Genomic DNA, 288,358 nt, shown 5'->3' on the forward strand with positions numbered 1-288,358 from the left:
CTTCCTTACCAATTTGGATGCCTTTTATTTCTTTTTCTTGCCTTATTGCTCTAGCTAGGACTTTCAGCACAATGCTAAATAGGAGTGGTGATAAAGGGCATCCTTGTCTTGTTCCCATTCTCAGGAGGAATATTTTCAGTCTCTCTCCACTGAGACTCATGTTGGTTGTTGGTTTTGTATAGATCCCCTTTATTATGTTGAGAAATTTCCCTTCTATTCCTATTTTATTGAGAGTTTTTATCAGGATTGTTGGACTTTATCAAATGCCTTTTCTGATTGAGATGATCATGTGATTCTTTTGCTTTATTTACGTGGTGGATTACCTTGATTGATTTCCTAATATTGAATCATCCTTGCATACCTGGTATGAATCACACTTGGTGGGGTGTATTATTTTTTTTATACGATGCTGAATTCTATTGACTAGAATTTTGTTGAGAATTTTTGCAACTATATTCATGAAAGATATTGGTTTGTAATTATCTTTTTTATGGTGTCTTTGCCTGGTTTTGGTATCAGGGTTATGCTGTCTTCATAGAATGAATTTGAAAGTATCTTTTCCTTTTTTATGTTCGGAAATAGTTTGAGTAGTACCAGTGTGAGCTCTTCTCTGAATGTTTACTAGAATTCTCCAGTGAAGCCATCTGGGCCTGGACTTTTTTTGGCGGGGGGAGTTTTTTTTTTTTTTTTTTTTACCTTTTCAATCTGTTCTCTTGTTATGGGTCTGTTCAGATTTTCAACCTCAGTTTGTACTAGTTTAGGTAGGTAGTGTGTTTCTTGAAATTTGTCCGTTTCCTCTAGGTTTTCAAATTTGTTGGAGTGTAGTTTTTCATAGTACCCTGTTATGATCCTTTTTATTTCAGTTGAGTCTATTGTAATGTCCCTCATTTCATTCCTTATTTGCATTCTCTCCGGTTTTTTGTTTGTCAGTTTGGCCCACGACTTATTGATTTTATTGATCCTTTCAAAGAACCAACTTTTGGTGTTGATTCTTTCTATAGTTTTTCTATTTCATGTATTTCTGCTCTTATCTTTATTGTTTCCTTTCTTCTCATGGCTGTGCACTTCTTTTGCTGTTCTCTTTCTGTTCATTTGAGTTGTATAACTAACATTTTGATTTTGTTCCTTTCTTCTTTTTTGATGTGTGCATCTGTTGCTGTAAACTGACCTCTTAGCACTGCCTTTGCTGTGTCCCAAAGGTTTTGGTATGATGTGTTTTCATTTCTTGTTTGATTCTAGGAATTTTTTTCATTTTATTTTTGATTTCTTCTATTACTTAGTAGTTTTTAAGCAACGTGTTATTCAGTTTACATGTATTTGATTTTTTCCTTGCTCTTCCTGTTATTAATTTCTACATTTATGGTGCTGTAATCAGAGAAGATACTTTGTATTATCTCAGTGTTTTGGATTTTGTTGAGGGTTGCTTTGTGGCCTAAGATGTGATCTCTTCTGGAGAATGTTCCATGTGTGTTGGAAAAGAATATATACTTTGTTGCTTTGGGTGGAGCGTTCTATGCATGTCTGTGGGGCCAAGTTGGTTGATTGTGGCCTTTAGGTCTTCTGTATCTTTGCTGAGTTTCTTTCTAGATGTTCTGTCCTTTACTAAGAGTGGTGTGTTGAAGTCTACTATTATTGTGGGACTGTCGATTTCTCTTTTCAGTAGCAGCTGGATCTTGACTTCTAAATACCATTTTCCACTAAAAGGAACCAGGGCTTCTTGGAGTAATGGCTGATTCCAAGACCAGGGCAGGAAGATATAAGAAGAACCTGGAACACCTTGCACCAGAAAGTGAGAAAGTTCTCAAAGATTGATGGGTACATATCAAAAGGATGCAGACGACACCTTCCACAATTCGTGGATCAAATTAGTGATATGTTTATTTGACAGTAACAGATTGCAAACATATAGACATTAAATAACAAAGGAAACCTTGAGTCTATACGGATATACATAAATAAATGAATAACTTAAAAATTTGATAAGGAATAGCACATTTGCATATTTAAAAAGTATCTCCCCCCCAATGTTATTAATTTACAAAGAAAAATAGAGTAATTTTACAGTGAAGAAGTCTAGTATATACAACTTTAATAAGGTGATCAAAGTGAACATCACCAATAAAATGGGATAAATTGAAATCAGGTACCACCTTATAGGCTGCAATGAGATAAACATCTCTTCTGTGATAGTACTGTCAAAATTGCATAACTTGAATTTAATCGCAAGGAAATACCTGACAAACCCAAAATGAGGGAGAGCATACAAAATAATTGGCCTGTAATCTTTAAAAAAAATGTTAGTTATGAAAGGCAAGGAAAGTTCCAAACTGAAGGAGGCTAAAATGAAACAAATAATCCTGAACTCGATCCTTTGGGACAATTGGAGAAACTTGAATGAACCTGAAGACTGTTAGTAGAAATATATCAATGCTGATTTCCTGATTTTGATGACTACATTTTGGTTGTAGAGGAGACTGACCCTGTTGGTAGGCAATACATGCTAAAGTATTTGGGAGATGAGGAAGCACCATGCTAGCTTACTTTCAAATGGTTCAGGGGGAAAAATGCTTTGTACTACCTTGACAACTTTCTGTAACTTTGTGATTCTTAAGAAATCACATAAACACCAGAGTTTGCTGTACCTTAAATAAAATGATTTTAAAAAAAGAGAGAGACATGCTATAAAGCAGTGAAAGTGATAGCAGGAAGTACAACTTGGAATACAGCCACTAGAGAGACAAATATGGATTTTGCTCTTTACTAAATAAAGTTATCTTTTTTTAAAAGCATTCATTAGGTTAATAGACAATAAATTAAATTCATGTTTTCTTATGACGTGTCCAGGTAAACACTGGTCTATCAGGTTAGCTCATGTGATTTGGCAAGAAAATCTAAGAAAATATAATCTTTCAGTTTACCTTGAACTAACTCCTTGGAGCTTGGGACGTTCATGTTCATCAGACCCATTCATTATTATGTACATATATATATATATACACACACACACAGCAAAACATACACCAACTCAACAATTTCTTCATGTACAGTTCAGTCACACTGATTACATTCTTCAAGTTGTGCAAGCATTCGCACTACCCTTTTCCAAATTATCCCTCCACCATTAACATAAACTCACTACTCTCTTAAGCTTCTCATCTAATCTTTCGAGTTGCTGTTGTCAGCTTGATCCCTTGTAGACAGTTCTTTAAAACAGCACAATGCTTAAGCAGACACTCCTTACCAAAGAAGCTCAACGACTGTTTAGACCTCTTCATTATTATGCACAGTTTCTCCCTGACGTTGCAGGTGCTTGTTGCTCTTCATTAAGTCAGTCTTTAAAGTAACCTCCTTGGAGTCAAAGTCTTCTTTATGTCCTTTTCATCCCGTCAGTTTTTATTTGGAGATAAGAAGAACAGATTAAAAAAAAAAGCTTTTTTTTTTTTTTTTAAGTAATTTCACTAGAACCTATCATTTAAAAAATGCTGTTCCCTTCACAGCAAGATGTTCGCTGGTCACTCTGACCCTGATCCACACAGCCTAGTAGAGTCTCTGAAGTAGCGGCAAGCATAATAGGTTATGTTTTTTTAAACTCTGAGGCGTGCTGTCTGTGGTATAGTCCTCATTTTGCTGCCCCGGCTCTGGAGCAGGTTCTCTTTGGAGGACACCACCTTGCATTGCACTCAGCGTATGTTAATCGTGTCACAGCAGTTGTGCTCCTTCCTATGGGCTGATCCACTAAGGGGACAACGCGGCTGCCTTGCAATAACATTTCCTGTGTCAGGGAGCTGAGTTTTTTGAGTTTTTAGTGGCAGGAAGCACTACACAACATTCTCTAGTACCTGAGTATGTGTGCCTTTTCATTGTGAACTTTGTGCGTTTCCCTTCCACTTTGTTTTTCCATCTGTGTATAACTCTGTGATGTAGGTCATGTAGCTCTTAGGGTGGGAAGTTGAAAGAAAGTATTTATTTTCTGGAAGGTAAATATTTATTTTGAACAAAGTTGAACCCATTTACTCAAAACATTTTTATTGGACAATATAGTTTCAGGTCATTATATTAATGGCTTATAAAATCAAATCTAAAATTCGCCAATGCATACAAATAGCCTGAATGCATTGCTGTATTCTAATTTTTTAGAGGTCTTGCTATCGAGTTGATTCTGACTCATAGTGACCCTCTAAAAAAGAGTGGAACTACCCTATACAGTTTCCTAGGCTGTAATCTTTACAGGAGCAGATCATCAGGTCTTTTCTCCTGTGGAGTGGCTGGTGGGTTCGAACCACTGACCTTTCGGTTAGCAGCCAAGCACTTAATCTTTGCACCACCAGGGCTCCTTAAAGTCTTGCTACATAGACAATATACTAGCAAATCTGAAATAAAATATACAGGCAGTTCTGCTATAAAGTAACTAACATGTGTTGCTGATAGAAACAAGAACATTACCTTCAGCAAAACTGCACCTTAAAGGGCTTACAGGAAAAAGGGAGTCCCTGGGTGGTGCAAAGGTTAGGATGCTTGGTTGCTAACTGAAAGGTTGGAGGTTTGAGGCCATTCAGAGGTGGAAGAAAGGCCTGGAAGAAAGGCCTGGAGATCTACTTCTGAAAAATCAGCCCCTGAAAATCCTACGGAGGACAGTTCTACTCTGATACGGACGGGGTCGCTAAGAGGAATTGACTCTATGGCAACTGTTTGTGTTTTTATTAATGGGGAAAGGGGCAGACCCCTCAAAACCTACGCAACTTTGTAAACAGAGCACTAACTGAAGCTGGAGGCAGCCCCAGGAGATATTTTCTAAATGTGCGAAAACAACAGAGTTGAAGTGCTGGATTGAGAGCGCCGAGGCTAGGCGGATGGAAGTGCAGGAATTGCAGCCTCTCCTGAGCCATGGCGAGCCCTTACCAGTTGCCGTAAAGTCAGCCCGGACTCTTGGTAGTCCAATGTGTGTCAGAGTAGAACTGTGTTCCGCACGGTTTTCAATGACCGATTTTTCGGGAGCAGATCACCAGCCCTTTCTTCTGAGACACCTATAGGTGGACTTGAGCTTCCATTTTTTTAGTTAGCAGCCAAGCATGTTAACCGTTTGCACACCCAGGGTATCTTTCTGGGGGTGGGAGGCCTGAGTGCAGGTACTCATTTTAATAAAAAAAAAAAAATTGAAATACAAGGCGTTCAACTTGTTCAACAGCTGAACTCAGGGCTTTGTCCTTTCTTACTGAAGGCTGTAACTCTTCCTCTACTGTTTTGGTTCCCCTTGCCTAGGAAAAATTCCATTGCGCTAACATCGTTCTCCTATTTGTTGATCGACTATGAGGCAAGTGATGTTACAGAAACACATGACGTTATAAAAACAGAACAGATTGTATATCAATTACCTACACTTTCCCTCCCACTTCCAGTTTTTACAGTCAGCTCCCTCATGTCCCTCTCCCTGCTGGTACACCTGTTCTTTCCATTTCACACTCTACTCCAAAACCCATTGCCGTCAAGTCAATCCCGACTTGTGGTAACCCTATTGGACAAAGGAGAACTGCCCCACAGAGTTTACATGGAGCGCCTGGTGGATTCAAACTGCCAACCTTTTGGTTAGCTGCCGTAGCACTTAACCACTATGCCACCAGGGTTTCCCTCACACTCCACCAGGTGGAAAAAAAAAAAAAAGGCAGTTGTAAAAGACAGGCGTCCTACACAAACCTCAATAAAATGAATAGAAGGGAGGGACACAGCTACAGCATTTCTTGCCACTCTCAGCAGATGGAGTAAGTTATTTTGCACCGAGGGAATAAATGGTTGGAAGGTTTAAGATGGCTGTTTTACTATAGTTCTAATTTCTGCCTATTAGACCTTTGTTAAGAACACACACACACAATCTTCTCCCCATTTAAACTTTCCTCATTTCCCTTGAGATATTACAATGAAGTCATCCAAAAGACCTGCAATGTTTTTGCTTGAATTATTTAAACCTTGCATTCCTTTGGAGTTCCTGGGTGCTGTAATACATTCAGCTACTAAAAGAAAAGTTGGAGGTTCGAGGACACGCAGAAGTGCCTTGGAAGAAAAAGCCTGGCACTTGACTTCTAAAAAAATCAGCTATTGAAAACCTGTGGAGCACAGTTCTACCCTGACACACACACATGGGGTTACCATGTGTCCGAGTTGGCTCGAAGGCAACTGTTTTACCCTCCCTCTTACAGGCAACAAATGAGCGAAACTTAGTTTTAGATGTCAGGTCATACAGTTTACTTACTTTGGCTGTTTTTGTCTTGGGATGAGGTTTCTTCAGTATTTGACCTAGATTTGTTACTTTCTATCATGTGACCTGGAATTTCAGTTTCTACAAGAAAAGGACATCAAGTTATTAATTTCTGACCCCATAGACATCATCTGCAGCCCTGGTGGCCCAGTGGCTAAGATCTTGGCTGCTAACCAAAGGGTAGGCAGTTTGAATCCACCAGCCACTCCTTGGAAACCCTTTGGGGCGGTTTTACTCTATCCTATAGGGTCACTATGAGTTGGAATTCACTCGACAGCAGTGAGTATAGACAGCTTCTATATGTAGAAATGTATGTTTGGATCAGATGACACCTCTGTTGTACAATAATAGGCTTACCACTCCTCCTTCCATACTCTGCGGCTTCATTAACAATATAGCTGTGGAATCACTATGAGTTGGAATTCACTCGACAGCAGTGAGTATAGACAGCTTCTATATGTAGAAATGTATAGCAGTGAGTATAGACAGCTTCTATATGTAGAAATGTATGTTTGGATCAGATGACACCTCTGTTGTACAATAATAGGCTTACCACTCCTCCTTCCATACTCTGCGGCTTCATTAACAATATAGCTGTGGAATCTTTACTATGATTCCTTCAGGCACTGTGCTAGGCAGTATAAGAGTTGTGGGAGGTCAATATGATAGGAGATTAGAATCAAGTATTGTTCTCCAGGAAGGAGCAATTTAAGGAGTCATTAAAGAACTCCTGGTGTGAAGCATTAATGGGAGGTTTTGAAAGAATACTGTATTTGCTTATTGTGCAGGTACAGCTAAAAAGTCAGACCCTGTCCCTGGGTCTGTTTACGATGTGTATGCTGACTATCTAGAGTGACTGATAGTAAACTAGGAGAAGTGGTACGTTCAAGAGGGTCAGAGCTACTAAAAGACATGATGCTTTGCCTTGGGGCACCATCAGTTCTCTGTCCCTGGAGGTGTCTGAGCCACACGTGGCAGGATCAGCACTGTCTAATAGCACTACGATCTGAGCCTCATGTGTAATTTAAACTTTTTTAGTAGCCGTGGTAAAAATGGAAAAAAGCAGGTGAAATTAATAATATGTTTTACTTAACTCAGTAGACCCAAAAGATTATTAGATAGATAACACTCTTTGTGTGTTTGTGTGTGTATATACAGAGTGTTCGAAATTCAGTATGTATTTTACACTTACAGAGCAACTCAGTAGGGCCTAACCACACTGCAAGCGCTCAATAGCCATATTGTAGTTACTTATTGGATAGCACAGGGCTGGATAATGACTCAGAATTAACAAAGGAATTTAATCCTGGCATATGTTTATGGAATAAATTGAGTAGATGGTTATTCTGGATAACTTCTAAGGTCCCTTCCAGCTTGGACATGTGTTGAGTGTATGCATTTTAATAGATATCCCCCATGCTAGCTAAATAATATATTTTTTTGTTTGTCTCCAATGATAACTTTTTAATCAAAACACAGATAAAAATTACTATTATAGTAGCTGGGCACCATCTATTTCTTCTGGTCTCATGGCAAAGAGGCAGTTATTCATGGAGGCAATTAGCCCCACATTCCATATTCTCTTCCTATTCCTGACTCTCCTTTGTTTTTCTGTTGCTCCAGATGAATACAGACCAATCAACTGTTGTGCCTTGGATGGCTGCTTTCAAGCTTTTAAGACCCCAGGCACTTGCTCAATCAACTAGGAGATAGAACAGAAGCACTAAACACATTATTAGTCAATTAACTGGGATGCCACATGAAACCATGACCCTAAACCTCCAAACCAAGGAACCAAATCCCCTGAGGTGTTTGGTTGTACACAAGCAGCCTCAGCAGCCACTCTTTTTTTTGGGGGGGGGTCATTGTTATAAATATATCTGTCATATAACTTTTGCCAATTTAACTTTTAACAGGTGTACAACTTATTAACTGCAATCAAATGGAGAAAAATGCAGAATAGAATTTCAAATTCTCATGGACTCCAGACTTTCTGGAGCCATGGCGGATGGATGAACCCCTGAAGCTACTGCCTTGACATTATCTTTAAACCTTAAGCCCAAAATATCCCCTGAAGTCTTCTTAAAGCCACATAATTGTTTAGCTTAACTAGTAAAGAATGTCTGCCTTGAGCACTGTGCTCTTTTAAGATCTATTGATACGGGATCCAACTGACAACAGCACCTGGGAAGATTAGATAGGAACCTCAGGGGGCAGTGAGTTTATGTTAATGGGGGAGGACAACTCAGATAATGAGGGTGAGCATGGTTGCATGACTCGAAGAATGTAATCAATATCACTAAATGGTACATGTAGAGACTGCCGAACCGGTGTATGTTTTGCTGCGTGTATTCTCAACAACAACAAAAAAATAAATAAAATTTAGAAAAAAATTTACTATTATGATAGAGTAAGATTGAGTGCATTCTTGGAAAGTAGGAATGAAATGGAAACGGTCTGTTATAGTCAACCTTTGTCAGTCACTCCTAGGATGTGAACCCCTTGAGAGCATAGACCTGGCGTGTCCTCTTGACAGTGCTTGTAATGGTAGCTGGCAGACAGTAGGTGCTCAACAAATGTTTACTGAATAAATGAACGAATGAGCTCTCTACTTCATATCCATCTGTGAACAGAAGCTTCTGACTTAATGCTGATTCCCAGAGCTACTCTAGTTTTTCTTGGTCATAAACTCTTTGAGTATAAACCAAAAATCAAACTCACTGCCATCAAATCGATTCCAACTCATAGCCAACCTATAGGACAGAGTAGAACTGCTATATGGAGTTTCCAAGGCTTTCTTTACAGAAGCAGACTGCCACATCTTTCTCCCAGGGAGCCGCTGCTGGTTTTGAACTGCTGACCTTTCGGTTAGCAGCTGAGCACTTTAACCGCTGTGCCACCAGGGCTCTGTTCTTTGACTATAAAACAAAAACAACAAAATGAAACTCGTAGCCATCACGTTGATTCTGACTCATAGCAACCGCACAGGACAGGGTAGAACTGCCCTCTAGGGTTTCCAAGGAGCGGCTGGTAGATTTGAACTGCTGACCTTTTGGTTGGTAGCTGTAGCTCTTAACCACTGTGCCACCAGGGGTCCTCTTTAGAGCCCTGGGAAATTCAGATTCCAAGTTTCCTGGAAAATAACTGGTTCCTCGGGTGACAACACTTAGCAAATGGACTGCGCAAGCTCTAATGGGCAAGCTTTAGTTGATAGCTGCTTTGGCATCCTGTGGCCTCCATCAGGCTCTCTGCCCACTCACCTCTTTTCCATACGGCACGTGACTTCCACACCTTCATTATGAAGAGCTGAATGATGATGAAGAGGGCCAAAAGGAGGAAGGACACAAGGCTGAGTAGGATTATGCCACTTTTCTTACTCGCCAAGCTTAGAGACTTGGAATTCTCTTCTATAAGAGAAACAAAAGGATTTTAGACAGTTTATTTTTGTCACTGAGAAATATATACATTACTTTGAAAATGCAGTCTAGGCTGATGGGCAGTTCAGATGAAGAGATGGGGAGAGCTTGACTGTGAAGGTAGTGAGGCTCATATTTTTCAGTCTCTAAAAAGAAGCAAACAGACAGACAGACAAAGCAATCCTGTAGGATGTTTTGAAAATGGTCTTTAAGTTACATAGATATTGAGCGAGTTATTTTTCATTTCTAGAGAAAGCTTGCAAGAAGGTTGACTTAAATTACAGTTGGGGGATTCAAATTAGTCATAAGGAATGATTTCTTAGCCAAGTGCAATTACGTCACAGTACAAATTGTTAAGAAGCTTGGAATATTATCCAAGTCAAATGAGAATTCATTTATTATGGCTAACTGTGGTCCTCCATGAAGGTATTTGGGGATAAACTAGATGGACTTTCAAGGGTCTTTCTGAACTTAGATTCTATGGATTGTTGTTTTGCTGAAAATCTTGGCTCCTTCTTTTCATCCACAAGCAATTTAGTAGTGCCAGCTGTGTTGTAGAATTCTACATGAGACATAATTCTTGTTTTAGGGGGAAGTTCTCTGTACATGTAAACAAATGAACTAATGAAAGCAAACAAAAGTAAGATAGGCTAAAGGCTAGATCCATCTGTGTAGTTTATATAATAATGCATTCAAGTACTTGGAGGTAGAAACGGTCCCTGAGGGCTGAGCTGGTGGAGAAGGTTTTCAGTGAAGACGTTGGCTTTGAAGAGGGGAGCAGGAAGAAGCAGAGGAGTGATGCGGTCTTTCCTTGCATCAAGGGCAGTTAGGATAAATGAGAACCATGCAATAGAAATAGGATGATGTTTTCAGAGAAAAATGTGAATCTGTGTAGGGACTGCTTAGAGGTGGGACTGCGGAGGTGGCCATGGAGGGACTGCAGGGGTAGGTGGTGCGGGGACTGCAGGGGTAGGTGGTGCAAAGACTGTAGGGGTAGGCAGCGGAGGGTCTCAGGGGTCGGTGGTGGAGGGACTGCAGGGGTAGGTGGTGGAGGGACTGCAGGGGTAGGTGGTAGAGTTTTGGGGTTCAGACTCTGTGTTGTGGACTGTGGGAAGCCATAGAAGTTTTCTGTACACAGATGTGAAGGGGTGTTTGACAGCAGGGTGTCAAAAACAGACCAGATGAGAAGAAACCGAAAATGCATTACTTCATGCCAATTATGATGAGCGTCCGGATTAGGGTAGTTGCAGAGATAATGAACAAAATGCCTGAAAGAAAAGACTCAAAAGTCCTTGGAAACTGCCTGGAAAGGAAAGAGTGAAGGATGACCCCAAGGTTTTGGGCCGTGGGATGCCTTGGACAAGCTGATTTTTTGAAGAAAAGAAAAAGATGTTATTTGATTTTTAGTGATGTTGAGTTTGAGGAGATGGCAGAATATTCAGCTAGAGATATGTAGAAAATGGAATGAAATAGGGACCAATGCTCGGGAGAATGTTCTAGAAATACAAGTACAAAATATTCTGCTTAGTGGCATCAGGGACAATCTTAAGAACAGATAAACTCTTCAGGAGAGGAATGCACAGACGATGAAGAAGTAGACTCAGAAGTGTATCTCCATTTAAGAAGTAGGAGGAGGACGTGGAGTCAGCTGAAAGACAGAGAAGGAGTGGTTAGCAGTAAAGGAACTGGACGAGGCAGAGTATGTCAAGGAAGCCAGGAAGGCGATTAAGTCGAGAAGGGACAAGGGAGTGATTACCTATCCAATCATATCTATCGGGCAGAAAGGTCAAGAAAAATGAGGACTGAAAAAGGCCATTGGGTTTATTGATTAAGAGGTTAGAACGTCAAGTGTTTATTCTAAACGCACTGGGTGGAACTTACTAGTAATCAAATCAGGATCTTCAATGGTTCCATCCTTTTTCTTGTCATTCTCTGATACACCGAAAATTTGCGTTATTGTGACTAAAGTGAAAGAAAGCAAGACATGATGTATACAGGATACATACATATATATAGTGTAATTATATGTATCCACATGGATAGGTATAGAGCTGTATTGTGGGAGAAAGACGTGGCAATCTGCTCCTGTAGAGATTACAGCCTTGGAAACCCGATGGGGAAGTTCTGTCCTATCCTGTAGGGTTGCTACGAGTCAGATTCGACTCGATGGCAATGTGTGTGTGTGTGTATGTATATATACCAAAAACCAGCTGCCATGGGTTTGTTTTTTCGGTTTGGATACATATGCACCAAAACCCAGCTGCTCTCAGGTCGACTCTGACTCATGGTGGCGCCATGTGTGTCAGAGTAGAACTGTGCTCCACAGGGTTTTCAACGGCTGATTTTTTGCACGTAGATCACCAGACCTTTCTTCCAAGATGACTCTAGGTGGCCTCCAGCCTCTAACCTGGGGATTAATCCTTTCCACTACACAGGGGTTCTCTCTCTCCATCTCTATCTCTACAGTCTTCCCAAAGCAGCTTGAGAAAGAAAAAAAAGTGACCCACCTTAAACAATGACAAGGTCATTTTTGAAATAATTTCTTAGCAAAAAAATTGCAAATGGCCAGACTCGCTTTGCTCTTTTTTTTTTTTTTTTTTAAGGTAAACATTTATTGAACACTTACTCTGTGCTAAGTAACCCTGGTGGCTTAGTGGTTGAGAGCTATGGCTGCTAACCGAAAGGTTGGACGTTCAAATCCACCAGGTGCTCCTTGGAAACTCTATGGGGCAGTTCTACTCTGTCCTCTAGGGTTGCTATGCGTCGGGATCCACTCGACGGCAACGGGTTTGGTTTGTTTTTTGACTCTGGGCTAGGCCTTGTACCTCAGCTCTGAGAAAGCAGAGGCTTAGGACAGTTAGTAATTTGCATGAAGTCCAACATCAAGTCAGCGGCAAAGCCAATATGGAAACTCAGTTTTTTTTTTTTATTTTTGACTCCAGAGCCCAAATTTTAAACCATTGTATCATGCTAAGTATCCTATACTTCCTTCCTGAATCAGGCCTAATAGGGGGAAGGATGCTTCAAGATAACAACTGAATATTGAGGAATGGCCTCCCGGCTTTGTGACAAGAGAACCTGGGTCTGAAATGCACAAAGCAATGATTTGTGTGTTGAAAAATAGGCTCAGTTGCTGTTCAAGCCTATGGTTGCCTTCCCTTAAAAGTGGAACATACTATAAAATTTTTGCTAGACAAGAAAAATAATAAAAATAAGATAGCTCTTTTGTTGCTAATCTTCCCTATTTTCTCTTTTTTTTCCTCCTCTGCCGTCTCTGGCTTTATAGCCCGCTGCACAGCGCCACTATGTGGCCCCCGAGGGGAATGAAAACACCCATTCTTTACTGAAAATGGGTATTATTAACAGTAATTAATAAAACTATAGAAATGGAAAGCTGAAAGAATTTTAGAAACCATGTATTTTCAAATCTTATGCTACATATGAAAAATCAGAGCAGAAAATTAAGTTGTTTAGTAGTAGTCCAAACCAATTTAAAGACAACTAGATTCTAAACACCTTTCAAAAAATTGGATTTTACAAGCAAGTGATATTCAGTTCCACTTCATAGTATTTTCAATTTCCATTGCCATTCAAACAACTGTATGGCACTTATTGTATTTATTAGTGTTTTAAAAACCCCAAACATTTACTTTTAAATGTTACAAAAAAAAAAAAAAAAAAAAACCGAAACCCATTGCCATCGAGTTGATTTTGACTCATTGCAATCCTATAGGGCAGAGTAGAACTGTGGCATAGGATTTCCAAGGTTGTAATCTTCATGGGCTGGTGGGTTGAAACCACTGACCTTCCAGTTAGCAGCCAAGTGCTGAACCACTAAACCACCAGTGTTCAGAATACAAAATCAAATGAAAAATAGGATATGGTTCAAAACTATGAACGTGATGATGACAGAAAAGGATTTATCCCACCAAATGAAATTATTATAAAGACACCTTATGAAACTGAGCGTGCAGGAATTTATGCCTTTCTGCATGAGGCTAACTGTCTTGCTCAAAGTAGTATAATAAATTCATTCATTTTTCATTCGTTCATTCATTTGTTCTGCATATTTCTAAGCACCTGCTATTGCCAGATACCATGCTAAGTAAAATACAAAGATAAATAGATGATCATCGCCCCAAATTAATCATCTAGTGGGTTTCTAAGTTTTCCTGCATTCACAGTTCAGTCCCATCCCTGGAAATGGTCAGAATGTGATCACTGTCACTGGATTGTATGTGTAAAAAATGTTGAATTGGAAATGTTTTGTTCTATATATTTTTACCACACTAAAACTACAAAGGAAGGTCAAATGTCACAATCAGCAAAAAAAATATGTATTTTTCTTATCGTGGCTTTGACTTTATATGTATTTTTATTGAATATATATTTATATAAATTTATTATGTAAACATACAGCTATATACATATATATGCATCTATAGATATTTATATAGATTATGTTTTAAATACATATATTTTATATATATATATTTTCTCCCCCCTTAAGGAGCAAAGGCATCCTGTCATCCTGAAGCCTACCCCATTCCTGATGTACCACTCCTCCAAGCACCATAAAGCTTGAGCCAGTTGGAGGGGGTCCTGTGTGGTCTTTAATAAAAATTAAAATAAAATAAAAGACTCTTAAAAATTAGATTTGGAAAAGTGACCTGCCCCAGGAGGCATGCTTTAACAGCAAAAGAAATTGATGATTTAGACACTTACCAGTACCAGTGGAACGCTGAGGGCATTGAGAGGGTGGAGCACTTGCCTCCCAAGTATCTGCACCGTTCCCTTGATCGGTAGCTAGGAAAGGAGAAAAGCAAAATTCTGCAACTACGGACAGCAATTTTACCCACATCGTGCTCCGTAAAACAGATTCAAGGATGTCTCTGGCTGTCACCTGCTTGTGGAGGTTTTGCAGAAGCCTAAGAGCTGTGCGTTCTGCAGCTCTTGCTCTGGTTTTGAAATCTGTGGCCTGCTGATTGCCCATCTGCTAACCTGCCTAGCTTAGGAGTACAGCATGCTGGACCCTCACGTGTGCGGCATTTGGCAGGAGGCAAAGGGTATTCACTACGTCTGTCTGTATCCATCTATATCCATTTGTCCATTCCTCCATCCATCTATTTGTCTGTCTGTCTGTCTACCCTTTCACATATCTACCTTCCTATTTATTAGTAAGAATTCCTGGGTGGTGCCAATGTTTAACATGCTCAGCTGCTAACTGAAAGGTTGGAGCCCATCCAGAGGTGCCTCGAAAGAAAGTCCTGGCCATCTACTTCTGAAAAATCAGCCATTGAAAACCCTGTGGAGCACAGTTCTACTCGGACACACAGGGGGTTGACATGAGTCAGAAACATTAGAGGAACGGTAATACAGACTATAAAGGTAAAGTGAGCTCTGTGACCACAAAAATGCCAGGAAATATTGAGGAAAAAAGAAAGCAGCGACAATGAAAAGAGGGAAAAGCTCAAACGCTAGCTAAATAGAAGTACTGGGAGCAAATTACAAGAAGAGTGTAATGAGGGAAGTACTGGAGACAAAGAGAGTCAAATTTATCAATAATAATTAAGATCTTTCAGTACAACGTATACTATGCTGATGTAGCTAGTTAATATTTATGTACAAAACTAGTGTGTGTGTATGTACACACATATATATACTTTTTTTTTAACTAAAGTTTGTTCTTATTTTGATTTATCTTCTCAATCAAGCTGATAAATAGATGCATTTAGAATGAATGTTGTTTCGATTAGGTGGATACTGGTGAGTTATGATTTTCTTCCCTATTCTTAGACCTGTGCTGTTCAACACAGTAGCCACAGGCCATGTATTAAATATTTAAATTAATTAAAAATGAATAATATTAAAAATATTTCCCTTTAGTTGCACTAGCCACATTTCAAGTGCTCAACAGGAAAATTAGAATTTTCTAATTTGTATCCACCACCAGCCTGCACTTGACAGCTTCCCAATATTTAAGACTTGTCTGATGAGATTGGTGATGATGTTAACATGAATGTGCTTTTGATATAAAGATGTGTCAACATTTGAAAGATCTGCATAACTCAGTGAACCAATACTTTCCAAATGACTAATGCGTGATGTTATAAAGTCACGCGTGGGTAAAAGATTCATTTGAAGGGCAAGGCAACTCAATAGATTTTAATGCATGAAAAATATTTTGATAGAACTTCAGAGTCCATGGTGCAACTAACCTTTAAGAAACCACTTCTTGTCAAGTTTGGTGTACTGTAGTATTCAAGAAGAATATCCATAATTATCTGAAAAGTCTATTGAAATACTCATCCCTTCTAACTGTATATTTGTGTGAGGTTGAATTTTTAAAATATACTTCAAGCAAAGCAACACATTGCAAGAAACAATGCAGAAGTTATGAGAACCCATCCGCTTTCTATTAAGCCAAACATTAAAGGGATTTCCAAAAATGTAAAAACGATACCATTTTTCTTACTAATTTTTTTTGGTGTTGCAAAATATGCTTTTTTTCCCCCACAAAAATATGTGATTTTTATTAATGTGCAATGGGTTTATTATTTTTAAATTAACTAATAAATACACATCTAAATTTTTTTTCAGTTTTAATTTCTAGTGGATAAGTATTGACAGATATAAACACATAAATCTAAGTTATTTGAGGACCTCAATTATCTTGAGTGTAAAAGCTCCTGAAACCAAAACATTTGAGAACTATTATTGCTCGAACCTTTTTCTATTCCATTCCTAGATCATTAATAGGAAAACTAGGTTGCTCATTTGTAATACTAAAAAGATGAAATAAATCATTTTAAAGATCGTCTAATCTCTTCCTGTTGTTCAATTCTCCTTCAAGCAACAGACTGTCAGTTTTTAAAAGAAGGTTCTTCTCTGTACTCAGACATGGTGCTCATACGCTCCTCATCTTCTCCAGGTCCTGCCTCACAGAGAGTGTGGAGATGGAAGGGGTCAGAGTCCTTACTTGTAAAGGTGTTTTAGAAGTATTTTTAAGGGTTTGAAATGTTTACTTCTAAGGGATTTATAAAGCGTTTTAAATTTTTGCATCCTCAGGGATTTTTAAACTAATTGGAAATTAGTTTTGTAATATATTTTCCATCTGTATTTTGTAAGATCTGTATGTTAGTGTAGTAGCTCACCAAAGGATAAGAAGAAGAAATAAATGGAAGCCAACAACAGCAGATAGTGGAGTTCTGCTTTGAATACTTGTTGGTGATCTGACTGTGGATGCTAGATAATCTATGGCTAGCTCATAAACGAAAGTCAAGTCTTAACTTAGTATTATTAGAAACATTTTGTAGCTGTGATTGTGAATCATGTATAACTATTGCTGTAAATGAGGAGAAATTGCAATTTTTCCTCTCAGTCGTAATTTTTGTAGATGACTTGAACAATGGCTGAAATGCCAAAACATATACTTTTCCCACATTGTTAGTTCTCTTATTTAAGAATCTGAATGTCTCTGGAAAACATTTGATAGATAAAGTCTTATTTTGCCTTTGGTAATCCTCTCCACAGGCCCTACGCTCCCATTCCACAGATGGGGTGGAATGAATCATAAAGAGATAAGAATATTTTTGTAAGATTACAGCCCAGTCCAGTGGGTTATGGGTCCTTGAGTCTTCTAATGCAGCTTGCTCAAGACTTACTATTGGTTTGATGAGAAAGTGACCTGTGGAAAGCATGTGGCAGTGAGAAGGACAGGATAACCACAGCAGTAGCTCCCATGGCAGAGCGCATTAACCTTCTGACAGTGACGTGCCAGTCAACAACTGGAACCCCTGGCTTATCAGCTATTTCATTTAATAAAAGAGATTTCTCAGTAAATGCGTCATCATCCAACATTTCTCTCCTTCCCTAATGTGAGTGATTCCTTGTACTTCAGGCATCTCTTTTAACACTGAGCAGAACTTATAAAATCATGAAAAGCTCCTACTAATTACCAAGTGCTAATACATGACTCATGATTTCTGCTACTTTTTATAGGAAAACCCTTGGCTCTAAGAGTCTTATACAGTTTTACAACTTTTTTCTTGGACTTTTGGAGAAGGTGTTATAGAACAGATTCTGAAAATAGAGGTGAGCTCTCTTCACATTTAGTATTTCATGTTTTAAATGGTGATCTGCTCAGACTATTAACATGGTTAAATTAAAATCCTCAAAACAGCCATAAAAAAATAAGTCTTATAAAATTAAATAGTAACCACGAAGAGTAATGTCTTGAGTGACTGCATGAGTATTTTCTATTAATATAAAATAATATGAACAAGTTTAGATTTAATTTAGCATTATCTCCTTTTGGGTCAAGTGCCAAGATGCAGTATGCTTTATCTGGTCTCTCCAAATATATGACGACAATAAAACAATTTAAGGTCAAGTTATGCCAGATATCATTATCAAAAAACAAGCACGACACGGTTTACATATGGTGCTTGGCTGGTCCTTCTGGGTATCTGAGCTTCTTTGGAACATTGGAACAATTACAACCCTGTGACCCAGATGGAAAAATTTCAATCATTAAAGCAATTTGCTATTAAGGAGAGTTTGGTTGATAGTAATCTAACTCTGAAGGACTTTGCCCATTCAATTTAATTTGTTTGATAGTGTAATATTCAGGTAAATTATAAATGATTAAAGAATCCCTTCCTCTTCTTACCACTGACGTCACTAGGGTTGGTGTCACCCCCCCATGGACCTCCTCCCTTACTGGACCATACAGAATGTTTTTCTTCCCAACGTTACTCATTAACAGTAATTCCTGTGTCTCACTCCTTCTCTTTCATTAATGACTACTTCATTCTCAAAAAGGTTATAGATATACCTTCACAAATACTAATTGCCACAATATTGTAGCTAAAACACCAGAAAAACGGACAAAATCAGCTACTACAAAAACACTGGCAGCCACAAAAACAACAGCACATGGTTGCAGCAGGTGCAGAAGAAACCACGTGATCGGAAGTGTTTTTGCAAGGGAATAATAATGACAGCCTTGAACAGAGGGTGTCAGAAGCTTCAAGAAGGAAATCGGAATCGAGTTTTAGCCTTGTAGGTATATTGACACATGTAAGCTCGGCTTACAAAAATATTTTTGCTGTTGTAACTAACTACGGGGAAATTTTTATAAAAAGTCATAAAATTCTGCTGAAACACTGCACAAAAATTTTATACTCAGTCATTTTTATGTCACCCCCCTCTGACAGTGTCACTCAGTGTGGTACGCAACCCCCCACCCTGGCCCCCTGATGACGTCACTGCTTCTTACCCAACTCTTTAAACCGGAAGGGTATTATCAGTTTCTTCCCTCGTAGGCCTTGGTGCCGGATAAGGCAGTCCGCTGTTGAGTTTTCGTCATAGGTATATACATCGAGGGTGCTGGTAGTATCAGATTTCTTCCTATCAGGTTCAAAACTGTATAAGTTGCCACCTATATATCAATTTAAAGAAGTATATGAGGTCGTGATTAGGCAATGCTATTGGCAGAGTCTGGTTCTCTCAGACACCGGTGGCTTTGACTTGGTGGCAAACATTGCACTTCTCCTATCAGCTAGCCTCCCTTGTATGTTTGTCTCTGGCCACATAGGGAAGCAGACAAGTGAGAGTGAACAGGTGTTTACAAACCCTTCACTACCAAACCCAAAGTTGATTCCGACTCATAGTGACCCTACAGGACAGAGTAGAACTGCTCCATATGGTTTCCAAGGCTGTAATCTTTATGGAAACAGACTGCCACATCTTTCTCCTGCACAGCAGCTGGTGGGTTCGAACTGCTGACCTTTTGGTTAGTAGCTGAGAGCTTAACCACAGTGCCACCAGGGCTCCTTTCAAACCCTTCGCTGCTGGAAACAAATTCAGAGCTTATAGTGGTCACGCAAGAAGGATAACCTGATGGCTTTGTGAGACACAAAGACCCAAGAGATTATTTAGGTTGCATGAATGTAGGCAAATTAACAGAGAGATTTTATAATGAAGTAGATTGACATTCGACTGGAAATTGGTTCTGTGTTTTAGGTCTTTTCTGTAAAACTCCACTTGGCCTTCAGTTTTCTGAACTGTAAAGGGTCCTTTCCAGCTCTAAGTATCTATGATTACATAAATATTAAATGGAATGTCTATTGAAATGTAAGCAAATTATAAACAGTTCCCAAACATCACAATTAATTATAGTTATCCTGCTTCAATCAAATGGCTCCACGTCTAGATCCTTTGTTACCATAATATTTTTTATCTGTAATTGGGAGTATGATATAGCAGTACACTATATAAGGAAGATCATGGCTGTCCCAATTGCACGTATCATGTTAAGTGTATTCTCAACTTTAGGCCTGCTCAAAAGTTACTATGCTCAGGACTGAAGGCTATATTGTACCTCTTGTTTTAGGAAATTTGGTCAATTTTTAAGAGGCCATAATCAACATTCCACTTTAAATTTCTACCCTGTTTTAAGCAAAAAGAAATTTTTTTTTCTAATGATTTTTTATCAGCCTTTCAAGATGAAGGCGTAATACGGATTGGTTGTAAAGATAGATGGAAAGAACAGATGAAACATTGAATGGTGGCATCTGGCAATCCTGCCACCAGAGGGCGCCAGAGCATTTGAAAATCCCTTGGAGACGGAAGTAGGAAGGAAAACAAAGAACTACTGCACTCACTGGAGAACTCCATGCCGTTGTTCAGTCTCCAGGTAATTTGCGAAGAGGGCTTACTTCCCCTGGCGTGGCATTTAAATACAACGTGTTTTTCACTTTCACCTTTGAAAAGTGAGATTTCCATGAACGCCTTGGTAGGAGTTGCTAGAAGAAAATGGATTTTTCAGTGTTTTACTACCTGGTCTCCATATCTCAGCTAAGCACGGAGCTTAATAATCTCTAAGGATTGTTCTCGGGTATGGTCTAATTCACTGGTAGGTTTTTTACTTGAGCTTTTTCTAGAATACAGTGGTGTTAAAGGTCTTTTATGTGCTCCCAAAGCTCTTTCGGCTGAATTCAAAATGTTTGTTACTCAGGGTTTGATTAGTCCCTGAAAAGGCCAAAACTAGTCCCACCTTTGTCACCAATAGTTGTAGGAACTTGGGTTAGTCCCCTAACTTCTGGGTATATCAATTTCCTTTTCTGACAAGAAAGAGGTGCTTTATAAACCCTAAGGCTCTTCCAGGTTTACATGTTGATGAGTCTGTAACTCACCCCAATGTGAATTACTTTTGTCCCCTCTTACAAAGGGCCAGTTGGTCCTTCTTCTTCCTACTCCTGTCTTGGAAAATCTTTTTAGTTAGGCTTCCTTCTTTCCCATTCAACGTCTCACTTTGATCCCGAGCTACACTCTTCCACGTTTATTTACTCAGCCATTCTGCCATCCAGCCATTCTATAGACACTAGCTCCAACTAAGCACTAGATGTGTTAGATGCCGGCAATACAAAGAGGAAAAAAATATGGCCCTTCAAGGAGCTCATTGCCCAGTGGTGGACTCAGCCCTTAAACCCTTCATTAGAAGACCGTGTGCTGAGCATTGGGATGGCCAGGAAGGGTGGGTGGAGGCAACCCCATAGGTTCTCAAAACCCGCAGAAGGCCACTCCTTCTCAGTGACTTTCCTACCATGCCCTTACTACAGCAGGTATCATGCTGTCATAATTCAACTAGAGAAGTCTAAGAAATTCATTTTTGTAATATGCGGGATTGTGTTATTTACAGATTAATGAAAAACAAGGATTTTAATTGATCTGTACACACACACAAACAAAAACAAGGAAGTGAAGATAGTGAAACTTGTACCGGACACAACTGACCATTCCTAGGACTGAGTAAGTCCCGGACTATTAAGAGACTGTCACTTCCTATCCACACCAATACACTCCCAAAAGAAGATAGGAACTCCCGCTGGGCAGAGGGCCTGAGCAAATCACCCGGCACCTTACATCTGAATGAATACTCTCCTAATACCTACTGTCATGGGGTTTTATTTTATTTACAGGCGTGTTTTGATTTCCTCATGGTCAGAGATGGTACCTAATTCATCTTTGGTTCCCTAGAGCATAGCACGATGCCTAGCACAGAGGCAAAGCTTATCAAATACTCTCTTCTTTTTTAGTTATCCTGAGGAAAGTCAGTTGATGCCAGAGACAAAATTTTGTAAGCTTTTTTCAGAACTTGTCCTAAGCATGCCACTCCGAATGTTCTCTGCTGTTTCCATTCAACCAAAGATGGCAGAGGGGGACTAGGAAATGCCTTGCTATTGGCAGTATTTTTTTTTTTTCCATAAAATGTTAAGCTTAAAAATGATATATCCTGCCCATAACTATACTGTTCCCTTACTGCGTTTACTTGCTTCCCCACACTTACCTAGCACAGCCACTTCTATTTCCATCGTTTTCACGGAAGTGTTGCTATAACTCAAACACTTGTAGGTGCCTTCATCTTGCACAGTTATATTAGGCAAGCTGATGGAGAGCTCATTGGCTGAGTGATGAACAAGTTGGTATCTGGAGTTTTTTAAAGCTGTACAAGAGGGAAAAAGAGGGGTTATGAGGAAAGGTATACAGATGAATACAGACTCTCAGTGGATTTAGTATTCACAGGAATATCTTGATTTTCACACTTTGATTTAGCAGCCTTCAAATTTTGAGTGTGAGCAACACTTCTTAAACTGACTTGGAACTCTCAAGAGTTCCAAGTCAGTTTAAGAAATGAAATAATTTTGATACCGGGATCTGTGAAATAAACAGATTGTGTTATTTGTGCTTGTAAATAAGAACACTATACTTGTGTGGGGTTCAGGTTGCAGGAGGATTTTGAATAACTTTTTTTAATATTCTAAAAAATGCCCCAGTAGATTTATTTCTGAAAAATCTGATTCATTTGAGGCCGTCTTGTCAGAATGAATGGGAGACAAACGGGCTGATAGTCGTTATTCCAGCTGGGTGCCTTTTATTTTTTAATTTTAAAAAGTTCATTATGATTTGAAATTTCCCAAAGATTAGGACTTAATCCTTCCAGGTGCTTAGCCCATGGCAAAGAGGAAAGTCCCAGGAAGTTCTAGCCAGCAACAAACCTTTCTCTTGATGATATGAGATTTCTCTCAGGTTGAAAATCAATTAGCAAATGAGAGGCTCCTGAAATGAGTGGTTTTTATTTTTACTGTTAAGGTACATAATATGAACAAGTCTGAAATAGTTACTTTGAGTGGCTGACTAAGGAAGGCTGTTCCCTATCTGGAACGAGGGTTTTGAGGCCTTTGACACTGTAACATACGTGAGCTAGAATTCAGGGGTTTCAACTTTGGCACCGTTGACATTTTGAACTGGCAGTTCCTTGTTGTGGGGGGCTATACTACACATTCAGGGATGTTTCGTAGTGGTTAAGAGTTCAACTGCTAACCAGAAGGTTGGCAGTTCGAATCTACCAGGTGCTCCTTGGAAACCCTATGGAGCAGTTCTACTCTGCCCTATAGGGTCGCTACGAGTCGGAATTGACTTGACGGCAATGGGTTTGGTTTTTTTTGGTAGCGACATCCCTGGCCTCTGCCCACTAGATTCCCATTATAACAACCAAAAATATCTCCAGACATTGCCAAATGTCCCTTGGAGGGCAAAATCACCCCCAGTGGAGACCACTGAGTGGATCAAGGCACCCAGCTGCAGAAATCTGAGAATGGCCAGCTTCTTCCTGTTTACTAAAACAAAAGCAAAACAACAAAAACTTTATTAAACAGGATCATCTCTACTAATGTTTTTTTCTCAGAAGTTTTGTTAAACAATTAGTTCTACTTATTCTACTGGAACCTAGGATTAAATAATAGCTGATTTATCTCGAAATAATGTATTTGGTTATTTTACACTTAAAATATCAATATTTAATAATGTTTTCGAAGAAAGTCAAATTCTTTAGAGGTCTGCATCATAAACAAGACAAAAGTTGCTGTTTTGGCGACTTTACCAAGTATTTGGGGGTTTGGAATAATAAATGGAGTAAAATGCTGCCGAAGTCAAAGAGATGAACTCAATAGCCTTTTTAAGAGTCCCTTGGAAACCCTGGTGGTGCAGTGGTTAAGAGCTATGGCAGCTAACCAAAAGGTCAGCAGTCTGAATCCACCAGTTGCTCCTTGGAAACTCTGTGGGGAAGTTCTACTGTGTCCTATAGGGTCACTATGGGTCGGAATCTACTTGACACCAGCGGGGTTTTTTTCTTCCCCCATCTCAGGCATCTAGGGTTCATTTCATGTGTGTTTGTGAGGAGAGGAATGACTGATTCTGTCCAAAGTAATGCATCCTGACAATTCCTATTGCTCTGTGATCTTGATTTCATGTTAAGACCTACAGGAGGAGAAAGACTGTCAAGGAGCGGAGCTTTGTGGTGAGACTTTGGGTTACTCAGATGAGAGATGAAGCAGCGGGCTCCAAATGTGAGGTGATGGTGTCAGCCTGCCCCCGACCCCACCCACCAATCGTTGTGTTGTCTCAAGGTCACAGTCAGAAAGTGGACGTGGGACACAGGGTAGAGGCACGGAAAAGCTCTCTGTCGTATGAGCCCCTTTTACAAACCATTCTGGTGGGGTTTCCATTTCAGGCTTCCTGTTAGAAAAAGTAACCACGTGTAAAGCAACAGCCTTCGGGATGTGATGCGTGTGTGACAGTAAGTGGGCTGAGACCACCCTTTGGGTGACTCACACTGGCTCCCACCACCTTGTCTGTCTGGAAAATCCCTCAGGTTGAGGTGTGGTGCAATTTTATTTTCCTTTCACTCACCAGGATGGTCATTAAAAAAAATGGTAAACCCTGAGGGGGCCACCCACTGGAGGGAGTAGTTCTTCGCCTGAGAAACGACACAGCTTAGAACAAGCCTCTGGCCTTCTTCCAGGACAACGGTTTGGCCAATCAGCGTGGCATTGGTGTGGTTGATGATGAAGCTGTTGTTGTGGTTGGTGTAGGCTTTGGTGACGTCACTCAGAGAGACCTCTGCATAGGAAGAGAATTGAAGACGGTCAGCCTGGCAAGTGTAAGGAGGCAGGGATTGAGTCTCAACACCATTCATTCATTCATTTGGTCATTTAATCCCCATTCTCTGTATAAATCAAAACATGAGTCAATACAAAATATGTGAGGAAAGGAGCAAGCACTGTGTGTAGGAGCAGTTAAGGCAGTTCCTGAAAAAGCAGACATTTGAAGTTGGTGTGAATGAAGAGGGAAGGTTTTGATAGAAAGAAAGGGAAAAGTTTAACAACATCTGTTGGGCATTTGGGTCCTGTGGTGGAGTAAACCATTCAGCTGCTAACTGAAAGATGGGCTAACTGAAAGACTGGCTGTCCAAGTCCACCTAAGGGTGCCTTGGAATTAGCCATTGAAAACCCAGTGGAGCACAGTTATACTCTGACACACATCGGTTCACCATGAATCAGAATTGACTCCCTGGCAATTTTTTTTTTTTTTTTTAACATTTTCCTTGGCACTTACTCTATCACATGAGCCAGAACTGTGCCAGGCCATATTATCTAGATTTCATTTAATTTTCTAAAGGAAAAATTATTTTGCTCATTTTACAGTCACACAAGTCATGGAGCTGGGAGTTGTCCCAGACCTGTGTATGGACTTCAAGTCCATGCTCATGTAGCTACATAGGCCTGCCTAAGCAAACACCTGGTGGCGCAGTGGTTAAGAGCTCAGCTGCTAACCAAGAGGCCGGCCATTTGAATCCACCAGCTGCTCCTTGGAAACCCCTATGGGGCAGCTCTCCTCTGTCCTGTAGTGTCACTGTGAGTTGGAACTGACTCGATGGCACGTAACAACAACAAGCAAACCCCAGAAAACTCAGCCTTACTGACCTTGGCTTATAAAATGGGTAACTTGTACCTTCAAGTGTTAATACTCTGGAATCTAAGAAAGAATTTTATAATACACGGTGCTTTTGTGAATTACAGAGCTGCCCTTCATGGGGAGTATTTAAACTCCACCTGTCAGGAGGCTGCAAAAGAGATTCTATACCAGAGGGAGAATGTTCTCAAATCTCTCCCAATCCAGTATTCCATAGCAGCACTTCCTCCAGGCAAATGCGAGAGTCGAATTTCCCTGAATCACAACCCCCAGAGAATGATATATAATTGGTTCTAAGCACCTGCAATTCTATCCCCCTCCAAAAGAAAATCAATTGAAAAATAAACTGGCTTTACTAATGATTTGGTGTATCTACTGTCGTTTAAAAAAATTTTTTTTTTCTTTTTTTTTTTACTGTTGTTTAGTACTTTTTCAAACTTTAAATTAAAAAAATTTTTCCCCCCAGAGGACAGTTCTTATCAACAAATATATAAAACACTTTCAGAAACACAAGAATACTGTGGGGTTATAAATTATGAATAGCAAACATAATGAATTTTACTGCATCATCTTAAACCTTAAAAAATAAAAAAGAAGAGAGTACATTTCCTCACGATAAATTTCAAATGTTAGGAGAAGTGCTTTGGAGAGCTCTGGGAATTAATTGGTGCAGACATTTTTGTTTGTTCCCTTCCTAGGTTCAATTTCAATCTAGCCTCTGGCAGTAATAACACAGAATTATTGTATTGTATTCATATTGACTTCCATGGAAAAGCAGTTTCCTTGAAAAAATACCCGTACCATCAGCCAATAGTATAATGAACCACAGGGAGTCAATAAAAGCAGAGTTTGTTTTCAAAAAAGCACTGAGGCATAAGGCTGGAATTCTGCTTAAATCTGGTCATTTCTGAAAACTCTCATCTATAACATCAACCCATACCTGACTAATAAGGATAATATTAATAGAGGTGCTTCAAAATGGCAAGGGAGTTTCTTCTAAGGGATTTTTTATTGATAATGAAGATTTAAGAAGCCATTTGGTCCCTATTCCTGCGACCCCATGATGTCTACATTAGGTAGGTTGGGAAAGCAGTTGTTCTCAACCTTGGCAGTACATTAGAATCACCTGGGGGAGATTTAAAAAATTCAGATGCCCAGGCTGCACCCATTACTAATTAAATCAGACTCCCTGGGGATAGGACCCCGGCAACAGTTCTCCTGACCCCCAGGTCTGCGCTTAGAGCATTTTGTTCCCCCAAACCCAGTTGCAGTGCAATGAGTAATTAGCATTCTGTAGGTTCTCAGGGACATCAGTCTGCTTCTGTGAGAATCACATGGATTGAGAGGGTAAGCATCGATCTAATTTTCTAAGACTTCCAGAGAAAGCCTTGCCACCATCCAACTGCATCCAGTGCCTTGCGTCCCTGGCTTGGCTGAGTATCCCCTCAGCAGGGGCTTCCTAATCTACCAAGCAAAAAAGTGAGCCAAGACCCGGATCTCGAAGTAGTCTATACCTTAAGTTAGGGCATGTGTTTGGGGTGGGCATGGGGTTAAGGAGGAGTCAAATTTGCCTTCCTGTAACTTTCTATAACTTTACGTTTTGATCTTTCCATCCTCTGAAGATATAAAAAAAAAAAAAGAAAAATATATAGACTAAGCCTTTTCCATATGATGGTAAAATAATTAAAGAAGATACATCTTTAGCTCCATTATTGTTTCCTCATCCTTCCCCAACTACAACACCTGTCACTAAAGTCCCTCTTAAAATATGACTCCCCGTCTGCAACAGGTGACGCAGATGTCATCCAAGCTGGTCAGAGCATAAGGAAACCTCCACCTGTGTCAACCTGGACCCTGGGTGATGCAGGGTTTAAAGCACACCCTCCAGCCAAAATGCCTGGTTTGGAATCCTGCTTGGCTCCTCCACTACTAATAGCATGAACTTGGGCAATTTGTGTGTCTCAGTTTTTTCACCATAAAAACATGAAAAATAATAATACTCATTCTGTAGGGTTGGGCTGATGATTGAATAGCACGTAAAGTACCTAGAATAGTACTTAATGCATAGTAAGCACGATTAACTACTGTTACTTGGTAATAGACCAACGAACTAACAACAGAGTGCCTAGTAATTGCCTGAAGAGCTGAACTGATTCCTGCTTTAAGAAAAATAGAAAGGGTCAATGTCAAAAGACAAAGCCTAGCACTTCTTTCTTAGACATCTCCATCCCATATGTTACAGGAGTGTTTGTAATGTAACATTCTAAATTGTGACTAAGCATTAATAGACAAAGCAATTACAGTCACAATGAACTTGTAATTGGGACAGCCCAGGAGAATTAGAGACGGAGGGAATAATTAAGGCATAAGGACTGCTTTTTCTTTTGGACCTCAGGTGCCAAGGGTTGAGTTCATCACACACTCAGTCTGTGGCACACTACCATTATTTAGGAGCCCTGGTGGCACAGTGGTTAAGGGCCACAGCTGCTAACCATGAAGGTCGGCAGCTCAAACCCACCAGCTACTCCTTGGAAACCGGATGGGGCAGTTCTGCTCTGTCCTATAGCGTCACTATGAGCCGGAATCCACTTGACAGCAATGGGTATCATTATTTAATGGAGAGGTGTGTTAGAAATAATGTGATGAATTATAAAATTCCCTTCAATCACTCTCCTCTCTTTATCAAATAAGTTGTTTGCCATTGAAACATTAACTTAATTGCATACTTGTATATCAATGTTGCTTTCAAAACGTACTGCTCAAAAAAGGAACCTACCCTTGTCACCAGATCTCATCTACCTGCTTTTAGACCCTGCATAATCTGCCTTACTTCCATCACTGTGGATGGATTGGCCATATTATTTAAGGCCAGTCTGCCCACCGAGGCACTGAACTCAATCCCATTTTGTTTAAACTCAAGGATTTCCCTCCTGTGTTGCCCAATTTCGCCTCTGTATCATAATTTTTCTTTTTTGCTTTTAACTATATCATCCTCATCAGCATACAAATATACTATTATTTCTCCCACATTAAAAACAAAAACAACTGGAAGATCTATTCCCCTTCAGCTACTGCCCTATTTCCTTCTTTTATTGCAAAATTCTTCTCAAGATTTATCTGTACTTGTTTATTCCTCTCTTCCTCTTGATCAGGCTTTCAACCTCACTACTCCACTGAAGGATCCCTGGTGGTGTGGTGGTTGAGATCTGTGGCTGCTAACTAAAAATTCAGCAGTTTGAATCTACCAGCCATGCCTTAGAAACCCTATAGGGCAGCTCTGCTTTGTCCTGTAGGGTCGCTGTGAGTTGGAATCAACTCGGCGGCAACGGGTTAGGTTTTACTCCATGAAACAGCTCTTTGTCAAAGTCACCAAAGACCTTCAAGTTGCCAAAACCAATGGTCCACTCTCAGCACTTGTCTTATCTAACCTATTAGGTACTTTTGCCACATTTGATCACTTCCTGCTTCTTAAAACAGTGTCTTTGCTTGGTTTCCTAGATATCACTCTTTTTATTCTCCTCCTAACTCACTGGTTGCTGCTGCTTCTTAGCTTCGACTCCTAGGTTTTCCTCATCTACCTGTCCTCTATACAATGGAGGTCAGACATCGGCCCCTTCTCTTCTCTGTCTGCACTCACTTTCTAGATGATCTCATCTTGCTGGTGATCCTGACTGATACCTCTGGCTCTGAACTCCAGACTCATTTGTTTAACCATCTATCCTATATCCCCATTGATATATCTAATAGGTATTTCCAACCTATTGAGTACAAAGCAAACTCCTTATTTTCTCTCCCAAATCTATTGTTTTCCTAAACTTCACCAGAAGCAAACAGCAAACCCAGCCACTCAGGCCAAAAACCAGTAACCCTGTAAAGAAGTTATTGTTACTCCCAGTTTACAGATGAGGAATCCAAGGTTTAGAGGTTAAGCAGCTTCCCAGCCATGATCTGAATCTTGAACTGTCTGACTTCTATTGCATCGTGATGATCCTTTCTTTACTCTCGTTTCTTGCGCATTGTCTTGCTTCTCACAAACAGACTGAAGTTTTTAGAGGGGAGCGACTATGTTTTAAGTTTCTCTAAAATTCATTCCTTATAGAAACTTCACAGTGTGAGCCTGAAGAGTAATGTTTTAATGCCAGTTCTCAGGATGGAATATTATGCAGGCAATGGACAGATAGCCTTGCCCTCCTATTGTTAATAAGAATGCTGAGATACAAGAGAGAAGTCACTTGGAGAAAGTTATACGTTGAATTAATGATAGAATAAAGACTAGCATCTTTCAGTCCTAGACTGCATTAAGAAACATGCCCTAATTTCACCTTTCAGGGCCAGAAATACTTAGGGGTTTTTCCAGTGTTCACACCCATTGCCGCCGAGTCGATTCAGACTCATAGTGACCCTATAGGACAGAGTAGAACTGCCCCATAGGGTTTCCAAGACTGTACATCTTTACAGAAGCAGACTGCTACCTCTTTCTCCCACAGAGCTGCTGGTGAGTTTGAACTGCCAATCTTTCTCTTAGCAACCAGGTGCTTAACCACTGCACCCCAAGGGCTCCTTCCAGTGTTTATACCTTTGGTAAAATGATTATTTAGACATGAAGCCACATTTGGGAAGATGGGAATGGTGAGACTTATCTGCAGCCTGCTTAGGAATAAATGTCTCCCATTTTAAAGATGTCTATATCATTTTTTTTTTAATATATCATTTGTCTTTTCTTCAGGATGCGTGTTTGTGAATTGAATAGTGTCACTTAATTCTTACAATGTCTTAAAAATTGTGAGAAGACATGGGATGGCTTCTTAGCATAGGCTAAAGAGTTGTGTTTTTTAAGATTAGTGTTTGTTCTCCCTTTTGAGAATATAGTATCAAGCTTCTGACCAGACAAACTATACCTACAGATGGGTATAGTTTCAGGCGGAAAGGGTCAAGTTTGAGTCGTAGAATATTATTTGTTTCCTTCACTCTGCTCCATGTATGGCTTTTGGCTTCACAGCCCGATTTACCTTGCAGTATTTTCATGTAGCCCCGTGTTTGATTTAGAGACAGGAAATTACCATAGAAAAGAAGAATAGCCTCAGTGAGAAACCACAGACCCATTTTGCTGAGGCTTTGCTAAGCTGTAGTGTTGGAAAAAAATGTTGACTGTTAAAGAGTGGAGGAAGAGGACAACTGTGCCTAAGCTTTCATGGAACATCACAGGCAAAGTTTGCCAGGATCTTCTCCTTGCCATTGGGAGCTATGCTGGAACTCATCCTTTTACCTTTCTTTTTCATAAGTTTGGAGTCAAACTTTCACCTTTTTTGTCAGAGGGAGGGGGTGGGGATATCTTCTTGACTCACCACTTCCTCCCTTTAGGCTCTAAATACATCTATAATCGCATTCACACTTAGCCCTTCTGGTAGACCCCCAGGGCCCTGTGCTTCTTTCCTAGTTCTCCCCGTCTAGGCTTCAGAGTTCTAATTAGCAAATTAGCTCTCCATGGCTGTGTAAGTATTGGTCCTACAGAGCTTGACAGCGAATGACTGTGGTATTTCTCCGGTGAGGACAACTACCTGGATTATTGACTTCTGGGCTTGGTCATTAGCTCCATGACTGGATTCATTCATCTGTACTTGGCCGTATGTTACAAGACTGCCAGCTGAGCCAGGGCTGTGTAAGGAAATGGAACCTGTGACCTTCACCGTCATCTCCACCTCAGGCCCGTGAACTAATTGCCCCATCAGTGGAAGGGGTTCGTGCCAAAGCACATGTGACTGACTCACAAGCGGAAGGGCAAACAGCAGCCACAGCCACCTACCAAATCACAAATAGATGAAAAACCAGTGCAGTTCTTTGGTGTTTCCGAGATTTGGGGAGTTACAGTGTATGATCTACACTTTAACTAGAGGTCATCATGGCAGACAGAAGAAAGAATAATATAGTCTTTCTTTTTCTTGCCTGAATAGCCCAATTATAGTATGTAATAAATTTAAAAAACTTCAGAGCATGTTGGAAAAATTTGGAAATGAATAATAGTGATGGTTGAACAACATGATAAACATAGTTAATGTCACTGAATTGTACATGTTGAAATGGCAAATGTTTTGGTATATATATATTTATCACAATTAAAAAAAACCCTGAAAAACCAAATCAAAACAAACAAAAACTCCAAAACAGAGCACACCTGTCCTGCAGTGACCCCAAACTTGACGTGTCCTGTTGGAACTCATTCATTATCTCTACTGTGCCCCATGCCCCACGCACACCTAACACAGAGATGCCACCTGCTCCAACCCAGCATTTTCTCATGTTAATTAATGTCATCACCAGCCCCTTCTAACCAGAGGCACTGTAGCCTCCTCTCCAAAACATCTCTTTAATCAATTTATTCCTCTTTTTTTACTGCTATCACTGCCTTAGTTGAGGGCTCCATCTTTTCTTTCTGGACTATTGCAATAGCTACCATCTAGTTTCTCCTCCATCTAATTTATCATGGTCACTGCTTCTAGAATTACATTTTAAACACATAAATTTGATCACATCCCTCCCTTTATTAAAATGTTTGCTGTGGCTCCCATTTCCTGTAGGAATCAGGCCACAATTCTGGATGACTTGACTCCCAAGTAACCTTCCAGTGTCTTCTGCTGGTACCCTCTTCCAGATATTCCATGTAGGTGGCCCACTTGCTCTTTCAAAAAAATTCCCTCTTAAGAAGACATGTGGCCTTCTTCCATGCTGTTCTCTTGGCCTAAAATGCCTTTGTTATCATCCTTCAAGACTCAAGTTATATCACTTTGGTCAAGCCTTCCCAACCAGCCTTTGGTCTCCCTCTTCCTCACAATGACTTACTCTTTCCTGTAGATTCTCGAAGACTTTCAATATATTTCCATTATGGCACTTAGCACATTAATTTATAATTATTTGGTTATTAGCATGTCTCTGGATAGATTATGAACTCCTCATGGGTAAGTTGTTTGCTATTCATCCATTTTATATTTCCAGGGGCTAGCACAGAGTAAGATTTTGAGTATTGGTTGAATTAATGGATAAAAATGAGTAAATGTGTATATTCAGGAATAAATATTTTAATAAGATGCTAACTCTGTCATGTACTTGTTATACTGAATGATAAAGACTAGAGCCAAGGTGAAACCAGAGAGACACAATGAATTAATTCTCAAGCTAGAGCCCTATTTACAGAACCATTATGAGGTATTAAGCAAAATGTGCTTCCATTCAGGTCATTACAAAACGGTGTTGTTATTAATTTTAGATGAAATCAGTAGAGAAAATGACAAGTATGAAAATTTCAAACTTGTGGAAATCAAATTATTTCCAGTATAGCTTTAAAAAAGGTATCTCATTTAAAACAAGTGACTCTTTCTTGGTCAAAAGGAGGACCAACAGGTCCCTACTAAATTTTCAGTTGTTCTTTAGTGGTTTCTGGATCCTACCCTCCGTTAAATAACCAAACTAAAGGGTTAAAAATTTAGTAGATTTGACATTTTCATTATCCATGATGTATGTAAATAGAATGAATTTGGGAAAATTAGCCATTCTTATTTTATTTCTTTACCTAGTCTAAGGGCTATTAATTCCAGTAGTAGCCTTGAAAAGAGGGCAGGCTCCAAGATGGTGGGACTTTTAAAAACATCTGTAAATGCTTGGCAGCCATGGAAGCTGTACTTCAGAAGAAAGTATAGCAATCTTCCCATTACTCAATTTGCTAAATGCAGGTGACAGTTGATAGCTTTGCCAACACTGGTGATTTGCTAAATGCTGCCTTTCTCCTAACAAGAAAGCAACATCGACAGCTCCTACCCTATCTGGGACTCTGATGGGCCTTAACAGGACTAGGGTGGGGTGGGCAATCGGTGCTCAAAAGCTGTGGAGCGAAACTAGATGCCTTCTCTGGGGCCCTTTGGATGAGTTTTCAAGCTGGGATTTTTCAATAATGAATCTTCCAAATTGTGTAGATCAGTGGCTTTCAAACTTCTGATCCACATTAAACCTGACCAGTTGCTGTCGAGTCGATTCTGACTCATAGTGACCCCATAGGACAGAGTAGAACTGCCCTATAGGGTTTCCAAGGAGTGGCTGGTGGATTTGAACTGCTGACCTTTTGGTTAACAGTCAAGCCCTTAACTACTATGCCACCAGAGCTCTGATCCACATTAAGAAACACATTTTCTATCATAATCCAACTCACAGACTCAATTTAACTAAAAGTTTCATGAGATAATACATTTACTATGAGCTCTGCAGACTGATATTTATGGTGCCATTTACTAGATGTGAAAACTTGGGCAGGTTATCTAACTGCTTTTAACCTCAATTTTCTTGCCTGTAAAGTGGGGTATTATTAATACCTACCACAGTATTTTTGCTAGGATTAAATGTAATTAGCATAAAATACTCAACACTATGCATGGCACCATAAATATATGTTTCCTCTATAAACAGTATGTGAATAATCTGTATCTAAAGACTTGTCTTAGGTTTACAGTATGTCATCACATGTTATAACTTTTGCTGTTTTTATTTAAAAATGTATCCGTTTTTATTTAAAAATGTATTCATTTTTATGATTCAGTAATTAAAACTCTGAAAAAGTTAGGGTCAGTTAAAGGCTTCTAAACTTTGGGATAATTGAAAACATTCTCATTTCAGCTGTCTAAATGTACTCTTTCTGAATGTATTAGCTATTCTTGAGGAAGACTAACATTATTTATTACAAAAATTGAATCCTCATTAATTGCCTCACAGTACAGAGACCAAAGAAGGTACTAACTGAAGTGTATAAAATAGGAAATTGAAGTACTATGTAAAAGAGGATATTCACTTTTTTTAAAAATAGTGTCCTGCAGATGTAGTTCTATGGTGAATTCAGATTTAGAAGGATAGGTGCGTTATGTCAAACAGAACTACAGATTCAGTATTTAGAAAGAACCAATCAGCCACTTACCCACCCACCCACCCACCAAGAAAGCAATGGATTTATGAATGGTTTCTTTTGCATGAATCTGATACAATTTGCAGTAAGAGACTCAATGGGGAGTTAGAAGAGGACAGGAGGAGCCATTCCCTCTACTCCCCATCTCTTCTCCCACCCCTCAAGTCCCATCCATTACTTTTGGGTAAGACTAATTAATTTGACCTGTGCTAAAAAGATTACTGAATTTTTAAAATTTTCATAAGCTACATTAGAATTATGAAAACAAATAAATTTTGAAAATTATAATTAAAGTATAAAGTATAACTGACTCTTTAAAAGTAAGCAGAAAGTTTTCATTGGGCTCATAATTACCTCTGAACTAATTAATTGTTGTATAGCACTTCACCGTTTTCAAAGGGATTTTATATACTGTACTCAATTTGATCCTTATAACAATCCAGTGAGTTTGGTAAATCAAACATTGTTATTCTCTTCATTTCAAGATGTGGAAACTGAATTTCAGGGACATTATTTGGCTAAGACAGAGCTAGGAAGTGTTTTTCAATCCAAAACCCATGTTTCTTCAATTGACATCCCCCCAAAATGAAGAAGCTTAATAAACATGTTCTGTTTTGTATTAACACAGATCACACAGAGACATACTACAGTGATCTTTTCTATGCTCTTTCGCGGTTGAAAAGAAAATGAACTTAAATGCAGTAGCATCCCTCAGATGTGTGATTTTGGTGTGGCTTGCAAAGTCTTAGCACATTTATCTGGGTTGTCTTCTGTAAGACATTCTTCATCAGTGAAGTTGCCTGACTGATAGGTCGATTTGGTAAAGCATTAGTTGGGCTAGAAAAAGCAAAACAAAACAAGCAAGCAAGCAAACAAACAGAAAATATTAGTTCTAAATGCTTACCTTGTAAGGGGAACCAAGCCAGCAAGCTGAGCGCTGCCCACCAAGTCATACTGGGCTGTACTGCTGTGACAGGTCGTCAACTTCCTCTATATTCTGACATAAATGGAGCAGAGTGGTTTCTTTTGAAGGGTGAGAGGCAGTAGCTCTGTGACATCATCGGTATCAACTCCCCCATGTTCTCTGAGAGCCCCCTTCTAAGTTAGCTGTTCCAACACCTCCAGTTGGAACATTCAGGAGACCACATGTGTCATCTCGATTGTGGAGAGGTGTGAGTGATGTGTTGGTGGCAAAACCATTCTACACATGTGGGTAGAACTGGTAAAGTCAACTAGTTGTAAGGCTTTTTTTTGGGAGGGAGGGATGGGAGATACCTTAAAATGCCCCCATGGAGTGATGTTCACCTTATTTTCACTTGTCTTTAGTTTGTTAGATAATTATAATTACTAGATAATTTTGACTTAACTCTTGTGAGTATATTTATAATTCTGGCAACATTTTTTCATGGTTACCAGGGGCAGAATTCATTCATTCACTTATCTACACATTTAAAAAATCCATCTCTCCACCTATCCATCTATCCATTCATCCATCCATCAACCTATCCAGGGATCTGGTATGAACTGTTCTATGATATGATTAGATAAAAAAAATAGGAATGGTAAATTCTTTGCCTTCTAGGAGATTTTCTGGGCTGGAAATAATCCAACCAGTAGGTCCTAGTGGGAGAGACACTATGCAAATTAACAGTTATGATATTTAATTGTCATTAGGAAGAGGACGCCAATCGCTAATAATGATCCCTTCATGAATATCAGAGCCTGAACACACGAGATGCTCCCAGAGCGTTAGCACAGGGAACATAGCTTTCATTACTTACAAAAAGAAGCACACAGCACGCCACAACAGGATGTCTGGGTGGAGATGACAACTCTTGTGTGCATGTCCCACTTTGTGCCTTAGGTGAGGGTCTCCAAGGCCCTTCTTAAAGCCGACTGGGAAACTGCTAAGCTTGCTCCCACCTGGTGCTGTAGGCAGGGCCTCCAAAGTTCCTCCCTCAGCCATTGTCTCTCCCTAAGTTACTGACTTACCACATGGAGTGTAATGTAGATTTTCCCACCTGACCATACAAGGAGTGGGTATGGTCAGACACCTTGGAACCAGCCTGGAATGTATCTCTTTAACTTTGCTGACAAACATCAGGCCTGGGGGGTGGGGTGGGGTGAGGGTAGCAGGTTGTTTGTTCTGAAGACTTAAGATGCTAGCAGGGGGAGGAAGACGTGACCAAAGGACTGCCTCCTCACAGTCTCATGGAGACCCTGTGTGTGTCAGAGTAGAACTGTGCTCCATAGGGTTTTCAATGGCTGATTTTGGAAGTAGATCACCACCTTTCTTCCCAGACACCTCTGTGTGGATTCGAACCTCCAATCTTTCGGTTAGCTGCTGAGCGCATTAACTGTTTGTACCATGCAGGTATTCCCCCTAAAATATACCCATAGAAAACTGCTTGTCATTTTTTTAAAATATACAGTATATTTTCATGCCTCTGTGGCTTGATTCACACAGCTTCTCCTGCCTAAAATGGCCTTCTCTTCCTGGAAAGATTCTATTGACCTTCCAAGGCCCAGATCAAAAGTGGCGCTTCTCAGGGAAGCAGTAGTAACTAGAGACTAAGAACATGAGTCCTGGAACCAGTCTATCTTGATTCAAAGCCTCAGTTTCCTCACCTATAAAATGGGTATAATGACAGCATCCACTCATACGGTGGCTGTGAGAATTAAAAGAGTAAACATACTTAGTGGATGCAACTGTGTATGAGTTAGCTGTTACTATCCTCTATTGGGGCCCTGGTGGTGCAGTGCTTAAGAGCTTGGCTGTTAACCAAAAGGTCAGCAGTTCAAATCTACCAGCCACTTGGAGACCCTATGGGGTAGTTCTGCTCTGCCCGATAGGGTTGCTATGAGTTGGAATCGACTTGGCGGCAACGGGTTTGTTTTTATCCTTTATACTCCCAGAAAAAAAGTCAACGCTCCACTTTTCTTTGCTTCTGTAATGGTTTCTTTTTATCACAGTAGTTTTTATTCCGGTTTATATTCTCTTTCAGTTGAATATGCACCTGCCTTTCTTGCTACACTCTGAGCTCCCTGAAAAAAGAGTTTCTTGCTCTCCATGGTATTCCCAAGGCTGGCCCAGAACCTTTCATGGTACAATTGTTTTTAAAACAGCCTCGTTGAGATGTAACTGACATACAATGAACTACATGGATTTAAAGTGTACAATTTGATAAATTTTGACATCCGCACACACCTGTGAAATCATCACAATCAAGATTAGTGAACATATTCATCAGTCCCGACTGTTTCCTCCTGCCCCTTTATAATCCCCTCTCCTGCCCATTGTGGACTCCCCTCCTCAGGCAACCACTGGTCTGCTTATTGTCACTATAGATTAGTTTTCATTTTCTAGAGTTTTATATAAATGGAACATCCCTAGGTGGCACAAATAGCCTGTACTTGACTACTCACCAAAAGGTTGGTGATTCAAACCCACCCAGTGGTGCCACGAAAGAAAAGCCTAGTAATCTGCTTCAGTATAGACAAGAAAACTCTATGGAACAGTTCTACTTGGTACCACGTGATGTCTCCATGATTCGTAACCAACTGGACGGCACTGGGTTCTACAAATGGAATCCTATAGTATATACTGTTTGGGGTCTGCCTTTCCTCACTCAGCATAATTATTTTGAGATTCATCCATGATGTAGTTGTTGTTGTTAGGTGCCGTCGAGTCAGTTCCAACTCATAGTGACCCTATGTGCACCAAGTGTCAAAAGTTCATTCCTTTTAATTGCTGTGTAGTATTTCATTCTATGAGTATACCGCCATTTGCTTATCCATCATCTGTAGATAGACTTCTGGATTGTTTCCCATAGTATACTTTTTAATAATTGTTTGTTAAATTGAATTAGTTATAAAAACCAACCAAATCCAGCGCCGTCGAGTCAATTCTGACTTATAGCAACGCTATAGGACAGAGTAGAACTGCCCCATAGAGTTTCCAAGGAGCCCCTGGTGGATTCAAACTGCCAACCCTTTGGCTAGCAGCTGTAGCACTTAACCACTATGCCACCAGTGTTTCCGAATTAGTTATAGGAGAACTTTAAATAAAGCGACCTGATATGTTCCCATGCTTGCTTTTTGTGATGATCTTTTAATTCAGAGAAGTTGAGAGCGAACAGGAGTAAACGCTGACACTTAGTTGGCACTTGGGGTATACGCTCTGGTGTGCTCCCCAGACTCCTCCTTCAGCACAGAGGCACTGGAGCCCCCAGCTCAGCCCCTCTCCAGGAGTTGCCTTCAGTGGTTGTGAGTTATCTCACCCAAGGGCACACCTCCTCCCTGGAGCAGCCATGAGGGGTTTAAAGGTCTTGGCCCAAGACAGGCTTGCTGGTCTGACAGAGACTGGAAAAACTCTGCTAGCATGGCCCTCAGACACTCTTTTAACTCAGTACTGAAATCACTCCTGAGGTTCACCCTTCAGCCAAAGACTAGGCAGGCCCATAAAACAAAATGTGACTAAATGGGCTCACAGGTGTGAAGGCAAGAGGGGACGGGAAAGCTGGTAATGGGGAACCCAATGTCTAGAAGGGGCAGTGTTGACATGTTTTGGGGTTGGCAATCAATGTCACAAAACAATGTGTATTAATTGTTTAATGAGAAACTAATTTGCTCTGTAAACCTTTATCTAAAGCATAATAAAAAAATAAAACCGACAGGGAAGAAAAATTTCATTTTAAAATAGTAAAAAATCTCCCAAACAAAGCTGGCCATCAGAAAAGCTCAGAGCTAAGCTTTGCTGGGCTCTGTGATAAATACTGGGCTGTCTGATATAATTCTCTCCCCCCACTTCCCCCCCAAAAAAATAGTATGAAAAATTAGCCATTGAAAACCTTGTAGAACACAGGCTCTATGCTGACGCACTTGGGATTGCCATGAGTTAGAATCAACTCAATGGCAACTGGCTTTTTGTTTGTTTGTTTTTGCTTAAAATTGCACTTTGGGCAATGATGAGTATGTCTTAGTCACTCATGGGTATGTTGTTCAGCGGGTCACAGGCCTTAACAAATTTCACGATAGTCCTTTGGACTCAAAGATTAAACTGTCCTTGGTGGAAATGCTGCAAGACCGGCTTGTGGGTGACATGCATTTGTGGTTTCTAAGGCACTTCCCACTCTCTCTCACCTGCCCCCACTTCAGCCTGCTGCCCATAAGCTGTTCAGTGGGGGAGTTAGCAGGTGTGACTGTTTAGTGGAGTGGGGGGAAAGAATGAGGTCGGAGAGCTGTGGTCACGGAGTGACCATCCACCCATTTTCTAATGGAACAGTGTCTACTGACCATCTTGTATGTGGGAGTTCCCACAACTGGTAGCTGATTTGTCATTTTGATCCTTAATTCATGAAATCCTTATCCTACTGTGTTTCAGTAATAATAACAAGAAGTTACATTTGATGGGGTGGTAGGGTAGGGGGCAGACTTTGGAGAAATAAACAGACATCTTCTCTATTCCTCATCATCACCTTGGCCAACATTACAGTTTTAAGTGTCAGAAAAGATAGGGGATTCCCTCATCTGCAGAAACCATTGGGGTTTTTGTCGAGGTCAAAAGAGGGGCTTAAACTTTCTTGTTGGTCTTTTGTGGCAACAGTGAAGAGCCCGTGGCCTTTCCTACAGTGGGGGCAAGAGGGAGACTCACCTGCGTTTCCCAGCAGATAGCTGGCTCACACCTAGTGTTAAGACTTTTTGAGCACTTTGTTCTAAACTTACAGAAAGTGTCAGTGGAGTTTCTTAGCCACAGCAACAGTTTTTGAAATTGGTTATTAATTTTATTAATTCTTAGGAGCAGCAAAGCTTAGTATGCGCCAAACAGGCCTAGCCTTGGATCTGAGCCATGTGACTGGCAGCTGTAGCCCTGAGCAGATTATTTGTCTCTTGGTATCAATTTTCGCCTCCGTAAAATGGGGAGAATAACTACAATACTCGGAGGCACTGGTAGTTCAGTGGTATAATTCCCGCCTTGCCTTCCACTCAGGAGACCCGGGTTCAATTCCCAGCCAGTGTACCTCATGTGCAGCCACCACCTGTCTGCCGTTGCAGGCCTGTGTGTTGCTATGATGCTGAACAGGTTTCAGCGGAGCTTCCAGACTAAGATGACTAAGAAAAAGGGCCTGGCAATCTACTTCTGAAAGATCGGCCAGTAAAAACCCTAAGAATCACAATGGTCTGATCTGCAATCCATCATGGGGAGGGTGCAGGACCAGACAGCATTTTACTCCATTGTGCATAGGGTCCTTAAGAATCGGGACAATTCGATGGCAGCAAACAACTACAACGTAAGGTAAATGGAGATTTGAATTACATATGGTATCCAGTGTGCCTGGCATAGTGGCACATAAAAGATTAACCTGTTGCAATTTATAGAACCCAGGTGGCTGGGGCTGTGCTCATATACGCGAGAACCAGAATAGGTGTGCCTAAAGAATGAAAGGGACGACTACGTTTTTGTTCCTAAGGCTTCTGCCTAGAAATCCTATTGTTATGATTCCTGGTTTCCACGGAGTGGGGTGGGGTGGGGGGGTGGGTGGGGGAAATGAGTGTATTTAATGTAATCAAATGGATCTCTCTGAAAACAGAATCCAAGTAAGAGCTAATTTCAGAAGGAAGTCGTGGCTTGGGGGAAATATACAACTGAGCGGCAAGGGCCGGCTTAGGTCCTAACTCAGGAATCTCTACCAGGACAAGATACCTCCCCTGAATGTCTTTGTAAAATGACAGGACTGGATGACAGCAGTCATTTCAAACTGAGTTCTGAAACCCCCCAGTGAACCCCCAAGTGCCTCAGGGTTCTGCAATATTTTGATTAAAATATCTTTAAAAATATTTTAAACTTTTAGACCAGACTCTGGCATCAACTGACATGGTTCAAACCTCAGCCGTTACACTGGTTAGCCATCTGACTTTGGACACGTTACTGTTTCTGAGACTCACTTTTCTCTTTTGTAGGTTGAAAATAATAATAATATGACTGGATACGGTTGCTGAGAGGATTAAATAAGTTTACACATGTGAAGTACTTAAAAAAGTACCTGATACATAACAAAACAAAACAAACCCAACCAGGTGCTGTCAAGTTGATTCCGACTCAAAGCACCCCCATGTACTCTGAAAGAACTGTGCCTCATAGGGTTTTCAATGGCCATGACCCTTCAGAAGTAGAATGCCAGGCCTTTCTTCCAAGGTACTTCTGTGTGGATTCAAACCTCCCACCTTTCAGTTAGTAGCTAAGGACTTAACTGTTTGCATCCCCAAGGAACTCCTGATATATAGTAAACACTCATTATATGCTGTTACTTTGCTGTTCAACGGACGGCCCCCATCTATTAACTTGTGCTGCCAGGTAAACTAGTTTTTTTGACTTGGAATAAAATCCAAATGTCTCACCCTGGTCTAAAACAGAGGTTGGTGAATTTTTTGTGTAAAGGGCCAAGGAGTAAATATTTTAGGCTTTGCAGGACATACGGCCTCTGTGTTGACTACCCAACCCTGCCCTTGTATTGTGGGGCAGCCACAGACAGTATATAAATGAATGGGCCTGGCAGTATTTCCATATAACCTTGTTAGTAGACCCTGGAATTTGATTCTCATATAATTATCACATGTCACAAAATATTATTCTTCTTTGACATTTTTTCAAACACTTAAAAATGTAAAAACATTCTTAACTTGCAAGTTGTACAAAAACAGGTGGCGGGCTGGATTTGGCTCCTGTTCCCTCATCTGCCAACCCCTGGCCTACGAGATCACGTGCTTTGCATCTGCCTACCACTCCAACCTCATCCCTCCCCGCTTTCTGCCATGCTGACTAAGCTTGAGCTGTAACCCAGCTACCTCCATTCTATTTGGAGGCTTCAGTACTTGTCCCCTTTGTTGGGAACCCTCCTCAGTTAGCTCTCCAAATGACTAGCTCCTACTCAGCCTTCAAGTGCCACCTTCATTGTCACCTGCTTGGGGACACCATTTCTGACCATGGGATCTAAAGTAGTGGCCCTCCTCCACACTACTCTCAAGCTACTCTCTATCCTATCGCCCAGTTTATTTCCTAAATAGTATTTATCAAAATCTGTAATTATCTTGTTTATTTATTTATTCATTGTCTCTCTACTCCATGACAGCAGGGACCTTGTTTGTATTTGCCACTGGAGCGGCAGTCTGCCGTCCTGCTAGGAACATAGTTCAGTGTTAAATAAATATTGTGGAGTGATGAATGAATCCACAACCTTGGTATCTTACTTTCTTTTATGTTGCTGTCGTTGTTAAAAAAAAAAAAAAAAACTCCTTGCCGTTGAGTTGGTTCCAACTCATAGCGGCCTACGGGACAGGGTGGAACTACCCATAGGATTTCCAAGGAGCAGCTGGTGGATTTAAACTGCCGACCTTTGGTTAGCAGCCGTAGCTCGTAACCACTACGCCACCAGTTAGCTGCCGTCAAGTTGGCACTTCACTCATAGCGACCCCATGTACAATGGGACAAAATGCTGCCTGGTCCTATACCATCTCCATGATAAATTGTAATCCATACAGTTTCATTGACTGATTTTTGGTAGTATTATCACCAGATCTTTCCTTCTCATCCATCTTAGTCTAGAAGCTCTGCTGAGGTGTTTAGCATCACAGCAACACTCACGCGTCCACTGACAGGAGGCGGTGGTTGTACCTGAGGTGCCTTGGCCAGGAATCGAACCCGGGTCTTCCACATGGAAGGCGAGAATTTTACTATTGGACCACCAATGAATACATGCTCTTCTTACTTTGCAAAATTTTTATGAGAATCAAATAAGAAGCTGTTTCATAAATTATAAAGAGCTATACAAAAGAAAGACTAAGGCAGTCTCTTAAACACACCACAGAATTCACACAATGCACCCAACTTAACTTTCTCCTCTTAACACAGAAGCTGACCTGTGGGGAGAATAGTGAAGTCATACCAGTTTAACTGAGGCCATTTTTACTGCTTGTCTCCAACATTCCCCACAGACAAGTGGAATGTCTGGTCTTGAGATTTTATTTTGGCCTTAGCAAAAGCATGTAGTATTAGTTATTTTGGAACCCTGGTGGCACTGAGGTTAAGAGCTTGGCTGCTAACCAAAAGGTTGACAGTTCAAACCCACCAGCTGCTCCTTGAAAACCCAATGCTGCAGTTCTACTCTGTCCTATAGTGTCGCTATGAGTTGGAATTGACTTGATGGCAATGGGTTTGGTTTTGGTTTTTATTAGGTATTTTAGGTCTGTGGGTGGCACAAATCATTTGCCCTTGACTACTAACCTAAATGCTGGCAGTTCAAACCCACCCAGTGGTTCTGTAGAAGAAAGGCTTTACGATCTGCTCCCTGTGGAGCTCAGTTCTGCTCTGTAACACACGGACGGGGTTGCCAGCAGTTGGAACTGACTTGGCAGCAACTGGTTTTTTTTTTTTTTTCAATTAAGAATTTTATATCCATGATCCCATCGGGTTCTTATAACCATGCTACAACAAATCACCGTTATGCCCACTTTACAGGTAAGATGAGTTTAGGGGCTCTGCTCAGCCAAGCCCCCCCATCTGGTAAGCTCGTGAGCCAGATCACAACCTAGCTCTCTCCGACTCTGGAATTAGAGCTTCTTCCTTGGTACATGAAGTTCTTCCCCAGCAACTGACACACCCCCTGGGCTGCCCCAGCAGCACCTCAAATGGTGGAGCTAACACTTTGCCCCAGTGTGGCAAACATACTGGCAACCAGCAAGTTAAACAAACCGTGGCATCTCTTCATGAACAGGAACGAGCCATGTGGGTTTTCCTTGTTTATTTCTGGCAAAATGAAGTGTTCTGTATCTTCAGGAGGAAGACTGCTTTTTGGTCCTCAAACAATTTTCCAAAAAACGACATTCTGCTGATTTAAACACATCCAAAGTACACTGACTCATTTTCACTGGATGTGCCGGCAGCCTTTAAAAACCACACACACACACATTACAAAACGGCAAAATGAGTTTGGGAGTCTGTCAAGCAGAGCACAGCTGAGAACCAGCCACAGCGCTAAACATAGCTTGGTCTTTGTCAGATACGAGCGCTAGCTGTTATGTTTCCTCTGGAAGTAAACTCTGCCAGGCCAGGAGCCAGCGGTATCAATGACAATCTGCATTTATGTCCTGAGCATACATTTACATGGAAGGCTTATTTTTACAGCTATTAGCTTCACAGAGTTCCTGGATGGTGCAGGGAATGCATTCGGCTGCTAACTGAAAGATTGGAGGTTCAAGTCTACCCAGAGGCACCTTGGAAGAAAGGCCTGATGATCTACTTCTAGAAAATCAGCCACCCTATGGGAGCACAGTTCTACTCTGACCCACAGCTGATCACCATGACTTAGAGATGACTCGATGGCAACTGGATTTTATTAGCTTCAATAATGGCATATTTTCAATAATGGCAGTGTGGAACCTGGCTTAAGTGGGATTTGCCCTTTCCCTTATTGAAATTCTTACACTACAGATCATCGATTCCTGGGGCACCTCCTCGAGGTTGGTAAAGGCGAGGAATGAAGCACTGCACATGGGGAGCTCGAAGCATTTCAGAGCTAGCTTTTTCATTTGAGTAGGTTTTCGCCTCTGTCAGGCTCAGAGAAATGTCTGGTCAGAAGGGGTTATAAGCCTGTAGAGCTACCAGGGGCTCTTCTCAGGTCCATTGGCAGCAGGTGCCCCTGGGACTTTTCTGAGAGGAAAATCACGTTCAACTGACACTGACGAAATCCTGATGAGCACAGTTGTTGTGTGCTGTTGAGTTGATTCTGACTCACAGTGACCCGAGCAGAGTAGAAGTGCCCCATAGGATTTCCTAGGCCATCATCTTTATGGAAACAGGTCTTTTTTTTTTTTTTTTTTTTTTACTGTGGAGTGACTGGTGGGTCTGAACTGCTGACCTTTAGGTTAGCAGCTAGCTGCCCAACCATTGTACCCCCGGGGCCCCTTAATGAGCACAACATCTGAAAACAATAGGAAAATGAACAGAATTTCAAATTCTCATGAGATCCAGACTGTCTGGAGCCCTTGAGATTAAATGACCATCTGAAACTATTGCCTTGTAGTAATCTTTAAATCTTGACCCTTAAACTGAAATTCGCCCCTGAAATTCATCTTTAAGTCAGACCATAGTTTAGCTTAATTAGTAGGGGATGTTTGCCTTCAGCATTGTGATCTTCTTTTTTCCTAAATTTTGTTTTGTTGAGAATATACACAGCAAAACGTACACCATCTCAACAGTTTCTACATGTACCATTAAGTGACATTGATAACATGCTTTGAGCTGTGCAACCATTCTCACCCTCCTTTTCTGAGTTGTTTTTTCCTCGTTAATATAAACTCACTGCCACCTGAGGTTCTTATCTAATGTTCTGAGTTGCTGTTGATTTGATCACATATAGTTCTTAAAAAAGCGTAATGATCAAGGTAGACATTTTTTACTAGTTTAGCTAAACTATTGTTCGATTTTAAGATAACTTTAGGAGATATTTTTGGTTTAAGGTTTAGAGATTATCTCAGGGCAATAGTTTCAGGGGTTCATCCAACCTTCATGGCTCCAGGAAGTCTGGAGTCCATGAGAATTTGAAATTCTGTCCTGCATTTCACCCCCTTTTGATCAGGATTCTTCTATAGAGTCTTTGATCAAAATGTTCAGTAGTGGTAGCCAGGCACCATCTAGCTCTTCTGGTCTCATGACAAAGGAGGCTGTTGTTCATGGAGGCAGTTAGCCTATTTCTCCTCCTATTCCTGACTCTCCTTCTTCCTCTGTTTGTCCGGGTGAATAGAGACCAATCGTCAAGCCTTGGATGTCCACTGCAAGCTTTTAAGAAGCCAGGCACTATGCAACAAACTAGGAGGTAGAACAGAAGCACTAAACATGTTATTAGGCCAATTAGCTGGGATGTCCGTGAAACTATGACCCTAAACCTTCAAACCAAGGAACTAAATCCCATGAGGTGTTTGGTTGTACATAAGCATTGTGATCTTTTGAAGAAATTATCTATACATAACCAAATTGACAATATGACTCAAAGGTTAAATGAGAAGCTATGCTTTAAAGTCAACCATGGATTATTTCACTTGGTTTTCAAGAAATGGTGCGTAGAATCCTTCACGTCCACAAGTTATTTTATAACCCTATTATGGCCCTGTTTCTATGGCAATGTATAATTACTAACAATAAGCTGGGGTATAAAAAGCCTATAGAAGATCTTTCTTCTCTGGAGCATTTCTTACTCTTTAAGTCAGAAGCGTTAATCTGATTTGCACATCGTGGTAAATAAACTTCAATCAATTTTATTATTGGCTTAACATTGATTTTATTTTAACAATAAAGACCACCCAGAATTTAATAGGCGATTGCTGTGGATTGACTGAGAACACAGGTTCTCTTTACGAGATCATCTATGAACCACTTAAACAGAGACGGCCACTGAGTGGAATGAACTCACGACAGTGCTGCCATAGCTGTATCTAGAGAAAAGAGCCCTCTGCCAGGAAAGCACAGACGTCACAGGGAGTTTACAAGGGACTGGGCAATACAGTTAGGTGTGGTTTTCTTTTCTTTTAATAGCTACATTTTCTTCAAATAAATACACCTGAATTACATGGGGAAAAAAATGATACAATAGCTTTATAAATGAGAAAGAAACCAACATACCTCCAAAAACATCAGGATTAGAATGGTCTATCAAAATGCTTTGGGATAGTGTTCCCATCTTGACTGGCAATCAGAGAAAGAAAGAACCAGTACATTTTCTGTTATACATATGTATCTTTTATAGAGCCCATGAATATTTGAACAGCTGCAAAATTTGTTTTTGTGTGTGTGTGTGTGTAACGGCAACTAAGTGGTAGTGTGTAAAATATTGGTAAGAACTGATTACACATTAAATTTGACTACTCATCACTCTAATTTTAAACCTACATACACTGAACGTCACATTATATGTATTTAAAAATCAAGTTATCTCCTTTACATTTAGAGGCAACCTTTTTTTTTTTCCTCTGCCTAGAATTTTCACTATAGCTCATTGCTTCCCTAGGAAAATTCAATATGTTTAAGTATTAAAGAGAAGCAAATCCAATTTTGATCCAATGTTTAAACATGGAAAGCAGCTGCCCTCACTTAACAAAATATCCCCATCACCTTTGCAGCGTGAGCATTCATCTGAATAGGCTGTGAAATTGCTCTTTTCCCCGCCCTCCCTCCTCTTCCAGTCCCAGGGCTCCCCAGAAGCAGCCAGGTAGACCAGTTATTTCTCCCACATGTGCTGGACTACAATTTAAATGCAAACGACCCTGCATCCTGCTCCTCATTATCTCAGAAGTTCCTGCAGACCCTGTACTGCCTTGACTCTGCTGATGCCCGGGGGGAAAAGCCAGCGGAGGTTCATCTGTATGCTAACCCCTGCATTTCTTAGCATAAATTCAAAAGAGCAATTCATCACTGCTTTTAAATTATACACTGGAGTCGCAGAGTGCCTAAGATACAGAGGAATGCCTTCCTTTTTTACCAGGCAGGGAGCCTTTTCTACAAAGGCGGCGAGATAGGATCTTCTCTTGCTGTTGTCCGATTAGTTGCCCGTGACACTAGGTAATTGAAGCAAGAGGTTTCATTTTAATACGAATACAGCTAGTTGAGAAGAAAAGGTACATTTATGGTAATGCTAAGCACAATGACAGTCGGAATGCATCCCTTACACCACTCACACAAAAATGACCACATCAGCCGAAAATTCGAGAAAATTATCAACGATTACCAAATGGACATCACTCCAGAAGATTGTGTTTTGTAATTATTATTATTTTTTTTGCAAAATCATCTTTCAAACATAAGATTACTTTAAAATAATTCTTTGGTTAAAGTATAATTAAAACAAAGAGTAGAAAGTCTTCCAAGTCTTTCACTACAGGGTGAAAAATACCCTCCTCTTTTAGCCATCAGATGGCCATTTAATCAGCCATTCAGATTCTGTGAATCTAAATGTAATGGAAAACACTGTACTGTACTGGGGCGAAGCGCTAAGCTCCTAGCTACCAGCGCAGCGGTGGTGAAGAGGGCCTGGGAAAATGAAAGCCCGGCTGGTGCATTAAAACCTGCCAATTATCCTACCCACAGAGGAATGAATAGTCGTGGCGTTTTAAAATCACGGAAAACAAAGTCCTATCTGTGAATAATACCAGGGCATTAGGGGATCCACGTGGCAAACTTATGCAGGTAGGAAGCTGTTTTAGACAATCAATCCCAGATTAAATCTTTTAGTTAATTTCATTTCCCCTAGTTCGTTTCAGGTAACTCTACATTAAAAAAGAATTTTTTTTCCTCTGCATGAAATCACTTGGTTCTTATCTGGCTAGGTCCTCCTTTTTTCCTTCCTCCTTCCCTCTCTCTTCCTTCCTCCCCCAACCTCTATTTGCTCTTTTTTTGTTTCATCCCTATTTGTTCTTAATAAACACCCAGCCACAGCCTCTACTTCAGACTGTAACAACAACCCGGAATTTGGGGATGAATAGGAAATCAGGTAATGCTGTTGTTTCTTTTATTACACATTAATTTGACACGATTTCCAAAGATTTTCTTAGCTGGAGTACAAGTTGAGTTTCCTAAACACGTAACTGTGAAATAAGAATTTCCTGTGAATTCAGATCCTCCAGTCCCTCGTGATAAATAATTCGCACAGTTAAAGCAGAGGAATACACTCTTGCACATTGCGTTTTCCACCTAAATTATTCAAATATTATTTCAGATCTCTGGTTCTTTTTGCTTGTATAGATCACAACCTAAGACTGTGTCTATATGGGACTAAGGACAAAGGATTGTAGCCCAGCCGATCTAATTTAGAAAGTCACCCCAGGACTAAGACAGCCAAGCGAGATGGACAGGGTAGACTATTCTGGACTCTGTTTTACCCAAATAGAGGCCCAGCCCCAAACACACTGCTATAGTTTTCAAGGAAATCTGATGTGAGGTATTCAAGCATTATTCAAAACATTCAAAGCCCATGAAAATTTAAGAAGAATTTCTAATAAACATGATCAAAAAAACCAAAAACCAAACCCACTGCCACGGAGTCGATTCCGACTCATAGCGACCCTATAGGACAGAGTAGAACTGCCCCGTAGAGCTTCCAAGGAGCGCCTGGAGGATTTGAACTGCCAACCTCTTGGTTAACAGCTATTGCACTTAACCACTATGCCACCAGGGTTTCCAAAACATTAGACCTGATTAAACAGTGAATTTAATGCAGGTCCAGGCAGCATTTTGTTCTGTTGCTGTGGGTTGCTGTGAGCTGGAACTGACTTGAGGGCATCTAACAACAATGGCGACCATAAGAATGAATGGCAGTGACATTATATTAGCTGCCACTTGACTTTTCTCTGAAAACCTTTAATGGAGTCATTCCCCTCCCCATAAGCTTAAGGTTAAAGCGTTTGTATAACGAATGATGTCAACGCAGATTTCTGTACCCAGAAGCTGGACCAGTATTTCTGCAATGCTAGAAGAAATCAAGATGTTTTTTCTTAAAATACAAAATTTATGACATATTTTTCAAAGTTACTTAAAGAGAAACAAGGCTATAATCCTCTTGCCGATAAACACGCATAGCCAGCATCCTGTCACGTCCTCTAGTTTCCAGGGGTTATCAAATTCCAGTTTCAAATAGGAGCATAGACCTATTTTGATGCACCACGTTTTATGCATCTGGGGCTTGAAGCTTATTCAATGCCACGATGCGTATAGATTTGATTTCCCCTAACTCATGTACCCTTTCAATGCCTGGGATTTCACTTGGCACACATGTTCTACCTAGGGAACTACACCATGCCAGACCAATGGTTTGCAAATTGGCAGCAGTCAACAGTACGCTAGTCACACAATTAAATAGACATCGATAACTGATGTTTTTGGTTTGATTGTCATTTATTTTGCTTTTAAATAAACTCCCCCTAAATGTAGGGAGCAGGTGGGATGAGAAACCACAGAACGTGGCTCACCTACCCTTCCTTAAGAAGCTCTACCTACATATTTTAAATTACCGTAGAAAAACAAAGACCACGACAGCACAGGTAGCAGTGCAGTCATGGCTGCCATCATTTAAATGAGTTCCCTGACTTCATTACACATCCCTGGTCTAACTGATGTATTTGTTGATGTGTGGTTATGTTAGACATGTACTAGATGTGTACAACCACTTGACTCCTGCTATGGTTTGTCAAGATGTACACATTGCACAGAATGCACTTCTTGCTGACGTACATAGCATATCTAACACACGTTCCTTCCAAATGCCAACATCCTAAGCGAGTTAAACACAGTCTAGACTCTAGGGACAAAGACAAGCAAATCCCAGTGATTTAGAAGTGCTCTGGCTTTTTAGACTACAACACAGGTAATTCCAAGTGGCATTATACTGTGCAAGTTCTTTGTTTCTGCAATGGGATACTTCACAATTACAAGTGTAATACTTTTACAAGCGAATACTTATCTTCCTCCTGAGGATCCACAAGTGCTTTAGAGAGCAATTCTTGGTCTCCCCATTTCACACACAGAAATAAAGGGGAAAGGGCTCCAGCAGGAAGAGCCAGCTACTCTAGAGAAAACATGGCGGTACCAGGGTAAATGTTAGAGCCCTCGAACAGGGGTCTTGAGCCAGCAACACTGGTGTAGGGGTCATAGTGAGGCTAGAACGTAATGAGTAACCTAAGAACAACTCTCAGTGGGGGCATATTTTCTAATAACCTTAAAAGGACTTCTCAGCTTGGCTTTGCCTAATGGAAAAATGAAGTTACAACAGAAAATCCCAACCCCAAACTGGCAGCTCTAAGTCCCCCAGCTGGCTTCTGGGCAGACTCTGTATTTACTCTTGCAGCCTTCCTCAGGGTGGGCTGGCAGTTCGCTTTGGAGGAGGGAGGCTCCTTAGCCATGCATAGAAGGATGGAAGCAAACTTCCTCTGCTGTAGCAGGTGCCTGATACAGGAAGAACATTCTCCAAAGCCTTGTTAGCTAGGCGAGAGTCCAGAGAGAATGAATTTTATCCCTGAATCAAGTCTTTCTTTTATTCACACGGTCTCATCATAGAACTTTAAGCATGAAAGGAAATATGCTAAATTATTCTGAGCTGTCCGCTTAGAATGTGGTGTGGATTTTCCCACTGTGACTCAACTCAAAAAAAGACACTTCTCCAAAGGCTTTCTAAAGGGCTTTTCTTCTCGTTCACTCATGGGGCTTATTCTTGCAGTAAAGTGTCTCTCCAGTTGAAGCCTCCAGTTGGTCCATGGGTAAGAGGAAGGATGGGTGGATCTGTCAGCTGCCATATCCCAGTTTCTCCGAATTCTTCACAGGAACAAAACCCCAAGTATGGAATCTGGGGAGAAGAAAGGGAGAATAGAAAACGGTGACTGAATGCTTTAACGTTGACCTAGACAACAAAGACGTTCAGGTGGCCCTAGAGAATAACACTTAGGGATGAATAGGACCTTGGTAGATAGGCAACGACTTCAAAAATCAATAAAGAAAATGAAATAGGCAAAATGGATAAATTAAAGGGAAGAGTTTTTATACTTTGAGAAGATTGTTTTTTAATAGCGTACGGGAAAATAGGAGAATAACGTGGAATGTTGAGGGTCTGGGAGTTGATTCCTAATTGCAAGTCAAGCTAAAAAATGTGGCAGCACCAACATTTCTGAAATTATACTTAGACAAGGGACAGACTATCCAATTTTTAAAAAAATTTGATTCACTTCTGCTTTCTTTTTCTGCACGTCTCTGCTCTCCTTCAGCTGAAGCCCCACCCTTCCTAATTTCAGTAGTGGGGGCATTTGAAAACTTCTTTTGTGTGTATTTTGTGAGAACCCGAGCGGCATTCATAAACGAGACCAAAATCTCCGCCCTCAAGCAGCTTACCCACGGATGAGAAGGACAGACGCATAAATAATCTTTTAAAAACGAGAAAGGAATTACAGCTGAGTTTGAGCCAGGTTCTCTGAGGGCAGGGAAAGGAAGAAGAGTCTGGATCTGGAGGGATGTGTGTGGGAGGGCGGCAACCAGAAACCCTTGTCCACAGGCACGAGAGGAGCAACCCAGATGTGTCCAGCAGCCTCATGGGTCTTCCTGGGTTTGCCTTTTAGCCCAAACACTGTAAACTGCTGCTTCCTTTGGCCTGCTTGCCAGGACCTCTGTTCTCGCTGAGCTTTCAGATGCTGTGTTTTGGCCCACTTACCCCTTTCTATCCAATCCAGAATCCCTCTGGGAATTTCAGACAATTTGCTGCTAATTCTTAGTGACTTCCTAAATTTTAGCTCTTAGAAGCTAGGAGCTAGCTCTGACAGATCTTTTTCTCTTACCCAAGACCCAATAAAGTGTTTTACACAGAGTTTCACTGCAGATATCTTGGGTGATCAAAACAATAAATGTATCTTCCCAGCTGAGTAAATATCCAGCCACTCACTGAACTGTTATAAAACCATGAGGCATACCGGGCCCCTTCAAGGCAAATATGAGTTACCTTTCGGACCATTTGTACAAAATCCTTGGAGTTCTGAGGCGACAGACCCTGAAGTTGGCAGGTACATGCTTCGAGGGAAGATGCGTGGGCCACAATCAGGATGTTATTTCCTGCTGGGGGGCGGGGCGGGGTGGGGAAGCAAGAAGTTGTGAAGAAAGTTTCTGTAAAGACATATGCAAACTTTGTAAATACTGGAAGCCAAGTGTTCCAGGAAGGGGAGAAGATTCTCAAGAATGAGACAACCTGGCCAAGCAATGTTTTGAAAAAGCTTTGTATTGTTAAGATAACCTAACATCTTTTTTTTTTTTTTTTTACTTTTTATCTTAAAATATAGATGCATAGGGAAGTCCCCTGTGCCCTTCACCCAGCCTCCCCTATGGTAACGTCTTGCTTACTGTGGAACACTATCGGAACCAGTAAATGGACGTTGGTACAAGCCACAGAGCTTGTATACGCTTCACCCGTCTCACAAGCACTCATTTGTGTCTACGTGGGTATATAGTTCTATCACATTTGTGGCTTTGTGCAACGACCACCACAATCAAGATACTGAACTATTCTATCTCTACAGGGTTTCTTGGTGCTTGTTGTTAGTTGCTGTCAAGTCAGCTCTGACTCATGGTAACCTCATATACAACAGAACGAAACATTGCCTGGGTCTGTGCCATCTTCATGATCTTTGGTATACTCGAGTTTATTGTTGCAGCCACTATGTATTCTGAGTGCCTTCCAACCTAAGGGATTCATCTTCCACCACTATGTTGGACAATATTCTATTGTGATTCACAGGGTTTTCATTGACTTAATTTTTGGAAGAGATGGCCAGGCCTTTCTTTCTAGTCTGTCTTAGTCTGGAAGCTCCACTGAAACCCGTCCACCATGGGTGACCCTGCCGGTGTTTGAAATACCAGTGGCATACCTTCCAGCATCATAGCAACACACAAGCCACCGCTGTATGAGAAACTGACAGACGGGTGGTGGTGTTACCCCTTCTAGTATAGTTTTAAATGTTGCCACTATAGAATTTTGAGCATTTGAGGCTTTCTGGTTGACAGGACATGCTATGTATTTTTACAGTAGGGAGCATGGTGGTAGTGATGAAGAGAGTGACTTATGTGTGGTAACCAGAAGGCAGAATCACCCCTACAGCTGCTGCCCAGGGCTAACCACTGTTAACATTTTGGTGTATATCATTCTAGTCTTTGTTCTATGAATATAAGTATTTAAAAAAATAAGATATTGGAACGTGCATTGCCTTTTGTGAAATTCGCCTTTTTTACTTAAAAAATTATGGTAAACAGCCCTAAACCAAAACCAAACCTGTTGGTGCTGAGTTGATTCTGACTCACAGTGACCTATAGGACAGAGTAGATCTGCCCCATACAGTTTCCAAGGAATGACTGGTGAACAGTGAACAGTACTACTTATTATTAAGTATTTGCATTCAATATTTAGCAACTTCAACAGCGAACAGGTTTCAGCCTCATAGAACACTGTTCTTGGTTGGCGTTAGCAATGAATGGTGTGTGTGCTTGTGTAGGTGTGTCTGTGTGTAGGTGCCTATGGACCTGGATCAAACTGCAGGAGAAACAGTGTTATGCTAGAGATCTTCTAAAAATTATAGTAGAGAACCTCTTTCATAGGATCAAGATGAACAGTTGCAAGGTAGAAGTCAAAGGTACACAGTGTAGGGCTGTAACTAAGTCTGGCCTAATCCTGTGAAATTATCTGCCATCTTCCATCTACTCCTGAAAAGTCAGCCACTGCTGACCCCATGGAGCACAGTTCTACTCTGACACACATGGGGTCACCATGTGTCCGAGTTGACTCAATGCCAGCTGGTTTTTTTAGGTCCTGAGAGAATATTACAACTTTAACACCAAAGTGTCTATGAGAGAACCTGTCCTATAAAGCAAGCTGCAACATCTTGAATTGCCTGTTGACCATGATGGAGAAATTATTACATATTTTAGTGTGGAGTCCACAAAACTACCACCTACCTTTACTTTTACATTCGCTGATTATTTCTTTTGTTACTTGGAAGCTTCTACTGATGTAAGTGTCATAGGATTCTGAAACCACCAATTTGCTGACTGGAATGTGAGGTCTGTAATAAAAAAATGAACGAAGTGAATGAAAACATTTTGATCCTGGGACCAATCGATACATATTACTCTAAACTTTTATTTCAAGACCGTTCTACGGTATCCATGATTCTATTGGTCTAGTCCCTAGAAAGAAGGGGGTACAGGAAAGATTATTTCCACTACATGGAGGTGCAGCTGAAATGTACAGAGATGTAAGCTGTGTCCGCATGATGTCACATTTGCCTACACATGATGTCTACATATAGTAGACATTTCACCCGGGGGTAACATACAAACAGCTTAACTAACCGTATTGTCTGGTGGCTATTGATGGTCCCAGGTCCCACATCTTAGACCTGTTCTAGGTCACATACCTACAGGAAGCAGAGCAGAGACTAGATTTCCTTAGCTATTTAGGCCACCAGAGATTTCCCAAGCCTCTCTGAAGTCGCCTGACACACGCTATGCTCTAAGGGTAGGGATTAGAAACAGACATTTAGTCTTTTAGGAGATTGTGAAACCTTCACCACTCTTTGCCTTTTCTTTCTTTTTTGTTTTGAACACAGACCACATACCTGCCCTAGAAGAAGCCCTAGAGGCTTGAAGATGGAAAAAAAAAAAATTTTTTTTTTTTTTTTTTAAAGAGAACCCAATTTCTGTGCTTGAAGAGCCTCTGTGTGTGTGTGTGTGTGTGTGTGTGTATGTGTGTGTAGTGGGGGGGGGTTGTGTCAGGCTATTCATGTAAACAATCATACAGTACAATGTCCAAAGGCTCATGAGAGGATGAGCCCTCCATAAGGACCCCCAGTCCTGGTGATCTGGCGACTGTCTTTAATTCCCAGTCCCCCTCTGCCTAATGGGCCTGTCTCTAAGGGTCTGGGAGTTAACTCCTAGTTGCAAATCGCTCCCTTTACTATTTCGAGTTTCTGTTTTATTTCTGGTCCATGACACGCTTATCTTGCTTATGAGTACAACCCGGCCATTTAAATTTATTTTCTTCTTGTGTCCTTCATTGCTAGGTGTTTTGTACAATGGAGGGGGTGGTGAGTTCTCAAAGTGTGAACCTGCATTGGCATCTTGACCTGAATGTATTTATTTACTAGAAACATTTCCTGAGGGGTTCCCATGTGTCAGGCTCCATGCAAAGCATCCTACTTGGATTCTTTCAATAGAACCCTCACAGCAATCCTTTCGTAAATCCCGATTTGACGCAACTGAGGCTCAGAGAGATGACAGGTGACATGCCTACTGTCACACAGTTACCAACACTTAGAGCCCGGATCTGAACCTGGGTCTGAGGTCAGCACCCACACCTACCACCCTGGCCCTTCCCTGCCCCTTATCTAAATATCAGTCTCTCAGCAAACTGCTTCTCTTAGGAAACAATCTTCTGAACCTCGCAACACCCTGGGGTTAGGGAGAGCCAGGAATCACCCTAGTTAGGGCTGCATCTCTTTGTTCCTGAGCAAACTTTTCTCTCCCCATCCCCACCTCTCATCCTATTCCATTACCATTTACATCACCTGTGCTCCCAGAAGTCTCACACAAGCTGTGGCTAACGGCCACTTTCTATAGCCCAGGAGCCATTCCCAGGACGAGGCCGTGCTATAATGTGTGAAGAGCAGGACAGGTGTTGGGCTCCAGCTCCTCCTGGTCAGGTCTTGCCTTTACTTACCCCCAGCCTCTTGACACTGAAATCTATGAATGGCGTCAGCAGCACCCGCCATGCTTCCTCTAGTCACAGCTCAGTTGTTCTCAGGGTCTGGCGAGCTACCAGCTAGACCTGGAAACCAGCAACCTGGGTTCTTAGGCGGCATCCCCCGGAGTCCCCTCCCTGGGACAGTACTCCTTACTCCCTGCCCTGCTGCGCTCTGGGTTGCAGAACAAGCCGTGCACCCCATACCAAAGCTTGACACTGTCTAGCACTCCAGGTCCACACCATCCCTTGCCCTCTTACCACCATAGTCAGGGCCCTGTTCTAAAATCCCATCCCACTGGTGCGTTTTTTGTCTTTTTGGCCTTCCAGCCCAGCTCCCTGTGACCAGGACCCTTTTTATTCCCAGCATTCAGGCAGGGTCCTGCTGCCTGTGCGTGATACTTGGATATTCATCTTTACCAACCTGGTTAGTTCCCCTGATCCAGCTTCCAGCCCCCCATCCTCCACCTCTCTGCCGGCCCCTGTTGTAAGGTGACCAGGCACCATCAGCAGAGCCTGCTTGCTTCCATCTCAGTCCCTTTTTGCCCATCATCAGTTTCTGCACTCATTTGGGCACCACTCGGTGGCTTCAAAAGGCCTGTTCATTTGGCATAATTAATTTCATAGGGAGTTTAACTCTCGGGACTGTGATTCTCACACGCTTTCAAGCTGGCTTTCACAATTGATTTATAGAATTAGAAGTTTAACTTCTCCCCAGCCAAAACAAAACGAAGTAAAAACACTAAATGGTTGAATTGATGTGCTAAAAGGGAAAAGAATTTCTGGAATAAAGACCATGTTCCAACCCCCAGGTTTGAGGCATTCATCCTTCTGTCTGCCCTGCTGCCTGTGTGTGTCTGCGTGTGCATTTAAAGACGCAGATGGAATAATTCTGGAGACCTTTGTAAGTCAGCTTGAGAAATGCAGGCCGCACTGAAGGGGGAAACTCAAGACATAGTTAGCCCAAGTTGGCCTGGGAGGAAGTGGGTAATGAGTGAACAAAGTCATTTCACCAATGTTGGCAGCAACCCACCCTTTCTCCAGGCCAGATGGATGATGGTTGTTGGCATGCAGATAACTTCTTTCTGTTTTCCTCCAAAGAATAGAAAAACGGTGCCCACAGAGGTGGGAGGAACAAAATGTAAAGTGTATGAGTTGTTGTTGTTGTGTGTGTTGAGTCAATTACAACTCACAGCGACCCTGTAGAACAGAGTAGAACTGTCTCATAGGGTTTCCTAGGCTGTAATCCTTACAGGAGCAGATCACCAGCTCTTTTCTCTTATGGAGCCACTGGTGGGTTTGAATTGTTGACCTTTCGATTAGCTTAACCATTGCGGCACCAGGGCTCCTTAAAGCGTATGAGTAGGTCCAGACTTTCTGGGGTCTTGGAGGCTGTCTGAACCCCTGAAACTATTGCCCTGAGATCATCTTTAAACCTTAAACCAAAAATACGTTCTGAAATCCTTTTGAAACCAAACAACAATTTAGCTTAACTAGTAAAAAATGTCTGCCTTGAGCATTGTACTCTTTTAAGAACCAAATGTGATCACAGTGGCAAGAGCAGCTCAAAGATTATAGATAGAAACCTTAGGGGGCGGGTGAGTTAGTTAACGGGGGAGGAGCAACTCAGACAGGGAGGGTGAGATTGGTTGCACAACTTGAAGGAATGTAATCAATGTCTCTGAATTGTACACAGAGAAACTGTTGAATTGGTATACGTTTTGCTGTGCATATTCTCGATAACAACAAAATAAATTATATATATAAAAAATAGGAGATCCAAGTGATTGACTGATTGAATTTTATTTCTGAGGAATGCTAATTCCTTAAGGCAAGAGGAAGTTGTTGTTAGTTCTGACACTCCGAGTCAGTTCCGACACTCCGAGTCAGTTCCAACGTTCTATGTACAACAGAACGAAACACTGCCATCCTCGCAATCGTTATGCTTGAGCCCATGGTTGCAGCCACTGTGTCAGTCCATTCCCATGAAGGTCTTCCTTTTTTTTCCACTGACCCTCTACTGTACCAAGCATGATATCCTTCTCCAGGGACTGATCCGTCTGGATAACATGTCCAAAGTACATAAGACGAAGTCTCACTATCCTCGCTTCTAAGGAGCATTCTGGTTGTACTTCTTCCAAGACAGATTTGATCGTTCTGGTAGTCCGTGGTATAGTCAACATTCTTCACCAACACCATAATTCAAAGGTGTCAATTCTTTGTTCTTCACTATTCACTGCCCAGCTTTTATAGGCATATGAGGCAACTGAAAACACCATGGCTTGGGTCAGGCTCACCTTTGTCTTTAGAGTGACAATTTTGCTTTTCAACACTTTAAAGAGGTCTTTTGCAGCAGATTTGCCCAGTGCAATTTGTCCTTTGATTTCTTGACTGCTGCTTTCATAGACATTGAGTGTGGATCCAGGTAAAATGAAATCCTCGACAACTTCAATCTTCCCTCCGTTTATCATGATGTTGCTTATTGGTCCAGTTAGGAGGATTTTTGTTTTCTTTATGTTTATGTTGAGGTGTAATCCATACTGAAGGCTGTAGTCTTTGATCTTCATCAGTAAGTGCTTTAAGTCCTCTTTACTTTTCAGCGAGCAAGGTTGTGTCATCTGCATAATGCAAGTTGTCAATGAATCATCCTCTAATCCTGATGCCCCGTTCTTCTTCATATAGTCCAGCTTCCCAGATAAGTTGCTCAGTATACAGATTGAGTAAGTATGGTGATAGGACACAACTCTGAGGCACACTTTTTCTGATTTTAAACCATGTAGTATCCCCTTGTTCTATTCGAATGACTGCCTGTTGATCTATGTACAGGTTCCTCATGAGCACAATTAAGTGCTCTGGAATTCCCGCTCTTCACAATGTTATCCATAATTTGTTATGATCCACACAGTCGCGTGCCTTTGCAAAGTCACTAAAACATAAGTAAATGTCTTTCTGGTATTCTCTGCTTTCAGCCAGGATCCATCTGACATCAGCAATGATATCCCTTGTTCTGTGTCCTCTTCTGAATCCAGCTTGAATTACTGGCAGTTCCCTGTTGATGCACTGCTGCAGCTACTTTTGAATGATCTTCAGCAAAATTTTACTTGCGTGTGATATCGATAATAAAAACCCACTGCCGTTGAGTCGATTCTGACTCACAGCAACCCTATAGGACAGAGTAGAACTGACCTGTAGAGTTTCCAAGGAGCACCTGGTGGATTGGAACTGCTGGCCTTTTGGTCAGCACTTAACCACTATGCCACCAGGGTTTCCAATATTGACAATATTATTGGATAATTTCTGCATTTGGTTGGATCACCTTTCTTTGCAATAGGCCTAAATATGGATCTCTTCTAGTTGGTTGGTCAGGTAGCTGTCTTCCAAATTTCTTGGCATAGATGTGTGTGCATATCTAGCTATGCATCCGTTTGTTGAAACATCTCAATTGGTATTCTGCCTATTCCCGGAGCCTTGTTTTTCAACAATGTCTTCAGTGCAGCTTAGACTTCTTTCTTCAGTACCATAGCTTCTTGATCATATGCTACCTCCTGAAATAACTGAACATCAACCAATTCTTTTTGGTACAGTGACTCTTTGTATTCCTTCTATCTTCTTTTGATGCTTCCTGCATTGTTCAGTATTTTGCCCATAGAATCCTTCAATATCGCAACTCGAGCCTTGAATTTTTTCTTCACTTTTTTCAGCTTGAGAAATGCTCAGCATATTTTTCCCTTTTTGTCTTCTAACTCTAGGTCTTTACACATGTCATTATAATACTTTGTCTTCTCGAGCCACCCTTTGAAATCTTTTGTTCAGCTCTTTTACTTCAGCATTTCTTCCATTTCCTTTAGCTACTTGACATTCAAGAGCAAGTTTCAGCCTTGTTTGATATCCATTTTGGTCTTTTCTTGACCTCTTGCTTTTTTTATGTCTTGATGTCATTCCACAACTAATCTAGTCTTCGGTCATTAGTGTTCGATGTGTCAAATCTATTCTTGAAATGGTCTTTAAATTCAGGTGGGATATACTCAAGGCCGTACTCTGGCTCTCATGGACTTGCTCTAATTTTCTTCAGCTTCAGTGTGAACTTGCATATGAGCAATTGATGGTTTGTTCCGAAATTGGCCCCTGGTGGCCTTGTTCTGACTGATGATATTGAGCTTTTCCATCATCTTTTTCCACAGATATAGTGGATTTGATTCATGTGTATTCTGTCTGGTGAAGTCATGTGTATATCACTGTTTTTGTTGTAGAAAAAAGTGTATTTGCAATGAAGAAGTCATTGGTCTTGCAAAATTCTATCATGCGATCTCCGGCATTGTTTCCATCACCAAGGCCATATATTCCAATGATTGATCCTTCTTCTTTGTTCCCAACTTTTGCATTCCAGGAGACATTAGTTAATTTGTGGGGTTATCAGAGATTTTACTTGCAGAGAAGAAAAACGCGTATGGAAAAAAGATTTTCTTTCCTACCTTAGGCAGATACTCAAATTGCTTCATCTGGGGTTTGGGTAGGTATTTGAAATGAAAGGTCAAGGAATATCACACAGGAGAAAATCTTGTCTATATTGGTCATTTGTTCCAAATTCTGCCCTAAGAAATATGAACTTAATTTCCAAGTATAATGGTTGTGAATATCTGTTCTCCTCAAAGACATATTATGAATGCCCGAGTAGATAGATACCTGATAGTTAATTTAACCATATTATTATTAACTAATTATTCATGTGTCCATGGGGATTATTGACCTGTGGGCAATCTATAAACTTTTTTTTTTTTTTTAATTCCAGAGCAGACAGTCTGCTCTAATACCAAAAGCAAAGGAATAAGAATTAGAAGACTCTAAAACAGACTACACAGTACTTCACATAGAAAAAAGGCTAAATGAAGATCAGGTATTATCGTCAGGAGTGGCCACAAAATGAATAACTTTAGGCAAACTACTTGAACTGGTGGTTTAGGCAAGCTTTGTAAATACCGGGAGCCAAGTGTTCCCGGGAGGGGAGAACATTCTCAAGAAGGAGACAATCCGGCTAAGCAATATTTTGAAGATGCTTTGAATCGTTAAGGTAGCCTAATATCTTTTTTTTTTTTTTTTTTTAACATTTTATCTGAAAATAATTAGAGGCTCACAGGAGGCTGCAAAAAAGCATGCAAGGAAGTCCTGTGTACCCTTCACCCAGCCTCTAATTGGTAAGATCTTGCATAACCAAGAAACGGAGGTTATTACAATCCACAGAGCTTGCTCAGCTGTCACCAACTTTACAAGCATTCATTTGTGTGTACCTGCATATATTGTTCTATGCAATTCTATCACATGTGTAGCATTGTGTAACCGCCACCATAATCAAGACACAGAAAAAAGTTGGGTAAGGACAATAATAAATGAAGATACTAAAGACAATTAAAATGCTTTTAAATTAAAAGTGACACTCCACTACCTACCCAAACTAACACAAAATGATGTTGAAAATCTGAACAGATCCATTACAAGAGAAGAGACTAAAAATGTAATAATAAAAACTCCCAGCAAAAAAAAAAAACCCTGGCCCAGATGGCTTCACTGGAGAATTCTATCAAACATTCAGAGAAGATCTTATACCAATACTATTCAAACTATTTTAGAAATAGAAAAGGAAGCGATACTTCTGAACTCATTCTACAAAGCCAGCGTAACCCTGATACCAAAACCAGGCAAAGACAACACACAAAAAAAGAAAATTACAAACCAATATCTCTCATGAATATAGATGCAAAAATCCTCAACAAATTCTAGCCAGTAAAATTCAGCATCATATCAAAAAATAATACACCACGACCAAGTAGGATTCATCCCAGGTATGCAAGGATGGTTCCACATTAGAAAATCAATCAACATAATCCACCACATAAATAAAAGGGAAAAAAAAAGAAGCACATAATCGTCTCAATTGATGCAGAAAAGGCATACAACAAATTCCAACACCCATTCCTGATAAAAACGAATAAAATAGGAATAGAAGGGAAATTTCTCAGCATAATAAAGGGCATTTATACAAAACCAACAGCCAATATCATTCTTAATGGAGAAAGGCTGGAAACTTTTCCCTTGAGAACAGGAAGAAGACAAGGATGCCCTTTATTACCACTCCTATTTAACATTGTGCTGGAAGTTCTAGCTAGAGCAATAAGGCAAGAAAAAGAAATAAAGGGCATTCAAATTGGTAATGAAGAAGTTAAACTGTCCCTATTTGTGGATGTTATGATACTACACATAGAAAACCCATAAGACTCTACAAGACAACTACTAGAGCTAATAGATTCAGCTGATTACCAGGACACAAGATAAACATACAAAAATCAGTTGGATTCCTATACACCAATAAAGAGAACAAAGAATAGGGAATCAGGAAAACAATACCATCTATAATAGCCCCTAAAAAAATAAAATACTTAGGAATAAATCTAACCAGGGATGTAAAAGACCTATACAGAGAATACTGCAAAACACTACTGCATGAAACCAAAAGATATATATGTAAATTGAAAAACATACCATGCTTATGGATAGGTAGACTCAACATTGCAGCGCTGTGAAAATGACAATTCTACCCAAAGCAATTTACAAATAAAATCCAATCACGATCCAAATACCAATAACATTTTTTAAAGAGATGGAATAACTAATCATTAACTTTATATGGAAAGGGAAGAAGTTCCAGATAAGTAAAGCACTACTGAGGAAGAAGGAAAAAGTAGAAGGACTCATACTACCTGACCTCAGAACCCCCCATACAGCTAAGGTAGTCAAAACAGCCTGGTACGGGTACAAAGACAGACACACTGACCAATGGAACAGAAGTGAGAACCCAGATGTAAATCCATCCACCTGATCTTTGACAAGGGCCCAAAGTCCATCAAATGGGGAAAAGACAGTCTTTACAACAAATGGTGCTGCCAAAACTGGATGTCCATCTGCAAAAACAGGACCCATACCTCACACCACACACAAAAACTAATTCAAATGGATCAAAGACCTAAATATAAAGCCTTAAAACTATAAAGATCATAGAAGAAAAAATAGGATCAACACTAGAGGCCCTAACACACAGCATTAACAGGATACAAACCATAACTAACAACACAGCAACTCCAGAAGATAAGCTAGGTAACTGGGATCTTCTAAAAATTAAATACTTATGCTCATCAAAAGATTTTACCAAAAGAGTGAAAAGAGAATCTACAGACTGGGAAAAAATTTTTGGCATGACAAATCCGACAAAGGTCCAATCTCCAAAATCTACGGGAAAATCCAACACCTCTACAAGAAAAAGACAAATAATCCAATTACAAAATGGACAAAGGAAATGAACAGACACTTCACCAAAGAAGACATGCAAGCAGCTAACAGACACATGAGGAAATGCTCGCGATCACTAGCCATTAAAAAAATGCAAATCAAAACCACAATGAGATACCATTTTACCCGGGCATTACTGGCATGAATCAAAAAAACAGACAATAACAAATGCTGGAGAGGCTGCGGGGAGATTCGAACACTTATGCACTGCTGGTGGGAATACAAAATGGAACAACCATTTTGGAAAACGATATGGCACTTCCTTAGAGAGGGAGAAATAGAAATACCATATGATCTAGCAATCCCACTCCTAGAAATATATATATCCTAGAGAAATAAGAGTTGTCACATGAATAGACATACCCACACCCATGTTAACTGTAGCATTGTTCACAATAGCAAAAAGATGGAAACAACCTAGATGCCCATCAAGAGATGAATGGATAAATATACTATGGTACATACATTTTTTTTTTTCGGAGTATTACCCAACAACAAAGAGCAATGATGAACCTGCAAAGCATCTCGCAACATGGATGAATCTGGAGGGCGTTATGCTGAGTGAAATAAGTCAATCACAAAAGGACAAATATTTTATGAGACCCCTACTATAAATATTCATGAAAAGGTTTACACACAAAGAGAAACAATCTTTGATGGTTACGAGAGATGGAAGGGGTGGGGATGGAAAAACACTAAATAGACAATAGATAAGTGGTAACTTTGGTGAAGGGTAAGACAGTACACAATACTGGGGAAGCTGGCACAACTTGTCCAAGGCAAGGTCATGGTAGCTCCACAGACACATGCCAACTCCCTGAGGGACCAAATTGCTGGGCTGAGGGCTGTGGGGCCATGGTCACGGGGAGCACGTAGCTCAACTGGCATAACATATATAAAGAAAATGTTCTACATTCTACTTTGATGAGTACCATCTGGGGTCTTAAAAGCCTGTGAGTGGCCATCTAAGATACCCCACTGGTCTCACCCCTTTGGGAGCAGGGAAGAATGAAGAAAACTAAAGATACAAGGGAAAGATTAGTCCAAAGGACTCATAGGCCACATCTACCACGGCCTCCACCAGACTGAGTCCAGTACAACTAGATAGTGTCCAGCTACCACCACTGACTGCTCTGACAGGGATCACAATAGAGGGTCCTGGACAGAGCTGGAGAAAAATGTAGAACAAGATTCTAACTCACAAAAAAAGACCAGACTTACTGGCCTGACAGAAACTGGAGACATCCCAAGAGTTTGGGCCCTGGACACCCTTTTAGCTCAGTAATGAAGTTACTCTGGAGGTTCACCCTTCATCTAAAGATTAGTCAGGCCCATAAAACAAAAGAAGACTAAAGGGGCACACCAACCCAGAAGCAAGGATGAGAAGGCAGGAGGGGACAGGAATGCTGGTAATAGGGAACCCAAGGTCGAGAACGGAGAGTGTTGACATGTTGTGGGGTTGTTAATCAATGTCATAAAACAATGTGCACTAACTGTTTAAGAAGAAGCTAGTTTGTTCAGTAAACCTTTATCTAAAGTTCAATAAAAAGAAAAAAAAGTGACAATCCAAGGTGACACATTGTCATTTCCCTCATGTCTCAAAATAAGCTTCTGAACTGCATTACCTTTAGCTGGTACAGGCTCCTGGGATGCTGTAGTTTTACTACTACATTGAAATACATATGATAAAGTCAAGAAAATGCAATGGAGGGAAAATATAATTCACACTAATGCTAACTATAGTGAATGCTGGCTTTTCTCCAGCTTTGGTTTCTCAAATCATCGCTTGCTTTCTACCAATATGGACAACTAGCCTGGGCCTGGCCATAGTGTAGGAAAGAATTACATCAGCCTCAGGCTAGCAGCACTTTCAGAGGGTTACCTGTAGGTTGTATCAACACTCAGGTTGGCTGCAGCTAACTCTGATGGAGGTATCCACGCAGGTAACGTAGTCCCAGCAACCCATTTTGTCCATTCAAATAAGCCAGGCTCTACACGAATCTTCAAGTGATTTTCTTGTTGTAAACCTTGGAGAGAAAAAAAAAAAAAAAAAAGACGACGAAGGAAATTCTACAATGTTCTCAGTGGGAAAATAAATTATAGGCCAATGGAATGAGGATTTCGTTTTCTACTAGATGCTATCTACAGCTAAAGGAATGTGGAAAGGTGAGTTCTGGACAAGGGTCTTTACTCTTTGTGTGTGCTACACACACACACACACACACACACACAATTTGAATTTAATGCTCTGGCCACATCACCCTACTGTACACCAGCTTTAGGTGGCATCTGATTTAAGGAAAAAAAAAAAAAAATCACACGTCATTATCCACAGGATTTACTCAGTTCTGTGACTATCATAATACCTTTTTGTATGGTAAGTTCCATGACTGTCCTACCAGGAAACTTCAGAAATCCTCTTAACAGTCACTACTCTACCATAGCTTACATTTTACTTGAGTTTATGTAAATTATTTTCTTTATCAGAAAATCCAGCGTTGAATATCCACCCAGTACCACTGCCCAAAGTCTGAGTTTTAGTGTTTTGTAATTATCCTGTAAGAACTGTCCCTGTTTAACTCTTTTTCCTTTTATTGTGGTAAAAATATATACAACATAACATTTGCCAGTTCAACACTTTTTCCATGTACAATTCAGTGACACCGATTACATTAGTCGTGTTGTGAAACCACCACCAGTATCTGTTGCCAAATTTTCCATTGCCATTAATAGATACTCTCTGCTTCTTCAACAGTGACTTCCCCTTGTTTAACTCTCTTTGGACTGCATTTAGCCGAGTTTTTCTGTACAAATTTAATACATCAAGGCTTTCTGGTATTGCAGAGAAGTTTTGGTTAAGGTTAAAAAATACAAGACTCAAGTAAAGTGTAAAATTCTTTGCTGGCTCGTCTATTTCTGGCTCATTCCTTTCTGAAATAGAAGTAAACAATCCAACTCTCTTTCTTCCAGTTTTCCTTCCGGTGAAATAAGAACGGAAATCTCTGCAACTCAAGCTTCCCCAGATTATAGGGTGAAAGTTGAGTATCTTTACAGCAATGGTGGTTTTCAAGCTTTTCCAATTATGTAAGTAAAGAAGCGAGGACGGGTGAGATTTGCAGACACTTAGGAACACCATCGCTGTTGTCAAGGAGAGGCAAACACAAGAGCAGAGCAGGAGGAAACAATTTAACTGTTCAAGCGCAAAAAGGAATTGTGTTCTGTTGGTCTCAGTTATCACCAGACACAATAGTTTGCAAGCCTACAATTCATCCGAGAGAGCTTTAAATTTTCGAGAAATAATCATCTGCACCTCCCGTTTTATCTGGCTTCTAGTGCCAGCGTGTGATAGTAGGATCTTGGCAAAGTCATTCTCTGTAAGAATCGTTGTAGAAACACTGCAGATTCAAAGCTGTCTAATGGCTAATGTTCCCTGATTCTAGGATAATTTAGGTATAGAGCTGCCTAGAGACGGAAGGATGGACTCAACTGACCTTTATCAAGACCTGAGAGTCTTACCTTTCAGGATGTTGTGTGCTGTCTGAACGCAGCGCAGGGATGGGGAGCAATAGACGTGATCAATAATGGTGTTACTCTCTAATAAGGCCTCACCTGCAAAGAAAACCCAAAGAAGAATGAATTCGCTGGATTTACTCAGCCTCAGCTTGACCCTCATGTGGGAGGAGGTGCCAGGCAGACCCTGCAAACCCTTCTTTCCCAGATGGGGATTCACACAGGGCCAGCAGTTTCAGCCTTGCTTCTACCGAATCTTCCCATTGGTGTTTCTAAGAAAGAGGCCAAGTGACAGGCTCTTTCTTGTCTTCCCCTTTCTTTCTCCCTGGTGCCACTAAGCAGTAAAATGTCCGTCTAGGAGGGACCTAGGGAGCTAACGCTCTGACTTGAGCTTTACGATAAAAGTGAGAGGGTTTATTCTGTGAAAATTAGAGTGCATTTTAATTTTTTTCTGTGTTGAACAAAATTTCCTGGAGCCCTGGTGGCTCAGTAGTTAAGAGCTTGGCTGCTAACCAAAAGGTCAGCAGTTCGAATCCTCCAGCTGCTCCTTGCAAACCCTATAGTGTCCTGTAGGGTCACTATAAGTCAGAATTGACTTGACAGCAATAGGTTTTGTTTTTTTTTTTAAACAAAAGTTCAGGTTGTCATATTCGTAGACACCAGAGATGACTCCCCACGCCTGATTCTTTATTGTGTTTTTCATGGTGTCCATTTCCTTTCTCTACTGGGTACAGTCCAGACACCTTCATGTGATAGTCAAGGTCTTCCATGAACTTAGCTTTATCCATGGCTCCAGCCTCATCTCTTGCCCTGCCCCACAGTTTACTCTCTAGAAACAAGGCAGCTTGTTTCCTTTTGTACATTTAATGCTGTTTCTCACATCTATGACTTTGTTTAGATTATTCTTTCCACTGAGAATTTCCCTGCCTCCTTTCTGCTCCTTCTTTGTCCAACTAACTACCGTTTCAGTCTCAGCTTCCTCTCTTCTCTCCTCTGCCCCCTTTTCTGGTGCTCTGACATACCCTGTTACAGCTCTATTATTGAGTATACCATATCACATGATAATTATTCATCTGGATGTTTTTCTCCCTGAAGGCGGAGACTCATGCTTGGATTCCCAGGACCTAGAATTGCCCCTTGCACAAAATCAATGATCAGTAAATATTTGTTAAATAACTCACTAGGACCAGGCTGTGACTGAATGGCAGGCATGGGATAGGCCTGTTAAGAACTGAGCAGCTTCAAAGCATCCATGGGCCTGTATAAATTCAGTCCCTCCAAGGTTCTCTCTCCTTCATACTGTGCTCTTTTCGCAGCTAAGTTGGCAGATGCTGCTGTCTCAAACTAGAAGGCTGAGGAGTCTGCTCGCCAGCATGTACACCAAGCCTGGCATTTTTCATCACTGCATTGGAAGCCTCTTGATAGGTATTACATCTTGTTCACTTTGTAAACCATCCCAGTGCTAAGCACAGTATCCTCAGCTTAATGGTTATCTAAGAAATGAATGGAGGAAATGTTGTTTGTAGGGAAGGTATAAAAACCTCCAGGAAGAATCTTGGCATACCACTGCAACTGGTCTTTGGAAGAAGTAGCTAGGCAAGGCTGTGCCATCACCCTGGGACCCTTACCCACGAGCCTTGCTTGCATACATCCAAACACAGTGATTGGGGCATCTTTCTCATACTCCCGGAAACCACCACTCCGCTGAGGTAAGCTATGAGGCATGTTCAGGTTGGTGCGTATGTAGCGGCCTGGAAAAAAGGTGACATAAAGGCTACATGAGTGTCTTGTTTCCCTAGGACTCCTGGCATCCCATTCCTTCTTGGCCAAAGGGACTGAGGCTGATGGGAAATACTGAGGCTAGCACTTTCTTTGGGAGAGTGTCTTGGAATCCACTCTTCTGCTCTCCTGACAAAAGTAACAAGAGATAGTTTTTCAACGGAAGTAACAACCAGACATTCTAAAGCAGGTGGGCTTCTCTGATATGCAAGCCTCCTGTCTTAAGCATGCCACTTAAATGAAAATGGAATCAAAATGAGCCAGGGTGATTTAATGCAAGGAACCTGGCCATGGAATCGGATATCAGCCTCTGCCACTGACTTTGCCATTCAACCGTGGCAAGAGATCTGCCTTCTTTGGTCCCACTTTATAGAATGGGAACAAGGGCACTTATCCCTTCCCTAAAGCTCAAGACATTCAGGAAGGATTTATGATGCAACAGATTACAGACATTTTCACAGCACACTTAACCATAAGTGACTATCTAGATAAAGGTAGCTTAATTGTGCCCCCAGAGGCCGAGATAGGTATACCAATGCTGAGCAGGCCAACCAACTACTCACCTTTGGCATCAAAGCACTGGGAGAGCCAGTACTTCCCAAACACAACATCCATTCTCTCACCATGCCGACACACAAAGAGGCATCGCTTTTGAGGGCCAGGCTGGCTGTTGACTCTCAGAGGCTGTAGAGTGAGAAAGTCTATTAGTGAGGAAACACATAGAAAAGTAAACCCTGGAGCCAGGTGCCAAGTGAGCTGAGTTCTAGTACAAGTTCAGCCAGTGTATGACTTGGACATACCCTTAACTACCTGGGATTTAGTTGGCCTATCTGTAAAATGGGGATAATAAGACACCCTACAGACCTCACGTTATTCTGAGGCTCAAATGAGGTGATACACTGCAGATGTTTTCCAGACCAAGAAGGATTATAAAGACGGCATTATTGCTCTTGTCGTAGTAAGAACAGCATTTGTCCAGTACTGAAGCATGAAGGCCAGCCGAGTTATAGCTCAGAGGTAACACTAGCCATTAATCTAGAGACAGCCTTCTAATGGGACAGCTTCCTTCCCAAAAAGGATGCTTCATCAACTTCTTCAGAGAGCAAGGACTTCTTTTATTATAAATATTATGACAAGTATGTCTGCCTCATCTTTAAAGTTTGCGTATCTCTAAACCATCTCTAACGTGTGGTAAATGGATCACACAGTCCGGTGGTTTCCTCCAGCATTTGAGTTCAGTATTGCTCGTTACAATCGCAGTGTAGGCGCTGCTGTCTAACCACATGCATGCCGGTATTCCCAGGAGTGGTTCAGAAAGGACAATTGGAACCGATGGGTGATAAAACAGGCAAGTCTAGTCAAGGCATGGCCAGATGACTGTGATTTTCATAACTGATGGGTGAATTCTTATAGTTCTTTCTACATTCCTTCTCTCTGATAGAGTCAGCTACTCGCAGTTCCCTTAGCGCTGCCAGGTCCATGGCAGCCAGCATGTTACACTTGCTTTCAGTTTTCTTGGCAAGGTTAGTATGTGCATTGGTGGCTTGGTCTTTCCCATTTTTTCTCTTGTTCCCTAATTCAAAACTCTGGGGTCCAGCCAAAGTGGTCAACTCTTTTGATCCTCAATACACTTGAACTTTCAGTTTGCCTTTGACTATACTGTTCACCAGCTACTCCCCTACTCTTCCCATCTCCAACCTTTCTTGGAACAGCTGACATATATCGAGCACTCACTATATGCCAGGTACTGTGCTAAGAGCCTTATTCTTATTATTTCCTTTTAATCTTCACATGAACCTATAGATGTTATTTATGCTTTCTCTGTGGAATAGCTTTTCTTATTAACCTAGACTCAAAAGCTAGAAGTCATTGTAAATACTGCTCATCTGACTCCTCCTAGCCTTGAATTCTTTTATATCTTTTGTATTTTTGTGTCATGTCTCCCCAAGAGATTGGAAAACCTTTGGGTGTGGCAGGAGCAATTTCTCCTATTTAATAAATAGGTGCTCAGAATTGAGGATGTGGCCCTAGTTAGGAGCCTTACCTGCATGGGCTGGCAGATGATAGTGAGGGGAGTCGTCTCCCCCAGTCCCTGGTCCTCATACTGCTGCCTCTCCAGTATTCCATCACCAAGTGGGAGAGAGTGAGAAGATGATGTATTTAGGATGGAGTAAGAACTGCAGAGGAAGATAGGGAAGAGGTTAACTGCTTTGGCCAGGGGACTTCAGCACTTCATCACTGGGCTCACCGGGGGTGTGAAATACTCTCACAGTCGTAGAATGGTTAGGAAAGCTGGGCAGAGTGCACTGCGTTCCCCGGGAGAAACATGGGAGAAACATCTGGTTTTATACCAGAGCCTTGCAGTTAATAAATTACGGGTAGATGCATTTCTGCACTTGCAGATCCTGTCATCCCTCTGGGCAGGGATGGGGCCCAACTATTTTGTGCTTGTCACAATGTCACAGGCATAGATGGCACCAAAGACATGTTACAGGGTAGTGCGGTATCATTTATGTACTGTGGCTTCCAGCTATTTTTTTGGTTGATAAGAAATAAACAATTCCTTTTGCCTTGAATCTTTCCCATGGTAACCGAAGAATGAGGGAGAATTTTTACTATCTTCTCTTTGCCTGTGGCTTTCAATGGTCAAGGAAACCTTATGGTCATTATCCTTATTCTACTGTCTTCTGTCTCCAAACCCTACCTCACCTGAGTAACACCTCCAGCAAGATGATTTAATAGAGAACCATTTCAGAAGAAACCATTCTTGCCAGATGTGAAGAGCTGAGAGCCAAGAACTCTCATTTCCGAGTGTAACACTACCTGGCAACAACTACAGGAGCCCAGAAGAGGTCTTGCTGAAAAGAAGTCAGACAACTTACACCATGTTTAAATTCTTTTGAATAGTGAGGCCTCCAAGAAACTTAACCTAATAAACACTGCCATTCAAGATTGGTGGTTAGGCAGATCCGATGACCAGCTCCTGCATCACTGGGCAGTGTCAAGAGGGAGCTTTGAAATTTTAGTTTTCTTGCTTCTTTAAATAGGGAGGCTATACATCCCAGTTTGCCCAGTACAGTCCTGGTCTGTGCCTGCTGACCCAGCAATCTGTCCAGCTTAGCACCTGTTCTAGGTTATTTATTTTTAAAACAAAATATTACTATTAGAATCTTATTTTTAAAAGGATGATTTTGCATTCGCTAATATAAAACAGATTGGTTGTTAGTTTAAAAAAAGTTGAAAAAAATCGTATGATTTTAACAATTTGTGCACTTTTTTCACTCCCAAATGTGTCTCATTTTTTTACTGTAACTTAGAGACTACAAAAAGGTCGCAGAAGCCTCAAGTTCTGAAAAAGTGATTTCAGCCCTTTTGCACACCAGAATCACTGGGGAGCGCTAAATACCACGCACGCCCCACAGCTGTGACTCGGTGTGTATGTACGTGTGTGTGGGGGGGGGGCAGCAACCTGTAGTTTAACAAAGCTGTATCAGTAAGTCTGATGTGTAGCCAGATGACACCATTACGGTAAGAATTTAAGCAATGATTGCCCAAGGAAATCTTGTGCCATCCACACACACAGTCTAATTGACCAGCTGCTCCCCTTGATTTTAAACTGAGACGCTCCATCTTACTGCCTGTGCCATCAAAGCCTCAGTGTATGAGTGAAGTGTCTGAGTATACGGAATCGTTCTGACATCCTGCTTGTCCATCTCTCTTAATTTCTTTACTTTATTACAGCTGTGGAGACACTGAAAGAATCCCTTCTCTCCTTCTTTTAGCTCATTTGGCAAGGGGATTACCAATACCTTTGCTCTCTGTCATTGTAATGAAAGAACCTGAGTCACTCTGACACAGTTTGGGGCTGCCAGTTCCAAGACGACAATAGTCAGATGCTTTATCTTGAGAGCAGTGTAGGGAAGGAGCTGGGCCAACACCCAGAAGCTTCTCAAGCACAGGGGCATGGCGGCAGCTCCTTAGGACGCACCATGCCAGTGGGTAAGCCAAGAAGGACAGGGCCAGCCCACCTCACTTCAAGGAACAGTAAGGCTTCACCAATGACAAATACCTAGGGATACTCTAAACCAGGCAAGGTTCTTCAATAAGGGTGCTGAGAAAATACTGCCTTAGGAGGGACTCAGAGAGCTGACAAGCACAGGGTAGGATGGGTTATTAAGGCTTATTGGCCCATAAGCCCCTACTTGTTGCCTGAATCTCCCCTGCAACTTCCTGCTAAGTCAGCCAGGTCATACTTGAACGTCTCCCTGGCCCCATGTCCTCCATCTCTAGCTTTGGCCAGAGGTGAGAGAAGGTCTGTCTTACGGTGAGCTGGGCTCTGACCCCTGAGACAGTTTCACTGCTGGAGTTAAGCAGGCAAGTCCAGTTCTGGATCACTTTTGTGGAGGAGGTATTGGTTCTTACAAGCATGTAAGGGAGGACTGGAAAACAGGAGTTAGGAAAAAAGAATAACCATAACGCTAAGGACTACACTATATTCAGTGCTGTTAGATACGCATGTAAGGCTAAGCACTTTATCTGTCTTCACCACATCCCTATGAGATAAATGTAATTATTAGCTCCATTTTACAGATGAGCAAACTGAGACTCAGAGAGGTTATATAACTTGGCCATAGTCACGTAGCCAATAAACGGGAGAATTAGGATTTGAATCCAAGAGTCTTGGACATCAAAATCCAAAATTTTAATTACTATTTCCTAACGTTTTCTGGGGACACTGGTGGTTCAGTGGTAGAATTCTCACCTTCCACATGGGACACTGGGGTACAATCCCCACCCAGTGCAGCTGATGCACAGCCACCACCTGTCTGTCATGGTGGCTTCCAGGTTATGATGCTGAACAGGTGAAGCTTCCAGATTAAGGAAGAAAGGCCTGGTGATCTACTTCCAAATTATCAGGCAGTGGAAAGCCACGGCTCACAATGGTCTGATCTGCAACCGATCACAGAGATGGCGCAAGACCAGGCAGCATTCTGTTCCACTGCGCATGGGGCCACCATGAGTTGGAGCTGACTCAACAGCAGCGAACAACAACGTGGCTTCCTGAAGTGTCACGGTGGTGTTAGTATTTGCCCTCACCCAGCTTGGCCATGGCAGCTGGTAGTTTAATTTCAGACATGGTTCCCCGGGAAAGAATATATTTGTAACCTCTCAAGATACCAGGAGGTGGTACACTGACCTCTTGTGGCCCACTGACTGGTCACTTAGGTTTACCCCTGCTGCAGCCTGAGCTCTCACTGCGCCCAGAGTGGGTTGAGATGGGGTGGTCTCCAGCGGGTCAGCAGGCTTCCCCCACATTCTCTTCTTCTACATCTAGCCTCACTCTCAAGAAAGAGATCTGGCAGCTGCGCTTCATCACACAAATCACCTTTCTGTTCTCAGTTTATTAATTCATTATACTTTGCTTTGCTTTTTTTTTTTTAAACCGTGATAAAACAGTGGCTTTGGAAACCCAACTTACTTATTTTGATCTTGGAACATTTCAGAAAAAGCAAATGGTTGGTTGACATGAGTCAGCTTCGACCCTCCAATTTGTGCCACAAAATGCTGGGTGTTCGGGGGTGGGCAGCGGGCTGGCGGGAGAAGGACGTAATTGCTGGGTAGGGGGTGATTACGGAAGAGTGTTCTTTACTATCTTTGGACTCGTGGTTTGTTTGCTTGTTGCTAACCAGGGGAGGGGGGCTTCCTTTCTTTTCTCTATCTGGGCAAAACACTTGCTCAAATCACTCCTGTCTACTCTGTTTGATGGCAGTAAGACAATGTCAGCCACTGTGCAGCTGGTGCCCAGGGCTTCCGGCTCTTGGCCATGCTGGCACATGGTAAGAACAAGAGGGAGGAAAACAAACCAGCATGAGTACCCTGGCTAGATGCCCACATGCGCCAGGGAAGGGCTGGCTTTGAGCTTCTCGGATTAGCAAAGAGAAGGTGCTTTTTGTTCTTATTTTATCCTTTGGAACAAAGCTGGCCATATAACACAGTGACTCTTTGAGGCATTCATGTGCCAAGTCTGATGACTTGCTCAGGGTCCACTTAGCAAGTCAGAGGTTTAGTTAGGTCTCATGACCCTTGAAAGCCCTTTCACTACTGGTCTGCTGACACACACACACACACACACACACACAGACACAGACACAGACACAGACACACACACACACACACACACACACTATTATATGCCATCCCTGAGTATTGCAAATAGTTAAAGTGCTCAGCTGCTAACTGAAAGGTTGGCAGTTCAAATCCCTCAGAGGTGCCTTGGAAGAAGGGCCTGGTGCTATTCTTCTGAAAAATCTGCCATAAAAGCCTTTTGGAGCATAGTTTTACTCTAACACGCATGGGGTCGCCATGATTTGGAATCGACTCAATGGCAAATGATATATATACACACACACACATACACACACACATACATATATATATATATATATATAATCTGCCTAGCTGCCCTGGGGAGTACGACCACCCTGAGTGATGGCCTGAGACAATGTCCTAAAGCAATGAAGCACTGGGTTGACACCACACTTCAGCCAGAAGAGATGGACTCCCAAGCATCTTTGATCAGGAACTCAAGTAGATAGTTACATCAAATGGTATGGGCAGACTGCAGCAGGGTGATCCACCACTCGTTTTTCCCAATCCCCATGTCCTGGAAGTCTGGAACCAATAGCGCCTTCTTCCCCGTGGACTCCATTTACTGTTACTGCTGTCCTGTGTATCCAGGATCAAGTCCATGTCCCACCACCTCCTGGGAGTCTGCCATAGTAGCATTCTGCAAAAAGCAGCAGGCACGAGTCTTTGAGTCTGCTTACCCATGGAATATCCAGGTGCTGCATTCATCAGCCTTGGTGATATAATTCTCAGGAAGGAGCCCCGAACAGCCAGTGGTCAGGGATGTGCCATAGATCCAGCCTTCGCTGGTGCTGGTCTGCTCCATTGGAGACATGAAGATGAAGTCCCCAGGAACCAGCTCCAGCTCGTCGTCATTCTGCGGGCTGTAGGGGTAGATCACCTGCAATGTCTGCAAAAGGGAGAGATGGATGAGTGAGGGATGAGTCTGCCCCAGGCTCCCGGGTACTTCCGCATTAACACTACACATGTCCAGATGTTGACATTTACAGGAGCCAGTGGGATGTACAGGCTTGGGGGAGAGCTGGATTCAGATCAGCAACGTTTCCTCTCTTTGGGGGGTATTGTGGGTGTGTGCCTGGTGCTACTGGATGGTTCCAGACCATCTCCAGGCATGTCTTCACTTCCCACTGGGGTTCAGATATAGTTTTTAGAAACCCATCTGGAAAACCCGGAGGTCCTCCAGGAAACTCCCATACAACTGAATTTCTATCCAGCTTCTCCTGCTCTATCCGTTGGGGGAGGCACTTGAAACTCAGCTCGGGGAAAGTCAGTCCTCCATGTGAGGCTTCAGAGGGGTCAGATGGAGAGACTCCTGCAGGAAGGGTTTGGGGATGAAGCATTCGTCTCTTGAGGTCACTCAGCTGCTTACACAAGACAGGGCCCCTGCCTTCAAGGAGCTTTCTTTAAACCTATCAAAACCACAAGGTCTAATACACAAAGACCTCATCGACATCAGTGTCTGCATCCTTGTGGAAATAGCTTTCATCAGAGAACAGATGGAGACCACATGCTCCTTCTCTGGGCTCAGAAAAAGCCCCAGGGCCACCCCCACGGGCCATGCTCGTTTATTCCAATTTATCCCTTCCTTTCCTGTTCATAAAAATACCGTAGGCAGAGGTACAGACCACTTATTTTACCCATTTCTAAATGCGAATAGCAGGGGGCCTCAATGGTAAGGAAATTATTTCTACCCTACTTAACAGGAGCTACTCTGACAGAGAAAGCTTTAACAGTGTTTCCTGAGGTCCCAAAGCCATTAGCTGCAGGCTAAATATTCTGGTTCCCACCTTCAGGTTTTTAACTTTGCTTGGTCTCCTGTTTTTTTTATCTGTAAAATACTACCTGGATTACAAAAAAAAAAAAAACAGAAAGAAACAATATAAAAAAACTCTAGGGCAGAGCCTTGTACACAGAAGGGGCTTAATAATTTCTAATGAACCATGCCGCCCAATCTCCCCAGGTCAAACCCTTCCTTCTAGCCAAGCCCAACCCCTGGGCCCTGTGCTGTGTAGGCCGTGAGCTAATCAGCTCACTGATAACCAGGTGATACACCTGAACATGTTAAAAAGAGAAATTTCCTTCGGGAAGTCTCTAATGAAAGGAGCCAGTAAAATGTGATTTTTTTCATAGAGGATGGAAGTGACAGCACACAGAATTTGTTTGCCCCACTGGATTTCTGATTTGCCTTTTGTGTAGGGCACTCATTCCCTTCCCCAATCTTACTTCCAGCACCTTTTAGTTCTGTCTTCTGGCTCTCTGATTGTCTGCCCACTCTTTCCCCTGTTCGTCAGTCAGATACACATGGCCATACACACACTTGCCAAACTAAACACTTCTCCAAACTAATCAAGAAAGTTTTCTGTTGGCTTGTTAAAACACCTTAAAGAAAAAAAAAATTATTTGTAAGAAATCTCTTAAATCTCAAAGCTGGTTAGGTGATGATCTGCCAAAAGAAACATTCCTTTCTTTGGAATAGGGTAGAGATGGGCACTGAGTCCTGGTCACTGGAAGGCAAGGCTAATCTCGTGTTCCTTAGGTACTCAAGCATAGCACAGTCTTGGTTAGCAATGCCTTTGGCCCATGTGGAAACCCTGGTGGCGCAGTGGTTAAGTGCGACGGCTGCTAACCAGAAGTTGGCAGTTCAAATCTACCGGGCACTCCTTGGAAACTCTGTGGGGCAGTTCTACTCTGTCCTACAGGGTCGCTATGAGTCAGAATCAACTCGATGGCAGTAGGGTTTTTTTTGCCCATTAGTGCCTTTCCTTTAAGAAGCTCAAAGTAACTTCAGAGAAGAGCTCATGACTCCTGTTACCTGAACCCAGTACCAGTTACTGTTGAATTCATTCCGACTCATGGTGACCCCATGTATATCAGAGTAGAATTGCTTCACACGGTTTTCAATGGCTGATTTTTTGGAAGTGGATCACCAGGCGTTTCTTCCCGGGAGCCTCTGGGTGGACCTGAACCACCAACCTTTTGCTTAGCAGCTGAGTGTATCAACCATTTGCACCGCACAGGGACTAGAAAGTACAAACAGGCATTTGCAACTCCAAATCAAGTAAGCAGTCTCAACAGCAGAGGGATGAGACCTAGGAGTCCTCCTAAGGGTCATGGTGCCTGGCCGAGTGTCCTTGGCTAAACCACTTCCCTTCTCTGGATAGCCTCATTGAAACAATCAGTCAAGCCGGCCTCCTGGGGACAGAGCAAGAAGCAGGAAGGCAGGAGACATTTACATACGCCAGGAGGGCACAGGTAACGCCAGAAGACTTCAGAGGGAGAAAGGTCTATTCCAAAGAGGCCGAGGAGAGCTTCATCAGAAGGAATAGTAATAAATGAGTTTTGACAAATAAGAGATAAAAGAGGCCAAGTTATTTTTAGAAGATAATTTGTGTGGGCGTTTGCTACCTCTTTCCCTCTGTGCCAATTGAGCAGAATGTGGGTCAGGCAGAAAAAGCAATTACCCTTTGTGTTAACTGGAGGGCAGTGTTGATTAGAGGATATTCCTTGTAAAATTCCACTGCCTTCTTCTGTTCTCTTAGGAAGGTGACTTTTCAGAGTCCATCTGCATGCAAGCCTTGACTTTTTTTTTTTTTTCTTTCCCTTCAGAAAGAGTAAAACCTTTCCAATCAGTCAGATTTTTTTCCTTTTTTTTGTTATCTTTAGGGTTTGTCCTAAGCAAATTCAGGGGATGTCAGAATTCTTGAGTAAGGGCAGCCCGATCTGGGTATGGTGTTTTTGCAGAAACTTATACATCAAATAAGTCAAAAGGAGGACAGAGTACTCCCACCAACAGACTCAGACTAAGCTGCAGGTCCTGACACTTCCAGGCCCCATGCCCAGCCCTGAACCTTAAATTCATGGCCAGCTCTCCCAACACTTCCAAAACTATGATGAGCTGGCCTGGTTTAGACCAGTCACCCTACCACCCTGAGCTTCTAACTGTTTCATGCTCAAAACAATTCTACAGGAAATTTTAAAAGGTTCCATGAACAAAAATATCAATACTTTCGTTGTTGAAAAATTGGAACAGAAATATAAATTTTATTTAATAAATGTAGTCTCCTTGGAAGACAAATTTTTTTTCAGTAGACTATGGGTTGTGTTGTGGTCTTTTTTAGATGGGGGCCTGCCTTCTTTGATCAAAATACCTGGACTCGGTCTTCAGCTCTGGTCCTGACTTGCCACTTAGCTTTGGACCAGCTACTTTATCTCCTCGTGTCTCAGCTTCTCTTTCAGGAAAAAATGGACAATGCTACTTGTCATGGATTGAACTGTGTCTCCCCAAAATATCTGTCAACTTGGCTAGGTCATGATTCCCGGTATTGTATGATTGTTTACTATTTTGTCATTTGATATGATTTCCCTATGTGTTGTAAATCCTATCACTATGATACAATGAGATGGATTAGTGGCAGTCATACTGATGAAGTCTGTAAGATTAGACAGTCTCTTAAGCCAATCTTTTTTGAGATACAAAGAGAGAAGTGAGCAGAGAGACAGGTGAACGTCATACCACCCAGAAAGCAGTGTTTCAGGAGCGGAGAATGTCCTTTGGATCTGAGGTTCCTGCACAGAGAAGCTCTTAGACCAAGATAAGACTGATGACACCGACCCTCCTCCAGAGCCAAGAGAGAAAGCCTTCCCTTGGGGCTAATACCCTGAATTTAGACTTGTAGCCTACCAGACTGTGAGAGAATAAATTTCTCTTTGTTAAAGCCATCCACTTGTGGTATTTCTGTTACATCAGCACTAGATGCCTAAGACATTACTCTTCAAAGAGGGAACATGCTTGTTCTGGAAAGCAGCATTGATTCCTTAAAAGAAAAAATGCTAGGATCATCCCACATTTGGCATCTGCACTGGGATTCCATCATTCCACTCCTACTCCCACTGTGATATACACAAACTCTCACTATGTTTGGTCAGTGTTTGCCTTCCATGCATGTGTATCCTCAAGAGTACCTGGTGGGGCAAACAGTTAAGTGCTTGGCCACTAACTGAAAGGTCGGTGGTTTGAATCCACCCAAAGGTGCCTTGGAAAAAAGGCCTGTAGATCTACTTCCAAAAAATCAGCCATTGAAAACCCTACGGAGCACAGGTCTACTCTGACACACGTAGGGTCACCATGAGTTAGAACTGACTCCACAGCAACTCTCCTCTCTCCCCTGATGAACTCAAAGCTCCTTGAGAACAGAACCACATTTTAAAGTTCTGAGTAAGTTCCATGGTACCTTGTACGGAGTAGATATTCAACAAATATTTTGTTGATGATAGGTTGGTACTTATGCATTTTTCTCACCGAAGGTCAGGATGATGTCTTATATCTATTCACATTGTGAATTCATATATAATTAAAAACTTCCAACATAGTTTTCTATTTTCCCATTTCATTTCTATATTTCTCTTAAGCAAGGTAGGACACACAGAACCATGGGAACGTTCTACAGATGAGCCATTTAGGAGACAGAGAGGAGGAACGTGAGCTCACAGCCTCCCAGTGGGTCAGGCAGAGCCTGGACAAAACCTTTGGTCAACTGACTCCTGGTATTCACTTCTTGGCTTCCATTTGACACCTTTTCCTTGCAGCACCGAGCAGTGAGTGTTCCTGGTTCTGACTGGGAGGGTTTAATCTGCACCCCAATGGAGTCAGGGGCCACGCTGAGACATTACCTCATGGTTAGCAAATCGGATATCCCGAGAGAATATGGTGGCCACCCAGTCACACCCGAGTTTGACGTCTATGTTCTGGGCTAGTTTCTCTAGGGTGGGCAGGTGGCTAGCTTGGAAGTGGTAAGCCAGGGTCACGTGCAGCTGCTTCTTATGAGGCTCCACGCGTACTTCTGGAAAAAGGAAGGCAGAGGGCAGTTATTAGAATGCGGTAATCACAGCAGTGGTGGAGATTTCCAGAAGAACATAGAAAGGTGCCTTGACAACTTCTGCTTCCCAAACAACAAAGGGAGTCCCTTGGTCAGATGCAAGCTGTTTCTCTCTTTCAAAGTAGTAGAATAATGGAGTTAACAGATCCCGAGTCAATCACTATTTGAGTGATAAGGAGTCACAGACTTGGCCTGAGAGGGTTTCCCTTGGGTTGGCTCCTCCTCACAACTCCAGTTGATGTTCATTGGCCCCACCGTACAGATGAAGAAACTGAGACCCACAGGGATGAAATGATCTCTGCAGAAATACAGAGCGAGCTTTGTAATTATCTGACTCTCAAGGTTAGACTTTCTTTTGAAATCAAGTCTCCTGGGTTCTGAGTGGGTCTCATGAAGGGAGGGAAAATGATAAAATATTTTCAGAGTTTAAAGCAGGGTTTCCCAACACTACTTCAAAATCAGCACTATAGATATTTTGGGTTGAGTAAGAAACCCTGGTGGTGCAGTGGTTAAGTGCTTGGCTGTGAGCCAGAAAGTCCCAGCTGTTTGGTGGAAGAAAGATGTGGCAGTCCACTTCCGTAAAGATTACAACCTTGTGGAAACCCCTATGGGGCAGTGCTACTCTGTCCTATAGGACTGTTATGAGTCAGAATTGACTTGCCAGGAATTTTTATTTTATTTTTTTTAACTCTGTTGTGGGAGGCTGTGCTGCACACTGCTGGCTTTTTAGCATCATTCTTGGCCTCTACCCACTACATGCCAGTAGCAACCCCCGAGCTGTGACAACCAAAAATGTCTTCAGTCATTGCCAGGTATTGCCTGGACCAAAACCAAGCCAAACCTGTTGCCGTCGAGTTATTCAGACTCATAGCGATCCTATAGGACAGAGGAGAGCTGTTCCATAGGGTTTCTAAGACTGTAAACCTTATGGAAGCAGACTGTCACATCTTTCTCCCACAGGGTGGCTGGTGGGTTCAAACCGCCGACCTTTTGGTTAGCAGCTGAGCGCTTAACCACCATGCCACGAGGGCTCCTTACTTGTGCTGGGAGGGTGGGTAAAATCTCTGCTGGTTGAGGACCGCCGGTTTAAACTATGCAGACTGTTATTCTAAGCCACCCCAAACAAAACAAAGAAGCCTACTTATAAGAGAAAATGGCTTTTATTTCTCTTTTACCCAAAAAACCCAGTGCCGTCGATTCTCTTTTATATCCTATAAATGGGGAGAATCATCTACTGTCCAAGCTGGAACACTGAAGAAGATACGAGAGGGGCTCTAGGGAATCAGAGAAATAAGAGGCTTGCCCAAGTCACAGTGGCTGGAAAAGAGCTAGAACTTGGGTCTTTCGGTTTTAAGTACTTTTTCGGTTATGTTGTGGTTGTTAGCTGCTCTGGAGTCAGCCTCAACTCATGCCAACCCCATGCGCAATGGGAGGAAATGCTGACTGGTCCTGTGCCATCCCCATGATCTGTTGTGCACTGGGGGATGTTCTGTGGTGATCCACAGGCTTCTTGTTGGCTGATTTTCAGAAGTAGATCACCAAGCCTTTCTTCCTCGTCTTAGTCTAGAAGCTCCACTGAAGCCCGTTCAGCATCACAGCAACATGCAAACCTCCCCTAACAGATGGGTGATGCGTGCATATGAGGTGCAGCGATTGGGAATCGAACCTGGGTCTCTCATATGAAAGACAAAAATTCTACCACTAAACTACTAATATTCCCGTATGGTATGTTGCATTTCTTTGATGTAAGCCCCATGAGGCAAGGGTTTTGTCTCTTGTTCACGCTGTACCCGCAGTGCTCAGCATGTTATAGGCTGTATTATTTGTTGAATGAACGAATACACATGAACGAGTCTCCCTAAACCCCATAGAAAGAAGACGGCACTAAATCTACTTGCTGAAGGAATCAAGTCTGCCAAAAAGCCAAGTATACCAAGGCGTAAGTTCTAGGGCAAAGGCATGATCGCCTCTTTCTAGATTTAGGTTCTAAGGAACTGCTTATACCCAGTGCCGTCCAGTCGATTCCGACTCACTACAGATAAGGTTTTCAGGGCTGGGCCAGCTTCCCTGGGCAGAGCCATCCAGTTCTCCAAATCACCACCAGGGGGCCACACAAGGGCAGAGAAAGGCAGTTGGTTAAGTTCTCAGAGAGGGATCTTAGATTCTTGTAGAGGAACTGGCTCTTCCCCTTTCCTATTCGGAAAGCAACATGCACTTTAAGAATTGGCCGTGATCCTGCCTGAGACCACTTTACTCATTTGTAAGGAATTTGGGTTTTGTGGCTGCAACATTAATCCTGGTTCTTGCAGGGATTTTTAATGGTTCTGGCAATAGCTACTGTGGGATGAAAAGAAGCCATTTCTCTGAGGTGCAACCTGAGGTAGATGGATAGGGACAGGAGATCATTTGCCTCTCCATCGTGCTCTTTCTCTGAAATATTAAGCTCCTGTGAAGTGTTGGGCTCTGCCCAAGTCAGTGACTAGGGACTAGTCCTGGGGAAGACAAGGTGGCTGGAATGGAGCCTGAGGAGACCCCATTTCCAAAGTGCAGAAGGTGTCTTCAGGGCCTGGTGTTCCTTCCGAGAGTGGAGACCTCCCTGTGATCCTGCTCAGCGGTAGTGGGCCCTGACTGGACCCTTCCTAGGGTCCTGAGCCCTATTTGGGGATTTTCTGGTAAAGAAGCATTAGTGATGAAAACAGCAAGAAAGGCAAAATGGCAGGTGAGGTATAGGTGAAAAGCTGGGAGACTAAGGGGCAAACTGAGTGGCTTTCCTCAGGTCTTTTCCCCTCTCTGGCCCTTGATCTGATTTGGGGGTTGACAAGCTCTGGGTCTCTTCCAGTTTTATGTTCAATACTTGGATTCTGTGGTCCTCTTCTCTCATGGCAGTCCTTGCTCTATCCTCGGCACACACCCTGCCCATTCCCTCCTGGGCTCACAATGCCCTCCCACCTAAAGAGCCCTTCCTCCATTTTCCTTGTCAACGTCTTCCCAATGTGAGTTTCACTACTTCTACGAAGATGGAGCCTCTCCACCCTGGATGGCCTCTCTCTTCTCAGAGTGCAGTTATTACACTTATAACACAGAGCCTGAATCGGGCTTCCCAGCTGGACTGTGCCTTGTCTGCCAAGAGAAATCACTTCTTATATTCTGTGGCATTCCTCAAGAATAAACACATAGTAGGTGTCCAGTAAATACCTGCTGACTGTGATTTCATTCTTGAGGGAGCCAGCGTAGGCTCTGACCCATTCAATATGTCTGTCCCTGCAGGGAAGGCTAAGTAAGCTTGTCTGCACCTCTGTCTGACAGGTCAGCTTTGTAAACTTCTTCCTTTTGTCCCTTTCCCATGTCTCCTACCTCCCAGTCAACACACATAATGAGCATCTCTTTAGGCCAACTGCATCTGTTGGCTAGAACCAAGAGCTACCATGAGCAGAACTCATCTTGAGGAGCTACATTTTTTGGACAGACTTTTGAGGCTTAGGGTCCTAATGGGTTTCAGCAAATTTAAGGGGATTGGCTCTGGGTTTTATTATTATTTAATACTAAGTAGTTCCACTCTACTCCCTGTTCTGTGCTACACCTTGAGCAAAGCCCTTGGTGCTCACCGAGTGAACTGTAAGACCCAGATCAACACCTGCCTGGGAAGGAGTGTGGGAGAAAGAAAGGAAGGTTCCTTCATTCTGAGCTGAGAGGAGATGGTGGTGCTACAAAGGGATACATTTAGAGTTCAGACGTGGGGCTCATTCATGTACCTGCAACTTGGCTGCTAAGGAGGAAGCACCGAATGTTCCTTCCAGGAGGTTAGCAGAACAACCGTTAAATGTTTTTAAAAGAGAACAAAGAGGATGGGGTGCTGCAGGGAGTGGGTGAGCTTCGTCATGCTCTGCCGTTCCTGCAGGACCCTATATCCCTCGGCAAAAATTTCCCATCCCTTTCCCTCCAAGCTCTTTGACTGATTCATAGGGCCAAGGGATGGCCTAGCAGCTGTGTTTGCTCACCGGTTTTGGATGCAGCCTCTGCAGCAAAGTCCGCAGCAAACTTCTTGAGGACCTCAGCGCTGTCTTCTTTCACGAAGAGGCCGATGAAGTTGGAGGAGGTATAGAGCTCCAGGGGCAGTGGGGCTGAGAATTTACATTTCCAACGACTGACGGTGGTCTGCAGGGCTTCCCCCAGGGCCTCCACCTTGCTGTCCTCACACTGGCAGGGACAAACAAACAGGCTTTGTTCAGAAAGTGGGGGAGCTGGATGCCTGCTGCCACTTAACAGGCGACATCCTCTCCCCAGGGATTTGAGGCAGATGATGCAATTACTTAATCACCACTCCTGTCTGAGAGAAGGGGGAGGAACTGCACACTCCCATTATCCACAACGGGATTATCCAACTGGTGAATTAAGCTGGGGGGATGGACGACCTCATCCCCCTCCCCCCGCTCTGATGTGGCCCCTTTGAGCCCAGCCAGAAGACAGTAGGAATGGTCGAGCAGAAGGGAAGGATGGAGGCACATGACAGGAGAGAGTGACAGCATTCCAAAAGCAATCTGCGTGCTTTCGACTGTTTTGCATCATCTATGCCTCCTCTATTCTTTTTAGATGATCAAAAGTTGACTCTACTTCCACCCTCATTATAGTCGGGAAGAATGAGCTTGTGACATCCTCCTCCTACCCTCTGCAGAGTACTGGAAGAAAGAATGAGTGTCTCTAAAACTCGGAATGTGTTAGAGAAAGATCCTGGGATGACTAAGAGGAAATGACAATCACTTTAATTTTCAGAGTGAACGACAAAAGAGAAGGTGTTCACAGAGCAATTAGGCTAGATAAAGAAATAAAGGGCATCCAGTTTGGCAAGGAAGAAGTAAGAGTATCTCTATTTGCAGATGACATGATCTTATACACAGAAAACCCTAAGGAATCCTCCAGAAAACTACTGAAACTAATAGAAGAGTTCAGCAGAGTATCGGGATACAAGATAAACATACAAAAATCAGTTGGATTCCTCTACACCAATAAAAAGAACATCAAAGAGGAAATCACCAAATCAATGCCATTTACAGTAGCCCCCAAGAAGATAAAATACTTAGGAATAAATCTTACCAGAGATGTAAAAGACTTATACAAAGAAAATTACAGTACACTTCTGCAAGAAACCAAAAGAGACTTACATAAGTGGAAGAACATACCTTGCTCGTGGATAGGAAGACTTAACATTATAAAAATGTCTATTTTACCAAAAGGGATCTATACATTTAATGCAATTCCGATCCAAATCCCAACGACATTCTTTAATGAGATGGAGAAACAAATCACCAACTTCATATGGAAGGGAAAGAGGCCCCGGATAAATAAGGCATTACTGAAAAAGAAAAACAAAGTGGGAGGTCTCTTACTTTACCTGATTTTAGAACCTATTATACTGCCACAATAGTCCAAACAGCCTGGTACTGGTACAACAACAGATACATGGACCAGTGGAAAAGAATTGAGAATCCAGACATAAATCCATCCACATATGAGCAGTTGATATTTGACAAAGGCTCCAAAACAGTTAAATGGGGAAAAGACCATCTTTTTAACAAATGGTGCTGGCATAACTGGATATCCATCTGCAAAAAAATCAAACAAGACCCATACCTCACTTCATGCACAAAAACTAACTCAAAATGGATCAAAGATCTAAAACGATAAAGATCATGGAAGAAAAAATAGGGACAACGTTAGGAGCCCTAATACATGGCATAAACAGTATACAAAACATTCTAAAGAATGTAGAAGAAAAACTAGATAACTGGGAGCTCCTAAAAAGCAAACACCTATGCTCATCCAAAGACTTCACCAAAAGAGTAAAAAGACTACCTGCAGACTGGAAAAAAGTTTTTAGCTATGACATTTCTGATCAGCGCCTGATCTCTAAAATCTCCATGATACTGCAAAAACTCAACTGCAAAAAGACAAATAACCCAATTAAAAAATGGGCAAAAGATATGAATAGACGCTTCACTAAAGAAGACATTCGGGTAGCTAACAGATATAAGAGGAAATGTTCACGATCATTAGCCATTAGAGAAATGCAGATCAAAACTACAATGAGATTTCATCTCACTCCAACAAGGCTGGCATTAATCCAAAAAACACAAAATAATAAATGTTGGAGAGGCTGTGGAGAGATTGGAACACTTCTACACTGCTGGTGGGAATGTCAAATGGTACAACCACTTTGGAAATCGATTTGGCGCTTCCTTAAAAAGCTAGAAATTTTTTTTTTAAGCTAGAAATAGAACTACCATATGATCCAGCAATCCCACTCCTTGGAATATATCCTAGAGAAATAAGAGCCTTTACACGAACAGGTATATGCACACCCATGCTTATTGCAGCACTGTTTACAATAGCAAAAAGATGGAAGCAACCAAGGTGCCCATCAACGGATGAATGGATATATAAATTATGGTATATTCACACAATGGAATACTATGCATTGATAAAGAACAGTGAGGAATCTGTGAAACATTTCATAACATGGAGGAACCTGGAAGGCATTATGCTGAGTGAAATTAGTCAATTGAAAAAGGGCAAATATTGTATAAGACCACTATTATAAGAACTTGAGAAATAGTTTAAACTGAGAAGAAAACATTCTTTTGTGGTTATGAGAGGGGGGAGGGGGAAGGGGAGAGAGGGTGGGAGGGGGCATTCACTAATTAGGTAGTAGATAAGAACTACTTTAGGCGAAGGGAAAGACACCACACAATACAGGGGAGGTCAGCACAATTGGACTAAACCAAAAGCAAAGAAGTTCCCTGAATAAACTGAATGCTTCAAAGGTCAGCATAGCAGGGACAGGGGTCTGGGGTCCATGGTTTCAGGGGACATGTAAGTCAGTTGGCATAATAAAATCTATTAAGAAAACATTCTGCATCCCACTTTGAAGAGTGGTCTCTGGGGTCTTAAATGCTAGCAAGCAGCCACCTAAGATGCATCAATTGGTCTCAACCCACCTGGATCAAAGGAGAATGAAGAACACCAAGGACACAAGGCGATTACGAGCCCAGGAGACAGAAAGGGCCACATGAACCAGAGACTACATCAGCCTGAGACCAGAAGAACTAGATGGTGCCCGGCTACAACCAATGACTGCCCTGACAGGGAATACAACAGAGAACCCCTGAGGGAGCAGGAGAGCAGTGGGATGCAGACCCCAAATTCTCATAAGACCAGACTTAATGGTCTGACTGAGACTAGAAGGACCCCGGTGGTCATGGCCCCCAGACCTTCTGTTGGCCCAGGACAGGAACCATTCCCGAAGCCAACTCTTCAGACATGGATTGGACTGGACAATGGGTTGGAGAGGGATGCTGGTGAGGAGTGAGCTTCTTGGTTCAGGTGGACACTTGAGATTATGTTGGCATCTCCTGCCTGGAGGGGAGATGAGAGGGTGGAAGGGGTTAGAAGCTGGCGAAAAGGACATGAAAAGAGAGTAGAGGGAGAGAGCAGATTGTCTTATTAGTGGGAGAGTAATTGGGAGTGTGTAGCAAAGAGTATATGGGTTTTTGTGTGAGAGACTGACTTGATTTGTAAACTTTCACTTAAAGAACAATAAAAAAAAAAAAAAAGAGAAGGTGTTCAGGAACATATTTTTACCTACCCACCCCACCCCACCCCCCTCCCCCCCAAAAAGAAAGAGAGAGACAGAGATTCCGGGAAAAACAAACCAGTATATTAAAGTGTCTTAAAATACTACCATTCTGTCTCACTTGAATATACTGGGCTACATCTACTCTTCTCTGTCTCTAAAGAGATTTAACGTAGGTGAAATGCAGGTATGTTACAGCGAGGCGGATCTGATTTAGTCATCAAATGAACTTTCTGACAGCTAGGATTACGTTCATGCTAAGTCCAAGGAAGGGAAACACAGTGAGCCACAAGCAGAGAGGACAGGGAGACCAAGCCTGGTCTGAGGGGCCAGAGAAGACCTCACCTAGAAAGTGGCAGGTATAAAGTATCTTTGCTTTCTAGAAAGATTGAGGAGTCCCTGAGTGGTACAAATGGTTAATGGGCTCAGCTGCTAACTGAAAGGTTGGAGGTTCAAGGCCACCCAGAGGCACCTTGGAAGAAAGGCCTGGAGATCTACTTCCAAAAAATAAGCCACTGAAAACCCTATGGAGCACAGTTCTACTCCGTACATAGGGTCTATATGCGGTTGCTGTGAGTAGAAGTCAACTGAATGGCACCCGGTTTAGAAAGATCTAGGGGGAAAAAATGTGTGGACCACAAAATGCAATAACTTTCACTGTCTATAGACTACATTCCTTGTTCCCAGCTGTCTTCACTCTTTCCTTACCATAAGAACAGAAAGGGTAACAATGGACAAGGGTGGCACTAGATCAGTGAACCCGCTCACAGTGGTCAGTCTTATCCTGGGGTCCTGAGGAACATGTTGTCATCATGAATGCTACATCAAACCTGGGTGGCTATGCTCCTGGGGCGTCAGCAGGTAGTAGGAAAGAGGATCTGGGGGGAGAACCTTGCTGTGGACCTCAATGATCCTTTAAAGTTCTGTCCAGCTGTAGGACCAGTTGTCATAGAGTGGACCCTGATTCATGGTGACCCCATGTGTGTCAGATTGGAACTGTGGTCCACAGGGTTTTCAATGGTTGATTTTTCAGAAGCCAATCACCAGGCCTTTCTTTCAAGGTGCCTCTGGGTGGACTTGAACCTCTAACCTTTCCGTTAGCAGCCATGTGTGTCAACTGTTTGCACCACCCAGGGCCTCCCAGCCCTAGGAGACTGTGACTATTCCTGCCATCTTTCTGCGAGGCTCCTGACTTGAAGTTCAGGTCTCAAGGGGCTGGCTGGGGCCCTGGGAGCCAGGCTCCCCTGGGCCCGGGGGGCTGCAGCTCACCATGAAGAACTGGCAGAGGGTGATGTGGGGGAAGATGTTGTGCGCCTTGTTCTTCCCGCAGATCTGCTTCGACTGCTGCCAAAAGTCAGAAAGCGTTTGTGCTAAGGGGCCAGTGGGGCGGAGGTATAGGACGTATTCCCGGGGCAGAGGGTCATCCAGGAAGGGGTCACCGACGTGGGAGAACAACCTGCAAACAACAGGGAGTCAAGGAGGCAACACTTGAGAAAAACGGGAAGGAAGAAAGAACTGAAAGAGACAGATCCACCCTCCATATGCTTCACACCCTGGGCACGGCAAGAAGGGTTTTCATTTGTGCCTTAAAAACTGACCCCTGGAAGCTCACACCTCATAATCAACTCCCCAGTGCATCGACCTCTCTTGTCCTGCCCGCTATACTGCATCCTCATCCCACAAAATCCCCAAATCCTAACGCCACCTCTCTAGGAGGCATTCTCAGACAAAATTCAAGTCATTTCCCAACCCGCTAGTACAATTCCAACCTGGTCTCATCTCTTCAGTTCAGTCTACGATTAAACCCATGTGCCTCCAAAGAGAAGGGAAGTTTCTGGAGGGGGTCTGCCCTAGGTCATGATATCCTAGAAGGTAAGTAGGAAATTTTTCTAAATTGCTTTGCCCAGCATCCCCACACCTAAATTGTATCTTTAAGTGACTGGAGGAGGGCAGATATCATTATAGGGACTCTGTCTTTGAAATACTCTGGATTCTTTCAAATAGCTTCAAGGAGAAAGACACCCAGGGGCCAGGGCTGAGGGGGGCGGGCAATTGACTTGATAAATGGGTTTGTCACATAGTTTTTTTGGCTCATCTGTCCCCTGGAAGGGTCCATTAGAGAAATACTGTACACCCCAGCTCATCCACATGCACTCAAGAGTTAATTATATGCTATTTTCTCAATTTATTTATTTCATACCAACCAGTCACATGCTGCCTGAACACTTCTTCCTCCTGTGGAAGCCAAGGCTTTTTGTCTGGAAAAGAAATCAAATTTCTATTGTTAGTATTTTTAGCCTTTTATCAGCTCTTCTCACTGCAGTGGCAAGGGCTGAGCTTGAGGGAAGTGACATCAGCGACTGCCTGTGCCCCACTCACTCCTTGGGTGTGGGGGAGCCACCTCCCACAGGATTTCCCCACAAGGGTCAGATCAAGGCAGATGGAAGTCGGGTGTGTAATTAATTTACATGCAATTAGCATTGAATTTGCATGCAGACTGACAGCCTATGTAGTCTATTTTCAGCAGTTTCCACATTAGAGTTTTATTTTTGCCTCCCTAAAGGTTGTCATGTCTTGATTTTCCCTCCTTCCTTTTCACTCACTCACTCTTACTGACCCAGATCCCCTACAGAGCACATTCTTGTTGGCAGCCCCTCAGCAGACTAGGTTAGAAAGTGGTGCTGATGATACTAAGACACACGGAGCTAAATGCGATAATGACGTCCCGGTTTCCTTCAATTCAGTTCAGTGCGCCCCACCCCTACCCCTACCCCTGGTTCCCTGAACTCCACCACCAACACCTCCTGGCTGGAGCCCTAATCCCCAACTATTTTACAGAGATCTATGGGGACAAGCGGCACTGGGTAAAAGAGCATGCCTGGAGCCGAACGGCTATGACTCCCAGGACTAGAGAAACAACTCAAAGCCCTATTAATGGTGGGTCAGTAACCACCAGGTTGTTCTTAGAGCAGTAGGCCCTTATGCATAAGCGTACACACACAGAGTCATCTGAAACTGTAGACAGGTCTCCCAGAGCTAAACAGTCCCACATTCATATCCCAGCTTTGCCATCCATCCATCCATCTGTCCACCCGTCCACCTGTCCGTCTGTCCATCCATCCATATGTTTATTCAATAAATACTTGTATCTCTACTATTTTGCCAGCACTGTGCTAGGTTCTAGGAATACAATAATGAACCACACTTATATGTTCCCTGCCCTCATGGTGTTTTATGCCTAGTAGGCATGAAAAAATTAATTAAACAAATACTTTTTAAATTACATTCATTAAGTCCAAGGAAGGGAAAACACAAGGAACCCGCAGCACATAGGACAGGGAGATCCAACCTAGTCCGAGAGGCCAGAGAAACCCTCACCTAGAAAGTGGCATTTCAAGTGAGACCTGAGGAATGTGGAGTCATTTGGGTTGAGGCACGTGAGGTGGGTTTTGGTGGTAAAAGACACACAGTACATCCACTTTATAGTGAGGTATAAAATTAAATAAGGTAATCTGTCAGGAGTTTGGACAGTGCCTGACACATTGCAGGGTGATCAATAAAATGATCACCCTCTTTGTCCTGCACTGATTCCTTGGGAGGAAGAAAAGATGGGAGGGAATTATAGTTAATTTTACACTCTCTCCAAGAACCACTTTCCGATTAGCTGTTGAACCCAACTCCTTCTTCCTTTTCCCACCCCTTCTATGGAGCAATTAGGCCAAATGATGCTGTGGGAATTCACAGAGTGTCAGGTTCAAAGGGACCTCAGAGGTCATCTATGATTTGACATCTTCATTTTACGCTGGAGAAACCTTGGCTGGAAAGAAGTGAAGTAACTCACTCACAGCAGCCTGGTTCAGATGATGGCTGAGTAAAGCCCAGATTTCCTGGTCCAGCTCCAAGGCCAGGCTCTGTCGGCTCTCCTCTACAGGTGAAAAATAAGTCATATATCTTCCTTTTGGCCCCTGGGGAAAAAACAAATAAACCAAACCTGTTGCCGTTGAGTCGATTCCAACTCATGGCAGCCCCATGTGTGTCAGAGTAGAACTGTGCTCCATAGGGTTTTCAATGGCTGTGATCTTTCAGAAGTAGACTGCCAGCCCTTTCTTCTGAGGCACCTCGGGGTGGATTCAAACCACTCACCTTTTGGTTAGTGGCTGAGCACTTAACCATTTGCACCACCCAGAGGCTACCATGGAAATGGAAGCACAAATACCAAATGATCAGGCTAAAAAAATCTGCATCCCTAGGAAGAACAGGGAGCCCTGGTGGCCCAGTGGTTAAGAGCTTGGCTCCTAACTAAAAGGTCAGCAGTTCCAATCTACCAGCTGCTCCCGGGAAACCCTATGGGTCAGTTCTATGCTGTCCTATAGGGCCGCTATGAGTCGGAATTGACTTGACAGCAATGAGTTTGGTTTTTTGGTTTGGTTTAAGAACAGCTTTGTCAAAGACAAGCCTACTTATACTAACAAGAAGTTATGGAGAGGCAAGACAGACTCCTATTATTCCCTTGGAATAAAAGCTGATGGAGTAGTCTAACAAAGACCAGATGCCCAGAGACACATCCCCACACCTCAACAAGGTAATTGACTGCTGCCAAGTTTCCAGCCCTATCTGTTTCCCTTTCAGCTGGCAAGATAATCAGAAGCGACATGTCTTGCTCTTTCCAGATCCAAAAGTCTTGTCCCACAAAGGATGGTCTTTTTAGAGGTTAGTATCTCTGAGAGACTAAATTCACCAAAGAGGGACTCACTGTTTCAAAAACAATGGGGAAAAGGAAAACTCATTTGTAGTACAGATGATGGGCTATTTATATAAAGGATCCAATTTCTTTTTTCTACCCTTTTCTCCCAATGAAAACCATAACTATTGACGTTTATTTCTCTTAATGCACTAGGAGTATCCTCTGATAACAAAAAATCCAATTAAGTTATATTCTCTCTAACGCAAAAGATGAGTTTTGTAGAGGGTTCAAAGAAAAAACTGAGAAAGATAATTAAAAGTTTGGGTGATAAGGGCTATGATGAAATATTCAGGGAAACGCAATTCTCTCTGAAGAAGATAAGCCTGAGAGGTCCTCATTCTATGGAAGGCTCTCATAACGGATGCACCTTCAATAAGTGAAGGTCAACCAAAATACAATAAGCTTTGGCTACAGCCCAAGGAAGGAGCCCTGGTCACGCAATGGATCTGCTTCTGCAAAGTCCACGGCCAAGAAAGCCCTACGGGGCAGTTCTACTCTGTCACATGAGGTCTCTCTCATTCAGAGTCAATTTAGCAGCACCCAACAACAGCCCAGAGAGCTGCAGCTAGCTGCCACAGAACTTCCTGAAAGTAATGAACTTTAAAAGTTTTTTTTTAAGTTTCTAGAAATTGGTTGTAGTTTCCTCTTAATTTGTTCAAAATAAGACTAGTCTTACCTACGTGAAATGGGCCTGTGTGTCTCTAGGCAGGGGGTCCCAGGAGGGGTCAAATCATCTCTTCCCCAGGGTCAGGAGCCTCAGCAGAGCCCTGCTGCCCCTTCACCCGCTGCCAGGCTGGTGAGGATTTTGGTTGGGTTTGTTCCTACAACTCTGCCCACAGAACAGACTGAACATGGGCAGCAGTAGAACAAGTCTCCCCCTCTCCGCCCTGCTGAGGAAAGACTGGTGCTGTAGAGCACCCACCTCCCTGGTCCATCCAGCGGGGCCACTGCCAAGGGCAGTGGGAGTGTGTGGGGTGGACCTCAAACAGCAGACTGGGCCTGAACATCGGCTACCCTCAGTGACTCAGAAGCTGGCAGAGACTTGACTTTACAGGCTGCTTGGGACCTTGAGCAGATAAAGGAGGCGGATCCTCTTCGACTGAAAGGCCAGTAGCCCAGCCATCAGATTATTAAAAATAACCAAACCAAACCCGTTGCTGCAGAGTCGATTCCGACTCATAGCGAACCTATAGGACAGAAGGGAACTGTCCCATAGAGTTTCCAAGGAGCACCTGGTGTATTCAAACTGCCGACCGTTTGGTTAGCAGCCATAGCTCTTAACCACTATACCACAACATTGGATTAGAGCAACTAATTATAGCAATTAGTTATTTAAATTGAACTCTCTTAGTTAGGGAGCCTTGGTGGTGTAGTGGTTAAGAGTTTGGCTGCTAACCAAAAGGTTGGCAGTTCGAATCCATTAGCTGCTTCTTGGAAACCCTTTGGGGTAGTTCTACCCTGTCCTATAGGGTGGCTATGAGTCAGAATCGACTCGATGGCAACAGATTTAGTTTTTGTCTGTCTTGGTTAGAATCGGTAGGACCTGTGAACTGTAGATGTTTTGTCATGTGCAAACAAATTTGGCTTCTGATTCAGGTCCTAACCTTCCCAATCCTGTCTAGGGTTCATCCTTGGCAGAATATGAAAAACAAATGATGCAAGCTCTCACGCCTGCTAATAAAGGGGGAAGAACAGCACAAATAAGATAAAAACAATGGCTAATCAAACAATCATGCAAGCAGCTGTGAGGGAATTAGCCAAGGGGGAGGAACCAGCACCCACTGATGGTCTTGGTTTGCTCCCAGCTGGGATTCTTCCCACTGTCTGTCCTCAGCAACATCGATTATTAGGCTCAGGGGCTGGCCCGGATCCAGGACCACAACTCCATCCAACCACCAGGGCCACAGAAACGCCCTCAAAACTTTGAAAAGGTTTGGAAAGGAGAAATCTCTTTCCTCTTAGTTTGGGCTGAGACAAAGCAGCATTTCTCCCTCCCTCCCTTATTGCTTCCCTCCCTCCTTTCCTTTCTCCCTCCTTCCCACCCGCCCTTCCTTCCTGTCCTACCTCTCTCCCTTTCTCTCCCTGCTCCCTCCCTTCTTTCCTTTCTTCCTTCTATTCTCTTTTTCCCCTCTTCCTCCTAAGGAACTCTTACCAGGAAATCAAACGAAAACCAAAAACAAAATCAAGTAGGAGTTTACGGAGTCTGATCCAAGGTTTGGCTGGTTGTTTGCCTTGACTCTATTCAGGCCTGACTGAGTAGATTCAGGCTGGTCTTATTTCCAGGTCCAGCAGGATTCGCACTTCCTCACAGAACCACGGGGTTTGTGCTTGAATGGAATTTCCTGTGTATGTAACTGTCATCCAGGTTGACTCCCTCCGCAGCCACCCTGGTTCTCTGGGGTTCCACTGTGGTCTCTGATGGTCCTGTTCAGTTTAGTTCCTTTTCACTAAGGACCTACTGCATGCCAGGTACTGTATTACCACTGGGAATACAAACAGGAGGAAAAAATGGCCCTTGCCCATAAGGGGTTCACAGCCTCGGAGAAAGAAATAGGCACACAGGCAGATTCTTACAATGCCAAGACTTTAAAGCCATGATAGAGATGAGCACGATATGCTAAGAGAGTGCAGAACAGGTGTTTCTGACTCGGTAAAGGGAAGGGCCTAGAGCTTAGGTTCTCAAACTGTGCACCAAGGCACCCTGGGATGGGATGCCCTGGTGAACTCGAATGCATGTCACGGGATATTTTAAAAGTTTAAAGGAAATACACACAGCAATACTCAACATTTATAAGACATCACATAAACTACCAGCTCAAGACAGTTCACAGTTTCAGCACTAGGCTGTGCTACGTTCGTTTGGACATCATAGCGTTGTGAAGCTGGGGTTCCGGAATTGCTGCCATAAAAAGCAAGTACCCCATGAAAATCCACGTGAAATCAGGCAATGAGAGTGGCAGTTTCCATTCTGATTCTAAGGTCAGAGAACTTGTGCAGTGCCCAGCAGGTGCACACATCCCATCAGTAAGTAATTATGGTTATTTAAGAATGAAATAAAAACGTTTCTCTTTCAATGTATGTGTATTATTTTTTCAAATGGTTCTTAAGTTGTTAGGACATGAATGCTTATGAAGCTGTTTGGATCCAACTATTAAACAGAACTATCAGGTATTTCTTTTGGCCTGCGAGTGTGTCATGGATTGAATTGTATCCCCCCAAAATATCTGTCAACTTGGCTAGGTCATGATTCCCTTGTATGATTGTCTACCATTTTATCTTCTGATGTGATTTCCCTCTGTGTTACAAATCCTATCACTATGATGTAATACGATGGATTAGGGGCAGCTATATTGATGAGGTCTACAAGATTAGGTAATATCTTAAGCCAATCTCTTTTGAGATATAAAAGAGACGAGTGAGCAGAGAGACGTGGGGACTTCATACCACCATGAAAGCAGCACCAAGAGCAAAGCACGTCCTTTGGACCTGAGGTTCCTGTGCTGAGATGCTCCCAGTCCAAGGGAAGACTGAGGCATCACAAGGATCTTCCTTCAGAGCCAACAGAGAGAGAAAGCCTTCCCCTGGAGCCGGTGCCCCGAATTTGGACTTCTAGCCTACTGGACCGTGAGGGAATAAACTTCTCTTTGTTAAAGCCATCCACTTGTGGTATTTCTGTTTTAGCAGCACTAGGTGACTAAGATAAGGTGCCATGTAAGACCTGCTAAACACTAAGGGTTCTGTGAACTGAGAAAGTTTGGGGGTTTCTGTCTTAGAGGAAATGATGCTTGATCTGGGTCTTAAAAGCTGAGTAAGAGCTGGCTAGATAAAGAGGAAAGGCGAGAAGGGATGGGAAGTAGAGAGAATGGCGTGAGCTAAGGTATAGAGGCTAGAGACAGCACTGTACATGCTAAGAAATTAAGAGTTTGGTGATGCAAGAGCAAAAATTGTCAAGCAGGAAAAGGGTAAATATGAAGCCGAAAAGGTGGGCAGAGGACAGCTCATGAAAATCTTGTACTCCATTTTAAAGAGCTTGAACTTAGTCACGTATGCAGTGTGGAATGGTGAAATATTTTAAGCTGGAGAGGCATGATCAGGTTTGCAAGGGAGGGATGGATTTACGGGAGATAAAACTATATGCAGGGAGACATTTAGGGATGGCTTGGGTATTTATTAATCTCAATATTAATTAAACTGGAAGCTAAAGGCAGTCCTTAGACAGGAAATAGGAACTCAGTGAGTGGCCTAAACTCATCTGAAGGCCTTGACAATAGACCAGAAAGGGCACACTGAGAGGATAAACTAAGGCAATGATAGTGGGGATCTGGGATAGATGCTTGGGTTATTTACTGAAGGGGGCTTGGGGACCAATGGTATTATGGCTCAGGATATCTATGTAGATGGTGGTGACACCTGCTGAGTGAGAATGTAAGAATAGAACAAGTTTGGTCTGGGAGTGATAATGAATGATAAGTTCAACTATTGTTCCAGGCCAATAGCTAGACCAAATATCACTAACATACACATAAGTCTTGTCATTGGATACCATGTTCCTAGACTTTTCTTTGTTAGTTTGACTGTGATTCCTTGTTTCTTTCTGTTTGTAAGCCAGGCCTTTCTTATGGACCACCCATGGACTTCCTATTCCTGTCTAAGGAATGACTTTAGCTCCCAACTCACTCAATACTGAGGCTAATAAATAACCAAGACACACCTGGCTTGGGTGGCTAGGTTAGCCCTGACTCCTAGGCTCTCTAGGGTGACTCATCTTCCACATGCCTTCAGAAGGGAGTTCTTCCCTTACTTTATTGCCACCTGACAAAACTAAAACATCTTACACTTGTAGTAAAAAAAACACTAGGCAATATGTACACCAATGGAAATGAAAATATATTCCTTCAAAATAGTAAGACCTTGACTCAATTAAATAGAAACCAAATTTGTTGAGCTTTTGAACTATAAGAAGTTGTACTGTCCTTGCTTCAGATTGCTCGTAGACATATAATGGACTCAGACACCCCATCTGCTCTGTGCATTGGCTCTCTGTAACCAAGGACATATTTGTACAGTAAAAAAGAAGGAATGGAGTCAAGAATGTAATCTTCCAAGTGGATGAAACTCCTTATGCAGCCAAAATTCAATGATATCTTTCATATAGCTAAAATAATCTCAGGTTTTAGAAACATTTAATGCTAACTATAGGATTTTTTAAAATGTTCTCAACCTCTAGGATACCAGCTGTTAAAATTTCCACATCTAACACTTTGAATTCAATTAAAAGGTGACCTAATTAATTAGATATCTCATTCTCTTCCTTCCAAATAAGTTTAACATTCTGCATTAGATTGGAGATTGGGCAAACTTTTTTTTTTTTTTTAGATAGAACCCAATTCTTATTTTTTTTTTTTTTAATTTTTATTAAGCTTCAAGTGAACATTTACCATTCCAATCAGTCTGTCACATGTAGGTTTACATACATCTTACTCCCTTCTCCCACTTGCTCTCCCCCTATTGAGTCAGCCCTTACAGTCTCTCGTTTCGTGCCAATTTTACCTTCTTCCATCTCTCTCTATCTTCCCATCCCCCCTCCAGTCAAGAGTTGCCAACACACTCTCCCGTGTCCACCTGATTTAATTAGCTCGCTCTTCATCAGTATCTCTCTCCCCCCCACTGACCAGTCCTTTTCATGCCTGATGATTTGTCTTCGGGGTTGGTTCCTGTCCTGTGCCATCAGAAGTTCTGGGGAGCATTGTCTCTGGGATTCCTCTAGTCGCAATCATACCATTAGGTGTGGTCTTTTAATGAGAATTTGGGGTCTGTATCCCATTGGTCTCCTGCTCCCTCAGGAGTTGTCTCTTGTGCTCCCTGACAGGGCAGACATCGATTGTGGCCGGGCACCAACTTGTTCTTCTGGTCTCAGGATGTTGTAGGTCTCTGGTTCAAGTGGCCCTTTCTGTCTCTTGGGTTCTTAGTTGTCGTGTGACCTTGGTGTTCTTCCTTTGCCTTTGCTCCCGGTGGGTTGAGACCAATTAATGTATTTTAGATGGCTGCTTGTTGGCATTTAGGACCCCAGGTGCCACAATTCAAAGTGGGATGCAGAGTGTTTTCATAATAGAATTGTTTTGCCCATTGATTTAGAAGTCCTCTCAAACCAAGTTCCCCAGACCCCAGCCCCTGCTTCGCTATCCTTTGAAGCTTTCATTTTATCTCGGAAACCTCTTTACTTTTAATCCTGTCCAATTTGGCTGACCTTCCTTGTTTTGAGTGTTGTCTTTCCCTTCACCCAAAGCAGTTCCCATCTACAGATTGATCAATAAAAAGCCCTCTCCCTCCCTCCCTCCCTCCCTCCCCCCTTTGTAACCACAAAAGTATGTGTTCTTTCCCGTTTTTTCTATTCCTCAAGATCTTATAATAGTGGTCTTATACAATATTTGTCCTTTTGCAACTGACTCATTTCGCTCAGCATAATGCCTTCCAGATTCCTCCATGTTATGAAATGTTTCAGAGATTCGTCACTGTTCTTTATCGATGCGTAGTATTCCATTGTGTGAATATACCACAATTTATTTACCCATTCGTCCGTTGATGGACATCTTGGTTGCTTCCAGCTTTTTGCTATTGTAAACAGAGCTGCAATAAACATGGGTGTGCATATATCTGTTTGTGTGAAGGGTCTTGTATTTTCAGGGTATATTCCGAGGAGTGGGATTTCTGGTTTGTATGGTAGTTCTATTTCTAACTGTTTAAGATAACGCCAGATGGATTTCCACAGTGGTTGTACCATTTTACAATCCCACCAGCAGTGTATGAGAGTTCCAGTCTCTCCGCAGCCTCTCCAACATTTATTATTTTGTGATTTTTGAATTAATGCCAGTCTAGTTGGTGTCAGATGGAATCTCATCGTAGTTTTAATTTGCATTTCTCTAATGACTAATGATCGAGAGCATTTTCTCATGTATCTGTTGGCTGCCTGAATATCTTCTTTAGTGAAATGTGTGTTCATATCCTTTGCCCACTTCTTGATTGGGTTGTTTGTCTTTTTATGGTTGAGTTTTGACAGAATCATGTAGATTTTAGAGATCAGGCGCTGGTCTGAGATGTCATAGCTGAATATTCTTTCCCAGTCTGTAGGTGGTCTTTTTACTCTTTTGGTGAAGTCTTTAGATGAGCATAGGTGTTTGATTTTTAGAAGCTCCCAGTTATCGGGTTTCTCTTCATCATTTTTGGTAATGTTTTGTATTCTGTTTATGCCCTGTATTAGGGCTCCTAGGGTAGATCCTATTTTTTCTTCCAAGATTTTTATCGTTTTAGTCTTTATGTTTAGGTCTTTGATCCACTTGGAGTTAGTTTTTGTGCATGGTGTGAGGTATGGGTCCTGTTTCATTCTTTTGCAAATGGATATCCAGGTATGCCAGCACCATTTGTTAAAAAGACTATTATTTCCCCAATTGACTGACACTGGTCCTTTGTCAAATATCAGCTGCTCATACGTTGATGGATTTATATCTGGATTCTCAATTCTGTTCCATTGGTCTATGTGCCTGTTGTTGTACCAGTACCAGGCTGTTTTGACTACTGTAGCTATATAATAGGTTCTGAAATCAGGTAGGGTGAGGCCTCCCACTTTCTTCTTCTTTTTCAGTAATGTTTTGCTTATCCGGGGATTCTTTCCTTTCCATATGAAGTTAGTGATTTGTTTCTCTATTCCCTTAAAGTATGACATTGGTATTTGGATTGGAAGTGCGTTGTATGTATAAATGGCTTTTGGTAGAACAGACATTTTTACTATGTTGAGTCTTCCTATCCATGAGCAGGGTATGTTTTTCCATTTAAGCGTGTCCTTTTGAATTTCTTGTAGCAGAGTTTTATAGTTTTCTTTGTATAGGTCTTTTACTTCCTTGGTAAGATTTATTCCTAAGTATTTTATCTTCTTGGGGGCTACTGTGAATGGTATTGATTTGGTTATTTCCTCTTCGGTGTTCTTTTTGTTGATGTAGAGGAATCCAAGTGATTTTTGTATGTTTATTTTATATCCTGAGACTCTTCCAAACTCTTCTATTAGTTTCAGTAGTTTTCTGGAGGATTTCTTAGGGTTTTCCATGTATACGATCATGTCATCTGCAAATAGTGATAGCTTTACTTCCTCCTTACCAATCTGAATACCCTTTATTTCTTTGTCTAGCCTAATTGCCCTGGCTAGGACTTCAAGTACGATGTTGAATAAGAGCGGTGATAAAGGGCATCCTTGTCTGGTTCCCGTTCTCAAGGGAAATGCTTTCAGGTTCTCTCCATTTAGAGTGATATTGGCCGTTGGCTTTGCATATATGCCCTTTATTATGTTGAGGAATTTTCCTTCAATTCCTATTTTGGTGAGAGTTTTTATCATAAATGGGTGTTGGACTTTGTCAAATGCCTTTTCTGCATCAATTGATAAGATCATGTGGTTTTTGTCTTTTGTTTTATTTATGTGATGGATTACATTAATGGTTTTTCTGATATTAAACCAGCCTTGCATACCTGGTATAAATCCCACTTGATCAGGGTGAATTATTTTTTTGATGTGTTGTTGGATTCTATTGGCTAGAATTTTATTAAGGATTTTTGCATCTATGTTCATGAGGGATATAGGTCTAAAATTTTCTTTTTTTGTAATGTCTTTACCTGGTTTTGGTATCAGGGAGATGGTGGCTTCATAGAATGAGTTGGGTAGTATTCCGTCTTTTTCTATACTTTGAAATACCTTCAATAGTAATGGTGTTAAGTCTTCTCTGAAGGTTTGGTAGAACTCTGCAGTGAAGCCATCTGGGCCAGGACTTTTTTTTGTTGGGAGTTTTTTGATTACCATTTCAATCTCTTTTTTTGTTATGGGTCTATTTAGTTGTTCTACTTCTGTATGTGTTAGTTTAGGTAAGTAGTGTTGTTCCAAGAATTTATCCATTTCTTCTAGGTTTTCAAATTTGTTAGAGTACAATTTTATGTAGTAATCTGATATGATTCTTTTGATTTCATTTGGTTCTGTTGTGATGTGGTCCTTCTCGTTTCTTATTCGGGTTATTTGTTTCCTTTCCTGTTTTTCTTTAGTCAGTCTAGCCAATGGTTTATCAATTTTGTTAATTTTTTCAAAGAACCAGCTTTTGGCTTTGTTAATTCTTTCAATTGTTTTTCTGTTCTCTAATTCATTTAGTTCAGCTCTAATTTTTATTATTTGTTTTCTTCGGGTGCCTGATGGATTCTTTTGTTGCTCACTTTCTATTTGCTCAAGTTGTCGGGACAGTTCTCTGATTTTGTCTCTTTCTTCTTTTTGTATGTGTGCATTTATCGATATAAATTGGCCTCTGAGCACTGCTTTTGCTGTGTCCCAGAGGTTTTGATAGGAAGTATTTTCATTCTCGTTGTTTTCTAAGAATTTCCTTATTCCCTCCTTGATGTCTTCTATAACCCAGTCTTTTTTCAGGAGGGTATTGTTCATTTTCCAAGTATTTGATTTCTTTTCCCTAGTTTTTCTGTTATTGATTTCTAGCTTCATTGCCTTGTGGTCTGAGAAGATGCTTTGTAATATTTCGATGTTTTGGATTCTGCAAAGATTTGTTTTATGCCCTAATATGTGGTCTATTCTAGAAAATGTTCCATGTGCGCTAGAAAAAAAAGTATATTTTGCAGCAGTTGGGTGGAGAGTTCTGTATAAGTCAATGAGGTCAAGTTGGTTGATTGTTGTAAGTAGGTCTTCCGTGTCTCTGTTGAGCTTCTTACTGGATGTCCTGTCCTTCTCCGAAAGTGGTGTGTTGAAGTCTCCTACTATATATGTGGAGGTGTCTATCTCACTTTTCAATTCTGTTAAAATTTGATTTATGTATCTTGCAGCCCTGTCATTAGGTGCGTAAATATTTAATATGGTTATGTCTTCCTGATCAATTGTCCCTTTTATCATTATATAGTGTCCTTCTTTATCCTTTGTGGCGGATTTAAGTCTAAAGTCTATTTTGTCAGAAATTAATATTGCTACTCCTCTTCTTTTTTGCTTATTGTTTGCTTGATATACTTTTTTCCATCCTTTGAGTTTTAGTTTGTTTGTGTCTCTAAGTCTAAGGTGTGTCTCTTGTAGGCAGCATATAGATGGATCGTGTTTTTTTATCCAGTCCGTGACTCTCTGTCTCTTTATTGGTGCATTTAGTCCATTTACATTCAGCGTAATTATAGATAAGTAAGTTTTTAGTGCTGTCATTTTGATGCCTTTTTATGTGTGTTGTTGGCCATTTCATTTTTCCACATGCTTTTTTGTGCTGAGACGTTTTTCTTAGTAGCTTGTGAGATCCTCATTTTCATAATGTTTAACTTTGTGTTTATTGAGTCGTTACGTTTTTCTTGGCTTTTTTCTTGAGTTATGGAATTGATATTCCTTTTTGTGGTTACCTTTTTATTTACCCCTATTTTTCTAAGTAAAACCCTAACTTGTATCCTTCTATTTCGCCTTGTATCACTCTCCATCTGGCAGTTCAATGCCTCCTATATTTAGTCCCTCTTTTTGATTATTTTGATCGTTTAGCTATTGATTTCCATGATTTCCTGTTGTGTGTATTATTTTGTTTATTTATTTATTTTTTAGAATTAGTCTTAATTTGTTTGTTTTTGTGCTTTCTCTGTTTGAGTTGCGTTGATATCAGGACGTTCTGTTTTGTGACCTTGTATTGTGCTGGTACCTGATATTATTGGTCATCAGGCCAAACAATCTCCTTTAGCATTTCTTGCAGTCTTGGTTTAGTTTTTGCAAATTCTCTAAACTTGTGTTTATCTGTAAATATCTTAATTTCTCCTTCATATTTCAGAGAGAGTTTTGCTGGATATATGATCCTTGGTTGGCAGTTTTTCTCGTTTAGTGCTCTGTATATGTCGTCCCATTCCCTTCTTGCCTGCATAGTTTCTGCTGAGTAGTCTGAACTTATTCTTATTGATTCTCCCTTGAAGGAAACCTTTCTTTTCTCCCTGGCTGCTTTTAAAATTTTCTGTTTGTCTTTGGTTTTGGCAAGTTTGATGATGATATGTCTTGGTGTTTTTCTTTTTGGATCAATCTTAAATGGGGTTCGATGAGCATCTTGGATAGATATCCTTTCTTCTTTCATGATGTCAGGGAAGTTTTGTGTCAGGAGTTCTTCAACTATTTTCTCTGTGTTTTCTGTCCCCCCTCCCTGTTCTGGGACTCCGATCACTCGCAAGTTATCCTTCTTGATAGAGTCCCACATGATTCTTAGGGTTTCTTCATTTTTCTTAATTCTTTTATCTGATTTTTTTCCAGCTATGTTGGTGTTGTTTCCCTGGTCCTCCAGAAGTCCCAGTCTACATTCTAATTGCTCGAGTCTGCTCCTCTGACTTTCTATTGCGTTGTCAAATTCTGTAATTTTATTGTTAATCTTTTGGATTTCTACATGCTGTCTCTCTATGGATTCTTGCAACTTGTTAATTTTTCCACTATGTTCTTGAATAATCTTTTTGAGTTCTTCAACAGTTTTATCAGTGTGTTCCTTGGCTTTTTCTGCATTTATCCTAATTTCATTCGTGATATCTTTAAGCATTTTGTAAATTAGTTTTTTATATTCTGTATCTGATAATTCCAGGATTGTATCTTCATTTGGGAAAGATTTTGATTCTTTTGTTTGGGGGGTTGGAGAAGCTGTCATGGTCTGTTTCTTTATGTGGTTTGATATGGACTGCTGTCTCCGAGCCATCACTGGGAAACTAGATTTTCCAAGTAGTCAGCTAAAAAAAAATGCAGTCAGATCCCTATCTGAATTCTCTCTCTGGCTCCGGGTATTCGGATGTTAATGGGGTCGCCTGGGGAGGGTGGGGGAGGGATCTGAGAGCTAGGAGTGTAGCACCACAGAATATAGAGCTGAACACCACGTTCACGCTCCGCCCCCGTTTGCCAAAATCCGGGCTGGACGGGTCCCTGGCTAGGACACTGCTTTCCTTGCTCGGAAACCAGTCCCTTCCTCCTGGGGACTTCCTCCGGTGCGCGGCACCGCTCGTGGGCACTGGGTGGGCGTTTCCCGCACGAACGGGTGGGCCCGCCCCCAGGGTCTATTCAGGCGATTATAATTAGATCCCGCGGTCACGCCCCGCCTGTGCGCGCGCCCAAATCCCAGCGGGATGACTTCCGGGTTGAGACGCTGCTTTCCCTGTTCGGGAACCAGTCACTTCCTCCCCGGGACTTCTCCTTCCGGAGCGCCACACCTCTCGCGCGAACTGGGTTGGCGTCACCTGCACGGCCAGGTGGGCCCGCCCCCTGGGTCAATTCAGGGCAATAAAAATGGACTCCGTGCTCACGCCCCGCTCGTGCGCGCGCCCAAGCCCCAGCAGGACGGAACCCCGTCTGGGACGCTACTTTCTGCGCTTCGGGACCAATCAGTTCCTCCGCACGGCCAGGTGGGCCCGCCCCCTGGGTCAATTCAGGGCGATAAAAATGGACTCCGCGCTCACGCCCCGCCCGCGCGCGCCCAAGCCCCAGCAGGGCGGCACTCTGTCTGGGATGCTACTTTCTGCGCTTTGGGACCAATCAGTTCCTCCGCACGGCCAGGTGGGCCTGCCCCCTGGGTCAATTCAGGGCAATAAAAATGGACTCCGCGCTCACGGCCCGCTCGTGCGCGCGCCCAAGCCCCAGCAGGGCGGCACTTTGTCTGGGATGCTACTTTCTGCGCTTTGGGACCAATCAGTTCCTCCCGGGGACTTCTCCTTCCAGTGTGCCGCACCTCTCGCGCAAACTGGGAGGGCGTCACTCGCACGACCAGGTGTTCCCGCCCTCTGGGTCAATTCAGGGTAATAAAAATGGACCCCGCGCTCATGCCCCGCCCGCGCGCGCGCGCGCGTGCCCAGATCGCAGCGGAATGGCTCCCCGTCTGGGATGCTGCTTTCCCTGTTTTGAGACCAGACACCTCCGGGGATTTCTCCCTCTGGTGTGCCGTGCCACACGCGCGGACTGGGTGCGCGTCCTCCCGCACGAACGCGTGGGCCCCGCCCTGGGGTCACTCCAGGGAAACACAGCTGACCCCCCCCCCCGCGCGCGCCCCGTCGGCTTCTCGCCTAACTCCCGGCGGACAGCAGGGCACCCCAGCTGGGACGCTGTTCTCCCCCCTCTCAGATCAGTCACTGCCTCCCGGGTGTTTCTCCCTCCGGCTGCGCCCCTACGCCGCCCGCGCCAACCTGCTAGGCTTCCTCCTGGGATGGGTTCGGGGGGGAAGGGGTGGGCCCCCTTTCTGTGCCGTCTGCCCCCCTGGGCTCTGCCCCAGATCGAGCTCCGAAGGTCACCTGCCTGGTGCGCTGGCTCCTAGTTCTGAAAACAGTCGCTGTCTGCCCGTATTTGTTTGTCCTCCGTCTCTAAGTCTGTGCTTGTTGTTCAGAGTTCATAGATTGTTATGTATGTGATCGATTCCCTTGTTTTTCCGAGTCTTTGTTGCAAGAGGGATCCGCGGGAGCGTCCACCTAGTCCGCCATCTTGGCCCCCCCCCCAATTCTTATTTTTTATTGGTTAGACAGTCCAACCACATAAAGAGGCCCCTGGTGCCACCAATAGGAAAATAGCAAATTGAGATTTTTTTAGGGTGCGTTTGACACGCAGATGATGTTTTGTAATGCGATTTTAGGTAGAAATATCAGAGGGTTTTTACTGTGCTCTGCTCAGAGTGGAACTTCTTCACTGGATGATCCGAGGCAGCTCAATGTCCTGCCTGAAGCTGACAACAGAGGGCAAGCAGATGACTCCCCACCTATTTGTTTCTCTGGCAGGAGAAAAGTAAGGATACGGAAACCAATAACGATTGAAGGCCTTCTATTTACCAGGCAATCAAAGGACTTGAAACCCTCATGACAAACCTATGGAGCTGGCATTGCCAGGGCCTCCCTGACTCTGGGCAGCTGTACCCTGATAGGTCTGCTGCCAAGTCACATCAGTGGTTGCCCCAATCCAGGGGCTGGTTCTGGAGGCTGGGACTACATAGAGTCTGTGACTCAGGGAAAGAAATGTATTGACTATACCTGGTCTTGGGTGGGTCAGATCCTTTTTTTTTTTTTTTTAATGTAATTTGGTGCCAAAGCCCCAATATTTGGATTTTTATACTGTTGGGGAAGCCCTAATGGGGCAGTGGTTAAAAGCTTGGCTGCTAACCAAAAGGTTGGCAGTTCAAATCCACCATCTGCTCCTTGGAAACCCTACGGGGCAGTTCTCCTCTGTCCTATAGAGTCACTATGAGTCAGAATCAACTCAATGGCAACTGGTTTAGTTTTCCTTTTTTTTGTATACTATTTAAAAAAAAATTTTTTTTTTTTTTTTTTTTTTTATTAGGGGTGCCGTCAAGGATATGGCACTTCTCTTTCTTCTCCATGAACCAGCCCTCTTGACTGAGACCCCTGGTTGTGGGGAGCTTGACGGACAGAGTCGGGTAGGAAAGATGTGTCTGTGTCTAGTCAACAAACGGAGGCATAAAGTCTGGTCTACTTCCTTGTTTCCTGAATTTTTTCAGTGAAGGAATGTGGCGGTGTTGAATGCAGACAACTTGTGATTTGTGGAGGTAAGACTCTCTCCCTGGAGCCATGCGTGAAAATTATTCCCTATGACCAACTACCCATAAGGACTTCTGGCTGAGCAGTCATTACTATCCTGTTATAGCTGAGGGGACTGAGGATCAAGGCCACACAGCCAGCAGTACAAGTTAACAGACATTTATTAAACACCAAAGGTCTGTGGGGAGTCTCTGGCTGGTGCAAACTGTTAACGCACGTGGCTGCTAACTGAACGTTTGGTGGTTCAAGTCCACTCAGAGGCACCACACAAAAAAGGCATGGTGATCTACTTCTGAAATACCAGCCATTAAAAACCCTATGGAGTAGTTCTGGTGACACACATGGGGTTGCCATGAGTTGGAACTGACTTGATGGCAACTGTTCTTTTTTTTAATGTCCACATACAATAAATATACAGAGATAATTAAGCCATTTTACTCTAAGGAATGCACCAAGTGAAGGCCCTGGGTTCAGGTTCTTGCCCCACATCTCCCTGTCCACAGTACATGTGGCCCTCACTTTTCACTATGTCACATCTTGTGGCTTCTCCTTTATCAGTGCTGCCCCGGGGGGACCTGACCTCACTTCTGCTTCTCTTCCCAGCTTTCCAATGTTGGTCCTGACAAAAGTCACAGCACACGTCCCCTCAGCTCTTTGCCTCCCAGCCATCTTCTTTAATGTACTGGACACCACCGTTCAGCCATTGAGACAGTGTCTATTTGGGCAAAATGGAAAGGAATATCCTCTTTCTCTGATAGCTTATCAGCACCAGTCTGGCACTCAGAGCTTAGTAAGTCTCATTCTTGGTCTCTCTGTGCTGTGTGATTTGGGAAAAGTCAATTTGCCCCTCTGTTGTCAAGTATTTTTTTCCCCCTTTTAGATAACCAATAGCGTCCCCTTGAAATACAAAGACAGCATAAGGGCCTCAGGGCTTTGAAAAATGATCTTCATATGTATAAAGTAACAAAACTATGTGTGTGTGAAGGATAATTTCCTAATTTGTTTTAAAACAGTCACCATCAAAGATTACTAGGAGTCTGGCTTCTTCTATGGAGACCTTGGGTGGTACAAACTCTTAACATGCTCGGCCGCTAACCAAAAGGCTGGTGGTTTGGGTCCACCCAGTGGTGCCTTGACAGAAAGACCCAGCGATCTACTTCTGAAAACTCAGCCATTGAAAACCCTATGGAGCACAGTTCTACTCTGACACACTGGGGTCACCAAGAGTCAAGTCGACTCGACAGCAATTGGTGGGGTTCTTCTATACCCATAATTCAGTCCGTCCCTGGACTCGTGTCAGGGTTCCTGTGGGAAATGGGGTGGGGGCAAGGGTTGGTGATGAGGTGGCTAGACTGGAAGACTGAGCAAAAAGGTAGGAAAAATAAGCCCATGCAAATGGGTATCAGAGCCAACTAAAAATTTACTGGATAATATTCTATTTTAGATTACTGATGTCTCTTCTAACTGACAACTGCTTCTACACACATGGCAGAATAAGACAGGCAGTTCAGGATAGCTCTTGACTCCGAGGCCACGATCTCACTGGGTGATGCTTCTCTCTTCACTCAACTCTGCTGAGAAGGACCCTAGATATCCACAGCAGCTATACTGTTGTTGCGTGCCGTCAAGTCAATTCCAACTCATAGCGACCCTATAAGACAGAGTAGAACTGTCCCTTCGGGCTTCCAAGGCTGTAATCTTTGTGAAAGCAGACTGCCACATCTTTCTCCCATGGAGTGGCTGGTGGGTTTGAACTGCCGAACTTTTGGTTAGCAGCCGAACGCTTAACTACGGTGCCTATTCTTCTCCTTTTGGTTTTCCTTTTAACCACAGAAGATTGGCAGCCTTCACAGCTTCTCCACAGGGCACCAGCCACACTTGGTGGTTCACAGGAGTCTTCCTACGTCAGACTTACATGCTACAACTTTAGCTAAGGTGGGAGTGATGTCTAGAGTCATAACAGGCAATGGCATGTGAGTGAGGCTGCCTTATATGAAGCTGAGGGTGAAAAGAGGGTAAAGCTGTTGAAGTCACAGTCATAAGCCCGGGAGCAGCCTGGTACAAGACCCATGACTTAGAAATATGTGAGCTCCCAGTTGTGAGGGCTTCCAAATGGCTTTTACCCTAGAGATAGGTTCTAAATGTGAAAAACAGAGTGACTCAAGGCAGAGACTGAGTGATCAGCACCAGGCAGTGGTTGCCAAGGTGGCTAATTAATTATCAAGCCACTTCTAGTCTGCTAAACTTCTCCTTCCTCTCAGGTGGGACTTGCCCTATGAAAATGGCATCCCTCTCCTTCAGAAGTACCTGCTGATCGTATGGGAGTCTGGGCAACCCATCTGACCACCTCTCTCCTTGTCCCATCCTCCCAAAGATGGCGGGGCTGGGCTGGGATTCTTGAGTCCCAAGACAAAGCTAGAGCCTGTGATCACTCACTTACCACAGTGTCTAAGCATGGGAGCCCAGAGCCCTGGGAAGTGCCTCAGCAGACTGCTTCCAGGCTCCCTCTTTCATGGAACCCCAAGAGAAGTGGCCAACAACCCTCTTGTTGGGCATGACCATGAAGAGCTGCTCTCCGACTCCTGGGGGGCTTTCCAGGTTGGAATGGGGCTTCTTGGCAGCAGAGGGAGTTGGGGATACTGAGAATGTCTGGGCCTGTGTGTCTTAGGGCCTGTGCCCCTTGCATTTATCTCAGCTAAATCAGCTAAGGCCTTCCTTCTCACCCTCCAAAAATATGAGTAAAACCAAACCTACACTCTGTAAGGAGCAAGTCTTGTCATGTCAATGGCTTTTATGACTAAAAAACAAAACAAACAAACAAAAAAACCCTGAAGTTCCTTCTACCTTATTTCCTTTTCTATGCATCAGAACTCACTTGCTTCTCAGACTTGTACTTTAATACCTTTCGGTTGTGGATTGAATTGTGTCCCCCCCAAACAAGTACTGAAGTCCTAGCCCCTGCACCTGTGGATATGATCCTGTTTGGGAATAGGGTTTTTCTTTTGTTATGCTAATGGATCATATCAGTGTAGGGGGAGCCTAAACCTAATCACCTCTGAGTCATAAAAAGGGTAGAATAGACACTGAGACACTTGCAGGGAGAAGACAGACACTTTGTAAGGGCTCATTTATCAGCAAAAGAACACCACAGATTGTGGCAGCCACCAGAAACTAGGAAAGAGGCCCACAAAAGCAATTAACACGGTTGAGACAATGGTTTGGACTTTTAGCCTCCAAAACTGTGAGAAACTAAATGTTCCTTAAAGCCAGCCACCTGTGATATTTTTTGTTGTGGCAGCACTAGGTAACTAAGAAGCCATCCCTCTTGGATTCCACCTTTCTCCTTGGGTGGAGGTTCTATTCCCCCCAAACTGTAATCAGTATGCTTTCTCTTCCTCTCCTACTGTGCTAGGCCAGTTCCAGGGGTGGAGTATCCCTCATGTGCAGAGCCCCCATCAGGAGCAGTTAGGTATGAGGAGGGGGTGGAAGGACACAAAACTCAGGGCAGACATGACACCAGGCGCTCCAGTGGCAGGGGATGGGAGATGCTTATAGAAGTGGCCAAATTACTTCCCCAAATTCACCTACTGCAGCTTCTCTCATCTATCACTGCCCAGTAATCCAGACTTCACTTTCTGATGCAGTCACCTTCTCAGCTACCAGTACCCTGTAAGACCCCTACAGACTGTGTTCGACTTTTAATGGACAGTCAGAAGCCAAAGGGGTGTGTGGGAAGCATTTGTGGAGCAGCTCAGGGCCACACAAGCCGAAGAGAGTCAGAGGTGTTTTTTAGCCAAGGCTTCTTAGCTGGAGTTACACCGGGGCTGGCCCAACACTGTCACCACACGGGGTCTTTGCAGGAGCTACAACCTGCATGGTTTTCAGGTGCCCTCTCCCTGAAGGAAGTCATTTCCCAATTTAGTGCTTTAGTTTTTTCATCTTCAAAGAGGAGGTGATGTTTGATCCCACAGGGACGCTGAGAAAGAAAGATATGACATCTAGAAAGTGTTTTGAGTACCACAGAAGCAACTGTAAGTGGTAAACGGTGATCCTACAGCTGGAAAGGATCTTAAGGCCATCCTGTCCACGCCTCCTTATGGCCAGGCCGTGCCTCCTCTGAAAGGTCCCTGGATGACACAAATGGTTTGCGCTTGACTATTAATTTAAAGGTTGGTGGTTCAAACCCACCCAGTGGTGCCACGGAAGAAAGGCCTGGTGATTTGCTTCCCTAAAGATATCAGTCAAGAAAACCCTACGGAGCTCAGTTCTACTCTGTACCACATAGGGTCACCATGCGTCAGAACTGACTTGACCGCAATGGGTTGGGTTTTTTGGTTTGACCTTTGAAGGCATTTTTTTCTCTCCTTACAGATCTTCAGAAAAGGAGCATCAACAATGTCCCTTGGCCCCTAATGGCCCTTGCACTTGGAAAGTTCTTCCATGTGTCCAAACTGTGCACAAACTATACCCCTTTTCTGTACCTGGTAGAGTTGGTCACTCTTTCCTAGGTAATAAAAGGATTCTGTCAGTTTCACATAAGGAATTCCAGCTACTTTTTGCCCCTGAGGCCAGTAAAACAAGCTTGCAATGTGCCTGGGCCGTTCAGTTCAACCATCTCATCTCCGAAGTCTCTGCACTCCTGGCGTCCTCCCCATGAGGCAGAGGGAGGGCGGTGGAGAGGCTGTCAATAAACATAAACCCTAACGGCCCTGCCCATTTCCTTCAGAGGAAATGAACCTAATGGAGGAAGATATATTGATCATAAAGACCCAGTTTCAGACTCAGGCCCCTGGCGGTGCAACCTTTCAGTTAGCTGGGGTTAATGGCCTAGTGCTTTCAGCTGCTGTGGCCTATTTGCCAGACGCTCATCGAACAATCAATGGGATAGCAAGCCTGCTGGGGATGCTACCACCAAGGCCAGCCAACAGAAAATGCTCTGGGCTTGTTCAAAAAGCTAATCAAGGAGGGAAGAAACAATCACTGAGCTATTGGGGGCTTAAAAAGGCCTTGCAGCTGAAGGACTCCAACCTGTAGCGATGCCCTTCTCTTTTCTTCTAGCAAGACTCTGCTTTCCAACTCATAAAAAGCCCATTAAGTGGCTCTCCTCAAGGGGTGGTTATTGGGGAAAATGCTGCTTAGGTTCCTTGGTGTTTTTATGTGGCAGGGCCCAGCAACTCATCTGGGGAGGCCTTGTTTTATTCTTGCTGAAGAGGCTGGAGCTCTGGCCTCAACTGTAGGGAGGCAGCCATTTGTAATTGGGAAGCCAGCCATTAGACCATGGGTGGTGACATAATAATACACATTTCTATTTGCCTCTGTTAACAGTCTCTCTAGGATCTAGACAATACACTTTTCTTCCCCCAAGATCAACAAGTTTTTGCACAGAGCAGGTTGGAATGTTTATAGTGTAGAAAGAACACATCCTTGGGAGTATATCTCTTACTAGCTGCCAGACTGTGGATGAGTTAATTATCCTTTCTAAGACTCAGCTTCCCAATCTCTTAAATGCGGATAATAATACCTACCTTGCAGAATGGAATGAGCACTAATACCAGACAATGTATTCAAAGAGCTTTAGCACAGTGTCTAGCATCTACGAGGTACTAATAACACTGGCACACACACCTAGGAATAATATCTAATTACTCTTTGCAGTTTTCCTAGAATAAATGTTTCTAAGTTCCATGTTAATAGAAATATCTCAGGACAGGGCACCAGAATACCCAGATCCCACCTCTGCTAAAACAATCTACAGCTACCGGGGCTGGTCTGAAGTAGTGTGCAGGATTTGGGTACAGAAAAGTGTTTTCCAGATAAAGGTGGGAATATAAGGAAAGGCGCAGGGGTTGAAACAAGCCAGAGATGGATGCCTATTGTAGGGGAAGTCTATTGGAGAGCTTTCACTGGAGAGGACAGGCCAGCCAGATGGTCCAGAGCCAAGAAGGGGAGTTTAGATTTGATGAGGAAGGAAGTGGGGTGTCAGTGAGAGGGTCAAAGTAGAGAAGAGACCACATGGAAACATCTTTCACTGCTGTGGGAACCTAGGCTGTCTTTGGAGGAAGTTTCCGCTCCGTGAAGGTATCCAGGGGGTCTGACAGCCTGAGCTGGGTGTCTATAGTCATCGGGCACTTGGGGAGAGGATGAGCAGCTATTTTTCCCTCTAAGTCCTCAGATCCGAAGTCATTGGCACTGTCTGTGGGGCATTTGTGTCTTGCTCTGCAGAGTAGCGACCCTCACTCCCTGCCTGACTGGCCTCCCAGGGAAATAGGATAAAAGTTTTAAAAGTTAAATCCAATGTGCATATTGAACTATTATTATTCCCTGAGAAACAGAATTCGGAGATAACTCTGTTTCGCTCAAGGTCGCACAGTATGCCAGGGGCACAATTATCCCCAGAGTCAGATTAAATGAGATCATGGATGCTATAAAAACGCTTTGCACAGTCCCCTTCCCATAAGGAAAAAAAACTAAACACCAAACCCTTTGCCTTGAGTAGATTCCGACTCATGGCAACCCCATGTGTTACAGAGTAGAAGTGCGCCCCATGAGGTTTCTTGACTGTAATCTTTATGGAAGCAGACCACCAGGCTTTCTTCAGTAGTGCTGCTGGGCGGGTTCAAACTGCCAACCTTTAGGTTAATAGTTGAGAGCAAACCATTTATGCCACCTGGGGACCTTCTGTCCCATAAGAGTGCTCAATAAATATGGTTATTTACTTGTATTTTTATGCTTATCTCCTCTGTATGACGTTACCACTCCTGTGTGCATTCATGTACTTTTCCTCTGAGAGGTAACTGGGAATGGAATGTTAGTCTTCTGACTCTCTGTTCAGTTCAATTTCATGTTCAAGGTTCCAGTTTCCGATTCTTTGTCAGTCTAGGAGATTCTGTTTCTAGGTTACGGGTTCCACAGAAAACCATGGAAATCAGGCAACCCAGGAAGAGCAGTGTCTGTTATGTAGAGTCTCTGTGTCCTCTGCAGAGCAAAGTCCAGCTGGTCTGGGGGCAAAATGTCCTCTGAATAAAAGGGGTTGTGTCCCCACGGGAGGCTGGAAAGTAGCAGGTTAACGGAGAGCCACAGAGAGCCCTGAGACTCCTTTCAAGGCTGGCAGCCCAATGGGGAAGTGCCCACAGTGTGTCAAAGCCAAGAACGTTTCTGTGAAGATACAGAGCACAGAGAAGGCAGTGGTGCCCTCAGCAAGGCTGAACCTGCTGGCGGTACAGGACGCGAGCTCTCACACACCCTGTGTTAACACCAGCACCACAGCAATGCTGACGCTTTTCTTAAGGCTTTTATAGACTCACTCTCATGGATCCCCAACAATCAGTGACGTGGGCAGAACAACGTTGTTATTTTTATTTCCCAGACGAGGAAGGGAGGTGATGGAGAGGTTAAAAGACTTGCTCAGAGCCATGTACTAGTGTAGGGCCGAGGTGTGCCAGAACGCTGGCCTGCCCCGTCTGGAGCAGCGAGGGTCTCCTGAGGCTAATCTCCACCACAACAATTGGGAAGTGGGACTTAAACCAAGACAGGGAACAGCCTCCACACCCACCCCATCAAAAAAAGGATCTTGGAGAAACCAATGAAAATGAAGAGTCATTTCAGGTTGTACACGACAACAGAAACTCATTTTTTTCCTCCTCCCATTTCCATCTCCTCCCTCACAAAACCACTAGAATCAGCTAAAAATACTTAAATGTGGATAATTTTTAGTTCTGTGATATGGTTTCAGCCCAAAGCTACCTGAGAGGCTACAACGCACAGCCTTGGGGGGGGTCACAGAAAAGTACAAAGACCAAATACAGCCACCGTCACCAGTCTGTAACTCTTCCCAATATGTAATTTACTAGCTAACGTTTATTGAGTGTTTACTAGGAGCCAAGGAATATTTACTGGGAGCTCCTTGCTTGCCAAGGAGCTCTGGTGGCACTGTGGTTAAAGCACTCAGCTGCTAACCAAAAGGTTGGTGGCTTGAACCTACCAGCCACTCCGTGAGAGAAAGATGTGGCAGTCTGCTTCCATAAAGATTTATAGCCTTGGAAACCCTACGAGGCAGTTCTACTCTGTCTTACAGTGTTCCTCTGAGTTGGGATCAACTTGATGGAAGTGGGTTTGGTTTTGGTTACTAGGAGCCAGGCGCTGTACTAAACACTTTAAATACGAAGATCTCACTCAGTCTTCCCTCAGGCCACACAGCTAAAGACAGCAGGGTCTGGACTTAAGAATGTGTTCAGCCACTGGGTCACATACCGTCCCAAGAGGCAGGAGGTGGGGGATGGATGTCAGTATCAGCAGTGGCCTGTTTCTGGGACATGGTAAGGTCAAGCAGACTGACCAAGGAATGCTCTGTAGGAACTTTGCACAAAACATGGCTGTACTGCTTTCTTCATGTAATAGCTTCAGAGGCATTCATTCATTCATTCAATTAAACATTCCTTCAAAATGCATGTACGAAGCCAAGCTCTGTTTCTAGGTACTGTGTTAAGGGCGGTGAATATAAAGACAAGGAAACATGGCCACTGCCCTTAGAGGGAAGCCATCTTATTGCCAATTCAATCCCACAAACAGATATTGGAAAGGAAATAATGCTAACATTAATTGAGTATATATTATGTGCTGTGAAATTTACAGGTGTCTTCGAAGGACGTGTACGTCAATTGGCACAACACAGTTCATAAAGACAAAGTTCTGCATCCGACTTTGAGTAGATCTGGGGTCTTAAAAACTTGCGAGCAGCCATCAAAGATATAACTATTCGTCTCTTATGCCTGGAACAAAGGAGAAACAAGAAACCAAAGACCCAAGGGAGCAACTGATCCAGGGGACTGGCAGACCCCATGAACCACAGCCTACATGACCCAGAGACCAGAAGAACTAGATGGTGCCCGGCTACCACTACCGATCACTCTGACTGGGATCACAAGGGATGATTCCAGACAGAGTGGAAGGAATATTGCAGAATGAAAAATCAAATTCACAAGAAAGACCAGACTTGCTGGTCTGACAGAGACTGGAGGAACTCCTGAGACTATGGCCCTAAGACACCTTTCTGAATTGAAACTGAAGCCTTTCCTGAAGACCACCCTTCAGCCGAACCATAGACAGGTCCATAAAATGAAATTTACAGGTTATTTTATTTAATCCTTAAGCCAATATGGCAGGGTGGGTATTACTGCCTCTATTTAACACATGATGGTGCTGCATTGCAGAAAGATTAAGAACATTGTTCAAGACAATACAGGTGATCAGTGACAGATCTGGGATCAAACCCAGGTCTGATTTTCAATAGACACCCCCTCCTGCCATCTTCCCCCAGTCCTGATAAATGAGTCAGTTTCATTGAGTATGTAAATCAAGTCCTGGATTTGGAGAATTATGTTGAGGGTTTCCCACCAGGAGGAGGACTTACTACCATGGATTCCTGGGTAGACCTTGGAAGGAAAATGTAGGGGAGGGGACCACTGAAGAAAAATCCTCCACTGCGCACTTCAGTCCCACCAACTGAAACTCTTGAGAAGATTCAAAACTCCAGCCAACATCTAGCTAAAAGGCCGGGGCTCGAGTCATACAACCAAAAGGAAATCAATTTTGCCAAAAACCCGAATGAGCTTGAAAGTGGGTCCTTCCCTGGTCAAGCCGCCAGATGAGAGTGCAATAGAACTCCACACCTTGATTGCAACCTTGTGAGACCCTGAGCAGAGAGCCCATTAAGCGATGCCTGGACTCTTGATCCACAGACAAAGACCCAGTGCCGTCGAGTCGATTCCGACTCATAGCGACCTTATAGGACAGAGCAGAACTGCCCCATAGAGTTTCCAAGGAGCGCCTGGCGGATTTGAACTGCCGACCCTTTGGTTAGCAGCCGTGGCACTTAACCACTACGCCACCAGGGTTTCCAGATCCACAGAAGCTGTGAGATAATAAATCTGTGTAGTTTTAAGCCACTAAGTTTATCTCGCTGACTAGTAGAAAATGAACTCATCCAGCTTTTCAGGAAAGAGGGAAATAGGCAGAAAAGTAATATTCATCGAGCATCTGCTGGTATGAGGTGGTGTGACCAGCCTCAGCACTAAGGAGTAATCTAGGCATTTAATGCAAGAGCTGGATGACTCCAATCCCAGAACCAATTGACACTGGCTAATCTGACTACTTCATCATGAATCCCATTCCTATTTCATGCCTGCCACCAGTCAAACCTGATTTAGGTCATCCTAGCTTGGCGATTTAGGGAGGTTAGTGGAATGGAATGGAAAGATCTAGACTGTGGAATCCAACAGAGCAGAGTTGCAAACTGTGGCTCTCCCCGGCCCTGCAAGCCGTGTAACCTCAAGTAAATGACCTAACCTCTCTAAGCCTTAGTCCCCTTGTACAGAAACTAAGGGTGGTCACACCAGTTTGTTAAGATTATGTGAAATGATGTAAACAAGCAGTTAGCTCAATGCCTGGCACAAGGTCTGTGTGCCCTGTTCCCCCTCTGACCTCCAGTCACTGTCAGCCCTCCCCAATCTTCCCTGACTCTAAGGGTAAGGCTGCTTTGGGATTTCCCTGGACTGAATCTTTGGTAAAGAAGTTCTTGGCTGATACTTGGGAGGTTTACTCTGCAGCTGAAATCCCAGGAAATTCTACCCAGCCTGTTCCAACAATGTGAAGTTGCTAAGAGGGGTCAGACTCAATTTCCTGAAATGATTTACTGCTTCCCCTTTTATGAGGCATTTTATACATTATAAATGGGATTTTACCAAACACCCCAGGAAGTGAGAGAGGTCCAAAACCCTCCAGGCAGCAATTTGTCCGCTGGCCAGACTAAACTCCCCCAGGCTGTCTCCCCAACCCTTGCCATGTTCTCCCCTTCCCTCTGTGCCTCAGCTCGTGAGCTCAGGGACTCAGGCAACCCGAGCTTTGGTGTGCAGTGAACACACTCAAAGTCCTTGCCAGACCCGGGGGCCTGAGGACCCTTCACCACAAGGTTTTCACCAAGGTCTTCTCTTCCGATTGGGCTTCCAAGAGCTTAGAGCTCTTACACCTGGTGAGCCCTCCTCCCTCAATATCTTAGGAAGGAAGGAAGTAGGGGCAGGAAAGCAATTATTAATTTTATACTATGGATAGGGAAAATACAGCCTCTTTGTCTAACATTACAGAGTTCCTGGGTGGTGCAAACAATTAATGCGCTTGGCTGCTAATGAAAAAGTTGGAGGTTTGATTTTCTACTTCCGAAAATCAGCCACTGAAAAGCTAGTTCTATTCTCTCACACAAGGGGTGGCCTTGAGTTGGAACTGACTCCACAGTCATTTTTGTTTTTTGTTTGTCTAATATCACAAAACCTGGAATATATAGATTTATCCAGGCACTCCTGAGTGTGATGGCATGTGTGTGTGTGTGTGTGTGTGTGTGTGTGTGTGAACAAAGGTATCTAGGCTATGATTCCAGGATCTGATAACAGTATACGCTTTAAGGTGTCATGTTTAGCACATGATGCTCACAGAATTTCAGGCTCAGACATCCTGATCACTTAGTTTAATTCTCTCGTACTACAGTTGAGGAGCTAAGACCCTTAGAGATAAAGTGACTTGACAAGGACTGGATGCCAGCTTCCGTAACTCCTCACCTGTGCCCTTTGAACATTACAATGCTGCTTTTCTTCCATGTTTTGCATAGGATGCACTGCTCCATTTCCTTTGGATCTAATGCAATTCCTTGGGCTCCTGATAAGTACTAATTTTCTGAGAGGCCTTGGGGCCCCGTTCATGGGGAGCAGCATTAAGAAAGAGCCCCATGGCTTTCCTTTGGCCCCTGCAGTGTGGCTGAGGCAGGATGGACTGACTGTTCCTTATTCAGAGCTTAGCCCTTCTGTCCCAGGGTCCAACTTCCTTCTTTGACTTCCTCCACACTGGGTGTCTCCAGGCCCCACCACAGCGCTCCATGCTGGGGCACCGCAGCCTTTGACCCCAGCTAGAACCACTGTGATGCAGGAGGCGGACTGCAAAGAGCCAAACAAGTTCCCTTCCCTGAGATTTAGGAACTAGATACTGGAAATAAATTGGGGGTGCTGTGGGGATAAGACAGGAAAAGAAGGAAATGTTTTGCAAGAACTATGATCAGCACCTTTGCTCATATAATGAAATCTTAATCCTTAGGGCAAGTCTTTGAGGTGATTTTTAAAGACAGAAAACTGATGCTTAGGAGGGAGGCAGCATTTAGACTAAGCTAACAAACCTACGCGCCTAAGAATCAACTCCGACTGCTGGCCCTAGTTCTCTGGACATTCTGGAGCACAAAGAGGACCTGACTCAGCTCCAGATAGCGTTGCCTGGGTTTCAAGGCCAAAAGCTCTCAGGAATTTTTCACACAGGTCCTTTTTACTGCCACGTGTAAATCCACGCCTAACTGCAGTTTGCCTTGATTCCTGTTAGGCCAACACATGGTAGTGCTTATGCCTAAACGTCAGGCGCGATTCCTTCCGTCCTAATTAATTGACCCTCTTCCTTAACCAGCTCTCAAACTGCCCAGGAACACCTGTGTCCGGTGCCCTCCGCAGCAACAGGGTGAAGGACCCTGCAATGTTTGGACACAAAAGAGCTCCATAATTACCTCCAAACCTCAGAAAACGGATAATCAAATTAACTAGAGAGTAAAAAAAACCAAAGCAGAGTATAATTAATTACCTGTGTTCATACCGGACGGAGCCCTTGTGGCACAGAGGTTAAAGAGCTCAGCTGCTAACCGAAAGGTCAGCAGTTCAAACCCACCAGCCACTCCAATGGAAAAAGATGTGGTAGTCTCCTTCCATAAGGAATTACAGCCTTGGAAACCCTATTGGGCAGCTCTACTGTGTTCTATAGGGTCAGTATGAGTCAGAACTGACTTGAGGGCAGTGGATGGGTTTATACCAAGTATGCCTTTAGGGTTGGTATGAGTCGGAACTGACTTGAGGGCAGTGGGTGGGTTTATACCAGGTTTGCCTTTAGCCACAAGATTTGCAAAAGTGCTTTCTGGTTTTTCTGTTTGTTTCTTTCTAAATAGAAATGCAGTCTTAGAATCACAGGACCTTGCGCCTCAGTGACAGAGCCTGATTTGACTGCTGCCCCCAGTCTAGAGGAGGACCCTAAACGGGTCACTTCCCCTCTGTCTGGCTTCCTCCTGGGCTGATAAAACCTTCTTTGTATAGTGGAGGAAACCCTGGTGGCGTAGTGGTTAAGTGCTACGGCTGCTCACCAAAGGGTCGGCAGTTTGAATCTGCCAGGCGCTCCTTGGAAACTCTATGGGGCAGTTCTACTCTGTCCTATAGGGTCGCTATGAGTCGGAATCGACTCGATGGCAGCGGGTGGGGTTTGTATAGTAGAAGGAAGTGATAACTAGCTCAGGGCTGAGAACCACTTGGCACTATTCGGGAACACAACGTAGGCCTCTCCTTATGGTGTAGTGGTTAAGAGCTACAGCTGCTAACTCAAAGGTCGGCAGTTTGAATCCACCAGGCACTCCTTGGCAACTCTATGGGGCAGTTCTACTTTGTCTTATAGGGCTGCTATGAGTTGGAATCAACTGGATGGCAAGAGGTTGGTTTTTTTGTTTTCCTTGCAGAAGGATTTTCACTATCATGAGAGGCTCTTCAAAGGTGGTTGGGCAAAGGCCCTGGGGCAGATCATCACTTTGAGTGGCCAAGCCCTCTGGCCCCAGCTGCCCCTCTCTATAACCTCATCCTCATTTTCCAAAAAAAAAAAAAAAAATAACTAAAAGTTTCAGGGCCTTTCTACAGAAGGCTACAGGTCAAATGGCCAACTGCTAGCTGGGTGATCTGAGTCTTGTTAATGGACGAGGTAGGGCATCAAAAGCTGCGGGGGGGGGGGTGTGAAATCCTTGTGCATATCTATTAAATGGAATCCGTGGTAATATGCAGTTAGAGCATGACAATGAGTATTAGCTCCATTACATGTGGTGCTTAATAGGCACACAGGTACGTGTACACCAATGTTTACTGCAGCACTATTCACAATGGCCAAAGCGTCCATTAACAGATGAGTGGGTAAAGAAAATATGGTGCATACATGCTATGGAATATGACTCAGTCATAAAGAAAAAAGCTCTGATTTATGCTACAACATGGATGAATCCTGAAAACATTATGCTGGGTGAAATAAGCCAGGCACATAAGGACAAATATTGTATAAGCCCACTTACATGAAATATTTGGAAGAGGCAAATGTACACAGACCAACATTTATTCGTGGTTACCGGGGTGGGAGGGATGGAGGAAGAAGATCTCACTGCTTAGCAGATACTGAGCTTCTGTTAAGGGTGATGAAAAATTTGGAAACGGGTAGTGGTGATGTCCAGCATTGAAGTGTGAAGGGGGAAAATCACGTAGTCTGACCTCTCTCCTCTTTACAGAGCAGGAAACTGAGGCTTATGGAAGAAAACTGACCTAAGGTCATGGTGAGTTGGTGCAGAGCTTAAATGAGAACCCAGGGCTTTTGAATCTTGGTCTTGTGCTTGCTTCATCACTCCAACCTGTGTCTCCCCCCGCTCCCTCCAACACCATCTGCCATGCAGCCCTGGGGGAAGGACTGAGCTGGCGGTCCAGCCAGCATTCTAGTTGGCTCTGCTACTAACTGTGGGGCCTTGGGCAAGGCCCTAACCTCCCTGGGATTGTCTCCCCATATAGAAAAATGAAAGGAGCTTAAATGAATCCCAAAGCTCTAACAGCCTATGAATTTACGTGCGTCGTGGGTTCTCTTCTTCCACCTACTGGGGGAGGAAATTGGGCTGTTTCCTTTTAACCTTAGACAGCAATGAGTGGTTAGAATGGAGGTGTGAGGGATAAAACAGTGAGATGCCAGGAAGGCAGCCTTCATTACCCCAAGGGAAAAGACTGATTCTCCTCTGCAGTTTGTCTACTCTGTTACATATGCGGTTGCCATGAGTCGGGGGCTGACTTGACATAGCTAACAACAACAGGTTGAAAGAATTCCAGCCCAATCAGTGAGAACTATTGCCAGACAGTAAAGCAGGAGTCATGCTTATAACACCCAACGCAGAGTAAAGTCCAAGCCTGTTGCCATTTAGTCGATTCTGACTCATAGCAACCCTATGGAACAGAGTAGAACTGCCCCATGGAGTTTCCAAGGAGCGCCTGGTGGAGTCAAACTGCCAACATTTGGTTAGCAACTGTAGCGCTTAACCACTGCGCCACCAGGTTTCCCAGTGTAAAGCAGCCATTTCAAATTCCAGGTCCTCCCTGCAAAGGGGCAGCCCCAAGCCCCCCTTTGCATCCATCATCCCAGCTTGAAAAGGCTCTGTCTCCAAGGTACTCACACATTGTCTAACCCCTCCTGCCCCTCCCCCGATACAACACAGGTTCCGGTCCCTAGTTACTCTTCTGTGTTCAGTTGCAGAGACCTGAAGAGGATGATTTTTCGTGGGGGTGGGGGGAGGAGGGGAAAACGAGGTGCCATTGCAGCATCTCAGGAAGATAACCCCCTTGAGGAGAAGAAAAGAGGTGGCTAAAAGGGTCGCCTAACTTCTGGAGTGGCAGTGATATGCCAGAAAGGCAGCCTCCATTACCCTGAGGGAAAGACTGATTCTTCCCTGTGGTTTGTCTTAGCAATTGGGGATAAGATTGGGAGCTCCTCTCACGAGAGCTGCGCTGTCCAATAAAATACAACCAAAACCAAACCCGCTGTTGTTGATTCTGACTACCTAAAGGTTGGCAGTTCAAACATACCCAGTGGCACCAAGGAAGAAAGACCTGGCAATCTGCTTCCATAAATATTACAGCCAAGAAAACCATATGGAACAATTTTATTCTGTTACATATGCAGTTGCCATGAGTCGGGGGCTGACATGACATAGCGAACAACAACAGGTTGAAAGAATTCCAGCCCAATCAAAGGAACACAGCATTTTAGTTAATTATGTATGAGGCTTTACTTTAGAGATCTGACTCCTTTTGGCTGCAGCAATTGAAACTCACCCTGGATAGCACCTCTGTGACTCCAATCAGGCATCAAGAGGCCTCTCTCAATGGAGAACGCCAGTGGGTCTGGGATGAGGTGAACCCACGATGGGTGTGGTGTGCAGCGTGGGGACTTAAAAAAGCATCCCAGTGAAAAGTAGAGCACTGTTACTAGTCAAGATCATTGGGGAAGATGGGGCCAGGCTCCCAAACCATTGCACAAGGCCTGGATGTGTAGCCCCAGACCTCATCTCCTTCATAATAAACATCATCTTCCCAAGGGAGAGTAGGGCTGCAGGCAGGCAGACATTGTGTTTGTGAAGCCCAAGCCGGCACAGCACTGCTGGCTGAGCATAAACAGTGCCCAATTAAAATACCTAATTATAGGGCAGGCTGGAGCCAGTAGGTGGGCTTTGTTGGTGGCCTTGAAGCCAGCTGACAGCCAGGCTGCCAGCATCTCCCAGACCAGTCACAACTGGCCTCAGACTGGAATCAGTCTCATGTGGGCAGATGGACCAGAAAGTTGGAGGACAGAGAAGGCACTCTGCAGGAGGTGAGAAGACACCTGTCCTTGCTTCTTAGCTCCTGTGGCTATGGCACACTAGCCTGAGATTATGGCAGACAATGCTCCTCAGTGCTCTAGAGGGATTTCACTTGTTTGGGACCCAGTTGCTTCGTCTATAAAAAAAAAAAAAAAAAAAAATAGCATGGAATAATATGTAATGTATAGGATTACGGTAAGATAAATGGTGCCAGCTGTAATTTAAAAGCATTTTGCTCTTGGCTAAGTACTGCAATTGTTTATTCTCTTTCTGAAAAGTGAACGAGAGGGAAGTGTTGTGAACAGCATTGGTGTAAGCCTCGGGGGCATAACAGAGTTTCTCCCACCTACCTGAAGGTGTGTATCCTCTTGACGGGCCCTGAAATACTGATTTTGGTATAGTTATACCTCAGTCATCACGTGGTGACTGCTTTCTATACTTCTCTCGGGGATGATGATAATATAAGAAGTTTCTCTGATCTCCTTCCTCCTATGATCTCAAAGCATGTGTTATGGATTAAACTGTGTCCCTATGAAATGTGTGCTGGAATCCTAATCCCTACACGTGTGGATGTAATTCTGTTTGAAAAGAAAGTTTTCTTTGTTTACATATTATATTTATTATTTATTTGTTAAAGTAGGATGGGTTCTAAACCTAATCACTTCTGAGTTATAAAAACAGCAGATTAGACACAGAAGCGTGCGCAGGGAGGAGTGGGTAACAGATACTACTTGAAGCTCATCTATAAGCCAAGGAACCCAGGAGCTCCTGGGGCTACCTCGAAGGAAGGAATCAACATGGCTGAGATCCTGATTTGGATTTTAGCTTCCAGAAATGTGAGAAAATAAATTTCTGTTCTTTAAGGTCCCCCAGATACTTGGGGTATTTCCGTTACAATAGCCCTACGTAACAAACACAGCATGTTTCATCAAGTTGTATGTGTTTCCAATCTTCCTAAGAAACTAGCAACAGGGGTAAGTAAGCATTTGAATCTTATTGTTGGAGAACGGGGACATGGGGACTAGTACATTCCAATGATTTGTTCCCAGTTCACCTAGGATGACAGGGTCAGAGCTTGGGCTCCACTAGCCCGCTGCTGTCAAGTTGATTCTGACTCATAGCGACCCTATAGGACAGAGTAGAACTGCCCCATAGAGTTTCCAAAGAGCAGTTGGTGGATTCAAACTGCCAACCTTTTAGTTAGCAGCTGTAGAACTTAACCACTATGCCACCAGGGTTTCCAAAAAAAACACTGCCATCGAGTCGATTCTGACTCATAGTGACCTTCTAAGGACAAAGTCGAACTGCTGACCTTTGGGTTAGCAGCCGTAGCACTTAACCACTACGCCACCAGGATTTCGAGCTTGGACTAGGATCTTAAAACCCAACCTTTGGGCCCATCTTGCTGAACCCCGCTAGGTTAGCCTTCAGTTCATTGCTGAAAGTGGCCATTCTGGAAATGGGAAGAACTGAGATCACCAATCTCCAAGTGGGATCTGGGTGAAGTCTGGATTCTAAACTTCTCTTGAACCATCTCAATAGGTTCCTTTGGGGAGACTGCTTCTTCTGTCTCTCCAAACTATAAAAGGAAGGGTGGAATTTAGTCCCTCACTCATGGCAGGCAACATAATTAGCCAAGTGCCCTTAGACAGGTAGCGCTGGCTGAGCAGAGGTCTTTGTAACTTTGGAGGCTTAGGTCAAAAGTATAACAACGAAGCTATGTGGGTGTAACTGTGGATATCAGGGACGGGGCAGTGGAGGTTCAGTGGTGGAATTCTCACCTTCCATGCAGGAGACCCAGGTCGATTCTGGGCCAACGCATCTCATGCACAGCCACCACCCATCTGTCAGTGAAGGCTTGCACGTTGCTATGACGCTGAACAGGTTTCAGCAGAGCTTCCAGACTGAGAAGGACTAGGAAGAAAGGCTTGAGATCTACTTCTGAAAATCAGCTAATGAAAACCCTATAGATCACAATGATCTGATGTGCAACTGGTCAGGGGGATGGCACAGGACTGGACAGCGTTTCGTTCCATTGTGGACGGGGTCGCCATGAGTCTGGAGCCAACTGGACAGCTGCCAGCAACAACAACAACTGAGGCAACACTGTGCCTGTGAATGTGGAAAACACTTGGCCCCCGGCAACAGGGCTGAACAACATGCCAGGGGTAAAGTCTGGCTGGGGGCCTGCCATTCAATCCCATCTCAGCAGTGGGCACCCAGATCTGGCAGGCCTGCTCCTTTAGCAGCCCGGGCATCCTCTGATGGGGGTCAGCACTAATAAACACACTGGAGCTCGGGTCAGGGGGTCTGCTTAAAACATTGGCTCTGCTCCTTACTAATGGCAACCGAGGGAAATCCTCTTTGGGTATTGGTATCTCATCTATAAAAGTGGAAGAATAACGATTACCCCACAAAGTGATTGTGAGAGTTGAGAGACAGTGTTGTATAATGGCTACACCCATGGACTCAAGAATCAGTCAGTCCTAGATTTGAATCCTGTTCTGCCCTCACTAGTTATGTGACTCTCTGGCAATTGACTAAATATAGCAAACACTCCGTTTTCTCATCTGAAAGGCAGAGAATGGTAATGACGCTCAGAGTGTGGTTTGGAGGTCTTCACTGAGCTGTGTCTGTGCACAGTGGGCATTCTACGAACGTTCTCTGTTAACTGGACAGATGCAAGAAGTAAAGTACAATGGAAATGCAAACAATTGTGATGATTTTCTAGGCTTTGGGCACGTTTTGCCAATCCATGTGGTGCCTTGCATATAGTAAATGCATAATAAGTGACTGCTACACGTAATTAAGGCATCCGCAGAAGCATTTTCACTCTGGAATTAAGCTCAGAGATTAGTATCATTTCCAATAACTACATTCCAGGCTGCCAACCCCACAAATTAGTCTCCAACTAAAGACGTGCTGTACTTGATTCAGCTCTGTATCGGGGGGGAGGTATTTCTGGTGACGGTGAAGCCACAAGGGATTTGATGACCTGTGTAGTTTCAATGTGTCATCAAAAGGCCCTTCCTCCTCTCACAGTGAGGACAGACATACTGCCAACCAAAAGGTTGAAGGTTCAAGTCCAACCAGAGATGTCTTCAAAGGCCTGGTGGCCAACTTCTGAAAAATCAGCCATTGAAAACTCTATGGAGTATAGTTCTACTCTGACACACATGGGGCTGCCATGAGTCTGGGTAGATTTCACGACAACTGGTAACGGGCATTTCTCCATTTTCACTAGGAAAGAGCAAGAAGAATTTGGCTGCTACACACCGCAGTTGGGTTAGTGTGACCAGACTAAAGGAAGCAGCTAGGATGAAACAAGACTCGCCACATGTTGATAATTATTGATGCTGGATGAGAGTACACGGGGGTTCATTATACTATTATTCCCTTTACTTTTGTGAATGCTTGATAATTTCCATAATAAAGAGTTAAAAGAAAAGAAAAGGGGCAGCTGCTACCCAACTCCAGCCCACTGCTAACATGCAGGATGAGAGCCTGGAGCAACCGCGCTATTTCTTGGAATGATGATTTTCATCAGTTTCCAACCACTGTGTGAGGTCATTCTACCTCTTCTTACTTGCCACAAATGTATTTCCTTAAGCACATGAGAAGTATTCTTACTCTCACTTTGCAGGATGGGTGACTAATCGCACCTATACCCTCTTCTCAGTTACCCGTTAACGTTGAGTTGATTCTGACTCATAGTGACCCTACAGGACAGAGTAGAACTGCCCCCATAGGGTTTCGAAAGAGTGGCTGGTGGATTCGAACTGCCGACCTTTTGGTTAGCAGCCAAGCTCTTAACCACTGTGCCACCAAGGCTCCTCTTCCCAGTTAGTGATTTTATGACTAACGGCTGACATTAATTAAATGTTCACCATGCATTATGTCACTTAATCCTCACAACTATCAGTTCATTATTATCATCCCATTATAAAAATAAAATGGGGCTCAGAGATGCTAATTAACTTTCCCAAGGCAACATACAGATCTTAAGCTGCAGTCAGGATTTGAACCCAGGCGGTCTGACTTAGCCACTCTTATAGGACAGAGTAGAACTGCCCCATAGAGAACTCCTGTGCTAGGAAGACTAAGCTTTGGCATATTTCCTTTTAGCTTTTGTTCTTTCCAGACACAACAGCTCTAGTACTTTTACTGTGTCTCTTTAAAGAAAACTTTTCAATCCCTTAAGCACCTCAGTGCCGTTCTCCAGCCTTGGTTTTTATCTCTTAAGGTTCAGGAACCCAAGCCACCGAACATCACTCCAGGTGCTGACCCTATTATTTTAGGGAACTTAAAAAACATATTATCACATTTTATCCTCACAGCCATCCCAACTGGGGCTTGGGCAGTTTTCCAAGGTCACAGAGACAAGTGATAGAGCCACTGTTCGGCCCAGGACCCATGATTTTTGGTACTCTTTCCTCCCCTCCTATCTGATGTCACTCCCATGTACTGATTTCAGCATTGTTTCCAGAGCTGCCCTGCATCTGGAGGGAAACAATGGCATTTCCCAAATCTTACTGGTTAATATCATCCGGACGATTCCACTTCCTAAATCATTGGTGGGCACTGGTGGTACAGTGGTAGAATCATCTCCCTCCAGGCAAGAAACCAGGTTCGATTCCCAGACAATGCACCTCAGGCGCATTCACCACCCATCTGTAGGTGGAGGCTTGTGTGTTGCTATGATGCTACCCAGGTTTCAGCAGGTCTTCCAGACTGGGATGGACTAGGGAGAAAGCTTGGCAATTTACTTCCAAAATCAGCCAGGAAAACCCCTATGGATCATGGATCACAAGGGTCTGATCCGCAGCAGATCATGGGGATGGTGCAGACAGGGCATCATTTTGTTCTGTTGTGCATGGGGTTGTCATGAGTTGAGGGCCAACACAATGACAGCTAACAACAACAAGTCATTCCAGGTCCATTTCCTTCATTCTACTCAACACAGAAGCTCTTGCTTGGATGATTTAGAGGTTCTCTTGGCTGCTATATGAAAAACGGGGCATCAGGATTGGAGGAAGGCTCGTTAACAACCTGCGTTACGCAGATGGCACAAACTTGCTTGCTGAAAGTGAAGAGGACTTGAAGCACTTACTGATGAAGATCAGAGACCACAGCCTTCAGTATGGATTACACCTCAACATAAAGGAAACAAAAATCCTCACAACTGGACCAATGAGCAACATCATGATAAATGGGGAAGAGACTGATGTCGTCAAGGATTTCATTTTACTTGGATCCACAATCAACGCCTATGGAAGTAAAAAAAAAAAATCAAAAGACGCATTGCATTGAGCAAATCTGCTGCAAAAGGCTTCTTTAAAGTGCTGAAAAGCAAAGATGTCACCTTGAAGACTAAGGTGCAGCTGACCTAAGCCATGGTGTTTTCAATCACCTCATATGCATGTGAAAGCTAGGCAATGAATAAGGAAGACCAAGATGAACTGATCCCTTTGAATTGTGGTGTTGGCGAAGAATATTGAATACATCATTGACTGCCAAAAGATCGAACAAATCTGTCTTGGAAGAAGTACAACCAGAATGCTCCTTAGAGGCAAGGAATGTGAGACTATGTCTCACATACTTTGGACATGCTATCAGGAGGGATCAGTCCCTGGAAAAGGACATCATTCTTGGTAAAGTAGAGGGTCAGCAAAAAAGAGGAAGACCCTCAATGAGATGGACTGACACAGTGGCTGCGACAGTGGGCTCAAGCAAAACAACGGCTGTAAGCATGGCGTTGCAGTGTTTCGTTCTGTTCTACGAAGGGTTGCTATGAGTTGGAAATGATTTGATGGCACCTGATAATAGCAACAGCTGGGCTGCTGGTTTCACCCTCGCTGCCATTCTCCAATTCCCAGTCTATCCTCCACTGAAGCCAGAATAATCTTCCTAAAATACCAACCTGGATCATGCCACTGTCTTATGTGAAATCCTTCAGAGGGTCCCCAAAGCTCGAGCCACAGCCCATGCTGGCTTCCATCAGCCTGGCTGCCTTCCTCTGTACCCCCACCCCTACATGGCCTATACTTCAGCCAGAGAAGCCTCTGCAGTCCCCTAACACTCCCTGATACTGTGTTGAACTTTGCTCGCTTTGTTTTCTCTACTGGGACTATCTGCCCACATCTCCTCTTTTCTGCCTACTGAACTTTGATTTAGGAAATAATATTGGAGTTATTATTCTCTATCCTTGAGCAAAGAGAATGTGACCCAGCTGCAGCTGGACTCACAAGGACTCACAGGACACATCAACTGGGCCCTGAGATATGAAAGCAATAGCTAGGACAATCTTGGAAAATATCTTTTAGGGACCCTTTCACATAAACCAATCAAACAGAACACAAAAGACTTTCCACTCTTACCTTTTTCTATTAGCATTTAGTGAATAGAAAATCTGTCGGACCAATGATGGCTTTCCTGACTGTCGTTACTGAAATCTGTACCAATGATTATTATGAAAGATGATTCAACATGCAGAATCAGGTTAATCTCACAGTTTTTAGCCAATCAGTGAAAAGGTGAAGCTTTCAATGATTTTACTCATTTTGTAATGTTGATGTATACTGATGATTCTGTAATTTCCTTGGACTTGGGCAGACATGGCTGTGGCAGCATGTTTGTCCGTTTGCCCACTTTTGCTTATTCTGTAATACTTCCTTTGGCTCAGGCAGACATGGCTCTGGCAGTGTGCTTGTCCGATTTCCCACTTTTACCTTTTTGAATATATGCTGAATAAAACTTTCTTTTTGCTTTACTAAACTTTGTGACTTTTTTTCCTTGCAACAACTCAAAGGATGACTTTAAGACTAAGTTGAGGGTTCACCTCCTCACAAACCTCCCCAGTGGCCCTTCTTACACTTTACTATCCTTATCCTCCACTGGACTATAGCTCTTTGGAGATAAGGACCCGTATCTGTTTAACCGTGTGCCTTTAGGACTTAGCACACAGTCAATGTCCTGCAGTGTTCATTAAATGAGTAAGGACTGAATGAATGAAGGAATGAACCCTTCCCCACTGTCATCTCACCCCAGCAGAGCAGCTGTCCTTGGAGGACGCACAGCACATTATAATATTCCTCTATTAGCACTAAGCTGCACTGAAGGCATTGGTGAAAAACAAGGCTCCGGGATTGACGGAATACCAATTGAGATGTTTTAACAAATGGATGCAGCACTGGAAGTGCTCACTTGCCTATGCCAAGAAATTTGGAAACAGCTTCCTGGCCAACTGACTGGAAGAGATCCATATTTATGCCTATTTCCAAGAAAGGTGATCCAATCAAATGCAGAAATTATCGAACAATATCAATAATATCACATGCAAGCAAAATTTTGCTGAAGATTATTCAAAAGTGGCTGCAGCAGTAAATCGACAGGCAACTACCAGAAACTTAAGCCGGATTCAGAAGAGGACATGGAACCAGGGATACCATTGCTGATAGCAGATGGATTCTGGCTGAAAGCAGGGAATAACAAAAACATGTTTACCTGTGTTTTACTGACTATGAAGGCATTCGACTGTGTGGGTCATAACAAATCATGGATAACATTGCGGAGAATGGGAATTCTGAAACACTTAATTGTGCTCATGAGGAATGTGTACATGGATCAAGAGGCAGCATTGAAACAGAACAAGAGGTTATTGCATGGTTTAAAGTCAGAAAAGGCGTGTGTCAGAGTTGTATCCTTTCACCATACCTATTCAGTCACGATGCTGAGCAAATAATCCGAGAAGCTGGACTATATGAAGGAGAACGAGGGATCAGGATTGGCGGAAGACTCATTAGCAACCTGCGTTATGCAGATGACACAACCTTGCTTCCTGAGAGTGAAGAGGACTTGAAGTACTTACTGATGCAGACCACAGCCTTCAGTATGGATTACACCTCAACATAAAGAAAACAAAAATCCTCACAACTGGAACAATAAGCAACATCATGTTAAACAGAGAAAAGTTTGAAGCTGTTGAGGATTTCATTTTATTTGGATCCACAATCAACACACACGGAAGCAGCAGTCAAGAAATCAAGACACACTGCATTGGGCAAATCTGCAGCAAAAGTCCTCTTTAAAGTGTTGAGAGCCAAACATGTCACCTTGAAGCCTAAGGTGAACTTGACCCAAGCCCTGGTGTTTTCAATCGCCTCATATGCATATGAAAGCTGGACAATGAATAAGGAAGACCAAGAAGAATTGACGCCTTTGAATTGTGATGCTGGTGAGGAATGTTGACTATACCATGGACTGCCAAAAGAACAAACAAATCTGTCTTGGAAGAAGTACAACCAGAATGCTCCTTAGAAGCAAGGATGGCAAGACTATGTCTCAGATACTTTGGACATGTTAACAAGAGGGATCAGGCCCTAGAGAAGGACATCATGCTTGGTAAAGTACAGGGTCAGTAAAAATGAGGAAGACCCCCAACGAGATGAATTGACACAGTGGCTACCACAATGGGCTCAAGTACAGCAACAATTGGGAGGATGGCGCTGGACTGGGCAGTGTTTCATTCTGTTGTGCAGGGGTTGCTATGAGTTGGAACTGACTTGATGGCACCTAACAACAACATCAGCACTTATCAGGCTGGTCTCTAGTTATTTCCTTCTGTCTGTGTCCCCCACTACACTGGGAACATTCCCCTCCATAAGACTGTGAGATTGTCATGGGCAGGAGGTACAGTCTTGAATACAATGCAGGGGTTGCTATGAGTTGGAACTGACTTGATGGCACCTAACAACAACATCAGCACTTATCAGGCTGGTCTCTAGTTATTTCCTTCTGTCTGTGTCCCCCACTACACTGGGAACATTCCCCTCCATAAGACTGTGAGATTGTCATGGGCAGGAGGTACAGTCTCGAATACAAAGCACAACACATAGTAGGTGCTTAATTCATTGAATGGAGTGACTCCCAGGTCCTTTTTCCTTCTTGCCAATGATGCCATCTTATACCTTGGATAACTTCTGCCTAAATGCACTGGCTTGAATTGGCTCATACTGAAACCGCCTCCCACTTCTTTGCCAACTCATATCTTAGGAGGTCTGTCCCTACTGCAGTGGCATTTACTACAGACAGAACTTTGTGCTATCCGTAGACATGTGAGTTTTGCTCTAAACTTCCTTATCCAGGTCATTTATAGAAATGTGAAAGAAGCCCAGACTCAATCTTACTCACTGTTAAAACTTCTCCCCTTGCCTGGTCCCTAGGCCTTGGTCTACACCCCTTATCCTGGGCTGTCATCTCTTTACTGTGTACTTTTCATTACAGAAAGGCAGGCAAAGGGGTATCCATCTAACCATCCATCATTCATCTGCCTACCCATCCATCTGCTTATCCATTCCATATATACTGAACAGCTAAGAAGGACCAGGCCTCATGCCAGGCTCTGGGGAACTCAGTGATAAAGACATAGTTCCTGGCCTCAAGGACCTCATGGTTGAGACAGAGGACAAATACGGAACAAACAATCATAATGCCTGTCATATACATGCTCACTTGGTAGTTTAAGGTGTGTGGGTGGATTGCCAAGAGGGACAGATTAACTCTGCCCACAGAGAAGGTGGGATTTGAGCTGGGCCTTGATAGATGAGTGGAATTTTGCCATCCAGATACGAAAGGAGAAGGAACAGCAGGTACAATGGAGGAAAGGAATGAAAGTACAAGAAGCTGGCAAGAGGCCAGCACTGAGGTGGGAGGTGGCATGGCCAGAGAAAGAAATTCACCTGTTTATATTTTCTATTTTTTTTATTATATTCATCATGTTGTGCAACCATCACCAGTATCCACTGCCAAATCTACCATTGCCATTAACAGATACTCCATGCTTCCTAAACAATGGTTCTCCTTTTCCCCCTCCCTCCTGTCCCTGGTAACCACTAATAAACTTTGGTCTCGATACATTTGCTTATCTAGATATTTCACATAAGTGAGATCATACAATATTTGTCCTTTTGTGACTGGCTTACTTCACTCAGCATAGTGTTTTCAAGTGCATTTATATTTTCTTACAAGGAGAAATTTTTTTTTATTGTGTTTTAGGTGGAAGTTTATAAAGCAAATTAGTTTTTCATTAAACAATGAATACATAAATTGTTTTGTGACTCTGGTTGCCAGCACCGTGATGTGTCAACACTCTCCCTTTCTCCACCCCAATGCCAGTTTTCCTGTACCTTCTTCCCTTCTGGTCTTTTCTTTTGGGCTGATGTGCCCATTTATTCTCAATAGATGATTGAACTACGAGGCACATTCCTCACGTTATTGTTTGCCCTACAGACCTGTCTAATCTTTGGCTGAAGGGTGACCCTTGGGAGTGACTTCAGTACTGATTTAAAAGGGTGTCTGGGGCCATACTCTTGGGGTTTCTCCAGGCTGTCAGACCAGCAAGTCTGGTCTTTTCTTAAAAATGAATTTGAATTTTGTTCTAATTTTTCTCCCACTCTATTTCAGCCTCTATCGTGATCACTGTCAGAGCAGTTGGTGGTGGTAGCCCAGCAATATCTAGTTGCTCTGGGCTCAGCCTGGTGGAGGTTGTAGTAGTTGTGGTCCATTAGTCCTGTGGACTAATCTTTCCTTTGTGTCTTTGGTTTTCTTCATTCTAGCATGAGAAAATTTTTGTTTTTAAAAAACATGGGCCAATAATACTATCTTTGTAAATGAAGGAAGGCATATTGATAATGGCCTTCCCTCTACAGAAGCCAGAAAAAAAAAATCCAGAGCTTCATCTGAAAAGCCAAAGAAAGGGCCTTAAAAGGAATCCATTCTTTCAGCCAACATTAGCAGCCGTGACACACTGATATATTTACTCACTTACAATGGTCTCTCCCAGTGACTCCATGTTACCTCAGACCAGAGGCTTCTTTATGATCTGTTTGAATCCCAAGAACTTTGAACAATCCTTGGTGCATAGTAAGCACCAAATAAATGCTTGCTAAATGAACTCCCTGGACCCCTTCTACCTGCCACAAACTCTGCTAGATACTGAGGATAAAGACATGGACTAAACACAGCCCCTGCCCTTCAAGTTAGGGGGGCTTGGAGTCTAGTCTATTATGTGACCTAGTTCCTCAAGAAGCCACTTCGGAGTGGTAAGAAATTATTTCTGTTTTAAATCTTGGAAAGAAAAAAAAGACTCTTCTACAAGTCAAGAGACGAGTTTTTAGTGATGACAGGAAAGGCCTCGGCAGTCCTCTCTTATGTGCTTGTGCACACTAATTTCACAGGGCTCTTCCTTCTTGCTGCTCAGGAGACATGTTCGCTGGGAGGCAGTGGCTGCCGTGGAGCCTCCCCACGCCAATCCGTCATCTCCCTGCAAGGGCAGAGCTCTGCCTCACTGCTTTTCCCCAGGCTGTTCCATCCACTCATGCTCACACACACACTCACACATGCTCACACACACAGACACACATGCCCGAAGGGGTTTCACAACACATGCTCATGCACTCACACAACACATACTCACACACACTCAGTCACACACGTTAATGTATATGAAACACATGCTCCCGCACAATTATACTAATACGGTCACACCTACATACACACATGCTATCATACAACCACACACAATCTACCCACTCACATATACACATTGACACACATTTTCACATGCACACACACCCACTCATACAACACAAGCCCACATACACAGCACACACTCATAACATTCACACAGTACACATTTACATTCACACTGTACGCATATGTTCACACAGCACACACACATTTACACAGCACACACACGTTCACACAGCACACACACGTTCACACAGTGCATATACACATTCACATAGTACATACACACATTCACACAGTACACACATTCACACAGCACACACACACATTCACATAGTACATACACACATTCACAGAGTACACACACATGCACACAGCACACACACATTCACACAGTACATACACACATTCACACGGTACACACACACATTCACACGGTACACGCACATTCACACAGTACACACACAGTACATACACACATTCACACAGTACACACACATTCACACAGTACACACACACATTCACATAGTGCACACAAACATTCATATAGTACACACACATTCACACAGTACACACACATCACACAGTACACACACATTCACACAGTACACACACATTCACACAGTACACACACACATTCACACAGTACACACACACATTCACATAGTACACACACACATTCACACAGTACACACACATTCACACAGTACACACACATTCACACAGTACACACACATTCACACAGTACACACACACATTCACATAGCACACACACACATTCACACAGTACACACACACATTCACACAGCACACACACACTCACACAGTACATACACACATTCACATAGTACATACACACATTCACACAGTACACACACATTCACATACTATAGTACATACACACATTCACACAGTACACACACACACACTCACACAGTACATACACACATTCACACAGTACACACACATTCACATACTATAGTACATACACACATTCACACAGTACACACACACACTCACACAGTACATACACACATTCACACAGTACACACACATTCACACAGTACACACACATTCACATAGTACATACACACATTCGCACAGTACACACACATTCACACAGCACACACAAAAAGCTTCACACAGCACACACTCATAACGTTCACACAGTACACATTTACATTCACACAGCACACACACAGGTTCACACATTCACATAGTACGCATACACACCTTCACACAGCACACACATTCACACAGCACACACACATTCACATAGCATGCACTCTCACATGTTCATATAGCACACGTTCACACTCACACGGCACACACACATTCACACAGCACACACACATACAGCACACACACACATTCACACAGCACACACACATTCACACAGTACACACATTCGCACAGCACACACACATTCACACAGGTACACACATTCACGCAGCACACACATTCACACACACATTCACATAGCACACACTCTCACACGTTCCCATAGCGCACATTCACACAGCACACATTCACACAGCACACACACACACATTTACACGGCACACACACTGTAAACATGTTCACGTAGCGCACATTCACATTCACACAGCGCACACACTCTCACACACAGCTTGAGCCGTTAAAGCGGCAGCACTCACAGTTTCCGTCTATTGGTGGTTTCAAAACAGGAAGCCTGAGTGGGGAGAGGAGGTGTTGGTAAAACGAGAGCTGCTGTAGATGGGGCCCAGGTGCATGGACTGAATTCAAAAAGAACATCTTGCTGGTGCCTAAATCTCCTTTGCCGGCAGGAGAGCTGGGCTGCAGGAGGCCCTGACTTGGCCCAGTTCCTAGCCAGGATCTGTCCTGGTTGGGAAGGTGCAGTGGCAGCCCCTTGACAGCCTGTCTGCTGATGGTTCAGCTGGCTGAGCACAGGAGAAGATGCAGCCTCCAGATCAAATTGCATCTGTCCCTCAGCCAGGGGTTTTTCTGCACGGGAGAAGGGAAACACCCTATACCTTCCCATCTGCCCCTTCTCCTTTGGAAACCACCTCTTGCAGGAGCCTTCCCAGCTAAGGCTTGTCTGCTGCCCTTCCTCACCCCTTAAGTCCTGTTTGCTGTTTACTCATCTTGCTCCTTCTGCTTGATGCCCGCCCCTACTCCCACTCTGAGATGGATTCAAGCAGGGACCTGTTTTCTAATATTCGGGTGCTTACAGCACTTTAGGAGTCTCTGGGTGGGGCAAATGGTTAATGCACTCGACTGCTGACCCCAAAGTTGGAGGTTGGAGGTTTGAGTCCACCCAGACGTGTTTCAGAAAAAAAGCCTGGTGATCTACTTCTGAAAAATCAGCCATTAAAAGCACAGTTCTACCCTGACACACATGGGGTCACCATGAGCTGGAGTTGACGCGACAGCAACTGTTTCAACTGGTTTGTATTTTGCAGAGTTTTGTCATATCCAGCATCTCCTTCCATCCTGAAAACAGTCCCATGAGACTGTTTATACCCATCTTACAAACGAGGAAGCTGACAACAAAGACATGAAGTCACATGCTCTAGAGTCCACTTCTAGAAGCAGATCGTCTGATCCCAACTCTCCATATTTAAGGCAGTCAGAACTGGAACCTCCCATCCCGGCTCTGAACATAAGATGTGTGAGGCAGTCAGCATGTCACAACAGCCAGAGCAAAAACCGATGGCGAGAAGTGGTTCAGAAGTAAAGGCTGCCGCAGGCCGGGGGCGTCTAGGCCTAGCACAGTCCACGGAGGCACTCACTTCACCTCACCCCTCACACACATATACACGTGCACACCTGATACTACATACACACGTCACACGTGCACACACACATACTGCGCCACAACACACCACACACGCACGAACATATGAGTGTCATTCCCTCATACACGTATACACACGTACATACGTCACACACACCTGATACTACATACACACATCACACGTGCACACACATACACTGTACCACAACATACCACACATGTGTGAACACGAGTGTCATTCCCTCATACACATGCACACACGTCACACGCATATGCATACTGCACCACAACATACCACACACGTGCAAACACACACGAGTGTCATTCCCTCATACATGTATACACATGCACACATGCCACACACACACTTCATACTATATACACACCACATCACAGGCACACACACACCACATCCCACCACACACACATTACACTTACACACACACTGCACAACATACCACACACACACAAACATGACTGTCATTCTCATACACATATACACATGTGCACACACGTCACACACACCTCATACTATATACACACCTCACACATGCACACACATTACACAGCACAACTTACCACACATGCACACACAAGTGTCATTCCCTCATACACATATACACATGTGCACACGTCACACACACCTCACACTACATACACACATCACACATGCACACACACATTACACTGCACCACGACATACCACGCACACAAACACATGAATGTCATTCCCTCATACACATATACACATGTGCACACACGTCACACACACCTCATACTACACACATCACACGTGCACACACATTACACTGCACAACATACCACACGTGCACACACGAGTGTCATTCCCTCATACACATATACACATGCACACATGTCACACACACCTTATACTACGTACACACATCACACATGCACACACACATCACACACACACAAACTGCAGCACAACATACCACACACACGCAAACACAGTTGAGTGCTCACTCCTTCACATACATATACGCAAGCACACATACATGTGCACACACACATCACACCACACACGTGCCCCCACATACCACATCACACATACATACATCACACACACAAATACACTCTCGCTGTTCTGGCTAGGGTTCATTTATACTCCAATTGCCTGAGACAGTCGGGACTGATTTCCACAGTCTATATATATATTTTTTTTTTTATAGAGAAAGATTGAAGGGAAGCCACAGTGAGATGTTTCTGGAACTGTGAATGACATTTCTGGAACTTCTTTTTCCCTCTCTCTCTCTGAGAAAAGTGATTAAAAACATCTTCCCTCAGCAGTGACCTTGCAAAGGAAACTGGCCTTGGTGCTCTGAAGCCGAGGGCCGGGGGGGCGGGGGGCACCTGCTTAATCCTTTGTACCATTTCCTGCCAAAGGGCATTCTGGTTAGGAGAGTGGGGGTGTCAGCAGGCCGCCCTTGAAACAGCCTGAGAGAATAAAATCTTGTGATACTGCATCTGTGGCTGGAAAGAGGCAAGAGGGGACAGAAAATGAGACCAGATCGGATTTTTCCGTCAGGCTAGCACTTCCACTGTCAAACCACAGCCTCCTTTTCCCAGTCCCCTTTCCTTCAGGTTTCACAGAAGGAACAGCCAGGCTCTGTATAACAGGACATCAGAGGTCACGGAGAAACGATGGATTAGGCTCCAGGGAAGTTGTGGAATTTCCTTTCCTAGAGATCCTCACGATCAGATGAGAGGCTCCCCTCCTTGGGAGACTTTTCTGCTCTTCTCCTGTCTGGAATACTGTCCAAATTTCCCTCTTTAAAAGCCTCCCCTGACCGGCTCCAGACTTTAATGCCCCCTGAGGTCATAGACCCTGGCCTGTCCAGTCTTGCTGACTGACAAGTGATAAAGAATCAGCCTGGAGGAAGCAGATGCTCGAGATGACCTTTGAACCCCAGCCAACTTCACAGTGTCTCTTGCAGGGAGCTATTTTGGCTGCGGGGCTGGAAGGGGAGCTCTCAAATCCCATGCCACCATAGGACTGGAGGGGCTAAACTCCAGCTTGTGAGAGCAGTGAAAGAGACCCAGGCTCCAGAAGAGATCTGGCAAAAGGGGAGGAGAGATGTCCGAGGGGAGTTGAACTCTTGGGTTGGGTGACATACCAAGTGATTGCTCAAGGCTGGTTTTGTTATTCAGCAAAGGGCCCAGGAAGCAGAATCCATGGGAGGAGGGAGGAGGAGTGAAACAGGGTTGCTGACTCCAGAAAAGGCTCCAAAGCAGCCTGGCCACCCAAGTTCAGGAAGTGCACACAGTCAGGGGGCCCGGAGGTCATGAGGGCTTTACAGGCGAGAAGGTGAGCAGCTGGACTCCTTGCTCATGGGTGTGGCTCTTCCAGGCAAACCATCCCCGGGCCTCATATTCCAAATAGATCAGCATTCCTACCAGGAAATTGGCAAAGATTTGAAATCTGGAGTCTTCGATTACTGTGAAGCTCCTGAGGAGTGGGATGATGAATAACCAGCATGTGAACTGACGTGGAGTTTCTGGGTGGCGCAAATCCTAATGTGCTTGGCTGCTAATCGAATGGTTGGGGGTTCAAGTCTACCCAGAGGCACCTCAGAAGAAAGGCCTGGAGATCTACTCCTGAAAAATCAGCCACTGAAAATTCCACGGAGCACAGATCAACTCTGACACACAGGAGGTGGCCATAAGTTGAAATGGGCTCAATGGCAACTGGACCTGGAACTGACCTAGCCCTTAAAGTTGGAGACCTGAAATGAAGCAAACATGACCTCTAGTTATGCTTCTTAATTGAATTTTGACATGAATCTAAACATTATTTTGTTATTAAGCAAGCAACAGAAGTGTGCTATATTTGCTGTTGATTTATGTTTTTGTTTGTTTGGGTTTGTTTTTGCTTTTTGAGGCACTTCATCAATATCTTTGTGTTAGGGTCAAATGGATGATTCTTAAAACTCACCATTATGGGGGAAAAAAAAAACAGAACATGAAAAGGTCCTATGAATTGAAAATAAATCGAACAGATGTTTTATTCTTTGCCAAGTTCCTACAGGGGAAACCCTGGTGGTGTAGTGGTTAAGTGCTACGCCCACTAACCAAGAGGTTGGCAGTTCGAATCCACCAGGCGCTCCTTGGAAACTCTATGGGGCAGTTCTACTCTGTCCTATGGGGTCGCTAGGAGTCCGAATCGACTCGACAGCAGTAGGTTTGGTTTTTTTGGTGTTACGTTCCTACAGAAAACTGAATCATGTCACAACTTCCGTCATTAAACTAACTGGGAAATAAAGTCGATCTGAATTTCTAAAATTTTAAATAGAAAATAAACCTCATCATTTTTAAGGTGAAAGAGCTAAAAACTTGGAAGTCCTTTAAAATTATTGGGGTTTACTTTGATGCCTGAAGATCCATCCATAGGTATCAGTATGCATTTTCAGGTAAGCAGGAATCAAAATCCCCGAGGACAATTTATTTTTAAGTTATACTATACACTCTAATCCCTCATCTTGTTTATATAATTATTATCTCTCACTAAAGCAGGCCTCTGCTGGCAAGCTTTCTGCAAAACAATGTGTCTGAATAATGGGTTCTACTTCCCTTTAAAAAGAATACCGTTATGATGGTTGCACAACACAGGGAGCATAAATGTTACTAAATTGTGCAGGTAAAAATGGTCAACATGGCCAACGTTTTGTTGAACGTATTTCACCACAATAAAAAAGGAATATGGTTAAATTTGTATAAGAAATAAATACGCAAAGCTTTGTCTACAACAACCCCATCTCAGTGCTCAGCATCACACATTGGTCCTCATCGAACTTCCTGCCTTCATTTAGCTTGTGCCTTTCTCCTTCGACCCTCTTGGGCATTCTGATGGTCCCAGAGCTCAGGCTCTGGAGGAAGACGGCTTCTGTTCAAATCATGGCTTTGTCACTGTGTGATCCTGGATGAGTTACGTACCATAGCCTCTCAGTTGTTGCTGGGTATTGTTGAGTTGATTCAGACACATAGTGGCCCTATGGGACAGAGTAGAACCCCCCGTAGGGTTTTCTAGGCTGTAATCTTTATGGAAGCAGATCGCTTTACGGAAGCAGTTCTTTTTCCCAAAGAACACTGGGTGGGTTCGAACTGCCAACCTTTTGGTTAGCAGCTGAGGACATATCTATTGTGCCACCAGGGCTCCTTAAGCATCAGTTACTTCCCATGTAACATGGGAGTAGTAATAGTACCTACCTCATATGCTTGTTCTTGGCATCAAACGAAATAAAGCACGAAGCCCTTGGTCAACAGTTGCTGTCATCCCAATGCTGGGATAGTGAAGGATTCACCCATCCTCTTTCATGTACATGGTGTCTCATCCTGTCGGGAGAGCGCAAGCCCTTTTCTTCACCTGGTGACATCCAGTTCACACTGCCAGAGTCAGTTCAAATGCCAGCTGTGGTGAAATTTCTTCTTATGGTCCTCTAGTCTCCTCCCTCCATCTCCTAGTCAACCTAGCCACAATCTACTGAAACTATGCCTTTAGGTCTTGCTTTTCCACAAAATACAGGGAGCACTCAGAGCACAGAACTCGATACTATTCATCTTTGCACCGTGGATGCCAAGCACCAAGCAGATGCTCAATAAATATTTATTGAATAAATAAAACAAAGTGGAATCAAATGGTATCTGCAGGGATGCCAGGATGTATGGAGCATATGGCTTTAGGGAAGTACAGTCCACATTATATCTTTTTCAGAAATCAGTTCCTCCTGGGTAGAAATGAATTTAACCAAATCAGATGCCGTGGAAGGCAGGACAAAAGGCGAAGGTTGGAGGAGAAATCAGGCGAATGGCTGCAGGGTTTTGCCATTTGTCAGGGAGGATGTGTTATACATCTTGTAGGTAAGTGGTTTAAAAGCTTAACGGGAAAGTGATACGCTCAAGCCACTGCCCGGTCCCCAGCACAAAAAACACTTGCACAGAGACAATTTAGTACACAGCAAATAAATTAAGCCAATTTGCCAGACCAGGGAGGGAGCAGAGACAGCAATTTAGCTCTACTCTTGAAACCTCTCACCAGATAAGATTGTTTTTTTCATATAGCAAAATTTGGAAGCAAAGTTATATCTCTTGAAAACTAGAGGAGGGCAAAGCATTTGGGTGGTACCAAGAGTGAAAGGGAAGCTGGAGAATGGGGAGGGAGTAAAGTGACTGGAGTGCTTTGCTGTATGGCAAATATCACCCCAGGTACTGGAGAATAAGATGTGTTGTTGCTGTTAGGTGCCGTTGAGTTGACTCCAACTCATAGTGACCCAAGGTGACAGCAAAACTGCCCATAGGGTTTCCTAGACTGTGATCTTTATGGAAGCAGATTGCTAGGTCTTTTCTCTCGAAGAGCCACTGAGTGGGTTTGAACCGTCAACCTTTGGGTTAGCACCCAAGTACTGCAGGTTCCTTGGCTCATGTCTATCCTATGGTTTTTTTTTTGTTTTGTTTTACTCTCATTGAAAGCCAGTTCATCCTTGCGCTGTATCTTCTACCTCTTCCTCTCTATGAATCTCTCCTAATTCTTCAATCTCACTTCTCCCTCCAGCTAAAAGCCACTTTAATTTAGCACCACTAAAACTGCCTCCTTAAGGTCCCCAGTAGTCATTCATGTCATTGAATAATATTAGCTAATATTTTACTGGACATTTAAATGTTGACCTAAATTCTGTACAATTATTCCAATTTTTAGATGAGGCTCCGGTAAAGTTAAGAAATTTGTCTCGCGTCACTCAGTAAGTAGCAATGAGGTATGAATTACTACACTGTATTCAATTTCATTCTCTCTTGACCTCTCAACAAAGCCCTGGTGGCGCAGTGGTTAAGAGCTCGCTGCTAACCAAAAGGTCTGCAGTTCGAATCCACCAGCAGCATCTTGGAAACCTTACCGGGCAGTTCTACTCTGTCCTATAGGGTCACTATGAGTCTGAATTGATGGGACAGCAACAGGTTTGGTCTGGTTTTGACCTCTCAACAGCGTTGCACGTTATTACCCTCTCTTTGCTCTCTACTTGTTGCTTCCCTGACGCCATATCCTTTTGGCTTTTCTTCTGCTTCTCCGATTATTCCTTCTCAGCTTTCTTCGTAAACTCCTAGTCCTCTATAGGCATTCTGTGGTTAATGTTGGCCATCAAGTTGTCCCGACTCACAGCAACCCTAGGCACAACAGAACAAAACACTGTCTGGTCGTGCACCATCCCAATGACCAGTGATTGACTGGACCCTTGTGATCCATAAGGTTTTTATTGGCTGATTTTTGGAAGGAGCTCACCAGGCCTTTTTCTTAGTCTGTCTTAGTCTGGGAGCTCCAGATAGATGGTAGTAGCTTTGCCTAAGGCGCACTGGCCGGGAATCTAACAGGGTCTCCTATGGCAGGGAGACTTCTGCCACTGAGCCACTAATGCCCCTCACAGGTGCTTTAATTGCTGGTATTTCTCAGGAATCTGAGACCTTCTCTTTACAGTCTCTTCATTCTCCCTAGGAGCTCTCAACCATTCCCAGGCCTATAGTTCCCAACTCTACATGCTAGATTCCCCAATCTGTACCTCACACCCATTTATCTCTTTTATTTAGCCTTTGGACTTTCTTTCATTCCTTACTGCAAATCTCCACTTGAATACCTTGCTAGCACTCAAACTTCACGTGTTCAAAACTGAACTCACCTTTCCACTCTCCAAACATGTTTCTCCAGACTCTCCTGGTTAATGACATACCATCCATCCAATTTCCCAAGTCAGAAACTAAGATCCTTCCTTCACCCTCCCTCTCACCTCTCACATCCAGTTAATCACTCTGTCCTGTCCAAGTCTACCTCCTAAATAACTTGTACATCTGTTCTTTCCAATCTCCCCTCTCTTTTCTCTGTTAAGCCGCAGTCATCTCTCTCCTTGACTTCCCAACAGATCCACTACTTCCAGTTTTGCCCGTTCCAGTTTATTCTCCAGAAATGCCATAATCACACCACTCTTCTGCTTAAAACTCTTCAATCGCTGCCTACTTCCCTTAGAACGAAGTTCCAGACCATAACATGGTTAACAAGTATCTATGATATATACTTTTCTGGCCACTTCCTGCTTATTTGAGGCCACTCCCCTTCTCTGGAGCCTTGGTGGAGTAGTGGTTAAGAGCTATGGCTGCTAACCAAAAGGTCAGCAGTTCGCATCCACCAGGTGCTCCTTGGAAACCCTATGGGGCAGTTCTACTCTGTCGTATAGGGTCGCTACGAGTCAGAATCGACTACACGGCAATAGGTTTGGCTTTTTTTTTTTTTTCTGTTTCTTGAATATGCCGCATTTTCTCCCAATGGAGCAATTGAACATGCAGTTCTCTCTCAGAACCATTCCTCCTTTCCTTACCCTCTGCTCACTTCTCATGTCTCGGAATTTGGAGGGAGGCTGGGTCTCAAAACGACTCTAGGGATGAGTTAGCTACCCTTTTCGCAAAGGAGGAGCAATGCTGAGAAGAAACAGGGGCTGTGCTCTGAGTGATGTAATTTTTTCTGTGCACTTCAAGAGTTGACCACTCCATCGAACCACTCTTGACTTCTACATCCTCCTCATCCCCATTCCTCTGTCAGATACCAACACATCCTAAATGCGTACTTCCTCTGCTTCATCTGCACCCCCACTGTCTTGGGTCAGAATATCTTCATCTCTCATCTGCTAAGTCTGGTCTTGCTTCCTCTAGTCTTCATCTTCTTATACACCATCCACATTTCTATCAGAGATATTATTTTAGAACTTAGATTTAATCATATCACCTCTGCTTAAACCTTCAGAGAGTCCCTGTTACCTACAGGATAAAGTCTTTTGCATATGGCATCCATAGTGCTCCATGAAGGTGCTCAAATTCACCCTTCTAGACTCAATCCCACCCATTTCCCTTCCATGCCCCCTACATCTCAACAACCCTGGACTCACCCTCCCTGAGTACATTGCTTCCTTCCTGCCTTTGCACATGCTGGGCCCTCTGCCTGGAGCAGCTTCCCCACTTCCACGCCTGCACGCCTTCTGTATCCTCTTCTATATCCAGATAAAACATTTTTCTGTGAAATACACTGGACTTCGTTGTTCCTAACAGGGACTCTCAGATCTGTCTGGGCACTTGTCAAACTGTGATTTTCTCTACTGAACTGAAGAATATAGGATAGTGTCTTGTGCTTCTTTGAATCTCTGGCATCTATCACATATTAAAAACCAAACCCACTGCCGTCAAGTCAATTCCGACTCACAGCAACCCTACAGGACAGAGTAGAACTGCCCCATAGGGTTTCCAAGGAGTGCCTCGTGGATTCAAACTGCCGACCTTTTGGTTAGCAGCTGTAGTGCTTAACTACTGTGCCACCACGGTTTCCTATCACATATTAGGTGCTCTATAAATGTTGAATAAATAAAGAAATGAATTCTAGGTCTAAGTGAGCCAGGTTCATGGACCAGGCTATCTAGCCTTTCATTTCCTTCCTTAACTAGAGGATTGTGTATTTAGCTTTTCCTCGTGACAAGCTGTTCTGTTAAGAGAAGAACTGTATTACATTTAGCTTTCTGTTACCCACATGTTGATGTTACCCACTGTAAATTTTGTTGCCCAGCTACTACACATGCAGGAAAATGTGTCACTGATAGAGCACAGCCTGTTTCTACCCAGCGTTGCTCCACCCTCCATCTCCTTTCCAAAATGGGTAACTCATCCCTAGAGTCCATCTGAAACACAACCTCATTCCAAATTTTAGACATAAGAAGTGAGCAGAGATATACCAAAAAACAAACAAACAAAACAGAAAACCAAACCCACTGCCATCCAGTCGATTCCAACTCATAGTGACCCTATAGGACAGAGTAGAACTGCCTCATAGAGTTTCCAAGGAGCGCCTGGTGGATTCGAACTGCTGACCCTTTAGTAGCTGTAGCACTTAACCACTACACCACCAGGGTTTTCTGAGCAGAGATATGGGGGTAGGGGAAAGAAGAATGCCTCTTAGAGAGAACTGCATGTTCGCTGTGAATGAAGAAGTTTATCGTGCTAAAAACAAGATCTTTTTTTTTTTTTCAATTGTGCTTTAAGTGAAAGTTTACAATTCAAGTCAGTTTCCCATACGAAAACTAACACACACTGTTATGTGTCCCTAGTTGCTCTCCCTGTAATGAGACAGCACGGTCCTCTCCACCCTGTATGACCTGTTAAAAACAAGATCTTAAGTAAGTTCCTAGGACAAATAAACAAATTAGGGGATATACTCTATTGCGTATTATCCACGCCATTGCTCTAATGTCCTTTGCCAATAATTTATGCAGTTTCCCTTCTCTATTCAACCCCATAAGTGCAAATAATTGAGGGTTGTCAAAACATTTGAAAGAACTGTGACCTCCATGGGTACAGCTACTAAGAAGGTGCAGAAAAGGTGCTGGCCTCCAAAAAAGGGGAAAAGTTCACTTCTGAATGGCTTGAGAAAGAGACAAAATGAGTTTACATAAAGCTAGATAGGAAACAGGAAGTTTAAAAAACTGTGATAAGGAAAGCCATAAAGAGAAATGCTAAGCCAGAAAAGACGGATCTGAAAACGCAGAGGGAAACTTCTCCACTCAGATGCAGGATCATTTCTCTGAGAGTTTTTTTTTTAGTTAGGGCTAAAAAAGTAAGACTTGAACTCATCATAATTCTGTAAGACAAGCATGTCTGATGAGAGGGGGAAAATGATTATTCACTCTACTGGAATTGCTTTAATGGAAACTTCTTGATGAAAGCAGCATCTTAAAATACCCACCCAGTGATGAAGAGTTATTTCAAGATGTGAATCAAGTGGTGGCTCCAGTGAGGTCTGCATGTGAAGTACACCATGTCTTCAAGATGCTGAACTGAGCCGGATGAACAGCGTGCTGACTACTGTCCCCGCCACCTTTCTGTCCAGCCTGTCCCCATCCCAATGGCATGTGAAAGCCACCAATGACTAGTAAAATCTGTGAGCACAGCCCAAGGTGGAGTCTGAGCACAGCGCAACAGCCCTTGAGCTCTTTCCTTCCCCGTTAATCCCCTATTTAGAGTCCCTGGGTGGAGCAAATGGGTAACACTCTCAGCTTCTAAACAAAGGGTTGGAGGTTTGAATCCACCCAGAGGCACCTTGAAAGGAAGGCCTGGCAATCTGCTTCTGTAAAATCGGTCACTGAAAACTCTATGGAGTACAGTTTTACTCCGACACACGTGGGGTCACCGTAAATTGGAATTGGCTTGATGGCAACTGGTTTTTAATCCTCTATCTGCCCAGGAGGGGGCCCTGGTGGCACAGTGTTTAAGAGCTTGGCTGCTAACCAAAAGGTCAGAAGTTTGAATCCACTAGCCGCTCCGTGGAAACCCTATGGGGCAATTCTACTCTGTCCTATTCTATTCTGTCCTATAGGGTCGCTATGAGTCATAATGGAACTGACTCAACAGCAACGGGTATCTGCCCAAGAGATTAACTAGAAAGATCAAATACTGAAAAGTTGAGGCAGTACCAGAAAGGGCTCAGCCATACCAAGCTCTTCCCAGTGTTACCCCTCTTCAGTGTAAGGGTCAACAGGCCTCCAGTTGATCACCAGGCCTCCAGCCCTCTTTCTTGTGCTCATGAACACCAAAAGCTTTTGAAGTGCAGATCTCGCGAGGGGAGAGATTATATTTCAATTGTCCGAATCAGCCGTGTCTTCTCTTGCACATCTTTCGAGATCCAAGTCAAATGTCACCTCCTCTTAAAACACCTCATCCAACACTCCCAGGCAGTAAGACATCACTTCTGAACTCATACAGTTCTGTCCGTACCTCTATAATTGTTATCATATACTACATGTATCACCACTGTAATATAATCTGTTCACAGACCTGTGAGTGCCTTTAAGGCAAGGACTGCATTGTGATCAGTCTCCCTTCCCCCAAGCCAAGCATAGTGCTACTCAATACATACACATGTTTGTGGAATGAATCTATGAACGAATGCAGTTCTGAGCGAAGGAGGATTGTGGGAGGTAGATTTTATTTGTCAACACCCCCAAGGGACAAGAGCCAAACACGCTGAATGGCAGGAACTGCCTCTGTGAAACTTGGATTGGGGCCGAGCTTTGGTGCAAGGCGCCTGAACCACATAAACAAACGAGCTGGCTGGCTGGGATTTGTTTCTAGACATTTATCATTGACATACTTGTGAAGACTCCTTTTTCCAAAGTTAATACCCTCATCCAGTCACTGCAAGACATTTTTCCTTGGAATATTTACTAATCTGGGCACCAGGGAGCTCCAGAAAGTACTTTGCATCCATGATGATTTGGACTAGAATTTAACTGGGCTCAAGATGGAGTGAGTGGGAAGCTGCTGAATCTTCTAGCCCAAGGGGGGAGCATCTTTTCTGCTGTTCACCCAACCCTCTACTCACTCCCCGTATCCAAAGTTCTTTTTCATGTCTTACTTAAAGCAAGGGCTTTTGGTCTTAAATGATGGGAAGGCCAATTACATAACTAATAGGGGTCGGTGACATTTGCTTTGATATCCCAAAAGGCCTTTAAAACTTTTCCTTTTGGTAATATGTAGATACAGCGATGGGTATGCCATAATAAGCCAAGAATTTCAAAATTATTCATTGAGACAGATGAAAATATTTCATTGGAAGGAAGGAGGGAAGGCAGAATTCTGGCACTACTTGAATGAAAGGAGCCATTTTGGGAAAGTATAATTTAAAAAAATAGGTCAACTTTTTGCGCCTTATGGCTAATACCTACTAAATGGAGTCCAGAACACTGCTAGTCCCTTTGAGGGAGCTTAGACACTTCAGGGGAAAACTTTTGGCTGAAGTAATTGAGGCTTTTTGGGAACTGGAAGAAGGATGATGGAAAGACAAGCCATAATTTCATCTACATCATAAATACAGGAAATAAGTGGTGCTACAATAAGACTTCACAAGCTGTATTTTACAAGTTATAGGAAATATCATTGGAGAACATGGGCCTGCCCTAAGGAGAACTGAAGCATAGACAAGAGTGAGATTCCCAAGTACCAGTTAGGAAGTAGATACCTAAAATTTGCAGGGCTTAGGTAAGAGTAGGAGCGCTGGTGGCATAGTGGTTAAGCACTCGGCTGCTAACTGAAAGGTCACTGGTTCGAACCCACCAGCCTCTTCAGGAGAAAGATGTGGGTGTCTACTTCCGTAAAGATTTACAGCCTCAGAAATTCTGTGGGGTGGTTTCATCCTGTCCTACAGGGTCGGTATGGGTTCAAATTGACTTGATGGCAATGGGTGAGTAAGAGTATTAACGGAGGCCCACATACCAAATGTCTACATGTTTAAAAGTAATAAATCAACCTAACATGCTGGTAAATAAAATGTGTTCTATCCTCCTACCTTAACAAACAGACCTTCATAATGACCTGGTTAACATTCCCAGAATCCTTGGCATTCTGTGTCAGAGCATGGCAGCTGGGAAGTGCCTGCAGCTAACGGTCTTTGACCACCTACCTGTAGTCTCCTCCATGTGCTTTAATGCCCCACCCCTGGCTCCTTCTGGTACCAGAAGCGGCCTCACATTCACGTGTATGGATACTCCCAAGAGCATGTCAAAGCTCTGACCACAAAGAGCTGCTCCTTGGTCAAACTCAGGGCCATGGGGGTCTGCCCGCGAGAGGCTGGACACGGGGAGGAGACCCAGAAGGATGTTTCTGATCATTTGGTGTGGCAATTCCAGGGTCCCCAGGAAGCAGAGCGTGTTCAGTGGGAGGCACTGGCTCCAGGTAAGCATGTTTCCTTGGGTCTAAGGGCTCTTCACAAGAGCCCTGGTGGTGCAGAGGTTAAGTGTTTGGCCACTGTGCTAAAGGGCATAGCCATGGGAAGACCAGAATGGAACCCTTTAAAGTACGAGTCTTCTCATCTAGCCTAAGGGCAGGGCTGACTGCAAAAACCTCATGAATGAGGAAAACAAGAAAGTAAAAGGTGAAATCAGCTATTAACAGTCAGTCAAATTCCTCCATTATAGAGGCTATGGTGACTTCAGACCCTTCTGCAGAACCATCAGGAGGTTGATGCAGTGATGGTTTCACTGTTGGGGGAAGAAGAAAAAGGGGGCAGATATAGGGTGAGTAAACGTGTGGAAGAGAAGCCCTGCTGGGTGGTGGTGAGCAGTGCTGAAGAGAAGCTGCGTAAGAGCATGACAAGAGTCTGGTTTAGGATGGGCTTCTCTGGGTGAGTCCAAGGAGGTTGGCACGAAACAGAAATGGGCGAGCTATGAACGGGAGACACCAAGGCTGTCACTGAGCTCATCTGGCTGCAGAGGAGGTGGCTTCCACAGACAAGTAGGGGATGACATGGGGGCGTTGGGTGACGCCACACAGGTTTGTGAACAAACGGCCTCACATGGTGTGTTCCAGTCTGTCCCTGTATTTTCTAAGATTACCAGAGACTCAAGCAAATCACTGTGGGACTCAGCAAAACCACCCTCATCTGGTTTGTGATTGGAGGGCATGTCTCCAGCCTGTCTGAGAGGACTTCGCTGGCAAGGGAGGAGGACGGCAAGCAGAGACAGAGATCCAGACCCTATTCTGAACTTTTTATTCTGGAATTCCCCAAACACATACAAAAGTAGAGAGAATGGCATGGCAAACCCCTTGCATCCCTTTCCCAGCTTCCAGAACTACAATTATCAATATTTCGCCAAATTGTTTCATCTATTCTACAGTTTTGTTTTGTGGGGTTATTTTAAAGCCAAACCCAGACATCATATCATCTTACCCAAAAACCCTTAGGAAGGTGTCTTTTCCTGGAGTATTTTAAAATAACCTAGACATCAGTATGCATCTCTCACTGATAAGGACTGATATTTTTGACATGATCACCACACCATCATCACCTCTAACATTTGCAATCATCCCTTAATACCACCTAATCTCAAACCCACAGTTTTCTCTGATTGGCTCGAAAATGTCTTTTTATGGTTACTTGGTTACAATCAGGATCAAACAAGCTCCTGGTCTTATTTTAGCAAGATGGAAAGTCCTTCTATGTGGTATAAACACCAGAACTTCTCACACACCTTATCCTAAACCAGAACTGTTTGCACCTCAGCAGACCAGAGCCTCACATTCAAAAGGGAAAAGGCTTCAGCTTCCTGGAGCTCTGGCTTCTTGAGCATGAAGTCCTGGCAGGAACTGCAGGCAGCTGGGCCCCTGCTGTCTCCGAGTAGTGTGCTCTGCAGTCCACGTCCTGCAGCCAGTGCCCGGAGCTCCCGAGTACTGAAAGATGTAGGTCACTGAGCAGCAGCACACACGCAATGAAAGCAGGCTCCCGTCCTTCCTGGTACTGCCTCAACTTTTCAGGATTTGATCTTTCCAGTGAAAGGCCAAAAAACAAACAGCAGGGGGTACTAGAAAGAGCCAAGCGTAGGGACTGCTGGACCGAGCTCTCTCTCTGTCTGGCTGGGTGCCTGGAGCCACATTCTGAGCTTCAATTTCTTCATCTCTGAAGTGAGAGGGAGGGTCTCAGAATTCCTACAACCCTCCAGCTCTAACATGCTAGGATTCTAAGCTCGAAAGCCACCAAGTGACCACTAGGTTCCTAGCACTGTGCAAGATGCTCAGAACACACAGAAGCCTCTCCCTGTAGATTATAATTACGGGGAAGCTCTACATCTTATCTTGGCATTGCCAGATTCTAGCATACAGCCAGGCATAGAGCAGGCACTCAATAAATGCTGTTGAATGAAGCATCCAACTCAACACTTACTGGATATTCACACGTGCCAGGCACTGTGCTAGGCTTGTTGTTGTTGTTAGGTGCTTTCAAGTTGGTTCCAACTCAGAGCGACCCTATAGGACAGAGTAGAACTGCCCCATAGGGTTTCCAAGAAGCAGCTGGTGGATTTGAACTGCTGACCTTTTGGTTAGCAGCCATAGCTCTTAGCCACTGCGCCACCAAGGCTAGGCTAGGTATCACAAATATACTCTCCCTGGCAGAGGCTAACACTTAAGTCGGGAGCTAGTCTCTAATTGTAACAAAAGTCGCTGTCTTAGCAGTTCAGACCTAAGGCACAGACATTGGGATGAACCTTGAGGGTTTTTTTCCATGATGTTCGGATCCAGTGCCTAAAACCATCCAGTTGTTTCTTGTTTTATCACAGCCGCTCAATGGCTTCGGTGACTCTGGCTTTTCTCTTTGAGTATTTTAATTTAAGGCAGTTATTCATTCACTGGGTTGAGGGCCTCCATGACTTTGCCATGCCTCATTTGGAACCTTAGAATTTCCCTCCCACCCACTAACTTACATGCAGACAAGAATCTAATCCAGGAGCCTGCTTAGATATGAAAGTTTTTCCAGCACTGTCCTCTCTCTAAACATGAAAGTGAACCGACTCTGACGTTGTTTCTTAAAATATGTCCTTACTTTTTAAATTATGGACCAATCTGTGGATGCATTTATTCATCATTTATTACTAAATCCATTTGCCCCCATCCCAGGATGCTTTCTGTAGGTTCTATGGTTCCAGACATACGTGTCTGGCTCCCGAGCCAGTGCTCTTACCACTTTTCTCAATGGCCTTGCTTTAGACTTTTTCTACTCACAGGTGAGCCAGATAAATGACCCTTTGATTTTCTCTCTCCTTAATAAGGCTCCTAAATTACAGCTCAACACGACATTCCAATGCACACTTTTTAAAAATCTCACCTTCTATTTATTTGTGTACATCCAATATTTTTTCCAATAGACTATAAGCTGCCTGAGGGCAGAGCCTGGGGGAAGTCTGACACGATGGGAAGAGCTGGCCATGTGACCTTCAGCAAAAGACTTAAACTTCACAAGTCACCATTTCCTCATTTGCGAAATGGAGATTAATATATACATCTTCAGGAATAAATAACAGCAACAAAAAAGGAATCCCTGGTTTCTAGTTTTGCACATTATAAAAACCCAGTAAAGATTTAATTGGACGTGTTGGGAGGGACCCAAGGACAAGACTGGTAGCCCCAATCTATGGGTTTCCTGCTCCTCAAGTTGAACCATGGAATGCTAAAGAATGAACAAAATATGTCTTAAAAGAAGTACGACCAGAATGCTCCTTAGAAATAAGGATGGCTAGACTATGTCTCACATACTTTGGACATATTGTGAGGAGGAATCAGTCCCTGGTGAAGGACATCATGCTTGGTAGAGGGTCAGTGAAAAAGAAGACGACCCTCAACGAGATGGGCTGACACAGTGGCTGCCAACAATGGGCTTTAGCATAACAACGATTGTGAGGGTGGCGCAGGACTGGGTACTGTTTCGTTCTGTTGTGCATGGGGGTTGCTATGAGCTGGAACCAACTCGATGGCACCTGACAACAAAAACAAGTTGAACCCTGGCCATCAACTACACTTAATTCTCAGACCCCTCACCTACTCCAACAGGAACACCAAAGAGAGTGGCCCTAGCAAAGAGAAAACACAGAAAAGCATCCTGTGCCAAATCATTTTACATAAGGGAGTACCTCCAAAGCCCATCCAAAGCTGTTTTACGGGCTAGTCTTTCCTAAGCAAGGCCCACAGGAATGCTGTACGCTGCTGAATGCCCTATGAGGGGACTTCATGATTCCTGCAATCACTAGAAGGTAGAGGAATTCTTTCTGGTGAGGGCTGTGAGCCTCCAGGATGGAGAGTACACACTGGTTGCTGCCCTGCCTGGCCGTGCAGGGATGGTGAAGTGACTGTTCAAAGTCCCTTTGGGTTCTTGGGTGGGATAAGGGTTTCTTAAATTCACAAAACTGGCAAGGTTTTTACATCATGAGCCAGAATTAAACCCCCAGAGGGTCAATGAAAATAAGTAAAACCTTCAATGAGAAAGAGTGACACAATAGTCGAAATGATGGATTCAAGCATACCGATGATCATGAAGATGGCGCAGGAACTGGGCAACATTTTGTTCTGCTACACATAAGGTTGCCATGGGTGCAGCCAATTCGATGTCAGCTAACCACAACAACAACTAAACCTGCATCTGAGAGAAGATGGCCTATGCTCTGCCTAAGAACCAAGATGAGCATGCTGCCTCGAGAAAAGACTTCTAGGAAGCCTCCTGGTAAAACACAACCCATATCCCTTTCGAAACATTAGCCAGGTCCTATGTTTTCCAGACAATAGCATCATTGCCCTTTCTCCTGGAGCATCGTAGAGCCTCCAGTCCCACTGGCCACTGGGCTTACTGCGTGCAGTGGTTCCCTCCCTGTGTTAGGACAGGCAGTCCCTGACGAAGATGTCATTAAAGAGTAATTTCAGAACTGAAAGGATTTTGGAGATCATCTAGTCTAGCCCCTTCCTGCATTTCACAGACAACTTCCTTCCTCTGAACCTCCAGCAGCTCTAGAGAATCAGGAAATTCTCCACAGTCAGCAAAGACAGGGAGACGCACTGTCTTTGTGATGACGAGGGTTTGCAATTCCCACTAATTACAGCCAGCATGGGCTCATTGCCGTGCTGTGATCTGGGGTCTTAAAGCTTCTGTGCGCTTCAGCACATGTGGTGGAACCAATAAAGACCTTTGCAACAGACACTGCGAGGAGCACTTACAGTCACATGCATGCAGCCAGGAGTCTCTGGCAGGATGCTGCTTAAAATCAGACCCACATGGCTCCGGGAGGGATAGGGGGCTGCAAATTATGGGCCAGAAGTTTTGAAAGAGGAAAAGCTGGAGGGGAGGAAAAACCAACAACTTGTTAGCAATTAGCAGTCTAAAAAAAAAAATTTTTTTAAATAGGCCTTGGGACCAGTGAACAAGAGGAAAATATTTCACCGAGAAATCATCAAAAGAGCACTACTGTGAGAATGCCTTCCTCCAGAAAGCTCAAAGAGGTTTATGAATGTGAAATTACTTATAACTTGCCCACAAGGGAGTCAGAGCAGTCAGAATATTTAACAGGTCAGGAAGACGAAGTCACAACAAAGCTTCAGCTCTCCGTTATTTCATTCTAGAAGTAATAACTCGACCGGTCAGAGATCCTTTAACACTTAGCGCAATGCTGATTTTTTTCTAAGGAGCTTGTTTTAAAGAGCCTGAGGAAAAGATGATCCACGTTCCAAAAATGACCATACTTAGGTAAGACAGAGAGTACAATAAGAATCTGTATCTGCTTCTATTTGTATAAAGAAGCGCTGGAAGGATACCCAAGAAGCTAATCAGAGTGATTGCCTGTGGCGGGGATGGAGGCCAAAGGGTGGACGGATGGGCGCAGGGGAAGGAGCAAGACTTGTCAATGCACAACCTTTCCTATCACTTTGCTTTTTGGGTCATGAGAATGCTACCTCTCAAAAATTGAAATTAAATATAAATAAACTCTGTGTAAAAATAAACAAACAACAGATCCATACATTTCCTTCGTAGACAACTGACACATATTTCTCCCCTACATTTTGCGGGAACAGAGCACAATGCACTCCTTCTGGGAACCCTGGTGGTGTAATGGTTAAGTGCTACGGCTGCTAACCGTAAGGTCGGCAGTTCAAATCTACCAGGTGCTCCTTGGAAACTCTATGGGGCGGTTCTACTCTGTCCTATAGGGTTGCTATGAGTCAGAATCAACCCGATGGCAATGAGTATGATTTTTGTGTTTTTTTGCACTCCTTCTAGATTATCTGAAGAAGAGGCAGGGAAAGGGAGGATGCAATCCTCTTGGAACCTAGAGAACAACTTAGGGGTCCAGACACCTGAAGGGCCCTTCTTAAGGTCAGCCTGAATGTCATGGCCTGAACTAGCACCAAATTCTCCATATTCTTGCTTGCTGGCCACAGTTGGCGTTTGGGCCTCTCTGAAATGGTAGGTGACCTGTTGTTAGTCACTGTTGAGTCAGCTCCTACTCATGGTGCCCTTATGTATAACAGACCAAAACCTTTCCTAATTCTACACCATCGTTACCATTGTTGGTATGTTTGTGTCCACTGCTGTGGCCACAGTGTCAGTCCATGGCTTATATTCATGATTAATGAGAGTGGAAGACTCAAGTCATTGGGATTTTTTTCTTTCTTTCTTTTTTTATCGTTCTATACTCATGGAGTCCCTGGGTGGTACAAACCACTAACGGAAAGTCTGGTGGCTCCAACCCACCCAGAGGTGCCTAGGACGACAGTCCTGGAGATCAACTTCCGAAACATCACAGCCTTGAGAACCCTATGGCACAATTCTACTCTACACACATGGGGTCACCAAGAGCTGGTACTGACTCGACGACAACTAACAGTACTCCTCATGCCAACCAGAGTGATTTTATGAAAATACAAACTTAAGCAGCTGCTCAAAGGTTCTGAGACTCCTCAGTGCCCTGCCTTTGGGCATTTGAAGTCCAAATGCCTCGGCATCTCTTGCCCTTACAATGGCCCCTCCCTGACCTCGCCACCTCATCTCCTACCCCTTTTTACCCGTCACGTCTCCACTTGACATCCTTTCCTGCACAGATCAGATTTTTCATGCCTGCACGTGCTGTTGCCTCTACCTGGAATGTTTTTCCCCTCTTCTCCATCTGGTGAATTCCTACTGACCCTTTAAGGTCAAATGCTGCCACCTCCCCTAGAAAGGCTCCTCTAGCTCAGGCCAGCCCTGCCCCTTCATGTCCACACAGCCAGCCTGTTGTCTGCGCCCCCACAGCTCTCTGAATGTCCCTCTATTATGCTACCTCCTACTCTGCACTGCAATGATTTGTCTCAGCGTCTGTCTCCCAGTAAGCTGTGAACTCCTGCAAGGCCGTGTCTGTGGTTGCGCTCTCCTTTATGCTGCAAGGGGGGACACAGAACTTGATGTTTGCTGAGCAGTACTGACAGCACATCTTCTCTGTGCTTGCTTCTGCTTTAAGCACTCCACACATAACTTGTCTGATCCTTATGATAACCCTGGGAAGTAGGTGTTAGGATTATTGCCATTTTACAGATGAGGAAACTGAGGCACGGTGGCAATTCAATTACAAAGCTGGTGAGTGGCAAAGCTAAGTTTTAAGTCCAAGTAGTCTGCCTCCAGGGAGTGCCTGCATGGTGCAAATGGTTAAGTGCTCGGCTGCTAATTGGAAGGCTGTCGGTCTGAGTTCATCCAGAGGCACCTCAGAAGAAAGGGCTGGCGGTCTATCTGAAAAATCACCCTATGGAGCACAGTTCTACCCTGACACACATGGGTCACCATGAGTTGGAGTCAAGTCCATGGCATCTGGTTTTGTTTTGTTTTTGTTTTTCAGTCTGCCTCCAGAGCTTCTAAGTATTATGTTACAATGCCTATAAATAAACGCGAGTGAAATAATTAGAATCAAACCCCCATTCCTTAGACAAATGTCCCTCACATTTCAACTTCCGAAATCCCAAGAAGAGTAGTCACAGTGAGAACCTGGACTGAGGAGGAAACCTCCAAAGTCAATCCAGCATTTCAGCCCTAGGAGCTCCCAATGGACAAGACAGGCTGGAACAAAAGAGCCCTGCTGTTGTGTTACTTTTACACACTGACACCTCCTTATCCCGAAGTACCAGAAAATCCACTCAAGTTTCCCATACCCACCCCTCAGGGCCACCCTGCATCTTTCCTGTGCCCAGGGAACTTGAGGTTTTGAGGTTTTCTGTAACGCTCTAGCCCCAGAACACAATACATGTGGCAAGAAGAAAGAGCGGCCTGGTGTCCCCTCTCCCTCCTCAGAACTCTTTCCTGAAGTGGGGTGAAAGCGCCATTTGGGAAAGAAGGCAGATTGACAGTCCCTGCACTTGCTCAACCAGTGATGACTGTTTCCTTCATGATGCAGCTGAGCCTGCTAGATTGTTGCCTGACGGCACAGATAACGGAGATGGATGAATGGTCCAAGACACTTCTCCCTGGGCCTGAAGTTCCATTGTCTGCTCCAAACCTGCTCAGTTTCTCTCAGGGGAGAACAACTGGGCCAGGTCTTCTGTTGGCGAGTAATAAGACTATGATGAGAAACCAACACCCCGGAGTAACTGAGGCATGGGACTGAGTTTCCCAGGGAGCCTGCAGTGAAAACAGGCTCAGGCTTAGAGATAAAGGACCTTGGCTCTGTCACTGACTAACTTAAGACACTTAGAGCAATTTTTTCACTATATTTGAGCTGCGTCTGCAAAATAGGGTAGTAACAGCTTCCTCATCTGTTGTGAGGAACAAATGAAATATTATATATAAAAAGGCTTTGTGAGCTAAACAGTGGTTTCCAAGCCTGGTTAACTGTCACTATCACCAAGGAGCTTTTTTTTTTTTTTTTTTAATTAGAGATTCCTGGGTCCTTCTCAAGCCTACTCACTCAGAAGCTCCAGAGGAGGAGCCCAGGAATCTACATTCACAAAAACTCCCTGGGTGCTTCTGAAGTCACCAATTCTAAAGCACTGTATAGAGGCTAGGAGTCCCTGTGTGGCAGAAATGGTTAAGTGCTCTTCTAACTGAAAGGTTGGCAGTTTGAACCTCCCTAGAGGCACCTCAGAAGAAAGGCCTGGCAATCTACTTTCAAAAGGTTACAGCATTGAAAACCCTATGGAGCACAGTTCTACTCTGACACACGTGAGATTTCCACTAGTTGGAACTGTCTCAACAGCAACTGGTTTACTGTGGCGATGAAAATACCAGGTTAGAGCATGAGGTTTAAAGGGTACCCCTATAGCTGCCTGACTTAAACGTGGAGAATTTCTAAGGAATATGACTTCTCTATGGATGTCTAGTAAAGAAGTCCAATTCTCTACTGCCTTGGAGCTTGGATACTAATAAATTTGGGGAGGGTTGCTCTCCATGATATGTAGAGATGGTTCTCTCTGCCACTGAACCTTCTAGGAAAACAACAATCCTAAAATACACAGAGGCATAGAGGCATTTCCCCACTGTCTCAGAATCCAGCTGAAGTGGGAGAGCCAGAAGCCGGGTGTTGCAGGTTAGAAATGGATTCCCACAGCAAAACGCCATCATTAAGCATTTGAGATGGACACTTGAACTCCTCAAGTCCAAGGACAGGCAGAGGGATACTCATCAATATCATGGATGGAAGATGCTGAAGTGAAGTCCTGACAGGCCAGCAAGCGGGGAGTCCAGAGACCTGACAACTAGAGCTGTCTGAACCATCAACCCAAGCAAATTGCTAACTTTATGCTGCACTTCTGTTTTCATCTGTGTGATGGTTAAGGTTGTGTGTCAACTTGGCTGGGCTCAGTGGTTTGGCAGTTACGATATAATTTGGCAGTTATGTAATGATGTAATCAACTCCATGATGAGATCTGCTATGAGCAGCCAATCAGTTGAAACGGAGTTTCCTTGGGAGTGTGGCCTGCCTCCAATATATAAACGGATGTTCCAGCAAGGTTCTTACTCTGAATCCTGAATCTGGCTTGTCATCATCTGACCTCTGGTTCTTGGGACTTGAGCTAGCAGCTTACCTGCTGATCTTGGGTTCGTCAGTCCCTGCAGCTATGTGAGTCAGGAAAAGCTTCCAGCTTGATGCCTGGCTCACGGACTTGGGACTTGCCAGCCTCTACCACCGAGTGAGCTATTTCCTTGAGATAAATCTCTCTCTCTGTATGCTTCACTGGATTTGCTTCTCTAGAGAACCCAGCCTAAGACAATGTGTAAAATGTGGCCACCACTTGTCTGTTTCAGGAAGCTTCATGAGAGTCAAATGAGATAACAGATGTGTGCAGGCCACCAGGAAAGGGCGTGCAAATAAAATGCAACCTTTTTGTTGTTCATAAGTATCACGACTAATGCCTTTTACCACAATTATGAATATTCTCTGTGAAGAATTAAGTCTGTGAAACCGGTTCAGTCAATAATGAGTATCCTCTATGATTGACACCCCACCCCCCGACCCACCCAAGGAAAAGAAACCTACCTCTCCTAAGAGACAGCCTAGAAGAAGGGAGTAGCACATGTATGAATTTCACCTAACGGCAAGGAGGGACTCCTAGGGTGATGTGAACTGAGAGATTATGTCAGGTGACTTATAAAAGAAGGGTTAAGAGTGAGCAAACTCCCTGGGGTAAAAACAGAGAGATCCTGGAAGGCTTTTTGAAACCACTAAGTAACAAATGTAGCTCCCACCTCCCACCCACGCACCACTGGAAATAACTTTAAATAATGCCTGGGAGAATGTCTGCAGTGCAGGCAGTCTGGATTAAGGACTTTTAAAGGGATGGGGTGCCAACAAGAATTCCTTCTGGGAAACCGTCTTGAAAACAGTTGAACCCTTAGGCAAGCTCACCCTGACAAATATCCTTAGGTTAAACTTTGAGCTAATGATGAAATCCTGTAATGGCAAATACCATGACATAGAAAAGTGACATATGACAGAGGAGGACTAGTGGCCTTCCCAGCCACCATGACCCACTCCCACCCGCAGTGGCATTGTGGAAGAGTCACTTACTCTAAGCTGAACTGCACTGCATAACGAGCTTGGCTGGCCATTCGGAATCTGCTGTAGTAACTGACCTATAATCACTCACACTTTAAACAAATATTAACTGAGTACGTGCCATGTGCTAGGCATTGTTCTGTCCCTGGGGATACGGTGGTGAACAAAACACACAAAAAATCTTCACCCTCACATGGCTTGTATTATAGTAGAGAGGACAGACAATAAATAAATGCATACTTTTTTTTTTTTTAGACAATAAACACACACTTTGGAGAAGATGAGAGCAGGTAAGTGTGGGAGGCGATCCCTAGTTTGTATAGGACAGTCAGATATAATAATAAATCAATCCAGAAGCATTCCTGGTAGAAGGATCAGCAAATACAAAAGGCCCGAGGCAGTTGCATGCCTAGTGTATTCAAGAAACAATTAGTAGGCTGTGCGGCCTTAGCTGAATGAGCAAGGACAAGAGAGGATGGAGGTAAAATGGCAGAGAGCTAGCAAGGGAATACACCATGGAGGGTCTCGTAGGCCACATGGACCCTTAGCTTTTACTTTGGAGCATTTTGAACAGCGCAGCAATATAATTTTGTCTTACTTTTTAAAAGGCTCTCTGGCTATTTTGTTGAGGATAGACTATTTTGTTGAGTTTTTTTTTTTTTTTAGACTGTAGAAAGGCAAAAGTAAAAACAGGGAGACCAGTTTGGAGGTGATCACAATAATCCAGGTAAGAGAGAGGAGTGATTTACATTAGTGTGGAAGCAGTGATGTTGATGGATTTGCTGATGGATTAGATGTGAGAAAAAGTGATGAGCTGAGGATGCCTTTGTTGTTGTTGTTGTTAGGTGCTGTCGAGTGGGTTCTGACTCATAGCGACCCTACGTACAACAGAACGAGACGCTGCTGAGTCCTGCACCATGCTCACAGTTGTTGTTATGTATTAGCGTATTGTTGTAGCCACCGTGTCAATCCATCTCCTTGAGGGTCTTCCTTTTTTGCATGATGTCCTTCTCCAGCAATTGGTCCCTCTTGATATCACGTCCAAAGTACATGAGATGAAGTCTGGCCGTCCTTGCTTCTAAAGAGTATTCTGGCTGTACTTCTTCCAAGACAGATTTGTTCATTCTTCTGGCAGTCCATGGTATATTCAACATTCTTTGGCAACACCATAAATCAAAGGCATCAATTCTCTTTTGGTCTTCCTTATTCATTGTCCAGCTTTTGCATGCATAGGAGGCAATTGAAAATACAATGGCTTGGGTCAGGCACACCTTGGTCTTCAAGGTAACATCTTTGCTTTTTAACACTTGAAACAGGTCTTTTGCAGCAGACTTGCCTCATGCAATACATCTCTTTATTTCTCGACTGCTGCTTTCACAGGCATTGATAGTGAATCTAAGTAACCTGAAATCCTTGACAACTTTCGTATTTTCCGTTTATCCTGAGGTTGCTCACTGGTCCAGTTGTGAGGGTTTTTGTTTTCTTTATGTTGACCTGTAATCCATACTGACGGCTGTAATCTTCGATCTTCATCAGTTAGTGCTTCAAGTCCTCTTCACTTTCAGCAAGCAAGGCTGTTTCACCTGCATATTGCAAGTTGTTAATAAGTCTTCCTCCAATCCTGATGCCGCATTTTTCATCATATAGTCCAGCTTCTCAGATTATTTGCTCAGAATACAGATTGAGTAAGTATGGTGAAAGGATACAACCCTGACACATACTTTTCCTGATTTTAAACCACACAGTACCCCTTTTTTCTGTTGCAACGACTACCTCTTGGACTATGTACAGGTTCCTCATAAGCACAGTTAAATGTTCTGGAATTCCCATTCTTCCCGATGTTATCCATAATTTGTTATGATCCACATAGTCACGTGCCTTTGGGTAGTCAATAAAACACAGGTAAACATTTTTCTGGTATTCTCTGCTTTCAGCCAAGATCCATCTGACCTCAGCAATGGTATCTCTCATTCCACATCCTCTTCAGAATCCAGCCTGAATCTCTATCGATGTACTGCTGCAACCACTTCTAAATTATCTTCAGCAGAAATTTACTTGCATGTGATATTAATGATATTGTACGATAATTTCCATTCTGTTGGGTCACCTCTCTTTGGAATGGGCACAAATATGGATCTCTTCCAGTCTGTCAGGTAGTTGTCTTCAAAATTTCTTGGCAAGGACGACTGGTGCTTCCAGTGTCGCATCAGATTGTTAAAACATCTCAACTGGTATTCTGTCAGTTCCTGGAGATTTGATTTTTGCCAATGCCATCAGCATAGCTTGGACTTCTTCCTTCAGCACAATTGGTTCTTAGTCATATGCTACCTCTTAAACTGGTTGAATGTAGACCAATTCTTTTTGGTACAGTGACTCTGTGTATTCCTTCCATTTTTGTCTTTTGATGCTTCCTGCATGGTTCAATATTTTGCCCATACAACAAAAAACAACCTGTTGCTGTCGAGTCGATTCTGGCTCATAGTGACCCTATGGGACAGAGTAGAACAGCCGGATAGGGTTTCTAAGGAGTGGGTGGTGGATTTGAACTGCTGACCTTTCGGTTAGCAGCTGTAGCTTGCTGTAGCTCTTAACCACTGTGCCACCGGGGCTCTCTTTTGCCCAAAGAATCCTTCAATATTGCAACTCAAGGCCTGAATTTTTTCTTCAGTTCTTTCAGCTTCAGAAGTGCTGTGCGTGTTCTTCCCTTTTGGTTTTCTAAGTCTAGGTCTTTGCACATTTCATTATAATATTCTACCTTGTGTTCTCAAGCCACCCTTTGAAATCTTCTGTTCAGCTCTTTTACTTCATCACTACTTTCATTTGCTTTAGCTACTCTAAGTTTAAGAGCAAGTTTCAGAGTCTCTTCTGACATCCATTTTGATGTTTTCTTCCTTTCCTGTCTTCTTAATGACCTTTTGCTTTCTTCATATATGATATCCTTGATGTCATCCCACAATTCATCTGCTCTTAGGTCATTAGTGTTCAATGCATCAAATCCGTCCTTGAGATTATCTCTAAATTCAGATGGGACATACTCAAGGTAATATTTTGGCTCTCGAGGACTTGTTTTAATTTTCTTCAGGTTCCACTTGAACTTGCACACGAGCAATTGATGGTCTGTTCTGCAGTCAGCCCCTGGCCTTGTTCTGACTGATGATATTGAGCTTATCCATTATCTCCTTCCACAGATGTAGTTGATTTGATTCCTGTATATTCCATGTGGCGAGGTCCACGTGTATAGTTGCTGTTTATGTTGTTGGAAAAAGATATTTCCAATGAATAGGTCATTGATCTTGCAAAATTCTATCATGCAATCTCCGGCATCATTTCTATTACCAGGACCATATTTTCCAACTACCTATGTTCCTTGGAAATCCCACGGGGCAGTTCTACTCTGTCCTGTAGAGTCGCAATGAGTCAGAATTGACTGAACAGCAATGGATTTATCCTTCTTCTTTGTTTCCAACTTTCACATTCCAATTGCCAGGAATTATCAATGCATCTCAACTGCATGTTTGATCAATTTCAGATTGCAGATGTTCATAAATATTTTCAATATCTTCATCTTTGGCATTAGTGGTTGGTGTGTAAATTTGAATAATAGTTGTATTAACTGGGCTTCCTTGTAGGTGCATGGCTATTACCCTATCACTGACAGCCTGTACTTTAGGTTAGATCTTGAAATTTCTTTTTGACAATGATGTGACACCATTTCTCTTCAATTCGTCATTCCTGGCATAGAAGACCATATGTTTGTCTGATTCAGAATGGCCAATACCAGTCCATTTAAGCTCACTAATGCCTAGGATCTCTATCTTAAGTATTCCATTTTATATCTGGAAGAATAGAATGACCATATCTAGAGATGGGAAAACTCTGTGGAAGGAGTTCTCTTGGAGATGCCTACTTGACATCCAAGGGAGATGTTGAGTATGGAGTCTGGAATACAGGAGAGAGGACTGAGTTGGGATGTAAATAAAGAGTTGTCAGAATATGGATAATATTTAAAGCCAAGAGTCTGGAAGAGACTACAGTGGAAGTGAGATGAGACAGAGAAGAGGTCCACAGTTTCAGCCCTGGGGCCCTCCAACATTTAGGGGGGCTCTTTGTATATTAGGAACCAGCAAAGGAGTCAAAGCAGAAACAGCCAATGAGCTGGAAGAGAACCAAGAGAGATGTGACTCCTGGAAGCCAAGTGAAGTTTCATGGAAATTCCAAGGAAGAAGTGATCATCTGCATCACATGCCGCTGATGGACCTAAGGTGGACGGAGACCTGACCACTGGTGACCTTGACAAGAGCACTTTTTGTTCTTTAATTTTTTTATTGTATTTTAGATGAAGGCTTACAGAGTAAACAAGTTTCTCATTAAATAATTAATACACACATTGTTTTATGTGAACACTCTCCCCTTCTCGACCTTGGGTTCCACATTCCCAGCTTTCCTATCCCCTCTTGCCTTCTTGTCTTTGCCCCTGGGCTGATGTGCCCGTTTAGTCTCATTTTGTTTTATGGGCCTGTCTAATCTTTGGCTGAAGGGTCAACCTCAGGAGTGACTTCATTACTGAGCTATAAGGGACAAGAGCACTTTTGGTGGGAGGTAGGACAAAAGCCTGACTAGAATAAGTTTAAGAGAGAATAAGAAGATAGGAAATGAAAACCACCAGGATAGACAACTCTTTGAGAAGTTTTACTGTTAATCTGTCTTAATGCTTTGGGTTTTGCAAAAAGAGAAACAGCTAAAATGATCTCTCAAGCTATTACACCTGTTCCTTACTACCTTTGACCAGAGGCTCCCTGACGTATGACAGTATAGATACATGGTCCTGATGAGCTAATGATGCCAACTGCAGGGATTTCCCTCTTCTAGATTTCTTTCAAAGAGAAGAAGAGGAAAGACAAGGACAGTAAAGAGAAGGAAGGGGGCAAGAGAGTATGTAACACTTCTAAAGAATTTCAGGTCATTTTAAGCTTCCTAAACTGTTCCTTTCCATTACTAACATCAAAAAACTGATTCCCAAGTTCCCTCATACTCCAGAAAGCTTTCAGGTGAATCTAATACAGACACAGAATTTTAGGCTTGGAATAAGCATTAGTGGATGTCTAAACCAACCCTCTAAATGAAGAAATTGAAGCTCAGAGAGGGAAATTGACTTCCTGGCTCTCCCAGGTACACTGTATGTTCGTGGGCAAGTAACTTTTAACCTCTTGGTGCCTTAGTTGATCCATTTGTAAAGCAAGGGGCTATAATAACACCTCGGGTTATAATAGGATTAAAATAATCACTACATGTTTAACATTCAACACAGTGCCCGGCACATGCTCAATGCTCAGTGTTTCCTCTGATTTTTATTGCCGAAGTCATGTAGAGAGTTTATGTCAGGTTGGAGGAAAAAGGGGATGACTCCACCTTATCATTCCCTCCACAAAACACACAAGGTCCTTGACTTAGCTTTAATCTCTGCCCCCTTATCCTTTATTTGTTCCAAACAAAAATATTCTTTTTATTCCGTACCGTTATTTTTAATCCAACACAGTACTATTATCAAGGGTCTGCTATATTATTTGGAAACCCTGGTGGTGTAGTGGTTAAGAGTTACAGCTGCTAACCAAAAAAAGTCAACAGTTCGAAACTACCAGGCGCTCCTTTCAAACCCTACGGGGCAGTTCTGCTCTGTCCTATAGGGTCACTATGAGTCAGAATTGACTAGACAGCAGCAGGTTTTTTTTTTTTGGCTATATTACTTAGTTTTACAAACATGGTCATACTCCGTCCTCACGTAATTCTACGAGGTAAGTTAATTCTTCCATTTTCCAGATCAGGAAGCTGATGTTCAGAGGTAAAATAACTTGTACAAGGTCATCTGGCTGGAGGTGGCAGAGCTGGAATTCAAACCCATACCTGTCAGACTCCATATCCTTGTTCTTCCCACAATTCCACCCAGCACTCAATGTTAATGCCATGTTCTAATGTCTTAATGATCTGCCAGGAACCTAAGTTTCTAGCGTTTTATGTTAGGTAGTTTTAGAACAAGAAAAGGAGCTGAAGGTGAATTCTATTTTAAATATTAGCAAGGTATTCATGCATCTACTTCCTTGGAGGTGTTGAAAACTTGGGTGAGAAACCCACTTACAGGTGAATTCATTTTCACCCGCAAGTGTAGGCCTGGTGCAGGGGGTGCTGGGCTGCTGGGGGGACAGAGGGGAACAGCACAGGAAGTCATTTGCTAGTGGTTGACCAGACCCCCTGCGGCTTCTCAGAGTTACAGAACTGAGCCAACAGTCACAGCAGTTCCTGGAGAACAACGAAAAGTTTGAGGCCAGCCAGAGGCACCTGTGGTGACATCATGGGTTGCAGCAATGGAAAATACAAGATCTCTAAGGGGTTGTTTCCCTCTTTGCTGAACACAGGGTACTCAGGAAGCTAATTATAGCCATTATCTCCCCATCCCCCACTGGGGGCAATTGACATTTACAAGTTCATACGTTGTTGGTAGTGCTTCTCCCTCTATTAGATCTGTACCCACAGCCACGCCTAACACTTGTGGTGAGGGCAGCAAGATCCAGGCGACCTGGGTATGGGCCAGAAAGCCAACCTAGCTGGGCTGTATACAGCCCACTCCTCTCGAAGGCAAGAATACCCCTTCTACCCTCATCCCCATCTGTCATGGATTGAATTATGTCCCCCAGAAGTATCTGTTAATTTGGACCCAGTATAGTCGGAAACGACTCGATGGCACTAGTTTTTTTTTTTTTTTTATTGTATGATTAGGAAACCCTGGTGGTGTAGTGGTTAAGTGCTACGGCTGCTAACCAAAGGGTCGGTAGTTTGAATCTGCCAGGCGCTCCTTGGAAACTCTATGGGGCAGTTCTACTCTGTCCTATAGGGTTGCTATGAGTCGGAATCGACTCGATAGCACTGGGTTTGGTTTTTATTGTATGATTGTCTACCATTTTGTCATCTGATGTGACTTCCCTATCACTGTGATGTAATGAGATGGCTTAATGAGTTATACTGATGAGCTCTACAAGACTGGATAGTGTCTTGGGCCAATCTCTTTTGAGATATGGGAGAGGAAAGCGAGCAAAAAGACATGGGGGACCTCATACCACCAAGATAGCAGTGTCGGAGCAGAGCACTGAGGTTCCTGCACTGGGATGCTCCCTGATCAAAGGAAGACTGATGCATCACAGGGGCCTTCCTCCAGAGCCAATGGAGAGAGAGGGAGCTGGTACCCTGAATTCGGACTTTTGGTCTACTGCATTGTGAGAGAGTAGACAGCATTTCATTCCATTGTACATGGGGTCACCACGCACAGGGGCTGACTCAGTGGCAGCTAACAACAACTCATGTCCCCAAGATGCCCCTGTTTCTTGGGGTTCTCACCAATCCCAGCTTACTGTCAATACCACATAGATTTTTCCACCCCTACAAAAAAAACAGGGGTGGAAACAACCTGATCAGAAAATTCCAACTCAAATCTCCTGACTCCAAATCCTCTCTCCACTATCTTTACTGCCTGGAAAGTCAACAGGGTAGGGTGAGTGCTGGGATGACAAAAACAGAGAAGGAAAGCATTTGAATCTCCATTCCTGCAGCATTGTCAAAGGAGAGGAACATGTAATTTTTTACTAAAACTTAAGAGGTTGGACCCTTACTCTTTGAGGGAGAGGGGCTGCCTCTGTCAGCAAATGGTCCCAAAGGCAGAGGGCCATGGTGGAGGCTAAAAACCTTTCTTTTTGTGGTTTGCAGAACCTGGCAATAGCTGGGAGGCCATATGTTGTGTTCTGAGAATTGAGCATAAACTTCTGCTGGATGTTTGGATTTTGGTTTTTTAATGATTCCTGGTTTTGAGAGAGAGGAAAAAAGGGTGTGTGTCTATGTTTGCTTTTAAAGCAGGGTAGAGAAACAGATGGGGTGGGGAGCACAGAACGAGGAGGAGAAGAGGAGCAGTCATTATATGGGTTTACTGAACAGTATTTCTCCAGCAAGTTCTGCTGCATCTCTTCTGGAGATAAATGAGTTACATGGCCCTAAAACATACCAGTTCAGCCGAAGCTACTCCAGTTGCAAGGGTCTACAATGCAGAGCTTCCTGGGTGTCCTTGAGGAAGTACATACAGCAGCCCTTACCACCTCACTCTTCATAGGTGCTGACAGCTGGACTCTGATAGTTCTGGAAGAAGTAGGACATCCCTGATGGCAGCGATGCAAAGTCTGTCCAGACCAAGCAGTCATACCCACAGTCACAAACCAATACTAACGAGAAACAGCATTTCCTTGAGTGTTATGTGCCAAGCACTATCAACCATTTAACATTTATCTCATTTAATCCTCAGAACAACTCTATGATGTGTGTAGTATTGTTATGCCCAAGTTACAAACAAGCCAGGGGGCAGTGGTGGTTCAGTGGGAGAATTGCTGCCTTCCATGGGGGAAACCTGGTCAACGCACCACACACGCAGCCACCACTCATCTGTCAGCGGAGGCTTGTGTGTTGCTGGGATGCTGAACAGGTTTCAGCAGAGCTTCCAGACTAAGATGGACTAGGAAGAGAAGGCCAGTGATCTACTTCTGAATATCAGCCAATGAAAACCTTATGGATCACAATAGTCCCATCTGCAGTCAATCACGGAGATGGTGCAGGACTGGGTGGCATTCTGTTAATTATGCATGGGGTCACTATGATTTGGGAGCTGGCTTGATGGCAGCTAACATCAACAAATGAGCAAAGGAGAGGTGAAATAATTTGTACAAGGTTGTATAGATAGTAAGTGGCAGACCTGGGTTCAAATCCAGGCTTGCCTGATGCCTCTGCTCTTAGCCACCACCCTACCCTGCCTTCCCGGTCATCAGCTGACACTGCTTCCCCACTGGCCTCCAGCAGCCAACACTGCTTCACTGTAAGAAAGGATGGAAGGAGGAAGCGCGTTTGTAAAGTGCTTAGCTTAATTGCCAAACCACTAGTATCTCCAGTTTTACAGATGAGGAAACGGGGGGTCACAAGTTGTTAAGTAATTTGTCCGAAGTCACATAACTAACAAGCAGCACAGCTGAGACGTGGAGCCAGGGCTGAGTTCAGTCTTGTGTGTTCTCCATTTTATCATGCTCTCTCTGGACCAAATGACCGGGGGAAGAGAGATGTTTTTCCGTTGCTTTAAATTCTAAAGTAAAGTTAGAAGAGGAAATCCAAAAGATTTTCTTCTTAAATGTCCCATAAATGTTTCGCTGGGGTTTGTTGAAAAAGGTTTGAAAAGACTAAGGACCAGTGGGTAGTAATTTCAGGGAGGCAGGTTTAGGTTTCATATGAAGAACTTCCTAATAACTGGATATGTTCAAAGATAGAACGGACTGCCTTATAAGGTGGTGAGCTCCCCAGTGATGAAGGGGTTCAAGCACAGTCTTGATGAACACTTGGTGGCATATTGCTGTAGAGGGAATATATAGGGGACAACTGTTGTTTTTGGCTGTGCAGTATTGGAGTACCCTTCTTACTTAGAAGACATCCCAATACAGATGAGAAGGGAGCCCCACCTCTCTTGCCAGATAACACCCAGTCATATGACCTGACTTAGCCAGTCAGGTGCTTCCCTTTAGGGCTTGGAATCTTAACTTTTTTGTAATAGAATTAAAAAAAAAAAAAAATTGATAATTTTTTTTTTAAATTAATGGTACGCATGCTGAATCATTGAGTGTGTCTAAATTGAGTGTGTCCCTCTGGACTCTGGGGTAGGATTGGTGGGACACATATGTCTCTCTGGACTTTGGAGTGGATGCATATGCCCCTCTGGACTCTGCGGGGTGTAGGGTTGGTGGGATGCATATGTCTCATTGGGATCTCAACACACATGTCCCTGTGGACTCATGTGTAGGTTTGATGGGACACGTATAGGATGCACCATCTCATTCATTACCCTGTAAAAGCAGTAATTTGTAGCACATGCCCATAACTTCTGCTTCAAACTGTTATACAGGTCCCTTCCTGATGGCTGCTCGTACTGTTTAGTGGGAAAGCTTCCCAAGGAACTCGAGAGGTGGAAAATGTAGGTGGGACATATACGTCCAGCAGGTCACTTATGGGAGTGACCAAAGTGTAGAGGTTGTGGCAAGGGTCTGGCCTCAATGTCCTTAATTCCTGCCTGCTTTCAGATCCCAGTTATCCTGGTCCAGGTAAGTTCTATGAGCTATCTAGAATCCTTTTTTTCTGCTTAAATTAATCATTTTGTTTCTGACATGGTGTATAAGTATCAAATGGGAGGATGGGCTACCTCAGAGGTCACTAAGCTGGTTGCATAGCAGAACTGCTGGTGGTGCTCAGTAAAAATACAGATTCCCAAGTTCTCAGGTTCACTGAGACCTACTGACTTAGAATCATCAGGGGTGCACCCTGAGCATCTATGCTTTTTTAAAAACTCCCCAGATAATGGCTAGATTTGGGAGTCATTGGAATAAATAAGCTCTAAAGTGGTTTAATGGTAGAATTCTTGCTTTCCGTGTGGGAGACCCAGTTCCATTTCAGGCCAGTGCTCCCCATGCACAGCCATCATTCATCTGTCAGCAGAGGCTCACGTGTTGCTATGATGCTGAACAGCTTTCAGCAGCGCTTCTAGACTATGATAGACTAAGAAGAAATACCGGATGATCTACTTCCGAAAACCAACCAGTGAAAATCCTATGGATCACAATGGTGCAGGACTGGACAGCATTTTGTTCTGTTGTGCATGGGGTCTCCATGAGTCAGGGGCCAACTCGATAGCAGCTAACAACAATAACAAAATCTCCAAAATAAAATATTATGAGTCTCTGAAAACTCTTACCAAGAATTTGGGCACAGCTCTCAGAAAAATGCAAAATGCCTACAACTTACTTACATTTGCTAACCAGTCTATTCCCTTGGATAGGTAACATATACACCCCAGGCACTGAATCTATGGTATTCTCTTCATTTCTACAGGATATTCCTTTTGAAGGACTTTTGCATGTACGGGTCTATCCCCGAAGCCAATAGAGCCACATGTCTTCTTCAAGTGGGTGCAATCAGTACGTATCCAACTGACCCACAGGTCAGTTTGTCACATGGCCTTTTACTTACCAAAGCAAGGCCTCAGGATCTGCCACGTCCCTTACGTGTGCTCAAAGCAAACTCTTGTCTCCATTCTCAGACTTAGTTTCCCTGCCTGAAAATGAGGAGCACTAATTCCAAGCTACTTCGTCCAGCCTCGAGGAATAAGAAAGACAAACAACGACTGAGAGGCTGGTGCATCACAGTCTCCCCGTCTAGTTACAAAGATGCAGGAAGTAGGCATTTTAGAGAAGGAAGATGAAAATCCAGTCAACCTCCCTGGGACTCAGCTTAGAAGTGAGTGTCTCTGTACCACCATTGCTCATTCATCCTGGAGCAGAATCCTCATTTCTATTGGAAAATTAGCTGCTTTTTGAGGCTATTGGAGCTTTGTCTGTTTCAGAGCTGTTTTTTAATCACCTAGGTAGGAACTCGAACCGGTTGCCCTAGAGTCAGTTCTGACTCCTGGAGCCCCCATGTGTGTCAGAGTAGAACTGTGCTCCACAGCGTTTCCGCTGGCTGATTTTTTGGGAAGTAAATTGCTAGGACTTTCTTCTGAGGTGCCTCTGGGTGGATTCAAACCTCCAACCTTTCGAGTAGCAGCCAAGCTCATTAACAGCTTGCACCACCCAGGGACTAAGGCATTGGCAAAGCCCATTGACTCTTCCCTTTGCCTCCCAGCAGCCAGACTGTCCTAGTCAGGGTTCCAAGTCCACCCTGGGCTTGCATCCTCCAAGGCAGCTCCTTGGGAAAGTGAACTGGCCTCCCACCTCCTCACCCCAGAGCTTCCTATCAGCCACCACCCGCAAGAGGACTTTGAGGACAATTCAGCCATCTGGTTTCTGTACAATCTGCATCCATATAGTGCACATAAATTTATCTTCTAGCTCCTTCAAAATGTACACAGCTGAATTCTACTGCTGACTTTGGCACTTGCTCCTGGTGTCTGAGAAAAACAGATTCAATTAAAAAGGAAGTAACAGATGCTGCAAATCACTCCCTCATTTTGAGAGAAATATTTTTTTTTTCCTTCCAAATGCCCTGAATGACTTGATGATGAACAGCAATGCAGACAAAAAAAAAGAAAAAAACTGGCATGACAACTCCCAATTTGGCTTCAAACCAAGGGGAAGCTGTGGCTTCTTCTTCCTAGGTGGTCTTTGTACCCTGGCACATTCTTTTCCCGGTGTGGGCATTGTTGTATAGTGAACTTGGCTGGAGGTAGAGAAATGGACAAAGTGAACCCTGGGCTTCTTTTTAGCTTTAAGATTCTTTACTTTTACTCACTCGTCCTCACAGTATCCTTGTGAAAGCGGTGTGTGATGTGGGGAGGCCAGGGGCAATATTAATATGCCCATCTTAGAGATGGAAGAATGAAGGCCCAAAGAGAGCAGGTGATTTGCCCAAACTAAAGCACAGCAAATCAGTTCTGTCTGGAGACCCCAGTTCTCCTCCCACATGCATCGTGCCCATCACGCAGAATGAGGTAATAATGAAGCCAAGCCTGAAACCAAACCTGTTGCTGTCAAGTAGATCCCAACTCTGAAATGCTGGGACAGCGTACTCAAGAGACTCACAGGCATGTGTATTCCTGATATCTGTCTCCACTAGCACTTAAATGTTTGCCGGTACATGGCCTTCCCTGCCTACTACCCAGACCTGCTTGCCAATTCCCCATCCTGGCCCATGGTTGGCTCCACCTGCCTGAGTCTTGCAAGTCTGTCTAGGACTCAAGAACATCCATCTTGTCATTGATGACTTGTGATGAGGCCCATGTGGCTACAGAGTGAGGGAAGGAAAAAGGAAGGACGGAGATGGGTTTCCAAATGGAGTCTAATGAAACCGTTGCCTTTGAGTTGACTCTGACTCATCCTGATCCCATATGTGTTAGAGTAGAACTGTGCTCTGTAAGATTTTCGAGGGCTGATTTTTTGGATGTAGATCTTCAGACCTTTCTTCTGAAGCATCTCGGGGTAGTCTTGAACAGCCAACCTTTTGGTTGGCAGCAGGGCGTGCAGTTTGCACCATCCAGGGACTCCTCCCCTTTTATTCCCTAAGCTCTATAATAATTAAGAATTCCAGGGCTTGCACAGAGGATGGGGTCCGTCCCTAAAATATCTGCTGCAGAGATTTTTGGAGCCTGGGACCACAAGGCTGAGAAGCCTCCCTGCCAGAGGTTTTAAAGAGGAAGAATGTGGCTCATTTTGGGGGAATTGGCTGAGGGGGTCCTGCCTCGATACAGATGCAGGGACAAAATCAGGAGTGCTCAGACCCTTCCTGCCATGAATCTTGCTTCCATCAGTCCTCAGTGACAGGGCTCCTATGCTTCCTAATCCCATGACTTTACTGCTGATCTTATTTGCTGAAACAAGTGTCAAGACTAATGCTTTGTCTATAGCCTGTCAATGAAATGGAGGATTTGAAACTAAAATCATCCCAGATAATCCAAGTTGTATGCTTGACTGTTCCTCTGACCTCTCCACCACCTCCCTTACATCCTCCAAAGCCTACATTTGGGCTTCCTCTTCCCATGGAATAAGGGAGCAAAAGCTCTAGGGAAGTGGTATATGGCATAGACTTTATGTATTCCCATAGCTTACCAATTCTATCCCCCATTTCTCTCTACCACTATCTGTCAGTTTGTCATACTGTGGTGGCTTGAGTGTTGCTATGATGCAGGAAGTTGTCACTGGTATTTCAAATACCAGCAGGGTCACCCATGGTGGATAGATTTCAGTTGAGCTTCCCAACTAAGACAGACTAGGAAGCAAGGCCTGGAGATCTAACTTCTGAAAATTAGCAAATGAAAATCCTGTGGATCACAAGAGAACACTGTCTGACTCATTTGCTTTGGATACGTCACCAGGTGGGGTCAATCCCTGGAGGAAGACATCACGTTTGGTGAAGTAGAGGGCCAGCGAGGGTGAAGGACACCCTAGGTGAGATAGATTGGCACAACAGCTGCAGTGATCATCTTAAACATGCCGATGATTGTGAAAATGATGCAGGAATAGGCAACATTTGTTCTGTTACACATAAGGTCACCATGAGTCAGAGTCAACTTGATGGCAGCTGTCCATCTACCTGTCTGTCTGTTTATCTACCTACTTACCATATCTCTCTCTCTCCAGCACGCCCTTCAGGGGGCAGCCTCCACCCCCTTTACTGCTCTGCTTTGGCATCTTTATTTTCTCATTTTCGGCTGTGTCAGTATTGGCTACCATTTTTCTGCAGCCCCAGATCACATGCATCTGGAGGCAGAGGTTGGGAAAGTGCAATCAGACAGACTGGGGTTTGACTTCTGGCTCCACTGCTTTCCCGATGCGGGACATCAGGCACGGTACTTAATGTCGCTGAGCCTTCTTCTTGCAAAATGGGAGGAGAATGTACCTGCCTCGCAGAGTGGTCATGAGGCTGAGTGAGACGATATATGCAAAGGACGGCACAGTACCTGGTATGTAGTAAGTCTGTATAATAATGGTGCTGGGTGCTGGCCATCTCCCCTACTACCAGCACAGACCTAGATTTGCTCTTCCTCTCATCCCGAATACCTTTCCTAAACTCCATTTACCTACTTCTAACTTGACTTCTGTGGGTCTTATCTTCTTCTGTTGTAGGCGCCTAGAAGGCTAGGCCATGTCTATTTATTATCTGGTATCCTAAATTCATTACTGAGAATGCTCTTTCAATTCCAGACAACTGAACGAATGAACGTATAAACCAAGAGCAGCTTAGAGCTCTAGTTTCTGAGATCTTCTGATAATCTCTTCCAGGTCTCTAGGAGAAAGGACTGGAATCTCGAGGGGACTCACATTCCCCATTTGTAAAACCTTGGGCTAGATAATTCCCCTGAGGATGTCAGGGGTGCTTGATGATTTGAAACATTTCTGCTGATCGTGGGCCCACATCCGGAAGGAGTTAACCAGCAGCTGCTGGGTTTTTTCTCATCTTTAATAACGGAATCAAAGGAGCAGAACACACATACACTGAAGCTCTAATTCCCTTTCCTCCCCACCCCCAACACCCACACATGTTCTCCTTCTGATTTATTCAAGTTAAAACTCATTATCAGGCAACACAATTGGTCAGCTTCTGTTAGTGATGAAATACAGGTTCTTCCCAAAAAATCTTCCCTCTTGAAATCCTGTCATAAATTCTTTGTTTGAGATAGATATTGTATTGCCCTTTCTCTGCAGCCTCTTTCACAAGATAGTCATAAAGGTGTGATGGGGAAGGAAAGGTGTGAATGGCAAAGAGTTTCAAGTCTCTAACACCCTAATGTGAATGAGGTTATCATGTGTAAGTTGGCCGGCTCTTGGGGAGTCATGAAAATGCTCCCTGCATTAAGCGAAAGCTACGGCAAATGACCATGTGCTCAACGCATATTATATTCCAGGCACCACTCTGGGTGTGTTACATGCATTTTCTCATTTCATTCTCTCAACAACTGTGACAAAAACAGTATTACACATTCTGCCAATGAGAAAAATTGAAGCCCAGATTGAGGACTTGTCCTATATCACATGGTTTCTAGAATACAGAGTCAGGATTCAAACCAGACAAAGATGTCTCACTCTAAAACCTCTACTGGCCCTTTGAGAGCTACAAGTGAATGGTACTATTTGGTAATAAAATTTGTCAGAAGAATGAATGAACAAGTAGGTTACCAAAATTCAGTTCAAATGATTGTTCAAAATGATTAAGTGAAACTTCCTGGAGAACAGTCACGCATCTTGCCCGGGAGGTTCCCTCCTACCCACCCTTTCCCCTACAGAATGTTGAAGATGGCGAGAACTTTCAAGATAATTGCTCTCAACTCCTTTCCTTTACAGACAGAAAAATTTGGTCTCCAAAGAGTGAGCGACTTGGGACAGAGTCAGAACTAGAGTCTAGGTTTTTAGATTCCTGCTCAGGGCTTCTCTATTACAATTATTACCATGGCCAGAGAAGAAATGGTCGAAGAGGAGCTCAGTCATAGTATTCATGCATCATAAGGGCCATTGTACATAAGATTAGCTGTTTATTTCCATTGAGGGAGTGAAAGGAGACAAAAGGTTTTAACTAAAATCTGAGATTTCGGGCGCTTTTAAGTTAAACAAATATATGTATCGGGCATTGTGCTTATTAAAAACAACAACGACAAAAGATGAGCTGTCAGGGACCTCAGCTTAGTGCACAAGAGAGTCATTAAAGTAATTCTCTTTTATTATGTCAGTCACAATCACAAAGCATGGACAAGGTGCTTGGGCAGCCCAGGGGAAGAAGAGACAAGTTAGTTCTCTTGACAGGGGCATCTAGAAGGCTTCAATGAGGAGAGAGAAGGAAGGAGGGCATCAAGGAGAGATGGGGCAGGCTAGGAAGAAGGTTACAACTCCTCATCAGGGGCAGGAGGAAAATACTGGAAAAGTCTATAGAGTGAGGTAGAATCTTCTAGTAGGATTGGGGGTTGAAGAGTGCTGTCTGGTGGCTTACAAGAGAAAGGTGGATGGATCAGTTGGTCCCAGATATTTGGATTTAACAGGCCAAAACATTTTGAAAATAGGAGCCAATGGGGTGGGTTTGGATAATACAGTTTTGCTAATTTTTCATTTTCTCAGATAAGTTTCTTAATCTAAAATTTCTACTATCAACACTATTAGTTCATAAAAGAAAGAATGTTTCAATAGAAAAAAATGCAAGAACGGTAGAATCTTAGAATAAAGGACACTTCCTCTCAAGGACGATCATCTGGCAACTTTTTACCAGTATTCTGTTTATCTTACGCATTTCACTGTGGACTACTGACAACGTGACAGGATTTGGGACCAAAGTCACGATGGAAGAATGCAGCCCATCAGCCCATGTAGTCAGCCTACAGAACAACACAGAGACAAAGCAGTTTTGATCTGGAATGTTGCAATCTTCTGCTTGATATTCATGAAATAATCTACAGGTATGTGCAGCTGAAATTCTTTATCTTTTATTCCCTTTTCAGTGTATGACCCCAGTTGTAAGATTTGTTGTTTTTGTGTACATATATGTGGCTTCCTGGAAACCCTGGTGGCATAGTGGTTAAGTGCTACGACAGGCACTCCTTGGAAACTCTAGGGGCAGTTCTACTCTGTCCTATGCGGTTGCTATGAGTCGGAATCGACTTGACGGCACTGGGTTTTTTTTTTTTATGTGGCTTCTTGGCTTCATGGATTTCTATAATCATCCATTTACAAGGCTCCTCTGAAAATCCTCCACTCCTATTTATATTTCAACATCATTACTCTCAGAGTTATCCCTGATCCTAAAGCATCTCTCTCTTTCACCCTCACACACACACTCAGTTATGACAATAAGTAACTCCCTAAGGGACCCTGGTATCCAGGGTGCCCAGAGGAAGAATGTAAAATGTACACTTTCTAGCTTAACAACACAAGTTGCTGGCAAAAAACCACTTCTACAAAACTTTATGGCAGGAACTTTCCCACAGCCGACCAGATGTGCAAACAAGACCTTTGAATGCTCACATTATAGAAGCCATCAAAAGAGTATGGCTGAGGAGAGGGTTCTAAAACCTTTTTTTTCAGACTTGTTTGGAAGGTGATGGATTCTCCCAAACCACTCACATTTACCAAAGTTCTTGGCCCTAGATCTGTATCTATGGGTGGCATTACAATCTAGAGCTTTGACAAGTAGGAAAGGAGTGTTTTTATTTTCTTTCCTCAAGACAAACATTTTGACTCCTTAGGAATAGCCATTGGAGTATTACGTAGCCTGAGCTCTAGACCCACTCAGCCACCAAATGTGTGTACCAGTGCCTCAGTGTCATTTGTGGAGATTCATGCCACACCCCGGACCACAGGATTCAGCACTGGATGCTCTTCTTCACAAAAGAAGGAACTCAGTCCCTGAGGACTGAGTTAGGCAGAGTAAAAACCAAACCAAACCCAGTGCTGTTGAGTCAATTCCGACTCATAGTGACCCTACAGGACAGAGTAGGCCTGCCCCATAGAGTTTCCAAGAAGCATCTGGCGGATTCGAACTGCCAACTTTGGTTAGCAGCCACAGCACTTAACCACTACGCCACCAGGGTTTCCTAAACAGAGCAAAAAAAAAAAAAAAAAACTAGTGCCATCGAGTCGAGTAGTACAAATTCCCAAGTGATGAAGTTGGATGGTGATGATGGGAAGTTCAGGAAGAATCCATTTACACTCAACCAGATGTCTTTGGTCAGGTAACCGGAGGTCTTTGATCTGGGTTCTTTCTTTTCCCTTCCTCTAAGCCCCATAACAAAGAAAACACAGAGGCTTGCTTATTTCTTCTACTGCCACCTCTAGAAAGTGCAGTCCCTAAAGAAACTCTGGAATAAATAAAGTTCTCTATTTAAAACTTTTTTTTTTTTTTCCTAAACAATTGTTTTCAGAGACAGCCATCCATAGCCTCTCTGGGGAAACTGGCCTCTCTAATATCCCACCAGTCTTAGAATCGAGGAGTTATTCTTCTTATCTGCTGCCACCGAAGTCCTTTTAGGCCCCTGTGCTTAGTTCTCCCTGCAAACTATTCTCCTACCAGAGTGGCCTGTGTGACCTTCCCAAAGGCAATCTTCAACCCAGGGTGAAGAGTACAAGACGTTTTCAAAGCTTAAAACTGTGAGCCTCTTCCAGCTCAGATGAAAAGACGCTGGGCAGCTATGATTCAGACGCTCCACATTTTGTCCAATTAGACTGTCCAACTGGTGCCCCAAGCCAAGGACTTAGCTCCTACGTAAAAGGTCAACCATCTCCGCCTCCTCCGAGTTCCTACACAGCCTACGAAGTACTTGTTGTTGTTGGCAAACTTTGCTTTGGTTTATATGGGACCTGTGAGCCACAGTCCCCATGAGCAAGTCAGGCTGGTTTCTGAGCCCCAGTGATGTCATAACTATTGGCAGGGATGGATTACCCAATAAGCATGATACTCGCTGACTTACTTACTGAACTGTAGAGCACAATTTCACCTGTTTTTCACCACATCAAAGACATGGTGAAACCCACATGAAATTGTGCACTACAAATTAGTAAGGAAACACAAGTAAGCCTGTGCATACCTACCTTACTGGTTAATCTACCCCTGACTATTTGCAAGTAGGGGACAGTTGTCTTCCCAGCCAAGAGATCCTTTTGTCCACTGAGATAGGGAGGGACAGCCACTGCAAAGCCAGTCAGGCACATTCCAAAGATGTCAGGTCCTTAAAGTGTGCTTCCCAGGGCCCCAGCCCTTGCCAGTCTCTCCTCTACCTTAGAAAAATGTGTTTTTCCACCAACCGCTAACCCAATACCAGGTCACCTTGTCCTCCTTCTTTTAGAACCTCGGTCAGTCGTTAATTACATGAATGTGGCCCCACATATACATTTTTCCTGAGTTAAAATCTGATGGTACACCTCCCTGCTTAATGCTTTATGTATTCCCTGTAACTCCGAACTCATTTTTGGTTTCTAGAATTCCTTGCGATCTGGAATTCTCTGAAGTCTCCAGCCTAACCCTGAGTGTTGAAGGCAAGCAGTCTTCTTGCCTTTTAGGGATGAGGTCCTATATTTGATTTCACGTGATGACACTCTCTGCCCTCCTAGGGAGCTTTCAAGAGATGCTTACTTTGGACTCTTCCACCTCCATCCTTGCTGATGTCATTAGTATTTGGGTGAAATATTTCTTTGCACACTACTGTGCTGAACTCAGATTCATTACTGAAGGAAATAATTCAGTTTTTCCAGGAACAAACAGCACTCTGCCTCATGGGGCCTTTGCTGATGATCCCTCTTTATCAAATATACCCGTTGCCGTCGAGTCGCTTCCGACTCACAGAGATCCTACAGGACAGAGTAGAACTGCCCCATAGGGTTTCCAAGGCTGTAATCTTTACAGAAGCAGACTGCCACATCTTTTTCCCAAGGAGCAGCACATGGGTTCGAACTGCCAACCTTTTGGTTAGAAGCTAAACGCTTAACCACTGCACCACCAGGGCTCCTTTATTGAGCATACATTATAGTATTTGCTAGCCACATGTCAGGACTAAGGAGACACAAAGAAGTAAAGGACACAGCTTCTGCTCTCAAGGACACTGGCATTTCCACTAGCAGTCAAAATGAAAGCACGAGAAACAGTTAAATGAAGGTACAAGGCCTTATAAGGAAAGTGGTCACCATACGCCCTAGGAGCTCAGAGGAGGGAGATGGTTCAGTGGACAGGAGCTGTGAGGAGAGGTTTTGAGATAGAAGGAGGGACATCTCGAGGGGAAGGAAAGTCAAAGTAAAGAATCAGTCGAGTCCTCAGCCCTCACATCCCATCTGCCCTGAGCACCCTTGGTTTCCAGTGAGATGCGCTGGGCTGGGCCAGTGGATGCTACAGTAGTGGATGTAGGTACAAGAGGACCTGGTGGTCTTAAGCACACCTCTATGTCACCATGGAGCTCAGGGCCTTTAGATGAGTGTCAGAAGGAATAACAAGCTCATTCCGAAAAGCTCACAGATGTCGGAAACTGAGTATTACCCAAAAAGAAGCTTGAAAAGGCTCCCATTCCGCTGGGTGACAGGCAGAACTTGCCACTGTAAATACCTTGTTCTCTTTAGTTAAGAGTCGATTTTATTATTTCCATACTATGTAATTTCTCCCACTGCCTTTTAGACTGCAACATTTAGCTTTTTGCACTTTGTGCGAATTACTCTGGGGGACTTCAAGATACTGCGCACAAAAGACTCAATTCGAACAGTTCCCACTGTCCTTTTGTTTCTTTGTAATGCAAAATCAATCAGTGATTTTTTTCCAACTTTTTCCAAGAAACAACTAGCTCTGCTAATACCCTTAGGACAAAGGAGTCAAGAAATTCAAAGCAGATGGAGCAAAGTCACACAACCATGCAAATGAGTAGAGTCCCATGGGCTTGACAAGGGATCTCTGGGTGATGCAAGGTTTGTCCTTGACTACTAAAGGTTGGCAGTTTGAACCCGCCCAGCAGTGCCATGGAAGAAAGGTCTGGCGATCTGCTTCTGTAAAGATTACAGCCAAGAAAACCCTAAGGAGCAGTGCTACGGTAACACATGGGGTTGCTATGAGTCAAAATCAACTCAGGAGCAACAGGTTTTTGTTTTTGTTTTGTTTTGTTTTTAACAGGCTTGACAGGAGTAGACTGTTGGAGCTGGGGGTTTTTAATATGAAATGGGAAATACGATCCATGGCACCACTGTTATGTTTGTGTTGGGACATGACTCTGGTGAAGTGTGGGGCAGAGTCTTTCTCTAGGATCCTGAGCATATGCAGCCCAAGGTCTGAATCCTCCAGTGCTGGCCCTGCGTCCAAGATCCCTGTCTGGAGCAGGTCACTGCTTCCCCAGGTGAAGTTTTCCCTTACCCGACAGGCAGCCACATGCTTTCTCCATAAAATACATCAAGATCCCAGAAGTAAATTATGAGCGTGAATAAGATGAACACATGAAAGCTGAAGTTGAAGAAATAAATGGTAAAAATTCAAGTTGTAATATTTAGAAAAAAAGTTAGGTGTATCTACTAAACTATAAAGCTTAACAAAAACTCTTAAACCTGAAGAAAGGTTTAAAGAACAAAACAAACCAGTATTCAACATCTGTAACTCTGGTGAGGGGCCAAATCAACTAGGAGACGAAGCTCCCCACGTTAAACCACACTCCACGCAGCACTGGGCACTTTGCCCTAGTCAGAGGCCTTGAGGAACTGGCTCACAAACCAAGTCTGTACAGAGTAACGTCTGATGTCTACTAACCACTGGGGTCTCATGTCTTCCTCACACAAATGACAGGGCTGCTTGCAGAAGGAGAAGCTACAGCTTCTCCAGGCCTCCCAGGTGCCCAGCATGCAGAGGCTCCCCTACTGTCCACACCTGATTCCTCACACCACACACCTCCCCACCAGGTGACTAAAGCAGAGGCCCCTGACTGCTCCTGAAAGGAGAAGCACTGACAACACTCCTTCTGGTTCCATTACAGGCCTGGGGGCACCACTGTCAACTCCTTGATTGGTTTCCAAATTTAAATTATAACATTAAAAAACACGCAGTTTAATGGATCATAAGTTTTTAAAAATCCATTACCTGATATTTCTCACAGTGATTCTGAAAGGTAGTCACTATTATCTGCAGATATTTCCCAGAGGAGGAGGTGGCTCAGAGAGGTTGAAAGCAAAGCCAAGAACACACAGCTAAGTGGTTGCTAGGTAGGATTCAAACCCAATTTGCTGACTCCAAATGTCACCCTTTAAGATCAGGGCTCATACCTCCCCCGACCCACCTCCACACCATGTAAGATGTTGAAGGTAACCAGTACCCGGTTGCTGTGCAGTCGACTCCTACTCACGGGAACCCCATGTGAGTCAGACTAGAACTGTGCTCCCTAGGGTTCTCAGTGGCTGATTTTTCAGAAGTAGAATACCAGGCCTTACTTCCAAGGTGCCTCTGGGTAACCTCGAACCTCCAATCTTTTATTAGGAGCTGAACACGTTAACCATTTGCACCATCCAGGGACTCCTGTTGAAGGCACATACTCTGTTATATCTGACACATGGTAAAATAGGTAGAGTTTGGGCCATATGGGCTCTGGAGACGAAGCTCAGTTCTGCTCCTGGCTCTGCTGCCTGTAAGCTGGGAAACCTCACTGTGAGGACGAAGTGAAATAACCTACGTATAGCAGGCACCTAAAAGATCTACAGATATAGATTTATTAGATACAAGCATACCTCATTTTATTGTGCTTCGCAGATATTGTGTTTTTTTTAATATATTGAAGATTTGTGGCAACCCTGCAGTGAGCAAGTCTACTGGCGCCATTTTTACAACAGCATGTACTCACTTCATGTCTCTGTGTCACATTTTGGTAATTCTCACAGTATTTTCAAACTTTTTCATTATTATTATATCCGTTACAACGATCTGTGATCAGTGATCTTTGACGTTACTACTGTAATTGTAGGAAACCCTGGTAGCAAAGGGGTTAAGTGCTTCAACTGCTAACCAAAGGGTGGGCAGTTCAAATCCACCAGGCACTCCCATGAAACTCTATGGGGTAAATCTGCTCTGTCCTATAGGGTCGCTGTGAGTCAGAATCGACTTGATGGCAACGGGTATTGTAATTGTTTTGGGGCACCAAGAAACACGCCCATATAAGATGGCAAACTTAATTGATAAGTGTTGTGTGTGTTCTGACTGCCCGACCGACTGACTGTTCCCTCATGTCTCTCCCTCTCCTCTGGCCTCCCTGTTCCCTGAGACATGACAATATTGAAATTAGGCCAGTTAATAACCCTACGATGGCCTCTAAGTGTTCAAGTGAAAGGAAGAATTATACATCTCTTGCTTTAAATCAAAAGCTAGAAATGATTAAGCTTAGTGAGCAAGGTATGTCCAAAGCTGAAATAGGTCAAAACAGTTAGCCAAGCTGTGAACGCAAAGGAAAAGTTCTTGACGGAAATTAAAAGTGCTACTCCAGTGAACACACGAATGATAAAAACTTTACTGCTGATATGGAGAAAGTTCTAGCAGTCTGGATAGAAGATGGAACCAGCCACAACATTCCCTTAAGCCAAAGCTTAATCCAGAGTAAGGCCCCAACTCTCTTCAATTCTCCAATGGCTGAGAGAGGTAAGGAAGCTGCAGAAGAAAAGTCTGAAGCTAGCAGATATTCATGAGTTTAAGGAAAGAAGCCGTCTCTGTAACATAAAAGTGTAAGATGAAGCAGCAGCTGCTGATGTAGAAGCTGTGGCAGGTTATCCAGATCTAGCTGAGGTAACTGATGAAGGTGGCTACACTAAACAGAAGATTTTCAGTGTAGACAAAACAGCCTTATATTGGAAGATATTGCCATCTAGGACTTTCACAGCTAGAGAGAAGTCAAAGGGCAGGCTGAGTCTCTTGTTAGGGGCTAATGCAGCTGATGACTTTAGGTTGAAGCCAACGCTCAAGTGCCATTCCGAAAATCCTAGGGCCCCTAAGAATTATGCTACATCTATGCTCTGCCTCTGCTCTATAAATGGGACAATAAAGCCTGGATGACAGCACATCTGTTTACAACATGGTTTACTGAATATTTTAAGCCACTGTTGAGACCTAATGCTCAGAAAAAAAGATTCCTTTCAAAATATTACTGCTCATTGACAATGCACCTGGTCACCCAAGAGCTGTGATGGAGATGTACAAGGAGATTAATGCTGTTTTCATGTCTTCTAACCCAACATCCATTCTGCAACCCATGGATCAAGGAGTTATTTCAGTTTTCAAGTCTTACTGTTAGAAATACATTTTCTAAGGCTATAGCTGCCATAGTTAGTGATTCTTCTGATGGATCTGGGCAAACTAAACTGAAAATGGTCTGGAAAGGATTCACCATTCTAGATGCCATTAAGAATATTCGTGACTCATGGGAGAAAGTAAAATATCAACATTAACAGGAGTTTGGAAGAAGTTTATTCCAATCCTTATGGATGATTTTGAGGGGTTCAAGACTTCAGTGGAGGAAGTAACTGCAAATGTGGTGGAAACTGCAAGAGAACTAGAATTAGAAGTGGACCTTGAAGATGTCACTGAATTACCGCAATCTCATGATAAAACTTTAATGGATGGGGAGTTGCTTCTTATGAATGAACAAAGAAGGTGGTTTCTTGAGATGGAATCTTCTCCTGGTAAAGATGCTGTGAACATTATTGAAATGACAACAAAGAATTTAGAATATTACATAAACTTAGTTGATAAAGCAGCACAGCAAGGCTTGAGAAGACTGACTCCAATTTCGAAAGCAGTTCTACTATGGGTAAAATGTTATCAAACAGCATCGCATGCTACAGAGAAACCTTTCAAGAAAGGAAGAGTCCACCGATGCGGCAAACTTCATTGTTGTCTTATTTTAAGAAAATCCCACAGCCACCCCAACCTTCAGCAACCACCACCCTGATCAGTCAGCAGCCACCAACATGGAGGCAAGACCCTCCACCAGCAAAAAGATGACGACTTGCTGAAGGTTCAGATGATGGTTAGCAATTTTTAGCAATAAAGTATTTTTTAACTAAGGTGCGTACTTTGTTTTTTTAGACATAATGCTATTGCACACTTAACAGACTACAGTATAGTGTAAACATAACTTTTATATGCACTGGGAAACCAAAATATTCATTTGACTCTCTTTATTGCAGTATTTGCTTTATTGCACTGGTCTCAAATTGAACCCACAGTTATCTCTGAGATATGCCTGTATAGATCTAAAAATACAAGTTCCTTCCCATGGCAGCCCTTCCACCTCTCCTGCCCCTGAGGCCCCATCAGGGACCCAGAGATTTAGAGTGGATCGCAGTATATGGTGTGCATACACGACCCATTTTTATAGATAATTTCAGAGTAAAATGAATATCAGTGGCACCACTGGAGCAAATAGTAGAGGTTTCTAAAGGTGTTGGGCTAGGTGTGAGAAGAGTAGAGGGTAGAGGTTGGTGGGGAACTTTGGGGGTGGGGCAACTTTAGGTTCTGGCCTTTTGTAACAACACAGTGACCTTCCAACATGGCACCCAGGGTGCTCTAAGGCCTAGGATCTTTGCAGCTGGTGGCTCCCTAACCTTTACCCCCACCTCTCCCATACTGTGGATGCTGCCTTCACCATTTGATGCCATCCACCTTCTGCCTCTACTTTAGCCTCGTGCTTCCAATTTCTTTGTAGTCTCATAAGCCATTCCCTCCTTCCTTACTCCAGTATAGGCGGAAATGGTAAAAATCAAATGGTCCAAGGGGTTACTAGCAACTGTTGTCACAACCTGGGTAAGAGACATGGAGGCTTCTGGAAATTGGAGAGCAACAGAAGGTAGAATCAATGCTCATGCTAATTGCAACCAATTACAGATGACCCACCCACCCCTATCGGTGCCCTGGATCAGTCACAGATGGGAAAGGAGGTCATCTGTAATGATTGACAGCTTTTCATCTGACGGGAAAAAGGCGAATCCAACTCTAAGCAGTGAGGTGGGCCAGGTATACTAGGGGAGAGCACAGGAATTGCACTATGAGACCCAACTTTGCCACTGACTTGCTGCTGGGTGGTCATTTCACCACTCCGGTCACCTCATCATAACGTGTGGGGGTTGGATTGGGCTGGCTTTGGAGTCACAGAAACCTAGGTTCACATTCAGGCACCATCACTTACTATGCAACTTGGGGCAAGTTTCTTTACATCTGCAGCTTCTGTGTGTACATCTGTCAGTGATGAGAAAATGTCTCCAGGGGCCACTGGAGGGCAAAATGAGAGCTGGTATATAATATACATACACAGCTTTGTGCACAATGTCAGGTATATGAAGCTCCCAGCAGAGCATCTGCTTACTCCAAACATACTAGTCTCTTTCATTAATCCTATCTCTAAGTTGCTGTAAGCCTATAAATCTATGGTCCAATGCAATGACTCAATTCCCAGCTATCGTATATGGCTACCCTGCCCTCCCTAAGCCTCAACTGCCAAGGCACTGAGGTACTGTACACTGAAGCGGCAAGTGGACAATGCAACTTGGACAAGAAGGACCAAAACAAGTGTGAGGCAGGAAGGCAGAGGAGACAGGATCCAGAACTCGGAGGCAGTGGACCTGGGTTCGAATTTTACCTCTCTCAGGCCCTAGTCAGAAAACACATGACTTTGTTAAATGTTTTCTTAATATTTCTGGGTCTTAATTTTCTCCTTCGTAATATGGGGATAATCATATATATACAAGTGCTTCACGTACTGTGTAACTGTAACTGAAATGTCAGCGGTTAATTGCATGCTACCATGCCTGGTGATTGATTTGAAAATTGTCCAATTATTTGAGTCTGGAAATGCAGTTGAAATGTTTTGAGAGCTATCTAATGCTTCTTAGCAGTTCAACGAAACTTCAAATTTCTCCCTAACCCTAATCTTCAGAATCAAATGGCCATTAAGTAGATGGTTGACTTAGCCCCCAAAGAGCTGAGCTGGCTTTTCTTTGCCATGATCAAATTTCTCCAATGACCCATCAGAGTCATCAACTAGTCGTGGCCTGATCTTTGCTTGAAAAACAGCAGTACAATAAACCACCCTTTTATTTTAACAGCGAGCAGAGGGCAGGGCAGGAGGAACCCCCACCCACGCTTGCTCTGAACAGAAAGTGTGCGGCAACTGATGTACAAACAAGATAAGGAGAAATATCTGTCAACAGATTTAGGCCTTCCCTGGAGGCGGGCTGCTTTCTTGTGTGTTCTGTGCCGACGGGAAGCCAGATACGCTGCAGCCACCTGCCATACTGCTCTGATATGGCAGATTGTGAAGCATGGCCCATGCAACTTACTTATTCTAGTTTTTAGCTGTATTTTTAATATATATTTAGTGACTTAATGCTTTGTATAAATTAGCATTAAAGTTAAAATCTGTCCTGGTTAGAACTGAGGAATTAAAAACCACTTGGTCGTTGGGCTGGGTGGAAACTGAACTCAGTGTGTCCATTCAGTAACTCCCTAATAACACCAAGCTAATTGAAGCTTTAATGATGTCCTTGAAAACCTTACTTTAAACCCTGTTGGCCTGGCTGGCATGCAGGAGCTGATGGACTGACGCGAAAGTGCTATGAGGTAGTTCTTCTCTGGATTTTCCTGAGTATCAATAGACCTCCAGGGAAAGAGGCATAGTGTAAATAAGGGTTTGAACAACATATCCAAGACTCTCAGATGATCATACTGCATAAAACATGGCATGCAGGAATTCATATGAATAGTGGGAAAAAAGGTTTTTGTGTTTTGAGAAATGAGGACACAAGGACAGTGCCAGACCCTGAGTGGCTTCTACCATCTCTGGTTGTCATCTCTTTGAGAATGATGGAGAGACGATCTTAGGATCCAGCGAGAGCTAACAAGTAGTAAACCCATTGCCGTCAAGTCAATTCCAACTCACAGCAACCCCACAGGACAGGAAACCCATAGGGTTTCCAAGAAGCAGCCGGTGGATTCGAATTGCTGACCTTTTGGTTAGCAGCCAAGCTTCTAAACTCTTTCAGGGGAAGAAATGTGTCTTCTGTCTCTGCTGTTGGTATCTGGCATTAGCCAATACTCCTTCAAGGTGTGTGGAAAGAAAGCTTCTCTATTTCCCCATACGCTCTTGCCATGCCAGCCAAGCCCCACCCTTCCATCTCTGGGTCTTTGTGCATACGAGGTTCTTGCCTGGGATGCCCTTGATAGTACACAAACTCTACTTCATATCCCTGCTCCAGGAAGCCTTTTGGGACCCATTCACCAAGCTGAGTGTGACTTTCTAACTTCTCTGTTTTCACAGTACCCTATGCATCACTCTACCATAGGACTTATGACGCAGTGGGGCAATTCTTTATTTCTATGCTGCTATGATTCAGTTTTACCACCTGTCTATCAGTTTGTTGTACTGTGGTGGCTTGTGTGTTGCTTGACGTTGGAAGCCACACCACCAGTATTTCAAATACCAGCAAGACTACCCATGGTGGACAGATTTCAGCAGAGCTTCTATTTTTTTTTTTCTAGACTAAGAATAGGAAGAAAGGCCAGGTGATCTACTTCTGAAAATCAGCCAGTGAAAATCCTATAGTTCACAACAGAATATTATCGGATATAGTGCTGGAACATAAGCCCCCTAGGTTGGACACAGTAGCTGCAACAATGGACTCAAACATATCAACGAAGATGGCACAGGGCCAGGCAACGTTTCGTTCCGTTACACACAGGGTCACCATACGTTGGAGCCAACTTGGCGTCAACTAACAACAAGAACGTCACCATGATTCAGTTAACTTTCAGTTTCTTGTTTTTGTGTCTCCAAAATATGGAGAGTGCCTTGCACCTACTGAGTATTCAGTAAATATTTGTTGAAGGAAGGAATAAATGTGTAGTATGAAGACGTTTTTCTATTTGACTTTTTTCTTTTTATCAATTCCAAAAGCACCTAGTGTTGAGGTCAGTAAAAGCATAAAGATATTAAATTTATTGCTGACATTTATCGAGTGCTTACTATCCGTCAGGCACTGTGTGAAAATTACCTCACTGAACTATCAGTTGCAGTGAGACTTGGTCCCCTGTCCAAAGTCACAGAGATTGTAAGTGGCAGAGCAGGACTTGGACTCAGGCCTGAAGGACTCCAGTGCTGGTGTTCCTAATCACCACTCTCGCCTGGTTGGTGACCTTGTTCTGTCTAACCTACTGCCCGCCCCTCTTGGCCACAATGAGAAGCAGAATCCAGGGTAGATGTGAGGAACATTGCTTGTGCCCTTCTGAGGGGTCCCTGGGTGGTGTGAATGGTTAAGTGCTCGACTTCTAGCTGAAATGTTGGTGGTTTGAACTCACCCAGAGGGGCCTTGAAAGGCAGGCCTGGTGATCTGTTTCTGGAGAGGTCTCAGCCTTGCAAACCCTATGGAGCAGTTCTACTGTGCACACTTGGTATCGTCATGAGTCAGAACGGACACGACAGCAACTACCAATAACACAACAAAGAGGGCAACTGAGTCATAAGCAGGCCCTGCCCAAAGTACAAGACTTTCCACCCAAGGACCGTTATGGCCTCCTGTCTGAGCCACGGGATCGACTGGGCAGAATCACCAGCTTCATCCTGACCCAGCAGAAGGTAAACCAAGGCAGCCTTTTCATTGATTTCAGGAGTGTCTCTTCATTTGGAAAATACCCACAATTTGACATTTTGGGATTTTCCTGTGATGGGTAGGTAAGGCGAGGACAGACAAAACGTTGAATAAAAACATCTTTTTAAGAAAGACTTTAAACTTTCAATTGAGAAGCTAAGAGAGAGCCCAGCAGCACCTCGGAGGGAGAAATAGTAGTGGCCCGGTTTCTACAACTGCATATTCTCTGCGCGTGGGAAGGGATCCAAGCTCATCTCTCTACTCACCATCCTGGGTTGAAAGCACTCAAGGTTATAGCAGGGCTTCGAACTGGTTCACTCTCATTCTGCTGAGAACCTGCATGTCCAAAAAGACATGCAAATCAGCATGCTAACGCTGCTGGTTAGGGACCAGTTCTGAGAACCACTAGAAACACAGTGGTTCTCAAAATTTATTATACGTAAGAATCAGCTGGGAATCTTGTTAAATTGTAGATTCTGATTCAGTATACCTGGGGTGGAAATGAACATTCTCATCAGGGAGTCAAACTGGTTTGGAGCCCTGGGTTACAGAGGCCAGTTTCCTCTGTTTACACCCAAGGAAGTGAGAGAAATGCTGCTTGGTTGCAGAAGTTTGTGTTTAGAAAACAGTGACTTGGTCCTACAAACATCAGCTTCAAATACTTTTATGAAATTCAGGAGGGGAGAAAAGAAATATGAACCACCTTATTATAAAAGTTCCTTCCCATTTCTTGATGAAGTTAACAGAATTCTCTGCAGGAAAGTTCCAGCACAAGCATGAGGCAGAACACACAACATGTGGTTTTGTTTTACCAGGGAAGAACCTCTCAGGAGAAAACTCTGTTTTGGAGAGGGAAGCAAACATATCCGGAAACAGCTTAATCACAACCTCAAATGCTGGGTTCCTTTTCATTTGCTGGACATGGGCCTGATCTAGGGGAAAAAACTCCTAGGTGGAGGAGGAATCTAGAAGACCTGGGGTTTAATTCTGGCTTTGCCTCTTATTTCTTTTATAACCTTGGGCAAATCATTTAAACGTCCGAGCTTCAGCCTTTGGTGGAAAAAGTGAGGAGATCAGGCTCAATAACCGCCCAGTTCCTTTCAGCTCTGAAATTCTATGACAACTTTGAGCTGTCATCGACTTGGCCCCCAAATATGGTGACCCCATACGCAATGGAACCAAACGCTGCCTGTTCATGCACCACCCTCATGATCAGCTGCACAGGGTTTTCATTGGCTGATTTTCAGAAGTGGATTTTTAGATTGCCAGGCCTCCTTTTCCTAGTCCATCTCAGTCTGTAAACTCTGCTGAAACCTGTTAAAGATCATGACAACATGCAAGCCTCTACTGACAAGTGGAGATGAGTAGTGGCTGTACATGAGGTGTGTTGGCCGGGAATCAAACCCAGGTCTCCCACATGGAAGGCAAGAATTCTACTACTGAACCACCACTGCCTCTCTATGACAATATCTGTTGCTGTTGAGTCAATTCCAACTCATAGCGGCCCTTTAGGACAGAGCAGAACTGCCCCATAGGGTTTCCAAGGAGCAGCTGATAGATTCGAACTGCTGGCCTTTTGGTTAGTAGCCAAGCTCTTAAACACTGGGCCATCAGGGCTCCCTCTTTGACAATAGGAAGTATATTATACAGAACAGGATGACAGGTCTGACCCACTCTTTTGGACGCCATACCCTAAGGTTAACTTTTTTTCAGGAGCCCAGCACAAGCCCCTCAGCATCCATTCCTTACCATCAAGGCACAAATGTGGGACGTAAGGAGACAAGAGTTTGGGAAAGTGGGGTGAGGGACAACGTTATGTGGCTCTCACTTGCTCTTGTGGACATGTACTTAAACTTGGTAGCTGCTAGGCGTGTGATACATCATTGAGTTAGAAGCCCAGGAAGGTGTTGGCTGGGGATGCTTGAGATAGTGGTAGTCTGATTGCTGTGACCCCATCTGTGGGTCGGGGGCTGCTTTACCTAATTTGGCTTAAGCAGCGCCTGAGCTCATGTGTCACAGTGGCTTCCTGTTTTACCCGACAAACTCTCTACTGACCTTCAGATAGACTGAAGCCATTAAACCACACACCCCTCCCAAACCTTGACAATGTACTGCTACTCCGTGGCATTTAACTTAAAAAATTAACCAGAAGTAAAGTAAGCTAATAAGAGTAGCTAGCAGGTAAGGAGAGCTAACTCCATACAAGGCACTATGCTAAGTGCTTTATGTACATTATCATATATAATTCTCATAATAATGCTTTGAAATGGGTATTAGTATTTCCATTTTACAAAAGAGAAAACTAAGGCTTTTAATCTTATTCTGCTATTCAGGACACAAAAGTTATGTGTAAGAATGTTCACCCCAACAAGATGACCCAGATTTCTAAAACAGAGGAGGGAAGAGGAAAGCTGGCAATGGAGAACCCAAGGTCCAGAAGAGGACAGTGTTGACATGTTGTGGGGTTGGCAACCAATGTCACAAAACAGTATGTGTATTAATTGTTTAATGAGAAACCAGTTTGCTCTGTAAACCTTCATCTAAAGTATGATTTAAAAAAAAAAAAAGGAAAACAGATCATTTATTAAATGATATATTCAGATAATGGCATACTAGAAATGCATGAAAAATCTGTAAGGAGAATAATGACAGAAGAATGTTCACAATGAATTACTAAGTAATAATCTCAACTTTGTGGAATTTACATATACGTATATGTTATTTGTTTGCTTTTGTTTGTTATCTGTTTTTCTCTATTTTCCAAAATTTACACAATACACATGCATTATTTTTTAAACTGTGGGGTGATTTAAAGGCACATTGGAAATAACCAACAGCCTACCCCTATTCCCCTTGGTTTCTGGATCCTGAAGGGGACATGCTAACAGGCTCAGACTGTGCACAACTGACATCTCCCCAACCAGAATTCAGCTGATCCTCTTATTCCTAAGGCATACAGTGAAGAAATGGGCAGAATTTTAAGGCAGGTAGACAGTTCTTCTCTAAGTTTACCCCATCTGCCATGCCAAATGACCAAGACCCACCCCTATCTCCTAAAGAAGTCAGGCAGAGAACCCAAAATGAAACTACCTAATAAGACAAAACAGAACTCATAAACTGCCTATCTCTGCTCAATTATTATTATTTATTTAAATGAGGTATATGTGGCAGGATAAGGAGAAGAGACAGAGTTGGCGTCGTGATTTGGATAGTTTTCTTAGCTTGGACATAGGGTTGCTCAGGAAGGACATGGTCATGGAGAAGTGGTGAGACCATGAGGCGTGGGAGAAAGAGCCTTGGCTTTGGATCCTGATCCCATTTACTAAATGAGTGACCTTGGGAAAATCCTTAACTTTCTCTTCTGAAGAATGGGTCTCAAGGAGCTGTTGAAAGGAATAAAGATACTATGTAAGACTACCTCTACTGGGGAACATGCAGTGGGGTGCTTAATGTCTTTCTCTCAGTCCCTCTGCACCCATCCTTCCCCCAAGACAACACATCTGTTCTCCATTACCCTCAAGTTCTAAAATCTTCCTCTTTGCAGGAGAGCAGCATAAAATCAGGAAGCCCTAGTGGTATAGTGGTTAAAGCTCTTGGTTGCTAACTAAAAGGTCAGTGATTCGAACCCACCAGCCCTACTGTGCCCTAGAGGGTTCCTGTGAGTCAGAATTGACGCAGAAGTGGGCTTGGTCTGGGTAGCGTAAAATCACCCGTTGAAGCCAAGTGCTGTGAGGGACCATCTCAAATGGACAGTTTGAATCAAAGTGCCAAGCCATTTAATCAGTTAGCATTTCCAAAAGAGAATTAGGCAGGATCCCAGACAGATGGTGAATTGCTACCGTAGCCATACCAGAAGATGCTATGGCCTTTTCAGATTTATTAGACGCTCCTAAAGTGTCTAAGGTGATGGTAACAAAACCAGCTAACACTTGTGTGGCTCATGATAAACTTTCAACTTTTTCATATCTATCGTGCCTTGTCTCACTGGAGGTGAAGACAAAATTAGTAATGACCTTATTTTTCATAGGGAAAAGCAGAGATTGGTTGATCTACTTGAGATAGTTGGAGTGTGGGATTAAGGGAAAGGGGAAAATCAATGCCTGGACCCAGTTAGCGCCACTCTTTGCCCACCCTTGTCCTCCCAGAGTTCTATTCATGTGCCTCGATGGCCTGTCTTCCAGGGTTGTGCTTTTTTCCTGCCTATCATGGCCGTTAAGAACCTTCTTCACCCTGCTCAGATCCAGCCCCCAAAGAGATTTTACAGTTGTTTTCTTAACATTTATGAGCATCTCAGCAGCATTTCAATCTTCTCTATAAATCCTTCACTCCACAGTCAACATTATCCTCACGTTCCAGCAAGAGAAACGGTTACTACCAACTCAAAGCCAAGTCAGGCCCAGTGCCTCCTCGTAGAACTGAACATGAGGTCTAGGTCACGTCAAGGCCAGTTCACTTACACAGTTTCCTGCACGGGCATTATCTCTTGCTGCACATGACTCAGCTCACTGGAGAAAAGCCTGCCTCTCCTGGTTTTTTTTTTTTTCCTGGATAGGTCTTGTCCAGCAGACTTTCTGCTGGGCACATAAACAGTCCCAAATACTGTGGCCTCGAAGAACTCCAATCAGCTCAGGCTGAAGCTAAGGTCAAACTTCCCCAGAGGCCTTTCCAAGTGGCCTGGGAGGAAACCTGGATCTTTTTCTTTATTTTTCATGAGGAGAGAAAGGTGACAAGCTGCCTGGTGGTCTGGGAGGGCATCTGTTGACCCTGAGTAAGCACTGGCTTAGGGGCCAGACAGGCTGGCTTTAGCGCCTGCTTTGCTATTGCATGACGGTGTGACCTTGAGCAACTCACTTAACGGCATCGATAAAGGGTGATACATCATCTGTCTGCCTTCACCTTGACAGGGCTCAAGTAAGGCAATGGAGATAGAAATGCTTTGTAAACTGTAAAGTACTATAAAAAAAACAGATAAGCCACCATTACCACAGGAATGTGTCTACTTGACACATTAATTTTAGTAAGTTCACTTCTGCTTAAAAACTGGAGCACTCACGGGAGGAGACTTTCAACGGGAAACACTACCCTAGTTTCTACTTATCCTAGGCAAGAGGGTTGAGAAGTAGAGAAAGGTGGATACATTAATGAACTCTGCAATATTTCTTGAGCACCTTCTCTGTGGTAAACACCCTTCTAGGCTAGGGTCAGGGTGATGAATGAGACAGTCCAGGTCTTTCCTCCTAGGAAGTACATCCTTGTGGGGGCGTAGGGGGTAGAGAATAAGCAAAGAAACAACAACATTGTAAGTTGTTCTTCCATTGTGGGAACGAGTGGGCTGGCATTGCTTTCACCTTTGCCGTTTTCCTGTTCTGAGCCCGCGGGAATGTTGGTTGTAGGCTCAGTGTTAATCCAAGGAGAAGATCCAAAATTGGTAAAAGATCTTGCCTTCTCCCTACCAGGACAAGGCAGGCAGTTTTCAGACCTGGGGCACAAGAGGATGTTGACACAGTGACAGCATGGTGGACTGTTGGATGGGCCAGAAAAGTTAAGGGATAAGAGATCTGGGCAAATGGTTTTCCAGTTATATGAGGATTTCTAGCCTCTGCTTCTATCACCCATCTGTCAGTTCTTCCTACTGTGGTGGCTTGGATGTTGTTATGTTGCCAGTAGGGTCATCCGTGGTGGACAAGTTTTAGCAGAGCTTCCAGACTAAGACGAACTAAGAAGAAAGGCCCAGTGATCTACTTCTGAAATTTATTCAGTGAAAACCTTACAGATCACAACAAGAATGTTATCCAATACAGTGCTGGAAGGTGAGCCCCCTAGGCTGGAAGGCACTCAAAATATACAGTGACCGCAACAATGGACTTAAGCATACCAGCAATCATGAAGATGGTGCACGACTGGGCAACATTTCATTCTGTTAAATGGGGTTGTCATGAGTTGGGGCCAACCTGACGGTAGCTGACAACAAGCTTCTGCCTGGGATCGTTTTAGGATATCTTTCTAAAAACATAAACAGAAGTCTTCATGACTTGAGTACCTCTCCGTTTTCCCAAATGCAGTTGAACTGAATGGTTTTAGCTCTAAAATTGCTCATGCCTCATCATTCATATGTCACCTCCTCCAGGAATCCTTCCATCTCCTAGTGAGGTGAATCTTCTATGCACTTCTAGCACCTGTGAATAACTCTACACCATACTTTCACAATATACTGCTATCCCTGACTTATTTGATTGTCCCTCACTAGAGGGTAAGTGAAGGAACACTGGTGGCGCAGTTGTTAAGTGCTCGGCTGCTAACAAAGGTCAGCGGTTCAAACCTACCAGTCGCTCTGCAGGAGAAAGACATGGCAGTCTGCTTCCATAAAGAGTACAGCCTTGCAGGCCCTGAGGGGCAGTTCCCCCCTATCCTACAGGGTCTCTGTGAGTCAGAAGCTACTCTACGGCACATAACAACAACAGCAACAGAGGATAAGTATTTTCTGGCCAGGGTTATGCCTTATTTGACTTTGAATTCCCAACACTTGAGTATAATGCAGACACATATAGGTACCCAATCAATGCTTATTCAATAGGTCACTTTTCATTGGTTGATCTCGCAGTTATGTCCAATTTAGCAGATGGGTTGAATATGAACACTGACTCGAGGACACACCTTGTATGTTGGTTTTACAAGACAAATGGCCAATCTCAGCTTACTCTTCAGCGACTTTCCCATTTCTCCTATAAGGACTTTTGCTGTATCCCATGCCTTACCAAGAGGTCTTTGTCAGGTTGAAGTTTTGATTTACACAAAATCTACATTAAAAATCAATAGTTTCCTCTTGATCTAACTAGCAATTTATAAGAAACACAAGAAACAGAGGTTAGATGACATTCTGGAACTGCAATCTGCATAATTTAGACAAATGACTTTGTCTCTTCTATAAAAAAGTTAGGAAGGAAAAATAAAAGGCAGGGAAGAGAGGTAGCTACGCTCTTAAAAGGCATATCCACCAATCCACTACCCTATTTGGATCTGTATCTTTAAAAAATGTATAAGGCTATTGAGGATATATAATCACATACTGGATATTTGATGAAACTCTTAACCCATTGCCATCAAGTTGATTCCAACTCACAGTGACCCTACAGGACAGAGTAGAACTGTCCCATATGGTTTCCAAGGACTGGCTGGTGGGTTCGAACCGCTGACCTTTTAGTTAGCAGCCAAACGCTTAACGACTGTGCCACCAGGGCTCCAGATATTTGATGATATTGATGATAGTAAGTATTTATTTATTTTTCCAGTGTGTTAATGGTCCTGTGGTTATATTAACAAGGAGTTGTCATCTTTTAGAGTTACATACTAAAATACAGATGAAATAAAAAGATGTCTAGGGTTTAATCTGGAGGAGGGTGGGGAAGTCGGTGATACAGATAACATTAAGACGGGCCATGAATTGCTTCATATATTCATTTCGTTACAACTTTCTACTTTTGTATAAATTTGAATTTTTTTCATTAAAAATTGTTTAAATCAATGCTTTATTAGATTTCTGATCACTACAAGGTGATGATGGTGAATTCCATAGAGTAGGCTTACACATGACAGTGTTGTTCATGGTGCAGGCCCCTCTTGGAGGGGTAAGGGAAGGCTGCAGGCAGCCCAGAGCTGGGTTTTCCTCTAGTGCTGCCAGAAGAGAATGAGAGGACAGCTGATTGCTGGAGTCCCAATGAACGTTTCCTCAGAGAAACTCCAAGCTCATAGAGACCTGTATTTTAGGCTCCAGGAACCAAAATAAGAGGCAAGAAGTATTTCCTAACTTCTCCAGTGCAAAAAATAAAAGCTTAGGAAAGGCAGAAGATAGGATTTTGAGTCAGAGTTTCAGGTTTGCTCCTTGCGCCACAAAGAAGACAATTGAACTTCTCTGTACCTCAGTGTTCTCATCGATAAAATGGGAATATTACCACCATCTATTGACACAACAGCCAAAACAATGGACTCAAACACACCAATGATTATGAAGATGGTTTAAGACCAGACGACATTTCATTCTATTATACATAAGTTCACCTCACTGTAAGTCGGAGCCGTCTCGATGGCAATGATCAACAACACATCAATCAGAGAACTGTTGAGATAAGATCTTATATGGCAGGTGAGAGGCAGTGTGGTATTGTGGGTCAGAGAGCTGTGGCTGAATGGTGGCTCTCTTGTACCATCCACACAGTCTGGTATTCAATAAATGAAAATGATTATAATTAATTATTTAAGAAAAAGCAATTTGTCTAAGGACTCAAAGTGAGTCAGTGGCATACTACTCAAGAGGAGATGCCTCGCTATGTTGCCCTGCCCACTAACCCTCTGAGCTGCACCAGTGGGCAGATGAAACACCACCGGTCATTTCTTTGACAGGGCAGGGAAGAGGGAGAGGAGGAGGTGGGCCAATCTTGTTCTGACAGCTGGGCCACCTGGGTGGCAGTGATGAGTCAGCCTTACTATTGCCATGCTCAGCACACAAGGCTTCCCAACCCAAGGCACAGCATGGTGCGTCCCTGACCAAGCAGTTATCATGTGATGGCAATAGATGGCTCACATCTTTGTGTCCCACTTCCTTACGGCACTCAGTAACCTCACAGGCTTCTCCCAGCCTCCAAAGAGAAGCACATTTCCCCTCAAGTCTGCAGGGATCTAGTGAGCAGGAGGGGTGTGAGCATGTGCGCGTGTATATGAACCTACACCTATTAGCACAGCAGGGGAGTGTGCTATCCCAGTACCAGAGTGGGAGAACAAGGGACAGAACACCCAAACGATGGATGAGCAGGTTCCTACTTCCTAGGACCCAGCATTATTTAGAGGTGTGCTTGTCCACTATGTATTGAATTATGTCCCCTCGAAATATGTGTTGCAATTCTAACCTCCATGCCTGTGGATGTAATGTAATGTAATGATCTTCCATAACGCAATCTAATATAATGCAATCAATCAATCAGTTGAGGTCACACCAAGTGTACAGTGAGTCTGAAGCCTAACCGCATATTAAGAGCAGCATAGAGACAGCACACAAAGTGCATCATCCACAAGCCAAGTAACCAAGGAATCCCCAGGACTACCTACAAGGAAGGAATCAACACGGTCAAGACCCTGATTTGGACTTTTAGTTTCCAGAGCTGTGAGGGAATAAATTTCTGTTCTCTAAATCCATCCACTTGTGCATTTTTCTGTTATAGGAGTACTAGATAACCAAGACACTATCCAAGTTCCCAGAGGACCCACCCAGCATCATATGTGGCTTCAGAATGGATAATTCCGAGTTTGGCTTATCCAGGATCTGTATTCTGGGTCAAAACATTGTCTTTCAGTGTCTGGAGGCAAAGCAGGAGAGAAAAAGGGAGGCAACAATTCCATTTCCTTTGTGAGCAATTCTGTTTCTGTTTGGCTACGGAATGGAGCTGGAAAAAGTGAAAAAAAAGGCCAAAGCTGGATGTACGTATTTTGGAGAATGCGGAATTTTTGGTGTTTTTTTTTTTTTAACTCTACTAAATCTTGGGTTTTGACTCTAAGAAGAATCAGTTAGACTTCCCCAGTTTTGGATGAGAAAACAAATGGAACACCTGATGGATTGCCTCCCAGGATGCTTTTAAATAACTACTGCTGGCTGCGCACTACTCATTCATTACTATGGACAAGTAAGGTTTCAATAAAAGCAGATAATTATAAATTAAATAACTTCTGGCCAAATTTCATTGTTACAGAGTAGCACCTAATTTAATTTTTGTCTTATTTTGCTTAATTTTTTAAAAAAAAAGCTTTAATTTTTTACTTCAGGTGTTGAAAAGCCTTGGGTCTTGACCTGCATAATACATTTTTCCCAAGACAGGCTGCTTACAGCATTTTGGCTGTGTCAAAGCAGTTCTGACAAGAACAAGATCTTGGCTAACCATCTGTAACTTATCAGAAAGAAAACGCTCATTTGCATTCTAAGTATTCCTTATTCTGCTTCAGTTATGGAAGAAAAAGATGGGGCTGTAGTTCTTTCAAACAGAATTACGGACTATATCATCTATGGAAGAGGAGACAAGCACCTGCTTGGAAGCAAGTAGGCCTGTGTTTGATTCCTGACCAGCTGTGGTCCTTTGAGCAAGTCATCTTCCTACTTGGCCTTCCAATTTCTCACTTGCAAAACACAGGCTTGGTTTGGATGTCATTTCAGTTCTTTGATTTTCACAATAACTCTCTGAAGCATATTGCGCTGAAATTGTTATTTGAAGAGGAAGGATCTGGGATTCTATAGACCAGGAGTCAGCAAACTACGGCCCAGGGGCTGAATCTAGCCTGACACCTGTTTTACACATAGCTGCAAGCTAAGAATTTTTTTTTATACATACATTTTTAAATGATTGGAAAAAAAAACAAAACAGAAGAGTAATAATTTGTGACACATGAAATTCAAATTTCAGCAGCTACACATATACTTTTATTGAAACACAGCCACCTCATTTGTTTACACGTCATCTATGTCTGCTTTTGTGGGGCAGTGAGAATTGAGTAGTCACCACAGAGACCGTATGGCCCGCAAGGCCTAAAAATATTTACACTCTGATTCCTGACAGTTTTTTAACCCTCACTCTATAGTCTCAAAGTTTAATGCACATACTAGTCACCAGGCCATCTTATTAAAATGCCAGTTCTAATTCAGTAGGTCCAGGTGGAGCTGAGACCCTGCATTTCTAACAAGCTCCTGGGTGGTGGCAAAAGTGCTGTCTGAGGACCACATTTTGAGTGGCAGGGCGAGGCTCCATCAGGCAACTGTAGTTAGGTCAGGGACTTGCTCCACGTTCTTCAGCGCCTTTCCATAACCTTTAAAATGAACTCAGACTCCTTCGTAGGGAATGGTTCTTGCCAGTCTCTAAGGTTCATTGCCCACCTGCAGCTTCCCACGTACATCTTGTGCACACACACACACACACGAAGCACACTCACCTGTGTGCACACATATGCACAGGGCTCCTTGATACCCCTGCTTCTCATCTGTGTCCCTGTGCACAGCTCCATCTGGACCTACTGAATTAGAACTGGTGTTTTAATAAGATTGCCTGGTGACTTGTACGGAAACCCTGGTGGCGTAGTGGTTAACTGCTACGGCTGCTAATCAAAGGGTCAGGAGTTCGAATCCGCCAGGTGCTCCTTGGAAACTCTACGGGGCAGTTCTACTCTGTCCTACAGGGTCGCCATGAGTCAGAATCGACTCAACGGCACTGGGTTTGGTTTGATTTTTGGTGACTGGTATGTGCATTAAATTTTGAGACACACTGATCTATAGTAAGGGTCAAAAAACTGTAAGGAATCAGAGAATAATATTTTTAGGCTGTGCGGGCCATATGGCACAGCTTTACTCTGACACACGTAGGGTGGCCATAAGTTGGAACTGACCTCTTGCCTAGAGTATCACCCACACCTCACCTATACCTCCACCATAAATACATCCAACTGTCTAATTTCTTCTTGTCCTTCAAACCCCAGCTCAAGTGGCACCTCCTTTGAAAGGAGCCTTGCCAGATTCCCCAAGACTGGACTAAGTGGCCTTTTGGTGAGGTACCTTAGTACCTCCTATCCCGCTTCACAGCCTGAATTAAGTGGCTATGGCACTGAGGTTTATTGTTTATCCCTGTATACCCACTACCAAGCACAGTCCTTGGCACATTACAGAGGTATCATACATGCAATCTGGAATAGAACAAATGAGTTGTCTAGGGTCATCCAGCAAACCAAGTGAAAAGCAGAGACTGGTACCATACTTCCTGACTTCTAACGTGCGGTTTATATTCGCTAAGCCATGCCTCAGAAATTAACACTCTCTGTCCTAACTGAAGAGTCTCTGGGTGGTACAAACAAATGGTTAACATGCTCGGCTGCAAATGAAGGTTTGTGGTTCGAGTCCACCCAGAGGCACCTTGGAAGAAAGGCCTGCTGATCTACTGATGAAAAACCAGTCATTGAAAACCCTATGGAGCACATATGGGTCTGACTCACACGGGTCGCTACGAGTCGGAGTCAACTTGCCATCAGTTAGTTTGGTTGATCGTAACTGATGAAGTTAGTTCCAGAGCATTTCAAACAGGGTAAATCAGGCTGTGCTTTGAAACTCCTCTGGAGTGTTTGGGAATAGCAGTCCCTCCCCATTGCCAGCCACTGTGGAGCACAGGGGACCCCTGAGCCCAGGAATCAGTTCCTGAAGGATCAGAGAGGACCTTTCAGCCCCTCTGCAGCCAATCCGGGGGACTGACGGCAACAATGCTGGCAGTATGGGTACCCACAACATTGAGTCATCGGGGAGGGACTTGGCGAAGAGTGTTGATAAGCGGTTAGTGAAAAGGCCTGGGAAAGAGCTATAGCCTTCACCACCTTCTCTCCACGGGGCTGCAAGCACTTCCCTTTTCGCTTCTTGTGGCTTCTATTTCCTCACCGGTAACCTAGACCCAGAGGAATGTGGGTCAGCCAGACAGATAACAGGCTGAGGGCAGCCACCATACCATGGAAAAAAAAAAAGATCACAATCCACTTTGTCAGCCCCGATAGTTGAGCAGCTGGGCAGGACAGAGTGGGCTGCCTGGGAGGGTGCAGGGTATACAGGGAGTCATAGCCTACCCTGACACAGCCCCCTGCCACCTGTCCAATAGGCCACCTCCTTCCCCCCGTCCCCACACGCCCTGGTCTAAAATTTCTACCCTTAAATTCATAAGGTATTAATGATTTTAAATCACTGATATTATCTCCAGAAGCCTTCTTTCACAGGTAAGTTTCAATTTACTCCAACTAATCTTTATTTTTTAATCTTTATTACCACCACCTGTCTGTCACTTTGTTGTACTGTGGCTTACATGTTGCTGGAAGCTATGCCACTGTATTTCGAATACCAGCAGGTAACCAACCCATGGTAGAGAGGCTTCAGTGGAGCTTCCAGACTAAGACAGACTAGGAAGAAAGGCCTGGTGATCTATGTCTAAAAATTAGCGAATGAAAACCTTACACATCACGAAAGCATATTGTCCGATATAGTGCTGGACTATGAGCCCCCTAGCTGGGAAGGCACTCAAAATACACAGTGGCTGCAGCCGTGGACTTGAGCATGCGTGCGAATGATCATGAAGATGGCACGGGACAGAGCAACCTGTTACATGTTGTTGGTGTTGCCCAGTTGGTTCCAACTCACAGCAACCCATCTGACAGAGTAAAACTGCCACGTAGTGTTTTCTTAGCTGTAATCTTTACAGAAGCGGACCACTAGGCTTTTCTCCCGTGAAGCCGCTAGGTTGGTTTAAACTGCCAAACTTTGCTTAACCGTCTGCGTCACCAAGACTCATGAGGTTGCTATGAGTCGGAGCTGACTTAACGGCAGCTAACGACAACCTTTATTCAGTTCATGAAGGCAGGGACAAGTCCTGTTTTGCTTACCATTGTCTCCTTAGCACCTAGCACAGGGCAGATTAATAATAAATGTTTGCTGAAAGAATGAAGGAACTGAGCACTCATTATGAACTAGGCACCATGCAAAATGCTAGGGAAATAGGAAAGATGAAGACATACCACTCCAGGGGGTCAATGTCTAGTCTGGGAGAGAGATGTGTAAAGCAACTGTGACCATGCAGCATGAGAAGCGATCCAGTACCAACAGAGGTGTACGGTATACCTCACACAGTGTGCTGGGGGAACACACACACACACACACACGTGTGTGCGTGCACACTCACAGGTTCAGCTTCCAGATGGGAATGGAGAGAGGAGGGTGGGGAGTGAAAAGACGCAATGCGATCTGAGAAATTTTCTCAAAGGAGAGTATATCTGAAAAGGGTTTATGAGATTTCATGTAGAGAAAAAGGCACGGAGAAAGATGGCATGCATTGATCCATCAATTCATTAACACATCTGAGCAAGACCCAGAGGTGTTGAAAACGCAGGGCTTTGAACAGTGAGAGACAGCTGAGTTGCACAGAAGGGCCTGGGGCCGAGGGAAAGGTGGAGAAGGGGGCCTAGAAAGGCAAGCAAGAAGGAACCAGGCTGTGAGGAACTCCTGATCGACAGTGAGATCTGGAAACGGAGAAGAGAGCCTAAGGGAAAGCAACAGAAGACACCGCAGTGGAGGAGGAATGTAAGTATCTTAAAACTTGAAAACGAGATCTTCACAGGACTGTCAGGGTGAGGTAGAGAGCCAAAAGGCTCTAAAGGGTGACTCACCTAGGTACACTGGTACAATCACTTATGAGCCTGGACAGATCTTTTATCTCTTGCCTAGTTTTTCTCATTTACAAAATGGGAACATTGCTGTCACCTACCACTGAGTCAGCCCTCAACTCATGGCAACCCCATGCACGAGGGTATAAAATGCTGCCCAATCCTGCACCATCTGCATGATTGGTCGTGGATTGGACCGTTGTGATCCATAGGGTTTTCACTGGCTGATTTTTTTGAAATAGATTGCCAGGCCTTTCCTCCTAGTCTGTCTTAGTCTGGAAGCTCTGCTGAAACCTGTTTAGTGTCATAGCAACACACACTGAGAGATGGGTGGTGGCTGCTCATAAAGTGCATTGGCTGGGACTTGAACTGGGTTTCCCTCATGGAAAGTGAAAATTGTACCCCTGAACCACCCAAGTCTACCTACTAATCCATAGTAAAATAACACATAGTCGGCTCACAACAAATGTTAAGATCTCACTCTCTGTTTCTGTATAGTTAAGACATTCCAAATACCCTGTGTTATTGTTTGTGTTGAGTCAATTCCGACTCATAGTGACCCTATAGGACAGAGTAGAACTTCCCCATAAGGTTTCCTAAGCTATAAATCTTTACGGGAGCAGATCGCCAGTCTTTTCTCTCACAGAGTGGCTGCTGGTTCCATTTAAACTGAGCACTTAACCACTGTGCCACCAGAGCTCCTTAAACACCTTGCAGTTCCCTTGAAAGCTGGAGGAAAAATGGCTCCCATTCCAGCATGTACCTTAACTTAACGATGATTCACCATTTCCAAACCCCTCCCCTTCATAACCTCAGGGAATCACTGGGGCCAGGAGTACATCCTGTTTACCTCTGCGGCCCATGAATCTATACAGTGCCTGGCTCATCAGGAGCTCCTTGGAACTTTGGAGAACTAATTTGCACAGATGGGCAAAGCGGACGTAAACCATCTCACCAGAAGTCCCGGGACAGATGAGCAACAGAGCTAGTTCTAGAACTTTGACCTCATAGTCCATTGATTTATCGAGACCAGATTGTCTCAGACCAAAGAGAACAACGGCTTTGATCTCAATGGGTGACATATAAATTCCTCCCCAAACCCCCACCAAGCGGGAGCTGCCACCAAACACTGGGCATCCCGTGCCCCCTTCCTCCGTCTCAGAAGCAGCATCCATACTCCCGCATGGCGAAGCGAACACAACACTTTAAACAACTCTGAAAACACTTTCCTGCAACGTGGTCTATAAGCACAGGAAGCACAGTTGGCTGCTTTGCCAGTAACATGTATTTGCCAGTCAGGGTGTGAGAGCTTTGTGTGTGTCTTTAAAGCTGTGATCCAGGAACCAAAATAAACCAGCAGAGCAGAAACTGAGGCACCCTGGCTATAAGTCAGATGAAAAGACCTTTGGAGTCAGAAGGATTAGGATCAGAAGCCCAGCTCTGCATGCTAAAATAACCCTGTTTGAGCCTCCATTTCCTCATCTGTACAATGGGCTGATTAATGCTAACTGCTTGGGGTTGCAGTGAAGATTAAATGAGACAGAGTTTGTAAAGTCTAGTGACTGGCACAGAAAAGATGACCAAAAAATAGTACTTAACTGTCAAAGCCTTTGAAGACTTCATCTGAATTCACTAGACAATATGTACATTTTGGGGGGACTGATGGTGTTGTTTTTTTTTTTTTTTAGATGGCGTAGTGGTTAAGTGCTATGGCTGCTAACCAAAGGGACAGCAGTTCGAATCCGCCAGGTGCTCCTTGGAAACTCTCTGGGGGCAGTTCTACTCTGTCCTATAGGGTCGCTATGAGTCAGAATTGACTCGATGGCACTGGGTTTGGTTTGGTTTTTTTTAAAGACCCTCCAAGCAGAGTGATGTACTAGTTCCTGAGTGATTCCATGGCACCATTCACATCTTTCTGTTTTTGGCACTTAGAAAGAGCACAATGGAATTATTTATTTCCCTGTCTTTCTTACCAGACGGGCTGCACCAAGATGGCAGAGGCCATTCTTCAGGCATATTTGTCTCTTTTGATCTTTCCACGGTACTGACCCAATAAACATGTGTTGGGAAAAATGTATGCGTGTGCACGCGCGCACACACACACACACACCCTTTTATCAGGAACTTATTGAAAGAGGGAGAAAGAAGCATTCTGAACCCTTGAAATACAGCTCTAAAATGATAGATACTCCAATATTTTGGCGGGAGTCCAGTGGTAAGCTGCGAGAGGCTGAAGAAATATGAGAGTACTTCCTTCTTCATCATGCCCTTCTTCTTTTTCTCTTTAAGAAAACTCTCTGGTTACAAAAAAGCAATTTCAGTGCAAAGGGGGCCAAACAAGGAAAAGCCTTAGACTCTTCAGCAGTGTTGCAATACATGTTTTCTCCATCATCAGAAATTGCAGTGACAACAGAAAGAACACTGGTCCTTCTGGAATTTCCTATTGTAAGGAGCTAAAAGCTGACCTAAGTCCATTCCTCTCATTGCGAAAAATTTCAGCCTGCTAAGTCCATTACAAACCCAGTGCTTTCCGCACGAGCCTCAAGTGCCTGCATTCCTCTTCTCTTCAGTTTAACTCTTCTTTTCCTTAACTGAAAGGTTAGCAGTTCAAATCCACCCAAAGGCACCTTGGAAGAGAGGCCTGGCGATCTACTTCTGAAGGTCACAGCTGTTGAAAACCCTATAGGAGGTTTCTACTCTGACACACATACCGTGGCCATAAATTGGCACTGACTTGATGGCAGGTGGTCTGGGTTGTTTTCCTCCGTGATGGCTGTTCTGCCCTGGCTGGGTCACATGGACTTGTTTGCCATCTCCTTCACTGCGTCTTGCTCATTGCTGCCTCCCCGAGCCTCCACCTATTCTCCCTCTCTCATTGTCCTATGCCCAGGGCCTAGCCCATGTCTGGCACATGTCGGTGGGTATTTGCCCAACAAGTGAGAGCTCACAGCTCACTTCTTCCAAGGCCCTTGCTTGCCTCCTATCCCTGCAGCCCTTGTGTGTGGGTAGTCCATTCTTAACCAACCCTGGTGAGACCACACTCTAGAAGACGATGCCTGGGAATTTGAGGTTCAGAAAATCGTAGAGATGATGCACCAAGACACGTTAGGGACAACCTGCTAGGAAAGGAGTTCCACACCCTTGCTGTGGGATTTCTGCAATGGCCCTTCCTACATTTTTGCTGTAGTACCTTGGGATAATCAATGAGGTAACTTTATGGTCTCTCTATTCATGCTTCCATCATCCCGCGACTCCCTAGTTGTACTGTTTAATAGCTTTCTGGGCCCTTTCACCTCTATATGCCTCATTTTTTTCCATCTTTGAATGAAGGAAATTATCTACTTTACTGTCAGAGCTGTAGAGGGAATCATGGACATGGGAGGACTAACCCTTATCCACTGCGGACACCCTCAGTGCCATATCCCTCCCCACGGGCCTCGCATCCCAGGCTGGCCCAGCCTAACCCCCCAGGGACTTCAGATGCATATCCTACTCCAGCCCTGAACTCTTGGGTCCTTTTGAGGAGGCCTCTAAGGAAGCTTAGCTGTGTTCGACCATAACCAGAGAGAAAACATTCCACCTCAGGAGGCAGAGAATACCATAGTACGGTCACTCGTTTCCAAAATTGCTTCTCCTGGTCAACTGAAATCTTCGGCCCAGCAACTGCAGCCGTCCATTGAAGTCCACAAAATAAGCAATTGCTTTTTATGTGACAGCCCCACCAGATGTTAGAGGAGAAATACCCTCCACCTACTCTCTGTCTTATCACATGATATCAAAGTCATCTACTGGAGTCTATCTTCCCCAGGAGGCTGGAAGCACCCTGTGGTCAGGGATGTGACTTATTCCCATTTGTACCTCCAGCACTAAGTACAACTGCCCAGTGCCATCACTCAGTAAACGTTTGTGGCATTAACAGGACCCTCTTTCTGCCCTGCCTCAATACCTTCCCTATCCCTTCAAGTCTTCTCCAGATTAAACGTAATTATCCCCACTACCTGTTTCCTGGGTCAACTCAGAAAAGCAGCAGCTAGCTTCCAGACTGCATAACATAGAAAGGAGAAATTAAAAACAAACAAAAACACCTCAGATAGTGCGATTTCCCCCTCATCCTCTTCGCCCTTCTGAGGTAAGATGTCTAGCAAACAGCAGCCCCCTCCTGAGAGTCACCGATTCACAAGTCATAATAAAACCTGTCTTGTTAAAGTGTTTTTACTGATGTCCAGTCCCTCTTCCTCTACCAGCCCATCTACCCCATCCCCTGGTCTGTGGGGCTGGCCAGCCACAGGCTGTAACAAGACAGCCATGCTCGCCAGCCTCTTGCCAAGGCTTGATGGATGAAGTGACACCCAGAGATCTGTGGCGCCCAAAGCAGTCAGACAGCAAAGGGGCATGGCTGTTTGCCTAGTCTTACATCTGGTGGAAGATAAGAACTTCAGACATTCTCTTCTACCCTGAGGCACAAAAGGTGCTATAGGCCTGAGGCTTGAGGTCCCCAGGAGCCTCACCTTGATTGATTAGTTGATTTTCAAGACATACTACAAGCTGGCTTCCACATGGCCCCTTGCCATTATCAGGCACGTGGCTGAACAGTCCCCAGAGCCATGGATTCCTCTTGATAAGCAAAGCAACAGCTCTGTGGAGTACTGTGAGGCCAGGCAGAGGGCAGGAGTGGTATGGTTACAATTTACAATTCTGCATTCAGGAAGACAGCTGTTATGGATTAAATGGTGACACCCCAAAATACGTGTTGGACTTCTAACCCCTCGTGGATATAATCCTGTTTGGAAATAAAGGTTTTCTTTGCCACGTGAATTAGATCATACTAAGTTTGGGTGGGTTCTAAATCTAATCGCTTCTAAGTTATGAAAGAGCAGATCATATATAGAATTATACACACATGAGGGAAGACAGATGCCACGTCAGGGCTGCTGTGGAGCCAAGAAACAACGGGGATGTTGACAAGGAAAGAATTGACATGGTCAAGACCCTTATTTGTACTTTTAGCCTCTAGAACGGTGAGAAAATAAATGTCTGTTCTTTAAGCCACCCACTTGAAGTACTTCTGTAACAGCAGCACTAGGGAACTAAGTCAAGAGCCATTCTACATCCCTAAGCCAGCTGTCTTCATCTCCCTGCCCCTCCTCAGAACTCCTCTCCAGTCAACTGAATGCTTTTTGAGTTATCCCCAGGCCCTGGGATCTTATAGATGTTGGGGAGGGAATTTTAGAAACACACTCTTGCAAAGACTTAGAATGATTTATTAACTTGGACCGGGTCCCCTTCTGTACCCCATCCAACTCTGTGATTCCAAGGCCAGCAATCTCAACCACCACATCTACCATTTATCGCAAGCTTAAGAGCCAGGCTCTGCACTAAGCATTTCATATGTATTAGCTCATTTGATCATTTTAATAACCCTTAAGGTAGACATCATTGCCACCATTTAACAGATGGGAACACTGAGGCTAAGGGGTTTAGTAACATGCCCAAAGTGGAGTATAAATTTGAATGCACGTCAGTTGGACCACACACTGCCTAGAGAACTCTTCATTGAGGCCCCAGGGATAGAAGCAGGCTTCCTATTTCTGTGGTGGAGGTTCAATTTGCAACAGCAGCTGGAGGTTGGCCTAGGGGGTTGTCAGGGACTTAGTATTCTGTAACTCCTGAGTACAGCCTTTCAACCTGTCTTCTCACAGTTTGGAGCTGAGATGGCTAATACACAACACACACATAAAGGGTAATATCGTTGTGACACCAGGCCACTTCACTAGCCAGCCAATCATACTGCAGTTAGCTGAGACCAAACCAATAACAGACCAAAGGAATAGGCTAGTCAGGTTGCTCTCTTGGCCCCCCGCCAAAAACCAAAAAACCTGTGGCCATTGAGTGGATTCCGAGTTTTGTATAATCTAAGGATAACATGGAAACCCTGGTGGCACAGTGGTTAAGTGCTACGGCTGCTAACCAAAGGGTCGGCAGTTCAAATCCGCCAGATGCTCCTTGGAAACTTTATGGGGCAGTTCTACTCTGTCCTATAGGGTCGCTACAAGTCGGAATCAACTCGACAGCACTGGGTTTGGTTAAGGATACTATATAACTTATTTGGGCCTCATTTCTTTCCTTCCGCTATTCATCAAAGCTTTACTAAATACCACCTAAATGTCACTACGGTGAGTGCTGTTAACAGCTCAGATTCTGGAGTCAGACTGCCTGGTATTGCATCCTGGTTCTACCACTTATTATCTATGTGATCTTGGGCAAAGTCTCAGTTTTGTGCTTCAGTTTTCTTACCTGTAAAATGGGGATAATAATCGTTCCCACCTCATAGCGTTGTTGTAAAGGATAAACAAGCTAACACACCTGTAAAGTGCTTAAAATACAGTCTGGCACACAATAGACAGTAAAGATTAGCTATGAATACTTGGTACTCAGGTTGGGAACGGTGAGGCTGATGCAATCACAAATGAGGAGTTAATCATGGTAAAGGCAAATGAAGGAAGCCTGGCAGACCTCTATGCTGTGACTAAAGAGAAATGCACACCAAATGTGTACACACACACACACACACACACAGTGGTAGAGAGAATAATGAACCTCCAGAGATATCTATGCCCCAACCCCTAGAACCTGTGAGTGTTATCTTAGACAGCAAAAGGAATTCTGCAGATGTGATACACCAAGGATCTTGAGCTAGGAGATGTAAACAGAAGGGTCCTCATAAAGGAAAGTGAGGAAGGAGAGTCAGAGACAGAGGAGATATGATGGAAGCAGAGGTTGGAATGATGAACTTTGAAGATGGTGGAAGGGGTCAGTAGCCAAGGAATGCAGGTGGGCTCTAGACACTGGACAAGGCTTCTCCCCTAGAGCCTCAAAAAGGAATGCAGCTCTCCCTGCACCTTGATTTTAGTGCTTAAGGCTCTCATTTCGAACTTCTCACCACTAAACTGTAAGAAAATAAATTTGTGTTGCTTTAAGCCACTAAATTTGTAATAATTTGTTACAGCAAAAATATAAAACTTAATCACAAGCCTTTGGCCACATTTGCTGTTATTTTAGAAAACCTACTTCACCAAAGCCACTTGCTAAATCATTAAGATTCATGTCTCTACTTCCCAAAAGGGGCAAAGTGAAAATTTACGCTTCCGGAAGGAAGTGTTCCCTTTGCTGAAACTGGCTTATCAAATGACTCCTCATGTCCCTGACCTTGACAGAATTAGCCTCTCTGGAACAGTGGAGCATGGTTAGGGAAGAAGACTGGAAAGCCCGCCAGACACCACTCAGGGCCAACAGGCTCCAGACTTTCTATAAGAGCCTCAAGGTGCCAGGCTCAACCACTGATGACAAATGATAGTATCATTTTCCACGTGCATGGGTTTCTGTCCTTTTTATTGCTTTTACATACACTGCCTCATTTTGATTCATCCAACCTGTAGAAATAACTTGCTCAAAACCATATCCTCAGAAAGCGACAGATTCAGGACTAGAATCCAGTCTTTTGTCTCTAAGCCAGTCTGCTTTCCCTCACAGCAGAATACAACTTGTTCTTTTCGTGGGTGGGTGACTGAGACAACTAGGATCACCTCCATCATCTTCTCTACCACTGGTGTGGCACTTCCTCACCCATCCATCCCATCCTCCTTCCCAGAGGTAACCATTCCAACTGGCTTAGGGACAAGCTACCCTTATCTTCTATAGGCTGAGATGCAAGCAAACTGCAGGCAGTAGAAAGGGACCAAGAAAAAAGAAAAGACAGAGAAACAATATGCAAGAGTTAATCCAGACAACAGATCAGTCCACTTCTCCAGAAAACAGAGCCAAACCTTTGTTAGAAATCTAAGTTCTTAGAAGCAGAGCCTGGACTCGATGAAGTAGCCTGATGTGAAAAAAAGAAACTGTGAGCTGGACTGGGAGTCAGGAGGCCTGAGCTCTGGTTCTGGTATAAGGGAAGCTGTTGGATGTGGAAAAATCACTTCATTTGCTTGGCTCATTATTCTTATATGTAAAAAGAGGGAATTGGACTAGTTCAAACTCTCCTAGCAATTCTAGCTATACATTCCTGAGATTCTATTTCTGGAGATGTTTTCCCAAGCTGGAATACTCTAATTCCACAGGGATACTTGAGTCATTGGAAGAAAGGCCTAGTGATCTACTTCTAAAAAATCAGCCACGGAGAACCCTACAGATCACAGTTTTACTCTGACGTACATAAGGTCGCCATGAGTTGGAACTGACTTGACTGCAATTGGCAGAACCTTTTATGAGCTTCTTTACCTTGAAGCAAAACCAGTCTCCTGTCATACATGATTCTGAACCCATGGATGATTAAATTATATAATTAAATACTAGGAATGATCTAGGATATGAATAATAACTAACATTTCTTGAGCACCTAGTTTGCTCATTCAGTCCTCCAAGCCCTGTGAAATAGATGATATCTACAGCTTTCACAAAGAACTGTGTTCAGGACATCGCTCTTCTTCACATCCTTTGCCAACTCACGCAGAATCATCACTCATCAACCGACCTAAATTTAAAACTACATATTCTATATTTACATTTTTGGCATCTACCAACTCTTTAAATTCAAGTCCCACAAAATATACGACATACTATGGAAAGTACAACTTTCCTTTTCTTGGTGTAAATGTACTTTCTCCAACCTTGAATCAGGTACTCCCTTGGTTCAAAGTCTTCTAGTTGTTTCCTCTTCCATTTGGTTATTAGTTCCCTCTGAACCATCAATAAACCCAACATCCATCCATATTCCGCATGGCCCCACTTGTCTCCCGGCTGTAGGTGAGTGCAGACAGACTCAAGCGTGCAGGACAATTCGCACGGCCCTGCAATGCCATAGATGACCGAAGCAAACCTTCCTTCAGGAACACGGATATCACTCTAGCCCTGGCCACTAGCCACCTCATGACCCTTGATGCCTAGTAGACAGCATAAATAGTATAGATCCCCAGAATTCCTTGATGGAAGACGCAGTGGTAGCAGGAGCTTACTGATGAGAGGAAATTACAGAATATGTGCTTACTGCGTGATAGGCTGGGATCTCAGCAACCTGAGACCACAGAGGGGAGAAACTGAGGTTTTTACGCACAGCATATAGAGCAGCAACCGGTACACAGTAAATGATCAGAAGAGATTTGTTGAATAAAGAAATGAAAGGTCAATCCAGCAAGAATAATCAGGTGGCCTTGGTACGGTTTCCTGTACCAAGGATAGGTAAGTTCAGATGTGACACTGATGGGGGTGCGTAGGGATGGAGGGAAGGGAAAATGTATAGGCGGAACTTAGTAGTGGGTGATTCTAAAGGGTGGATGATTCTTACATCAGAGAACCCAGGTAATCTATCTATTCAGAGCCAGATCTCAGACAATAGTCTGAGTTTCAGAGAGCAGATTCCAGCTCTTTGGGAAGACAGCTGTCAAAGAGTTAGGCAGGATCAAAGGGTCCTAGTCCTCAAAAGACTGGGGGATCCAGAGAGGATTATCAGAAACTCCACACGGGGCTTTGGAATCCTCCTCTGGGCACATCTCTGGCTGCATTCACAACCAAGGGATTGTACTCATTTGGGAAATGCAAAGAAAAGTAATATTTTGTTGACTTGACAACTTTTCATGCAGCTCTCTTCCCTGTCTTCTTCTAGACTGCCTCTTCCTTGGTTCTTTTCCTGCCTCTCCAACTACTCTTCATCAGCCTCCTTCATCCATTCTCTCTCCTCTACCCACCAGTTTGTTCCCTAGGATTCTGTCTTTGAGGCTGGCTTCTTTTCTCACTCTTTCTACTCTGCCTGGTTCATTACATTTACTTTCATGGCTTCTACTATTTACTGTCATGTTGTTAGGTGCCGTTGAGTCCATTTCAACTCATAGCAATCCCATGTGACAGAGCAGTACTGCCCCATGGGGTTGTCTTGTCTAGAATCTTTGTGAAAGTATATCGCCAGGTCTTTCTCTCGTGGAGCTGCTGGGTGGGTTTGAACCACCAGCCTTTCGGTTAGCAGCCAAGCATTAACCATTTGCATTACCAGACCTCTTGCTTCTACTACTATCAGTCCCTAAATCTGTATTTCCAGCCCTAGCCTCTCCCCAAGCTCCAGATATCTATTTCCAACTGCATCTTTCTCCACATGTTCCATAACACCGAAAACACATCTCAAACCAAACTCATCACCTCATCCTGGAAATCTCCCCATCTTCTTGGTTAAAAACGTCTCCATCTTTTTAGTTTCCCAAGCTGGAAATCTTGAGTTACCTTTTTTTCTCCCATTCTTCACACTCAATAGATCATAAGTCTTGTTGATTCAATCTCAAGATGGTCTCTAGAGTCTGACTCTATTCATCTTTTTTCTTCCATTTCCAACATTTTTACACATAAAATTCAGTGACATTAATTACATTCATCATGTCCTGCAACCAGCACCACTACCCATTTCCAAATTTTTCCATTATCCTTAACAGAAGCTCAATGCCCCCTAACCAATGACTTCTCTCCCCCTCCCTCCTATCTCTGGTAACCACTAATGAACTTGGGTCTCTATAAATTTGCCTATTCTAGATACTTTGTGTAAGTGGGTTAATACAATATTTGTCCTTTTGTGAATGACTTATTTCACTCAGCATAATGTTTTCAAGATTCATCCATGTTGTAGAATGTATCAGGACTCATCTCTCCTTACGGTGGAGTAATAGTCCATTGTATGCATGTGCCACATTTTTTATATCCATTCATCTGTTGATGGACTTCCAGGTTTTTTACTAAAAAAACTATTTTTGGCTATTGTGAATAGTGCTGCAATGAACATTGGTATACATGTATCGATTTTCCTCAAGTTCTGTTCATCTTTCACCTGAACTACTACGACTACCTTCTAACTGGCTTCCACATCCACTTTTTCTCTGCTCTATTCCATTCTTTATATTGACAGTTTGGTTGTGTCGTTTCTGTACTTTGATATCTTATTTCCCATAACCTCTAGGAGACAATCTGGCCCCAACCAACCTCTCCATTCTTATCTCCCACCACCCTTCTCCTGCCTGCTTGCTCCCCTGACCCGCACCCCATTGCCCTGTCCCCATATGTCTTATGTTCCCAATTTCGTGCCACGCCCTCTTCCAGGCCGAGAAAATGGCTACTCATTGTTTAAGGTCTGGCTTGTTACCTCCTCTGCTTTTCCCAACCCTCTCATGTTGCATTAATCATTGCCTTTTCTGTGATCCCAGAGACTTTTCTTTAAACCTCTATTACAACACTAATTGTGTTATTATATCATATCTGTGAATTATGTCTTTCTGTCCTGAGAAAGGCTGAGCTTCTGGAGGAGAAAGCCAATCTTTACATTCCTAACAACTCTGGGCATACAGCAGGCACTCAGTAAATGCTTTATGGAAGAATGAATGAAATAATATAAAACCTAAAGTTAGATGCAACTATGGGCCAGCTGCTCTTTTGGTAGCCAAATAATTTGCTTTTCCTTATGAACTAGATACTAATGCAGCACAGTGGTTAAGCATTTGGCTGTTAACCAAAAGGTTGGCAGTTCAAATCCACCAGCCGCTCCTCAGAAACCCTGTGGGGCAGTTCTGCTCTGTCCTGTAGGGTCGCTATGAGTCAGAATCGACTTGACGGCAAAGAGTTGGTTGGTAATATAGCACCTAAGGTACTCCTTTACTGGAGGTGAAGACAGGGAGGTGGTGAGACAGACAGTGGGAGGATGACGAGCAAACGGTTCACAAAAGCCAAGTTTAAATTAAAATTTGCCTCTATCTTACATTTGTGGTCTAAGATTGAACAAATCCCTTAAACTGTCTACTGACCTTCCCTACCTCTCAAACTGAAGATTATTGCTCCCATCTTATTTATGCTTTAAATGGAATTCAGCTCTCTCTGTCCAGTTATCCTACCCTCCCCATCCTCTCACACAGATACTGCACCTACCCCTTGCATAGCCTTTATCACATTTTACCGTAATTTTCTATCTTCCACACTAGACTGCCATTTCCCTGAGGCCAGAGAGTAGGTCTAGTTATCTTTGTACTCCAGCTCTAGAAGTCTATAATAACCAGCTGCTGTGGTGTAGATTCTGATTCATGGTGACCCCACGTCTGTCAGAGTAAAACTGTGCTCCATAGGGTTTTCAGTGGCTAATCTTTTGGAAGTAGATTGCCAGGCCTTTCTTCCAAGGTACCTCTGTGGGGACTTGAACTGCTAACCTTTTGGTTAGCGGCCAAGTGCTTAACAATTTATGCCACCATACTCTATAATCAAATAAAAAACCTACTGCCATAAAGTCATTTCTGACTCATAGCAACCCTAGTCTATAAATGGGGAACTAAAAAAAAACAAAACACCTATTGTGTCAATTTCGACTCATAGCACCCTATAGGATAGAGTAGAGCGGCCGTGAGAGTTTCCAAGGAGGGCCGGTGGATTCCAACTGCCAACATTTTGGTTAGCAGCTATAGCACTTAATCACTATGCCACCAGGGTTTAAATTGACATTACAAGGAAACTTGTCATGGAAATAAGACAAATACCATGTTGCTTTTTCTTGACTTATTCTTGAAAGATTTCAGTTGTCAAGATATAGAAATGGTCCCAAAGAGGAAAGACCATTACAAGTGGAAGTGGGTAAGAACCGTGGGCAATCAGTTTGTATCTCTGTAAGTAAAATGGGGATAATCCCTTCTGGCTTGCTTGCTTCACAGGGTGAGGTTTAACAGGGCTCCAAAGAGAAGAAATGAGAAGAGGGGAGGGGAGGGGAAGGAAGAAGAAAGGAAAAAAAGAGAGAGACAGAGGGGAGGGGAGGGAAGCCAAATGTACTATGGTTGAACTAGTTCTCCAAGATGAGTAAAATCCGATTAGGGAAAGAGGACAAAGGGTGGGCGGGGGTGGGTGGGGGGGGGAGACTCAAGGACAGGTTGATTAAGAAGTGAGATAGCAGATGCCACTGGCCAAGAACTCCACACAGCGTGTGTCTGTGTGTTTAAACAGCTAGTCCACAAAAGCGGCCATTGAAGGCACGTTGCTTTCTTCCTCTCTCAGTACTTCCTACCCGAGATAAAAGAATAAACATTTAGAGAACGAATGCTCTCAGTAAATATTTTTGAATGGGGCTGAACACTGAACACGGAAGTAAGATTCTAAACAATCCTGCTACCTGACTCACAGAGGAGCTTTACTCAACAAAACCTGAAAGACGTGAACCGTTCGGTGCTTCTTGCCATCTGTGCTGTCAGCTTCCCCTTGGCATTTTCCGGGCTGCTCTGAGTGTTTCTTTGAGCTTCCACTGCGTGTGGCAGCGGCCGGGTCCTGGTGGAGTTCATTGCCACAGTTGCTTTATATACAAGAATGTTAATGCTTCCACAGGGACAACGGAACACAATAGGAAGTGATACACAGACAGCTGGTGACTCCGCCAAAGGGAAGAAGTCCCTTTAATTAAAAAGGTGCCCAAGTGCAGTTTATTTCCGGCAGATGTTGGACTCCAGGCACTGTCCTCCTTTTTCATTTTACCAGCACTTTGGTTGTATTAAGCAGGAAAGCACATTGTGTACCAATCTGAAAATTATACTAATGTACACTCGTTAAATGACTCCCCACCGTTGTAATTGCCTTGTTATCTTTCTTTCCATTTATTTACTCCCTAGAATATCAACAGTCCTGAAGAGTTTTCTTTAAAGGGAGGAGAGAAGAATTTGAAAATAAAGCACTGGGTGGGGGTGGGGGGGTAGAAAAAATAGAAAAGCCAAGAGCTCTGGACCAGAAAAGCATGCGTGAAGCAGTGAAAACATCCAGATGTGGGCCAAAAGCACTTGTCCACGTCACCCCTGAGCCGCCAGAACACCAAGGGGGTTGACTTCAACCCCTTTTACAGTTAGGAACAGTGAGGCCCAGGAAAAAAAAGGATTCGTATGAGTCCATACAGCCAGTAAGTGAGAGCAGAAAGAGAGCTCAAAGCCAGAGTCTGAAAAAAAGCCGAGTCTAGTTTGCTTTCATTGTAGAGTTACCACTGGGCTCCCTACAGGGTGTGGGAAGTCCAGAGCCTTTGTACCTCTGTTCGTCTAGAAAAGGCAGAGCTGATACTCAGAACATCTCTGTGGAAGACCTCCAGCCAGCTAAAGGCAGGGACTGACCTCAGAGCGCCAGCTGGTGAAACCTAAAGTTCGTCGTTCCCCCAAGGATCACACACAATCCGGTAGTGGCGTCACTAGGATTGGTGTCACCAAGTGTGGTAACTCATGGTGTCATCCCCCCCAGGGGTGGGCGGGTCACCTGGTGAACCCCTCTAGTGGGAGCAGCTGCCTGCTGCACCCCGCCCCTGCGCAGGGCCAAGCTGTGGCGCCCCGCGGCCCCGCCCTCCGACCCCACCCCCGCGGCTGCCCGCAGCTCCTCCCCTCTCCTATTGGCTGAGGTGGGGATCTTCCTGTTTGCCCAATGGCCAGCGCCCGAGGTCACACCACCCACGCCCTGACTGGTGGTGACAAGGCGTGGTGGTGGTGGTAATGAGTAACCGCGCTGGGTGGTGGGTGACAGCAACCCTGGTGGGACTTTGGCAGCCCCTCCGCTGGCTGTACCTGCTCGCCAGGGGCTGCTGCCTCGGACCCTGGAGTTATTTGGGTGCCATCCCCTCTGACTGTGTCAGGAGGTGCGGTCCACAGCTCCCCCCACCCCAGTGACGGCACTGCAATCCAGTAGGATGCTGTGCACACAGTAAGAGCTCTGACTCTTTCTAGATGTTCGTCTGTCTCAATCCACCGTAGGCCTCATCCTCATGAATAGTAGGTGGCAAAGAGCATGCCTGCAGTCATGAGGAAAATAGGGGCATTAGCAAAATGGAACTATACCCACCAAGAAAGGGGATCAACTATCACCCACCTTGAACCCCTTGGCACAGGGTCCAGAGGACTCAGGCCACTGCCTGAGTATCCATTCTCCAGGGAAAAGGGAAACACCAGATTCCCCCATAAGCCTCTGGGCATATGCCCCGTGGTCCCTGGGAGAACCTCCAGGACAGGGCTTTCAGTCCTGATGAGGGCCGCGGGCATGGCGTTCTCCCCACAGTGACTCTGCCGCCTGTTTGGGGCTGTGCCCATGGCAGTACAAAGAGGTTCCATTCTTGAGGGCACTTTTTTCTGCATCTCTCTGGGGCTTCAGGACTAATCAGAAGACAGCCATATGATACCCCTTCAAATTTCCAACTCTGGCCATTTATTATAGTCAGCAGCTTGGGCGGTACTGGCTGTGCTCCAGCTCTGCTTCTGGTCAGGCCTGGCACCCTTCAGAGCCCTCTACACACGGAGGGAGGCACACGCCAGTGGGGTGAAGTGCTGAGGGGGAAGCCGTCTGTCAGACTCTGCCCCACTCTCACTGCTTCATGCCCATGGTTCAGTGAGGATTGGGGAAGTGGGAAAGTGAAGGAAACTCTCTGCATGCTCAAGAAGTAAACAAAGGGAATCCTGTAGAATAATATTGCTGCTTGAATGGCAGGACTACCTCATTACTTGCTTTGATGCTGATCGGGTTTCAGCAGAACTTCCAGACTAAGATGGACTAGGAAGAAAGGCCTGGAGATCAATTTCCATAAAAGCAGCCAAAGAAAACCCAATGGATCACAATGAATACTGATCAGCACCTGGTCATGGAGATGCAACAGGACTGGGCAGTGGTTTGTTCTACGTTTCATTCCATTGTGCAGCTAACAACAACCCTAACAACAGTTTTTTTAAGTAAGTACTGTCATTATCAGCATTTAACAAATAGAAGGAGTCACCTGATAGTGCAAAGGGTTAACACGCTCGGCTGCTAACCAACAGGTTGGAGTTTTTAGTCTACCCAGAGGTGCCTTGGAAGAAAGGTCTGGCAGTCTACTTCTAAAAAATCAGCCATTGAAAACCCTGCAGCTCTACCCTGATACACATGGGAGGCTCCATGAGACGGAATCAATGTGACAGCAACCGGTACTGGTTGTGGTAACAGACAGGAGAACTGAGATTAGAGTGTTTAGCACCTTGCCCTGGTCACCGAGCTAGTAAGGGGCAGAGCTGGAATTTGAACACAGGCTGTTCAAACAGATCACCAAGAGTTCAGACTTCTCTGCCACCAGGGCGGAGAAATAGGGAGAGATAATGGTTGGGTCCACTCATTTCAAGGTGCTCAAGTAGAGGGACACTCAGCATGCTGGGATGGCGGTGATGCTGACACCACCTTGCCCGCCCGTCTTCAGGGGAAGCAAAGCCTGCAGGGGACAGGTGATTTCCTAGGTTTGTGTTCTCTCTGCAAAGCGGAACTTTTAGCTCTGACAACTACTCTCCACTCTGTGAAAGGCGGCTGGAGTATGAGGCTGCTGAGGGTAGGGGTGGGGTGGTGACAAAAGACACAGGACAGTCATCACGCAGGTCTGGAGAGCCACCCCTGCTCTTCATTGTCTGGACATTGTGGGCAAGGTCCTTAATCATCAGAGCCTTGGCTTCCTCATAAAATTATCAGTGTCTGCAAATTAATGGTGATTGTGTATGTGAGTGTACACGGTAATCTCTAAAGTGTTCTAAAAATCTAAGATACTAGTAGAAATTAGGGTGTAGGAGGGAATTTTTGTAGACGCTCTGGGGAAGGAGTTATAATGATTCCAAAAAAAAAAAAAACAAAAACTCATTGCCATCAAGTTAATCCCGACTCAGAGCGACCCTACAGGACAGAGTAGAACTGCCCCATAGGATTTCCAGGGAGCAGCTGGTGGATTCAAACTGCTGACCTTTTGGTTAGCAGCCAAATGCTTAACCACTGTGCTCCATAATATTAGCATATTAAAATACATCAGTTTACCCAGCCACAAAAAGGGACAAACTACTGATACGTGCAACATCATGGATGAATTTCAAAAATATTATACTGAATGAAAGAAGCCAGTCACAAGAGGGTGCACCGTATCATTCCATTTCTACGCAATTCTAGAAAACCCAAGCTAATCTACAGTGACAGAAAGCAGACTGGTGGTTCCTGGGACTGGGGCTGGAGAGGCCATTGACACTAAAGGGCACAAGGAAACTTCTAGGGGTGATGAACATGGGCCGTGTCTTGTGGTAGTGATTACACGTATGTATTCGTTTGTCAAAACTCACCCATCTTTAAACAGGTTTAATAAACTATGCCTCAATAAAGTTCAAAAGGAAGCATGGCCATGTCTTGGTTTTTGAACCAGTGCCCCTGTATGGACTGGAAAGTTCACTGAATTTGCCATTTTAGGCTTAGGCTCCTGTGGTGACACTGCCCCTATGATCCAGCTGCATGCTATGACCAGGTATGACCATGGGCAAGTCTCCAGACTCCTCTGAGCCTCAAGCCTGCTTTTAACTAAAACGAGCCTTTTATGATCTGCTTAACCTCACAGGAACGGTAGTCGTGGTTCTGTGGTAGAATTCTCACCTTCCGTGCGGGAGACCCGGGTTCCATTCCTGGCCAATACACCTCACGCACAGCCACAACTCATCTGTCAGTAGAGGCTGATACTCTGCTATGACGCAGGTTTCAGCAGAGCTTCCAGACTAAGAATAGGAAGAAAGGGCTGGTGTTCTGCTCCTGAAAATTAGCCATTGGAAGCCCTATGGATCACGACGGTTTGATCCCATTGTGCAGGAGGTTGCAATCAGTCAGGGGCTGACTTGACGCCAGCTAGCAACAACAACCACCTCACAGGACTGGTGTGTGTGGATCGAGACGGATACTTAGTGTATGTGAGAGTAATTTGTGAACTGCGGAATAGCATACAAATGTAAGGGAGTGTTGTGTGGGTATGCAGGCATGGTGGGTAGATTAGAGACTTCTTTGCCCTGCTAGCCTAGAAGATCCTTTCAGCTCCAGGTCGGCCCTGGTTTGTCTTGTCTTTCTATGAAAAAACAAAACAAAAACAAAAACCAAACCAGTTGCTGTCAAGTTGATTCCGACTCATAGCAACCCTATAGGACAGAGTAGAACTGCCCCATAGGGTTTCCAAAAGTGCCTGGTAGATTCAAACTGCTGACCTTTTGGTTAGCAGCCATGGCTCTTAACCACTACACCACCAGGGTTTCTATCCAAGGCCCCTGGGAAAGCAGCCTCAGCCTCCAGCCCAGACTCGGCTACATTTTAGACCAAGTGCTTTCAGAGGATCCAATGTCAGCGAGGGAAAGCAGAGAAACCCAACACTTGAACTCTTGGGCTCTGCAAGGTGCCTCTCAACTCCTTGTGCAGCCAACTTTGAGTTCCTTATCTCCGAGCAGTGAGACACAGCTAATGCAGCTTACTATCGAAAGCAAGGTCGAAAAAAAAGAAGGGGTTTATTGCAGCACGTTCCTTCTGCCACTTTGCTGCTTTTTTAATTAGGCATGTTCGGATTTTCTCCGTAGGATAAAAAGGACACTCTGATAGTACATGTAAGTCCTCTCCAAGTACCTCAACCCCCGTCTCATCTCCTTCCTTTTCTTTCAATCCAACACAATAATATCATCGTAATCTCTTGAGTCCAGATTATATTTTTACCTTTCCTAAATCCTCTCCTGTCCAGTCTCTCATTTTGTTCTTGGAAATCCCCGTAGTCAGATACACAGGACAGGTATCACTAGACATAAAAGCCAATAAAAATACTGAGGAAAAGGGGTTAAATGGAATACTGAAAAACTTCAAGTGCCACTGTGTTCTTTCACAGGATTCTTATCTCTCAATTATTAGCACACATTCGAAAGTCATTTGCTATACACAAAGGAAGCTCTAGCCACAGGCAGCCTTAAAAAAAAAAAGTCAGGGTTGTATCAGCAAGGACTCTTCAAATTCAATTGTCTAGTGACTTGCTCAAAGTCTCACAATTGGTCCCAAACTACGAAGTGGTAAGAGTCTCTTTCTTCCCAGAAGCACAGAGGTCAGGAGGGGGATATTAGTGCTCTGAAATCAAACAGGGCTGGCCAAAGCAACAGTTCTATCACAGCTCCTGATCTGGCTTCCTCCCGTGTCATATATACTCAGACCCTCTGAGGCATCCTCTTCCCACAGCTCTCTGACACATACTTCTTTTCCTTCAGACCAATCTCACTCCAGTCTCAATAAAGTTGAACCTTTATTTGTAGAACTTTTAGAACAGGGAAGGGCTAATGCGCATAGAAAGAAGAAGGAAAGGATAGCTCATTTTGACCCCTTAAAAGTTTCTTTCCAGATGCTTCCCTAATACCTCCTTACCCAGTCCTTGCTTGCACGCACACACACATACACTTCTCAATGACCAGTTCTCAATTCTTTTGCATATGGCAGGTTCTTCTACAGCACTGTCTACGTGGGACCAAAGTTCCTATTTTGGAATGGAAAAAACCTAGCCCAGCTCCAGGGGAGTAATGAGCTAGAGAGAACATACCCCGAGGTCACCCTGCCTTCAGCTGAGTACTGCACACTCCTTTTAGCTCTGTCGAGCACTTAATAAGCCTGCACTAATTAATCTTCCTCCTGTTCTCCGTAAAGACAGCCAGCGAGGCACCGAGGGGGTTAGGTGACTTTTCGAAAACCACAGCACAACACAGGTTGGGATGGAACCCAGGCCTTTGGGGCCTCTGAGCTCTCTACCGGTCCACTTAGAGCCCTACCATGCATTCTTCTTGGTGCTGCACAGCACCAGGCCCATTTACCACCCACAGGCAAAGCCAGAACTGTCAGCCTGGGCTGCCTCCATTCATTCACTAAGGGCCATGTTCCAGACATCCATGTAATCCATTCTCCAAGTATCACACCCTCGTCTTCCTGAGCGCAGGAGACTAACACTCCTCTCTCCTGCCTTAATTTTCATCGTGAGTCTTAAGGCTCTAGAAAGAGACTAAACTTCATAAGCTAAGCCTAATTAATGGCCTTACACTCTTTCTTCTCAACTCTCCAAAATGAAATTAAAAGCCTGGAATCTGGAATCTCAGATGGCCCCATGGAGAGGTCCCTCTTCATATTGACCTAAGGTATTATGGGAAACACTGACCTCATCGGCCTTTCTGGATTGAAGGAGAAAAGATGCAAGCCTGGGTAGGGAGGGGAGCTAGGTCAGGTGACCTCCAGGGCCCCCTCCAAAAATTTTAGAAAGACAAAGTATCAAACCCAACTTCTCTCCCAGCCAGGCTGTTTCATCATGACACACCCTGCCCTTCTTTAGGAAGGCGAGGCAGTGCTAGCGATAATATTAGGAGCAGCTGTGGTAGGCTGCATAATGGCTCCCTGCAAGATACTCATGCTCTGATCCCTAGAACCTGTGAATGTTACTTTATATGTCAATAGAGGACTCTGCAGATGTGGTTAAGGATCTTGAGATGGGAGATTATTCTGGATTGTCCAGGTAGGCCATTAATGCAATCGCATGTATCCTTATAAGAGAGGGAAATTTGACATAGACAGAAGAGAAGGCAATATAACCATGGAGACAGAGACTGGAGTGTTGGAGCCCCAAGTCAAGGAATGGCAGCAGCCTCCAGAAGCTAGAAGGGGCAATGAATAGATTCTCCCCTAAAGCCTTTGGAGTGAGCACAGCTCTGCTAACACTTTGATTTTGGCCCAGCAGTACTGATTTTGAACTTCTAGACTCCCAAACTGTGAGAGAAGAAATTTCTTAATTTATTTCTGGGTTCTGAATTTTATAAGCCACCCAGTGTGGTGTAACTTGTCACAGCAGCCACAGGAAACTAATACAGTAGCTAACACTTAAAAATTGACCATTATGTGTCAGGCACTGTTCTAAGCATGTTATGAGCGTTAACTCATTTACATCCTGGCTCTGGGGCCTGAGCTATGCACACACACCGCCAGGGTTTGAATCCCAGTTTCACTGCTTACTGTTGTGACCTTGAGCAAATCAAGTAATCTCTCTAAGTCTCAGTTTCTCCATTCATAAGATGGGCATATGGTACCTTCCTCATTGGGTTGTTGGGAGGATAAAATGGTCAAGTGTTCGGAACAATATATAGCAAAATACTCAATAAATGCTGGCTGTTATGAGATCTCCAGGATTGGGGGAGCCAAAATTAGACCATCATAGTAATCTGTCAGGATACGTACAAGGTGCCAGAATCCAGTGCAGGAATACAGATGTCCCCTTCAAGCTAGTTTAAATAGCAACATATCTGAGGAGTTCAGTTAAGTAGTCCTTCCCTTAATTAAGTGATTTAGTTCCTCGACGTTGGCCTCTTTTCAGAAAAGGCAGATGCCTGGGACCACACTAATTCTGCGTTCAGCAGACTTCCCCACTCCGAGCGCCAGATCTTAAAGGGCTCGCACATCAGATCATCCACATGGAGGGCCTCACTCGCAGGATGCACAACAGATGCGCCCTCCACAGAGCTCTCCACATCTTTCCCCTTGAACTCTGGCATCTGGCCCTGGAACTCAGAAGTCAGTAGGAGACAGAAATCATTACATCTCATGGCCTTCCAAGGCCATTCCAACCTGTCTCAGCAGACCGGATGGAACGACACATTCAGGGGTCTGCTGTGATTAAGAGCCAAGATAGGAAAGAAGACAGTAAACAAGCTTTGCTCAGGGGCAGAGGAAACAAGATCCAGCATTATCCCCTGGGAAGAGGGCAATCAATCAATCAATCAACTTTTATTAACTTGGCCCTTCCCTTTCTGATAAAGTATGTCCAACTCTCCCATTCAGGTGATATAATTCAAAGAGGCAGAGCCCCACAGGATTCCACACATCTACATCCCCACTGAGCCCTGGTGGCCCAGTGGTTAAAAGCACTTGGCTACTAACCTGGCTACTAACTGAAAGGTTGGACGTTCAAACCCACCAGCCTCTGTGGAAGAAAGACGTGGTGGTCTGCTTCCATAAGAGATTTATAGCCTTGGAAACCCTATGGAGCATTTCTGCTCTGTCTTATAGGGTTGCTACAGCCTCAGAAACTCTATGGGGGCAGTTCTACCCTGTCTTAGGGATTCACTATGACTTGGAATCGACTCTGTGGCCGTGTTTTGTCTTGTTTTTAAAGTCCCTTCCTAAGAAACCCAAGAAATCTGCACGCTGTTTAGAGACAGGGACCAGGGAGAGAATGGCCTGGCCAAGGGACCGTAGCTTGCTCTTAGGCAGGCTTCCAGCCCACAGACTGGAGTTGACCAGGGAAAGACTTCTGCGGCTGCTCCCTGTGCTGGCAACCAGGCCTCTGCCCAGCAGGCTGCAGGGACAGCCACCTGCCCCCATCTCTGCCCTGCCCTACCCCACCCTCCAAAGGAAAGAAAAATGAAAGAGGACAGCTCCCCCTCCTTACTCTCAGGCACCCACAGATTTCTGCGCTGCCGTCACCATTGACGAGAACCCATGTCCCCTGGAGGAATCGCTTCTCCTTCTCATTCCACCCTCCCAATCAATGAACACGCAGCAACACCCACGCTCCCGCTCCTCCTACTCCGGAGGGAAACTGAACCAGCGAGCGACATCCGGAGCTGGAAGCCACCGCAGTAGGGGCGCCGGCCTCCTTGCCCCACAGTCCCTTGTCCTTTCCCAGCCACCAGAGGATCCCCTGCCAGCAAAACGTTCAGGATTGAAAGGATGCCTCTGTCGGGTCCCGCCTCCCCAGGGGCTCGGCGACGGGGACCTCAGGGAGCGCGCTGGAGAACGGCTTAGTCCTGTCCCGCGGAAGCCGGGCGCAGGGCGCAGGGCACGGTACCCGGGGCTGGAACCACGTGCCCTGGCCCCACAGACTTAAGCATCCAAAGGCAAGCTCCCGCGCGGCGTCTGCCCCTTGAGCCCCGCCCGGAGGAGCCGAGTCCCAGGCAGCCGGCGCGCCCATCCTGCCCCCAACAGGTTGTGGGCACAGGACGCGCGCCGCCTGTCAGCAGGCGCGGGGAGGCGAGCCGGAGCGAAGCCGAGGGGCAGGCGGGCGAGTCGCGAAGGTCGCGGGGGCTGACGCACGGTCACTCACGCGCGGGCTCTGGGGAAGCCCATGGAGAGGAGCAGGTCCAGCGCCGATCCATGCTTGATGGTGCCTGGGCGCTGCTGGCGGTGCCGCCGGGGGGTGACTTTGCTGTACAGTTCCTCTCGCGCGGCCATGCCGAGGGCGCTGGGGCTGCTGTACCGAGCCAAGGCTCAGCGGCCAGCCATCTCCGGGAGGCGCCGGGCCGGGGCGTGGGGAGTGAGGACCGTAGGGGGCTTGGAGACCGAAAGCCGGGCGGGTGTTGGTGGTGGCGGCGGCGACGGCTCCGGGCTAGCCCAGTGTCGAGGCGCTGCCGCTTCCTGGTGAGGCCACCGGAGCCAGAGCCGCCGCTGAGCTGCTTCTGCGGGACCAGCTGGCAGCTGCTCCGGCCCCAGTGCCCCCGCGCGGCGCCGGCAGTAACCTTCGCTCCTCCGCCCCCTTCCTTCTCTGCTCGGAGCAGTCCGGGAATTTGCAATGAGTAATTTTTGAATGGATCAAAAAGGAAAAGCAGCCGGGTGGGCTGGCCCGGCCTTGCCTGTGCCGGGGCCCCGCCCCTCTCTTAAAGCGGCCGCGCTGCCGGTGGCGGCTCGGGCGGGGCTGGAGCTGTAGTCCCGGAGGCCGACTAGGCGGGGGATCCCAACCTGCGAAGGCTCTGTGGGCGTGGGCGCCTGAGACCCACCCCGCCCCCCAAGCCCCAGCCCTTTTCTTGGCTTGCATTTAGCCCAGCTGGGCCTCAAAACAGCAGATAACTTGTTTCAAGTTTCATGTGGTTCTAGATGGGGTTAATAATGGAAATCCAGCGGACCGAAGGATGACATTAGTGGATCAGAAGGCCGAGCCATAAGGGCCTGATGATAAAAAGCTTTGCTTCTGAAAGATTTTGCAAAAAAAAAAAAAAAACCCTGTTGGGGGCCGGGTTCGGGTCAGCCTGTTCAGTGACTAGACCGAAAACCTTGTACATGGTCAGCGACTTGGGACAGTTACTTCAGTGGAAAGAGTGGGATCTCAGGTTCCAGAAGGGAGAGGGGGGACCAGGGAGAAGAGGGGGTGGAAAGGAGAAAAGGAAGGGGAAGAGGAAAGGAGGAAGGGGGAGGTGAGGGAGGAAGTGGAAGGAGGGTGGAGGCACCAGGGGATGCGAGGACTAGAAGGAACACAGAAAGGGCACTGGCATTCCATCAAGAGGTGTTCAGGATGGAATGGGCCTATTTTCATGAGGCAGTGAATACCTTATGAAAGACCGACCTGCCACTTCTCAGTAAAGATGACTAAGTGAATTGCGTTATAAAACAAGTGATAGCCACATTTGCTTCCCCTGCCCCAGGCCATCAACTTGGGGAGGGGGGGTGGATTTTAAAGCTTTTTTATCAGGAGACAAAGTCTTTGTTCTCATTACACTTGGTGTAATGAAAAAGGCAGAGTAAACCCTAGCAGCTCTTCCTTTTTTATTTTTCTTTCTTTTATTTCATTTTATTTTTATTGTACATTAGAGGACGGTTTACAAAGCAAACTAGCTTCTGATTAAACAATTAATACACATATTGTTTTGTGACATTGGTCGCCAAACCCACGACATGTCAACACTCTCCGTTTCTCAACTTTAGGCTCCTCGTTACCAGATTTCCTGTACCCTCCTGCCTTCTCGTCCTTGCCCTGGGCTGGTGTGTCCATTTAGTCTCATTTTGTTTTATGGGCCTGTCTAATCTTTGGCTGAAAGGTAAACATCAGGAGTGACTTCATTACTGAGCTAAAAGGGTGTCCAGGAGCCATACTGTTGGGGTTTCTCCAATCTCTGACAGACCAGTAGATCTGTTTTTTTTGTGTGTGTGTGAGTTAGAATTCTGTTCTACATTTTTTGCCAGCCCTGTCAGGGACCCTCTATTGTGATCCTTGTCCAAGCAGTCGTTGGTGGTAGCCGGGCACCATCTAATTGTGCTGGACTCAGTTTGGTGGAGGCTGTGGTAGTCGTGGTCCATTAGTCCTTTGGACTAATCTTTTCCTTGTGTCTTTGGTTTTCTTCATTCTCCCTTGCTCCAGATGGGGTGAGACCAATGGAGTATCTTAGATGGCTATTCACAAGCTTTTAAGACCATAGACGCTACTCGCCAAAGGAGGAGGTAGAACATTTTCTTTAGAAACTCTGTTATGCCAATTGAGAAGCTCTTCCTTTTTTAGATAATAATAAAACCTAACAGTTATTGGGCTCTTGTACATGCCAATCACTTGCTAAGCATAATAAATGAATTAACTCGCTGAATTTTTACAAGGACTCTATGAGATGTCAACTGCTATTATTTGAATTTTACAGATGTGAAACCTCAGCTCAGGGAGTTGTGGAAGATCACACAGCTGATAAGTGCCTAAACGAGAGTTTTCACCCACTGTGGTGCCTTAGGCAAGATACTTTTTCCCTTGTCAGCCCCATTTCCTTATCTGTATGGATGGTGATAACCTAGTATGATGATATCTTACACATACGAAGGTCTCCAAAAATGTCAGCCTCCTACCCTCCCCCTGCTTGGAGTGTGGAGGAGGGAGGCACTTCATGGAGAAAAAGTTGAATAGCTTTTGGACATAGCTTCCTAAGGGCTCTAAAGGTTTTACCAGGGGAAATGACACAGCGTAATTCCTTTAGTCCGGAATTGGCATGCTAAAGACTATCTAGTGGTGTTTGGCAGTAGGGATATAAGGACTGCTGGGACTAAAGCAACAACGTGCATAGTCTGCATTCTGCTGGGTGAGGAATGAGGGAAAGTTCTTACTTCCTGGGTGGAAGCTTTTTCTTGAGCAGAGAGCAAGTCCTGAAGACCTTACAGAGTGCTTTTCCAGGGCATGGAGAAGAGGTGGGCCTGGGCGTGGAAAACCATGCCAGGAAGACTAGCCTCTTGGTGACATATTCAATAAAGGACCCCGTACTTTCCCAGTGTCCTGAATTGCTTCCAAATGCTTAGTCAAGAGATAACGTCTGTGGAAATGCTTTGTAAGCTGTCTTAGTTATCTAGTGCTGCTGTAACAGAAATACCACAAGTGGATGGCTTTAGCAAACAGAAATTTATTCTCTCACAGTCTAGTAAGCTAGAAGTCTGAATTCTGGGTGCCAGCTCCAAGGGGAAGTTTTTCCCTGTCTGTCGGCTCTGGAGAAAGGTACTTGCCAGCAGTCTTCCCTGGTCTAGGAGCTTCTTAGCGCAGAGGCCCTGGGCCCAGAGCACGCACTCCCCTCCTGGTTCTTCATTCTTGGTGGTAGGAAGTCCCCCGTCTCTCTGCTCACTTCTCTCTTTTATATCTCGAAAGAGATTGACTCAAGATATAGCCAAATCTTGTAGATTGAGTCCTGCCTCATTAACATAACTGGTTTTAATCTGCTTCATTAACATCATAGAGGTAGGATTTCTAACACGTAGGAAAATCATATCAGATGACAAAATTATGGACCATCACACAAAACTGGGGATCATGGCCTAGCCAAGTTGACACACATTTTGGAGGGACACAATTCAATTTATAACATAAGCCATAAAGCAGTACACAAATAATAACTGACACTTTTTGAGCACATACTTACACACATAACTCAGCAACAAAAGCATCAGGTAGGTACTAATATATTACTGGCCATTATACAAGTGATGATGCTGAACCAGCAAAATCAAGTTTCTTGTCCAAGGTCATGCCACTAGTAAGTGGCAAAGCCGGGACTGAGACCCTTAAAATTTGGCCAACTACGTTCTGCTGTGGTTATGTTCATGATGAGGAAATTGGTCATCAAGATGCCTGATCATGATTATCTTTTTGACTTCTGTGCCCCAGGAATTGCTGGATCTCTCTTTCTCCAGAAAAATTGAACCGTCTTTTTTTTTTCTCACTGCCTTTAGGCAAACTGTTAGATAGAGGAAATGATGGATACAAAAATAGTTTTAGAAGCCTGGTTAAAAAAAAAAAGGTAAAAGCACTATGGAAAACCAAGCACCTTAGATACAGCTGTTTTGTCTGGGGTACTCTTACAAAAATTCCACTTGGCGTTTTCAGCTCAGAGCCAGCGCTTGTTTTATTTAGGGCTGCTGCCCTTGATTCTGCACAGGGTTGGGGGCCCGGCAATTAAGATGCATTGTGCTTTAATTGTATTGACTTTCAAAAGCTAGGGGAAGCTTTATAAATACCTGTGTTGTTACATTGTAAAGAGAGAGGAAGGATGACTATTCTGATGACATACCTTACCGTGGTGGAGAGGGGTGAGGCAGGGAGTAGAATCTTGCTCAGTGATGGAGCTGGCGTGCCAGCATCAAGCTGTTCCCTCTGAAGGGAAAGCAAGTTGTCAACTTCCCTTGCACCAACCAATCATGTCAAAATCCATCCTGGACCACAAAGCTCTTTTTGTTCATGTGAGCGCTGTTTAACTCCTCAGCCCTGATCCCAGCCAGCACTTTCTTGTTGTGGTTGCATCTGACTCATGGCAACCACGTGTATGTCACAGTAGAACTGTGCTCCCCAGAGTTTTCAGTGGCTGATTTTTCAGGAGATCACCAGGCCTTTCTTCCAAAGTGCCTCTAGGTATAGTGAACCTCCAACTTTTCAGTTAGCAGCTGACAGTGTTAACTGTTTGCACTACCCGCGGACAGCCCTTCTAAAATGATGATAGGAATGCCTGGGATGAGCCCAGTTAACTGCACTGATCATTTCTGAAGCATGTCCTGCGTCTTTTCCTTCTCTCTGTCCTTGAGAAAAGGTCAAGAAGTGACTGCCTCAAGAACAGGCGCTAAAGTCTGCAGAATGCCTCCAGTCCTGAGGGCTGAGATGTTGCCTTGGCAAATGAAGGCAGTTTTAGAACCCCTTGACTTCAAGGGGATTCTTCAGTCAAGAAGATTTTGCAACCTGTAGTAAGAAAGAAAAGGAAGCACATAGAAAGTTCCAGAACTGGGAATTAGGACACCTAGGTGTTGTATCTAACTTGAACGTGTTCTCTGCCCCTTTCTGGTCCTCACTTTCCTCACCTGTGAAATGAAGGTGTTGGTTTAGGCTGAGGAACCAGCCCTAAGACTTTGCCAAGGGAGTCTGAGGTACTCTTTGGGGAAAGAGGGAGGGGAGTAAAGTTACCCAAGTGAGGGCTGAGTGGGTGAAGCGTGGTACCCTGTGCCCCTCTTTCCAGAGCAGTTATACCTCATCAGCGTTGTTTCTCGGGGGTTTTATATAAGGTTTTCTGTGGGAAGACATTTGGAGGATCAAAAAACATTTTGAAGAACGCTGAACTAGAAGATTTTTAATGCCCAGTTTAGTTCTGAGAAAACATAATTCAATATAAAGAAGGTAAAGGGAAATGAAGGGAGCTTGGTAAAAGAGAGAAGAAGATGTTTGGGTTATTGGGAAGGGAGGGAGGGGCAGGTGAGAGGGAAGGTCCAGAGAGGTAAAGGGTTGGGGTGAAATGGACTTCAAAAAGTTGTTTCACCCATACCCTGTCCTCAGGCACTACCATAACAGATCTAAGTACCTGGAGATTGGTGACTATCTCATAGTCTTAAATTTCTCCCTAGGACTTAAGACAGTGCTGGGCACATAGAAAGTCTATAGCAGCATTTACTTGATTGTCGGTTGGTTGTTTAATTAATCGGTGAACTCAAGTCACGAAGTAGGGAAGGCCAAGACCAAGGACTGAAAAATGTTTTGAGCGTCACTTCAAACCAAAAAAGTTTATATTTTTCCCACATTTTGAAAAAATTAAGATCTCTCCCTCAATGGCAAAAGGAAAAGGGGCTGGGGGTAGGGGGACTACTTTTATCACTTTTAGTCATCTCTGAATAGAAGTCTCAGCAATTCTACTTTAGAGTCCTCGCCGGAGACGCTCCATTGTCCGTTTGTCCCTCTTGTAAAGACCTCATCCAAAATGTCACTGCCTGAGGGTCCTTGCCCCTGATTTGCCACATAACAATAGACATGTTGTGAAATAAACAGTACAAGCTAAAAAAACGTTTTCCCCCCTTTTCTCACACAACTTCCTTTACACGTACAAAAGGTAATCTACAGGCAGCACACGGGAAAATTTATTTCTAAAAATTGGAATAAAAATGAGTATCTATAAAAACCTAGGTATGAGAAAAAGCTTCCTCGCTTGATTTAAAAGAGTGGAAACAATAGTCATGACCAAGATATTTGCAAAGTAATTTTCACCATTTAAAACTTAAAAATAGTTTGCAAGATTTGATATTTAGTATTATTTTTGTAAAAAATAGTTTGCCAGATTTGATATTTAGTATTATTTTTGTAATTGTACTTAAATGAAAGTATACTGAGCAAACTGGCTTCTCATTAAACAATGTACATATTGTTTTATGACATTAGTTGCCAACCCCACGACACGTCAACACTCTCCTCTTCTCTTCCCCATTACCAGCTTTCCTGTTCCCTCCTGCCTTCTAGTCCTTGCCACTGGGCTGGTGTGCCCATTTGATCTTGTTTTGTTTTATGGGCCTGTTTAGCTTTTGGCTGAAGGGTGAACCTCAGGAGTGACTTCATTACTGAGCTATAAGGGTGTCCGGGCCCATACTCTTGGGGTTTTTCTAGTCTGTGTAGCCCCATAAGTCTGGTTTTTTTTTTTTTTTAGTTAGAATTTTGTTCTACATTTTTCGCCAGCCCTGTCTGGGACCCTCTATTTCGATCCCTGTCAGAGCAGTCGGTGTTGGTAGCCAGGCACCATCTAGTTGTGCCAGACTCAGTTTGGTGGAGGGTGTGATAGTTGTGGTCAATTAGTCCTTTGGACTAATCTTTCCCTTGGGTGTTTTGTTTTCTTCATTCTCTCTTGCTCCAGATGGCGTGAGACCAGTACGGTATCTTAGACGACCACTTACCATAACCATCAAAGATTGTTTCTTTTTGTGTGTAAATCTTTTCATGAGTTTTTATGGTAGTGGTCTCATATAATATCATCCTTTTGTGATTGACATTTCACTCAGCTTTTGTCCACGCCCTCCAGATTCATCTATGCTGTGAGATGCTTCACAGATTCATCATTGTTCTTTATTGTTGGGCAGTATTGCATTGTGTGTACGTACCATAGTTTGTTTATGCAACATCTGATTTTTAAATATTTCTTTTTAAAATGTAAATTTACTTTAAAATTCTATAAAATGTATGTGATACAGTGTAACATATTGCCTAACTTCCTGAGGGATAAAAATCAGGATCAGCACAAAGCTGGTTCCTATGAGGTGGAGATCAGGCATACCTTCACTCTCCAACTTTTTCACCATCTCTGATACCATCTATTCCCCCATGGCAATTTGTTGATAATTTGTTGCGATGCCCACATAGAACTCACAGACCTTACTCACAGTTATGTGGTTTATTAGGGAAATAACAGGCTACAACTTTGGGATCATGATCAATGTGGAAGTAAGAGAAACAACTTGGAATCAGGATCAGGAAGCACATAGACTTGGCTTGAAAGCTCCCTGAGGTGGAAAACCCATCCTTCTCTTCTTCAGTCCAGGACAGCTTCCAACCAGGACAGCTCTTTCAGGCCCTTCTGGGCAGTGTTAGCAGGCCCTTTTCTCAGCCAGGCATGCCCCTTTTTGGCTGTGCACACCTTATCTCTGACCCTTTATGACAGGCCTCCTCTTGGCCTTCAGGCTTGACTCCATCTTGGCCTTACGGTTACAACTCTCAATATCTGCTGCAGCCCAAAAACTTGATTCTCATCCTGCCTTTGGCTTCTCTGCTGCTGACTGGCCCAGCTCATAGCAAATATAGCAGCTTGCTCAGCTCTCTTAAATGCTTTCCTAGCAACAGGTTTCTTCCATGACTGTTGACTCTCTTGCAGGGCCCCTTCTGGCCTTGTCACTGCTGTCTCTGCCACAGGTGCCCTTCTGGGCCTCTCGCCATTTTCAGTGTTACAGCCCTTGACCCATATTACAGTTCTTTCAGGAAGTTTCTCACCTCTTCTCTCTCTGCTTCTTCTCTCTTCTCTATCTCTGCCTCATAAAACGTTTGTGGGTTTAGCTGCTTAGGTAAGCAAACTCCTCGTTGATTTTAAGGCATGGCCCTCCCAGCAGGACCACAAACCAACCAATCCCCACAAGTCACTCAATCCTATTAGCTGGTTTTATGCACCACTATTTGCATAGCAAATTGCCCAATCCCTGCAAGGTATGTAAAATAGACCAATCAGAGGGGAAACTGTAGCCCAGGATCAGACAAAAGTATCAAACCATCAAGTTGTTTATAGCTTACTCAGGAAATGTCAATCAACCTGGACAAAAGTAACAAAGTCTTTGGGGTAGAAAACAACGTGGGAGCTACCCCTCACCCACAAGTAGCTTCTCTAAAGAACTAGGGCAAAGGTAACTCCTCAGGGCTTAGAAAAAATCTCTCAAGCTGTTTTTCCAAAGAACCAAAGCAAAAGACTGCGAAAAGGAACTCATTTTAGTACAGTGAATTTTAATGGAACTTTGTGGGACCATACATGTTATTGTTAGATATATTTTGCCAATTCACGTATAATGAAACAAAACAAAACAAAACCCAAATCTGTTGCTGTTGAGTTGATTCCGACTCACGGTGACCCCATGAGTTACAGAGTGGAACTGAGCTCCGTAGGGTTTTCTTGGCTATAAACCTTCCGGAAGCACGTTACCAGCCTTTCTTCCACTGTCAGCCTTTTTTCTGCTGGGTGAGTTGGGATCGTAAATCTTAATAGTCAAGTGCAAACTGATTATATAAATAATTTATGAACTAATCAAATGCAAATTGGAAAATGTCTTGCGCCAAGCCAAAGGTGAAAACTTTAGGCACTCTGGCCACTGATATTTCTTCCATCTTCATTCTGAAAATTGGAAAATTGACAGTTCCAGTTATTGCCTCCTCTACCCACTGCCTAACCCCATTCCCTATCCAAGGCACCCTAGAAAGTATCTAGCTGCCCTTAGGTCCCTGATGGTGCAAATGATTTGTGCTTGACTCTTAACCTAAACGTTGGTGGACTGAACCCACACAGTGGTACTGCAGAAAAAAAGGCCTGAGGATCTGTTGCTGTTAAGATTACAGCCAAGAAAACCCTATGGATCAGTTGTATTCTATAACACATAGCGTTGCGATGAGTCAGAATCAACTAGATAGCAACTGACAACAACAAATGACAAGTCCAACACTTCGGTTCTGCTATAAGTCTGGAATATAAGCAAAATAATTTTCCTCAATTTCTTCATCTTTAAAATAGAAGAAAAGATCCTTAACCCATAGCGTTTTTTTGTGGTAATTAGATTAATTATAATCCATGGTCCATACATGGTTCAAGTTTAGTGATTTAATTAGTTATTTAATCAGTTAATTTTTAATAATATAGTAAGTCACCAGTTGCCATCGACCTGATTCCAACTCATGGTGGCCCCATTGGTGTCAGAGTAGAACTGTGTTCAATAAGGTTTTCTTTTTTTATTGTGCTTGTAATGGTTAAGATTGTGTGTCAACTTGGCTGGGCCATGATTCTCAGTGTTTTGGCAGTTGTATAATGTTGTGATCACTTCCGTGTTGAGATTTAATATGAGATCACCCCCATGATGGGATCTGCTGTGAGTAGCCGATCAATTGAAGGGGAGTTTCCTTGGATGTATGGCCTGCCCTGAGTGTGGACAGGCTTTCAGGCAGGGCTCAGGGGGCTTTTGCTAGTTCTGGATCCTACAGCTGGCTCCTGTTTGTCTGACCTCCGGTTCTTGGGACTTGAGCTAGCAGCTTGCCTGTAGTCTTGCCTGCTGATCTTGGGACTCGTTCATCTTCACAGCCTATGAGCAACAGCCCTGTTCTCCTGTCTACTGATCTTGGGTTTGACAGCCCCTGCAGCTACATGAATCAGGAGAAGCCTCTTTCCTGACCTATGGACTTGGGATGTTACAGCCTCTACAACCATGGGAGCTATTTCCTTGATATAAATCTCTCTCTATATTTAAATATTTATATACTTTACTGGTTTTGCTTCTCTAGAGCACCCAGTTTAAGACAGTGCTTCAGGTGAAAGTTTACAGCTCAATTTCTCATACAAAAATTTATACACATATTGTCTTGTAACAGTAGTTGCGACCCCTGCAATGTGACAGCACACACCTCTTTTCCACCCTGGCTTCTCTGCGTCCATTCAACCAGTTCCTGTCCCTTCCTGCCTTCTTAGCCTGCCTGTGGATCTTGTGTATCTGATTGAACTAAGAATTGCATTTCTCATGTGTATTATTTTGTGTTTTATCGTCCTTTCTAATCTTTGTCTGAAGAGCGGGCTTTAGGGGTGGCTTTAGTTCTGGGTTAACAAGGCATCCAGGGGCCATAGTTTCAGAGGGTCCTTCAGTCTGTGTTAGACCACTAAGTCTGGTCTTTTTGCACGAATTTGGGTTCTACTCCATGCTTTTCTTCTGCTCCATCCAGGACTCTCTGTTGTATCCCCTATCAGGGCAGTCACTGGTGGTAGCCGGTCACCATCTAGTTCTTCTGGTCTCAAGCTGGTGGAGTCTCTGGTCTATGTGGACCTTTAGTCTCTTGGGCTAATATTTTCCTGTGTCTTTGGTGTTCTTCATTCTCCTTTGCTCCAGGTGAGTCCATAAGGTTTTCAACGGACTCAAACCTCCAACCTTTTGGTTAGCACCAAGTGCATTAACCATTTGTCCCACCCAGGGACTCCAACAACAAGCACCTACAAACCCTTCACCCAAAAGAAAAGTAGGATCTTAACCAGCTATATCTGACTAGATGGTTCCCCCCACAAACCCATCCCTGCCTCCCCACACCCATAGTACCTTCATCTTACTTTCATTGTTTCCGTCTTTTCCTTTCACTTAGTCTTAGGGTCTCTATATGTAGTCCTAAAAAGTATATTTAAGGTTTTTTAAGATTTTTTTTTTTAACATAAAAGGGTATAATGCTGTTTGTATTCTTTTGGGATTTCCTTTTTTTTTTTTTTTGCTTTATAATATATGGCTAAAGTGTATTTATTTGTTGAATATTGGAGTATTTCACTGATTTAGTTGCTGTATAATATTCTACTCTCTTATTAATGCATGTTTGGATTATTTCCAAGTTTTTGCTTTTATGACAATGCTGCTAGGAATATTCTTTACATGTCTCTCTTTGTACTTGTGCAAGAATTTCTCTTAGGTGTAGCCCTAGGAGTAGAAATAATGGGTCATCTTCAATTTAGAAGGTAATGTACAACTGCCTTCCAAAGTAGTTGCACCAACATATGTTCCCAGCATGTAAGAAATCTCTTTGCATTTTAATTGACTATGGCTACACAATGGATCTGTATTACAGACTGTTTTGTAAGCCACTCCAGGTTAAGGTAACATAGTTAGAAAGTTCAAGAGTATGGGCTCTGTGCTGGACTTCTACTTTCTTCCTTATTAGCCATGTGGCTGTGAATAAATTCATTCATTCAGTCAGCAATTATTCACTGAGCATCTGAGTAGTTACTGTATCTACTACACGTCTCCTGTTGGCTGCAGACACAGAGGTAAACAAGAGAAAGTCTTTATTCTAAGGCAGCCTACATTTTTGTGGGTAGAGACGGCCAGTAAATGTAAATATAAACTCCATGCAATAGTAAGTGCTATGAAGAAAAGAAAACTGGGTGATGTGCTATAGAGTGACTGGGGTGGTAGTAGTGGTTTGTCTTAGTTTCCTAGCGCTGCTGTAACACAAATACCACTAGCAGGTGGCTTTAAAGGACAGAAGTTTATTTTCTCATAATTCTGGACTCTAAAAGTCCAAATCAGGGTCTCAGCTCTGTTCATTTCTTCCTTGTTGGTAGCCCCAAATGTTCCTTGGCTTGTAGATGATCCTTACATGGCTTCTGCCTTCTTTCATGTGTGTCAAAAGTGATTAGGTTTAGGATCCACTCTATACTGGTATGACTTCATTGACATAACAAAAGAAAAATCTTATTTCCAAACAGGATCACATCCACAGGTACAAGGGTCAGGAACTGAACACATATTTTTGGAAGACACAATTCAATCCATGGCAAGGCTACTTCACCCAAAGCGTATAGGGAAGGTCACCTGTGTGGAGGTGACATAAGAGCTAAGATCTGCATAATAAGAAGCAGAGAGCCAAGAAAAGATCTGTGGGGAGAGAGTTCTAAGCAGAAGGCACAGCAAGTGCAAAGGCTCTGCTATGGATTGAATTGTGTCCCCATCATTATATCCCTTTTAACTGGCATGGGGACCCCTTTAAATTTTTGTCATTGATGGAGATGATACACATGACTTATAAGCTCCAGCTGGTTGGAAGTAAGATATGTACTTAAAGAGTGTGGTAATGTAGATTTGCTTGAAAATTTGTGCCCTGAATGAGTAGTATTATGAAAAAACCCAGAAGAAAAGATGACATAGTCAATACTGTCATCTTCAGAAACTCACTACAAGTCTTACACAAGTGTAAGGCTGCCAGTGCTGGCCAACATCCCCTGGGATGCTGGACCCATCTCTGGGGGGGCCAGTCTACCACTTGAAAATAAAAGCAAGAAACAGATCACCTGCTTTCCTTCTCCTGTACCTCTTCTTCCCTTGAGCAAAATAGATGCTTGATCTCTGGAGGAATCTGGTTATTTTAGTTTTTTATGACTACTGTAAAAAATTACCACAGACGTGATGGTGTAAGAAAACAGAAATTTCTTCTTTCACAGTTCTGGAGGCCAGAAGTCCAAAATCAGTGTCGCTGTGCCAAAATCAAAATGTCAACAAGGCTGCACTCCTTTTGGAGATTCTAGGGGAGAATTTGTCCCTTGCCTTTTCCAGCTTCTGGTGGTAGCTGGCAATCTTTGGCTCATGGCTGTATCACCCCAAAATTCAAGGTTGGTATCTTCAAATCTCTCTCTGCTCCATTTCCACATTGCCTTCTCCTCTGTGTGTGTCTGTCTGCAATCTCCTTCCACCTCTCTATTTTAAAGATACTTGTGATAGCATTTAGGGTTTACTCAGATAATCCAGGAAAACCTCTCCATTTCAAAATCCTTAATTTAAGCATACCTGCAAAGACTCTTTCTCCGCCCCCACCCCCCAACCATCATCAGGTAACATTTACAGTTTCCAGTAATTAGGACCTGATATCTTTTGGTGGCCATTATTCAGTCTACTATACTGCTCTTGGTTAGAGCAGTTAATTCTGAGGCTGACTGGACTTCAAGATTCAGGAAAAGTTTTTTCAAACTCATGACTTTGGTTAAAGGGAGGAGACGGGTTGTGGAAAGGGGTAGGAAATGAGTGAGTAGATCATACTTTCCCAATCCTAAGTCCTCTCTCCTAACTCTGCCTGTAAGAGGCCTGGCTGACCTCACTACTCTTCCTTGTCCACACTCCATGGCTGAAATCTATAACCCCCTTGTCCCATTATTATAACACTCACCTTTATTATAACACTGTCATGGATTGAATTGTGTCCCCCCAAAATATCTGTCAACTTAGCTGGGCCACGAGTCCCAGGATTGCGTGATTGTCCACCATTTTATGTGATTTCCCTATGTGTTGTAAATCCTATCACTATGATGAAATGAGAAGGATTAGTGGCAGTTATTTTGATAAGATATATAAGATTATATGGTGTCTTAAGCCAATCTCTTTGACATATAAAAAGAAGAAGTGAGCAGAGAGACAGGGGGCCTCATACCACCAAGAAAGCAGTGCTGAGAGCAGAGCACGTCCTTTGGACCTGAGGTTACTGCACTGAGATGCTCCCAGACCCAGGAAGACTGATGACAAGGACCTTTCCCCGGGGCCAACGGAGAGAGAAAGGCTTCCCCTGGAGCCGGCACCCTGAATTCTGACTTCTAGCCCATTGAACTATGAGAGAATAAAATTCTCTTTGTTAAAGCCATCCATTTGTGGTATTTCTGTTATAGCAGTGCAAGACGACGAAGACAAATATGAAACACAGTGTAGACACTTCATTCACATAAATGCTTACCTCCAGAATAGAATGTGAGCTCTGTGAGCGCCAATACTGGGCCTTACTCATAACTGTCGCAGACGCTTCGTAAATGTATGTTGAGTTGAATTGCGTCGCATTCCTGCCGAGAGGAGAGGCACATGTGCAGTTGCACTTCAGCTCTTCCCTGGTTTTGGTCAGAGGGTGAGAGACCCTCTTTCCTGCCTCATAGCCCCATCCTAGGGGGACAGGCTCAGAGCCCTGGTCAGAACTTTTATTCTCCCTGTCTCAATTTCCCTGGTGATTAGACACATCCTCCTCCCTGGCTCATGTCTCTGAAGCAGGGAGAGCTATGAGTAATCCCAAAGTGAGTCTACTTAAAAGCAGTCCTTGCTGCAAGTTCTGTCTAAGGAGCGACACTAGTGGAGTGCTAATGACTGGAAGCTTGCTGGGGTTGTACAGAGAAAAGGATAGAAAAGATGACCCTTGAATGGTCAACAGCAAACCCTAATGTTCCAGGGGAAGTGCAGCTTGGGAAACACACATCTCTAGAAGACAAGAAACTCTGTTCTTTTGGTTTCTTGGCTCTGACTTTTGCATTAGTCATTGCCCTCCCTCCAGGCTAAGGATGGGTGCTCCTGGGACTGACTGTCCAGCACGAGCATGGATGGAATCCCCAGGCCACTCCTAGAAGGTTCCTCATGGTATATTCTCTGCTCATTAGTCAACAGCTCCTCTAAAGGGAAGCCAACAAAGGAGAGGAAAATGTAGATCCAAGTTGGCCTCTTGGTTAGAGGCTTTAATTAAAGAGGTGGGGACTGAGATTGCTCTTGGACTTCAATTCTCTGTGCGGCTTCTGCCCAACAAAAATGGTACCCTCCTGCTCATATATTGTGATAGTGTTTATAGAGGTCTTTACAAATGTCAAAGCGCTTTCAGACATAATATCTTATTTATTATCTCACCTTAAGAAAACAAAAAACTGTTTGAGGGAGCTATTTTTAATATATTTTTCCTAGGGAGAAACAAAAAAGGCTGACGCTCAGAAAAATTATGTGACTTACCCACAATATCATAGTGAGAATGGAGGATAAATAAATCAGTGTTTAGACCCAGGTTTTCAGAAATCAAAGCCGTTGTGTTAATGTTCGTCTATCGTTCTTGGACTGGATCCAAAAATGTCTTATGACTTGGTACTCTTATGAAGGTAGGGCAAGTTCCTTAAAGCAGTTTAAGCAAGTCTCTTGCTTGAGGCCAGCTGAAGTCTTGGATTATCCCTCAGCCTCAGAAAGGCATCCAAAATAGAGATTCTTTCAGGAAAAAGGTTTAAGTATCCCCTGGAATCATGCTGGATTGATGTTAATGCTAATGAAGTGTTGGTAATCCCAGGCATGTATAACGGAGGCCTAGAAATTTACTGATTTGAAATTACATTTAAAAAGTGCAGTTGAGGGTGCACCTAGGACCTAGATCTTGATTTCTAAATGCCATTTCCTTCTCAGAAGAGCCATAGCTCCATGGAGAAGTGCTGGTTCCAGGTCTGACGCAGAGAAACATGAGGTTATCCTGGTATACACAGCTTGTTGTGCCAGAAGGGAAGTGCTCCAAGATTAATGAGGTTGTGTCAAAAGGATACAGGAATCAGCTTGAAGGCGCTCCCACTGCCAAATAGATTAAAAAAAAAAAAAAAAGGGCTATGTTGGATTATAACAGAGTGAATTCAAAAAATCCATGAATCTGCAGTGATAAAAACAGAAAGAGAAAATAAAAGGGGAAAGAAAGAAAAAGCTCTTCTTTACCAAAGAATGACAACAAATAAGTGTTGAAACAATGATAGAATTAGAACATCATTTTGTAACCCTCAATGTAACAGCAGATTGGTTAAGAATGACTACTAACCTACAAACCAACCAACCAGTTGCCACTGAATCAGTTTCGAAGCATGGCGATCCCATGTGTGTCAGAGTAGACCTGCGCTCCATAGGGCTTTCAGTGGCAGATTTTTTGCAAGTAGATTGCCAGGCTTTTCTTCTGAGGTGCCGCTGAGTAGAATGAAACCACTAACTTTTCTGTTAGCAGCCAAGAACTTTAGCCATTTGCACTACCCAGGGACTCGATATAGGTGGTAAAACCACTGAGTAAAAGGGTTGGTAGGGAATAGGATATTGATATTGTTTCAAAGTATCAGTTCACAGATTATTCATTAATTACAAGGGGGGAGGGGGAAGTGCCTTTACAATGGAGAGATCTGGTAGTCAAGACCTCAAGCTTGGCATTGTCAGTTGTGGGGTGGCTTGGCCTTATGTAACTCATGAGGTAAGGTGCAATGGGAAAAACATGCATCATAGCCTTGGTGGTGTTCTGGCCAGAAATGTTGACCTAAACCTCACCCTGAGGAAATAGGCATTATCCAGAATATAAGGCACTCTGCAAGACAGCTAGCCTAGACCCTTTAAAGAACTCACTACCATGAATATCAATGAGACAGTAGAGTGTTCTTCATTGGGGCAAACTAGAGAGTCATAGCAGTTGAATGCAATGCTTAAACCTCAACTGGATCCTGGCCTTAAAAAAAAAAATCGGCTATAAAGAACATTTTGGGGACAAGGTGGAAAATTTGAGTATGAACTCAATGTTGGATGCTATTATTAAATTAATGTTCATTTTCTTAGGTGTGGTAAAGGTGTGGTGATTATAGAGGAGAATATTCTTGTCCTTGGGAGATACAGGGTGACATTTTTAAGCGTGAAATGTCATGACATGTGAAGCCTACCTTTTGGATGGTTTAGCTAAAGGGAAATATGTGCATAAATATATAGAAAGTGAAGTAAGGTGGGTGTGGTAAAATGTTGCCAGTTGGTGAAGCCAGGTGAGGGGATATATGGACACTCATTGTATTATACTTTCAACTTTTTTGTGGGCTTAAAAATATTGAAATTAAATAAAAATGAAAGAAATTACACCTACTTCTCACTTATCAGCTATTTTGTTACCTGACATTTCGCATTTATGACAATTGTAAAAAATCATCTACCATCGGACTATTCTGCACATTAGCAATGTACAGCAGTAATGAACACTGAGGTGCGAGATACTGCCTGTGATGGTGAAGGTTATGTGTCAAATTGGCTGGGCCATGATTCTCAGTTGTTTGGCAGTTATGTAATTTGGCAATTATGTAATGATGTAATCATCCTCCATTTTGTGATCTGATGTGGTCATCCTCCATTTTTCATAATGCCAATGTTCACGTAACAACCTGGTCTTTGGAACCTAACCATGTTGTTAAGTGAGGAGTGGATGTACAGGTAAGTTATTCCAATTACAAAGGACTTTGGGTTGCTCTCTAGCAGTCTTAATGTGTTTGCAGGAAAGGAGACAATCTTGAGCAGAAGACGGCTTTAGAGCAGAACTAGAGCACAGCTTGAGATCAAACTGGAGACACACGCCTTTTTACTAGCATAGTCCCTAGCTCAGGCAGCAAGAGGCCCAAGACCCCAGAGCCATTCAAACTGCTCAGCTTCCAATTCACAGACTTTTCCTCTTTCACACAACCACACAGGCTTCTCATAACTCCACAGACCCATTTGGAACCACTAGAGAAGAGCGTCAACATGGGCTTTGAAATCTAAGTAAAGTGATTCTTCTTCAGGATGCTTGCAGTCAAAATCAATTTTTCTGTAAACCAGGGCTCTTGAGACTACCTCCAGAGAAGAGCTTTCCCCTGAAATGGGCTTGCCTCACTCCGACATTAACCTGGTTACACTCCCTCTCATTAAAGTTAGTGATTTTGGACCTTTCTCTAGAGAAAAAAATGCCCTAGATATTTGTAATTCTATTTCTGGTCCCTCTGTTTTCAGGGATGTCACAATTCCTCGCCTCCTGTGACTAATACACGCTGTTCCTCAGAGCCAATCCACTTCCCCATTTAGAAAGTGACTATTGGTGAAGTTGCCAACAAGAGCTTCTCTGAGCATTTCTGGAAAAAGTGCTGGGAAGCAGAATGCTCTGGGTGCTGAATAGCCACTCTGTGAAGCAGGGTGAGTGTTGTGACTTGCTCTTATCTGCTGGTCTGTTTTGAAAAATAATCACTCATTCACTTGTTCAGGATGAGCAACCATTCAGGATGGAAGGAATAACCAGTTGTTGATTTCATTGCCTATGAATGTCCTCTGCACACTGAGGCCTGACTGGTAGAGAGAAGCATTCCAAAAATGTTTTGAGCAAACTCAGCGTAATTAAGAAAAATGAGTAGCCTCCCAAGATGTACTGCTCTGCTGCGGCCATCACTCATTTAAGTGTTTGCATTCTAACATGTTTACTTGCCATATCAATTTTTTTTTGTTTGTTTGTTTTTTTAAATTACATCTCCTGTATGAACTAATAAATTATTTTGAAAGAGGGATAGTGGAAGAGACTAAAATTTACTTATTACCAGCTGCACACCAGGTAGTTTTATGGTTTCATTTAATGTTTATAACATCCCTGTAAAGAAGGTTTTGGGGGGCAGAGATGGTTCAGTGGTAGAATTCATGCCTTCCATGCAGAAGACCCAGGTTCAATTCCTGCCAGTGCGCCTCACGCAGAACCACCACACATCTGTCAGTGGAGGCTTGCGTGTTGCTATGATGCTGAACAGGTTTCAGAGGTGCTTCTAGACTAAGAGGTAATAGGTATGGTTCCAGACTAAGATGGACTAGGAAGAAAAGCCTGGCCATCTACTTCTGAAAATCATTCGATGAAAACCCTATGGGTCACAATGGTCTGATCTGCAACCAGTCACAGGAATGGTGCAGGACTGGGCAGAGTTTTGTTTCATCGTGCATGGGGTTGCCATGAGTCAGTGGCTGACTCAACTGCAGCTAGCAAGAATGACAAAGGTTTCATTTTCCTCATCTTACACAGAAGAAAAACAAGACTCAGAGAGTTAAGAGATTTGCCCCAAACATGCAGTCAGTAAGTACTAGAGCTAACATCCATGCTCTTTCCACAATACTCTCCAGTAATTTAGAGTCAACTCTATTGCACCTTCTCCTTACTTATGGAATGTCTCGTTATCAAACATTTCGCGTTTATACTATTCAACAATTTTTTGCATTAATGACATACATCTGGCAGTAACGAATGCTGAGGTGCAAGGCTGTGATGGTTAAGGTTATGGGTCAAATTGGTTAGGCCATGGTTGTCAGTGGTTTGGCAGTTATGTAATGATGTAATTTGGCAGTTATGTAACGATGTAGTCATTCTCCATTTTGTGATTTGATATGGTCATCCTCCGTTTTCACGTAACACCAATTTTTGCATGACGACCTGGTCTTTAGAATCTAACCATGTCAATAAGGGAGGAGTGGTTGTATTTGTTTCATAGGTGGTGGCCAGCATGCTTTAAATCATTTGCTGATTCTCTTTCACCCCCCAAAACATATATGCATTCTTTCCCCCTCATTGCCAGTCAGCATGTGCTGTTAGTGAAATGATCTTCAGTAAAATCTGCTGGGAATAACAAGAACATGCATTGCCATGCCAGACATTAATGAGGACCATACTTCCACTTGTTTCCATTAGTCTGGAAAATAAACTTGAATCTACCCAATATTTCACCCATCTAATATATATATATATTTTTTTTAATATATATATATATACTAAAAAAAGAAAAAAATATATATACTAGATGGGTGAAATATTGGGTATACTGTTGGAAACCCTGGTGGTGTAGTGGTTAAGTGCTATGGCTGCTAACCAAAGGGTCAGCAGTTCGAATCCGCCAGGCGCTCCTTGGAAATTCTATGGGGCAGTTCTGCTCGGTCCTATAGGGTTGCTATGAGTCGGAATCGACTCGATGGCACTGGGTTTGTTTTTTTTTTTTTTAGTATGTCATTGATTTCAGTCATTCTCAACCCTTCTGAAGTTGGTACATACTAGGATGCCACTAATTTTCCTAAGAGATGTTGCAAAAGTTACACATTAACTCTGACAAATAAAATTAAAAACAATAATGGCCCTTTCCTGGAAAATAATCATACAGCATTCTGAGATGCATAGTAGTATTTAAAAGTGTGGCCATTGCACTAAAATATCTGAACCGCTTTAACTGGTAAAGTAACTTGTATCTATACATTTCAGTTTCTGCACAGGTAAAATAGAGATAAAAGTGATACTAACTTACTAAGGCTACTGTGATCATTTTATTAAATAAAAAAACTACACCCATCGCCTCGGAGTCAATTTTGACTCATGGCAACCTTATAGGATAGAGTAGAATTGCCCTATAGGGTTTCCAAGGCTGTAATCTTTATGGAGATCTGGTGGCGCAGTGGTTAAGAGTTCGGCTGCTAACAAAAAGTCAGCAATTCGAATCTAACAGCCGCTCCTTGGAAACCCCACAGGGCAATTCTACTCTGTCCTAAGGAGCAGCTATGACTTAGAATAGACTTGATGCCAATGAGTTTGGTTTTTTTGGATTAATCTTTACGGAAGCAAATCACTACAACTTTCTCCCACGAAAACAGTTGGTGGTTTGAAACCAGTGACCTTTCGGTTAGCAGCCGAGCACTTAAACCCCTGCAACGTCAGGGCTTCTTATTTTTTTAAATAGTGGAGGCAAACTTAAGCACAGAGCTTGGCACATAGAACAGCTTACATACTGAACAAAACAAAACACCTGCACACACCCAAAAAACAAATAAGGTGATTTCAAATTACAGTAGTGATAAATGAGGTGAAGAAAACGGAACAGTTTAATGGAAAGAGAGTGTTGGGAGGGGACACTCTAGCTGGGGTGGACACGGAAGGCTGGTATTGAGGAAGTGATATTTCAGCTGGGACCTGAACCTGCAGCAAGGGGTAGATATACCGTAGGGAAATGGCAACACTACTGGGCTTAGAGAAGACCTGAGTTCAAGTTTTGACTCCAGTACTTCTGGACTAGTTCACTTTGAGCAAATCTAGATCTCAAGTTCCTGGCCTGCAACATGAAAAAAAAAAAAGCAAAAACCAAAAACTACTCAAAGGGGGGTGAAGATTAAAATGAGGTTGTTATGCACACATAAAAGTGCCTTATAGACTATAAAATCCTACAAAAGACGAACTATCATGCCACTATTTATACTGAAAATAAATTCTTTTCTTTTTTTATTCATTTACTACTCAGACATTTCTTTATTTCCTCATTCATTGTGCAGAATTAGTGAAGTGCGGCTAAAAGCCTGAAACTGGTTGCTGTTGTTGTTAGGCGCCATCCAGTGGATTCCGACTCGTAGAGACCCTGTGCCCAACAGAGTGAAACGCTGCCCAGCCCTGTGCCATCCTCACAATGCTTGTTATGCTTGAGCCCATTGTTGCAGCCACCGCGCCAATCCACCTCATTGAGGGTCTTCCTCTTTTTCGCTGACACTTTACCTTATCAAGCATGCTGTCCCTCCTTCTCCAGGGACTGATCCCTCCTGACAACATGTCCAAACTATGTGAGATGTAGTCTCGCCATCTTTGCTTCTAAGGAGCATTCTGGTTGTACTTCTTCTAAGACAGATTTATTCATTCTTTTGGCAGTCCATGGTATATTTAATATTCTTCACCAACACCACAATTCAAAGGTGTCAATTCTTCTCTGGTCTTCCTTATTCATTGCCCAGCTTTCACGTGCATATGATGCCATTGAAAACACCAAGGCTTAGGTCAGGTGCACCTTAGTCTTCAAGGTGAGATCTTTGCTTTTCAACACTTTAAAGAGGTCTTTTGCAGCAGATTTGCCCAATGCAATTCGTCTTTTGATTTCTCGACTCCAGCTTCCATGAGTGTTGATTGTGGATCCAAGAAAAATGAAATCCTCGACAATTTTCAGTATTTTCTTCATTTATCATGATGTTGCTTATTGGTCCAGTTAGGAGGATTTTTTTTTTTTAATTAATTTTTATTGTGCTTCCAGTGAAAGTTTACAAATCAAGTCAGTCTCTCATACAAAAATTTATACACACCTTACTATACACTCCTCATTGCTCTCCCCCAATGAGACAGCATACTCCTTCCCTCTACTCTCTTTCCTCATGTCCATTCAGGGAGCTTCTGGCCCCCTCTGCCCTCTCATCTCCCCTCCGGACAGGAGAGGCCAACATAGTCTCATGTGTCTACTTGATCCAAGAAGCTCACTCTTCACCAGTATCATTTTCCATCCCATATTCCATCTCTTCATATCTGAAGAGTTGGCTCTGGGAATGGTTCCTGTCTTGGACTAACAGAAGGTCTGGGGACCATGACCTCTGGGGTCCTTCTAGTCCCAGTCTGACCATTAAGTCTGGTCTTTTTACGAGAATTTGGGGTCTGTATTTTTTTTTTATCCCACTGCTCTTCTGCTCCCTCAGGGGTTCTCTGTTCTGTTCCCTGTCAGAGCAGTCATCGGTTGTGGCCAGGCACCATCTAGTTCTTCTGGTCTCAGGCTGATGTAGTCTCTGGTGTATGTGGTCCTTTCTGTCTCTTAGGCTCATAATTACCTTGTATCTTTGGTGTTCTTCATTCTTCTTTGCTCTAGGTGGGTTGAGACTCATTGATGCATCTTAGATGGCTGCTTGCTTGTGTTTAAAGACCCCAAAAGCCACTCTCCAAAGCGGGACTCAGAATGTTTTCTTAATAGATTTTATTATGCCAATTGACTTAAATGTCCCCTGAAACCATGCCCCAAACCCCCACCCCTTTGCTGGGCTTCGAAGCGTTCATTCAGGAAACTTCTTTGCTTTTGGTTTAGTTCAGTTGTGCTGACCTCCAGTTAGGAGGATTTTTGTTTTCCTTATGTTGAGGCGTAATCCATACTGAAGCCTGTGGTCTTTGATCTTCGTCAGTAAGTGCTTCAAGTCCTCTTCACTTTCAGCAAGCAAGGTTGTGCCATCTGCATAATGCAGGTTGTTAATGAGCTTTCCTCCAATCCTGTTCCCCATTCTTCTTCATGTAGTCCAGTTTTCAGATTATTTGCTCAGCATACGGATTGAATAGGTATGGTGAAAGGATACAACCCAGAAGCACATCTTTCCTGACTTTAAACCACGCAGTATCCCCTTGTTCTGTTCAAAAGGCTGCCTCTTGACTTATGTGCAGGCTCCTCCTGAGCACAATTAGGTGTTCTGGAATTCCCATTCTTGGCAATGTTAGCCATAATTTACTATGATCCACATAGTCAAATGCCTTTGCATAGAGAATAAAACACAGGTAAACATCTTTCTGGTATTCTCTGCTTTCAGCCAGGATCCATCTGACATCAGTAATGGTATTCCTCCTTCCATGTCCTCTTCTGGATTGTGCTTGAATTTCTGGCAGTTCTTTGTCAAAGTACTGCCACAGCCACTTTTGCGTGATATTCAGCAAAATTTTACTTGCTTGTGATATTAATGATATTGTTCGATAATTTCTGCATTCAGTTGGATCACCTTTATTTGGAATAAGCATAAATATGAATTTCTTCCATGCAGTTGGCCAGTTAGTTGTCTTCCAAATTTCTTGACACAGACAAGGAAGCATTTCCAGGGTTGCATCTCTTTGTTGGCACATCTCAATTGTCAATTCCTGGAGCCTTGTTTTTCGCCAATGCCTTCAGTGCAGCTTGGACTTCTTTCTTCAGTACCATCCGTTCCTCATCATATGTCACCTCCCAAAATGGTTGAACATTGACCAATTCTTTTTGGTATAGTGACTGTGTATTCCTTCCATTTCCTTTTGAAGCTTTCTGAGTAGTTTAATATTTTCCCTGTAGAATTCTTGAGTGTTGCAATTCTAGGCTTGAATTTTTTTCTTCAGTTCTTTCAGCTTGAGAAATGTTGAGCATGTTCTTCCCTTTTGGTTTTCCATCTCCAGGTCTTTGCGCATGTTATTGTAATACTTTGTCTTCTCAAGAAATCTTCTCTTCAGCTCTATTACTTCATCATTTCTTCCTTTCACTTTACCTACTCAACGTTCAAGAGCAAGTTTCAGAGTCTCTTCTGACATCCATTTTGTTCTTTTCTTTCTTTCCTGTCCTTTTAATGATGTCTTGCTTTCTTCATGTATAATGTCCTTGATGTCATTCCACAACTTGTCTGGCCTTCCGTCATTACTGGTCAACGTGTCAAATCTATTCTTGAGAAGGTCTCTAAGTCCAAATGAGACACACTCAGGGTCGTACTTTGGCTCTTGTGGTCTTGTCCTAATTTTCTTCAGCTTCAATTTGAAGTAGTGTATGGTCCGTTCTGCATTTGGCCCCTGGCCTTGTTCTGAGTGATGATATTGAGCTTTTCCATCCTCTTTTACCACAGATACAGTCAATATGATTCCTGTGTATTCCATCTGGTGAAGTCCATGTGTATAGTCAGCATTTATGTTGGTGAAAAAAGGTATTTGCAATGAAGAAGTCATTGGTCTTGCAAAATTCTATCATGAATTATTTCTATCACCAAGGCCGTATTTTCTAACTACCAATCATTTGTTTCCAGCTTTCTCACTCCAATCACCAGTAATTATCAATGCAGCCTGATTGCATGTTTGATCAATTTCAGGCTGTAGATGTTGGTAAAAATCTTCAATTTCTACATCTTTGGTCTTAGTGGTTTGTGAATAAATTTGAATAATAGTCATATTAACTGGTATTCCTTGTAGGTGTATGGAATTATCCTATCACTGACAGTGTTATACTTCAGGATAGATCTTGAAATGTTCTTTTTGACAATAAATGCAATGCCATCCCTCTTCAAGTTGTCATTCCCAGCATAGTAGATCATATGATTGTCCAATTCAAAATGGCCAATACCAGTCCATTTCAGCTCACCAATGCCTTGGATATCGATGTTTATGGGTTCCATTTCATTTTTGAAGATTTCCAATTTTCCTAGATTCGTACTTTGTACAGTCCATGTTCTGATTATTAGTGGAACTGTTTCCATTAATATATGGAGCTGTTTCTTCTCATTTTGAGTCTTGCCACATCAACAAAATGAGGTCCCAAAAGCTTGACTCCATCCATGTCATTAAGGTCGACTCTACTTTGAGGAGGCAGCTCTTCCCCAGTCGTCTTTTGAGTGCTTTCCATCCTGAGGGGTTCATCTTCCGGCACTATATCCGACATTGTTCCCCTGCTATTGATAAGGTTTTCACTGGCTAATAGTTTTCAAAAGTAGATCACTGGGTCCTTCTTCCTAGTCTGTCTTAATCTGGAAGCTCAGCTGAAACTTGTCTGTCATGGGTGACCCTGCTGGTGTTTGAATACCGGTGGCATAGCTTCCAGCATCACAGCACCATGCAAGGCCGCACAGTATGACAAACTAACAGACACGAGGAGGTGAAACTGCTTAAGCACTAAAATAGCTCTCAGTTAGATGGTGCTTTACAGTTATCTCATTTATTCCCTCATAAACGTCCTGGGAAGTTTTCAGTATTGTTGCCGTTTTATAGATGAGGACGTTGTGAATCATCTTTAATGACTTGTCTAGTACATTCTAGGTAATTGCCCATCTCCACTATCAGCTGAGAACCCCTTGAGGTAAAGATGTCATTTATAGTCTTAGTCCCTGGGTTGTGCAAATGGTTAACATGTTCCACTGCTAATTGAAAGGTTGGAGGTTTGAGTTCACCCAGGGTTTCGAGTTCAACCTTGGAAGAAAGGTCTGGTGATGTACTTCCAAAAAATCAGACACTCAAAACTCTACGAAACATAGTTCTACTCTGTCGCACACGGGGTCACCATGAGTCAGATAGCTACTGGTACTGGTGCACAGTATATGTTGGTTTAGGTGTCTGTCATCGCTTAGCCTCTCCTCATTGCTGAAGTCCCTAGGTGCTCACAGGATGTGCTAAGCACACACGAAAAGAATGAAGACAAGATGAACATGACCAGGCTGATTTTCTTCCCCAAGAAACATCTGGCAGAAAAACGATCTTACTAGGTCCCTGAGAAAAGGCCACATATAAATGAGGTGACAGTGTTTTCTGAGCCCATGTAGCGTGATAATAAGACACAATATTTAATGCCAGACTGTCCCTTACGGGCATATGGTTGCTATAGAGACGAGCCATCCTTCACCAGGGGCTTGGGTCTTCGCTGACTTGCCAATGACCAAGGAATACTGGGATTAGAAATGGGAGAGAGGGCAGGAGAATAGGAGACGAAACAGATACTGGTAAAAACAAAGCCCAAGCCCAGCCATCTCGATTTCCTGTGTTTTCCTGCTCTTACTCATTAAAACCTGGGGAGGATTGCTCTTTGCCTGTTGCTCATCTCCCCGGGGTAACAACTGCAAAACGAGAGCTGGAGCTGGTTTTGCAGGAATGATCTGTAAGGAATGAAAATAAGTAAATTTCTTGAAATGGCTGGCAACTTCAAATCTCCTAGGCCCATCAGACAGGACAGAAGTCCCTAATAGTTGTCCTTTGCTGTTAGTCTAAAGGTGTTAGTCTAAAGGTGTTCAACAGCTTTGCTGTATTCAGAGAGTAGGTGGCAGGAAAGGGAGAGGCGGTGGAGAGAGGAAGGGTCAGAGAGGGAAGAAGAGAAGAAAGAATGGCAAGAGAAGAGGGATTGACTCCTTTAATGGCTTCCTTTTTTCGTGGTGGCTTTTATTTTCCAGGCCAGTGGCAGGATGTAAAGTGGAAAGTGTTTTGTGGTCTAAAGAAGAACTGCAGCTGGTGGCAGATGGGGAAAGTAGATAGAAGCTCAGGAGAGAGGAAGCAAAGGACAGGAGGAGGGGGGGAAAGAGTGAAGGGATTGATAGGATAAAGAAGACTGTCTTCTGCTTCCTTCAGGACAACTTCCTAGTTTGCAAGTCCAAGGCTTTCAAATCAGTCCTTAAGGTTTGACATCCTGGAATAACTAACCACTGGGGCTAGTGGTTTTCTTTGGGTTCTGCACTTTCATGTAGTGTAACCTTGGGCAAGTCAGTCTATCTCTTTGGAACCCAGATTCTTCAAGTGTGCAGTGGAGAGATATACTATGTAGAGCATAAAGTTGTTTGAGAAAATAAATTAAATGCCTGGAAAATTAAAGTGCGCATGTGCACTCACGTGCATGTGCACACACACATACACATGCATACACACACATACACACACATAAGCTATTCTTGAGGTCTCCTAGAAATGACTAGGAGCCTTGCTGGTGGGAGAGGGCTTCAGAAGGGCAGCACACTGAGTAAGTCCACGTGGCTCCATCCCCTGCAGTCCACCTGCATTTTCCAACACTTCTGACTTCTGGGCCTTGAGGTTCTGCACTGGGATGCCCTCCAACCCCAGCCAGCTGCAGCGCCATTCCCCTGCTCATCCCTGCAAGGCTGCTTCTCCTGTTCTCTAGTCACCTGATTGCAAAGGCATTGGAAGGAAGATACAGTCTGCACTTGGACCTTTTGATCGCTTCCTTTAAGTAAGGCTAAATGAAAGGGAAAAAGAGGTGGAGGAGAAAGGAAGGAACAAAGAAGGAAGTTTGGTTTTCTTTTTACTTACCTGGCTATAGCCTCCATTCTGTTCACCTTAAATACCTTTCCCTGACACATTTCTGGTTATGCATTGCCTAGGGCTCCTAGCCCTTCCTTTTCCTCAACTCCTCTCCTCTCAACTCAGTTGCTGTTGAGTGATTCAAACAGAGAGAAGAAGAAAAGGAAGAAATAATGGCAACCTCATGAGCATTTGAATACCACACTGGAATCCACAGAGTGGTTTCTCATCCGTGACCCCATCTGTCTCTTTTTTTTTTTAAGCTGCTGTCAAGTTGATTCTGACTCATGGCAACCCCATGTGTGTCAGAGTAGAACTGTGCTTCATAGGGTTTTCAATGGCTGGTTTTTCAGAAGTAGATTGCCAGGCCTTTCTTCCAGGGTACATCTGGGTGAATTTGAACCTCCATCCTTTATTGTTTGCCCCACTTAGGAACACCATCTGACCCTGTCAGAAATGCTCCTATTGTTCGTACCATTTTATAGGTAAGAGACTATGGTTCAATGAGGTTAAAAGATTGATCCCCATGCATACAGCTTATAAGTATTGGATTCGGGACTTGACTCTAAACCTTGGACCTTTTCTCTCTCTTCTACGTCTGTCTCAGGTAGAAAGGGTGAGTATATATAGGAGGAGAAGGGGACAATTTTCTGAGGAAATTGCACTTTAACACAGGAGCTGGAATAAGAAGTACCCGTGAAATATTGGGAGAGTTTTTGCATAAACCACACCTCCACTAACGCTGCCCAACTCAATCCCTGCTGCTAGTTTCTCGAGGGAAGTTAGAATCACACTGTTGGTAATATCATATAGTATCCTTCAGTGCTTCTGGCACAAACGCACTTAAAAAATATTTGTAAAGTAAATGAATGTGTGTGACTTTCAGACTCCACCCAGGCCATGTGTGACAGGTGCAGAGACTCATGGCTCCTGAATGTGGTAGTGCCATCCCCTTCCCTGGATATATAAATAGAATCAGAAAATGGTACTGTGCCTTAGATTCCAACAGAGCAAATGTGAGCTCAACTATCCACAAACGAATCCACCTTAAAATAGATTTTACAACTGTACTAAGCCAATCAGAATATGACCCAAATCCAAGAAAGAGCCTGGAATAGTATTAATGTAAAAAGACTACTATTATGTTATCAATTAAATTGGGAATAGACTCGCACATAATGGTATATCAACAGAATGGTGGTCTGCTCAAAGCATAAGAATAAGGGGGATGAAGCAGCAGAAAGGAGCATCTGAGCCCTCCCTGTGTGGAGGAGGGAACACTCTGATCTCCAGGACAAATACTTAGAGATCAAAGCATGCTCACTGGGATCTCCAAGCCTATCCTTGAGATAACTTAAAAATTATTTTCTGTTCCCTGAGAGTAGACCTAAAGCCTTAGAAACACCTCTATTTCTCCTCCCTGGGTCTTTGCCCAGTTCAAATGCTACTTATGCCATGAAACCTTCCTTAACTCTCCTCGCCTTGCTGGGAAAAATCTCTTTTCTGAAACCCAAAGTCATTTTGATCCTCACAGCAGACCTGTGTGGAGGTCATGGCCAGAAGGGACGTCCCCACGGTCCCACTGTGGCTATGACTGAATTGAAAACTGACCTCAGCTGTCGTTACTCCAGACCTATTGCCCGTCTTAGTTATCTAGTACTGCTATAACAGAAATACCACAAGTGGGTGGCTTTAACAAACAGAAATTTATTTCCTCACAGATTAGGAGGCTAGAAGCTGAATTCAGGGTGTCAGCTCTAGGGGAAGGCTTTCTGTCTGTGTTGGCTCTGGAGAAAGGGCCTTGTCTCTTTTAGTTTCTACTCTTAAGCTATCTTCATGTGGCTTGGCCTCTCTCTTCCCCCATCTCTGCTCCTCTCATTCTTGTTTAATCTTTTTCATATCTCAGAAGAGATTGACTCAAGACACTAATCCTGTCTCATTAACACAGCAAAGACAATCCATTCCCAAATGGAATTATAACCACAGGCATAGAGGTTATGATTTATAGCACATATTTTTTCAAAAATAATTTTTATTGTGCTTTAAGTGAAAGTTTACACATCAAGTCAGTCTCTCACGCAAAAACCCATTTACGCCTTGCTACACACTCCCAATTACGCTCTCCCTAATGAGACAGCCTGCTCTCTCTCTCCACTCTCTCTTTTTGTGTCCTTTTTTGCCAGCTTCTAACCCCCTCCACCCTCTCATCTCCCCTCCAGGCAGGAGATGCCAACATAGTTTCAAGTGTCCACCTGAACCAAGAAGCTCACTCCTCACCAGCATCCCTCTCCAACCCATTGTCCAGTCCAATCCATGTCTAAAGAGTTGGCTTCGGGAATGGTTCCTGTCCTGGGCCAACAGAAGGTCTGGGGGCCATGACCACCGGGGTCCTTCCAGTCTCAGACCATTAAGTCTCATCTTATGAGAATTTGGGGTCTGCATCCCACTGTTCTCCAGCTCCCTCAGGGGTTCTCTGTCATGTTCCCTGTCAGGGCAGTCATCGGTTATAGCCAGGCACCATCTAGTTCTTCTGGTCTCAGGATGATGTAGTCACTGGTTCATATGGCCCTTTCTGCCTCTTGGACTCGTAATCACCCTGTGTCCTTGGTATTCTTCAATCTCCTTTGATCCAGGTGGGTTGAGACCAATTGATGCATCTTAGATGGCTGCTTGCTACCGTTTAAGACCCCAGGCGCCACTCTTCAAAGTGGGATGCAGAATGTTTTCTTAATAGATTTTATTATGCCAATTGACTTAGATGTCCCCTGAAACCATGGTCCTCAGGCCTCTGCCCCTGCTACACTGGCCTTGGAAGCCTTCAGTTTATTCAGGAAACTTCTTTGCTTTTGGTTCAGTCCAATAGTATAGCACATATTTTTTGTGGGAGACAATTCAATCCATAACACTGCCTTACCCGGAAGGATTGACTTAGTAACCTGTGGACCCCATCAGCGCATTAGCAGATGAATTATAGAACTGGTTTCTAAGGACCCAAGGCAGGTCACCTTTGGCAAGAGGTAAGGAATCAAGAGCCATGTAGAATTTGGAGTGCCCAAGAGGAGGGCAAGCCTAGTGAGAGAGCTAAATGTGGGGATTCAGGGTTGCTGGGGTTAGGGAAGGAGTTAGTCTTGGTCTTCTTCATTGTTCCTCCGCTCTGTAGGTAGAGTAGATAGAGATAGGTAGTTGCCATCAAGTAGATTCCAACTCATGGCAATCTTATGTACAACAGAACAAAATGTTGCCCGGTCCTGTATTATCCTCACCTCGCTGGCATGTTCAAGTCTCTCATTGCAACTATTGTGTCAATCCATCTCACCAAGGTTTCTCCCTTGTTCTCGTTGGAACTCTACTCTACCAAGCATGATGCCCTCCTCCAGAGACTGATTCTGCATTATGAAGTATTCAAAGCAAGTGAGTTGGACAATGTTCTGTTGTGATCCATAGGTTTTCATTGCCTAATTTTTGGAAGTAGATCACAAGGCCTTTCTTCTTCAACTGTCTTGGTCTGGAAATGTTGCTGAAACCTGTCCACTAAGGGTGATCCTCCTGGTATTTGAAATATCAATGGCATAGCTTCCAGCATCATAGCTACATGCCAGCCACCCCGGTACAACGAACTGACAGACGGGTGGTGGGTAGGTAAAGCATCTTTCTAAAATCTGAGCCGGACATGTAGTCACGTTTTCCCCAAGCTAACAATCCTTTGAAGGTTCTCCATTCCCTTCAGTATAAAATCCACATTCCTTGACATGGTGTTCAAGGCCCTCTGCACTCCAGCATCTGTTTTCCTCTACAATCTCATGTCGTGCAACTACCACCTCACCTCCCGCCCTCACCACCAGTAATACACATACTCTATGCTCCAGTTCAGTTCAATGAGGAATGAGACAATGTCAATGCTTTAAGGCGTGCATAGTCTAGTGGAGAAGGCACACAAGTAAACAGGGAGTCACAGTGCAGTGATGTAAGAGCTATTACAGTGAAATTCTGGGGTTTATGGAGCTCATAGGAGGGATACCTGTGCCAGAAATAGGAGATCAGGGAAGGCTTTCCCATGGTGTGACATCTAAGCAAAACGCTTGAAGATGATAAGAGATCAGGAGAGTTAGGAGAGAGTGTTCCATGCAAAAGGAATGACTATGCAAGTGCAGGAAGCACATGTATGTGGAGTTTGGGAACTCAAGGAAGATGGGTGTTGGTGGGTTGGTAAGAGATGCGGCTTGAGGCAGGCAGGGGCCAGATCATGCTGAGCCTTCTTAACCCAGTCAAAGGGTTTAGACTGTCTTGTAGGCTATGGGAAAACAATGGAGAGTTTTAAGCTTAAACCCAGGTGAAGGAAGAATTGTGTACTTGTGTGTAAAAGAGAGATGAGAGAGGGAGAACGAACCAGCTTCTCCTAGATTTGCTCAACCATAAACATTTGTTCAAAGCAACTTCACAAAGCTTTGTGTCAAATCTTGTAGGGAATGCACAGAAATGAACACCCAAAGCTTTCCCTAAGAGACTTACAGTCTAGAAAGAGGGATAAGATAAATTTTTTAAAAATATGTAAATAAAACCAGGGGGAACATTAAAACTGTCTTAATAGAAGTACAAGTGAATGTTGGTTGAATTAAAAAAAGACAGTAATCCAATTCTCTTGGTGAATTAGGAAAGATCTCATAAGGAAGATGTTATTTGAGGCTGAGTTTTGAAGAACAGGAAGAATTTCCATCAGCAGCAATTAGGGGAGCAAGGAAGAGAGGAAGTAGGCAGAAAGAAAGCCAGAAGGGGGAAGGAGAAAGCAATGGAACCTGGAATAGCTCCACAGACTTGCTCCTTACAGTATGGGTGAAGGGAGATAGTGAGAGCGATGGTTAAGGTTGTGTGTCAATTTAGCTGGGCTATGATTCCCAGTGGTTTGGCAGTTAGGACGTAGTTTGGCAGTTGTATGATGTTGTGATCACCTCTATGATGGGATCTGCTGTGAGTAGCCAAGCAGCTGAAAGGGAGTTTTCTTGAGCGAGTGGCCTGTATCAAATATAATGGACATTCTGGCAAGGCTCGTGGGCTTTTGCTCATTTTGAATCCTGCAGCTGGCTCCTGTTCATCTGACCTCCAGTTCTTGGGACTTGGGCTAGCAGCTTACCTGCTGTCTTAATTGCCGATGTTGGGGTTCATCCATCTTTGCAGCCTGTGAGCAAGAGCCCTGCTCTCTGACCTGCCAATCTTGTATTTGCCAGCCCCTGCGGCTACGTGAATCAGAAGAAGCCGCTATCGTGACCCACGGACTTGGGACGTTCCAGCCTCTATAACTGCATGAGCCGTTTCCTTGACATGAATCTCTCTCTATATATGTTTACATGCTTTGCCGGTTTTGCTTCTCTAGAGAACCCAGCCTGAAACAGTGAGAGATAAGCCTGGTAGGTTGAAGTCAGAGGACCAAATGCCTCAAATGTCAGGCTAAGGAATTTGGATTTAACTCAGTAAGCAATGGGGAGCATAAAGGTTTTTAAGAATCAGAAGAGTCATAATAAGAGGTTGAAAATTAATTTGGTAGTGGTATATAGTGCAGACAAAGAACCCTGGTGACACAACAGTTAAGCATTCAGCTGCTAACAGAAAGGTTGGCAGTTTGAACCCACCTAGTGACTGTGTGGGAGAAAGACCTGTAGACAGGCTCAGGTAAAGATTTCTGCCTGGAAAACACTATGAAGTAGCTCTACTCTGTCACATGGGGTCGCTATGAGTTGAAATCAACTCAATGGCATACAACAACATAAGATATAGTGCAGACAGAACGCCAATCTGTCAATTCGTTGTGCTGTGGTGGCTTGTGTATGCTGGAAGCTATGCAACTGATATTTCAAATATCAGCAGGGTCACCCATGCCGAACAGGTTTCAATGGAGCTTCCTAAGACAGATTAGGAAGAAAGACCTTGCAATCTACTTTTGAAAATTAGCCAATGAAAATCTCACGGATCATGAGAGATTATTGTCAGATACGGTGCTGGAAGATGAGCCCCTTAGGTTGGTTGGAAGGCACTCCAAATACGCAGTGGCCACAACCATGGACTCGAGCATAGCAACAATTGTGGAGATGGTACAGGACTGGACAGTGTCTCATCCTGTTGTACATGGGATAAGATAAAAATGAGCCAGAGCCAAATCGACAGCAACTAACAACAAAAATACATAGCAGTGCTACTCAGACTAGGGTTTATGGATGTATTCTTGGTGCTCTGAGAATTCTACAATAATTCTGAATTTTTTTTTTTTTAATGAGAATTTAAAAATATAGTGTTCTGGAGTATCTGGTTGACCACATTCTATAACAGAATTCTGTCACTCAAATTCAATGCATCCCTTCACTCAAGAAATATGTATTGACCACCTACTGCGTGCCAGGCAGTGTTCTAAGCACTGGACATACAGTAGTAGACAAAACTGACAAAAGTTCCCCCTTAAATTTGAAAACTAGCTTGATATTCATCAATATTAAGAAATTATTGTTTTTTAAAGCATAATAATGGTATTGTGGTTATGTTTTTAAAAGTCTTTGTGTTTTAGAGATGCATACTGACTTATTTATTAACTGACATGGCATCTAGGATTTGCTTTAAAATAGTCCAGTGAGAGAGGGGTTGGAGGAAAGTGGGTAAGGGTAGGGATGAAACAAGGCTGCTCGGGAGATGATTATTATTGTAGCTGGGTAGGGGAGACAAAGGTTCACAGTGCTATTCTCTTTATGTTTGTGTAGTCTTACTATTTTTTGACAATAAACAGTGAAGCAAACAAACAAACAAAACACCTGCCCTTGTGGAGTTTGCTTTTTAGGGTTTGAATTTGTGCTTGGGGTGGCATAATAGCAAGGTAAGGCAACACGCTATCACAGGATCAGAAAGGAACAGAGGTTGTGAAGCAAGTTAAATAAAGATGAATGAGAAAATTAAGGGAAGCGGCCATTAAGAGCTCAGGCTGCTAACCAAAAGGTCAGCAGTTCAAATCCACCAGCCACTCCTTGGAAACCTTATGGCGCAGTTCTACTCTGTTCTGTAGGGTTGCTGTGAGTCAGAATCGAACCGATGGCAACAGATTTTGGGTTATAAGCATCCTGGATTCCAAAAAGCCAGTTTTATGTGTTAAACAGATTGAGAGTGGATATTTCCTGAGTATCCCATCTCTGTGCATATGCACTTGGGAACCGTTTATTAGCAAGGAAACATGCAATAAAGCATTGACTTTTTTTTCTATAATTACGGGGAATTCTATTAAAAATAATTTAGCGACAGTTTTAAAAATGTTTGCTGTTAAATTAACAATGTGACAGTAACTCAGAGCCATGACCCATCACACTCAAAATGAAAAGAATAAGAAGTGAAAGGCAAAACAAGCAAATTTACTACTAGTTTGAGTAAAAAGATGTACATCATTTGAATGTATTTGAATTTTATTAGTGTATGTTTAATTTAATGTAAAAGGTTTGGTTTTATAGTAGTATAAGAACTATAAGTAGAAGGTATTCATAACTAATTTTATGTTTGTACATATTTAAATAAAATCATAATAAAAATGAATTATGCCAACACTAGAGGGCCATAGGTTTTTTTTTTTGTTGTTGTTGTTCCTTTAAAGTAGATTAATTTCTTTCTCAGGGAAAGCACTGGTATAAAGTATACATTGTTTTGGGGTAAGAGAGAGACTGATAATGATGTTGCAAAAACCAAGGTGAGAATTTGTTTAATAGGATGCTGGCAGTCAAGTTCAAAGTGAAAAATTAGATTTAAGGGAGACTTTGGAGGTAAATATACCCCTTTTAGAAGATCTGGGAATGACTTAGCTATGGAAAGTAAATAGGAAATGTTTGAGCCCAGGGGACTAAGAAAAGGTAGTGCCATTCTCAGAATACTTAATATTGGGTGCTTAAGAAGGGAAACTTATTTGGAGGTAGAAGAAGATCAATTTGCTAAATTAATTTTGGACATGTTGCATTTGAGAAGCTCCCAAGGCATCGAGTTGGAAAAATGAAACTTGAACTTGGAAGACAGGATTTCTCCTCTTCAGAATCAGAAAACACGTCATCCACCCACAATGTTCAGGGCTCTGAGATTCTCTGCATTCATCATTCCCTGGATTGGGCCAGGTATGAAAGCCACACACAGCGTCCAAACCATGTCTGCTTCTCCTGGACCAGAGATATTCTCACTATCAGTCTGAGCCAAGCCCTGCTTTGGAATGCACCACGAGTCAGCAGTACTCTGCAGCCAGGACCACGTGTGGGGTGGGACAAAGGACCCCCAGGCTTCCCCTCACCCTGCCCCAACCCAGAGCAGGTTGCTGGCGTGACTTTCATTCTCCAGTTTTGTGGATTGCCTTGAAAGTGATTGTATTTGGCCCCTGTTTTTGGTTCAGATTACAAACGGTAAATAACCAGCCCCCACCACCCCTCAAAAAAAAGTTCAGTTTGAAAATCAGAGGCCATCTATTTCTGATTTTATTTCCCCTCTCTTCTTTGGATTTCTTTTATTCTTCCCCCTTCCCCTACCCCATTCCTAAGATCTTACAGCTCAGCTGGGAGCATAGTGACCTTATCTGACTACCTTTGCTTTAATAAGAATGTTGGGTTTGTTAGCAGAATTAAACTAGAGAATTCCTTGTTCCCATTCAAAGTAGGTGTCTTGTTTACTTTTTACATTTTTTGTTCATTAAAATGAAGTTTATCTATTTAATCTAAGTAATAAATAAAAAAATGATGTGGGGTAAAGAATTTAACTTAATCCAAAGAATTTAGTCTTTGTTTCCTAAGAGATAACCTCTGAAATTCCCCAATGATTGAATTGTCTTTGATAAGACCTCCAGACCGTACCTGAGGCAACTCACGTGGGGGTTGGTCCAGCCAGAGCATGCCTACATAATGAGGCTGTAATAAAAACTCTGGACATGGAAGCTCTGAGGGCTTCCTGGTTGGTAAAGAACATCAATGCACATGGGAAGGTAGCACATCCTTTGGGCCACGGAAGCTTCATGTTGAAAACTCTCCAGACTTCACCCTATGTGCCTCTTTATTTGCATCCTTTTTGCTATATTAAAGCTGTAATCATATCTATAGAGCTTTCCTGAGTTCTATGAGTCATTCTGGTGAATTATTGAACTCAAGGGAGTAATGGGAGCCAGCAGATCAGAAGTGAGGGTGTCATGGGGACTCCCAAGTTTGAGGCTAACATCTGAAGTCTTGGGCAGATTTGGCAGTCTGGGGGAGCACAGCCTGGGAGGCCTGATCTAATGTGGTATATACATACAATGGAAAACTACTCAGCAAAAAGAAAAATGAGTTCCTAAAACATCTTACAAAGTAGATGTACCTGAAAGACATGTTGAGCAAAATAAGTCAATCACACACACACACATACAGAGAATACAAAACAAAAATATTGTATGTTTTCACTTTTATGAAATGACATGAACAGGTAAATATACAGAAACTAATGTTCATTAGTGATCACAGGGGGTGGTGGGGAGAAGAGGGAGAAGTACTCCCTAGGTAGTAGTCACTTTTTGTTTATAGAAATGGGAAAAGTGGACTGAATATGGGTAAAGTTTGCACAGCATGACCACTGTAACTGATGTTAATGAACTGTACACAGAGGAAAGGGATGAATAGGCAAATGCTAGGTTGTGTATTTTTGATGTGTAGGTTGTGTATTTTTTTAATAATATTTTATTTTGTTTTCAGTGAAAGTTTACACAGCAAATTAGGTTCCTATTTAACAATTACTACACAAAATTTTCAGACACATTTGTTACATTTTCCATAAAGTTTTATCATTTTCATGAATTCTCTTCTGGATGCTTCACTTCTAGTAATCTTGTCACCTTATCATTTTATCTTTGCTTTAGAGTAATTGTTGACCAACCATCTGGGCACAGATAGATGATTTTTTAAAGGTGCACAGTACTCACTGGTAATATTCTCTATTTTATGAGTCAATCTGTTATTTAGCTAAAAGGTGCCCTCCCAGGGTAGTTTTGGTTCAAGGTTTATGGAGTATCTCAGGGCTCTAATGTTGGGAAGTCCTGTAGTAGAGACTAAAAGGTCCAGTAAATCTAGACTTTTTAAGAATTTGAATTTTGGGAGGTGGGGCCAACATGATGCTATAGATAGAAACACCACACCATCCCTCCACAGCAAAGACCTGAAAAACTAAGTAAGACAGATCCAAATGTCAATCCTGGGAACATAAGCATCAAATTAAGGGATAAAGAACTCATCCAAACACCAAATGGAATAAGAAACTGACAGAGAATGAGGAGAGCTACAGAGGGGAGGTCCCTTATCAGCTAATGAAGTACAGATTTGCCATCTTGGGCCCCTTAGCCACCAAGAACAGCAGACAGGGAGTATAGGAAGGCAGCTTCATGTAGCTCCCAGCAGGAGACAGAGCAACCGATAACCAATGATACATGCTTTCCTACCCCCACCTTTCTTCCCCCTCCACGGCCTCCACTGCTTTTTGGTGAGCTGCAGTCCCTTGGCTGGGGAGATGCTGGGTTCTTGCCACTTGGATTTGCCCCACCCCCACTGGCTAGCTCCTCCAGTGCCATTTTTTTTTGTTGTTGCTTTTATGGCTTCTATTTTTTTTTGTTTCTTCTCTCTCTCTACGTTTTTCCTTCCTTTCTCTTGAACACCTGATGGCATGTGCCATCTCTACTCCTTTTTGACAGGCTGTGCAGCATTGCTCAGCTGGAGAGCCACTTCCTCAGTCCACGCTGCCAGGCTGGTGGGCTCCCTTGGGGCTTTTTATTTTCTTTCTTTTCTCAGTTTCTTGTCTCTTCCTTCCTTCCTTCCTTTCTTTTCTGCTAAACACCTGGCGCCATGTGCCATCTCCACTCCTTCTAGACAGGCTGTGGAGTGACATTCGACTGGGGAGCCACTTCCTCAGTCTGCACCCCCAAGCCAGTGGACTCCCTTGGGCCTTTTTTTTATTTTTTCTTTTCCTGGTTTCTTCTCTCTCTCTACCTTCCTTCCTTTCTTTTCTCCTGAACACCTGGTTCCGTGTGCTGTATCTGCTCCTTCTTGATGGACTGCACCACACTGCTTGGCTGGGGAGCTGCTTCTGGTGGGCTTCCTCAGGGTAATTTTTATTTTTTCTTTCTTTCTCTACCTCTCCTTTATCTCCTCTCTATCTTCCTTCATTTCCTTTCTTCTAACTACCTGGTTGCATGTGCCTTTCTCTCTCTTTTTTTCCCCCAGTGTCTTATCCTTCTCTCCCTTTCTTCCTTTCCTTTCTGCAGCCCACCTAGCCACATGCACTGAATCTGCCCCTTCTTGATGGGCTGTGTCACACTGCCTGTCTAGAAGCACCGGCACATGGTTTTCCTGGGTCTGCGTTGATCCAATGGTAGGCTCCAACAGCACTTTCTTTTGTTCGTTGGTTGATTTTGTTTTTTTGGCTTCTGTTTCCCTCTTCTTTCTCTTCTTCTGTACACCCACTTAATTTCACACATCACATCCTCCCGTTCCCTCCTGCTTATCTGCACCATGCACTGGGTAAATGACTGAGTGGCACAGGTGTGGGCCACCAAAGCCTGCCCAGCACTGCCCCCTGACCATGCCCTGTAGCACCCAGTATGTCCCACCTCCTTCTCCAATGGACCTGCCCCACTGCACCATAGCTGAGTGACTGGCCCTGCCCATTGGACTAGGTGATGAGAAGTAACGTGCCCAAAAATGAGCGAACAACAAAGAATGCTGAGCCTGCCTGCCCAGACATAGCCAAATGAAACAAAAAAGTAGGACAAAACAAACACATCTACAACCAATAAAAGAAGGTATTACTGAATGTCCTGAAGATGGCAGACTATATCAAAACATATTAAAAAAAAAAAAAAAAGGATAGTTCCAGTAGCCATCCAAAATAAAACACCAGATGACCTTCTACTAGGAGAAAAGGCACTGGATATACCTGATAGGACATTCAAAACTCTAAGATTCAGGGCTAACCAAGAGATGATGGGAAAAGCGTACAAAAATAAGGAAAAAATAGGCAAAATCATGGAAAAGACAGACAAGATCATGGAAAAGACAGACAAAACAATGGAAGAGTTCAGGAAAATAATACAGGGACAAAAAGTCAAAATAAACACATAACTAGAAATCATATAAAAACAGCAATTAGAAATCCAAAAGATAAACAAGAAGATTTCAGAAATGGGCACTGTTGTAGAAGTTTTAAGGAGCAAGTTTAAAACAATGGAAAATAGGATAAGAGAAATTTAAAACAAAATCTTTGGATGCCACTTTTAGGAAAAATCAGAGAAAAGACCAAAGAAAAATTGAGAAAACCTGAGAAAGATGTGGGATACAATCGAAAGCAAAAATTTGCAAGTGATCAGAGTTCCAGAATAGGAGGGGAAAATGGAAAACACGGAGTGGATCATTGAAGAACTGCTGACAGAAAGCTTCCCTAATATCATGAAAGATGAAAAGCTGACCATCCAAGAAGCTCAACAAACCCCATATAGGATAGGCTCCAAAAGAAAATCACCAAGACATATCATAATTACACTTGCTGAAACCAAAGACAAAGAAAGAATCCTGAAAGCAGCTCGAGAAAAATGAAAAGTCACATACAGAGGGGAAACAATAAGACTAAATTTTGATTACTCAGCAGAAACCATGCAGGCAAGAAGGCAATGGGGTGGCATATATAAAACCTTGAAAGAAAAGAACTGCCAACCAAGAATAATATATCCTGCAAAACTCTTGCTCAAATATGATGGCGAAATTAGGACTTTTCTAGATAAACAAAAATTAAGGGAATATGTAAAAACCAAACTAAACTTACAAGAACTATTAATAGAGAACCAATAACATCAGACAATAGCCTGAATCTAGGACACAAAACTACATCAGCCAGATACCAATTGTCTTAGTCATCTAGTGCTGCTATAACAGAAATATCACAAATGGGTGGCTTTAACAAAGAGGAGTTTATTTCCTCACAGTGGAGTAAGCTAAAATTCCAAATTCAGGGCATCTTCTCCAGGGGACAGTTTTCTCTCTCTGTCAGCTCTGGAGGAAGGCTCTTGTCCTCAATCTTCCCCTGGTCGAGGAGCTTCTCCGGTGCAGGAACCCTGGGTCCAAAGGATGCTCTCTGCTCCTGGTGCTGCTTTCTTGGTGGTATGAAGTCCCCCTGTCTTTATGCTTGCTTCTCTCTTTTATATATCAAGAGATTGCCTCAAGACACAATCCAATCTTGTAAATTGAGTCCTGTCTCACTAACACAACTGCCACCCATCCTCCCTCATTAACATCATAGAGACAGGATTTAAAACATATAGGAAAATCACACAATTCGGGGAATCATGGCCCAGCCAAATTGATACACACATTTTTTGGGGGATATAATTCATTCCATGACACCAACCCAGGTAATGAACTCTCAAGGATAAAACAAAACTAAAAGATTTACAACAGGGAACCAGAGAGGTTAGTCTGTAAATGACAACAATGTCAGAACAAGAAAAGAGGGAATAAATGGTATAGGATAGAATTTTCAAATGGAGAGGAAGTCACGGCTATATCAAGTAGTAAAAGGCTGGTTCAAACTTTGGAAGATAGGGGATTTCAAGGTAACCACAGAGAAAGTTAACAAAACTACTCCTCAAAATAAAGAAGAAAACCATAGTCTCAGTAAACACAAAATCTACAAAAATGAAAGAAATGAAAAAAAAAAATCCACAAACAGTAGGAATTCAGCACAGGAAAGTAAGAGGAACAAAGAAAATGTTAGCATCAAAAAAACAAAAACAAAAAAAACTCCAAAATAACAGCAATAAACTCACACTTATCGATAATCACTCTGAATGTAAGTGGCCCAAATGCACCCATAAAGAGAAAGACAGGGACAGAATGGATTAAAAAAAACAGGACCCATCAATATGCTGTCTACAAGAGACACACCTTAGAAACAAAGACATTTTACTGAAAATCAAAGGTTGGAAAAAAATATATCAAGCAAACGGCTACCAAAAAGAGTAGGAGTGGCAGTACTAATATCAGATAAAATAGACCTTAAAACAAAATCCACCATAAAGGACAAAGAAGGGCACTATATAGTGATTAAAGGGACAATCCATCATGATGACATAACCGTAATAAATAGCTACACATCCAATGACAGGGCTCCAAAATACATAAAACAAACTGTAACAGCACTGAAAAGAGAAATTGACAGTTCCACAGTAATCGTAGGAAACTTCAAGACACCACTCTCAGTAAAGGACAGAATATCTAGAAAGAAACTCAACAAAGATACAGAAGATCTAAAGGCCACAATCCACCAACTTGACTTCATAGACATACATAGAACGCTCCACCCAATAGCAGCAAAGTACATATTTTTTTTCTGATGCACATGGAATGTTCTTCAGCATAGAACATATCTTAGGCTACAAAGCAATCCTCAACAAAACCGAAAACATTGAGATAATACAAAGTATCTTCACTGATCGCAACATTTTCAACGTAGAAATTAACAACAGGAAGAGCAAGGAAAAAAATCAAATACATGGAAACTGAATAACTCCCTGCTTAAAAACCCCTGGGTTATAGAAGAAATCAAAGATAGAATTAAAAAATTCCTAGAATCATACGAGGATGAAAACGCACCATTCCAAAACCTTTGGGACAGAGCAAAGGTGGTGCTCAGAGGTCTATTTATACCAATAGATGCACACATCAAAAAAGAAGAAAGGGGTAAAATCAAAACATTAGTGTCACAACATGAACAAAGAGAAAGAACAGCAAAAGAAGCCCACAGCCGCCAGAAGAAAGGGAGAGGATGCAAACAACCCAATTAAGAAATGAAATGGAGAATGTTACAACAGACCCAACAGTAATAAAATGAATCATAACAGAACACTATGAAAAACTATACTGCAACACATTTGAATACTTAGAGGAAATGAACAAATTTCTAGAAACACACTACCTACCTAAACTAACACAAACTGAAGTAGAAAATCTAAACAGACCCATAACAAAAGAAGAGATTGAAAGGTTAAAAACAGAATCAAAACAAAACAAACTCCCAACAACAACAAAAAAACCCTGGCCCAGAAGGTTTCACTGGAGAATTCTAACAAACATTCGGAGAAGAGCTTACACCAGTTCTACTCAAACTATTTCAGAATATAGAAAAGGAAGGGATACTTTCAAATCACTCTATGAAGCCAGCGTAACCCTGATACCTAAACCAGGCAAAGACACAACAAAAAAGAAAATCACATGCCAATATCTCTCATAAATACGAATATAGATGCAAAAATTCTCAACAAAATTCTAGTCAATAGAATTCAGCATCATGTCAAAAAAGTAATACACCATGACCAAGTGAGATTCATACCAGGTATGCAAGGATGGCTCAGAATTAGAAAATCAGTCAATGTAATTCACCACATAAATAAAAAAATCACACGGTCATCTCAGCTGATGCAGAAAAGGCATTTGACAAAGTCCAACACCCATTCCTGATAAAAACTCTCAGTAAAATAGGTATAGAAGGGAAATTCCTCAACATAATAAAGGGCATCTATACAAAACCAACAGCCAACATCATTCTGAACGGAGAGAGGCTGAAAACATTTCCCTTGAGAATAGGAACAAGACAAGGAGGCCCTTTATCACCACGCCTATTTAGTGTTGTGCTGGAAGTCCTAGTTAGAGCAATAAGGCAAGAAAAAGAAATAAAGAGCATCCAAATTGATAAGGAAAAAGCAAAACTCTCCCTTTTTGTTGATAATATGATACTATACATAGAAAACTAAAAAAACACCATGAGAAAACTACTGGAACTAATAGAAAGATTCAGCAGAGTAGCAGAATACAAGATAAACATACAAAAATTGGTTGGATTCCTGTACATCAATAAAAAGAACAATGAAAAGGGAAATAGGAAAACAATACCATTTAAATATCCCCTAAAAAAATAAAATACTTAAGAATAAATCTAAGCAGGGATGTAAAAGACCTATACGAAGAAAACTATGAGACACTACGGCAAGGAACCAAAAAAGACCTGCATAAATGGAAAAAGATACTATCCTCATGGACGGGTAGATTCAACATTATGAAAATATCAATTCTACCCAGGAAAAAAAAAAAAACAACAATGCAATCCTGGTCCAAATACCAACAGCATTCTTTTAAGAGATGGAAAGACAAATCATTAACTTTATATGGAAAGGGAAGAGTTCCTGGAGAAGTAAAGCACTATTGAAGAAGAAGAATAAAGTAGGAGGACTTACACTACCTGACCTCAGAACCTATTATATAGCTACGGTGGTCAAAACAGCCTGATATTGGTACAATGACAGATATATTGACCAATAGAACAGAATTGAGAACCCATATGTAAATCCATCCACCTATGGTCACCTGATCTTTGACAAAGTCCCAAAGTCCACCCAATGGGGAAAAGGCAGTCTTTATAACAAATGGTGCTGGCAAAACTGGATGTCCATCAGCAAAAAAAAAAAAAAAAAACAGGACCCATAATTCACATCATACACAAAAACTAATTCAAAATGGATCAAAGACCTAAATATAATGCCAAAAACTCTAAAGATCATAGGGTCAATGCTAGAAGTCCGAATATACAGCATTAACTGGATACAAACCATAACTGACAATACATGAACACCAGAAGATAAGCTAGATAATTGTGTGTGTGACCTTCTAAAAAGTAAAAACTTAGGCTCATCAAAAGTTTTCACCAAAAGAGTAAAAAGAGATCCTGCAGGCTGGGAAAAAATTTTTGGCTATGACAAATCCCCTAAAGGTCTAATCCCTAAAATCTACAAGATTTTACAATAAAAATAAATCTACAATAAAAACACAAATAACCTAATTAAAAAACGGGAGAAGGATATGAACAGACACTTCACCAAAGAAGACATTCAAGCAGCTCACAGACACAAGAGGAAATGCTTGCGATCACTAGCAACTAGAGAAATGTAAAAATCAAAACCACAATGAGATACCATCTTACCCAGACATTACTGGCATGAATGAAAAAACCTGAGATTAACAAACTTTGAAGAAGCTGCAGGGTGATCAGAACTCCTAAGCACTGCTGGTGGGAATGCAAAATGGTACAACCATTTTGGAAAACAATATGATGCTACCTTAAAAAGCTGGAAATAGAAGTACCATGTGATCCAGCAATCCCACTCCTAGGAATATATCCTAGAGAAATAAGAGTAGTAACTTGAATAGACATATGCACACCCTTGTTCATTTCAACATGGTTCACAATAGAAAAAAGATGGAAACAACCTAGGTGCCCATTAACAGACAAATGGATAAATAAACTACGGAATATACACACAGTGGAATACTGTGCAATGATAAAGAACAATGACAAATCTGTGCACATTTTACAACATGGATGAATCTGGACTGTGCGGACGAATGCCGAGTGAAATAAGTCGATCATAAAAGGACAAATATTGTATGAGACCACTTATAAAAACTCAGGAAAAGATTTACTCACAAAAAGAAACAATCTTTGATGGTTACAAGAGAGGTGGGGTAGGGAAAACCTTTAGACAATAGATAAATGGAAACTTTGTTAAAGGGTAAGACCATATATGATACTGGGGAAGCCAGCGCAATTTGTGCAAGGCAAGGTCATGGAAGCTTCATAGACACATCCAAACTCCCTGAGGAACCAAATAAGTGGGCTGAGGGCTGTGGGGACCATGGTCTCGGGGGACATCTAGCTCAACTGGCATAACATAGTTTATAAAGAAAATGTTCTACCTTCTACTCTGGTCAGTATCATCTAGGGTTTTAAAAGCTTGTGAGCCATCATCTAAGATACCAAAGACATGAGGGAAAGTTTTTTTTTTCCACAGGGAAAGTTTTTTTTTTCACAGGGAAAGTTTTTTTTTTTTTCACAGCCTCCACCAGACTGAGTCCAGCACACCGACTGCTCTGACAGGGATCACAGCAGAGGGTCCCAGACACGGTTGGAGAAAAATGTAGAATAAAATTCTAACTCACACACACAAAAGACCAGACTTACAGGTCTAACAGAGACTGGAGAAACCCCTAGGGTATGGGCCCTGGACACCCTTTTAGATCAGTAATGAAGTCACTCCTGAGATTTACCCTTTAGCCGAAGATTAGACAGGCCCATTCATAAAACAAAACAAGACTAAATGGACACACCAGCCCAGAGGCAAGGACGAGAAGGAAGGAAGGGACAGGAAAGCTGGTCATGTGGAAACTAAGGTCGAGAAGGAGCGTTGATATGTCATGGGATTGGCATCCAATGTCACAAAACAGTATTATATTAACTGTTTAATGAGAAGCTAGTTCGCTCTGTAAACCTTCACCTAAAGTACAATAAAAGAAAAAAAAAAAGGAAAAAGAAATTGAGTTCTGTTCCACATTTTTCTCCCATTCTATCAGGATCCATCTATTCTGGACTGGATTAAAAGGGTCATTAGTGGTAGCTGGGCACCATCTAGTTCTTCCAGTTAGGTTGTGTATGGTTTTGCAATAATAAAAACAATCCCTCTAAAAAAGGGGTATAGATTCTGATACTAATTATAAATAACCAATCATCTCATGGGATTAATTCTCTTGGTTTGAGGCTTAGGGCTGTGGTCTCATGGGACAATCCAGTCAATTGGCATAATGTAGTTCTTAAAGTGTGTGTTCTACTTCCCAGTCTGGTGAGTAGTGTCTGGGGTCTTACAAGGCCTATGAGCGGCCATCTATTGGTCTTTATTTGTTTGAAACAAAAGAGAAAGAAGGAAACCCAAGAATTAGAGAAGGAGCTGGACTACAAGACTAATTGTCTACATAAACAATTGACTCCTCAACCTTGAGACCCCAGAAGAACTAGATGGGGCCCGGCTAGAACTACTTAATGTTTTGATCAGGAATATAATTGAGAAATCGTGATAAAAAGGAGAAAAATGTGGAACAAAGCTTCAGATTCTCAAAGAATCCAGACTGACTGGACCTATTGAGTCTGGACAAGTCCCCAGAACTATGGCCCTGAGTAGCTCTTCGAACCTTGAGGGAAACCATCCACTAAAGTCACCTTTAAACTAACAGTTTAGTCCAAAGAGGAAAGATTATCACCCTTGAGCATTACCTTACTTAAAAAAAAATTTTTTTTAAGGGCAAAGGGTCACTGCTAGTTTAAAGGATAGATGAGAACATTGGGGGCCAGGGAGATTAAGGAAGTGAAACAACCAGAACAGAAATAATGAGAATATTGACACAATGCAAAAAATGTAATGAGTGTCACTGATCATTTGGTCTAGAAACCATGGAATGGTTTTACTGTGTATATTTTCACTCAAAATAAGAAAATCAGGTCTAATTAAGCCAAAGGCAGTGTTACTGAAGGCAATGTTGGAACTTCATCTTGTTAACATTCATTCAAATTTAACCAAAGGACAATTGTTGATTTTTAAATCAGTTAAGGAGAAAAATGAAATAGTGACTTGCCTAAATTGGGGGCAGAGACTGTTGCCAGGACTGCTTCTCTCGTTGGATTCCGGAGCAGGCAGACTCTCTGTAGTTGTCTCAGTTTTCCTGTAGTCTGGTGTTACAGGTCCCTCTTGTGTTGGGTGGTAACATTTTCTTGCTTCTGTCCTGGAATTGGGTTTATCAGCCTCTTACAATCAGTAGCCACCTCATTACCATCATTGTCACCACCACCACCACCATCATCATCACCATCAACACTGGGGTGTGCATAGTAAGGCACAATGAGAACACAGAGCGCGGTAGTTCAAAACCATGTGTGTTGGATCCAGACAGGTCTGAATCTGAGTTTTTTCTTCTTTACTGTATTACATTGGACAAACTACTTACACCTTTGTAGGTCACTTTCTACACTGATTAAGTGGAGGTGATAATGATAATCACGTGATTGTTTTAAGGAGAAAGTGGGATAATATAAAGTGTCTAATGTTGAGACTCAAAAAATATTTGTTGCTTTCACATTTCTTTCTCTAAGGAAGACAGAAATTCTTGCAAAACACACACACACACAAAACAAGTCTAAATATCTTGGTGTTATTAGCTGCCACTGAGTTAGCCCCCGACTCATGGTGACCCCATGCAGAATGGAATGAAACACTACCCACTCCTGTGCCATCCCTATGATCAGTTGTGAATCAGACTGTTGCAATCCATAGAATTTTCATTGGCTAATTTTCAGAAGTCGATCGCCAGGCTTTTCTTCCCAGTCCGTTCTTGTAAGCTCCACTGAAATCTGTTCAGCATCAGAGAAACACAAAAACTTCCACTGACAGATGGGTGGGGGCTGCGCTTGAGGCGCATTGGCTGGGAATTGAACCTGGGTCTCCTTCATGGAAGACGAGAATTAAACCACTGAAATACCAGTGCTTGTAGTTGAGGCAAGTTGGTTGTGCTGTAAATTTACCAAAGCACTGAGAAATCTTTAACCCTTTGGTGACTCAGTTATTTTCTGCTTTGAACTTTTTGTTGATACAAAATGTGTTTTCATTAGTGAAAGCATGCTGAATCATTGAGTGTGTCTGAATTTTTGGTAGGTAGTATGGGTTTTTTTTTTTTCTTGCCCCCTCCCACAACCCAAACCCAGCCCAGTGCCATGAGCCTACCCTAAATGTTCAGTGGTGCATGTGAAGTACCACTAATTATATCCCATCGGTGCATATATGTAACAAATAAAAATTTTCAAAATTTCTGTTTTTCCTACCAAGAGTTCAGACACCTCTACAATACCCTGTAAAAACAGTAATTTGTGGCACACATCTATTTCTTTGGTTTCAAAGGTCCCCGCCTTTTGACAGCATGCACTGTCATTGGTACAGCCCCAACCCAAAGCCACTGCCATTGAGTTGATTATAACTCATAGCAGCCCCATAGGATTTCTGAGGCTTTAAGCCTCTACAGAAGCAGGCTGCCATATCCTTCTCCCATGGAACTGCTGGTGGTTTTCAACCGCTGACCTTTAGGTTAGCAGTCAACTTCTTCAAAAACTGCGCCACCAGGGCCTAGCTAGGGTGGTACCTCAGCTTCCAATAAACCCCAGAGGCTGAAAAAGTTCAAGGTCGCTGTACTTACTGCTGGGCACGATAAGCTACCTACATAATAACAGAGCAACCAAATAATAAAAAGGAAAAACTAGTAAATGATATTTTTGTAGTTCATCATTCTGCTCACTTCCTGTCTTCCAGCTTCCTGCCTCTGCTGTCACTGCCCTAGAAGGCTGAGGGACCTAGCCTTCCTTCTTCTTGTTGAAATCTGGCAAGTGCCTGCTTCTTCTGTCCTTCCTTGCACCACATCCTCAGATCAAAAAGCAAACATATTTTATTGAGATTCGTTGGGAGAGTTGTGTACACAAAGTATTCACCAAGGCGTTACTGCTCATGCATAATTACGTTCCTGCTCAAAACAAGAAATTTCTCCTTCTGAATTCATATAGAACTTACAATGCAAAAAACAAACAAACAAAAAAAACCCCTATCCTGTAGTGTACGCCATCTTGTTTTATGGGAACGTTTTTATGCTGCATCTCCAGATTCTTGGGGCTGTCTCTTCTCCTCTTGGCATTCCTACCGACTTTCCCACAAAGTCAGTTTCAGTAAAGTATTTATTGAATTAAGTTGAATCGTGTATCTTGTTTGCCTGAGGATGCTGGAAGTATTTCAAAGACAGAAACATTGTTCTCTATTCCTTACTACCCCCTTACCTCTCCTCTTACCCTACCATGATGCCCAATAGATGATCAATGCATATTTGATAATGTTCACAGTAAGCAATAGAACAAAGTGGACTAGAATTCCAAGACTTCAAGGAACCTTCATAAGTATCCAGTCCAGTTCTGAGTTCCCACTACAACAGTCCTGCCTAGAAGTCATCACCCCTTTGCAGGAGTAACCCTAGTCGTGGGAAATCTACTACTTAGAAAGGCAGCCACCTCAGACAGAAGCTCTTCCTTATATTGAGCTACAATTTGTCTACCCTTAACTTCACCTCTTGGCCTAACATCTATCCTTTGGGGGAATACAAAACACATTTAAACGCACTTCCACAACCCATCGCATATTCAAAGATAGTTCTTTCTCTCTCTCTCTCTCTTTTTTTTTTAATTGTATTTTAGATGAAGGTTCACAGATCAAACAAGCTTCTCATTAAACAATTAGTACAAATATTGTTTTGTGACATTGGTTAAAAACCCCATGTCAACATTCTCCCTTTCTCAAACTTGGGTTCCCTATTACCAGCTTTCCTGTCCCCTCCTGCCTTCTCTTCCTTGCCCCTGGGCTGGTGTGTTTGTTTAGTCTTGTTTGGTTTTATGGTTCTGTCTAATCTTTGGCTGAAGGGTGAATCTCAGGAGTGACTTCATTACTGCGCTAAAAGGGTGTCTGGGGGCCATACTCTCGGGGTTTCTTCAGTCTCTGTCAGACCAGTAAGTCTGTTTTTTTTTTTTGTGTGTGTGTGTGAGTTAGAATTTTGTTCTGCATTTTTCTCCAGCTCTGTCCAGGACCCTGTACTGTGATTCCTGTCAGAGCAGTCAGTGGCTCAAAGACAGTTCTTGAATTTATTTTTTTTCCATGAAAAAAACCCTCTACTTTATCCTATGACATTTTAATCTCTTTGTCGTCCAGGAGGCTCATCCACTGAGTTTTCCCTTGATTCCTCACTTGGGAAGAGTTAGGATTATCATTATTTTTATTAATTGAGAACTTACCCTGTGTGAAGCACCGTGATAAACTGCTTATATATGTTGTCTCTTTTAATGCTCACAAACTTGCGAGGTAGATGTTATTACCACAGGTGAGTAAACTGAGGCTGAGTGAGGATAAGTAACTTGCCTAAGTGGGGCTGGAATTGTGTCTTAGTCATCAAGTGCTATTATAACAGAAATACCACAAGTGAATGGCTTTAACAAAGAGAAGTTTATTTTCTCACAGTAAAGTAGGCTAAAATTCCAAATTTAGGGTGTCAGCTCCAGAGGAAGGCTTTCTGTCTCTGCTGGCTCTGGAGGAAGGTCCTTGTCATCAATCTGCCCTTGGTCTGGGAGCATCTCAGTGCAGGAACCTCAGGGCCAAAGGACATGCTCTGCTCCCCGTGCTGCTTTCTTGGTGGTATGAGGTCCCCAGCTCTCTGCTTACTTCCCTTTCCTTTTATCTCTTGTGAGACAAAAGGTGGTACAGGCCACACCCCGGGGAAACTCCCTGTACATTGGATCAGGGATGTGACCTGGTAAGGGTGTTACAATCCCACCCTAATCCTCTTTAACATAAAATTACAATCACAAAATGGAGGACAACCACACATGGCCTAAGCAAGTTAATATACATATTTTTTGGGGGACATAATTCAATCCGTGACAAGTTGTGATCCAGAAACATCTGATTTCCAAGTTCATACCCATATCTACTATACTTGCTGCTTAAGTTAAAAGAGACCAGGCTGCTCAATCCTGAGCTCATTTCTCATCTGGACTGGACTGTTTTTGTTATCCTCGCTAAATTCCATTTCCTCTTTGTGGTTAAAGAAAAAATCTACTTGCCTCCTAGATCGGGCAGCCTTCTGTTCTGTTGTTCATAGGGTTGCTATGAGTCGGAACTGACTTGACAGCACCTAACAACTACAAGAACAACAACAATAACTTGCCTCCTAATGTTGATTACAATTTTTCCACTCTAAATGCTCTTCTTTCTCCTTCTGGTCTAAGGCCATTTCCTCTTTGTTCTTTAGTTTTTTTTTTTTTTTAAATCTATTCTCAGGATTGCGTGGTGAAAAGTCTAATTTATCAAAGTCATCACCAGACGCATTACCTGTTACAGTCATTACCATATGGTATACCAGACAGAAACATATCTACATACTTTCATGCCATCAAGTCCATACCATGTGTCTAAGACTGGTTGGAGTGACCTTCCAATTACCTTAGCAACATGGAAACTATACTGTGTTCTCAGGAACATTCTTCTTAGACTTAAGTTAAAATTCCATTTGCTACTACAGAGTTCCTTCCTAGCCCCCCAAAATCAACCCTTTTGGTGAGAATTTGTTGAAAGCTCTATATTTCAACAAGTTCTCTTATACTAATGGCCATCTCACAGCCTGAAGTTTCAGAAACAAACCCAGTTTCAAATACTTTGTCCTTCTGGCCACCGAAAGACAAGCAGTTCATAATAATCTGATTTGTAGCAGGAAAACTATGTTCACCATAGCATGATCCCAGGTGAGCTGAAGACATCCTAGGTCCACTGAGATAAGAACAGAGGACATAGGACTTGTGGCTCCTCCACTCCTAGCTGTCCCACAGATCCATGGTCTGCTCCTAAGGGTAGCTGCACATAAGATCTGCCTTGAAGCCTTAGGCAAAAAGTTTTTACGGGTCTTAAGTGAAGCCATGAAATTTAGGAAAATACATAGATAGAATGGAAAACAATTTTTTCTTGCTTTGGTTTCCCAAAACAAAAATATTTTCCCTGATACTTTTTTATTATTGAAAAAAAAAAAAAAAAGGGAGAAAACTTTACCATTTAGCTAATGAGCTACTTGTGGGCTACAGATAACATTCTACCATCCGTCTGTCAGTCTGACGCACTGTGGTAGCTTGCATGTTGCTATGATGCAGGAAGCTATGCCACCAGTATTTCAAATACCAGCAGGGTCACACATAGTGGACAGGTTTCAGCACAGATTCCAGACTAAGACAAGGAAGAAAGTCCTGGTGATCTATTTTCAAAAATCAGCCAACGAAATCCCTATGGATCACAACAGAACATTGTAGGATATAGTGCTAGAAAGACACGCCCCTAGGGTGGAAGGTACTCAAAATACACAGGGGTTGCGATAACGGACTCAAGCTTACCGATGATCATGAAGATGGTGCAGGACCAGGCAGCGTTTTGCCATGAGTTGGAGCTGACTCAATAGCAGCTAACAACAACATAAAACAACAACAACAACATAGACAATGTTATTTCTATACTTAGTAATAACTACTTTCAAATTCCTAGGAAGGCCCTCCCCAAAGCCATGTGGCAATGGTTTCACACTTGTGAGTATGACAGACACAGTTTGGCCTTAGATTTCTGGGTCTGAGATAATCTGAACACTAGTAATTTATGTGGAAAGTTGGACTGATTTTCTGTTGAGACTCAGTGTTCTTATTATAACCCAGGTGTTCTGGTAAGCTCGCAGGTGATTTGGAGACAAAAAAAAGTTGGCGAAACTTTTCTCTCTGCTTTGGGTTCTAAATTGCAAGTTTTCCTTCATTGGCCTCAGGGACATTGCACACCGTGTTTTCCACAGTGGTAGCACCATTTTATCTTCCTACCAGCAATGAATGAGATTCCAATTTCTCTACTTCCTTGCCAACACGTGTCATTTTCCCTTTTTCACAACCAAGTGGGGGTGAAGTGGTATCCCACTGTGGTTTTGATCTGCATTTCCCTAATGACTAGTGGAGGAGCTCTGGTGGTGCAGTGGTTAAGTGCTCAGCTGCTAAATGAAAGGTCGGTTGTTTGAACCCACTAGTCGCTCCGCAGGAGAAAGACGTGGCAGTCTGCTCCTGTAAGATTACAGCCTTGGAAACCCTGTGGGGCAGGTCTACTCTGTCCCGTAGGTTGCCATGAGTTAGGATTTGCTGGACAGCAATGGGGAATGACTAGTGATGTTGAGCATCTTTTCATGTGCATGTTAACCATTTGTATACCCTCTCTAGAAAAATGTATATGCAAGTCCTTTGCCCATTTTTAAATTGTTTGTCTTTTTATTGTTGAGATGTAGGGGTTCATTTTATATTCTGGATATTAAACACTTAGGTCATGGATTGAATTGTGTTCCTTGGCTAGGTCTTGATTCCCGGTATTGTATGATTGTCTACCATTTTGTCATCTGATGTGATTTTCCTATGTGTTGTAAATCCTGTTACTGTGATGTAATGGGATGGATTAGTGACAGTTATATTGATGAGATCTATAAGATTAGACAGTGTCTTCAGTCAATCTCTTTTGAGATATTAAAGAGAGAAGCCAGCAGAGAGAAAAGAGGACCTCATACCACCAAGAAAGCAGCACCAGGAGCAGAGTGCACTCTTTGAACCTGAGGTTCCTGCACAAAGAAGCTCCCAGATCAAGGCAAGATAGATGACAGGGACTTTCCTCCAGAGCCGAAGGTGAGAGAAGACCTTCCCCTGGAGTTAACGCCCTGAATTTGGACTTGTAGCCTACTAGACTGTGAGAGAATAAATTTCTCTTTGTTAAAGCAATCTACTTGTGGTAGTGCTGTTATAGCAGCGCTAGATGACTAAGACATCATATATATATATATATGCTGTTGATTGTCTTTAGATGTACGAAAGTTTTTGTTTTGATGAAGCCCAATTTATTTATTTTTTCTTTTATTGCACATGCTTTTTGTGTCATATCTAAGAATCCATTGTCATAAAAATGTCTTGAAGCTTTACCCCTGTGTTTTCTTCTAAGAATTTTATTTATTATACTTAGGTCATTTAGCCATTTTGAGTTAATTTTCATATATGGTGTGAGGTATGGGTCCAATCATTTACATGTAGAGATCCAGCTGTCTCAGCACCATTTGTGGAAGACACAATTCTTTCCTTGTTGAAGGGACTTAGCCCCCTTACTGAAAATCAGTTGGCCATCGATGTGTGTGCTTATTTGTGGATTCTCAATCCTATGCCATTGGTTGCTATGTATATCCTCATACCAGCACTTTACTGTTTTGATTACTATACTTTTACAGTACGCTTTGAAATTGGGAAGTATGAGTATTCTTACTTTGTTCTTTTTCAAGGTTGTTTTGGCTGTTCAGGGTCCCTTGCAATTCCATATGAATTTGAGGATTGGCTTTTTCATTTTTGCAAAAAAGCTGTTGGAATTTTGGTAGGGATTGCATTGAATCTGTAGATCACTTTGGGTAGTATTGACATTATGTCTTATATATACATATTTTTTAATAATTTTTATTGAGCTTTAAGTGAACGTTTACAAATCAAGTCGGTCTGTCACATATAAGCTTATATACACCTTACTCCATACTCCCACTTACTCTCCCCCTAATGAGTCAGCCCGCTCCCTCCTTCCAGTCTCTCCTTTCGTGACAATTTTGCCAGTTTCTAACCCTCTCTACCCTCCTATCTCCCCTCCAGACAGGAGATGCCAACACAGTCTCAAGTGTCCACCTGGTACAAATAGCTCACTCTTCATCAGCATCTCTCTCCAACCCATTGTCCAGTCCCTTCCATGTCTGATGAGTTGTCTACGGGAATGGTTCCTGTCCTGGGCCAACAGAAGGTTTGGGGACCATGACTGCCAGGATTCCTCTAGTCTCAGTCAGACCATTAAGTCTGGTCTTTTTATGAGAATTTGGGGTCTGCATCCCACTGATCTCCTGCTCCCTCAGGGGTTCTCTGTTGTGCTCCCTGTCAGGGCAGTCATTGGTTGTGGCTGGGCACCATCTAGTTCTTCTGGTCTCAGGATAATGTAGGTCTCTGGTTCATGTGGCCCTTTCTGTCTCTTGGGCTCATAGTTATCGTGTGACCTTGGTGTTCTTCATTCTCCTTTGATCCAGGTGGGTTGAGACCAATTGATGCATCTTAGAAGGCCGCTTGTTAGCATTTAAGACCCCAGACACCACATTTCAAAGTGGGATGCAGAATGTTTTCATAATAGAATTATTTTGCCAATTGTAAGTCTTATATTTTTAAATCTATTTTTATGTCATAGACTTTTCCCCCTCTAGAGCTATTCTGAATTGCCTACTCAAATAATTAATGTTTCCAACCCAACTGATTCGTTTGGCAGGAACAGTAAGGGCACGTGCCAACGGGTAGGCTGAGCTCTGTGACCTCTTTACTGAAAAGTATAATATTTATAAAATTTATCATTGGATTGGCACCTCATAAACACTGAGAGGTGGTAAGTCTTTCTTTTTAGTGAGGTCTATTTTAGGTGACATATATGTGCCAAGGAGCCCTGGTGATGCAGTGGTTAAGAGCTCAGCTACTAACCAAAAGGTTGCCAGTTTGAATTTAGCACCTGCTCCTTAGAAACCCCATAGAGCAGTTCTACTCTGTCCTGCAGGGTTGCTATGAGTCGGGTTTGACTAGACGGCAGCAGGTCTGGTTTGGTTTGATATGTGTCAAAGGTTCAAATTTGATGGAGAATTTGATTTGAAACTGGTTGTAGAAAAACAGCGGTGAGAGAGACACACACAGATTGTCTCATCAAATTACCAGATTACCAAATGAGTACCCAAATCACATTTTTTTAAGGTAGAAAAATATTGACATAAATGATTAACAGGTAGAGTTCCATCAGGCAAGCAGAACCAGTGTGAGTGATACAGAATCAGGGATTTTAGTGGTTAGCCTCTGCACAGTAGGTAAAAATGTCTGTAGAAGGCTGCTGCCTCTGCTTCTGGTGGTGGCCTCAAAGTCACTGAAAGTCACTAGGGCAAGAAATTGGGAAGTAAAGTTTGATGGGAAGCAAAGGAGAGTGAGGACTAGCAGGAACCCATGGGAATAAACTGGAACCCATGAGAACAAATTGGAATCAAGCCCACACCTGTTTTCCATCATATCTAACCCCAATAATGTGGGAAGAAGCTGGTGTCTTCCCCATGGAACTGCAGGCACACCTGTCTGAGGACTCAAAGAAGTTGAAGGAAGAGATCCAGAGGGACTTGGAGGAGCTGGTGGCCCTATTACTGCCTGTTATGGATTGAATTATGTCCCCCCAAAAGTGTGTGTATCAGTTTGGCTGGATCATGATTCTCAGCATTGTGTGATTTTCCTATATGTTGTAAATCCTGCCTCTATGACGTTAATGAGGGAGGATGGATGGCAGTTGTGTTAGTGAGGCAGGACTCAGTCTTCAAGATTGGATTGTGTCTTGAGGCAATGTCTTGAGATATAAAAAAGAGAAGCCAGCAGAGAGACAGGAGGACCTCGTACCACAAAGAAAGCAGTGCTAGGAGCAGAGCGAGTCCTTTGGACCTGGGGTCCCTGTGCGGAGAAGCTTCAAGTTCAGTGGGAGTATTGATGAGAAGGCCAACATAGAGAGAAAATCTTTCCCTGGAGCTGACGCCCTGAATTTGGACTTTATGGTTACTTTACTGTGAAGAAATAAACTTTTCTTTGTTAAAGCCACCCACTTGTGGTATTTCTATTATAGCAGCACTAAATAACTAAAATACTGCCCCACCCCTTGAAAGGAGCCAGGAACTAAGCAACAACATGAGTAAACTGGTTTGTCACCTGAGGCTCTACACCAGCCTTCCTGGTGTCATCCCTGATGCTACACGTCCACCTTCCAAATTTCATGCAAATTTCCCTTGAGGCCAATCTCAACCCAGAACCAATAGGGAAGGGTGTTCTGGGAAATGTAGGTCTAGTTTAGCTAAACTGAGAGTACGCTACCACCACAATATCTTAAGATCCATTTAGATCCGGTGGCGCAGTGGTTAAGAGCTTGGCTGCTAACCAAAAGATCAGCAGTTCAAACCCACCAGCCACTCCTTGGAAACCCTATGGGGCAGCTCTACTCTGTCCTATGCGGTCGCTACGAGTCAGAACTGGCTCCATGGCAACCGGTTTTTTTTTTTTTTTTTTTTTTCGGTTTATTGCGACATGCCAAATTCCAGGTGCTTCTGATGCTCTCAATAATTAATTGTTTCTAAAAGCCTGGGATAGATTCAGCACCCTTCTCTTGCTATGGGATATTTGAAAGATAGGAAATACTGATAGATTCTTCAACTGTCTGACTAGGTCATGAAGAAAAGAAAAACAAAACAAACAATAAGCCTCAATCTAAGTTTATACCACACAAAAGAAGGAAAGGTGAAAGATTCAGCATCATCCAGCAAGTTCCCTGGATGCTTGGCACGTATTTGAACCTTTTTCTCTGCTCCATGTCTTGGTACATGGGAGCCATGGCCTCAGGGAGGCCTGAGGATTGAGATAATTGCTCTTCACTATTCTGGGCTGAGACAATGAGGCTGTTAGTGCAGATGGAGGATTTAGAGAAAATGCGTTTCCCTGGGGAAACCCTGGTGGCATAATGGTTAAGTGCTATGGCTGCTAACCAAAGGGTCAGCAGTTCAAATCTGCCAGGCGCTCCTTGGAAACTCTATGGGGCAGTCCTACCCTGTCCTATAGGGTCGCTATGAATCAGAATCGACTCGAAGGCACTGGGTTTTTGGCTGTTTTTGGCTGGCCTTTCCCTGGGGGCTGGCTCACACCAGAAAGTGAGTTGAAGTCTTTCAGATTGCCAGTCCCTTTGAGGAGGTATGTTCTAGTGACATCAGTCGGGTCATCAAACAGTTGGTGATCCCCAGTTTCTTGGCTTTGGCCCTATTATTACCTTCTCCCTGCCTGGGTCCAGCGTGGCCAAAGGGCTGCTTGGGCTGACTGCCCGGTGTCAGCATGGCTCATGGCCTCAGGTCAGTCCTGCCTGGACTGTGGCTTCTTGGCCATTCCTGGCTTGCTAGCAGCCTCCCCAGAGGGAGAGGTGACAGAAACTCAAGTCTGTTCAGGTTCCTGGGGGATGGAAAATGATACCATCAGCTGAGACAGCTCATAGATTTCAGTTGGTTTTGACTGTGTTGTTGGTTTACAAAGTTAAAGATTTGTAAATACAGTTCTATCAAGAGGGTGTTTTCACCATGATGTTTATCTCACTTTCTATTTATTTATTCATTGAGCTAATCCTTCAATAAACATTTGAGCCATTGGAGGCACAAATACGTGTGTAACGTGCTTCCTGCCCTTTAGGAGTCAAGTGGATAGGAGGAGACACAGACATGCATTACAGCCATTATAATACAATGTTGTAAGAGTCATGATAGAGCTATGCACAGGAGATTAGCACCCACACACACACATATCATATTATATACACACACGTATATATACACATGTATATATAAATTAAAAAAATTTTTTTTTTTTTACATCATATAAATATATACATACACATCTTACATATATTACATTGTATAGAAGAAGCATCAAAGTCTGGGCAGATTAAAGGAGGCTTTTTGGAGTAGTCAATATCTGAGCTTAGCCTACATTTGTGCTGTTACTATGTGACTGGCCTTGTGCTGGGGGCAGGTGAAAAGCAGTATGTTCGGTTATCTATTGCTATGTAATAAACCACCACAAAACTCAGATGAAAACAGCAATAACTATTTATTTGCTCCTGATTCTGCAGTTTGGACAGGGCTTGGCAGGGATGGCTTGTCCCTGTTCCTTCTGGTGTTGTCCAGAGCAACTCAAGTTAAAACTGGGAGATCCAAGATGGCCTCACTCAGAGGTCTGGTGCCCTAGCTGGTGCAGCTGAAACAGCTGGGTGTTGGCCGGGCCTCTTTCTCTTTCACTCCCAAGGCTCCCCTTTCTCCCTCTGGACTCTCTCCAGCAGGGTAGTCAGGCTTCCCTACGTGATGGCTGGCTTCAAAGTGGATGGAAGTGGAAGCTGTCAGTCTTTAGAAGGTCTAGGACTGGGATTGGCATAGGTCACTTCCTCCACCTTTGACTGGTTGCAGTAAATCACAGGACCAGCCTAGGTGTCAGGAAATGGGAAATGCACTCCACATCTTGATGGCGGGAGTGGCATGTGTGTACAGGAGTGATTGGAAATATTGGTGGCGACCTTTGTAGACAATTCACAAGGTATGAGAATGTGAATACGATGAGGCTTCGAACCTAAGGGAGTTCATGTTCTAATCACCAATGAATACGATAGATATGTA

The 288,358-nt window shown here is 43.4% G+C and overlaps 2 protein-coding genes across 11 annotated transcripts; both read right to left on the minus strand.

The window, feature by feature from the left end:
- Positions 1-1,687: 1,687 nt before the first annotated feature.
- On the minus strand, positions 1,688-36,382 carry CRTAM (cytotoxic and regulatory T cell molecule). 3 transcript variants are annotated; one of them, XM_023558221.2, is made up of 11 exons: positions 36,205-36,382; positions 35,328-35,420; positions 24,421-24,630; positions 22,019-22,174; positions 20,334-20,474; positions 18,947-19,108; positions 14,392-14,472; positions 11,548-11,628; positions 9,511-9,657; positions 6,245-6,331; positions 1,690-3,374 (listed from the first exon to the last, which is right to left on the minus strand). In XM_023558221.2, exons 2-11 carry the CDS (start codon positions 35,374-35,376, stop codon positions 3,262-3,264), a joined length of 1,227 nt encoding a protein of 408 aa, XP_023413989.1. In that variant the 5' UTR covers positions 35,377-35,420; positions 36,205-36,382; the 3' UTR covers positions 1,690-3,261. The 3 variants fall into 3 exon arrangements, with proteins under 3 accessions (XP_064124999.1, XP_023413989.1, XP_064125000.1); XM_064268930.1 differs by lacking the exon at positions 1,690-3,374 and adding an exon at positions 3,421-3,948 and having other exon boundaries at positions 6,244-6,331; XM_064268929.1 differs by lacking the exon at positions 14,392-14,472 and having other exon boundaries at positions 1,688-3,374.
- An 8,894-nt stretch (positions 36,383-45,276) lies between these two features.
- Positions 45,277-229,782, minus strand: UBASH3B (ubiquitin associated and SH3 domain containing B). 8 transcript variants are annotated; one of them, XM_023558214.2, is made up of 15 exons: positions 229,254-229,782; positions 92,850-92,969; positions 91,205-91,262; positions 90,274-90,460; positions 85,376-85,574; positions 81,172-81,341; positions 76,182-76,390; positions 71,399-71,531; positions 69,918-70,038; positions 69,204-69,326; positions 67,582-67,674; positions 65,948-66,092; positions 54,945-55,051; positions 52,945-53,057; positions 45,277-51,804 (listed from the first exon to the last, which is right to left on the minus strand). In XM_023558214.2, exons 1-15 carry the CDS (start codon positions 229,303-229,305, stop codon positions 51,667-51,669), a joined length of 1,968 nt encoding a protein of 655 aa, XP_023413982.2. In that variant the 5' UTR covers positions 229,306-229,782; the 3' UTR covers positions 45,277-51,666. The 8 variants fall into 8 exon arrangements, with proteins under 8 accessions (XP_023413982.2, XP_064125002.1, XP_064125001.1 ...); XM_064268932.1 differs by having other exon boundaries at positions 52,945-53,054; positions 91,209-91,262; positions 92,846-92,969; XM_064268931.1 differs by having other exon boundaries at positions 91,209-91,262; positions 92,846-92,969; positions 229,254-229,781.
- Between the last annotated feature and the right edge of the window lie 58,576 nt (positions 229,783-288,358).

This window comes from Loxodonta africana, chromosome 15 (assembly GCF_030014295.1).
Source record: "Loxodonta africana isolate mLoxAfr1 chromosome 15, mLoxAfr1.hap2, whole genome shotgun sequence".
Lineage (NCBI taxonomy): Eukaryota > Metazoa > Chordata > Mammalia > Proboscidea > Elephantidae > Loxodonta > Loxodonta africana.

What these genes read in the sequence shown, in the direction of transcription:
- CRTAM (XM_023558221.2), bottom strand. Translation starts at nt 35,376, where the DNA reads ATGACTTGGTGGGCAGCGCTCAGCTTGCTGGCTTGGTTCCCCTTACAA. An exon ending in CAACGGCATGGAGTTCTCCA is followed by an intron (nt 19,109 to 20,333) that starts GTGAGTGCAGTA and finishes ATTGATATATAG; the next exon opens with GTGGCAACTTATACAGTTTT. An exon ending in CCAAGACAAAAACAGCCAAA is followed by an intron (nt 3,375 to 6,244) that starts GTAAGTAAACTG and finishes CGGGATGAAAAG; the next exon opens with GACATAAAGAAGACTTTGAC.
- UBASH3B (XM_023558214.2), bottom strand. Translation starts at nt 229,305, where the DNA reads ATGGATCGGCGCTGGACCTGCTCCTCTCCATGGGCTTCCCCAGAGCCC. An exon ending in AGAGGCTGCATCCAAAACCG is followed by an intron (nt 81,342 to 85,375) that starts GTGAGCAAACAC and finishes TCCTTTTTCCAG; the next exon opens with AAGTACGCGTGGAGCCTCAT. An exon ending in CAGCGAATGTAAAAGTAAAG is followed by an intron (nt 53,058 to 54,944) that starts GTAGGTGGTAGT and finishes CCCGCCCCCCAG; the next exon opens with CAGGAAATAACATCCTGATT.